General features: G+C 42.9%; 4 protein-coding genes and 1 long non-coding RNA gene across 5 annotated transcripts; 4 read left to right on the top strand and 1 right to left on the bottom strand.

Moving 5' to 3' along the window:
* Positions 1-4798: 4798 nt before the first annotated feature.
* Positions 4799-115277, top strand: NOVA2 (NOVA alternative splicing regulator 2). The gene is made up of 4 exons (XM_033956112.1): positions 4799-5502; positions 66119-66262; positions 112626-112792; positions 114028-115277. Exons 1-4 carry the CDS (start codon positions 5310-5312, stop codon positions 115039-115041), a joined length of 1518 nt encoding a protein of 505 aa, XP_033812003.1. The 5' UTR covers positions 4799-5309; the 3' UTR covers positions 115042-115277.
* A 29055-nt stretch (positions 115278-144332) lies between these two features.
* Positions 144333-217776, bottom strand: LOC117365277. The gene is made up of 5 exons (XR_004540392.1): positions 217645-217776; positions 172339-172414; positions 150862-151009; positions 150744-150774; positions 144333-144563 (listed from the first exon to the last, which is right to left on the bottom strand). It is a non-coding gene; the product is annotated as an uncharacterized LOC117365277 (long non-coding RNA).
* Positions 212908-216317, top strand: LOC117365276 (myb-related transcription factor, partner of profilin-like). Its single transcript, XM_033955499.1, has one exon. The coding sequence runs from the start codon at positions 213814-213816 to the stop codon at positions 214423-214425; it is 612 nt and encodes a 203-aa protein (XP_033811390.1). The 5' UTR covers positions 212908-213813; the 3' UTR covers positions 214426-216317.
* Positions 217777-218076: 300 nt separating the features above from the next.
* On the top strand, positions 218077-230494 carry MYPOP (Myb related transcription factor, partner of profilin). Its single transcript, XM_033955498.1, has 2 exons — positions 218077-219465; positions 229545-230494. The coding sequence occupies exons 1-2, from the start codon at positions 218991-218993 to the stop codon at positions 230282-230284; spliced, it is 1215 nt and encodes a 404-aa protein (XP_033811389.1). The 5' UTR covers positions 218077-218990; the 3' UTR covers positions 230285-230494.
* Positions 230495-263756: 33262 nt separating this feature from the next.
* Positions 263757-267900, top strand: IRF2BP1 (interferon regulatory factor 2 binding protein 1). Its single transcript, XM_033957240.1, has one exon. It carries the CDS (start codon positions 263821-263823, stop codon positions 265312-265314), a length of 1494 nt encoding a protein of 497 aa, XP_033813131.1. The 5' UTR covers positions 263757-263820; the 3' UTR covers positions 265315-267900.
* Positions 267901-288358: the final 20458 nt, after the last annotated feature.

A 288358-nucleotide genomic window follows, 5' to 3' on the forward strand; every position in this document is an offset into this window, starting at 1 on the left:
CTAGATACCACAATCACTATCATATAACAATACCACACAGTCCTCTCAAAGTTCATTATCACTGAAGCTTGACTTGTGGCTTGTATTCTCCAGTGTAGAAGATCTCTCTCTGGTCGTCTCGCAGGAGCTACAACGAGAGACTTACAACACAAAGAAAGAAAAAAGAGAGAAAGTCTTTTAGTCTCTGAGATAGACAATGGTCCATGATGTCCTTGTCTCAGGCTCCTTCAAAATGCTGGAAGATCACTTTTTGGGTGATAGTCTTGGCTGTTCCTTGGTTCCCAGGTAGAGCCAAGTTGCTCTTGGTGAGTTGAAGCTCTGCTTCTCTGATGACACTTGGCTGATAATTGTCTGGTTTTGTATCAGCTGGTCACTGGAATAAAGTTGCAATGTGACTCAAGCACGCTATGGCTTTCCAAAGCACTGACCAACTTGAGAAGTGAGAAAAGCAATGAGCTCCTAAGGTGTTGACCATTGCCACATTTGTAGCAAGAACAGTCTTTTCTGGCCAAATTTCAGTGTCAGAGTCAGGATCTATGAGCTCAAATGTATTTTCTTTGGATGGAAGTATGTAACCAGATTCTAGGGGAAATTCTGGTCCTGTCAGCCATGTTGTTTCCATTGCTTTGATGCTGTTATGGCTCTGGTGGCACAATCTGCAGGGTTCTGACTAGTTGGTACATAGTGTCACTGCTCCAGTCTAGTTGACTTCCTTATACGCTCAACTCTGTTGCTGACATATACATAAAATCTCCTGGTCTTGTTATATATATATCCCAGGATGACTTTGCTATCAGTGTAGAACTTAACTGCCACTTGAATGTCCAATTCTTTAAGTATCACTTCTGCTACTTCTACAGCTAGTACTGCTCCACACAACTCTAAGCGTGGCATGATGTGGTTTGGCTGAAGTGCTAATTTAGCTTTACCAAAGATGAACCCCCACTTGGGAATATCCCTTCTGCATCTGTAGTTTTTAGGTAGGCCACAGCTGCAATGGCCTTTTCAGAAGCATCTGAGAAGATGCAGATTTCTTCGTAACAGGTAGTACTGAGCGCTCCAGAAATGTAAGTATGTGGGATTTGCAATTGTTCAAGAGTCTTTAAGGAATCCTTCCATCTTTCCCACTCTTGTCTCATGTCTTATGGCAGTGGAACATCGCACTCATTGGTGCTTTGAGAGAGCTTCCTTAACAGGGATCTTCCTTTGATGGTTACTGGAGCCACAAACCCGAGTGGATCGTACAGACTATTAACTGTAGATAGGACACCTTTACGTGTTTATGGCCTTTCTTGCTTAGACACTTCAAATGTAAAAATGTCTCTTTTTAAGTCCCAATGCAGACCAAGATTTCTCTGAGGTGGAGGGGTGTCTACTCTAAGATCTAGATCTTTTAGGTCTTTGGCATGATCCTCTGGAGGAAATGCTGCCATTACTTCTGGACTGTTACAAGCAATTTTGTGAAGTCTAAGGTTAGCTTCTGCTAACATTGTTTGTGTTCTTTTTAGCAGATCAATTGCATCTCTGGCTGTGGGCAAGGATTTCAAGCCATCATCTACATAAAAGTCCTTTTCAATGAAATGTCTGACATCTGTGCCATATTCTTTCTCTCCCTCTTGGGCTGTCCTTCTAAGCCCATATCTTGCTACTGCAGGTGATGACCTATTACCAAAGACATGCACTTTTATTCTGTATTCTACAACCTCCTGATTGAGGTCATGATTGTGATACCACAGGAATCTTAAATAATTTCTGTAGTCTGGATGCACTAAGAAACAATAGAACATTTTTCCTGGATATCTGCTATTATGGCGTTAGGTTCCTTTCTGAATCAAATCAGGACTCCTATTAAGCTATTGATCATATCAGGCCCAGAAAGCAGCACATTGTTGAAAGAGACTCCTTGGTGTTGAGCACTGGAGTCAAATACAATCCTGATCTGGCCTGGCTTTTGTGGATGGTATACGCAAAAAATAGGTAAATACCAGCATTCCTCATTCTCTTTCAATGGTGGAACTGGTTCTGCATGGTCATTGTCCAGCATGTTCTGCATAAATGTTACAAAGTGCTGTTTTCTCCCCAGTTTCTTCCATAAGACTCTCTGCAGTGAAGTTAGTCAAGACTGAGCTTGCTCTTTGTTATTTGGAAGTTGTATTCTGGGTGTCCGAAGGGTAGAGGAGCCACCCAACTGTTGGACTCATCTTTAGAGAATTCCTGATCCATGTTTTTGAAGAACTCTCTGCGTTCTACAGAAAGAGTAGGCTTGTCATTATCCTTGGTGACCTGGAACTCTGCATCGCCCAGACAATCTTCTGGATCTGGTAGTGAAGTGTTCTGGTAGATGACTGAATTAGATTCTAATTATTTCCAACTGTAGACTTCTTTTACTTGTAGATGATTCTGACAAGGCTTGAATAAGGTGGTGCGTCCATTGGCCAAGACACACATCTTGAATACATCTTTTCTTGGTCTCTTCAGTCCATTGAGGTAGACCCCACTATCCCCAGATCCACCATCTCTCCTTTTCTCAACTACCCTTTCATGCAGCATCACTCCCTCCTTCCCCACCACCCCAGAGTCCACCATCTCTCCCTTTCTCTTCCCAACTACCCTCCTATCCAGTATCTCTATCCCCCCTACACACCATCCCTTGTGTCCAACTTCTCTCCCTTTCTATTCCTTCCCTCCTTTCATCCCATTGTCCACCATCTCTCTCCCTCTCCTCTGTTTTTATACCCATTATTTTTCCCCTCCCCCCTCAGTCTGGTATATGCACGTCTCTTTGGATTCCTCCTTGCCTCCCTCCGTGTACTTCTAAACCAGGGCCTGCCACAGCCCCTCTCCCCAGGCCTGCATGCTTCCCCCCTTCTTTTTAGCATCCTCTAGTTTCCCGGTCTCACCTTCAAAGCAGCCTGCAGAGGATCGCTGGTTGGCTGTAGCGAACCTAGTAGGCTGCCGTCGGACTTCGCAGCACATTCTCTCTGCCTTGGTTCAACCCCTGTTCTGATGTATGGGATGGTGGCAGAGGGAACGTGCTGTGGAAGTCGACGGTAGCCTACTCAGTTCACTACAGTCGACTGGCAATCCTCTGCAGGTTGCTTTGAAGGTGATACCGGGAAGCCGAGAGAGAGATAGTGGACAATGGGATGGAGGGAGGGAAAGAACAGAGGGCATTTACTCGAGAGCAAATCTAATTACCCTGTGGGCCAGAATTTGACACCCCTGCCCTAGAGGAAAGGAGGGACAGGGGAGATATGATTCAGATGTTCAAATACTTGAAAGGTATTAACGTAGAACAAAATCTTTTCCAGAGAAAGGAAAATGGTAAAACCAGAGGACATAATATGAGGTTGAGGGGTGGTAGACTCAAGAGTAATGTTAGGAAATTTTTCTTTACGGAGAGGGTGGTTGATGCCTGAAATTCGCTCCCGAGGGAAGTGGTGAAACCAGCGGTTGGAATTTGTTGAGATAATAAGCGGGGTTTCAAGATGTATCTAAGCTTGGACATCAATATAGTGGACTGTTTTGGAGGATTGGACATTTAAGAAATTGGATTATTTTGAATATTACAAAATTTCATTCTGGAAGTGCAGTATGGATTTTAATTAAGATAGCTGAAGAATTATTTTTGGACATTAAAATGGAAAGTGAATAAGGGCAGTGATGAAATATTATCTCAATGACTCACCATGAAACATATTCTTATTTTTATCCAAATATACTATTTACAAATATACAAATTTTGTGAAAAGGACAACTATGCCTAAGTTTTGTGCTTGGAATATTAATAAGCGTTTTTAGCGCTGGCCACCACGGTAACTATGTTCATAGAATTCCTATGAGCGTCCGAGCCGTGACCGCTGCAGTTGGTGCTAAAAACGCTACCGCTGCTTTGTAAAGAAGGGGGGTAAATGAACGATTAAGGAAACTTTCATGACCTTTATCAAATACAATACTTCAGGGTTAGGTTGCTTAATGCATTTCTGAAGTACTGGCTGAACCTCACTGCAGCTGGTGGGGATCTCCAAGCACGGCCAGGTGAGGACCTCCTCCAAAGGTGGAAGAAACTCCCTTTTACCAAGCGTAGTAGTGGCTGCCAGCGTCTGTGGCTTAGGGACATTGCTGCTCTCTGCCAAGCTTGGTAAAAGGGAAGTCTGACCACCTTCAGAGCTTGGGGATCCTCATTAGCTAAAGTATTTATATTTTGAGGTGGGAGTAGGGCAGGGTAGAAAAATCTTTGTGCCCACTCACTTTAGGCTCAGGCCCAGCTAAAATTGGTCGTCTGTCAATAGCATCACTAGCATTGTTACACTTGCAGTGCTTTAGTAAAATGGTATCTAAGTTTTGGTGTTTGCCCCAGAACTCTATGGACCTTTTCCTGTTTTCTCTGTTTCTTTGGGGAAATGCAAATCTCTGATGATTTTGCAGTTGGCATGCCGGAGGATAACACGCAGTTAGAAGCCCTACCTGTAAAGCAAGGTGGAATTGAAGGTACCGCCCCTGGATCAGGGATTCCCTTGTCCAGTGTGGCCTGAAAGTGTAAAGCAAGAACCCCTCCCCCTGCGGTAAAGCAATTCTTTCGCACTTTTAAAGACTGCATTCCTAGACCAATCAGAGCTGAAGGGGGCGGACTAGCTGAGAATCCCGGCTAATGAGGACCGGGTGGGGGGGGGGGGGGGGGGGGGTGGGGGGGGGGGGGGGGGGGGGGGAGAGGGGTGTGCTTTATCCCGATGACGTCATAGCCTAGGCTGTGTTCTGCTCGTTCGCTTTCTCATCCTCGGGAAGGATGCACCAGACGCCTCGGGAAGCAGCTTGCAGCTTTTAGCCCCGTGCATGTGCAGTTCTCCCGGCTTCCCAAACCTGCTCAAGCCCTGCTTTCCGTTTCACTCTCCCCTCTCCAGCCCAGGAACCGATTGATCTTCTGCATCTTTCCCAGGAAAAGCCTCCTTTCCCACGCCATCCTCCTAACTTTGTGGATCTCTTTGGGTTTTTGTTACCCCCCTCCTTTGTTTTCTCCACTGGATCTCATCCTCTCTAGCCAGTAAAAAAAAGGACCAGATAAAATAACCATCTGAGAGGGGGATGTCAATGTCTGCTTGGTTTCAGTTTTCCTTTAATTAATTGTCAATTTTGCATGCAAAAAAACAAACAAACACAGTTTGGACCAGAAGAACTTGCAAATATCCGCAGCTGTTGAAGCCTCTGTCCCCCCTCCTTCTCCTTTCTTTCCCCCCAAATTTCCGGATCCCTGGACTGTGTGTGGAAGAGGCACATATCTTTTTTCTCCTCATTTGTGATCTGGGCTTACTATGAAGATGATGGTGGGAGGGTCACTGCACCAGAACGGAATCTATTCCAGCGGCCATCAACAGCAGCAGCAGCAGCAGCAGCAGCAGCAGCAGCACCCGTCCCCCCACATGGAGTCAGATCCTCCAGATTCCAGGAAGAGACCCCTGGAGACCCCCACCGATGCCATCAGCACCAAGAGAACTAACACTGGAGGTGAGAGGAAAAATGTGCTTAGATTCTGACCAGAAACCATCTCCCCTTTGCCTTTTTGATGCTAGAGTGAGACACACGAACAGAGAGATCCGCCCCTCTTCTCCCTTCCCTCCATAATATCTGCATCTATATCTGTCTATAGATAGAGAGTTAATAATATACGAATGTTTAATTGTATCAGTGGAAAGAGGCTGAGAAGCACTAGGGTAATGGGGGTGGGAATGAGACCTTTTTGGTGTAAGTTAATTAAAACAACAATGTGTTTTCTATATACACACTGGTTCTTTAGCTTTGCAGCTGAGGATCATGAGCAGAGACTGTGTCCCTTCCCTGCTTCTATTCAACTGATGGCTGACTGTGACAATGAAAGGAAACTGCGGCATTTTCGAGTTGGGGAGGGAGGAGAATTGGAGAAAGGAAGAAGGGGGATGAGGGGAGTCCAGATGTATGAAGGACAATGGGGGTTACGATTTCTGTATAATAAGGGTTCACGTTAACGGCCGGTGATGACATAAGGAATAAAAGGCTGCAGGCTGGCCTCTTTTTGAAAGTAAAAGTTGGCCCAAATCATTGTCTTCCAAAATGTAAAAAGAATGAAAAAAAAAAAATAGTCGCCAGATTGGGTTAATGAATTTTTCAATCGTAGCTTTCATTTTTATTGTCACCATTATTACATCTTCTTAGGTCTTTGCAGACACTGCAGTAGCGGATTGAAAATCACGCTGGCAACTGTGCCAAAGGATTTTTAATAAGGCAAAGGGAGATTAAATTTCCATTTGGGCAAAACAATACATTCTGCTTTGGCGGAGGGTGAAAAGTTTTATTCATGAGCCGGACATATCTCCAGGAATGAATCCTTGCTTTTAAAATCTCCTCTTTTCTCCTTGAAGGTTGAGTGGTAGAGAGGGATTTTCCTGTAATATCATATTTGTAAGCATTAATCTCTGGCTTGTAACGCTGAACATATTATGTCTTCTTGTTGATTATACTGTATATAAATATGCAGGAACTTGGAGCTCTTTTTCTATACAGTATCTTTCTGCTATAAATGTGGATCTCTGCCTGGACTATAGACATACTGAGTGCGTATATAGTAATAGGCCACATCATCTGCTTTATTTAAAACAATATTTTCAGATTTTCATTTTATGTCATCTATGGAGACACATTTCTATGGCCTGTGTCTATTTGTACCTTTTTTTGCAGATACTTTATACCTGTGAATTAAATGGCCATGACATTTCGTCACTATTAAGCAGGGACACATACAAATGCTGACAATGGAACTGTCGGATCCTATGTTGCGTAAACTGGAGCACGTATATACAAAGAGTGACTCGGCCTGCTCCCCCATCCTACATCTAAATACAGACCGTTTTTCATACCCACACTGCACCTCTACAGTCCACAACCACAAACCCAACACAATCACTCGACAGATCAAACAAAGATGGACTGCACCTCCTTCCACACACACACGTTTGACTTCAGAACAAGCAAACAGGGCAAACGGGCTACATAACTGCCTGCTCTGAAAAGGTGAATTAAAAGTGAAACCCACAGATTTTTCAATCATCCAGTACAGAGCTGGATTTCAGATTCGCTTTAGGTGGTAAGAATAGCATTTATTTATTCATTTCTATTCTGCTTAAAAACTAAGCTTACTACAAAATAACTGTTAGGTCTTTTATCTGCTGTCATCTGCTATGCTACGATAATAAAAATAGATACAATGTCACAAATAATAAATTAATGTATTAAATATATGAAAAACACATGGTGCCATAGCCTAATGGTTAAATAAATGAACAGAATTCTCTGATACTCTTCATTTGCACAAGTGATATGGAAATGAGCGTACACAGACCTACAAATATGGCAGCTGAAATTTGTAACAGCAGGAATGACCGCATGATCTGATGGCGGGCATCTTGTTGGCTTTTTTAAATTAGCCCTAGTTGAGAAGGGCTTTTGCTCAATTTCTTTAACAGTGCAAAAAAAAGAGGCAATCCCATTGTTTCAACAGCAGACAAACCTTTGGCGTCCTTGGGACAAGGAAGGCAATATTAACCCCCAGCGTTCATTGTTGTGCATTCATGTGAAAAATAAATTGTCCCCTTTCTCCCCCTCAAAATTGCCACCTTGGCAGTCCATATTTATTTCATTCACTTAAGACTATATAGATACTAAAAATGAAGTATAGTATAATGTCCATTGACAAGTAAATCCATTCACAAAAACAATACTAATAAAATCACAAATGAAGAGGTCCTTTTACTAAGGCATGATTACCGACTTAGCACGTGCTAAAGATTAGCGTGCACTAAATGCTAAAGCATCCATAATAACCATTCAGCACGCCTTGGTAAAAGGACCCCTAAGTAAGCAAAACAAATATACAACACACACCTAGGCCCTCTTCTATCAAACCGCGATAGCAGTTTTCAGCGCAGGGAGCCGCGCTGAATGGCCTATGCTGCTCCCGATGCTGAGTTCCTATAAGCATCGGGAGCAGCGCGGGCCATTCAGCACGGCTCCCCACGCTAAAAACTGTTATCGCAGTTTGATAGAAGAGGGTCTTAGGGGTCCTATTTACTAAGGTGCGTTAGCCGTTTTAGAAAATAAAGCTAGTAATGTACAACACAAATAAAAATAATACACAGGCCAACTAATAACAAAACAATTACTGTGTCATGGATATTATGGGGCTTGTTTTTGAAGCAGGAGATCATCCAAAAAAAATGGGCACAAAGCGGAAGATGAACTTCTTTGCGCAAAAAAAAGTCCAAATCACTATTTTCAAAACTAATTTTTAAGACATTTTTCTAAATCAAGGAGGCATATTGGACTAAAACGATGCCCAAACTGACCAGTTGGATCTCTTCATTAATCCCCCAGTGGTCATTAACCCCCTCCCACCCCCTAAGAGGTGGCATTGACAGTACATACCAGGCTCTGACCGCTGCAGTGCAATGGCTATTCCTCTTTGAGCAGCAAACAGGTCCCTGGAGTAGCTTAGTGGTTAGTGCGGTGGACAGAAGAGAAGGGGACCCAGGCCCATATCCCACTTTAACTGGTTCCCTTGTGGTGGAAACACACAAAATACCTAATGAACCCACATATAGATGACGTAAGGGATAAGGGCTATTGTGTACATTTTTTACTATTCCTGCAGTGTTCATCATACAATGATGTGTACCTGGGACCTTTTTTGTGAAGTTCACTGCAGTGTCCCCTAGGCTGCTCCATTGCTCTGCTGGGATGTCTGCATCACCAATTTAGTAAAACAGCTGACCCCCCCAGACTTCCCAGTGGCTTGTTTTCACGTATTTTCCCTTGGACTTTTTTTTCTTTTTTTTAATGGCTCTTAAAAAAAGATGCACTGAGCACAAACATGTCTAAAACAGAGCAATTTTTGAACCAAATTGATAGAGTTTTTGGTTCAAAAATAACCATGTTTGGTACTGGTCTTTTGGACATTTTTTGCAAATTGGATTTAGACATCATATTGAAATTGCCCCTCTGCATGAAGAATGTGTATATAATATCTGCACTGTGTGCAGTGTTCAGTGTATATGTGCAGACTGTATGTGCTGTGTAATAACATGCATGTATGTTTTCATGTATTTTGGCGCTTTGTACAAGTGATACAGAGAGACAATTGTTCTCGTTCAGCATAACATGACCTGATTCTTTTCTTGCAATGTACTTCAGGCCTATTGGGCAAGATATATAGAAACCCCACACATAGATTCTGATCCTAGTCTGGCCTAATTTCATGTTAAGACCCAGCAGCTGAATCACCTTGTTCCCATGTGCCCAGCATAGTTAAATTACCCTATAGCAGGCAACATACTCTGTAGCTATTCAGCAGCCAGACCAAAGGGAAGAGGGGAAGCACGGCCATCCTTCACAGAGCAGCAGGACTGGCAGCTCTTCTACATCAAGCATGCAAGGACTAGAGAAACAGGGTTGTTTTAACCAGATTGCCTAGAGCAGGGGTCTCCAAAGTCCTTCCTTGAGGGCTGAATCCAGTTGGGTTTTCAGGATTTCCCCAATGAATATGCATTGAAAGCAGTGCATGCACATAGATCTCATACATATTCATTGGGGAAATCCGTCACCAACTGGATTCGGCCCTCAAGGAGGGACTTTGAAGACCCCTGGCCTAGAGTGTTGAGTCTCTGGGGGTGAATAGGGCCAGCCCCATAAATGTTATCAGGCCACTACTGAACACGCATTACAACCCACAGCACCAGAAATAAGAAACCCTAAAGTCCATGACCCCTGAAGCAACATATTTCAGTGATGATGGCTGAAAATTGGAAGCTCTAGATTTCTTCAATTAAGGCTTCTCCAGGGGAGCAGGGGTGTAGCCACCGTTTTGATTCTTGTAGGAAATCCAAATAGATCGACATTTTCTATCCATCACAACAAGGGTCATTGCTCGGTCCATTCGACTTACCAAATCATATTTTCTTTTCCTGTCTCTTGCGGATCTTAATGTTTGGTGTTGGATAGGGATGTGTGCATGCAAAGACAGGAAAATGTTGTATGCGGTTGACGAAAGACTTTTGCTCCTGGTATTCAGTCTTCTTCTAAGCTTCCTAGACATCCATGAAAAACTCTGCTATCTCTCTCTCTTGTCCTTTGATATTATGATGCTTTAATTTTGGAGTCATTTTAATTTTTGTAATTGGTTAAAGAGCTTATGGTTTGTTTGCATGATTGTTTAGGACTGGACATAAACACTTAAGAAGAAATGTGTGTTTGTGTGTGTGTACACTTTGTAAAAAATATATACAAAATGTTATAAAGATTTTTGGTTTGCTGGTTTGCATTTTTCAGGCCTTTGTGACATCATTATCTGCTGTGAATTCTTTGCCTGACTTAGGCTGGAAGGGCAAGAAATCATACATTTAGCTTAAAGCCTTACATTCCATTCCATTCCATTAGTGACTTCTATTCCGCCTGTACCTTGCAGTTCTAGGCGGCTTACAAAAGAGCTAACTGGACATTTCCAGGATAGTTACAATTTTTTTTACAAGTGAGATAAGAAAACTGGATATTTCCAGGAGAAATTGCGAATTCGATAACAAATAAGATAAGTGGACATTTCTAGGCAATATTACAAATAGGATAGCAATTGGGAAAGCTGGACATTTCCAGGAGCTTTACATTTTAGGGGACTGTAATCTTGGTTGATATTTAGAAGAGGAAAAGATTACCAGAGAAGTGAAGGCTTTGAGAGGGGATTTTACTAGGGAGGAGAGGAATGAGGGTGAGAGTTAAGGTGTCTGGACAAATTTCTTGAATAGCAGGGTTTTAATCTCTCTTCGAAATGTTTTGAGGTCGCTCGTTGTTGTCAGCAGGTTGGAGATGGAGTGGTCAAGTTTTGCTGCTTGCGTCGCAAGTAGGTTGTCAAACATCTTCTTGGGCTGTGTATCTTTGAGTGGAGGATAGGTAAATGGGGTCAGAGTTCTTCTTTGTCTAGTAGTGAGGGTCTGATTTAGGCGGTTGTTAAGGTAGGGGGGGGCAGAGCCATTTAATGCTTTGAATAATAGGCAGTAAAGTTTGAATTGAAATTCGTGCCTGTATTGGTAACCAGTGTGGGTCTAGGTAAGCAGTGGTGATGTGGTCATATTTCTCAGTGAGTAGATCAATCTGAGAGCGGTGTTTTGTATAGTCTGCAGTTGTTTTTAGCATGTTGGCTGGGCATGGCAGATAGAGGGAATTGCAATAGTCCAGTAGACCTAAGACTAGGGATTGGACAATGAGCTTATATTGCTCTATGTCGAAGAATTTTCTTATTTTACGTAGATTTCTCATGTTTAAAAAAGCCAATAGCTCAGATGGTGTTTAAGGACATCACAATGCAATCAGTGAAAGTTCTACTCAGGTTTTCAAACAAAACAGAGAAAGCATTGTTTCTTGTGTTTAACAGGTGTTTTCTGTAGACTACTGCTTATCAATTTTTCTTTGGACATGACCCCATTTGCAAAGGCATAGAAAGCTTATGACTATGACACCAGCTGGTGACATCTAATGGAAGGCCTGCCTAGGCTGCAATCCCAAATATGAGTTTCACGACTTCATTTGGAGTCAAGAACCACCATTTGGAAAATTCAACAGGATTGATCTGGCACACATGTTGGTGACTTAGAGGGGCATTTTTGATTGGACATCTAAGTCTGGCTTTGGACATTTCCCACAAAACGTCCAAAGCCAGAGGCAGAGAAATGACCATATTTGAAACTGGCAACACCACAAGACGTCCAAAATTAAATAAATAAAAAAATTGGCATCTGGGTCGCCATTACATCCAACCTTTAGAATGTCCAACTTCTTTCACCATTTTCAACCACAAAACTGTCCAAGTTCAGAGTGTCCAAACCAGACCATTTGGACATGGGAGGGACCAGTCACATAGACATACAAATAGAGCTGTGAGGTAGAGAATGATACGGGGAAAAATTTCTGTCCCTGTCACTACCCCGTCCCCGGACCACCATCCCCTTCACCACCCCGTCCCTGCCGTCCCCTTCACCGCCATCCCCTTCACCGCCCCGTCCCTGCAGCATCCATACAAGCCTCAGTACTGCAATATTTAGCTTATTCCTTCCTTATAAATCAAAGTTCTGGCTGCTGAACTAGAGAAAGATATGTTCAGCTGGCAGGGCTTTGTTTATAAATTTTTATCAACACAACTAATATACTACTTTATCCTAAAGCAAAAAAAGAAAATAAATAGAATTTTTTTTCTACCTCTGTTGGCTGGTTTCTGCTTTCCTCATCTTCTCATTCAATTCCTTCCATCCACTTTCTGTCTTCTCTCAGCATCTTCCATTTGCTCTGTTACTGTGCCTCTCCCTTCACCCCTTCCTCAATTGGTCTGGCACCCATCTTCTTCCCTCCGCTCCCCCCGTAGCCTGGCATCTCTGCCTTCCCCATTTCCCTTCCAGCGTCTTCTACCCACTTTTGTCTTCCCCATTCCCCTTCCAGCGTCTTCTCCCCACTCTTGTCTTCCCCATTTCCCTTCTAGCGTCTTCTCCCCACTCTTGTCTTCCCCATTTCCCTTCCAGCATCTTCCCCTTCTCCACATTAGAAAACAGATCAAAATCCCTTCTTTGCAACAGATCAAATCCTTAACCCCCCCTCCCCCCTCCTCAACGCTTCTCACCTTCTCCTTTACTTTCTCCCCACCCTTCCAAGATTGTTGCTCCCCCCTCTCATCTAATATGCTTTGTTCCCCCTTCTCTTAAATCCAATTGTATTCTTTTACAGTACATACTGTATATGCTCTGCATTAGCCCTTCACCTCACCTAAATTGTCAATGTAAACAAGTTTTGACCTTTCGATTGCCTTGCTATGTTCTTCCTTGTTCAATCGCACTGTATGTAATTCATCTATTTGTTGTGAACCGCCTAGAACTCCCTGGGTATGGCGGTATACAAAAAAATAAATTATTATTATTATTCTCCCCACTTGTCTTCCCCATTTTCCTTCCAGTGTCTTCTCCCCACTCTCTCTTCCCCATTTCCCAGCATCTTCTCCCCTCTTTCTTCCCCAGTTCCCTTCAGGCTGCTTCAGCATCTTCTCCTTTCCATCCCCCCACCCCCAGCAGCCTTCACGCGGTCCAGCAGCTCCCTCCCGCCAGCCAGCCGTGCATCTCCTTCCCTCTCTTCCCCTTCCCTTCTCTTTGTGGCAATTTCTATAAGGCTATCCGTTGTAATGCAGCTGGAGCCTTGAAGTCGCGTAGTGTTGCCTGCTGGAAAAGTCTCCGATGCAACCGAAAACAGGAAATTGCGTCAGAGGAGACTTTTCCAGCAGCCACACACGACGTGACTTCAAGGCTCCGGCTGCAATTCAACGGATAGCCTTATAGAAATCGCCACAAAGAGAAGGGAGAGGGAGGGAGGGAGATGCACGGCCGGCCAGCCGGCGGAAGAGAGGGGGCTGCCGGACCGCAAGCTCATTCACCGCGCGTGCTCACTCCATTAACTGTGGAGACAAGACCATTCACCGCTCCACGGGGCGGTGAATGGCTTGTCCCTGTTCTTGCTATGACCTTTTTTTTGCTACCGTTTCGGTGGGTTACCCGCGGCTAACAACCACTGTGTCATTCTCTACTGTGAGGCACCTTAGAGGACACTGCTATGAGCTTCACATAAAGGGTGCCAGAAGTCCATCTCACCATAATCTCTTTATAATGTATAGTGAGCCCTCCAAAACTCCACCCAACCTACTATACCCACCTGTCTACCACACCAATAGCTTTTATTTAATTTTATTTATTTATTTATTTAATCATTTATATACCACTTATATCCTAAGTGGTTTACATTCAGGTACTTTATCATATTTCCCTATCTGTCCTGGAGGGCTCAAACTCTATCTAGTGTACCTGGGGCAATTTTTTATACACATTTATACACATTTTTAATAAACTTGAAACTTAAACTTGATTAAGTGACTTGCCCAGGGTCACAAGGAGCAGTGAGGGATTTGAACCTACAACCTCAGGGTGCTAAGGATGTAGTTCTAACCACCGCGCCACACACTCCCCACTCTTATGGTTGCAGGTGGCACCTATATGGCAGTAAAGTAGGATTTTGGTCGGTATTAGTAACCTCACACTTTCCACCATACATGTAGTGGTTAGAGAGTAGCTTATGGGCCTGAGACCTCCTCTCTGTGGCTCACTAACCCACACACCAGGCTACTTAAGACACCTGTACCAGGCTGTCCCATACCAGGTGCTGCTGATTTAGAGATAGATATGCACTGTTTCATTCAGATTTGGGGAGATGAGAGGGTCATAATCCCCCCATTGTTCACCTTTTTGGCACTTAGACATTTTGGAAACAGATCTAGCTCACAACATCTAAGTTCCCTCCAAGACGTCCAAGTCTAAGCCTGCCCAAAGATCACCCAGAACATGTCTCTAACATGCCCCCCTTTAGTTCTGGATGTACAGCAGCTAGGATGCCTCACAAAATGTCCAGAAAGCTGGTTTTGAAAATTGATACTTGGACATTTTGTCGAAAAAAATATTCAAGTGCCAATTTATCCTGGTTTTTTTGGACGTCAATGTTTTGAAAATAAAGGGTGCCAGAAGTACATCTCACCATGATCACACAGCACCAGGATGAAACAACTTCCCAGAACTGAAAACAGTATAAAGTTCTGAGTTTATGTGGCCCTTCTCATACACAGCAGTCTTTTCAATATCCTCAAGAAAATAATTCAGCTCTTGGGTTGGTGGGAAGAATTGTCTGCCTGATCAATCCTGCTGTCTATGGAATTCTGTTACAGTTAAGAAACAATGAACTTTTTCCATTGAAAAACAGAATTAAGTCAAGTATAGAAATTGGTGATTCCCAAGTTCAGGGCTGCTGAGCTTGTTAGAAATTGTCTATTATTTAATAATTGCTTAATTGTGAAGAAGGTACGAGAGTTACTTTATATCATGTAGACAGGTTGGCCAGCAAGCTTGACTAAATTAAACTTGACAAAATGCACTGGTTCTGATGGTACACTGGACCAAGCAATACAATGACGTGAAGATATGATCAGCCCCTGCTTTGTTTGTGGAATCCTGCGAAGCATGTATCAGAAGGGCTACAGTAGTGCAGTAGCTCTAATCTGATGAGATTTTATTGGTTTATGGAGCACCAGCTTGTTTGTAACAGAATTGGGTGAAGGATGATAATGAATTAGTTAAAGCCCACTTGGCTACTGAAATTGGAACTCTTTTAGCATTGAAGAACATAAATAGCTGTGTAGAATTTCTAATCAATTCACTTCTTTTGAGTGGATAGAAAATAGTATCAAAATTCAAGAAACACTGGAACAGGCACAGAGAATCCCCATTAATGGTAACATGAGAGTCAAAGCCTAGGACAAGCATAGAGGATCCTTAGAGGTAGTAGGAGAGAGTCCATTTACTGTCCAGAATTTGGAGGGACTTCTATCCAAAAGCTCAGAAGAATCCACATGAGATCGTAAGAAGTATTGTTTCCAAATTAACATGGAAAGGTGTTATGAACAACTTGGGATGAGTTTGAAAAACTGCCTTGCTATGACAAAAATGAGTAAACAGTTCATAGATACCTAAGGCTTGAAGTTTATTTATTCTTCTAGCTAACTGCTATTAGAAGATCATCTTCCACATAGCATGCTTGAGTGAAGCAGATGTGAGGATGAAGTTGAGGTCCCAAGATACAGGAGCCTCCTATAAAGGTGGTTTATGAATTGAGAAACTATTGCACAAGCAACTGGAAGTCTTTCATCTAGGATAAAATGTGCTGAGAGAGCACTGAAATGCACGCTGATGGAAGAAGTTTGGAGTCCTAGATGATAGAGATGGTATAAATAGTGGAATGTGGTGTTAGAAGGACAATAAATTGGGCATAACCATTCATGAAACACCAGATAAAAATCTCTTCTACTCAAAAGGCTTAGGTACATCTGGTGGATGGTTTTCTAAAAGCTGCTAAGATGTCTTGAATGGACATTGAAAGTCTCAGGCTATAGACTAAATGTTACTCAATTTCTATTCTATGAGGAATAACAGCTTGAGACAGAAATGAAGGCGGGAACCCTTGTTCTGAATGATCAGCAATGGAAGTATTTGGAAGCAATGAGTTTTTTGAGCAGAATAAATAAATTGTAATGAGGCCAGTAGGGGCTATAAGTATCATGATTTCCAGGCCTCTGTAGGACTTGTACAGGGTCCTTGGTTTGAATAGGATGAGTAAAAAGGAGAAACCATGCCAACAGTATTACATTACATTACTGATTTCTATTCCGCCTCAACCTTGCAGTTCTGGGCGGATTACAAAAGAGACATCTGGACATTTCCAGGATGATTACAAAGAGACTTCTGGACTTTTCCAGAAGAGTTACAAGAAGAATGGTGTGGTATAGTTTAGGGAATGGGATATGGCAAGGAGGATTGGGCTATTTCAGTGGATATACAATTTGGGATGCTGTACAGATAGGATATAGTGCAGTTTCAGTGTATATGCAGTTAGGGAAGCAGTTGACAAGCTTTGGCTTTGAGGGGAAGTGTAACTGGTGAAGAAGGGAGGATGGGGGAGTTAAACTGAGGGGAATCCAGGTTGGAGTTATAACATCTGTATAAATTTTTTGAATAGATGGGTTTTGATTTCTTTGCGAAAAGATTTGAAATCGCTTGTTGTCATCAGCAGGTTGGAGATGGCATGGTCCAATTTCGCTGCTTGCGTCGCTAGCAGACTGTCAAACATCTTCTTACGCTGGGTGCCTTTGAGTGGGGGGTAGGTAAATGGAGTCTTAGATCTTCTTTGTCTAGCAGCGAGATTTTGGTTCAGGCGGTTGTTTAGGTAATTGGGGGCTGAGCCATTTATTGCTTTGAATAATAGACAGTATAATTTGAATTGGATTTGCGCTTGTATTGGTAACCAGTGTGAGTCTAGGTAGGCAGTGGTGACGTGGTCAAATTTTCTTAGCGAGTAGATCAGTCTGAGTGCAGTGTTTTGGATTGTCTGTAATTGTTTTATCATTGTTGTAGGGCAAGGCAGGTAGAGGATGTTGCAGTAGTCCAGTTAGACCTAGTACTAGGGATTGGACTACAAGCCTATATTGCTCTTTGTTGAAGTATGGCTGGGGCATCCCTTTTCTGTGGGTGTACTGTGTAAAAGAGGGTGAAGAGTTCTAGTTAAGGGATTCCACATGATTAGAAATTCTTGTGCAGAATGTCCTAGTCCATAACCAGTAAGGTGGATGAGCTTCAGATGAAGAGGATTTGTTGAGCTTTTAAGCTCTCTGGTTTTAATGCTATAGAGATAAGTGACTTAGTCAAAGATGTGATTAATAATGGAAAAGTCCCAAATCCTTGATGCTTCTTGATAAATGATTGGATCTTGAAAAGAGTATATGCCTCTTTACCTAGACTTATGAGGATTTAACACCTAAATCTCTCCGCTAAGAAAAATCATATATTGGGTGGTGGAGTGGTGTTTCTGAAGTCTCTGGTAAGAACATAAGAAGTTGCCTCTGCTGGGTCAGACCAGAGGTCCATCGCGTCCAGCAGTCCGCACCCTCGGCGGCCCATCAGGCCCATGACCTGTACGGTGATCATTGTCTGAACCCGTAAATCCCCCTTGGTCTCTATCTATACTCTCTCTATATCCCATCTCTACCTCTATCTGTATCCCTCAATCCCCCTATCTTTCAGGAATTTATCCAATCCTTCTTTAAAACCCTGTAGTGTACTCTGTCCTATCACAACCTCCGGCAGTGCGTTCCAGGTGTCCACCACCCTCTGAGTGAAAAAGAACTTCCTAGCATTGGTTCTAAACCTGTCCCCTTTCAGCTTCTCCGAGTGCCCCCTTGTACTTGTGGTCCCATTAGTCTGAAGAATCTATCTCTGTCTACCTTCTCGATACCTCTCATGATCTTGAAAGTCACTATCATGTCTCCTCTGAGTCTCCGCTTTTCCAGGGAGAAGAGCCCCAGCCTTTCTAACCTGTCTGCGTATGAAAGGTTTTCCATGCCTTTTATCATTTTCGTCGCTCTTCTCTGGACCCTCTCAAGCATCGCCATGTCCTTCTTGAGGTACGGCGACCAATACTGGACACAGTACTCCAGGTGCGGGCGCACCATCGCTCGATACAGCGGCATGATGACTTCCTTCGTCCTGGTTGTGATACCCTTCTTAATAATACCCAGCATTCTATTTGCTTTCTTTGAGGCTGCTGCACATTGTGCCGTTGATTTCATTGTTGTATCCACTAGCACACCCAAGTCCTTTTCAAGGTTGCTTTCCCCTAGCACCGTCCCCCCCATTTTGCAGCTGAACATCGGGTTCTTTTTCCCTATATGCATGACCTTGCATTTCTCTATATTAAATCGCATTTGCCATTTGTTTGCCCACTCTTCCAGTTTGTTTAGGTCCCTTTGTAGGTCTTCGCATTCTTCCGCAGTTCTAACCCTGCTGCAGAGTTTGGTGTCATCTGCAAATTTTATAACTTCACACTTCGTCCCTATTTCCAGGTCGTTTATAAATACATTGAACAGCAGCGGTCCGAGCACCAACCTCTGTGGAACACCGCTCGTGACCCTCCGCCAGTCCGAGTATTGTCCCTTCACCCCAACCATTTGTTTTCTGCCTGCCAACCAGTGTTTAATCCATCTGTATATATCCCCTTCCACCCTGTGGTTTTGCAGTTTCCTAAGTAGTCGCTCATGGGGTACCTTGTCAAAGGCTTTTTGGAAGTCGAGGTAAATGATGTCTATGGGTTCCCCTTTGTCCATCTTGCTGTTTATTCCTTCAAAGAAGTGCAGTAAGTTTGTTTGGCACGACCTTCCCTTGCAGAAGCCATGTTGGCTCTCTTTCAGTTGTCCGTTTGTTTCTATGTGCTTACAGATGCTGTCCTTTATCAGTGCTTCCATCATCTTGCCTGGAACTGAAGTCAAGCTTACCGGCCTGTAGTTCCGGGGTCACCCCTTGATCCCTTTTTAAAAATAGGTGTGACGTTAGCTATTTTCCAGTCCTCCGGGATCTCCCCAGTTTTCAAGGATAGGTCACAAATTTGTCGGAGTGTTTCCGCTATTTCGTTTCTTAGCTCTTTTAGAACCCTTGGGTGGATTCCGTCCGGGCCCGGCGATTTGTCGCTTTTCAGTCTATCTATCTGCTGGAGGACATCCTCATGGCTTATCTCTATATGCCCAATCAAATATACTGGGTTAATAGTATAGCAAGTAGTCTCCCAAAGGATAGAACCAAACAAATAAACAAAAATAAAGGAGAACTCCTTAAGTATAGAAGAGAAGACTTTCAACCAGAGAGGTGCTCAGAACCTTGAATAAAGGTGATGAAAAACACTAACTGGGGAAAACCCCTATAAGTGTTTCAATGCTCTATCATTGCATCTTCTCCATTGGAAGAAAGAAATCCGTGAAAAACTTGTGCAAAAACTTAACTGGTGTCAAAAATATATATATATAATATAAGCAAAGCGTGTTTGTAATAATGTGCTGAAACTTAGCTTGCATGGGTGGTTAGGAAGTAGGCTCACTCCAGCAGGCTCTAACGCGTTTCACCATTGGCTTCCTCAGAGAGCCTTCAAAAGCTGGAACAGAGTGAAACTTCTTCCTTCCTCGTCACCCACAATTACATCACTTCCGCGGTTTCGTCTTGCAGCCAAGGGGCATTTTCTAGGCTGGCCCACTTCAATAGTGCGAGGTGGGCCGGCCTAGCAAGAGCCCTGAGGCTGTTCGGGCTAGCGGATGCTGGACACGGGGAGCAGGGAAAGGAGAAGGGGTACTACTGGACGGGGGGGGAGGTAAAAGGAAGGGAGAAGGCCTGCTGCTGGATAGGGGGGAGGTAAAACGAAGGGAGAAGGCCTGCTGCTAGACAGGGAGAGCAGGCAAGGTGTGGTGGTGGACAGCCGAGGAAAGAGAGAGACAGAAAGAAAGAGAAACACACATCTATTCTAACGGGCTTAAAGACTAGTATAATAGTATATTTTGCTCCATTTGCTTTATATGAATCTCCTTTATACATGCTTTTTGAATTAGTACTATTATTTTACCTCTTGCTTTTTTATTATTTACTTTTTCATATGATTTATCATGTGCGTTTATGAATTGATTTTCTTGGATGATATTACATTACATTACATTAGAGATTTCTATTCCGCCATTACCTTGCGGTTCAAGGCGGTTTACAAAAGAGATAAAAAACGGTGGGTTACAATGGAAGAACATTTGTCCTTTCTAGAGAGGTAAAGAGTAAGTTATGTAGTTTCTGTGTGGCGGGAAGAGGGAGGAAGGACGTTAAGTTTGAAGTTAGGGCTGTTTCAGGAATTTCTTGAAGAGTATAGTTTTTATTTCTTTTCTGAACGTCTTGTAGTCTGGTGTCGTTATCAGTAAATTGGAGATTTGGTTATCTAGTTTAGCTGCTTGAGTGGCCAGGAGGCCATCGTATAGTTTTTTTCCGTTTTACTTCTTTGATCGAGGGGTGTGTGTTTTTCTATGTCTGATTGAGGTGGTTTGGATGAGGCGGTTGTTCAGGTAGGTTGAGCTGTCTCCGTTTAAAGTTTTAAATAACATACAGTAGAATTTAAATAGTATTCTTTCTTGGATTGGTAGCCAATGTGAGTTGATGTATGCTTCTGTAATATGGTCGTGTTCTCAATGAGTACATGAGTCTCAGAGCTGTATTTTGGATTGTTTGTAGTTGTTTAGTCATTGTAGCAGGGCAAGGGAGGTAGAGGATGTTGCAGTAATCTAGTAGACTTAGAATTAGAGATTGTACTATAAGCTGGAATTGTGTTTTTTCAAAGAATTTCCTGACTTGTCTTAGGTTTCTCATAACTCCGAAGGATTTCTGTATTGTTTTATTTATTTGCAGTTGCATGGTGCAGCATCGGTCTATAGTCATTCCTAGTAGTTTTATGGTAGTTTGAATGGGATAGATGATTGTGTTAATTTCTATATTGGTTATGGTTGGGACTTTGTCATTTTCGAGGAGGATGAATTTAGTTTTGTCTGTGTTGAGTTTCAGTTTGTGATCTTTCATCCAGGTTGCTACTGTTTCTAGTGTTCGGTGTAGTGTGTTTGTCATGGCGGTCTTTGGTTGATCAAAAGGTATGAGAATGGTAATGTCATCTGCATAACTGTAGATGGTGTTGCCTAGATTATCCAGGTATGTTCCGAGAGATGCAGTGTATAGGTTGAAGAGCGTAGGCGATAGTAGGGATCCTTGTGGTACGCCGCAAGGATTGGACCAAGGTTCAGATTTTTCTTTATCTGATTTTACTCTGTATGTTCTGGATTTTAGGAAGCCTTCAAACCAAGAGTATACTTTATCTGAGATGCCTATTGCATTTAAAATTTTCAGTAGGATGTTATGGTCTACCAGGTCAAATGCTGCGGTAAGGTCTAGTTGTATGAGAAGTATTTTTTTTCCTGTGCTGAGGTGTTGTCTGGCTGTGTCAATGAGGGAGCCTAATAATGTCTCTGTGCTGAAGTTGGATCTGAAGCCAGATTGCGTGGGGTGAAGTATATTATGGTCATCTAGATAGTTGGTGAGGTGTTTAGCTACTAGTCCTTCTGTCAGTTTGACATATAGAGGTATTGAGGCAATGGGTCTGTAGTTGGATGGTTGGTCTGTTGGTCCTTTTGGATCTTTTTGGATTGGGATGATGATAATTTCGCTGAGGTCAGTTGGGAAAAGGCAATCAGTGAGCATGGTTTGTATCCAATGCAGAAGTAGAGTACGGAATTTTGTGCTGGAGGTTGTAAGGAGATATGATGGGCAGTGGTTAAAGTCACAGGATACGTGGCTGTAGAGTTTATTTAATTCAGACCATTGTATGTTGGGGAATTGAGACCATGTTCTGTCAGCTGCAGTTGATTCTTTATCTGTGGGAAGAATTATGAGTTCATCTAGGTGGGATGGGGTACAATTGAGGGTGGCTCTGGCATTTATAATTTGGTTTTTGAAATGTTCTGCTAAGAGGGTGCCTTCCAATTTATATTAATATTTTATAGTTACCGGTATTTGCTTTTTTATGAGATTTACATCCTTTTGAGCATGTCACTTATTTTGTTTACCTGTTTTATTTCAAATTGGGTTTCAATATATATGTATGAGTTCATTTTTTTTATAGAATGTGAGGAAGACACTCTTTAGAGGGTTGAAGCACTGGCTGTGTAGAGTCTTCTGCAAGTCACATGAGTCTTCTGCATGTGACTTTTTTTTTAAAATAAATATATGCTTCTCAAGAGCATTTGATCCCATGTGGAAGCATCTTTCTTGCCCCTACTCTTCTCTATTTGCATTGACTTGTCCATGGCGCAGTTCTTCTGTCTTTAATGCAGTTTAATAAATAGGCCCAATGTTAGCAAGTAAATGCATCCTTGGGCCATATGTTTTGGTTTTGCCCTGGTGTCCTTCAGTTTTGGCATCGATTGGGATCTTCCATTTCCACTATTTGGGGTCGGCAGTGGTATCCGTCCCCTAGAGCGCTTTTTGGTTTCTATGCTGTTGTCTCTCCCAAACCTAAAGGCATGTCAGCCTTTTTGGCTCGAGCTGTATTACTTGGTAAAAAAGCCATACTACTACAGTGGCTAGCTAGCGATGCCCCAACCTACAGCCAATGGAAATCTTTGATGATCATCCATGCCTCTTTGGAACGTAGACATTTCACTGATCTTGATTCTGGACTGGGGCGCAGATTTACTGTGATTTGGGAGCGATTTTGGATGACCCTTACCTCGGTGGCCTGGAATAGGCTTTTGAACTCCTAATTGCTTTCTTTTGTGCTTTTTTCTCTCCAAGAATTTTCTGTTTGGGTTTCTGTTGGGGGGTTGGGGGTTGGGAGGGGTGATTTCGATCTTGTGCAAATATGTCTGTATTCTGTATTGTTTACTCTGGTTGTAGTTGTTTTTTGCACATTAAAATGAATAAACACATTTAAACATAATAAATAGGCCCATGATGTATACTTTTAATTTTAAAAAATGCAAAAAGGCTTTTTAAATCTCTACCCCAGAGTATCTCTTTCTCTAGAAGTGATGTTGACTTTGTCTTCCGTAGAGTGTTTTGGTTAGAAACCTATCTTGACTATACAGATCAGAGATTCAAATCTTACTGGAGTGGAGACTTTTGTATCTGGAGCGCCAGATTCTCCTGGACTGGGGTTTGCAGAATTAGCAACAAGGTATTTCCAGCATGACTTGATGACCCCACTCTCCACCAATGTCATCGTTCATACTTATTTTAGTTACTTATTTACATATACAATTTTTAGACTGCTCTGTCCAAAGTACTAGGGGCTCCTTTTATCAAGCCGTGCTAGCGGGGTTAACACGTGTGACTTTTCATCATGTGCTGACCCCCGCGCTGGCTAAAAACTACTGCCTCCTCAAGAGGAGGCGGTAGCGGCTATTACGCGCATTAAACCGCTAGTGTGGCTTGATAAAAGGAGCCCTAGGTGGTTTACAATCCAAAATGCATAATAATAGAACAGAAAAATAAAATAAAGTAAAACAAGATATTGTATTAAACATAAACCTTTAAAAGCCACTAATTATGGCCCAACTTCGATGGCCCAACTTCAGAGACTGAAGTCCTGTCTATGCGAGAACAGGAAGTCACTGTAGAGAGGCAGCTTCCGGGGCAGCTGCTTGAAGATTCAATTAGGGGAGTCAGGAGAGCTGGCTAAACCCAGAAAGACTCCCCTATTTTTAAAACATTACTCAGGTACCCGGACAGTCCTTGAAAAAGAGGACATGTCTAGGTTTTCCCGGACTTCAGGTAACTCTAGTCCTATCCTTTGGAGGAGGGTGGATTTTGCAGGTATCTCATGCCTGGAGTTCCAGCTTCCTTGGAATGAAGTTTTTGCTTTGAACTCCCAAATCTCTGGGGTGGTTTCAAGCCCTTTTAGAATTTACTACTCTTATAGCCCGTTACATTAACGGGTGCTAGAATATATGTGTGTGTGTCTGTCTTTATTTCTTTCTCTCTCTCTCTCTCCTTAGCCGCTTTCTTTCTTTCTGTCTTTCTTTTTCCTTGGCTGTCCATCACCACCCCTTGCCTGCTCCCCCTGTCCATTCTCCCTTCCTTTTACGTCCCCTGTGTCCACCACCACCCCTTCACTGCTCTCCTTATGCAGCAGCAGTCCTTCTCCCTTTGTTTTACCTCCCCCCTGTCCAGCAGCACCTCTTTCCTTCTCCCCCTGTCCAACATTAGGCCTCCGTTCCTTTTTCTTCACCCCCCTCCTGTCCATCAGCACCTCTTTCCTTCTCCCCCTGTCCAGCAGTAGGCGTCCCTTCCTTTTTCTCCCCCCTCCTCCTTCTTATCCCTATGATACATTTACCTTGCTCTGCCCCTGATCATAGGTTCCCGACAGCCGCCCAGTTGCATCCATTGGAAAAGTTCCCTCTGCCGCATCCCGCACTCCTCCTGACGCGACTCCCGTTGTCTTTCTTTCTGTCTGTCTCTGTCCCTGGCCCCCTTTGTCTGTCTGTCTTTCTGTGTATCTCCCTGCCCCTGTGTCTTTCTTCTTTTCTTTCTGTCTCCCTTCCTCCCTCTGTCTGTCCGAAGCAGCATTCCCTCCCCCTTCATTTCCCTCCCCCCACACCAGTTCCCTGTGCACCTGCCCCTGTGTCTTTCTTCTTTTCTTTCTGTCTCCCTTCCTCCCTCTGTCTGTCTGTCCAAAGCAGCATTCCCTCCCCCTCCATTTCCCTCCCCCCACCCAGTTCCCTGTGCACCTGCCCCTGTGTCTTTCTTCTTTTCTTTCTGTCTCCCTTCCTCCCTCTGTCTGTCTGTCCAAAGCAGCATTCCCTCCCCCTCCATTTCCCTCCCCCCACCCAGTTCCCTGTGCAGCAGCATTAGCGTTTCCTCTACCCCCTTTCCCTTCCCGCAGTCCCGACTACAAATGCGGTCCCGAGTCCTTTGCCGCCCCCCACTTCCCTTCCCGCGGGTCCGACTACACATGGCGATTCAAGCAGCAGTCTTCACACGCTGCTTCGGGTCCTTCTACTGCCCTGATTTACTCTGGCACGTCCCTGATGACATCATCAGAGACACAGCAGAGCAAATCAGGGCAGTAGAAGGGCCCGAAGCAGCGTGTGGAGACTGCTGCACACGCTGCTTAAATCGCCAGTCAGGCCCGCGGGAAGGGAAGGGGGGTGCGGCAAAGGACTCAGGTCCTGGGCAGCGGAAAGTTGCTGGGCTCCTCGGTGGGGGCGCTAAGCGGCCGCGATCCCTATCCTCCCAGACACCCCCCCCCCCTCGCGCTGGAGGAACGGAGATCGGTGGCTAGCTGCGGTCCCGGCTTGTGGAAGCGATCGGCGGCTGGTGATGTATAAGCGCCCATGCGCACTCCTGCGACCACAGACCTACTGATCACGGAAGCACGCAAATAGGAGTGCGCATGCGCGGCTAGCCTTTTATTATATAGGATTTATAAATTTTTATACCGCATTAAACTATGTGGTTAATATATTGGTAAAGTGAGCACAACACTGCCACTCTGTGAAGATTCAAGCAAGGTCATATTAGCCCTGAAGAAACAGCGAAGTGCTGTGAAACGTTGGCATTTTAACAGACTGCTTTAAACACTCACAGTGGTTTCAATTGCAAAATATCTCAGTCCTCAGTTATTTTCAACCTCAACAGCGAATTGTCACTCTACGGAAGTTTTTTAGCCAGTGATGTAGAAGTGGTGGTTTGAACTTGAGCTCCGCCAATAAGACCTCAGGCTTTTTCTTCCATTTGAGCAGACTCTCAGCTGCCTTTGAGTGGAGTTTGTTTTGCACTACTTTATTTATATTTCCCCACTTCACCTTTTGCAATATTGCAGTTAATATACTGGTTACACACATAATATACTGAGCACCCTTTAGTCGCATAGATATGAACAAACAATAGATAAACATCATATCAATAAAACATTCAACATTAAAACTGTAAAAAGTTAAAACCTAGGTATTCGGTGGCGCTATATCTTTACAGGAAGAACAAAAGTAGCAACGTTTCATAGAAAAGTATTAACAAAGAGCTGCGTTTTCAACATTTTCTTAAAATTGATCTTTCCAATCTGTAGTTCAAACAAATGTCTTACCTATAGCAGTGAGGAGTGTGGAATGTCTTCAAATAATACAGACTTATTTATTTAAGAAAACAGCCCTTAACCCTTTCAGGACCAAGGGACCTATTTGTCCCATAACTTTAAAATCCTATCAATTTTGATTGGGATAGTCTACAGTTCTAAATTTGATATGTACGGATTCCATATGATACTGCCTTTATGTAAACAAACTGGTTCCGACATTCATTCATTAGCGTCGTTGCCAGATTGACGAGAAGATTCACTTGCCACACTGTCCATAAGCCAGAAGTGTGATTTTTTTAAATAAAAATAATGATATTTCACAAAAAAAATCAATTTTTTGGCATCTGCAAGCCCTTTTTACCATAAAAATGTCGTCAAAACCACAAAAATTGGCCTACGATCCTTATGGTCCTGAAAGGGTTAAGATTATATCAAACTACAAAGACACCGACAGACTGACAGCCAGTAACAGCTAGGCAGATATTTAAAGGGACAGTGTTAAAAAAAATAAATAAATTCTTTCTATTCCCTGCTGATATCAGCGTTGAGTGGAAAGCATTCCTTTGAATCACCTTCTCTTTAAATTTCTGCTTAGCTGTTACTGGCAGTCTGTCAGGGCTCCTCTTACTAAGGTGCGCTAGCGTTTTTAGCGCACGCAGGAAATTACCGCGTGCTATGCGGCTAAAACTAACGACAGCTCAATGCTGGCGTTAAGGTCTAGCGCACGGGGCAGTGTAGTGTGCGCTATTCCACGCGTTAAAGCCCTAACGCATTTAGTGTCTCTCTAGTCCAGGGGTAGGGAACTCCGGTCCTCGAGAGCCGTATTCCAGTCGGGTTTTCAGGATTTCCCCAATGAATATGCATTGAAAGCAGTGCATGCAGATAGATCTCATGCATATTCATTGGGGAAATCCTGAAAACCCGACTGGAATACGGCTCTCGAGGACCGGAGTTCCCTACCCCTGCTCTAGTCTGACGCCAAATAGAGGCTCCAAATAGTACAGGACATGGCACTGAGATTAATTTATAGTAGTAGTAAGAGACAGATAGCAAGGCCTTTATTGAGAAAACTACATTGTTTTATAAACGCATGGGTTTGATTCAAAGTTTTGGTTCTGTTGTTTAGGGCCTTACATGAAAGGAAGCCAGGTCTAAGTGGCTTATCAGCTTTGGTGGGTGCTTCAGCTGAGTGAGATGGTGTTATTAGAGGTTCCATAGTTGTTGTCTGTTCAGGCTGTTACTATGCTTTTTTGCTGGAACCTGAACTGTGCAACTCCCTGCCTTTTACTTGTTGTGATGGGCTAGTAGTAAGAGGATATGTTTCAGCTGTATTATTATTAAGGTTCTTTTGTATTTGTATTGAGGGTGGGGATGGGTGAATTCTTTCAGGAATAATGTCTCCAGATGGAAGTATGTGGGCATGCTTTAGCTGTATTACTGTTGGGGTTCTTTTGTATTTGTAGGGGGATGGAGATGGGTGGGCTCTCTGTGATCTCTGGAGTGGTTTTTATTGGGAGACTTATTTTGTTTTTATTTGTTTTCTATTATTGTATGGTTCATTAATGAGTTGTACACCACATTGAGTAGCTTTTGTTGCTGGGAGGGTAATAAATAGATTAATTAAGAGCACACAGAGGGCATTTTCAAAACATACATCTAAGTTCGATTTAGATGTATGGTGCTAGACGTCCAAAGTCGGCAGAAAGAAGATGTTTATTTTCGAAAGGCAAATCACCATATGTCTAGAAATTTTTTTTTTAAATCCTCTATCTGGACGTCCATGCCAGGACGTCTGTCTTTATACCAAATTTGTGACCAAAATTTCATCCAAGTTCCAAGTGCCCAGAACAAGACCTGTAATGGACTGGCCACCCAGACATGCCAACAAAGCAGTGGGGCACCTTAGAGGGCACTGCTGTGAACGTCACATAAAGGGTGCCAGATAAATATCTCACCAGAACTTCCTTAAAGGTTATGGTGATCCCCCCCAAAACCCACTATACCCACCTGTCTACAACCCCAATAGCCGCAGGTAGCACCTACATGACAATAGAGTAGAGTAGAGTAGGGTTGGGGGGGGGGAGTTCACATTTTCCACCATGAATGTAGTGCTTAGAGTGGCTTATGGGACTTGCTAGTCCTCTCTATGGTTCACTAGCCCACCCACCAGATTACTTAATATACCCGTGTGCACTCTACTAGACTTTCCTATACCAGGTGCTGATGTTCTGGAGACAGGTATAGTATGTACATTTGTATTCTGATCTTTGTGGGTGTGAGGGGGTCCATGAGCACTGGGAGAGTGTGGGGAAGTCTTACCTTGATGCATGCAGTGGTCATCTGGACAGTTTGGGCTCCTTAGACCCTTCTTAAACAGGTCTACTTCCAAACATATAAGTTCTGTCCAGGATGTCTTGCAATATGTTTGATAAGAACTTAAGCATTGCCGTTGCTGGGTCAGACCAGTGGTCCATCATGCCCAGCAGTCCGCTCACGCGGCGGCCCTCTGGTCAAAGACCAGCGCCCTAACTAAGTCTAGTCCTACCAGCGTATGTCCTTATTTAGCAGGAACTTGTCTAACTTTGTCTTGAATCCCTGGAGAGTGTTTTCTTCTATGATTATCGCTGCAAGATGTCTATGCCTAACCTGCCCTTGAGACTGCCCAAAGCCCACCCATAACACGTCTCCACTATGCCCATCTCTTGCTCTGAACGTACAGAGGTTGGAACACCTCGCTAGATGTACAGAAAGATGGTTTTGATTATCGGCACTTGGACATCCTGGCGATTAGTACATCGAAGTGCTTTTTGGATGTCTGTGTTTTTTGAATATGGGCGCCACAAAAACAATTGGGTGGGGAAAAGATGTCTCCTTTGTTTGAGGGGAATTCCAATTCTTGTGTTGTCAATATGGAGGAAGGGCTCAAGAGAACCTTAGAATTACCTAGAATGCTGGTATCTGCAGCCTTGCGTGACTAAAACTAAAAGTTCAAGCATATCTGTATCCATTGAAGAAAGATGAATCTTAATTAGCAATACCATGTTTTGGGATCTCTTTTGTCCATGCTGGTTGTGATGTGATAATGGTAGAGATCTCGGTGTAGGACATAGTGATCCAAGGAAAAGTGAATTAATATTTTGAGTACGTATTTTTCTGCATCATATTCATTCTCCAACACTTACGTTTATTAAGGGGAACGTTATCAATGTAAGCAACTATTCAGACAGGTAATTTTACTGTTTAACCTAGGGAAGGGGCAGGTGTCACTCCTAGACTCCTAACCAGCTTGGTTAGGACGTTTGGGCCATGACCATATTCTCCCCAGCATGCCTTCTATAGCTTGACCGTTCCCCCTCAGGTCTTTCATCCAGCTAGGCAACTGCCCAACAGTGCAAGTACAGGTAAGTCGAGTGATTTTCATCTAATAAATAGACACCAGGTCAGAATGGCTATCAAAACAAAATAAAGATTGATCTAGGCCACCAGCCAGATAAGCTTCAAATCCTGTGCTATGTTTCTCGCACACAGCACAAATAATGTTCATGGACAAACATCCAGCAAATAGTTCAGATTTTATCATATGGTAAAATGTCCTTGCAAAGGAAAAGCACGACCCACAGACTCCAGTTCCAAAATACAAAGAAAAAGTAGCAATGTTCTGATGACATACTGTTTAAACAGTTCTTTGAGACACAGAGAAATTCTTAGGGCAGAGAAACAGGTAACAGCAGGTAGCAGGGAACGGTTTACACAGATTGCAGCTCTGGCTCTGCAACCTCACAGAGACAACCCAACTGCACACAGTACATTAATCAGCACCAACGTAGGAAAGAGAAACTTTAATGTAAAGCACAAATTTAAAATCCATTTCTCTTCTGAATCACAGAAAGTATTGTGCTTTCACACCCAGATAATCAGAAGCTAATATCAGCAAACCAGCAAGTTAAAAGCTACTCCAAACTTACAGTTTTAGCTTATCTGCATGGCTTCAGCTGGTTCCCGACATACTGGGAAACCTGAATCAATCTCCATAACTTTAGGCTCTGAGAGAAACTTTGACCCTGGGCCGAGAGGAGATTCTTCCTGCATATCCCAGTCAGAAAGGAAATCTTTAGAACAGGGGTGTCAAAGTCCCTCCTCGAGGGCCACAATCCAGTTGGGTTTCAGGATTTCCCCAATAAATATGCATGAAATCTATTAGCATACAATGAAAGCAGTGCATACAAATAGATCTCATGCATAGTCATTGGGGAAATCCTGAATACCCGACTAGATTGCGGCCCTTGAGGAGGAACTTTGACACCCCCTGCTTTAGAAAAAGACTCACACTGGACTCCAGCTGGGCTCCTGGATGGTCTGTGCTCAAACCAGTTCTCCTTGCCTTGTCCTGCCCTGCCCTCAGCTTTCTTCCTGCTCTCTGAGGCTCCCAGAGCTCTGCCTTCCATGACCCTGTCTCTCCCTCTGCCTCCGTCTCCCTTCCTGTACTCTGACCTGGCCTTTTAGGAGCTAAAGGCCACGCCCCCTAAGCCAGGGCGGGAAAACAGGCTTAGTGTAACCAGGGTTAAAAGTTTAAAAGTTACTTGAGTATGAAAAACAGGGTTTAAAAAAGATTTTGAAGGGTTTTTGAAGCAGAGAAGATCTGGAATGTAAGAACTGTGTTTTTTCCCTATTTTGAGACCTGGTTCTGTATGTAGGTGTTTTGGCTTGGGAGGCTTTTGAGAAGGTAATTATAGCTGGTTTTATTGACTTTTGAATAGGAATTGGAGGTTTTGGTTGAAGTTGAGGTTTGATATATAGATTCTGGTATTTATCCAAGGTTGAAAACATTTCTTTCTGGCTGATGTGAAGAGTTGTTTTATCTGTGAAACTATTTGATGCTAGAAATAGTCTGTGAGAATCTTCTGGGAAGTGTCTTGAGAGATTCTCTGAGTGACAAATCTGTGGTGTTGATTTTTGGAGAAGATTTTATGAGAGGTCCTGTGTGAGATTCCTGTGTAATGTTGTGAGAGAATATTGGTGAAGAAAAGTTGGTAAACTGCTTTGGGAAACCTTTTTTTTCTGGTAATATCTCCTGTAAAGTTTATTGAGAATTGTTTTTTTTGTGTGTGATTTGAGATATAGGAAATTCTGGGCGGGAAATAGAATAGGGAACATCAATTATCTGTTTTTTTCCTAGCTTAGAAAGTATTTAGGCAACTTTGGGGTTATTAGATTTAGGATAGAGTTTTTCTTATTGATTTGACTTTAGTTAGAGTAGAGTTTAGTTAGGTTGGTTCCAGGAAGAGAGAGTCTGCTAGTAACAGTGCGCCAACGTGATAACCCTACACAGAAAGGACAGAAAGCCTCAAATACCCTAACCTGAAAAACCTCCAAGAAGAGCTATACAGAGGGGAAGTAGAATTTCTTTGTCTAGATTTGATATACAGCATTTGTTTATTAAATTTTATTTCTATTTTAAATTTTGAATCCTTAGTGTTTCTTTATATCTATTTTGTTTATGGTTTAATTAACATTTGTTATTTCCAGGTTACATTACACTTTATTATTACATTCATTATTATTTTTGTATGTAATTCACTACTTCTCCTGGGAAAAGGTATCAATTTAACCCTTGGTGTTCACGATTACAAAATACCTTTTACCTCAGTCTAAGAAGGAGAGGGTTACATTAGGCATTACCCACTGCAGGGCAGGCTTCCTTCCCATGCTTCAACAGCCTTTGTCTTAAAGGGACAGGACTACATACCTGCCACAGTGCAAATCCTGTCTATTCAGAAACAAAAACTCTGAATTAGCTCTGGACTTGTCACACAGGGGGGTGACATGGGTCCAATTTCAGCACAAGAACCCATCCCTATAACACCAGGGCAGACATGGGAACCTGGTGGACCTCAGCTGCAGAACAGGACTTTAGATATGCTGTCCTTGGGCTGTCCCTGCGGCCAATGTGCCTTCTTCCTGGAGATGGTGGCTCTGCAGGTGTCCATGAGGCTGCTGAGTCGGGGTGGCTGCGTGAAGTCCTGCAACAGTTTGTTTCTCTCCAAAAGGTCCTGCTGACCTTCATGCTCATCTGCTACATCATGGGCCTCTTGGTCTTCACCATGGAAGTGATGCAGGCCAAAATATGTGCCCTTAGAGAAGGTATGAGGCAGCTTTGGAATGTATCTCCAGCCCCTCATGCTAGTCCCTAACCCTGCAGCCTTAAGTGCATCTATGCAGCAGGGTGTATACTCCCATACAGCCCCAACTATGCAGCCATTAAAATACGCCCTCCCCCTATGATAATGGGGCAATTAATGGAATAATGTCGACTCCATGTGTCAGGTCTGACACATATTTTATTTGCAAAAGAGTGATGTTATTTTAAGTTTTGGAATGGGAACAATACAAGCTCCATGTAGGTACTCAAACATTGTATGAGTTAGTCTCTTCAATCTATCTACAGAACACTTGTCTGCCACACCTTGGTGGCTCATATTAAGTTCTTTATCCCCTCTATATAAACCTGTTCCCATGCAGCAGTTTTCCCCTCCCCAGACAGATAGTAAAAATTTCCCCACTCCTCCTTACACACTTCTCCACATATATCAATAAAAGCCTAACCTGCCAGTGATTCATATTGCTTCAGATTTTGCTGGGCTGCATTTGAATTTGTGTAGAACAAACCAATGGACAACTGCATCCAAGCATTAATAGTCAGTATGTCACTGTATAATTGAATTTTTTTGAGAAGACCTAAAATAGAAAAGAAGCATATACTGTATAATAAAATCACATGCAACTTATACCAAAGCTACAATAGAAATGTGCCTGGGTCCATTGATTGTCATTTGGAAGGGACCCAGGCACATTTCTATTGTAATTTTGGTGTAGGTTGCATATCACTCGCCAGCTAGTTGATCTGTCTTTGATGCAGCCATTTCTGATGAAATGCAACCCCATCGGGCACTTTTTGTATCCCGGGAATATGTTGAATAATGACTGTGATTTTATTATATATGATCTGCTTCTTTTCTACTTATCCCGTTAGATCTAGTAGACCGTCTGCCTTCTTGTTTTCTTTTTTTTTTTCCAATTCTTTATTCATTTTCATATCTCATAACAAGTATACAATAATCATTCAATATTCATACAATTCACTTGTATAATTCATATAATATTAAATCTTATATTATCCCCCTCCCCTTCCACACATATCAACATTTTATTTGAATCTCACACATTATACCCTCCCAATCCCATATCATATTATTCTTCTTTAAAAAAATATGCTGCATGTTATAGGGTTTTTCTTAATGGTGAAATACTGCAGATAAGTATTTTTTTGCTGTTTCTGGATGATAGTATTGTTTTATTGGACTTTGGGGGCGAGGGGGATGGAGAGTGGATATTTCACTTGAATATCATGTTTTAAATTTTTATAATTCCTGAAGTTATCTGCACAAATCTATAGGCTGTCAGTCTCGGAGTCAGAATGCCGTATTGTTTTGTGGAAGAATGGCCTTCATGATGCCTCTTGATATCAGTCCCTAGAAATTCATTTTAATCCCACTGTTCTTACATTGTTTTATCTCCTTTGAAAGTATGGTAGTTTCTGATTGGTTTAGTCTAATTTTTTTGTAGTCTGATGTTTAGGAGGGAAATTTGGTATGTGTCTGCATTAGTAAAAGGGATTTCACCATGCTATATTTTCAAAAGAAAAATATGCACTGAAAATTACCTCAGGAAAAATGAACACACCAATATTTGATAATGCATAATTTTTCTGAGGTAAAATATGAGCATGTCTTTGAAAATCCCTGTAAGTACAAATTGCACCATTGGGAATGCTTCCTGAACCGGTAGGATGCGCATGCCTCCTTCTCTTTACCCATACCTTTTTAACTTCTCTGGCATGAGCAGCAAGCACGTTGATGCCGGCTCGCCCTTTGACGTCACTTCATAGGTTTGAGTCCTGGAAGTGACATCAGAGAGATTGCTAATGCAGGGGGATTCCTTGCATCGCGGAAGTAAAAAAAGGTACGGGGGAAAACAAGGGGCATGCACGCAGCAAGGAGAGGAATTGGGGGGGGGGGGGGCAGAAAAGAGAAGGGATGCAGCACCCTTAGGAAGACCGCACCCCCCGCACCCTGCTGGGTAAATTTTCCTGCACATACAATGGGCAATTTTATTTTAAAAAATTTTGTAACTTGCATTTATTTGATGTCCTAACCAAGGCTAGGCTGATCAATTTATACCCCAGTGGAATTCTGGGCAATCTTAAAGCGACAAATCCCCTGGACCTGAAGGAATTCACCCGAGAGTCTTAAAAGAACTGAAGGCTGAAATCGGAGAGCTTTTGCAAAAACTTGCCAACCTGTCAATTAGAACTGGACAGATACCGGACCATTGAAAGATAGCAAACGTCACACCAATTTTCATAAAAGAATCAAGAGGAGAACCGGGCAACTAAAGACCTGTGAGTCTTACGTCTGTCCCTGGAAAGATGGTTGAAGCACTGATTAAAGATAGGTTAGTCCGGCACTTGGATATACACAACCTGATGAGAGCCAGTCAACATGGCTTCAGGAAAGGGAAATCATGTTTGATGAATTTACTTCAATTTTTTGAGACTGTCAACAAACAAATTGATAGTGGAGAACTGGTGGACATAGTATACTTGGACTTCCAGAGAGCGTTCGACAAGGTTCCAGATGAAAGACTTCTTAGGAAACTATAAAGCCATGGAAAAGAGGGAGTTAGGCAAATGGCTGGAGAACAGAAAGCAGAGAGTGGGTATAAATGGGAAGTTCTCAGACTGGGCTCGGTACTTGGGCCCATCTTATTTAATATTTTCATCAATGACTTAGAAGAAGGAACATTCAGTGAGATCAGACGACACAAAGCTATGCCGGGCAATCAGATCGCAGAAGGATAGCGAGGAACACCAGAATGACTTGTGTCAGTTAGAGAAATGGCAGATGAAGTTTAATGTGGAAAAGTGCAAAGTAGTGCATTTAGGCAGAAAGAACAAGGAACATGAGTATAGAATGTCAGGTGCAACTCTGGGTAAGAGCGAACAAGAAAAGGACCTGGTGTACTGATAGATAGGACCCTGAAACTGTTGGCCAAATGCGTGGCAGCGGCAAAGAAAGCAAATAGAATGTTAGGCATGATAAAGAAAGGAATCATGAGTAGATCGGAGAAAGTTATAATGCCGCTTTATAGGGCAATGGTCAGACCACACTTGGAATACTGTGCCCAACATTGGTCTCCCAACCTAAAGAAGGATATAAAACTGTGGGAGAAGGTGCAGAGACAAGCAGCAAAGCTAATAAAAGGTATGGAGAACTTGGAATACGAGGAACGACTTAAGAGACTGGGGTTGTTCTCCCTTGAGAAAAGGAGACTGTGAGGTGATATGATCAAGACTTTCAAAATACTGAAAGGAATCGACAAAATAGAGCAGGAAAAAAATTATTTACAATGTCCAATGTGACATAGACAAGAGGACATGGACTGAAGCTAAGTGGTGACAGGTCCAGGACAAATATCAGGAAGCTCTGCTTCACGCAACGAGTGGTGGACACCTGGAATGCTCTCCCAGAGGAAGTTATTGCGGAATCCACCGTTCTAGGATTTAAAAGCAAACTAGATGCACATCTCCTTACGAGAGGCATAGAGGGATATGGGTGACTAAAATTACGCCTCCACATGTGCGGATCACCGGACTTGATGGACCGATGGTCTGATCCGGAGATGGCAGTTCTTATGATCTTAAAAAAGAAGTGAAAATTCTGCGCACATTATTATAAAATTCTGCATTGTTTATTGTCATATTTTCCTCTCTCAGGCTCCAGCCTCCTCAGTTCCCTCTCTCATTCCAACAGCAGTTCTATCTCCCCTAAATCCCAACCTGACCCATAATTCTGTCTGCCCCTAAATTCTTCTCCTGCATGCAATACCCCAACCTCTCATTCTTTCTCTTCACCTCCCAGCTATTACTGTATCTTTTCTCTCCTCTCCACTCCCATGGCATGCCTTCAGCTTTCTGCTTCCACCCCATGGCAAATTCATCCTTTTACTCTGCCTCAAACCCCCCATGGCACAATCAACCATTTATTTTGCCCCCCAATCCCCACCTGGCACATGATTCACCCCTTTACTCTGCCCCCAATCTCCTATCGCACATTCACCTTTTTTCTGGCCCCTTCTCATTTTCAGCTACAGCAGTAACTCTGCTCACCTCTCCTACTGAGCTCCCGGGAAAAGGAGGATGTGACCTGCTGCACAATGAGTCACTTCCTCCTCCTGTGCTGACTTAGGGCTAGATTCACTAAGGACACTGATCATGTCCCGACCACTTTGGGACCCCCGACCCGGTTCACTAACCTCACTCCTGATCCGTGCATGCAAATGAGGGGGAATGGCATGCAAATGTAGGAAGGCAGCAATTCACTTAAAAAAAAGGAACACCGACTGGGTTGGCTGGTTGAAAAACAAGTGACTGCTGAGGACCAGTCACTTGTGCAAAAACCCCTCTCTGGCCCGACTCTCCTGCTTGCCGCCCTGTTCTCTGCCCCGACTCTCCTCTGCTCTCTCTGGCCTAACTCTCCTGCTTGCCGCCCCGACTCCATGGTTTTAACCTGCGGGTTTAAAGCAGGGCTGCACTACGATGTGTTCTGTTACGTTCCAGAACATGCCACAGTGCAGCCCTGCTTTAAAACCTGTGGGTTAAAACCATATACTTTAAAAAGTAAAGGGCTCGGTAGAGGGAAAAAGTTGAAACGGGATGGGGGGAGTCAAATTTTGATCTCCTGCCACACGTGGTAGAGAGGAGAGTTCCCAGCCTTCGCTGTGCCGCTGTGTGTTTGTGTCCCGTTGAAAAGTGACTGTCCGAAATCACAATTGGCACTGGTACAGCAAAGGATCTTAGGATTCAACCTATAATCACTCCCTCCAAAAGAGACTGCAAGGGTAACACAAGTCGGGGGCTCTGGTTGAGATTTTCAAAGGGCTCCTTTCACTTTTCAGAACCCTCTGTGCTTCTGACTGAAATGTCTAGGGAGGGAGGGGAGGGATCTAACTTTTCAGGTTCCAATCACCAGAAAGCTCATGTGGAGAGCCTGCGCAGACCATGCTTCAGGATTGCTCAACAGCGATCCATGTGGTTGGTGGGGGGCGTGCCTCCAACCGCCCCCATTTGCTTGAGGGCGCGTTGTGGATCAGTCGGCCTGCCTCAGATGGCCCACGGATCGGGTAGGATCAGTGGGCTTAGTGAATCTAGCCCTTAGTCCCAACCGTGTAAGCTAGCACAGGAGAAAGTGACCCGTTGTGCGGCGGGGCACTTCCTCCTCTTCATGCCGCAGGAGCTTAGCACTGGAAGGGAAAAGAGTGAGCAAAGTTGCTGTTGCTGTGTGTCCTGGGGGGGGGGGGTGAAGAATTCGGATCATGCAGAATTCTGCCAGGAATAAATTTATGAAAACCTGCAGAAATGACTTTGAAAACTACCGTCGCAGATAATGCGTTAGGCCAGGAAAAAAGCCCAGAAAGGTGACATACCAAATGCATTACCCATGTTCATGTCCTATAATGGCAGGTTTGAGGTCTGCAAAAACTGCTTAATCCATAATAATGCAAGTCCTAGAGATGAGTCTTCCATTTACAGAGGCTGTATGTAGCCTCTGTGTCCCTGTGCCAGTTCCAGGGCTGATGCAAGCATATTTTGCACCCCCCATCAGTCTTACACTCTTCAGCCTTCTGCCATCACCAGCACAAGCCTGAGTAGACTTTTAAAATGTACCAGTAGCTCAGCTCTTGAAGCTGGAGGAAGGGCGCTTAAGAGCACATTGCTTTCTCTGATGTGCAGTCTCATGAGAATGACCCTATCATTTAGAGGAAACGGACATACCTTCCTCCTTCTCCAGCTTCAAGAGCTGAGTACCTGATAAATTCAAAAGCCTACTCGCTACCCTTTGCTGCTTCCGGCTGATTTCCTAGTTCACCTAATGGAAGCACCTGCCCTGGCCAGTTCTTTTCATAGAGCTGTCAAGTTACCTAGTTGCTAGAGGGAGTCTTGGTTTAGAACTTACATCCCAAAGCAATGTGGTTTTGTAGTTTCTGATTATACCTATTGAAACAGAAATTCAGAACTAGAACTGGCCTAAAATCACACTCTTGGAACTGGAAAACTTGGCAGCTTTGTTTTCATAACCTGCTATTTAAAATCTCAGTTAAATGGAAAGACTAATGACTTCTCGGGATCTCTACTGGATGAAGAGATTAAAATTTTGATCCTGCATAGCTTGCTGGTAGAGAGAACGTCTTTGCTTCTGCACTCCCCTCAGCTATTTCCTGCTGTCCAAATGTTTCCTGTAGGTCTGTTTCCTGCTGATGGGCTGCTTTCCCAGTGAAGGAGAAATTCCAGGATACTGGGAACAATCTGAACACTGAAGCTTTTGGTTTTCTTGTGATATTTAAGTAGGCCAGTGCTGAGTCCATTTGGCGCTTTGGCCTGGGAAAAGGTAGAGTGGCAGCAGGGGTAAGATAAGAGAGGGAGATAAGATACAGGCCACCTTGGGAGAGGTAGAGGAGAAGGGAAGATGCATCTTGGCTGAGGGAGAGAGGGGAAGAGATGATGTTGGGTTACAAGGGGTAGGGCCTTGAACTGTCCCTGGTTGTAGAGGATGCATGGCTATAGGTTTGCCTAAGATATCAGATACTAGCCCTGCTTATTCTGCTGTAAGAGGGTTCTACATTAATTGTACATGAACGGTTGTTAATCCATAATTAATCCTAGAGTAGTTCCTTAGTATAAACAGGAGAAGGCATGAAGTCAGATTAATCACTTCAAAAACTGAATAATGTAGTCACTAGTCCAAGGAATTGAAAAGAATATGTGAAGGCAATACAGTACTAGATTTTTAAGAAGTACATACTAGAGAATGACACGGTGACAAAATTCATCACCGTTCCCGTCCCCGCAGATAACCGCGGGAAATAATCCCATGTCATTTTCTAGTGTCTATTTCAACCTCAGTCCTTCTACACCAGCATTCTTCAAAGCAAAGCTTGCGGGTCAGTGGTTGTGGCCATTCATACTCTGATTCTTATGTGAGCCAAGGATAATGAAGCCATTGTGACATCACTGATGTGATTGGCTCTTAGGCACTGGTGGAATGAGGCATTATGACATCACAATATCTGCTCTGGATACCAGAGACTGTCATTCTGTAGTGTCTGTTTCAACCTCGGTCCTTCTACACCAGCATTCTTCAAAGCAAAGCTTGTGGGTCAGTGGTTGTGGCCATTCATACTCTGATTCTTATGGGAGCCAAGGATAATGAAGCCATTGTGACATCACTGATGTGATTGGCTCTTAGGCACTGGTGGAATGAGGCATTATGACATCACAATATCTGCTCTGGATACCAGAGACTGTCATTCTGTAGTGTCTGTTTCAACCTCAGTCCTTCTACACCAGCATTCTTCAAAGCAAAGCTTGTGGGTCAGTGGTTGTGGCCATTCATACTCTGATTCTTATGTGAGCCAAGGATAATGAAGCCATTGTGACATCACTGATGTGATTGGCTCTTAGGCACTGGTGGAATGAGGCATTATGACATCACAATATCTGCTCTGGATACCAGAGACTGTCATTCTGTAGTGTCTGTTTCAACCTCAGTCCTTCTACACCAGCATTCTTCAAAGCAAAGCTTGAAGGTCAGTGGTTGTGGCCATTCATACTCTGATTCTTATGTGAGCCAAGGATAATGAAGCCATTGTGACATCACTGATGTGATTGGCTCTTAGGCACTGGTGGAATGAGGCATTATGACATCACAATATCTGCTCTGGATACCAGAGACTGTCATTCTGTAGTGTCTGTTTCAACCTCGGTCCTTCTACACCAGCATTCTTCAAAGCAAAGCTTGCGGGTCAGTGGCTGTGGCCATTCATACTCTGATTCTTCCCTCTCTCCTTAAAGAATGACATGAAGATGGTTTCCCGCGGTTATCTGTGGGGACGGGAACGGTGATGAATTTTGTCACCGTATCATTCTCTAGTACAAACCTAGCAATGCACTGATCTAGGGTAAAACCAGGACTGGTTCAGTCTGTCCCTAATAACGTGATGCTGCTTACTAGCTCCCCTAGGCTAGGAGATTGTAACATACATTTTAGGAATGCTAATCCATGTTCATACCCTGCTCTATCCCGCAGGAGATATATATCCTAGTTTAGTGTCCCACTCCTTGGACTCTAGTATGACCAAGTGTGCTAAGTTTTGAAGGTAAAGAGGAACTTGCATGAGTTGTTTCAGAGAGGCACCCTGTGGCCTGTCTCTGCTCTTCTTCAGACTCCCCAGTCTTTGGGATCTGACACCCAACCTTTCTGGGGTCTACTGTCTGCTTGCCTATGGGCAATAAAATTTGAAATCGGACCCAGTTTAAAGAAACAATCCTTTATCCAGTTCAAATTTGAAAACCAGGATAATTTTGTGTCTTGTTCTATCTGGCATACACAAAAGAAGAAACTCAGAAGAATATCAGGCACATGGGCAGATCTAGGATTTAAAATACTGCTTCCTTGTTCCTCTATCCAGCCTGTGCCTCACCCATCCCTTTCAATGGTCCTGATTTTGGACAGAGTAATAGCAAGCCAGTAGAATAGGGCACAGTTTGCATTTGCCCCCTGCCTCTCAGCAGCTCTTCCATCATGATATGTGTTTCCATTATAATCTAAATGCACAGGAGAGGAGGAGGAGAGCATTTATGTGTCTCTGTGCAGCTGGTCTGCTATCACTGCCACTGATCTGACTGCCAGAAAGAAAGGAAGTTGGAGGGGGTAGGCATCTTAAACACAATAATGTTTTGATATAGCTTTTGTCAAGCAGGAGGCTTGTATTCTAATGATAGTGGGCTCTTCCCCACATAAGAGATGGATTATATCCATCTCACTCTCCTGAAGGTGTCTTGTATTCTGGAGATGCATTATCGTATTGAGCTCTGCTCCACGAGTTACTCATATCCATCTCACTCTCTAGTCCCTTGGGCTCTCTCCTACTGTATAAGAGATCTGTGTCTCATTTCTGATGCAGGATCTGCCCTATAACATAGAAGGTCTTGGATCCCATTTCAGACTCAGGCTCTGCTCTACTACTCAGGGCAGGATTAATTCTTCGAGGGCCCCTAGGCACACAAGTGCACTGGGCTCCCTCCCTGGCCCTGCCCCACTCCCATTTATTTACATAAGACGCACTCTAGATTTAGAGGAGGAAAACAAGAAAAAACCCCATTCTGAACCAAATTCTCCCTGCCAGGCTCTGTACCCAACCCCACACTCCTTACCAGGCTCTGCACCCTGTCCCCCCTCCCTGCCAGGCTCTGTACCCCCTCTTGTGATCTAGTGGTAGGCAGGGACAGGGCACAGGGCAGGCGGGGACAGGGCCCAGGGCAGTGCCTAGTGGCTGGCAGGCAGATAGGGACAGGGCACAGGGCAGGCAGGGACGTCTTTCTGATTCCTGCTCAGCTTTGGAAAATGCACATCTAAAATACCTTTACATTTTTATTTCCTCTTTTTAATTTTTTTAAGCAATTCACATGTCTAGCACAAAGCCTCTTGCCTCCGCTATACATTTGTTGTAAATTTAAATTAGTGATTAATTTACTGTAATTCCAGCAGAAGGGCCCCTTCCTCAGTATCTTTCTGCAGGGTACCTTTCTGCAGGGCTGGGAAGCCTCCTGATTAATTTAATTCCGGCAGGAGGATCCCCTTCCCCGGTATCTTATTGCAGGACCCCCCTCCCTCCCCCCGGTACCTTTCTGCAGGACCCCTCCCTCCCTCCCCCCTGGCACTTTTCTGCAGGACCTTCCCCTCCCCAGTACCTCTATGCAATACTGGTGGTCCAGCACTGCATTGGCAACCTGCCCTGCTGGACGCCCAAGTCCCCATCTATCACGGCAGTGAGAGGTAGGTACGAGCCCCAAGCGTGCCTGCCTGGTCCCGCGCCATGGCTTGAATGGTGCTGTCAGCTCCCTCGAGTCTCTCAAGAACCAAAGGCACCATTTGGGTGGTGATGCAGGACCAGGCAGGCGCACTTGGGGCTTGCACCTGCCTTTCACTTCTACGGCAGATGGGGGAGCCTGTCGATGCAGTGCTGGACCAAGCTGATGACACCATTCGGGCGGCAGCACAGGACCAGACAGGCATGCTCAGGGCTCGCACCTGCCCTCACTGCCGCGACAGATGGAGACTCGGGCATCCATCCAGCAGGGGAGGCTGCCGATGCAGCGCTGGACCACCAGGATTGGATAAAGGTACTGGGGAGAGGGTCCTGCAGAAAGGTGCTGGGGGGGGGGAGGGCATGTGGTATTCGCTGCATAAGACACACCCTTATTTTCACCCACTTTTTTGGGGGGAAAAGGTGCGTCTTATGGAGCAAAAAATACGGTAGATATATATATATGTATCTTTTTTATTGAGCATCACCTAGAAATCACGATAGGCAATCAAAATTTTAATAAACTTGAAACTTTATTTCCATTTGTATTTCTTTTTTCCTTTTATTTTAAAATTCAAAACAATAGACAAATATAGTGCAAAATATAGATAGCAGATATAAATTCTCAAAACTGACACATTTTGATCACTAAATTGAAAATAAAATCATTTTTCATACCTTTGTTGTCTGATGATTTCATGAGTCTCTGGTTGCACTTCCTTCTGACTGTGCATCCAAACTTTCTTTCTGCCTCCTGCATGCTTCCTCTCCTCCAGACCTCATTCTATTCCCCAACCAACATCTCTCTCTGTTCCTCCATGAGTCCAACTTTTCTTCCTCTCTCAACCCTAGATCATTCTTCACCACAGCCCACCAGCCCCATGCCCATTTTCTCCTTCTATCACCCCTCTCCAACACCATGCCACATCTCTCCCTCCATCACTATGCCCAATATTCCTCCCCCTTGCATCCCCTTCAATCTATCCCTCTATTACCACTCCACCACCATATCCAACATTTCTCCCTTTCATATTTCTATTCCCCATGCATCTCTACCTCACTCCTCTCTATGCCCAATTTTCCTCTTCCTTTTTCCCTATGTGCACCATCACTTTCCCTCTCACTCACTCAGGCCCAACAATTGTCCCTTTCTATTCCCTCCCTCCCTCCTTCATATGTCCCAAGTTAGTACTCCCTCCTTCCCTCCCATGTTCCAAGTTAGGGTCTCCTTCCTCCCTCCCTAAGTCCCCAGTTCATGCTCCCTCCCCCTCACTGCTTTCCAGCCTTTGTCCTTTGTCCTCCCTCCCTAACTGCCTGCCGAAGCCTGCCTCCCTCCCTCCCTGCCAAGCCGAAGCCTACCTACCCGCTGCAGATTCCTCCTATGCCCCTGGGATGCTGCCACCACTCGCTGCAACTCCAAGAAGGTAAGGGAAGGGCCAGCATGCAACCATTGCACACCACCGGCCCACAAGCCTCCTATGATGTCAGGAACCAATGGAATCAGCAGAGAGTGATGACGTACCCGACAAGCCCCCATGAGGTAGCCAATGGGGGCTGGTATTGGCCTTCCCACTCCAGCCTACAGCGGGCATGCTCGCAAACTTTTTCTAGGGCTTAGTGTGGGACGGTGTGATCGCGTCTTATGCAGGTTGCTGCTGGTTACTCTAGTTTTCCAGCGGGAGGGGGCATTACCAATTTTTCCAGGAAGGGGGGGCATCGCCATTTGAAAATAAAATAATTTAGAGTTGTCTGTTACTTGTTGTTTCTTCAGCAGGCCCCCCTGACAAGTTCGGGCCCTAGGCACATGCCTTTTAGGCCTACCTGTTAGTCCGGCCCTGTCAACTCTACAGACTTATACTTTGTTCTTTGCAGGAGTCCTGGTTCCATTCCAGTTTCAGGTTCTGCCCTAATGTGCAGCAAATCCCTGTCCCTTTCCTAACTCAGGATCCTGCTGGACCCACTCTTAGGATCACCTGATAAAGCAAATACCTACTGCAGAAAGAAATGTGCTGCCTTAGGAAACTCATGAGTTACTTCTACTTTGGGGAGCCTTTTGACAAATTATTTCACTGTTATGTTAGTATGCTTCTTTCTGATCCCCTATGTGTGTACCCCATTTCTGAGTTCAGAGTCTATATAACAGTGGCTTATAACTCCAGTTTGAGGGTGTCACAAAGGGATCTGGTTGCTGAGATAATAATAATGAATATACTATGTGCTCAAAGAAAATGGCTAATATGAAAACCAGACTCAGGAGTTAAATTGGAATTGTGCATCACTGCTCTGTAATTTGGTGTTACAATCCTCAACCTGAGATAGTATCTACTCACAACACATCCTTAGCTTTCTCATGCATTCCCTTCTGTGCATTGATGGAGTATATTTCTTCCCCTTTTCCTCTCTCCTCCAGGGCTGGTATTAGATATACAAAGGTCCAGGGCAGAAACTGGGGAAGGGGCCCAAAGCGCCCTTCCTTCTGGCTATATTTCCTTCAGCTTGAGGCTCCTGTGGCATGAGGGCCAAATTTTAACTCAAATGATACTGATTTGGATATGGCAAGGGATGGGCACACTGAAGTTTGCCCCAGACTGCACCTTGGTGACCAATCAAAGAACAATCTTTGTGTGTAGACCCTTTTCTGGCCATTCTGTGCTACAGTATGGAGCTCATAACTGAAACAAAAATACGTCTAAAAACCTGCCCAGGTCGGCACTTAGATGATCTAAAAGACAGGTTGTCCAAGTGCTGATAATTGAAATGGGTTTTTAGACGTATTCAGAGACTTTTTAGGCCTCTGAATCACACTGAGCGGCCAGAGCAGAAAGGGGAGGTTTTGGAGGACTGGTTAGGGCAGGATGTGGGCCGACCTAGACTTAATCGTCCTGCAGGAATAATCGAAGGTTTGATGAGACTGCTTAGACGGAACTTATACTTTGTAACTTAGGCGATCTAAAAACAGGTATAAGTGCCCAAAAGGTATCCAAAGTGACCAGATAACCACTGCAGGGATAAAGTAAAGACTGCCTCTTGGAAATAAAAGCCTAGATGTCCCAAAACAAGCTACAGCTAAATGTGGCAAAAACTGAGCTCCTCTGGATATGGAGAGGTGACCCTGAACTCACCTGCCCTTTGATCTCTTGGGAATTGGCCACCCTGATGGCCAAAGACAAAATACACAGTCTAGGGGTGATCCTTGACAGCGACCTTTTGTTCTCTAACCATATCTCCCAAGTAATATTCACCTTGTTCTACTACCTCCGGCAGCTACAGAAAATCAGATGGTACTTCTCGTAACTGGACTTCTCTCAGCTACTCTACGCCTTTGTTCTCTTCCGTATGGGCTACTGCAATGCGCTTCTAAACAGGCTGACTGCAAAAAACATCCATAGACTTCAATGAGTACAAAATGCTGTCATCTGATTCCTGAAGAATCTCCGCATATGAGACCCAATTGCCCCAGTGTTACGCACTACCCACTGGCTGCTGATCAACAAATGATGTATGGGCCTAGTAATGACCTACAAACTCTTCCACAACATGGTATCAGCCTATATGGTCTCCAAACTTCCACCCTATGCCCAGAATTTACCACTCCGCCTACAAGATAAAAAGCAATTATTCTTGCCCTCGGGATGAGCCTTCCGCCTTGAGAACGCCCCAAAAAGATCTTACTCGCATACCTACTGCGCCTCTGGAATAAACTACCTACCTGCATAAGATCATTAGAGGGCTTACTGAACTTCAGTAAGACAATAAAAACTCACCTCTTCCCCTGATCCTCTATGAGAGTACACCAATCAAATTCCCCGAACTTTCTTACAAAATGCCTGACTCTCTACTGTCTCGAATCTAAAACACTATGGGGCTCATAATCAAAAGAGAAAAACGTCCAAAAACCGGCCTAAGTCGGCACTGGAACGATCATCAGTCAAAAATGTCCAACTGCCGATAATAAAACCGGGTTTTGGATATATTTAAAAATGACCTAGGCCTTCACAGTGCCGCTGAACGACCATAGCTAAACGGGACATTTCAGGAGGAGTGTCGAGGGCGGGATTTGGGCGAGACGTGGGCAGGCTTAGACTTAGTCGTACTGCATGTATAACCGAAAGTTATACTGCACAGGATCGACGGAATTTGGATGTTGTGACTTAAAGTTTCAAGTTTCAAGTTTATTTAAAATTTCTAATACCGCCCAAGCAAGCCTTCTAAAACCATGGTCTAAGTCACAAAAACCCACCTAAAGTCATCGATATTCATGGGGGTTCTGTTCCAGGAACCCCCGCAAATGTTGAAAAACTGTGAATACGATTTTTAGCGGGCGAGACAGGAGAAGGCAGCCGGAGAGCAGCTGGAGCGCCAGCAAGTGAAGGAAATCACTCGCGGTATGCTCCGACCGCTTCTTCCTGTATTAAAGTCGGGCCTCACCAATCAGGAGCTGCGTGTCAAAGTGATTTCCTTCACTCGCCGGCGATCCGGCATCTCTCTCCTCTCCTCACCTTCCCTATCCCACACCCCCATGGTCTGGCATTTCACTCTCTCCTCTCCTCTCCCTTCCCTTTTCTTCCTTCTCAATTTATTTTCTGCATCTGTCTAGATTAAGTTCCTACTACCCTGTCATCAATTTCCCTTTTCACTGTCTACCTCCAGTATTTCACTAACTTGATCCTCTTCCCCCCATCATGTGCCCTCTTTTTATTTATCCCCCTCCTTCCATCATGTGCCCTCTTTCTCTACCCCTTCCATCCAACATCTTCTCCTCTCTTTGTCCACTTCCATCCAGCGTCTGCCCCCTCTCTCCACTTCCTTCCTGCATCTGCTCCCCTTTCTATCTCTCCTCCCGACTTACATCCAGCATCAACTCCCTTCTCTCTCCCATCTTCACTTCCATCCAGCATAGGCTCCCCATCGTCACTTCCCCACTAACATCCAATGTCTGCCCTTTCTCTCTCTCCATCCACCCCTCTTTCATCAGCATCTGCTCCTTGTTTCTCCCTTTCCTCCACTTTCATCAGCATCTGCCCCCTTTCTTTTCCTCCAACCTAATTCTATCCACTATCCTTCCCTCTTATGACTCTCTCTCCTTTTCCTGCACACCAATTCCATCAGAAACTACCCCCTTTCACTCCCTTCACCATCCTTCCATACCAGTATCCTGCTCCTTTCTCTCCCTTTCCTGCTCCCTTCTCTTCCCCTCCACCATCCTTCCATACACCTTTCTCTCTCTCTTTCCCTCCATCCTAATGCCATGCACCAAGGTCCCACAATGACTGGGCTGCTGGCTCTGCTCCGGAACAAATAAGTGAAGTCGGAGGGGGTGGACCGGCAGCCACGGGGAGTTGCAGCAAGGTTCCACAATGACTGCGGCTGCCCGTCCAACCCCTTCGACGCCACTTACTTGCTCCGGAGCAGAGCTGGCAGCCGCAGTCGTCATCATGGGAGCTGCTGGTCCACCCCCTCTAATGTCAATTGTTCTGGAGCAGAGCTGACAGACGCAGTCATCGCGGGACCTTGCTGCGCCTTCCCACGGCTGCTGACTGCTCTGGAACAAGTAATTGACGTTGGAGGATGTGGGGAAATGCAGGAAGGTCCCGTGGCAGAGTAGAGCAGGAAGTTCTGGGCCCGGTGTGCCGGCTGTACACCCCCTTGGGGCATGCACCTGGAGTGGACTGCTCCCCGCCCTTGGTACGCCACTGACCCCAGGTATATTAGATAGATTGTGAGCCCACCAGAACAGACAGGAAAAATGCTTGAATAACTGAATAAATTCATGAAACCATTCTTAGCTCCCCTGGGAGAACAGTATAGAAAATTAAATAAATAAAGTGTCTTCACTACAAAGTCAGACTTTGCTGTGCTTAATGACTTAATGGGAGCTGAAAAGACAATGCAGTCATCTATCTACGAAGCATTTAATTATGTTCTGAGACCATCTGCAGTAGCCATCTAGTAGAATGATGTGAGGCGCAAGATCAATTTTGACACAAGTGATGAAATCATATCACATTTTTTCTGCCTCTGTGTTTAACTGGGCTGCTGCTTCTGCAGATGAAAGAGGGGAAGAAACAGACAAGAAAGTGAATGAATAAATAAATAAATAAAATGTGTGTTTTGAATGAGAGCAAGTACAGTCAAACCTTGGTTTGCGAGCATAATTTGTTCCAGAAGCATGCTCGCAATCCAAAGCACTCGTATATCAAAGCAAATTTCCTCGTAGGAAATCATGGCAATTCAGACGATTCGTTCCACAACCCACAAACTTTAATACAAAATACTATATGTACTCGTATTGCAAGACCACACTTGTTTAGAACAGTCACTACACTCCCGCAGCGTCAGAGAGAGAAGAACCATCGGCTCGGTTGCGATGTGTGTATACTGTATGTACTTGTATTGCAAGACATTGCTTGTATATCAAGTTAAAATTTAATAAAATGTTTTGCTTGTCTTGCAAACCAAGTTCCTTGCAATCCAAGTTTTTACTGTAAAACACAGTCATACAAACACAAGCATGCAAAGTAGATACATGTATATTTACAGCACCCTCTCGTAGACATGTTTTAAATTAAATTAATTAGAACCTTATAGGTTAAATTGGTCTTTCCCCAACAAACTCCCACTCAAGACATGTCTCCTTCCCAATGAATATCCCCTGGACCTATTAACTCGAATATAAACATTTTTTGTGATTTGGTACTTGGGAGACATTGATCAACTTGTTTTGAAGAAGCCTAAAACATACATCAATTTAACGCAGACACAATTTTTGGCTCTGCAATCATTATGTATAGATTCTTGCTTAGTTGTTAAACTAGCTGATAAGGGTGGGGCTGTTGTGATTCAAACAAAAAAACAGTATTTGTCTCAAGTTTTTGAACACCTTCATAATATTGGCAAATTCTCCTATAATATCTCTCCAGTCTGAAATCTCTCACATTGTGCAATCATTACTTATTTCTAATTTTATTACCAAAGGCGAACCCAGGTTTCAAACTCAAACTCCCATACAGCGGCCCACCTTCTATACTTTCCAATAATCCATAAGTCTGTTAGCAACCATCTGGGATTTAGAACATACATAAGAATTGCAACTGCTGGGTCAGACCAGTGGTCCATCGTGCTCAGCAGTCCATTGTCGTGGCAGCCCTTAGGTCAAAGGCCAGTGCCCTAATTGAGTCTAGCCTTACCTGCTTACGTTCCGGTTCAGCAGGAACTTGTCTAACCTTGTCTTGAATCCCTGGAGGGTTCTTTCCCCTATAACAGCTTCCAGAAGAGCGTTCCAAATTTCTACCACTCTCTGGGTGAAGAAGAACTTCATTACATTTCTACGGAATCTATCCCCTTTTAACTTTAGAGAGTGCCCTCTCGTTCTCTCTACCTTGGAGAGGGTGAACAATCTGTCTTTATCCACTAAGTCTATCCCCTTCATTATCTTGAATGTTTTAATCATATCCCCTCTCAGTCTCCTCTTTTCAAGGGAGAAGAGGCCCAGTTTCTCACTGTACGGCAATACCTCCAGCCCCTTAACCATTTTAGTCGCTCTTCTCTGGACCCTTTCGAGTGTCCTTCTTCATGTACAGCGACCAGTGCTGGACACAGTATTCCAGGTGGGGGCATACCATAGTCCAGTACAGCGGCATGATAACCACCTCCGATCTGTTTGTGATCCCCTTCTTAATCATTCCTAGCATTCTGTTCGCCCTTTTTGCCGCCGCCGTGCATTTCGCAGACGGCTTCATTGACTTGTCTACCAGTACTCCCAAGTCTCATTCCTGGAGGGTCTCTCCCAGTACTGCACCGGACATCCTGTATTCGTGTATAAGATTTTTGTTACCGACATGCATCACCTTACACTTATCCATGTTAAACCTCATTTGCCATGTCGTGACCCATTCCTCGAGCATGTTTATGTCACATTGCAGGTCTTCACAATCCTTCTGTGTCTTCACTACTCTGAATAACTTTGTATCGTCTGCAAATTTAATCACCTCACTCGTCGTACTAATTTCCAAGTCATTTATAAATATATTTAAGAGCATGGGCCCAAGCACCAAACCCTGCGGCACTCCACTTATGATGCTTTTCCAATCTGAGTATTGTACATTTACCCCCATTCTCTGTTTCCTATCCGCTAACCAGTTTTTAATCCACGTGAGTAGTTCACCCTCGATTCCATGGCTTGCAATTTTTCGAAGCAGTCATTCATGTGGGACCTTGTCTAACGCGTTTTGAAAATCCAGATATACAATGTCGACTGGGTCATCCTTGTCTATCTGCCTGTTTACTCCCTCAAAGAAGTGCAGTAAGTTCGTCAAGCAAGATCTTCCTGTGCTGAAGCTGTGCTGGCTGGTACTCATCAGATTGTCTCCGTCAAGGTGATCAATGATGCGGTCCTTTATCAGTGCCTCTACCATCTTTCCCGATACTGAGGTCAGACTCACTGGTCTGTAGTTTCCCGGATCTCCCCTCGAACCTTTCTTGAAGATCGGCGTAACATTCGCCACTTTCCAGTCTTCTTGAATCTTTCCTGATTTGATCGACAGATTAGCTATTAGTTGAAGCAGTTCAGCTAAAACCCCTTTCAGTTCCTTAATTACCCTCGGATGGATGTCGTCTGGTCCCGGTGATTTATCATTTTTAAGCCTATCAGTCTGTCCGCATACCTCTTTTAGACTGACCATCAACCCTGTCAGTTTCCCATCTTCGTTTCCTGCGTATAGCCTGTTGGCTTCTAATATATTGTATAAATCCTCTTTGGTAAATACAGACGCAAAAAATGTGTTCAGTTTGTCGATGATGGCTTTGTTCTCCTTTAGTACTCCCTTTTTTTTTTTTTTTTTAATAATTCTTTATTTATTGTAATTTCAAAATATGACAATAAAACAAGTAAAAAATAAAAATACCATGGAAACAGAAATATAGCTAATTGCAAAAATCAAAACATTCCTGCATAATAATTACAGGTAAAATAATACATTCCAAAGTTAGTTAGTCCACAATAAGAGGGACGGACCTGTAGAACGACTGACAAAACTTTTACTATCAAAAACAAGATTAGGAAAATAAAGATGGCACTTGAAAGCCTCCAAGCAATTTCAATTGAGCAGATTAACTGGAGTACAAATCTCATGAAGCAGGTATAGACTGTGTAGAAATAAATTTAGATAATTGCTGCGGCTCATAAAATACATATCTATTACCTTTATATACCAATATACATTTACATGGATATCGTAAAATGAAGGTTGCTCCTATCCGCAGTACCTGGGGTCTCAAAAGAAGAAATTGTTTTCTTCTTTTCTGGGTAGGTTTAGATACATCAGGATACATGGATATATGACATAAACAAGACATCTCTATATTTAAAGAACAGTTTAAGTAACCATTCCCTATCGGAATCTATGGCAAACTGAACCAAAAGAGTACCGGAGCTTGGACTTCACTATCAGACCTCTCTAGGAAATTAGTTAACTCAAGGCTATCCACAGATAAGTTCTGCTAATTAGCAACTTGAGATTTTATTCTGCCAGGCAAATTTTTGAGAGGGGTGGATATGATGGCTTATGATTATAACGCCATTACATTTATGGACACAAAGGTCATCAAGTTTGGTACCATTCGTTGTTTTTTGCTGCACATTTCTTGTATTTGGATGCTTTTATATTGTTTTTTGAGTTTGTATTTTCTCTGGTTGTGACCCTTTTCACTTTCAATAAACATATGTTAAAAAAGTTTGTTACCAGTTTGATTAACTGCTGTATACTGTAAGAACACATTAAAACAGTTGTCAGGCTACCAGATTGAAACAAGCCTTACCCATCGGTCAATTCCTATGCATAGAGCCACATATGTTCATCTAATGTAGAATTTACAAAGCAGGCACATTTGTTGTATCAGCAATTTAGGCAAAGAAATTATCCCGAATGGGCAATCAAACAGACATACTTACGTGCGTTATATGCCAATCTGGATTTACTTCTTCAACATCAAGCCAAACAATCTCCAGATAAACATATTTATGTGATGACCTGTTCTAACAGAGCAAACTTGGTTGCTAATATAATCAAGAAATATTGGCATGTTTAGCTATGTATAAATTGTTTGCTGAGGGCCCATGTATGGCTTTTACACATTCTAAGAATTTGGCCAATTACTTCACGAGTCCAAACAAAGTCTTTCAGGAACACAACGGTGTGTCTTTTATGGACATGGTCCGTGTGCTTCTTGCCCTATATGTACCAAATCTTTGCACTGTGCTACATGGACCTATCCCAGCACCAATAAAACTTATGCTTTAAGACACTCTACTACATGTAAATCGTCATGGGTAGTATATGCAATTATTTGTCCCTGCAACCTGTTGTATGTGAAACGCACCACCTATCAGTTGAAAATCAGGTTGCAAGAACATAAAAGCAAACTACATACTGCCACGATTACAACTTCTATGGTATCTCATTGTTTGGCAAACCAATATACTTTCTATGATCTCAGATGCTTCATAATTGAGCAAATTCCAGTTTCATTCATAGGAGACAAAATGGCTCATATTCAGTTACTTGAACTGTTCTGGATTTTTGAGTTCAACACTGTAAAACCCCATGGACTTAATGAATGGAATGTCATCTCTTAAATTTGACACATACACACAAAGGTTCTGTGGTAAGAGCAGTTTCACTATGCACAAGCCCCAAGAAAACAAAAGTCCAAGTACACATCTGCACATAAATATCAACCTCACCAAAATTTCAATGTGAAATTTATATATTTTATTATGTTTTAACTCACTTAAAGGGCAAATGTAGACCAGAGGTTAGAGGAGCTAGCTAAGGAAGTGACACTGAGTGATTGGGGAGAAGAGACAATATGTTCTCAGGGAGGTAGAACAGAAGATGGATGTGACTCAGAGAAGAACAGGCACTTTTTGATTGAGTGAGGATTTGGAAGTAGAGTTGTAAGGTGCCAAATAGGAATTAGGGATTGGAGAGACTGGAAATGGATTGAAAGTGACAATGAGAACCTAGCAGTTGGGTAGCTATGAGAAGAAGTGTGTTGGATCTAGCTAAGTGGGAACACTTAATATTAGGCATCTTGGTGCCAAATTATGCTAGTATTCTTATACAGTAGGTTTACAGCCCATGTAAGATGGCTTATTATTGATACTCAACTATGTGTGTGTTGTTCTATTGAGATGAATTCTTACTTTCATGGTCTCTGGAGTTATGAGGGGATCCAGGCTTTTTGGAAAGTACTGGCTTCCTTTTTGTGGGAGCTTCTACAGGTGCCCTTGCCTGTTTCGGCTCTTTCTATGTTATTTGCTCACGGCGACAGACAGTTTCTATTGGTGTGAAAAAAATTCAAACATGCGCATAAGGGTTGCCTACATATATGCAGCAAACCACGCCTCCCTAGCTTTATTTGTTTACGCAAGAAAATTAAGGTCTGATACTTTTTGAACAGCCCTCATATACCCGCTCTCCTCTCATGGTTTTCAATATCACCTCTATATTGATGACTCCCAGATCTACCTCTCCATGCCAGATATCTCTACAGGAGTTCAGGCCCAAATTTCAGCCTGTCTGCCCGACATTGCCGCTTGGATGTTTCACTGCCATCTCAAACTGAATAGGGCTAAAACTGAACTCCTTATCTTTCCACCTAAACTCACCTCCCCCCTCGCTGTTCTCTATTTCTGTGGATAACACTATCCTCCTCCCTGTCTCGTCAGCTCCAAACCTTGGGGTGATCTTTGACTCCTCTCTCTCCTTCTCTGCTCAGATCCAACAAACTGCCAAATCCTGTCGCTTCCTCCTCTATAATATTACCAAAATCTGTCCTCTTCTGTCTGAACACACTACCAAAACCCTTATCCATGCTCTCATCACCTTGTGCTTGGATTACTGCAACATATTTCTCTTGGGCCTCCCGTGCACCCGTCTCTCGCCTCTTCAATCCATTCAAAATTCTCCCCGTCCATTTCCGAATACAGTTTAAACTCTTCTTGCTGACTTACAAGTGCATTCGCTCTGAAGCCCCCCCTCCCCCCGATATCTTTCTTCACTTATCTCCCCCTATGTTCCTCCCCGTGATCTCCATTTATCGGGCAAGCCCCTCTTATCTGTACCCTTGTCTTCCACTGCCAATTCCAGACTCTGTCCCTTCTTTCTTGCGGCACCATATGTCTGGAACAGGCTGCCTGAATCAATACGTCGGTGCGCCATCCCTGGCAGTGTTCAAATCCAAGCTAAAATCCCACTTTTTAAATCTATTTTTAACTCTTAACTCCCACTCCCTGCTGTCAGAAACCTAGACCCACTGTATCATTTCCTCTATCATACTCTCCCCAACCCTGAAATGTCCTGTCTAAATTAGATCGTAAGCTCTTCTGAGCAGGGCCTGTCTATCGTATATTAAAATGTACAGCGCTGCGTACGCCTTTCCGCGCTATAGGAATCATAAATAGTAGACCTTGTGTGATACAGTACAGCAATGTTTTTATAATTCTACCATCTCTTTATACTGTCTATGTCCATTTCCGAGTCTGCACTGTTTAGTCCTAATGGTGAGAAAACCATGGTACATGTAGAGTATTCAGCATTGGTTGATGAACACACCAATTGCTTATTGTTGTACATACTGTACAGGATTTGTTTTCCAGCACTGTTCTCTGCCATTTTTCTATAAGCGTTCTGCAAATAAAAAATATGTTTGCAACATTCTGAATGTGGTTTTTGTTAAGTGCTGTCCCACGCAGGAACCTAACCTTGCTTTTCCCATAGGATTCATTGTTCATTTTCTGCGGTTTTGAGGCTGGAACCTAACATCTATTTTCCCATAGAGACTTCGTTTTATTATTTGCAAATTCATGGTTTGCGGAGATTTTTAGGAACCATACTACCACAAATAGCGGAAATACACTGTATTCACCTTTTCCCCCCCCCCCCCACTAGCTCAGTCTCTTCCTGTGCACCCTAGCCCACACGTATTGATCCCTCAGATTTCTGCCTTACTCTGCATTCTATAGTATTGGAGTTCTGATGGACCACTGGTCTGACCCAGCAGCGGCAATACTTATGTTCTGACTAAGGTCAATAGATTCCAAAGAAATATTAATGTATATTGATTATGTTCACTTTATGAAAAATCTTATATTGATAAATCTTGCACTGTAAGTATGTTAAATTTATTCTTTAAACTGCATATTATTTCCAATGGTATTAGATCCCTAGTATGTATCAAGTAGGACAAAACTTGTATTGAAGAAACTTGCACTGGAACTATGGCAAATTGTAACCTGTAAACTGTACTATGTATATTGGTATTAGATCCCTAGTATGTATCAAAATTAAGATAAATTCAATGCAAATCATAATCAGTTAACTGTATATTATGTATGCTTAACCTGTACCCGGTTGGATGCGGCAGGGGTTAGGAGTCCTGTGAAGGAGACGGTTTAACTGTGGAAGTGTTTTCTAACAGCAGCAAAAAGCAGTTTAACATGGATTCAGCTGCTGTGACAGTGTTTCCTGCCTTTGTTCCCTAGCCCTGTGGGGGCTTGGCATGGGAGTACAAGACAGGCAAAGTGGAATGGTTCAGCCCTTGGCCTAGAAGAGCGGAAGGAGGTGGTAACCTTGATGCTGGCTGGAATACAGGGCTCTGGAAAGTACAGAGCATCAGCAACCAGCTTCAGAGCACAAACAGAAGGTGCAGCTTTACCAGATTATGGCCATGATTAAAATTATCTACCGGAGTGCTACCTTCAGAGCAAGACCACAGGAATACTGTACTGTATAGCATGCTAAAGCAAGCCCACTACTTTAAGATGACCATATTTTGCCTCAGCTAACCATCTGTAAGCTCCTTGGGGTAGAACTTCTAATAATATTGTAATTTGCTATGAACATTAATTGACCTGGTGAGTTAAAAATACAAAAATTTATCTCGTATATATAGAGATAGGCAGTTAGGCTTGTGGTGTTTGTGCGTTTCACAAACAGCAGCGTGTGCATATACGAGCTATATAGCTTACATGCAGTGGTATATATAGTCTACACACCACATTTTGCAAACCTATTGCTGTTGGCAAGCAGAAGAGTGAGGTGAAAAAGGCCTGGAGGTATATGTGGCTTTTATGGGACTGACTTGTCTTCTGGGGGGGGGGGGAGAGGGGAGCATGGCCATTCTGTCCCTACTGTATACTTGGTCTGTGTCAAATTAATGTGTCAAATCCGGAAGATGTCTTTAGGAATATTTTACCGTAACCCAAAATGTTTCACAAGAATATCACAGTTTAGTTGCAAATTCAGCTCATTGCTATATGAGGAAAAGGAGTGGCATAGCAAGAGAATTCCAGTTTTATGTTATGTTATGTGCAATCGTATATCCTGCCAAATCCTTATTAGAGGTCTAGGCTGGTTACAGGCAACATATTTATTTATTTATTTCTAATATTTCTAGATTGCCTAAAATTAAGCAGATAACAATTGAAAAACATTCACAATAATTCATAAACAATACATTTACAAAATGCATTCAAATTACATAGCAATCTCATCCCCTAAAAATAATTTCAAAAGCTCAAAGAATTTACATGTTAGCCATCACATCAACTACAGTGCAGTGGAGTACCAATGGGAGGGGAGGGGGGGGGCAATCAGCCCTGGGTGCAGCCTTAGGGGGGGTGCACAGCTGACCTGGTCCCTATCGTGCTCCCTACCTCCTTACTTAAGGTGACAAGCGAGATGACCAAGCAGCAAACCTCCCTCCAGTAGCGTCGGCAGCTGCAGCGCTAAACAGGCTGCTTCACGGCTTTCTTCTGCCGGTGAGTCCCTCTGCCGCATCACTGATGACATCATCGATGATGCTTCACTAGCAGGAGAAAGCCGCGAAGCAGCCTGTTTAGCGCTGTGGCTGCCGACACTACTGGAGGGAGGTTTGCTGCTCGGTCATCTCGCTGGGAAGGTCAGAAGGGTTCACTTGGGGGGGAGAGATAGGAGGGTCAGCGGGGGTTTGTCTGGGAGGGGGGAGAAGTGGTCTGCCTTGGGTGCTCCAACGCCTGGCGCCATTGCCTTCTTCGGGCAACAGCAGTGTTTACAATTCGCTGCTGTTGCCAGCTTCAGGCCTTGCTCTCTACCGGGTCCTGCCTACTTCCTGTTTCATGAAGACAGGACCTGACAGAGAGGAAGGCCTGAAGCCGGCAACAGCAGTAAATTGTGAATGCTGCTGCTGCCCGATGAAGTTCAGGACACCAGGCCTTGGGTGACAGAAGGAGAAAAGGAGCAGAGGGGGAGAGAATTGGGGATAGTGTTGCTGTACCCAACTGGAGGGAATGAAAGGAGATGCCAGGGCTTGGAGGGAAGAAGAGACGCCAGGGCATGGAGGGAAGGAGGAAGGTATGCCAGACCAAGGGAAAAGGAAGGGGGAAAGGAAGGAGGAGATGTCAGAGCATGGAGGGGGAGGGAGAGATGGAAGAAAAGGAAAGGAGAGAGATGCCGTGAATCAGGGAAGGGATGATGCCAGACCATGGGGTGGGAAGGAAAGAAAGGAGAAGAGAGAGATGCCAGAGCATAGGGGAGGGGGTGGTGACAGAGGGAGAAAAATGGAGAGGTGACAGAGTTGAAATCAATCATGTACAAAGGAGAGAAGGGGCACAGGACAGATAGTTTATGGAAGGAGCATAGAAAGAGGGAAGATGCCATATGGAAGAGAGAGAGGGTGGACACTGGATGGAAAGAGCACAGAAGGCAGTGAATGGAAGGGGCAAAATAGAGGGTGAACAGTAGATGGAAGGGGTAGAGAGGGAAACAGACACTGAATGGAAGTGTGGGGGAGAGGAGGGACAGCTGCTGAATAGAAGTGTGAGGGAAAGTGGGAGCAGATACTGGAAGGAAGTGGGGAGGAGAAAGAAAAAAAGGACACATGCAGGATTGAGAGAAAAGGATAGAGTTAGTTACTGGAAGGGGTGAGGGAAAGAGGTGGCAAGCTATAGGTAGACACAGTGAAAGAGGGAAATTGAGGACTGAATAGTAAAAAAGAATTTAGACAGAGGCAGAAAATAAATTGAGAAGGAAGACCAGGGAAGAACAGGAAGAAGGGGGCGGAGAGAGAGATGCCAGGGCAGGGGGGAAGGAGAGGAGACAGATACCAGACCAATGGGGGTGAAAGGAGAGATGGAAAGGGGAGGCATACAGTTTCTGGAAGGGGCATAGAAGGAGAGAAGATGCCATATAGGGGCAGAGAGATGGCAGACAGTGGATGGAAGGAAGAGAGTAACAAGAAGATGAGGAAAGCAGAAACCAGAGAAGACAAAGGTAGAACAAAAATTTTCTATTTATTTATTGCTTTAGGAGACATGTGTCACTGTTTCTGTGATATTGCATTGTATGCAGAGTCCAGCTTCTTCCTGGTTCAATTTAACCTTTGTCTATGTATTTCTATTTTATCCCCCCTTTTACAAACCTGTGGAGCGTTTTTTAGTGCCAGCCTTGGTGGTAGAAGCTCTGATGCTCAGAATTCTATGAGCGTCAGAGCTGTTACCTCCGTGGCTAAAATCCACACTACAGTTTTGTAAAAGGGAGAGGGGTTAGTTTGTGATGACATTCCATACTAGGCAAAGGTGTTTTCTGTGGTCTGTGTGTTCGAAAGACATGGTTTTCTGTTAGGATTGACTGTGCAGGATTGATCTGTACTAGTCTGGCTTGTTTAGTTTTACAATGGGTGTATTGATGTTGTACTGCTCACTGCAGTATGTAAGATGCTGACTTTTCCTAGGTACTCATGTGTGACGTGTGGCTTGTTACTAAAAATCATGTTTTTCTTTCAGATGGGGGGGTGTGCCAAAAAATGATGGGCCCCGGGTGTCACACATGCTAGGTACGCCACTGCTACATAGAAACATAGAAACATAGAATATGACGGCAGAAAAGGGCCTTCGGCCCAACAAGTCTGCCCACTCAAATAACCCTGCCCCCTAGATTCTTCTTTGAAGTGAACCCACATGTTGATCTCATATGTTCTTAAAGTCAGTCACGTTATTGGCCTCAACTACCTGAAGTGGAAGATCATTCCAACGGTCAACCCTTTCGGTGAAGAAGTACTTCCTAGTGTCACCATGAAATCTCCCGCCCCTGATTTTTAGCGGATGCCCTCTTGTCGCCCTAGGTCCTGGGGCGACAAGAAGGCATCCGCAATAACCACAGCTTAGAGTTCTTAAAATAAATCTACCAGTTAGTTAAAAAAAAAAAGCCTAGATAAATAGTTGTGTCTTCAACATCTTTCTAAATTGTAAGCAGTCGGAATCAGGATACCAGGGAGGGAATTCCAAAATTTGACCCCTGCTACGGACAACATTGCTACTCTGGATTTAACATACCGGACAGTTTTTTGTATAGTGTTAAATATGTTACAAAGAATTATACATGCTACTTAAAGTTATCAAATTGTTATCAAGTTATACATATAGTCTGATGTAATATGTATCATAAATAGCAGCTGACCATTAACATTATCTGAGAAGCATGCATGGAGATAGATTTTTCTATCAACAAGCAGGATTAAGTCAAGCACCCAAGTGGGTGATATTACTGCCTATCACTGGGACAGAACAGCTCTCCCAGAGCTTAGAATGTAGGGGTTCTTTTACTAAACCACATTTAGCAATTAATGTCTGGGTTATACCATGTTAACTTCTAGCACAAATAAGGGACTTTGCAGTATTTTTGCAGTAAATGCGTGGTAAGCTGCATTAAAGGGCCAATATTCAGAACTCTGGCACTGTTATCAAATAGCGTCAGCAGACAGAGCAGGAGCAGTACCAAATAACATCCAAATTTTTTGCAAGTTAAAAGAGAAGGAAGAGGAATGTGCCTGGTTCATGTGCACAAGAGTTTCACAGTAAGCAGTGCTGTTGTATGCATGTACCAGGCATGTTGTCGCTATTCTTCTGTGTTTTTAAATATAAGCTTCTGATTTATTTATTTTTATTTGAAAAGCTCATTTCTAAGTGCAGAAAGCAGGTGCCATCGTGTGTTTTCACTTTCGGGTTTGCTCTGACTCACTAACATTTGTTTCTCATTACCAGTGCTTAGGGGCTTGCATGAACTTCATTTTGCTTCTAAATTAAATAAAAGCCGTCAGAGTTGAAAGAAAAAAAAATCATGATGGTAAATCCTCTTTTCAAACACCCCAATGCCAGTTCTGAGCTGGCATTAGGTTTTCAGCAGTAAGGGTGGATTTGTTTTGTGCGCTGTTTTCTGAACATTGAGAGGGAATTGGAAGGGCCTCATTAACATTTGTCTGACTACGTTTAAATACTATTTGCGCTAATCTTTAGAGTAAGAACATAAGAAAATAAGAATAGCTGTGCTAGAGCCCTCTAAACATTCTGTGCAGATTAATACCACCGCTAATCAGTTCTAGCACCAGAATTAAGTTCTGCGCTTTGGCCCATAAGTCTTTCTATGCCAGGGATGTGATGGCTTGGGTGGAGCATGGGCATGGAAGGCATTTGGCAGTTAATGGGCTACACTTACAATCTGGTTTATACCAGCACTCCACAGAGATTGCCCTCACTAAGGTCTGCAGTGACCAGATCTAAGGGCCTTTACTCTATCCTCATCCTTCATGACCTGTCTGCTGCCTTTGATACTGTTAATCACAGCTTACTCCTTGATACGCTGTCCTTGTTCGGATTCCATAAATCTGTCCTCTCCTGGTTTGCCTCCTACCTTTCCCAACGCACCTTTAAAGTATGCGTTCTGCTACTACCCTGCTAGCGGTTGGTGTACTCCAGGGTTCTGTCTTAGGACCTCTTCCCTCGGTGCCCTGATCTCCTCCCATGGCTTCCTATATGCTGATGACTCCCAGATCTACCTCTCTACACCTGAAATTTCACCTAAAGTTCAAGAAAAAGTCTCTGCTTGTTTGGCTGACATTTCTGCCTGGATGTCCTGCCCTCATCTGAAACTAAATATGTCCAAGATTGAGCTGCTTCTCTTTCCTCCTAAACCCTCTGATCCTCCTCCTTTCTCTATCTTGGTAAATAACACTGTCATTGTTCCAGTCTCCTCTGTTCGCAATCTTGGAGTGGTCTTTGATTCTGACCTCTCATTTTCTATGCAAATCCAACAAACTGCTAAGACCTGTCACTTCTATCTCTTCAATATCACCAAATTTCACCCCTTCCTCTCTGAGCACACTACCCGGACCCTTGTTCAAGCTCTCGTAACATAAGAACATAAGCAATGCCTCTGCTGGGTCAGACCTGAGGTCCATCGCGCCCAGCAGTCCGCTCACGTGGTGGCCCAACAGGTCCAGGGCCTGTGCAGTAATCCTCTATCTATACCCCTCTATCCCCTTTTCCAGTAGGAAATTGTCCAATCCTTTCTTAAACCCCAGTACCGTACTCTGCCCTATTACGTCCTCTGGAAGCACATTCCAGGTGTTCACCACATGTTGGGTAAAAAAGAACTTCCTAGTATTCGTTTTGAATCTGTCCCCTATCATCTTTTATTTTTCGAAAGTTTGAAGAATCTGTTCCTCTCCACTCTCTCTATGCCCTTCATGATCTTGTAAGTCTCTATCATATCCCCTCTAAGTCTCCTCTTCTCCAGGGAAAAGAGACCCAGTTTCTCCAATCTCTCAGCGTATGACAGGTTTTCCATACCTTTTATCAGACGTGTCGCTCTCCTCTGAACCCTCTCGATTAATGCCATATCCTTCTTAAGGTACGGCGACCAATATTGGACGCAGTACTCCAAATGCGGGCGCACCATCGCCCGATACAACAGCTGGATAACTTCTTTTGTTCTGGCTGTAATACCCTTCTTGATTACACCTAGCATTCTATTCGCTCTCTTAGCGGCCGCTGTGCACTGTGCCGTCGGCTTCATTGTCATGTCCACCATTATCCCCAAGTCCCTTTCCTGGGTACTCTTATTCAATAATATCCCTCCCATCGTATAATTGTACCTCGGGTTTCTGCTTCCCACATGTAATACTTTACATTTCTCAACATTGAACTTCATCTGCCATCTCGTCGCCCATTCTCCTAGTTTGTTAAAGTCCCTTTGCAATTCTTTGCAGTCCTCTTTAGTCCGAGCTCCATTAAATAGTTTGGTGTCGTCCGCAAATTTTATTATCTCACACTTCGTCCCTGTTTCTAGATCATTTATGAAGATATTAAATAGCAGTGGCCCGAGCACCGAGCCCTGCGGGACACCACTCGTGACCCGCCTCCAGTCTGAGTAGTGGCCCTTCACTCCTACCCTCTGTTTTCTACCCTCCAACCAGTTTCTGATCCATCTATGTACGTCTCCTTCCGCCCCATGGGGCACCTTGTCAAAGGCTTTTTGGAAATCTAGATATATGATGTCTATGGGGTCTCCTTTGTCCATTCATTTGTTAATTCCTTCGAAGAAGTGCAATAAGTTCGTTAGGCATGATCTCCCCTTGCAGAAACCATGTTGGCTGGTTATCAGAAGCTCGTTTCTTTCAAAATGTTCATCGATGTTTTCTTTTATCAGTGCTTCTGCCATTTTCCCCGGAACCAAGGTCAGGCTCACCGGCCTGTAGTTTCCCGGGTCACCTCTTCATCCCTTTTTAAAGATGGGCGTAACGTTGGCTATCTTCCAATCCTCTGGGATCACGCCTGTTTTCAGGGATAAGTTGCAAATTTGCTGCAGTAGTTCTGCTATCTCCTCCTTTAATTCCTTCAGAACCCTTGGATGTATGCCGTCCGGACCCGGGGATTTGTCAGTTTTTAGTTTTTCTATCTGCCTGCGCACATCCTCAAGGCTCACTTCCATGGATGTTAATTTTTCTTCTTAACTTCCATTGAAGAATTGCTCAGGTTCCGGTATGTTGGACCTGTCCTCGTTTGTAAATACAGACGAGAAGAACATGTTAAGCCTTTCTGCCACTACCTTCTCCTCCTTCACCACTCCCTTCCTGTCTCCGTCGTCCAGCGGTCCCACCTCCTCTCTAGCCAGCTGCTTCCCTTTAACATATCTAAAGAATGGTTTGAAATTTCGTACTTCCCTTGCAAACTCTCTTCATACTCCCTTTTGGCTTTTCGAACCACAGGGTGACATTCTTTTTGATACTTCCTGTGCTTTTTCCAGTTCCCCTCAATTTTGTCCTTTTTCCATTTCTTGAATGAATTTTTCTTATTGCCTATCACTTCCTTCACTATTTTGGTTATCCACACCGGGTCTTTTGTTCGACTCTCTTTACACCCCTTTCTGAATCTGGGGATATACAGATTTTGTGCCTCGCTCACCATGTCCTTGAAGAAAGACCAGGCATGATTTACCGTTTGCCATTTTTTGGAAGTGTTCTTAAGTTTCTTCCTTACCTTTTCCCTCATTGCTTCATAGTTTCCTTTCCTGAAGTTAAAAGTTGTCGCTATGGTTCTCTTTCCTTTCGGTACTCCTACCTCAACCTTGAACTTGATTATATTATGATCGCTATTTCCCAACGGTCCCACTACTTCTATTTCCTCACGCTTAGATTACTACAATCTATTTCTAACTGGTATCCCGCAGTGTTGCCTCTCCCCCCTTGCAATCTGTGCAAAACTCTGCTGCACAACTCATCTTCTTCCAACCTCGCTATGCTCATGTCACCCCTCTCCTTAAGTCACTTCATTAGCTCCCTATCTGCCATCGCATACAGTTCAAGATCTTATTGCTGACCCACAAGTGTGTTCATTCTGCTGCCTCTCAATATCTTTCCTCACTTCTCTCTCCTTATACACATCCCAGAGAACCCCATTCCTCAGATAAGTCGCTCTTAGCTGTACCCTTCTTCTTCACTGCCAATTCCAGACTTCGTTCCTTTCAAGTTTAAGTTTAAGTTTCAAGTTTATTAATTGATTTGTTCAATCGCTTAATCTGATTTCTAAGCGATGTACAATAAAATATGCATACATAAGGAGACAAAAACATTACATACACTTAATTAATTATAATATAAACAAAAGGAAAGAGGGGATGAAATCCATTTTTATAGTAAAGAAAGGACATACATGGTAAATACAAAAGGAAACTGGGAAGAGAAAAAAAGAAATAAAAAATAAAATAACACTTTGTAATAAAATTTAATTAAGTAGCAAATGCATCTTTAAATAAAAAGGTTTTTAATTCGCTTTTAAATTTCCCAAATACCTTCTCCTCCCGTAAAAACATGGGAAGCGCATTCCAAATCTGGGGAGCTGTACATGAAAAGATAAATTGTCTTCTTGTACTAATAATTTTTAGTGAAGGAATTGATAAAAGGTTCCGTTCACTAGATCGTAAAGTTCTTTTAACTGAATATGGGATAAGCAACCTAAATAAAAATGCTGGAGTCTTATTTTCTAATGTTTTAAAAATAATTGTACATAATTTATGCGTAATTCTATGAATGACTGGGAGCCAATGAGCCTTTTTAAGGAGTGGTGTCACATGATCAAATTTTTTAGATTTTGTTATTAATTTAATAGAAGCATTTTGAATAATTTGTAATCGTTTAATTTCTTGTAAAGCAATTCCTGTAAATAATGAATTGCAATAATCGATTTTAGACATCACCAGAGAGTGGATAAGAATATTAAGTGCTTTGGGACAGAGAAATTTAGAAATAGATCGAATTTTCCGCAACCTATAGAAGGTAGTTTTAACAATACTACTAATGTGATCATGATAATTAAGTTTATTATCAAAAATTACTCCTTTCATCTAGCTGCCCCCTAGGCCTGGAATAAAGTACCCAAGTTTGTCCATCAAGCTCCTTCCCTTGTTTAAAAGCAGTAAACCCACCTTTTTGATATAGCCTTCACTCCTTAACCCTACTTCTCTGCCCTCCAACCCAGCCAGCTGATTAACCATTCCCCTTAACTGTATCCATGACATCCTGTTTGTCTGTCTTGCCTGTTTAGATTGTAACCTTTTTGGAGCAGGGACTGTCTTCTTTGTGACTCTGTACAGTGCTGCTTACGTCTGGTAGCGCTATAGAAATAATTCATAGTAGTAGTGTGAAGAGTTTCAGTCTTTGGGAAACAGAGCTGAGACTGTGATGTCATAATGCCTCATTCCACCAATAAGAGCCAACCTCATCAGTGATGTCACAATGGCTTGATTGTCCTGTACTCCCCTCTGCCCTCCAAACCAGCCAGCAGATTAACCCTTCCCCGTAACTGTATCCATGACATCCTGTTTGTCTGTCTTGCCTGTTTAGATTGTAAGCTCTTTCGAGCATGGACTTTTTCTCCTTCTTTGTGACTCTGTGCAGCGTTGCATGCGTCTTGTAAGAACATAAGAATAGCCTTACTGGGTCAGACCAATGGTCCATCAAGCCCAGTAGCCCGTTCTCACAGTGGCCAATCCAGATCACTAGTACCTGGCCAAAACCCAAGTTGTAGCAATAATCCATGCTACCAATACAGGGCAAGCAAGGGCAAGGAAGGTGTAGAGCAAGGGATGATGGGTGAGGGTAGACTCAGGAGTAATCTAATGAAATATTTATTCAAAGAAAGAGTGACCATTGCATGGAATCCCCCCTCTCCCGTGAAAGTAATGGAGAAAAGAACAGCATTAGAATTTAAGAAAGCATGAGACAAGCACAAAGATTCTCTGAGTGAGGGATACTAATGCAGAGAGGGAGATGAGGAAAGACATATTGGATACGTTTGATGGTCCTCATCTGCTGGCTTAGACTATGTTCTAAACAGGCTTGAATTCTTTCACTGGTTTAGTTGGTCTTGCCTCTTGTTGGTATATAATTCCCGGTGTCCACCACTTTTTCAGTGAAGCAGCATCTCCAACCCTGACTGGCCTAACAAACAGAAATTAGGGCTTGATAAATGAAATCCGGTCTTCCTCCAAGCCACAAGTAAATCAGAATTATTTTTTTTTGTGCCTACAAATGTGGTAAAACATTAGCTATACCAGCTTGTCCTAATGCTCTCATGGACCAATCTGATCTCTTTGCTATAGTGGCTCTTGGTTGTACTGTCACTGATGGCAAGTTTTCCTTTCTTCCACAGAGGAAGGTGAATATTTCCTGAAGGTGTTAATTCCCAGCTATGCGGCTGGATCCATCATTGGCAAGGGTGGGCAGACCATTGTCCAGCTCCAGAAGGAGACAGGTGCCACCATTAAACTCTCCAAATCCAAAGACTTCTATCCAGGTAAGACTTCTGGGTGTATTCAGGTATCATGAATGTGTGTAAATATATAACCCAAAGTTCCTCCAAGAAAAGCTACACATATAAAGTCATAGATGCACCGGGGGGTGGGGGGTAAACCAAGACTGCATCTAGCTCCTCTAGATGACAGTGAGCCAAATAGGGTTGTCATGTCATCCAGTCCAAGTATGGTCCCATTGCACGCATTCTGCCTTTCTTATAGAAATCAGAACTACAACATCTTGCATGAGGTGGGGCAAAAGCAGAACTGGACTGATGTGGGCCAGATCGATATCCTGCCAGGATAACAAATATAACTAGCCACCATGCAGGATGGAACACTTAGGGCTCCTTTTACTGAGCTGCGCCAGTGGTTTTAGCGCACGCTGCAATGCCACACGCACTAGACGCTAACGCCTCCATTGAGCTGGCGTTAGTTTTTGGCGCGTAGCACGGGGTTAGCGTGCGCAGCAATGAAGCGTGCGCTAAAAATGCTAGCACACCTTAGTAAAAGGAGCCCTTAATTACCAATAGAAACATAGAAATAGACGGCAGATAAGGGCCATGGCCCATCTAGTCTGCCCACCCCAATGACCCTCCCCTACCTTTGTCTGTGAATAGATCCCACGTGTCTATCCCATTTGGCCTTAAAATCAGGCACGCTGCTGGCCTCAATAACCTGAAGTGGAAGACTATTTCAGCGATCAACCACCCTTTCAGTGAAAAAGAATTTCCTGGTGTACCTGGTTGTGTTTGTATTCATCTATGCAATAGGGTGGGTCACAATTAGGTATAAAATAACTTAAAAATCTAGAAAAACATATTTTTTGCAGCCTGAGTGATAAAGCTTTGGCTTAGATAATAAGAATATAAGCACTGGGTGAGACAAGTGATTACCTACCAAGCCTAGGATCCTATTAACAACAGTGGCTAGTCTTAGAATAGCAGGTTCCAATAGGAAAGTCTGCTTCATATTGATATTTGACATAAAACATGGAGATATACAAGGTCTGTCTGGCTAGAAATTATGGATCTGTTTTCCAGAAACTTGTCCAAACATTGGTTTTAAATTCAGCTCTATTAGACACTCCTTTGGGCTTCAACTTAAGCATCTTTTGAAGAGATATGTAGAAATAAATGAAATATGTATGTACCACCTGACTGTTTTGGGGGGAAAGTAAAGTATCTTTGAAGTGTACCATCAAAATAGAGATGTGAGCACAGCCACATAGAGAAGTAACAAAAATGGCAAAAGTAAGCTAGGAGCCTTTAAGAGAAGAGCAGAATAAAGATTGCATATTGTCCCTCTCAACTGGTAGATACAAACAAACAAACATGCTTTGAAGTAGCTATAGAAAAGTACTAGAAGCCCAAGAAATACTTGCTTTTCCTCCCGCCCCCCCCCCCAACAAAAGGAAATAATTAGCCTACAGAGATGCTCAATATCCTTTTTATTTTTCTTCATCTTTTTCAAATTGGTAACCAAACTTCAGGATTGCAACCGTCACGTTTGAAAGTCACTCAGAGGTATAGAGTTCTTCAAGAAGAGAGTTGCGCCCTCTAGTGATGAACCAAAGTATATTTTTCAGTCGTTGCAACTTTATTAGTTCTGGTTACGCTCCAAGTTTGATTACAAAAGTAAATAAATAAATAAATAAATAAATGTCTTTACAGTCTTTCAAACACTTGTATGAAAATACTTTGTTTTTTCTTATCTTTACAAATCTTATTTTATTTTATTTGAACTCTAATATTTTTCTGACTTCCACTAATATTTAACTATTAGTACCCCAGTGACATTATAAAGAAACAATATCCTTTTTAAGCAGGAATAGCAGCAGTGTCTGCAAAAGATAGAGCCACTTAGGAAAAATGAGCATACGAAAAAGGTGTATGCGCCCCATCAACGAGATAGGAAGATTCCTCCAGCGTCTCAAGAGTATCTTAGTCTCATCCAGCAATTTAGCTGTATTCAGTCTATACAGAGACTTTAACGTCAACAGGCAGCTGGATGCCTAGATAGCGAAAATAATTTTGTGCCTATCGCAGTGGGAATGTGGATCCCCATTCTTCACGCAAGGACTCTGGAAATTCCAGGGCCTCCGACTTCAAATAGTTGAGCCGAAAGCCCAAAAAGTCCCCATACTCCCGAAAGCTATCCAAGAGGATAGGCGAAGAGACCTTGGGCTCAGTCAAATAGACCAATATATCATCCGCGAAGGCCGCAACTTTAAAATGATGGGCTCCCACTACCATCCTCTGTATCTCCTGATTGTCCTGGATTTCTCTAATAAGAGACTCCAAGGTCAGTATACAGTAAATAACAAGGGCAATAGAGGACACCCCTGGTGTCTACCTCTGCAAATCAGGAATAAATCCGAAAGAACATCATTCACCCACACTTGCGCCTGAGGATCTTTGTAAAGGGTACTGATAGCCCGAATGAACCAGGGTCCCAGTCCAAATGTCCTTAAAACATAGAATAAGAAACCCCAATCTGCTTGGTCAAAGGCCTTCTCAGCATCAAAACTTACTACCAGAGAAGGTAGTTGGTCCTGGGCCGCCCTCTCCAGAGCTGCTAAAATTCGGTGCATGTTCTTTGAAACAGATCGGCCCTTCATAAAGCCAACTTGCTGATCCGAAATAAGACCAGGAAGTTCTGTGGCCAAGAGATTAGCCAAGACCTTCACAAAAAGTTTCACCTTGAAATTTAATAGCAAAATCAGTCTATATGATTCAGGCTTATTCAGCTCTTTGCCCGGCTTCAACAAGACAATAATTGGTGCTACATTTAAGCGTCTAGGGAGTCTGTTAGCTTCTACAGATTCATTAAACACAGCAGCCAAGATCTTATAAAATTCACTTCTCAGCCCATCAAGACACGGTGACTCCCCAAGACACTAGTTTGAATGGCCCATTCAATGTCATCAGTTGAAAAGCATCCAGTTTTACTCTGGACGAAACTGAAAGAGCCCGGAGAGTATGACCCGAAAGATACATCTCACCAGCCAACAAAGGATCATGAGGTCGGGAATATATATTTTTTTTAGAAAGAACTGAGAACCTTATTAATGTCAGTATTTGAATTCACAACGTTATTCCTCTCATCCAGCAATGTAGCGATACAGGTACTTCCCCGTTGTTGCTTCACCAATTTAGCCAAGAGTTTGCTGCCTTTATTAGCAAAACGAAAAAGGTGAAATTTGTAATGTGCCATAGATTTATTAGCCTGCTGATGTAAAAGGGTATTTAGTACGCATTGAGCCTCTAACAACTGAGCCTTATCCGATAGCGCATGAGTGTGACCATACCGTCGTCGTAAAGAAGAGACCAAGCATTCCAAACGTAACAATTCCCGCTGAAAACTCAAAAAGTCCCAATTAGATGTTTTATCCTTAGAATACCAGTCTAACTTGGGATCACATATACCTCATAAATTCCTTTAATCCCAAGTAATAATATCAATTGAATTTGTAATTTTAGTTCTTACTGTTCTTCTTAAGCTTTCTGGACCTCAGAAACACAACTTGCCGCTCAAATGTTTATCACAGCGGTTATCTTGACGTGTTGCCTCCTCACCGGTCCTCTTATATATCAAATATTGATGTTAGCGTACATGTTTAAAGTGTAATCTTTTAAAGTGCTTAGAAGTGCCTTAAAGTGCTATATTCAAATAAATTATTCAAAAACTTTTACTTATCTTAGTTATAATGAATGGGGGAACTCGGATTTGACGTTTCGCATATTTAACACTTCATCAAGGATCGTTTTCCTAAAATAAATCAAAACAACATATTAAACTTAATATCAAGAGAGGAAGTGATGTCACCGATATGGCAGGCCGCGAGAGGCTGAGGCTCTGTGGGGGCTGCGGTATAATTGTATGATTGCGAGGTGATTTTGGCTCGCTTTGCCCCTTTTTCTCACTCCCAGTGTGGGGTGTTATGGCAGCTGCTACCCCTCTAGAACAGCGCCAGGCAAGTCGGGGCCGGGAATCGACAAACAGCACGCTTCCCCGAGTGTCTCCAAGATGGTGGCGGACCCGACTGCAGCGCAGGTATCGGAGGTGGAGGGAGTCAGAGGAGCACGGGACCCGCCTGAGTCGGGAGGGTTTGCGGACATGCTGGTGAGTCTTCGGGAGGATATCCTGTCTATCCATATGGATATTAAACAGGCGGTGCTGGACATCAAACAGGACTTGCATGATATCACTCACTGGCAGGAGGAATTGGAGACGAGAGTGGTTGTGGTGGCGGAGGATTTAATTGATACCCAAGGTGCAGTGGCGGCCCTTCAGAAAGACAGAATCGATCTGTGGGAGAAGATGGAGGACTTAGAAAACCGCACATGTCAGTATAATTTGCGGCTGAGTGGTATGCCAGAGACTGATACTTATCGGGATGTGTGCAAGGTAGCTCAGGATATTTGTGAGGATTTGTTCGGTGGTCCTGCAGTGCAAATTGAAAGAGTGCATCGGGCATTGGGCTGGGTGCAGGGAAATCTCCCCAGAGACATTGTGATCTGCCTGACCTCTTATGGAGTCAAAGAGACTATTCTGCAAACTGCCCGGCGTCAAGGTGATTATCAATGGAAGGAGCAGTCGCAGAGGCAACTATTTTTTCTTCCCCGTTTCGGCGGGTTACCTGCGGCTAAACGCGGCTAGCCGCGGGTAACTGCCACCGTGTCATTCTCTATTTCCAACCTGTTCCTCCTTCATGTCCCAGTCCCTTTTAGCAAGTAGCTCTGGCTGCTTCCAAGCTAGTTCAGCTTCATGCTGAGATTCTGGTTCCTGCACTGCTCCTGCCCCAGGGAATCGGCTGGTTCCTTGCTGCCACGTTCCTGCTGCCTTGCTAAGCTCATTACAGAGCCTCTGTTTAAGCTGGGAGAAGAAACCACTCCCCTTTAGCTGCAGGGGGGTGAGTTTCCTTCCCTCAGCTTGAATTGCTCTCAAGGCACCCTGCTGTGCTGCTTTCTGCTTTCCAGCACCTGGCAAACAGCGAGGTAAAACTTTACTGCCTGGTTTCTGGACAGTATCAGGGAAGTCACAGCTTTCCTGTTCTACTTCCATTTCTTCACTGTCCATAGGATAGTCAGCTGATCTACACCCCCGAGCTCTGACTTGGTCAGCCCTTCTGCATCGGGGCTTGTAATTCCTCCCACATTTCTCTGTGACAAGACTTTGGGATGCAGGATTGTCACAACCCTCAAGCTTGATCTGTCCCGGTGTGACACACTCTCAGCTATCTCTGCCCCCGCTTATCCTAATGGTGTACTCTCAGCTTTTTCTGGTCCTAGAGCCTTCCCTCTGATTAGTCTGATTTAAGAGGAAACAGGAAGTTGTGTTATAGGGAAGACTCTGGGGCCACTGCAGCAGTATATATGAGTTGCTGCTCAGTGTCAGTGAAGAACTGAAGTATTTAAAAAGGTACATGGGGGAGGGGGAGGGGAGAAGTGCATACCTGAAGGCATCTGGTGATGGAGAGACGGTCTATTTTCTGGAACTACTGTTAGTCTCCCTGTCTTCTTGTAGCATTTTAGCTATCTTTCAAGTGCCGTGAATCGGGCAGGCACTGAGAAAGGCACTTCTGACATCATTGCAGCCCTAACCATCAGACATACAACGCTGACGCTCCTATGGCGCATGGCCAAAAGCATGTGGCCATAGGGCGTGCCCTAAGGAGCACGCTAGGCCCCTTGGAGCCAATTGGAGATGAGTGGAGCGAGGTTCATTGAATATTTGCGTTTTCTTCATTTGGCTGTTACTTGATTGATGACTTAATGAGGTTAGTGTTTCCTAATGGGGAAGCTCAAAAGAAAAACCAAAGTCTCTACCCCAGTTTTTGTAGGCGCAATGGACCGACACCTGACATCCGATGAGGTAAACACTTCTCAGGCAAAGAACAGATTTCAGTTGCCTCATTTAGCTCTCCTGATCAAACTCCTCCTTTCCCTCCTGAGTTTCCTGCAGAGCTGGGACCCAAAGTTGGTCCTAGTGCTTCTTTGGAAGCCTCAGAGTCTCAGACCGATCTGGCTATCTCTTATTTAAAAATGCCTCAAATTACAGTTGCAATTACAGACGGTCTAGAAGACTGAAGAAAATATGCAGGAAATGTCCTTAAAAGATTTATGGAAAATTAATATACGGATGTATGGAGTCATCTGGAAATGCTAAGCTTTTCTACCAACAGGCGCTGTACTGGGTACCCGAGGGAGGCTGAAATCAGCTGTTAAAAGCCCCTGTTTTTTCACCATAAAAGGGAAGCCATACTGCAGAACGCGACTGTGGGCGCGCTCCTGTGGGCATGTGACCGAAAGGATGTGACCAAAGTGGCAAATCCGGCCCCTTGGGAGCCCCTTTGGAGCACATAAGAGCTGGGACCCTGCAAGAATATGGGGAAACAAAAAGTTGGAAAGAAGAATTTGGCCCCAGTGACAGTTGTGTGGACCTTGGATTTCCATCTTCAAGATCTGAGACTTTTGAACATGGACTTGAGATCTCCGGTTCTATCACCATCATCAGATCCTTCTCTTTCCTCTGGGGGACCTACCTCTTCCCTCCCCAACCGTTACCTACAAAATCTAATAAGCAGCAAGATTCTGAGATGATTTCCAGTACTACATCATTACCAGAAGTTGTTTCTGCTAATCATAATGCTGCATTTAATTCCTTACAACCTGCTGGAACTTTGTCTAGCTTTCAGGTACTTACTCCAGTTAAATTTGTTAGCCATCATTTAGATGATTCTGTTCTATCTAAAGTGGACAATTTCTCTTTGATAGATATTTTTGTAGCCATTGTTAATGAGGATAAGAATTTAAATGATAATCTTCAACATTTCAGTCAATTTACTGAACAAACAGTTGTTAAATTTCAGGAACAAGAAGTGAAGATAAACTGTGCAAGATAAACTAGATAAAGTGGAAACTCAATTGGTAAGTCATCAGACAACTTTGGCTATGAATGCCAAAGATAGCTTGATGATTCACTTACGAATGGAATCTTTGGAAAATGCTTCTAGGAATTTGAATCTGAGAATCATTAATTTTCCTATTATTCATTTACTATCTCCCAAAGAATTTCTTAAAGTTTATTTCCGAGAGGTATTAGAACTATCCATAAAGGAAGAGGAAATTTCAAATGTATATTATCTCCCAAGAGGTGCAATATTAGAGAAACTTGAAGGTGAATTTGATAATTTGAATTCCCCAGACAATTTAGATTTGACTAAGTTTTTGGAATCCTCTCAGTAGAATATTCTTAAAAGGGTTACTTTGTTAGTTTCATTTAAAAGAATAGAACAAAAAATCTTGGTACTGAGAACTTTTTTCTAAAAGAAAAATGTACCATTTTATGGACAAACAATTTCAATATTTCCGGATGTTGCTAGATCAACACAATTACATAGATGGAACTTCCTTTCGCTTAAACCAAAAGTTTTGGCAATTGGTGGATCCTTTTGTCTAAAGTTTCCATGTAAATGTTTTGTTTCATGTAAAAAAAATTGTTATGTTTTTCTTGATCCAATACATTTGGAAAATTTTCTTGTTGATAAAGCTCCTGCTTCAAAGTAAACAATTTTCTAGTTGGATTAGGGGTAATTGGAATTTAATAAGCATCTGCCAGTGTTAAAAAATGATCAATTTCTTTTTTTTAAATAAACTATAATGGGCTCATCATTTTTTAAAAAACGTTTAAAAAGTGGCCTAAAATGATACTTGGACGATCAAAAAGACAGTTCGTCCAAGTACCGATAATCAAAGTTGGTTTTAGACGTATCTAAAACCAGCTTAAGCCTTTACCCTTCCTCTGAACGCCTAAATCAAAAAGAGTTTGGAGGAGGGGAAAGGGCGGGAGGTGGGCCGACCTAAACTTAGTTGTACTGCAAGTATAACCAAAAGTTTAATGAGATTGCCGTCAGAACTTATATGTTTTGACTTAGACCAAGTCAAAACAGGTGTAAGTTCTGAATAGGGGCCACTGATCGCGGCAGGAGAGATCCCCCCTCCCTGAACTGGCGTGAACTGGCAGGAGGGATCCCAAGCCCTGCTGCCGGCAACTTCTCCCGACAAAACTGCGATTGCCAGCAGGAGGGATCCCAAGCCCTCTTGCCGAAGACGCACCCCCGAACCCTCTGTGAATACCAGCAGGAGATATCCCAAGCCCTCCTGCTGAAAGCACCCTTCAGAACCCCCACCCCCATGAATAACGGCAGGAGGGATTCCAAGGTTCTATTTCTCTAGTGTTGAACTGCATGCAGTCTAGCATGTTGGGGTTTTGTATGTGTATATTAGGGTTTATCTGTGTTCTGCATATGTGACCAAGGCCAGGTTTTCTGGTAGGAATGAATATAGAGAAGTATTATTGGTGTCACGGCATTTCTTGGCTCTCTTTCACCCCTTTTTGGACTCAAAACATACCTCGCTTGAAAATTAGCAAAGCCCAGTGCCCTAGGGACATCATTAAGGCCAGAGTTGGGTTTGAAGTTGGCATAATGGAGGAGGGACGATGGTAGGGGCGCTCTCATAGAGGGGAGTGTTGTTGATGACACATGGGGTGATTGGGTGGGGATTGTGGTATCAGGAGAGTTGTTAATGCTTCAGGAGTGATTGGGTGAGGAATCCCTCTTGAGGGGGGTGTCATTGATGTCAGGGATATGTTCGGGGGGGGTAACCTTGGCCCTTTCAAGTCTACACTTCTGCATGCCTTGGAGCAGGTGTAGAAGCCACCTAAAATGTTTTATATCAACATATGTGCCAATATTGGCCACATAAAGCATTCTCTCTCCATGCCTGATCATGCCCCCTTGCTGTTTAAACATGTGTGGTTCCCCAAGTATAAATGGCAGCTGTCTGTAATTTACACATATTAAAGCTGCTATTTACATCCAGGGATCTTTTTAAAATAATGACCTGTAAATCCATAGATGCTATCATTGCCTGAGCCGTTGGGAGCTAGGAGAGCATTATGAGATTAAAGTCAGGCAAACAATTATCTGAACCTTAGATTGATCTGACTCTAGGAGGGAGACTGAACCAGTGCAGGCTTTTTGACATGTCTTTCTCCTTATGTACCCCATTATCTGCAGTGCTAATTGTCAGTGGAAGCAGCAAGGACTATAAATCCCAGAATGCAGTGGAAAGTTTAAAAAACAGGACTGGACTAGTAATCTCAGATCATGTTACACTTGAGTCTTATTTACTTCATTGACACATGATTCTGAAGTCCACCTGTCATTTAGCCCAGGCACCTCATGTCAACCCGATGTCTTTTAAAGCAAGTAATCCCCCATTTCCTTTGAGGACAGGGTTAATGACTTGAGGCAACCTTGGGGCTGATGGCTCATTAGGACGGACAATAAATTCAGGAAAAAGGGACTGGAGTCTTTCAACAGTTAATTAGGTGTGGTGAAAGGGGAGCAGATGGAATACTTCCCCCACCCCCACTTCTCTTCCTGCCCTGGATACTCTCTCTGTGTGTTTGTATGAATAGAGCGACTTTCCATACTGGGCTGTTATTCACAATAGAAGAGGGCGAAGAGTCACACATATGCTAATCAGCTAATTTACATGCAGATTGCAGCATCTGGCAGTGGTCCTACCCTGACCAGATGCTCTTCCTAGGTCATGCCCCTTCTCATGCACCTGCGTCTCCTCTCCCCCCCACCTCCCGCCCCCGCCCCCTCATCCTTCTCCCAGTGAAATGGGAACTCTGCCCAGGTCACCCATCATCCTAAACAGTAATTGCAAACATTGTGTACCACCTCATTTTAGGATAAGTCTTGTTCTGGGTCCTATAAATGTCGTCATATTCTCCTGTGAGTATGTGGCTACTAGACAACAGCTCTCAAAAAATCTCTTTGTAATAAGTTGAATTGGTCACATGATTCTGTTCTTTGTCCTTGCCTCAAAAAGGCAGTGAGTCCACATGGAACCCCAGTGCTAGCATGATGTCATCAGATATAGGTTGAAGTATGCCAAACCTAACCTAGACAACTTTGAATGCTAGCTGGCCACAATGTTAGGGATTAAATTCTATTAAGCAAGTAAATTTTGTCTGGGCAAATTGTTGCAGGCTACAAACGTAAATTGCCTAAAGAGAGGCAAAGCTGGAGATATTTCTGCAGCTCAGCTACTGCTGAATAAAGGAACTGTTGTATTGGGCTACACATTTTAACACAGGACATTCCTGCACACTAAAGGGCTCATAATCAAAACAAAAAAACGTCTAAAAAGTGGCCTAAATTGGGACTTTGACAATCGTCCAAGTAATGATAATCAAAGCTGGTTTTAGATGTATCTAAAACCAGCTTAGGCCTTTCCCCTGCCTCTAAACGCCTAGAGGGAAAAGAGGCGTTTTTAGAGGAGGGGAAAGGGCGGGAGGTGGGCCAAGCTAGACTTAGTCGTACAGCAGGTATAACCAAAAGGTTTAACAGGTTGCCTAGTCGGCACTTATAAGTTTTGATTTAGACCAAGTCAAAACAGGTATAAGTGCTGAAAAGGGGTCGCTGAGCTGATCGCGGCTGCCGCAATCAGCTCAGCAGCCACGGCAACCTGCTCACCCCCCACCACAATGACCGCAGCACTTCAGGGTGAGGATTGCGGCAGGAGAGATGAGGCATCTCCCCTGCCACGATCCTCCCCCCCGAAGTGCCGCAGTTCGGGGGGCTGGGGGATCGCCATTGCGGTAGGGGAGATGAGCCATCTCTTCTGCCGCGATCATTGTGGTGGGGGGTGAGCAGGTTGCCGTGGCTGCTGAGCTGATTGCGGTTGACCTAGGCATCACTAGGAGGTTTGCACCAAAAGACGTATGAGGAGAAACTGGAAGCCCTGAATATGTCGACCCTAGAGGAAAGGAGGGACAGGGGAGATATGATTCAGACGTTCAAATACTTGAAAGGTATTAACGTAGAACAAAATCTTTTCCAGAAAATGGTAAAACCAGAGGATTTGAGGTTCAGGTGGTAGATTCAAGAGTAATGTTAGGAAACTCTTCTTTATGAAGAGGGTGGTTGATGAGTGGAATGTGCTCCCGAGGAAGGTAGTGGTGAAGAAGAAAATGGTGACAGAGTTCAAACAAGCATGGGATGAACACAGAGCATCTCTAATCAGAAAATAATGGGTATATATTGAAGGAGCTAAGGCCAGTACTGGGCAGGCTTGCCAGTTGAGGATGGGCTGGGGAGGGTTTCGATGGCTGGGATGATTAAGATGGGCTGGAGTGAGCTTTGATGGAGACTCCAGTAGATGGAACCTAAGCACCCTACTGGGCAGGGCTCTGGGTTTCTGATCCAGAAACATCTAAGTAAAATGACCATTTAAACTAAATAATTAATTTATGGAGCATGTATGGTTGAGCAGACTGAATGGACCACTCGGGTCTTTATCTGCCGTCATTTACTATGTTATTATGTTACATGTCTGATTTAGATGCCAGTAAATTAGGCCCAGTAAAACCTGGCCTACTATACCGGCGCCTACCTCCAGAACACCTAATGACATCTAAGCACACCCAGGCGGGGTTTTATAAGTGGCACCTAACGGTTGATTGATAACTGCGTCGAGCGGTGCCATTTATAGAATCTGATTCTTACTGAGTTAACCAGTTAGCACATGTTAATATGAATACACTATCTGATCTAATCTAAATTATCATTTCCAACCCTCTTAATCCTTATCTAATCTAATATAATCTTATGAAGGTCCAAAACAGTTTAATACATTACAATATTAATGTTCCAAATATATAAATCACTCAAGTAATAAAGTTTTCAATCACTTCTGAAATAGGATATGAGAAGATTGATTTTTCAAAACAGAAAGTAAAGTAGTGTTGTGCAGTCAGAGCTTTCAAGGGATTCAGTGAAGGCCCTGACTGCAGGCTGACAGCTGCAGACTCTCGGTGACTCCTCCTCCCTACCTCAGGCTGTGGGTTTCAAGGCAGTAGCTTCTCCTTATGTGCTGCTCCAAAGCATTTTGCCAGCGTTGGACCGTCAAGGGATTCTCTACAGACACTGAGGCCCTGATTCTGTATAGGACGCCCGGGAGAGGTGTCCTATTCAGAATCGGGCCTACACTAAACCCCGATTCTGTAACCGGCGTCCATGGTACAGATGCTGGTTAGAGAATCGGGTTAGATTAGACACGGCCCGCTACACTTATCGTGGCAAGGGATCTCTCTGCCACTATAAGTATAGCGGGCTGCGGCCGCCTGTCTGATTGCCGGCAGGAGGGTGCCCAAACCCTCCTGCCGGAAGATGCCCCCCGACAATCTCTCTCCCACTCCTGCTCCAACACAACTGTGTGTCGGCTCGAGTGCGCAGCCTCTCCACCTGAGCACATCAACATGTTCAGATGTCCAGATGTACGGTGAACAAGCACAGTAGCATGGATGAGAAGCAGAAAAGCGAGTAAAAGGAGAAAAAAGAAATTTAAGACGTTGATAGACAAGGGTGATGTAACCTATGGTCTAGAAGAGGGAGGTAAAAAAACAGTTACTACACATGTAGGTGGGGGAGTATTTTTTTTTTTAAATCTGGTTTATTTTGGCTTTGGTGTGCTGTGGTAGATCATTGTTGACTTGCTCTTGTCTGGATGTATTTGTGTATACACATATCTACAATTTTTTTTCAGGGTCCCTTTTGATTCATGTACGCACAGAATCTTGTAAAAAAAAAGAATTTCATATTCTGCCATCTGAAATAAAATGCAATTCAGAATGGGTTAATGCTAGTATTTGTTTGTGACACATGCAACATACCTTACACCTGTAAGGTGAAAGAAGTTCTAGAGAGATTCAAAAATTAAAAACCTCTGAAATGTGTTCTGACTTCACATTTGTCATAGCAAATCCAAATTAGCACTGTTCCCAAAAATTCCCTTGACAACGTTAAGTAATTAAAAGAACTAGACTGATGTGAATATTCTTGTATGAAGAATCAAACAGTTGGTTGTACGATGTGTGCTTTTGCTGTGAAAAAAGAGTGGAGTGGATATGAATCTCTTGTTAACTCTTTCTAGGACTAGGGAGCATCCGATGAATTTACTAAGTGTGTGTGTATGTCTTTGAGTTGACCACTGACCTATGGCTACATGCACGGTGAGGAATCCTCCCTGTGATGTTTCAAGGCAGTGGTATGTCATTGCCTTCTCTTGTGCAGTGTGTGGCTCTATTTAGCAGTGTAGTGAGGGTGAGAGGTCCCCAGGGTGGAGGCGCTTCTCCCCTGCCCTCATCTCTGCCCCCGCTCCCCCATCCCTTCCTCTGTATCTCTAGTTGGTCACTGCTGTGAGTAACAACTTCAGCATGCTTCTTTGAACCCAGTGGCTTTCCCTCTGATGCAGCACCCAGAAATGACATCAGCAGGAGAACTTACGTGGTCGCGAGGAACATGTTGAAGTTGTTGCCTGCAGCGAGAGGAGAAGGTGTGCTGGCACCCCCACCAATATGGCGTCTGAGGCGGACCACCCCCTCCTTACTAAACTACTGGTTTCACTATATTGCTGCTGCAGAGGTCATCATCCAAGCGCTAGCCAGTCCTGACCCTGCTTAGCTTCCAAGAGCAAGAGCAGCCAGACTTTAGACATTTACTAAATAGTAGATTTAAAACAAACCAGAGAAAATATTTGTTCACACAACATGTAATTAAACTCTGGAATTCATTGCCATAAATGTGGTGAAATCAGTTAGAGCCACATACATGCAGTTTAAAAATGGCTTGGGGAAATCCATGGCTTATTCCTAGCATAAGCAACATGGAATCTGTTTTACTCCTTGGGATCTTGCTGAGTAATTGTGGCCTTGATTGGCCATTGTTGTAAATAGGATACGGGGCTTGATGGACCTTCAGTCTGACCCAGTATGGCTGTTCTTATGTTCTTATTTATTGTAGTAGCAGGAGGTAGGGGTCTGAAAGGAGGAGGACATGAGGGGAAGTGTTAGAAATTTTGGTCCTGTTTGAATGTGGATTTCCTTTTAGTAAAAAAAATCTGTGGTTGACTTTTTAAAATGAAGAATGAAATAACAGATGTTTGCCAAACTAAAGGTTTGTTTTCAGGCAGTTAAGTTTGAGTCCCTCTTATAAACGAATGATTTGAAAGGGGGTTTTCTGTCTTAGTGCCAGCTCGGTGGGTGCTGTATAGGGCCGGGTTATTTGTTAAAATTTCAGCTGTGAAATATAATGTTGCAAATAGTGTATTGGAACTTCTATAGAAAGGAATTTTTGGATAGACAATTGCTATATAATGCATTAAACATCCATAACTTTTTAAAACAGATATTTGCATGTCAATCGTGCAACGACAGTGTTTATAGAATTGCAACTTTGTGAAAAGTAGGCACTGGAAATGCAAGCCAGAGTTTTGAAGGCCTACATTTCTGGTACCTACATTTCATATGAATCATAGCTATGGAGACGCTTTACAACATGCCTACAGTGGCGTTAGGTGGCGCAAAGCGCCTCTGAAACTGCAATGCAGATGCCTACATTTTTCTTTTAAAACCGCTTGTAATCATCATTAATCGGCATTTTGCACTTAAGTTAGGTGCCGGTAGGGCCTAACGTAAGATGCCGTTTATAGAATTTGGGGCTCAATTTCAAAAAAGATAGACATCCAAATCACAGCATAAACCAGAACTTAGATGTCTTACTAATCAAAACGTCCAAGTGGGCATTCTCAAAACAAACGTTCTAGACATCTTTATTTAGTTAGTTTTATAGCCGTCTTCCCCAGGAACCCAGAACGGGTTACAATGATACATACACAGAGTATTTGAGACAAAACAACATGGTCATAGATTAGTTAAGACAGATAGCAACAAGGCTTCAATTGGCAGGAGAACATTACTGGTGGGAATGAGTCTCAGGCACCCTTACGGCTTTGGTGTGCCATGCGATGGATGGTTAGGGAATTAGGCCAGGAGCGTGTTGGTTTGTGAATAGTAAGGTCTTCACTGCTTTCCAGAAGGGTAGTAGGTTGTCAATCGCCCTTATGGCTGGAGGAGTTGGTTCCACAGTTTGGGCATGCTGTAGGAGTATGATTATTTCCAAGCCTTTTCCAATTTGCTGGAGGATTGCACAGCCTGGGTACAAATTGGGATCGGAGTGATCTCCGCAGGTAGTAGATGGGAAGCTTTCCCATTATGTAGTTGTGGGTCATGCTGTGGATGCGCTTAAAGGCTATCATCAGCTGTTTGAAGATGGTTCACTGTTGTATTGGGAGCCAGTAGGCTTGACTCAGTGTGGGGGATATGTGGTCAAAAGGGCCGAGATTCTTTAGTAGTCTCATCGCAGCTTTTTGGACTCTTTGCAACTGGCATTGTTCTTTGGCCGGTAAACCGGTGTATAGACTGTTGCAGTAGTTCAGGCAGGACAGAAGTCAGTGTCAGAAAAGTAGCAATGGATGTGTTTTAGCTGTCTTAGGTAGTAGAAGGAAGAGGATACTACCTTGGAGATTTGGGCTGAAAGGGACAGGTCAGCATCTAGAACAATGTATCACAAACTGTGTGTTGCGGCATGCCAGTGTGCCTCCTGAGATTTCAGGTGCGCCGTGACACACTGGGAAGGAGGAGAGGTGCCGGCTGACTGCAGTGAGAGGCACATCTTGTAGGCAATCAGCTGGCACTAGCGCCTCTCCTCTATGGCCCTCTTCCCTGCTGGCACCCCCACTGGTGGCTCAGGGCCCGTCTGGAGGGCCTTCGCGCATGCGCGGATGTCAACATGATGATATCATGCATGCACATGACATCATCATGTCAACGTTCACGCACTTCCGGATGCCTCAAGCCGCAGCCACTATGTTTAGTGTGCTGCGGTTTAACAAAGTTTGCAGGACACTGATCTAGAATAATGCCTAAACTGGATACTTGGTCTTTGGGTTCCAGAATGGTTTTGTCACAGGTGAGGGATGGGTGGGCAAAGAAGCAAGGTTCTTGGCAGATCCATAATAGTTCAGACTTTGATGGGTTCAGTTGGAGTTTGTTGGATGTCATACATGCTTTAATTGCCTCATGGCAGGTCTGTAGTTTCTCAAGTTGTGTGAGGGTATCACGACCAGGACGAGGGAAGTCATCATGCCGCTGTATCGTGCAATGGTGCGGCTGCATCTGGAGTATTGTGTCCAGTACTGGTCGCCGTACCTCAAGAAGGACATGGCAGTACTTGAGGGAGTCCAGAGAAGAGCAACTAAACTGATAAAGGGTATGGAAAATCTCCCATATACCGACAGATTGAAGCAGTTAGGACTTTTCTCCCTGGAAAAGCGGAGACTTAGAGGAGACATGATAGAAACCTTCAAGATCCTGAAGGGCATAGAAAAAGTAGACAGGGACAGATTTTTCAAATTAAGGACCACCACAAGTACAAGGGGGCACTCGGAAAAATTGAAAGGGGACAGGTTTAGAACAAACGCTAGGAAGTTCTTTTTCACTCAGAGGGTGGTGGATACATGGAACGCGCTTCCAGAGGCTGTGGTAGACAAGAAAACATTAAATGGTTTCAAAGAAAGTTTGGATAGATTCCTAGAAGAAAAAGGGATTGAGGGGTATAGATAGGTATAGACCACTACTCAGGCAATGGGTCGCCGCGGGAGCGGACCGCTGGGCAGGATGGACCTATAGTCTGCCTCAGCGGAGGCAACTTCTTATGTTCTTATGTGTGTCCCGTGCAGCGCCTAGTAGGATATAGAGCTGGATGTCGTCTGCGAAGGAGTGGATGTAGATTCCATGACTTTGCAATTTCAAGAGCCGGTCTGATCTAAATATTGAATAATAACAGGGATAGAAGTGCTCCCTGGGGTATACCATGCTTTGTGGTTCTTGGCTTAGAGAAGTCTGAATTCGTGAGGACGCATTATTGTCTTTGTGTCAGGAAAGATTCGAACCAGGATAGTGCTGTATTTCTGGTCTTTCTGGTTGTTTTGTCTCCAGTTTGTCCAAATTTTAAGTGGGCCTGTTAGAGGTGGGCTTAGGGTGGGTTTAGGACTTGGAAGTTGTCAGGCATAATCAAACCTTTAACAAAAGGTCCTGAGCATTTTTTAGACATTTGGAGCTAGACCTGTTTTAAAAGCATCCAAATGCTAAAAAAAAATCATGCCCAAACTGACCAGATGACGAGGGGTTAAGGCATGATCCCCCCCTTACTCTTCCAGTGGTCACCGGCACCTCCCACCACTCAAAAATATTTTTAAAAAACCAGTACATTTTAGCCTCTATTAGCAGCAAGTGCTGAAAAGTTCTCAGCCCAAGCAGCTTCAGATATTAACACAGACATTTGAGCCCACAGAGCAGAGGGGCAGTCTAAGAGCTACTGCAGTGAATTTCACATTAAAAGTTCCAGGTATAAATGCCACCATGTCTTGCTTATATTGTATGATGAGCCCTCAAAACCTACTGTACCTATATTAAGATGACACCTGCAAGTATAAAGGCTATTGTTGTGGTGTACAAGTGGGTACAGTAAGTTTTGGAGGGTTCACCATACAATATAAGCAGTTTATAGTGAAATGTGTGCCTGAGACTTTGAAATGTGACAGTCACTGCAGTACCCCCAAGAGTACCCCCAAGAGTACCCCTCTGCTGTGCTCAGCTCTCTGTAAACAGATTGCAAAGAATGCTGGCTGCTTTGAGGTGTGAAAAACTTTCTTTTGTGTGTTTTTCATGTGGACATATTTATATTTGTGAATGGCCAAAAAAGATAGATGTACTAAGAACCACAACGTTTACATAGGTCATTTTTAAAAAAAGAAAGAGAGACGTCTTTCTATTTTTAGAATGGACATTTTCTCTACTGGATTTCTGGACGTCTTTCCCAAAACATCTAAACTTAGGCTCAGATGTCCTATTGAAGATGCCCTTCTATGGGCCTAAGTCTTCACAAGTTTATTGACAGGATTTTAAGGATCAGTGATAGAAATATGTAACCTGTAAGTCTCAGATTACACAAGTCAATACATCATTTTCATCAGAGTTAATATTTTGGGTGGGTTTTGTAGCATTTTTCATGCTGATTTCAAATCTGTTTTTAGTTTTTCACTAGCACGTCACATTTTTGTGATGAGACTCATTATATATAATTATAAACGTTAATTGGGCGATATATTATGCGTTTATAGGATAAACGTATAAGGAGGGTTAAGGACAGTTGTCTTTGGTTTTTTATGCTACAGACATTATTTAGGTGATTAATATCAGTCTTTATCATACCCAGACATTGTACTAATCATACAGATAGTTTATGTTATGCATGTGGTTCAATTACGATGAAAGCACGTCGCCCAATTACCGTAGATCTGAAGAAGGTATACAAATTGTACTTTGGCTGTCCACTGAATGAGTAGGATAAGTCTTGGGCTCCACATATCATCTGTACCAATTGTTCAAATGGACTTTGTGACTGGCTTAATCGACAAAAGGCAGCAATGTCATTTGCAATCCCAATGATATGAAGGGAACCACGAGATCATATTAAAGATTGCTACTTTTGCCTTGTGAACACAAGTGGATTCTCAGCTAAAAGTAAGCACAAAATTATTTATCCTACTCTGGATTCTGCTTTTAGGCCTGATCCTCATGATGACTCACTGCCTGTCCCTGTACCTCCACAAGATGGACTTGCTTCTGTGGAACATGATGAGGAATATGATGATGATGCAGCAGATTGTCACAATCCAGAATTATCTGATCCTAATTATGTGAATGATGAAGATTCAGAACCAGAGACCTTTATACAATCTGAGCTCAATGATCTTATTCGTGATGTAAATCTTTCGCAGAACTTCTTGCTTCAAGGCTTAAGCAAAAGCACTTGCCTGCAAAAGAAGCTAATATAACTCATTACAGAAAAAGGAATCATAACTTAACAACATTCTTCACTGTAAATGGCTCATTGTGCTTTTGTCATGACATCAACGGGCTCTTCAACAGTTTGTCACAAGTGCATTGTCCAGATGAATGGCATCTCTTCATTGATTCTTCACATAGAAGCTTGAAGGCAGTGTTACTGCACAACGGAAATTCCAAACCAAGTATACTAATTGCCCATTCTGCTCATCTAAAGGAGTCTTTTGAGAATATGAAGAATTTACTAGAAGCAATCAATTATAAAACACACTAGTGGAACACCTGTGGTGATCTGAAGGTCATTGGCATGCTAATGGGAATGCAAGGAGGAATCACTAAATACTGCTGTTTCCTGTGCTTGTGGGATAGCAAATCTACAGCTGAACATTATGTCAAGCGGGTCTGGCAGCTGAGGGATACCTATAACCCAGTGACAAGCAGTGTGAAATTTATGCCATTGGTGGATCCTCAAAAAATATTTCATCTACCTCTTCATATCAAGCTGGGGTTGATGAAGAACCTGGTAAAGACCATGGGTAAAGCAAACTCACCAGATTTTCAATATCTTGTTAAGAAATTTCCAAAAAATCAGCACTGTAAAGCTGAAGGAAGAGATATTTATAGGCCCACAGATCAAGTCTGTTATGCAGGATGAAGATTTTAAGCAATCACTCTCAGCAGCTGAGCTTGAAACTTGGAAGGCATTCAAGTGGTTAATGAAAAACTTTCTGGGCAACCATAAGACTCCTTCATACAAGGAAGGAGTTCAGAATCTCCTTGACTCATATCAGAAACTTGGCTGTCGCATGTCATGAAAAATACACTTTTTTGCACTCACATCTTGACTTTTTTCCGGAAAATTTTGGTATGGAGAATGACGAGCAAGGAGAACATTTTCACCAGGACATTCAACTAATGGAACGTTGCTACCATAGTTTCTGGAATGAGAGTATGATGACTGACTACTGCTGATGTTGTGCCGTGACAATCCAGACACAGCTCACAAAAAAAATCATACTCTAAGCATTTTTGAAGAAATATTGGTTGCTAAGTGACACAGTCCAGTATAATTATGCCTTGCTGTGTGCTTATTTGACTTTGGACCGAAGATACTGCAACATTTCTTTAAGCTGATGCTGCAATTCTTAAAACCCTATATGCTAAAATGCTATAAACTAACATTAACAAGATACCAACAGAGAGGCAGTGAAGATCATACGGTTCTCTGTTGACCAAACTTTTAACAAACACACAAGTGATAGAAAGTCAAGCAATAGTTAATTAATATAATATGGTAATGGAGTACCCTCAGTGTGATCAAGCAGCAAAGGGAGCAATACTCCTACGCTTCACATTGAGACAAGGACCAACCAGTCCCTGCCCCCACACCATCATAGGGCACCACCGTCTCTTAGACAGAGGAAGAGATACTGGTTGCTGTGGATGGGCAGATTAGATGGGCCATTTGGCCTTTATCTGCCATAATGTTTCTATCATAAAAGCAGATATGTACTGTTTTATTCATATCTTTGGGGTGGGAGGTTATCAGTGACCATGGGCAGTGAGGAGTAGGTCATGCCTTCATCCTTACAGTGGTCATCTGGTCAGTATTCACACCTTTTTGGCACCTTTGTTGTTAAAACAGGTTCGATTATTGTAGAAAAACATCCAGCTCATAAGCCCGCCCTAGTCCCATGCTTCTAACATACCCCCTTTGATTTAAACGCAGTGCGGATAAGCCCCTTAGAAATCTTTCTAGAAAATATACTAGGATAAGTAACATGAAATCTATTTTACTCCTTGGGATCTTGCTAGGTATCTGTAACCTGGGTTGGCCACTGTTGGAAACAGGATACTAGGCTTGAAGGACCTTCGATCTGTCCCAGTAGGGCAATTCTTAAAGCTTATAGATTGTGAGCCTGCTAGGGACAGAAAAAGTTAGATGATAAAGAAACTTGACAAAGAGGCAAAATCTCATAGTAACACCTTTTTTCAGGTATCTCGAAATCAGAAAGCCTGTGAGGGAATCTGTAGGACCACTGAATCATCAAGGAACAAAGGAGGCACTTAGGGAGGATAAGGTCATAGTGGAGTGCCTGAATGAATTCTTTGCTTCAGTCTTTACAGAAGAAGATGTAAGAGATCTACCTAAACCGGAAATGGTTTTCAACGGTGACGATGTGGAGAAGCTGAAAGAAATCTTGGTGAACTTGGAAGATTGGAGGAGTAGCCTAAGGCAGTGGTTCCCAACCCTGTCCTGGAGGAACACCAGGCCAATCGGGTTTTCAGGCTAGCCCTAATGAATATGCATGAAGCAAATTTGCATGCCTATCACTTCCATCATATGCAAATCTCTCTCATGCATATTCATTAGAGCTAGCCTGAAAACCCAATTGGCCTGGTGTTCCTCCAGGACAGGGTTGGGAATCACTGGCCTAATGGTTAGTGCAGTGGACCTGGGCAAGTCACTCCAATACCCCACTAGGGACAGAATATATAATGTGTATAGCACTGCATATGTCTAGTGGAGCTATAGAAACGATTAGTAGTAGTAAGCCGTACTGAGCCAAATCAACAAATTAAACCTGGACCAGATGAGTTATTTTATTATGAACCACACTGTCGGCATTGAAAGATTTGACACTTGGGTTTTTTTACATTGTGGTTACCAGTTTTTAGATTTTGGTGTGTAATTTCACTGCTGGCATTCAGAGCTATTGTCCTCTTGGCGGTGAGACTTAGGGCTTTATTGTTGTGAGCACGGTTTTTTGACTGTACTCATGTTCACATCTGTTTAATTGGTTGGTTATTATTTAATTATGTTTTAAGTAATGATTCAAAACAAACCTCCTTCTTGAGCACAAGCCCATTGGCTCAGTCATTTTTGAATCCTGCCCTTTTGTCATTTTAAATGTTGTTAGTACTCATGCGCAAGGTTTTTTTGAGCACATACTTTGGAAGTCCTTCATGAATTTATATTGTTCTGTCATTAAGGTAGGATTTATACTCACGCTTTATTTTTGAAATGCAAAGATGAGATCTAATGCCATACATCATATATTTTATACTGGCAACCATCTCAGTTCATTTATTATGAAGGCATGAGATCATCCTTTTGCCGAGAGCACTAAATTTGTGGCTATTAAATTGCCTTCACTTAAGATGAACTAATTTGCCGATGTGTAGAGCATTTTAGTTTTGAGATATCTATGCTTTGTTAGTTGGTTTGAATTTTTATTGTAAACTACATTGCTGGAACGAAGTGTTTTGGCACTAAAGTTTCACTAGTCTTCTTTAACACTGTAAATCACACTGCTGGCATTGACAACAATTATGTTTTCGGCATTGAGGTTCCACAGTTTTTTTGTCGCAAGCATGTTTTTACGATAATGTTTATGTTTGCGGAGCTTTTACGCAGATTTTAATTTTGTTTTGATTGGTTGGTTTATTATTTAAGTCATTTTTTGAGTAAGACAGTGAAACGTTTGTTATTTATATGTCATTGTTTAATTAGGAAAATGCAGTGCTAGTTTTACTCATCATAGTTTACAAATGTTTAAATTACTTTGTATATAAATATCAATGAACAACAGTTGGTTGTTTTGGTATTCATGCACTGATATGTTATTTTGACTTCAATCCTTAAAATCATTTTTTATTTTTGGTTGTTTATTAAAGATCCTTTTTGGATTTATATTTTTGTCTGATTGGGTGAAGGAGTGAGGAAGGTAAGCTTTGCTATATACAGTTTTGATTCATCATGTTTTTATTACATAATGTTTAGTAGTGTAGATAAGTTGGTTTTGATATATGTTTAATTAATGGTCCTATATATTATTCACATCTAAAGATTTTAATTTGATTGATTAAAGCCATGTATGTGTTTTTAATTTTATCTTTATTTAAGTGCAAATGTTTATTTTTTAGTTTAGACCCCTGATACAGACAATTTGGGCTGAAACACGGTCCGTGTCGGGTCTTTCAATAAAGTATACTTCATTATTCCCATCTCTGAGGCCTTTGTTGCTTTTTTCTCACTGGATTGGTGTGTACTTTGAGTCTCTCTTCTGGTTTTTCGCAAGCCATTGCCCCAGGTACAAAAACAGATTGTGAGCCCACTAGGGACAGAAAAAGTACCTGCATATAATGTGTACAGCACTGCATATGTCTAGTGGAGCTTTAGAAATGATTAGTAGTAGTAAGATGTGCTAAGTCAAATCAACAAGTTAAACAGTGATAAATCACCTGGAGCAGATGTTATACATCTCAGGGAACTGAAAGAACTCAAGCATGAAATCAGGGTTCCACATTGGGAGTCACTGCCCAGGAAAAGGATCTAGGTGTCATTATCGAGGATACAGTGAAATCCTCAGCTCAATGTGTGGCGGCAGCTAAGAAAGCAAAAGAATGTTAGGAATTATCAGGAATGTTAACTGCCCTTGTATTGCTGTATGGTACGGTTGCACCTTGACTACTGTGTGCAATTCTGGTTGCCGTTTCTCAAAAAAGATTTAGTGGAATTAGAAAAAGTACAGAGAAGGGAGACAAAAATGATGAAAGGAATAGGTTGAATTCCCTATGAGGAATGGCTAAAGCAGCTAGGGCTCTTCAGCTTGGAGAAGAGGTGGCTCAGGAGTGATATGATGGAGTGGAAAAGGTAGATGTGAATCGCTTGTTTACTCTTTCCAAGAATACTAGGACTAAGAGGGATGCGATGAAGCTACTAAGTTGTAGATTTAAAACAAACCAGAAAAAATATTTATTCACACAACGTGTAATTAAACTCTGGAATTCATTGCCAGAAAATGCGGTGAATTCAGTTAGCTTAGTGGGGTTTTAAAAAGGCTTGGATAATTTCCTAAAGAAGAAGTCTGTAGGACATTATTGAGATGGCTTGGGGAAATCCACTTCTTATTCCTAGAATAAGCAGCATAAAATCTGTTTTACTCCTTGGAATCTAGTTAGATACTTGGGACCTGGGTTGGAAACATGATCCTTTGGTCTGTCCTGGTATGGCAGTTCTTATGTTCTTAATCTGTAACCTATCGCTCAAATCTTCAGTCAATAAAACATAACAGTCAACATCATAAAAAGCATGAATAATAAAAGAATCATAAAACACAAATACCGTATGAACTAAGCATGAGAATAAGATCAAAAGAACAAATATAAATATACAACCAAGCATGATCTGAACATAGAAATGTGTTACGGTACTTCAAACCTGTTAAAGTACAAATGAGGAACAAAAGAGGCCAAGGGTGAGATACATTGTAAAGTGTGAAAGACAACACGTGTGGCATTATTATCATATAAAAAACGTGAACTGAAATAGGTTGATATGCCCAACTACAAAACATTCAGAAAAGAACTGAAAACCATACTATTGAAGAAATTTGTCAAATGATCTAACCAAACCATTTCGACCCTTCCAAGATCCTGACGCATACTCGAGCTATCAACCTTGTAATCTCCCTGGGAGTATTGGCGGGATTGAAGACATCAATGAGATCTATTCCTAGGACTTACCACCTATGAGACTCAGACTATTGGCTTAATATTATAGACTCCCTTATCCTTTCCATTCTTTCCTTCCTCTTTCTATTAGTTTCATGCAATGTATCCTTCCCATTTATCCTGTCTGTATTGTTTATGTAAGTCTGTTTCCCACTTTTTATATTTTTTTAAAGTATTTTTTAATTCTCTGTGTAATTGTAAACCGCTTTGCATTTTAAAAGCGGTATATCAAGTTCAAATAAACTTGAAATTTGTATATTTAAAAAAAGGGTAAAGGCAACATGGAAAGGTGCGCAGAATGGTAATGGATTTGTGTATTTTAGGCAACACATGTATAGTGGGGATGACAGGATGTTTGACTTTGAAAAAGTCTTTTTCTTTATGCGTTAGGAATCCAGATGCATGGGCAATATCGACTACTTCAGCAATTTCTGTCTTAAGTCTCTCAGTGGGGTCAACAGTTAATGGCAAATAATACTTTCTGTCACTAATTTGTTTGAGGACCTCATGGATATAATCTGTTCTATTTTGGACAACAATCCGGCCTCTCTTGACAGCGGGCTTCATGACAATGTCCTGGTTATTTGACAAAGAGTTGACAGCAGAAAATTCTTCTTTGGAAAAGTCGAAGTGGCTGTGTCTCTTTTTATGTTTCAATTTTGATATGTCATACATAACACACGTAGAAAATGCTTCTATCAAAGGATCTTTATTCCCTGGGGGTATCCATCTCGATGGGTTTTTAACCACCAAATAATCCTTGTACTGATTTGTAGAAGTAGTGTTTGAAGATGCTTGGTTAATTTGTAACTTATGAGTGAATTTAAATAAATCCACTTTGGTTTGGAGTGCGTTGGATATGATGGAACAAAACCGAGTCCTTTCTGTAGTACTTCTTTTTCCAAAGCTAAAAGATGAGTATCGAACAAATTAAAAAGAGGAATTTCCATTGCTGTCATTACTGGATGTCATATAGTGGGCTCGTCCGTTGGTAAATCTATAGAGGTCACTGGATATTGTATGGGGCAATTCTCTGGTTGTTGTGGAAACAGTCTCCCTTTCCCTCAGCCAAATTGCTAACCTTGTCCTTGCATTGCTTGATGTGGTCCAGGATTTCTGGTAGTAGCAGTGTGTGTCTGTGATGCATCCCAGATCTGGTCTAAAAAAGTTGTGCCTCCTTCATATCAACATGGGTTTTTTACTCTACCTTTTTCACTTTTTTTATATGATAATGCCAAATGTGTTGTCGTTCATGCTTTACAATATATAGAATAATAATAATAACAGCTTATATACCGCAATACCGTGAAGTTCTATGCGGTTTACAAAGATTAAGCAAAGGTACAAATTGATTGATTTTAAGAGGGGAGGAAGAAAGAGGGTTAATAGGACAGGAAATCCATTTTTGAGGAGAGAGTGATCAATTTCAGCCTTGACCTCTAAGTACCGTAACACATTTTTCTTTACATTTCTATGTTCAAATCTTGCTTGGTTGTATATTTATATTTGTTCTTTTGATCTTATTTTCATGGTATGTATTCCATGCTTAGTTCATAAGGTATTTGTGTTTTATGATTCTTTTATTATTCATGCTTTTTATGATGTTGACTGTTATGTTTTATTGACCAGATGTTTATCATTATTTATGGTTTATGTCTTATAAACTTCTAGTTTTTAAAGTTCTTATATATTCTTATTTATGGTTTATGATTTATATCATTTTGTTTTTAATGTTTTCAAATATATATATATATATATATATTTACGTTTATGCTTTTTTTGTTTTAGATTACTTGTTTAGTCCCCTGAAGAAGGCATTCCAGATAGCTGAAACTTGGATCCTAGTTGGGATATTTATTCTGTGATATAATCAAGTAAATATACTAGGACTTATTGTGCTAATAAATGTACCCCTTGGTTGTTTTATGGTATCTTGCTTGCCTTTCTTTGTTTGTTTGACACATATTTGAAGCAAGTCTTCTTCCCTTTCTTGTCTATTTCTACCATGTGCCATGGTGGGTTGGATCATCCGCAGGATAGCAATCCGTTGGGGTCTGGTGATCTTGGTGGCTCTGGGCTGACCATGAAGACCTTGGTAAATGGATATGGTGCATCTGCAGAGGGGCATATCCCTGAAACTGACCCTGGGCTCCTCAGTCAAGGCCCAATTCGGATGGAGAAGTCGGAATGCTTTGATCTTAAGGCATGGCTCTTGAGCATGTAGCCTTGATTCGGAAAGGTTATTCGGAAGTTGTGGTTATGACTTTCCTTAGGGCTAAGAAGCCTGCAACGGTTGCAGCTTATGCTAAGACCTGGAAATCTTTCCAGTTATGGTATACCAAGGAGCAGATAGAACAAAAGATCTAGCGATCCTTGCTTTCCTTCAAGCTGGTCTTGAAAACGGACTTGCAGTTTCTTCCCTCAAATTGCAGATAGCCAGAATCTCGTGCTTTCAGGTTCAGAGTCACCTTTGTGTTCTGGCTTCTCACCTGGACGTCACTCGGTTTTTGAGGGGGGGTCTCAGGCTGAGATCCCTATTGCACAGACCCTGTATGAGCCTCTTTCAGAGGCTTCTCTGCTATACCTTATGGTCAAGACAGTATTTTTTGTTTCCATAGTCCTGGCAAGAAGGATATCAGAATTGCAAGCCCTCTCTTGCAGGGAGTTGTTTCTCTGTTTCATGGAGTCAGGTGTTTCTCTGCGCACAGTTTCTTCCTTTCTTCCGAAGGTGATTTCTGACTTCCATGTCAATCAGGAACTCCATCTGCCTTCCTTGCAGCCTACGGGTTCTGCTCAAGCTGGATGTGCGCAGGGCCCTGCTTATCTACCTAGATAGGACTAATGACTCCAGGCTTTCTGATCATCTTTTTGTGCTAACCAGTAACTCAAGACAGGGAAGGCTGGCTTCCAAAGTGTCCAATGCCAGATGGATACGCATGGAAATTTCATCTTCCTACATTTCCTGCGGGAAATAGCTGCCTATTTCATTTACAGCTCATTCCACGAGAAGGGTAACAATCTCTTGGGCAGAGTATCAGGCTGTTTTGCCTGATTAAATATGTAGGGCAGCTACTTGGGCTGCTCTTCATACTTTTATGAAGTTTTACAGAATGGATGTGGCTTTTAGACAGGATGCCACCTTTTGGTCCTCGGTTCTGAGGGCAGGTTCATCTGTCCCTCCCCTAGACATATGGAATTACTTAGGTACACCAGCTCAAAAAAGTGTCCTCAGCACATGAGAAACCCATGTGCTAGCAATAGCACAGGCCACCTTTTAGAGTGGCTTTGTAAAAGGGCCTCTAAGGAAAGCTGCTTAATACTGGACCATTTTCTGTTTACATTTTAATAATTCTTCTTTCTCTGCTAGACCACCAGGTAAGGTTCCGGGGAGGCTTGGACGGCTTAAAAATAGGCAAAAAATGAAGATAGGTTATTTGTAAAAAAAAAAATCACGAATTACCGAATCCGCGGATACTGAAACCGTGGATTCGAAGGGAGAAGTGTAAATGTGAATCATGGATAATAAAGCTTGAAATCCATGCCATTTAATGAAATTGACAAAGGAATTGGTTTAGATCAGGGGTGTCAAAGTCCCTCCTTGAGGGCCGCAATCCAGTCGGGTTTTCAGGATTTCCCCAATGAATATGCATGAGATCTATTTGCATGCACTGCTTTCATTGTATGCTAATAGATCTCATGCATATTCATTGGGGAAATCCTGAAAATCTGACTGGATTGCGGCCCTCGAGGAGGGACTTTGACACCCCTGATTTAGATGGAGGTCCATACCAAATCAATTTTGTTTTATCTGTATTCTTTGTTTACATCACAAGTAATTTGGCATTGTCCTTTATATTAGAAAATGATGATAATCTGATAAGTGATCTAGGTTTGCTTGTAATCTGACCCCCCACCCCCCAGCTCTGACTGAGGGAAGTCTGGGCTCTGTCTGCATTCATCCTTCTCTTTCATATGCTAAGCAGCTTTGCTGCGTTGCCTCCATTTCCTGACAGATTACAGTCTGTTATCAGAAGAGGTAGGATGGACTAGGAGGGAGAAGAAAGGAGAGGGCCCAGTAGTCAGGGAGCTGCATGTGTTGTTATGGTAACCAATTGATTTTCATTGGGAAGTTTCAAGCAGAGAAGGGGTGATGATGGTTCAACCCTTTACTGGGATGTGCTGAATTGGAAACTGAGGGGGGCAAAGAAAATAGCAGGAGGAGGAAGCCTAGTGGTTGGAACTGCTATCTCAGAACCCTGAGGTTGTAAGTTCAAAACCACCGGGTAAGTCACCTGGCACTCGATTGCAGTGGGTACCACAGTTAGATTGTAAGCATTCCAGGACAGATAGGGAAAATACTTAAGAATACCTGATTGCTATTCAGTGTATGGTAAACTACTTTGGGTGAATCTCTTCATGAAAAGGCAGTTAATAAATCCAAATAAATAAATATTACAGGAGAAACCTGTGGAGTTACATTGACATATAGGGCTCCTTTTACAAAGGTGCATTAGGGCCTTAACGTGTGGAATAACGCATGCTAAAATGCTGCACGCGCTAGCCGCTACCACCTCCTCTTGGGCAGGCGGTAGTTTTTCAGGTAGCGCGCACTATAGCACGCACTAATCCAGTGCGTGCACTAAAAACGCTAGTGCACCTTTGTAAAAGGAACCCATAATCTTAGGGTTACCAGATGTCCGGGCAAACCATGTCCTCTTTTTAGAGTACTGGACGGACTTTCCAAACCCAGCAGTTTGTCCAGGTTTTGGAAAGCCCCTCCGCATCTGGAGGGCCTTTGAGCATGCAAAGATGACGTCACAGGCATCCGCGTGTTCTTGGAGGCCCTCCAGACCCGACAGGAAAGAAGAGGCTATGTGGAGGCAGGGCTGTGGGTGGAATGGGATGGGGTTTGAGGCAGAATAAGGTGGGGCTGGAGGTGGAACAGGGTAGGGCCATGCATCTGAGATGTTAATATAAATTAAGAATGTGATGGAAACTGAACAAATGTGATGATAGTGACCAATACCGCAAGTGAAAAATGGAAGATAACTGGGTGAATCAAGGAAAGTCCTATGAAAAAGTGCATAATGGAATCAGATGCAAAAGAGGTGTGAGAGGCACAGATGGTTAACAAGCATGGTAAAGAAAGAAGCCCAATGAGCAGTTACAAAGATCTATGTGGATAAAAATGATGGAGGCAATAATGTGTGTGACATCCATAAGGACAAATATGGTAACAACCTCAGTTCAGGATAATCTCTTCTCCATTCAGAGTAATGCTGTGAGTTGGAGAATGACTCAGTGGCTGTTAACCGCAGGTAACCCGTTGAAACAGTGAGGGGAAAAAATGCTCACTGCGGCTACAGGGACAAGGCCATCTACCGCCCTGTGGAACGATGAATGGCCTTGTCTCCGCAGTTAAGGGAGGTAAAGTGCGCCATAACCGATTGCGCTTGGCCCCCTCCCTCCTTCCTACCTTCTGACCGCATCTATCTCTCTCCCTCCCCTTACCTTCGTGGCACGTTACAGTGTAATTTGTTCAAGCTGCTGGAGCCTGCCTGAAGTTGCGTGCGTCTACAGGCGGAAGCTTCTCCTCTGACACAACCGGAAGGGAAGAATATGGGTGCCAAACCAGTTGGGGGTGTGGAGGGAGAGATGGAAGGGAGAATCACAGTAACAGAGCAAATGGAAGATGCAGAGAGAAGGCAGACAGTGGATGAGGAGAAGATGAGGCGAAAATGAGGCAAGCAGAAACCAGATTTTAGCCCAAGCCTCTACAAGGAGCTAATACAAGAGTCCTTCCCTGAAGACGATATCTATCGAAACTCGAGTCGGGGGGACCCGGATAATGTTTGGAGGAGTTACTACAGTGGTTTTTAACACTTTAAGCACATAAGTTTATTACTTCACCTCTGGGGAACAACAACAAGACCATACCATCCGTTACACAAGATAAGTAACCATATTTTTGGAAACTTTGGAACTTTGGAACTTTTAATTATATTAATTAGGGTGGTGAGGGGACAGTGAATTTCAATGATGGTCCCCCAATTAACCCCAGTTTGGTGAATTCACCAGTCACAGGTGTTGGTTCTGAGATATTCACTATATTTAATTTAGAATTTATAAAAACACTGTGATTATAGTATAGAAAAGCAGAAACCAGACAACAAAGGTAGAAAAAAAATTTCAATTTTTTTTTTTTTTTTTGCTTTAGGATAAAGTAATATTAGTTGTATTGATAAAAATGTATAAACAAAGCCCTACAGCTGAATATCTTTTTCTCTAGTTCAGCAGCCAGAATTTTGAGGCTTGTATGGATGCTGCGGGAACAGTAGTCGCGGGGATGGGGTGGGGACAGTAGTTGCAGGGGTGGGGGGGGACAGTGGTTGTGGGGACGGGGCGGGGATAGGGACAGTGGTCGTGGGGACAGTGAGCTGACAGGACAAATATTTTACCCATGTCATTCTCTAGTGTGAGCAAGACCTCCTGAGTAGTTTTTGAATTTACACTCAAACCTTCCTTCTTACCCTTCCATCTCCAACCATAAAGTCCCACAGCCAGCTGTAATTTTTCAGAAGCTCTAACCAGGATTTGTATGTGCTTCCTTCTAGTTCAATTCAGGTTTTAGGGATGGAACCACCAAACTTCCAAGGGTCAAATATGCAGGTTCACTAAAGAAGTAGGAAATCTACTGCATTTCTAGTGAACTCCATGTATTAATAAAATGTGTTGAATTCAATGTCAAACTGATCCCAAATACACCACCCTCCTAGACGGCATACAAAGCCTTTTCAGAGAGTATTCCAGCTCCTACTCTGACCCAATCAACACCAGGAGCCTGCCAGACAGTTACTTATGGGTCTACATTTCCTTAAGAGGTAGGGGGTTTTGCTTTCTATTTTGAGAATTCTACTAAATGAATATAGTAGTTCAAACAAAAAGGAAAAGAAAAAAGAAGACAAGAAAATAAAAATAAAGAGAACAAATAACTAGTACTGTCCAGTAATCAAGTGTAGAGGAATGCCAAAGCAACTGTTTATCCTGGGGGGGAATTAATTTGGGATCCTGCATTATTGGCCGCTTGTGGAAACAGGATCCTGGGCTTGATGGACCTTTACTCTATCCCGGTGTAGCAGAACCCTACTAAGCTGGTACCTTTAACTGGCTGTCTTTACACAGATGTTCAGCTGCACTTAACTAGCTAATTGTGCCACTGAACATTCAGCTAAATCTACCTGCTTTTTAGGCCGGCCATTTGTTTGTCTGTTGTTTATCTGAGTGGTGTTGAATGCCTCCTACACACTTACACAGCCCTCATTTTTACAAGGGTGGTTTGAAAAGTTTGATAAAAAAATAAGCTAAACAGCAAAGTCTCCATCGAGAGCTATGTACACTTAGTCCAGCGAGTTTCCAGGTTTTTCATAAGCTATTTTTCCTACGATATGAAAAAAATGGAAACTCGCTTGACTATAGTTTATAGCCCTTGATTTAAGCTACTGTATATTAGTGCTGCCCAATTCACGATTCAAATCGATTCACCGATTCATTTCAGATGAATCGATTTGAATTGATTCAAAACCCCCCCAAAATTGGCCTTCCAATTCACCATCTGACCCTCCCCCCTCAAGCAGGATCGGCAGCATTGCTTCTTGCTGGCCGGCACTGCCGCTTCTGCTTTAGAGGGCAAGGGGGGAAGATCAGTTGAGAAGTGCTGCAGTGGACGGCTTCCGCCCTGGCCTCCCGCGCCTCCCTTTACCTGATTGCGGCAGAGAGCAGCCTGTAGAAAGGATCGCAGGTACTTTAGCGATCCTTGCAGGTTGCCATAGGCCTCCGGAGTAGTCGTCCTTCTGCCTTGGTCCCGCCCCTCCTCTGACGTCCGGAGGCCTATGACAACTTGCAAGGATCGCTAAAGTACCCGCGATCCTTTCTGCAGGCTGCTCTCTGCTGCAATCAGGTAAAGGGAGGCGCAGGAGGCCTGAGGGGAACACACAGGCCTTCCGGAGGATGGGGACAGTCTTTCAGGAGGGATGTACAGTCCTTCAAGGTGGGAGTGCAGTCCTTCAGGGGTGGAGTGTAGGCCTTCAGGGGGGATAGACCTGTGGGGGGGGAGATGCAGTCCTTCGGGGGGGTACAGGCCTTCAGGGGGGGAGGTACAGTCCTTCAGGAGGGTGCAGGCCTTCGGGGGGGGGGGGAGAGGCTTTCAGGAGAGGGGGTCCTGGTGTAGAAGTACATGGAGGGAGGGAGGGAAGGGGGTTCAAAGATACGTGCATATGCTGGACTTGGGGGGAAGAAATAATGGGTCTAAAAACAGAGGAGTGGGAGAAAGATGGTGGATAATGGGATTTAGGGAGGGAAGGAACAGAAAGGGAGAGAAGTTAGACACAAGGGATGGTATGGAGGGGGATAGAGATACTGGATAGGAGGGTAGTTGGGAAGAGAAAGGGAGAGATGGTGGACCCTGGGGTGGTGGGGAAGGAGGGAGAGATGCTGGATGGAAGGGTAGTTGAGAAAAGGTGACAGGAGAAGACTTAGCAGATTTGCTTGAGGACGAGGACCTGCTGAATGAGGAGGGTTTGATTAAGGTTGAGGCTGAGGTCGAGGCAGAAGGCGGAACCCTTGTTGATGCTTTAACTGGGCTAGACAAGCTGGGAAGAGATATAGAGGTGAAAAATTCCAAGTAGTAGTGAATAAATGCTTCTAACACCAGATTCCAACTCTTCTTCCAAAGGAGCTGGAAGCCTAAAGAAGGAATATAAATATTTGCCTTCCCTTCTATGATTGTTAGATTACTATATGTCAAAAACTGCATCTTCTCTTCTTTAGTGGTTTGTGGCTCCTATGCTCTGTAAGCTGTTCTCCAATTTCTACTGGACCCAATCAGAAAATCTAGTTTAGACGTTACAGAGCTTCCTGTTACTCTTTTCATTTTTATTTGCTTTTTCTTCCTCATGTAGCAAACAAGATTAGCCGACTATGAAATTCTAAATGTGTTCTAAGCACACTTCCCCCCCCCCCCCCACCACCACCCCACACACACTTCTTTGCAAGAGTGCATGGCAGGCAAGGGGTTGCTGGTAGCTATGGAAACGGCACTGCGGCAGACTCATTTCTGTAGGCCGCAGTTGAGGCCTGAGCTTTAATTGGAGCAGCCAGCTGAGGTGGGGGCTACTGCAGTTGGAATAAAGCAGGAATATCTGCAGTTTCCATGGCTACCAAGAGTAGAATCATTTTGTTAAGGTCTGAGGAAGTTCTCAAGTAGACACCTTAAGCCAGGAGGCCATGTTTTTTGTAGGACTATGGCATGCATAATGTAAAGGAACACTCAGACTGTCTGCAGATTCATTCTTATTTCATTGCAGATATTTCACTGGAACATTTGCAGACTTTGTAGCAATACTCAGTTGTTTATATATGCTCACAGGGCTTTTACATCAGATGTTATAGGAGCCTTTGGTCTTTCTGTAAAGTCCCTATCATTTATGGGAAATGTTATCTGTAGAAAAGTTAAATATTCTTTAAATTATGTCCGTCCCCCCCCCCCCCAAGTACAGCTGATCCACCTTTCCTGCAGTTAAGATTGCAGTGTGCTTTTTTCATATAAAGACAGGCTAATGCCATCATGGATTTGCCCAACCACATCAGTGCATACAGGGACTTTCATACTACAAATATGAATGCATGCCTGCAAAAGGCAAAAACCGGCACTGGATCATCCTGTCCGTGAAAAAAACAAAAGTCAAAAAGAACATTGTGCAGCTGATGGCATTACAAGGGATAGGTGGAAACTAGCCAGAGGTGTTTGCAGTTAGTGAAGGGAGTGCTTTCAATGTGCTACACTGTAGAGCAGTGGTCTCAAACTCACGACCCGCCAGGTACTATTTTGAGGCCCTCGGTATGTTTATCATAAATCACAAAAGTAAAATAAAAAACAGTTTCTTGATCATCTGTCTCTTTAGCTATAAATTACAATATTATTATTAAGACTTAGCCAAAAGGAAAGATTTATAAACTAGAAAGAGTTTTACCTCATGCAAAATTGTCATTTCTTTAATAAGACATTAACTCTTTTTTTTCTGAGGCCCTCCAAGAACCTCCAAATCCAAAATGTGGCCCTGCAAAGGGTTTTGAGTTTGAGACCACTGCTGTAGAGTGATATTCCTAAAAAAAAAAAGTTAGGTTTGACACATCATAGGATTGTAGCAAAATGGTGATCTTTGCATGTACAGTATTGTGATTCCCTCTTTGCTTTGAGATCTGTGTCTTCCAGTGGGAACAAACTCTGTCTTACAAACTCCGGCTATCTTGACCTTCTGGCCTCTGCAGTGTTCTGCGATTCCTGGCAGCCAGGACTAAAGAAATTGAACTTGGTGATCTGACTCAAAATAAAAGTATTTCCTGTCTTTCCCCAGGAAGCTGTAATATTGTAATGTTCTACAAATGTTTCATGGTTATGCCAGCCAGCGTCCTGGGTTAAAATTGGTTCTGCACTACTAGCTCCTAAGGGCCTAGTCCAGAATTTAGCAGAAATCTCAGTTTTGATTGAGGAACACATTTGACTAGAGCAGTGGTCTCAAACACGTGGCCCGGGGGCCACATGCGGCCCGCCAGGTACTATTTTGAGGCCCTCGGTATGTTTATCATAATCACAAAAGTAAAATAAAACAGTTTCTTGATCATCTGTCTCTTTAGCTATAAATTACAATATTATTATTAAGACTTAGCCAAAAGGAAAGATTTGTAAACTATAAAGAGTTTTATGTCATGCAAAATTGTCATTTCTTTAATAAGATATTACCTATTTTTTCTGAGGCCCTCCAAGTACCTAGAAACCCAAAATGTGGCCCTGCAAAGGGTTTGAGTTGGAGACCACTGGACTAGACTGACCATAGCACTTTTCCGAACAATTTCTCGTGGACAGATATTTCCCTACTACTTTCTCCTCTTTGTCGTTATGCTGTTTGTAACTTTTACAGTTCACAGTATTACCTTTTAGCCCTGTGTCATTTGGTGATCTCCAAATTTTCTGCATTTGTTCTGTAGGTGCATTGCTAGTAAGTAGGGGATCCCTGGAAATTTGTGGGGTTGCAGTATCTTTAGAAACTACCTAGGGAAAGCTTGTCTAGAAGAAAGTAGGGACCCAATCGGTAGGTGGGAGGCTACTAGCAAGGTGCAGTACAGGTACAGTCTCAGATGTGCAGGTTCGGCTATAGTCTGAGAGTTGCAAAGCAGGTTGCTACAAACGTCCATGGAATTAACACTGTGTTAGAGATAGCACTCTGGATGTAACATACTGTTGTGTGGTATTGACAAAGTCATCCTTAACTACCTCACTGGGAAAACTAGATGCACCATTTTGGTCTTTGCTGCCAGTTACTGTGTTACTGAGGGAATGCTTTGGATTTGACACACTCTATATGCTATTTTGGAATGTTCTGGATATATTATAACACTTCTCTGATCATGTCACAACTCATCGCTTCATAAAGGTGTTTAATAAATCCAAATGTATTGTATATATAAAAAAATAGCATGTACAAAGGCATCACTAAAGAGGTTGCAAGGCTGTTCTACATTTGGCATACTACTGTGCAGTGTTCCTGTGAAAAAAATCTCTGAATCTGGTATTTTCTGAGGGAATGAATCAGTTTGCTGTAGTACAGTATTCCTGGATTTGTAATTTGCATTTCTAGTGCATGTTGTTTTTTCATGAGCTGATCCACAGCTGCATTAATACCTCAGGACACGGTGCCTGTCCTTAGAAAGAGAAAACAAGCTTTACTGTCTCAGTTGAATGGTTGGTTGCAGATTCAGACAAGGGGAAGTCAGGAGTCGTCCCCCTTGCCATGCAGAAAGTAAATCTTGGGCCTTATCTTCTGGAAACAGGCAGCAGTGAGGAGGATGGGAGCAGGAATTACAGATAATATTGAAAACCCTTTTTAATGTGAGTCTTTCCAGTTTCCTCCTCTGTTGGGTATTGATTCTCTCTTGGCCTTTTACAGCTGATGTGTTCCAGGAAACACCGTGAAACAGAAGGAATGAGGGCAGGTTAGAAGTGAATAAAATCCCTGCCTCAGAGTGACGCTTTTTGCATGGAACTTAAATCTGCTGAAATCCCTCAGGACTCCTTCCTTATGGAGCAGGACAAATAAACAGAATAATTGATTGGGAGATGAGGGGAAAGGATGATAGAAATGGAGAAAGGAAAAAAGAGAGGGGGAGGTAAAAAAAGGAAGCACTCTGCTGACTGTAAGGTTTGATGGTTTTTAAGATGCTTAGCTCCCAGCTGCTGAGTATTAATTGGAGAACAGCTGGAGCTGAAGCCAGCCAGCACCAAATCTCTGTTGTAAGTTTAGTGTTAAAAGAGAATTAACCCTTATTGTGCCACCATGTCCATCCCTCTTTGAAAACCCTGTCTGTTGGGGCAATGTCTCCAGTTGGGTTAGTTGTATGCATGCCATGACAGTAATGCTTTCAGTGAACGTTGGTAATTTTACTGTTAATAAAGCTGCAGGGATAGTGAGGGAGGCTCTTGCATTCGATATCCACATCCCTGTTTCCTTCCCAAGTTCTCTAGTGTTCAATGGAAAAACTATGTCTGGCTATCCCTTTAAGGCTGGGGTATTGATCCCTGTGAAAGAAGTGATGTCAAACTTACCTGACAGGGACCCGGGGAATTGGAACAAAAAGTCCTAGTAGACAGCACAAACCCAGAGCCTGTGGGCAAACCTGTGTTTAAACCTAGAGAATCAAGACCTTTCCCTGGCACTCACCTTTTGCAGTCCAGCTACTCGATGAGTAGGTGAGAGCCCTCATTTCTCTGCACCCCAGACATGTAAGGGACTTCATGTAATACAATCAGTCCCCATCTGCTGCAATATTATTAGGACTTTTAGTTTGTGGTCCTGTATTTGCATAGGGTCTATCTGTGTTCTGCACGTGTGACCAAGACCAGCTGTTCTGGTAGAAATTAATGTTGTAAAGTGTTATTGGTGTCATGGCCCCAAGTAGGAAGATATTTGTTGGCAGTTTGTCCTGGTTTTGGAAGGCCCTGAGCTTGGGGCTGTATCTGGAGGGCCTCTGCCCATGTGCGGATGTTGATGTGATGACATCACACGCATGTATGTATGATTGTGATGTGATCATGTCGACGTCCACACATGCACAGAGGTCCTCTAGACGTGGGCCAGAGCTCAGGAAAGTAGACATGAGGTTTGTGTGGGGGGCAGGGCTGAGGGCGTAACAGGGTTGGGTCACATGTCCTCTTTTTTTAAAGGAGAAATCTGGTAACCCTAATTTGGTCCACTTTTAGCTTCTTCAGGAGCAGCTTCTTTAAAAAGTACAAGCACCCATTCACTTAATTTGTAAGTAGCACATTGCTATCTCTGTCAACTGCAACATGCTGCTTAGAAATTAACTGAATGGGTACTTGCACTCCTGAAGAAGCTAAAAGTGAACCAGATGGCTCCATTGAGCTTAAGATCGTAAGATAAGCTTCACGGACCAAAATGGCGGCGATGTAGAGGAGCTGCGAGAGACGTTCTCAACAAGTTCCTAATCTGCGTTTTTCAAATACCTTACACGGATGCCTCCTAAGAGGAAAGGGGTGCTTAGGGCTTCTGCCTCGTCGGCCCTGACGTCCACCCCGATTCAGCAGACGATGGACCGTTTCTTCGCGCCTTCTCCGGCGCTCACACAGGCTGGAGTGGAGAGCTCGGCGTTGGGCGGGGACGGGAGGGAGTCACTGGCCCTTTCGGGCACTGAAACATCGTTGTCTCCTTCAGCTCCCACGACGCCTCCGTGTCCGGCTACAGCCGAAACGCTGTGGCGAGAGACACACGCTTCCGGAAGTGAAAGCGTGGGGTCTCCCGGCGAGGGCTCAGCGTTGTCGGCGGGACGGCAGAGGGAATTAACAGCAGAGAGAGGGGATTTTTCCCTCTCTCAAACGGAGGTTTCTTTGAACAGCATCTGGCAATTGTTGCAGAGGATGGAAGGGAAAATTGAAAAATCAACTGATGAGGTAACAAAATTAAATGAAAAACTGGAAATTTTGACTGGGTCAGTTGAATCTATGAAAATGGAGTTTACAGGCCAAGCCAAGCAAATGCAGGGGGACATACAACAATTGCAACAATTTAAATTGGCTTCAATTAAAGACAGCTCTACCATTCATAAGAAATTAGAACAATTTGAAAATTTTAATAGGCGTTTGAACCTCCGCTTTCTAAATTTTCCTCAAACTTCAGGAATGTTACCTATTGATTTGTTGAAAAGGTACTTCATTGAGAATTTGGAAATTTCTTCTAACTGTATTCCTCCAATTAACAAAATTTATTACCTACCAAATAAAAAGATGTCTGACGGAAAAGGAAAGGTAAATGGAAATGAGATTGGGAAAGTAAGAGAAGGAGAGACAAATGTGATAGATTTTGCAAATGTGACGGCTTTACTGGAACAAACGATAACATCTGAAATGGACAGAGCAACATTACTAGTATCATTTGTTTTTGAACAGGATGTGAATATGATTATGAAATTGTTTTTCAAAAATTCCCAAAAATTATTTGGGGGACGGAAAATATGGATATATCCTGACGTAGCTAAGACTACACAAGAACGGAGGAAATAATTTCTTGCAATGCGACAACAGACTATAAATATTGGAGCAACATTTTTATTGGTGTATCCCTGCAAATGCCTGGTTAGGTACTTGGGTGTTAAATATGTTTTTTTCTCTCCTAACCATCTGAAGGAATTTCTAGATGTTAAGCAGATCATTAAGGATTAAAGATTAAGGGATAATAATAGTAATGGGCGCTAGATACATTATGCCTTTCTTCTTTGCTTTATTCCTCTAATTTCTCTCTAATTTTAGTTTTGGTCATCCCCTGTTTATTGTGGTCTAAGAAGGGGTTTATCAGTATGATGTTTGTTGTAAAAGTATTTTTGTGTTAAAAATTTTTCTTCCCTGTATTCAATGTAACAAGAATTAATTCTTGTAAAATAAGATTGTATAATTATATAAATAAAAAATGACAAAAAAAAAGATCGTAAGATAAGATTCCTGTCATTACTTGTAGTTGCCTATATTTAAAACTTTAAAAACTTATTACAATGTAATTGTAAGACAAATCTAGCTATTTTCTATTTTATTCAAGGAGGTTTTTATGATCATTGTAAGCTCCCTTTCTCTGGATTTACTGTGACATTAGACCACTGTAATCATTTTCCTCCTTGCTATCAATAGCTGTTTATTACCACAGTGGAATATGATTATTTGTGTATGGATGCACAAAATTAACCCAACTGGAGACATTATCCCAAAAGAAAATTTATCCACGCTTTGTGAATAGTAGACTAGAGTTTTGCAACTCCAGAAACTTCGGCTGTGTGAAACTTAGGGTTCACAAAGTACTTCGTGCACAACTATTAGAGTACTATCATTCCCAAGATAATGGGGATGGGGGGGGAGGACAGGATACACATTTCCCAAAGTTGACATATTAATAAATTAATAATACATAAATTAGTAAATTCTGATCTGAGTGTTTCTCTTCTGATTTTCTCTGTTTCTTTCCTAACTCTCTTCAGGGCTTCTGTCCTTTTGACATTTCTTTTTGGGTTTTTTTGCTTTATTTTTATTAGTTTAACAAATCATTACAAGTTATAAGACTTGCACTAGTAACTCAATGCCAACTTCCATCACTAATCTTACAATTAGGAATTCCATCATGCAACAAAATCAAAAGAATGGGAGGGAATAAAAAACAAAGGGAGATTTTACTCTAAAACATTTAAAGAAATTGGCTTAAATGGATTAACCTCAGTCGACTCTGTTCATACACTTCATGTAGCACCAATAGATAACTTCTTAAGATCTAAAAAGGATCTTAGATGCCTGTTTTTCTTGTTTCTTCTCTCATAGCTAGAAATTCTCTCCATTTCTCCTGAGTTGATTTTGTCACATCAGGGTATATCCAAATTCTCTGATCACAAAAGGGAGTTGAACCATTTTAAAAGTATAACCTCATAATAGGTGACAAATCTTGCTCAAATACAAAATTAGCAATGAAGGTAGCTCGTTCCTTAACTTCAGAAAGTGAGACTTCAAGAATAGCAGTAATATCTTGAAAATGATTGCCTTGTATATTGTGACGGAGCCAGGGGTAAGCCTAGCGCTGGCAACCCGGCTCCCACCCAAGGCTCTTTGGAAGGCCACTCTGGAATAAGCACAGCAGAGAAAAAGAAAAGAAAAAAAAACCTCTTTCCGCCAATAATTGCCAGTTCCAAGTTTTATTATCCAGTTCAATTGCACTGGTTCTAATACAGCCACACCGGCTGATGATGCTTGGAAAAGATTCATCACCAACAAAAGTTCTCTTTTACAGCAAGTCCTTGCTTCAATCAGGAAAGAAAAAAACCCACCAAAACATTTCCTTTCAACAGAATTTCTTTCTCGTTGTTCTGCTTCCATGCTTAGCACAGTTCTGGGCAGCATTCTGCTTTTCAAGAATTTATATACAAGAGTTTAGCTCCACTCTTTTTAGGCTTGGCACAAGTATTGTATTGAGTCCACTGTGTTTCTTCAGGACGTATTGAGAGTTGAGTCGGTTCAGCGCATGGCTACTAGGATGATCGTGGGGCTTAAGGATTTCTCATACGAGGACAGGCTGCACAGATTGCGGCTGTACTCTCTCGAAGAGCGTAGGGAGAGGGGAGACATGATTGAGACATTTAAGTACATCACTGGCCGCATAGAGGTGGAAGACAACATTTTCTCTTTCAAGGGTCCGTCAGCCACAAGAGGACATCCGCTGAGGATTAGGGGCGGGAAATTTCATGGGGATACCAGGAAGTACTTCTTCACAGAAAGAGTGGTAGACCATTGGAACAAACTCCCAGAGCAGGTGATCGCGGCCAGCAGCATACAAGATTTTAAGAATAAATGGGATACCCCCATCGGATCTTTACAAGGGCAGTGTATAGGTGATAACACCTGTGAGCGACCCCTTAGGAGGTTGTTAGGGGAGGGTTAATGGAGTGGGCAGACTTGATGAGCTATGGCCCTTTTCTGCCGTCATCTTCTATGTTTCTATGAAGTTCTCCCCACCTGACTGCCTGAAGTATCACTATCCCACTGACCCTTATTTCTGGGCTGGGCTTGTTTTAATGGTCTAAGATTCCCCTCCCAATAAGTTCCCACTCTCAGGGATGTGAAATGTCAGGTCACTGAATCCACTCCTGGATCAGGCATCGCTCCCTTCCTGTCAACTCTCCCTATTGCAGATAAGCTTTAGGGTTCCCTTCCCAACTTCTGCCCTGGCCCCCTGAATGTCTAATACTAGCTGGGGTGCAGCGCTCCAGTTCCCTCTCTTCATACCCAGGTCAACATTGCTGCAGCTCCTCTCTCCCCCCCCCCCTCCCCAAGGATCCTCCACACTCTGCAGCAGGTCATGAAAGAGAAAGTGCTGAAAACTGCCTCTCTCTGATCAGCGAAACCTTTTCTCTGCTGCACCTGCCCACAGGAAGTTGCATCAGAAAGGTGGGTACGTCAGAGAAAAAATATATATATTAGTGCTGGTGTAGCAAGTTCTGTATAATAATACTCTGGTTGTTTTGAAACAGCTCCTGTCTTTGTATTGCCCAATCGCAAGTTAAGATCTGGGCCAGGAAAGAAGTTTTCACTGGTAGAATATAACAGAGTAACATAGGGTTATAATATTTATGAAGTCAAGAAAGAGGACACAACCCTAGTCCTGCCTCCCCCCACATACCTTTCACCCATTTCCTTAGCTCACCTTCCCATCTTCTGTACCCAGTGCAACTCAATCAGTGCTGTGTCAACTTTTACTTGTTCAAAATATTACTATTCATCTGCTTCACCATGCAAAGTCACATACCCATGCCACTCTACTTTTTGCCCATTATCTAATTAGTTATAGAATCAAGTTCAAAATCATAGTAATGGCCTATAAGACCATGGGAGTTGGCTTTCCTGCAATACCTTTTGATTCATTAATTCCCTTACACATCCTAATAACTTAATTCAAACAATGATAGACTTTTTAGCTATCCTTTTTCCATACCAGGCCCACTGGGAAACAAGTTGGGATTCAGCATTTTTTTGTATTAGTTCCCTTGATATGGAATTCTCTTCCTAACTGCATCTGAATTGAGACTACATTTCCCAAAATTCAAGGCACTCTTGGAAAGCTATTAGCAGTACACTTCTCCCTCCGTGTTCGCGATTTCAGCACTTGCGGTTTCGTTTATTTGCAATTTTTAGCATACTGGCTCCTCCCTCCCAAATTACATAATTTCCCAACGTGCACAGAGAAAATTGTGGGGGCCCCTAGAGTGAAATTGCAAATTGTGGAGAGAGAGGTAAGAGGCGAGGGCACAGAAATTGACTCCAGAGGTCTTGCGGTTGAGCATGTGCAGTTCCCTTTGACACTGAGGCTGGAACAGACTGGGATAGTCTGAAATGACTGGAAAGATCGCACTTTCCGCGGCTGATTTTGGTGAAGGGTAAGAAGGGGGTGGGTAAGGAAGAGAGGCTGTAGATGTGCTGAGAAATGCTGAGGGGTCTTGATAAATCTCCCCACAGCCCGAGTAAGGGGGTGGGGGGGAGTACATGTGCTCCATGTTGCTCTGATTATGAGCCATAGAGCAGCTCAAGGTATTGGAAAGAGGGTTTGGAGAGGCGGAAGAAGTTGTAGAAGAGGAGGGCGGGGTCCCTGGGCTCACTATGTTGATGAACCCCTCCGGGTTCCAACCAGTTATTCGCAGTTTTTTCGTGTTCATGGGTCTGTTCATCCTCCAATCATCGCAAATACGGAGGGAGAAGTGTACTTTATTCCTCATTTCTTGTCTTTGTTCTTCATTTTGCTATTATATTATATTGATTGTACTGTATTTGTAAACTGCTTTGATTTCTATCTATCTATCTGTCTGAACAGCAGTGTATCAAGTCTGGAATAAACAATCCTAAAACTTAATCACTTCTGTACAGGCCATGGATGATTTTTGTATGAACATTTTTCAGATGAAGTTATCTGATATACTGTACCTATTAGTAATTATGGATGTAGGGTATTCCTACAAACTAGGATGTTTGTTATTCTTTAACCTAATTATGTGTTTTGGGAGGGTACCACAAATCTGTGTATTTTGATATTTTTACATTGCAAATTTAAATTTCAGGTACATTTTTATATACATGCCTTTAATTATTACAAATTTTGAAACTGGTATATTCTCCCAATTTCTCTCATTGTGTTTAGCAGTCACAGACTTTTTTTAGTTTCACCATCCCCATTAGTCCATCTCTGTCCTCCTACTTGCAAGTCATACTCCGCTCCCAATATGCACCTCGGCAATGGGTCTGAAGACTGCGCCACCTTCTCCTAAGGACCTGCACAGCTAAAAGCAGAGGGCTGGATATTCTAAATGATTTAAATGGCCAGGAGAAGCTCCTGACCATTTAAATCACCTGTCCAAGACTAACTGTGAATTTATAGTAGCACTTAAATGGATAGTGATGCTGAAAATGCTCCTTTAGGCCTGAATTTGGTATAGGACACCCAGTCTCAGAAGCCGATGGGCGTCCTATACAGAATTGCGCCTAAGCAAAACTAAAGTGGACCCGATTGATTCTCTAACCGACGTCCATGTTAGAGAATTGAGTTGTAAGTAGACACAGCCGCTGAGCTTATCATGGCAAGGGATCTAATTGCGGCCGCTCATCCCCCCCCAACAATTGGGGAAGGAGGGATGTCCAATCCCTCCTTCTGGAACACCCCCCCCTGGTAGATTGCCAGCAGGAGGGATGCCCGAACCCTCCTATCCTACTGTACCCCCCTTAGATTGTGCCGCTCCCCTCACCCAAACCCCCCTGGACTCCCCCCCCCCCAGACCCTCCTCTAACCTTTTAGGAAAGCCGGATGGATGGGTCTTCCCTTTGTCCAGGTGGTAGGCCCGCCTACGTCTGAATGAGTCGGGCCTGCCCCTTTCTGAAGCATTGTGGGATGCACTGGGGAGGGACCTAAGGCCTGATTGGCCCAGGCACCTAAGGTCCCCACCCATAGGAGGGGCCTTAGGCACCTGGGCCAACCAGAATCTTAAGCAGCATGCCTGATTTTAAGGCCAAATGGGATAGACACATGGGATCTATTCACAGAGAAAGGTAGGGGAGGGTCATTGGGGTGGGCAGACTAGATGGGCCGTGGCCCTTATCTGCCGTCTATTTCTATGTTTCTATGTTTAAAGGGGGGGAGTTCCAGCAGGAAGGATTGGGCATCCCTCCTGCTTCGATCTACAGGGTGTTCCAGCAGGTGGGATTGGGCATCCCTCCTGCCAGCGATCATTCGGGGGTGGGGGGGGGGGTCAGGTGGCCGCTGCTGCAGCCGTTAAACTTATCGCAGCAGGGAGATCCCTTGTTGTGATAAGCTCAGCGGCTGCATCTAGTACAATGTAGGCTAGCATTTTGCTGGCCTACATTGTATGCGTCTCCCGCTGGCCTAGGAAGATGCTTATGGCTGCCTAGGTCCACCTAAGGCTACTTCCGGGGCAAACCACGCCTAGCCTTAGGGACACTTAGGTGGGCTTGTTCACCTCCCTGTGCTCCCGGAGGCGCCTCCAATGTAAGTGGCCAAAAAAGTGTCCCCCAATTGGCTGGTTAGACAGCGGTAGGATGCCTACAATCGGGACTCCGCTTACAGAATCTTGGCCTTCGTGTCCAAAAGCATTCCAGCAGCAGAGTCAGCATTTAATTGTTTAAGAGAGATTTTTTGGATTAAAGTTAACCTCATAAATAAGACCACATAAAAGGCTCTTTATAGCCAGTTAAGTGCCAAATATTGCACTTAAACTTCTGTATTTGAAGCCTGAACATGGCTTGGCATTGAATTTCTAAGTATAATGCTGCTGGCAGTCGGCAAAATATTGATCAACTCTGGCTGTAAAAGCGGTTCACAGTCATAAGCGCGTGAGACCATTTGAGAGCGGACAACTGAGCGCAAGACTTCAGCGTGCCGCTCTAAAAGCTTCTTTTAAAGAGCTCCAACGGGGGTGTGGGGGGGGGGGAACCCCCCCCAGTTTACTTAATAGTGTTGGCACTGCCATTGGGGGTGGTTTTGGGGGGTTGTAACCCCCCCCCCCATTATACAGAAAACTTAATTTTTCCTAAAAACTAGGTAAAAAGTTAAGTTTTCTATATAATGTGGGGGGGGGTTACACCCCCCGCACCTCCCCAACACGGCAACGCGAACACTATTAAGTAAAGTGGGGGGTTCCCCCCCATCAGAGCCCTTTAAAAGAAGCTTTTAGAGCGGCGCGCTGAAGTCTTGCTCTCAAATGTCGGCGCGCGTTTCTCTTGCGTGCTTTTGTCCCGTCATCGATAAAAGCATATGAAAGAAGGGGGCAGGCAATAGTAGTATCAATGACAACCATTTCCAGCATCAGTTCCAGGTGAGGGGGGAGGAGGGAAGGGGAAAATGGAGAGAAGCAGGTCCTGCTCCAGTGACATCATCTCTTTCTGATGGTAGCAGCTAGATGCTGTCATCAGATCACCATAAAAAAGGACGATTTGGAGGGATTTGGGATATAACTGGAAGACCAAAATGTTTATTGGGATATTCCAATTACAGTATAACCTTTTGCAGTGCTGCTACTCTCTTTTTATATCAGGATAAGTTATCAGAAATCCAGGACTGATCTAAAATCTCCTTTCTGGAACTAGGTAACTTGACAGCTCTGCATGTACTTGACAATAAAACTAGAGTCTGGCTGTGAAATATCAGGATGATATGAATGAACCTCCTAATTCCTGGTTACTATAGTTAGAAGGAGAAATCCACAGAAAGAACAGATGATGAATGGAGTAAATATAGTGACATCAAAAGATCCAAATGGCTCTTGTTATGGGCTCCTAACCCCATGTTTTGAGGAATTGAGATGAGGCTTTACTGACAAACCATCTCTTTTCCCTCCCTTCTTTTCTATTACTCTTTTTTGCAGGTACAACTGAGCGTGTATGCCTGGTACAGGGGACTGCAGAGGCCTTGAATGCTGTGCACAATTTCATTGCAGAAAAGGTGCGGGAGATCCCTCAGTCTGTGGTGAAGCCTGACTCTCTCAACCTGCTGCAACCACAGACCACCATGAATCCGGACCGTGCCAAACAGGTGAGTCTTCTTAGGCAGGGTGACAGATGCCTTCTGGAATATAATCATCATCAAGCCTTGGCCAGTCAGGAGCAGGAAACCCCAGTCCTGATTAGGATGGTCAGTCTTCAGTCACTGACCCTACCTCCCCCTCGATTGTCTCCCCTTCCCCTTTTCTGCCCTTGTGCATTTCTTACCTAGAGTGTGCTTTACCTTTAAGTATGGCTGGTCTTGAACGATTGGTTTTTCTCCTATCTAAAATTTTGTAGTTTCTTTTTTTGTAGTTTTCTTTTTAAAATGTAAACCGCTTTGATCTGAAAGTTAGCATAAGGCGGTATAGCAAGTTCAAATAAACCATAAACCATGTGGACTTACAATTTGCTTTTTTTAAAGAAGTGCTTCTCAGCTCTCTTCTGGAGGCATACTTTACTAGTCATGCGTTTAGAAACACAGCAATAAATATGCATGAAACAGATTTGTATATAATGAGTCTCTGCTCTATGCAGATGTTTCTCAAGCCTGAAAATCTGACTGCTTATTAGAGAATGACACGGTGACAAAATTCATCACCGTTCCCGTCCTCGCAGATAACCGTGGGAAATAATCCCATGTCATTTTCTAGTGTCTATTTCAACCTCAGTCCTTCTTCAAAGCAAAGCTTGAGGGTCAGTGGTTGTGGCCATTCATACTCTGATTCTTATGTGAGCCAAGGATAATGAAGCCATTGTGACATCACTGATGTGATTGGCTCTTAGGCACTGGTGGAATGAGGCATTATGACATCACAATATCTGCTCTGGATACCAGAGACTGTCATTCTGTAGTGTCTGTTTCAACCTCGGTCCTTCTACACCAGCATTCTTCAAAGCAAAGCTTGTGGGTCAGTGGCTGTGGCCATTCATACTCTGATTCTTCCCTCTCTCCTTAAAGAATGACATGAAGATGGTTTCCCGCAGTTATCCGCGGGGACGGGAACGGTGATGAATTTTGTCACCGTGTCATTCTCTACTTCTGAGGTCTGTTAGCCTGAACAACTATTAAATTTGCTCAAAAGTCATACAGATCCAATTGCAGAGAGGAATCATGTGTTAATATCTTAGATCTCCTATGTTGTGGTCCACTGTTTTAACTCTTTTCTATGAAAAATGACAGATTTCAGGCTTTGTCTTAGATTCCATACTTATATATTCTGTCTTCTGCAAATCTAGCCCAATTACTTTCAATTTTATTTCTTTTCTTTAATATTTCTTATGCAGGCAAAGGTCATTGTTCCTAACAGCACTGCAGGGCTGATCATTGGGAAGGGAGGAGCCACAGTGAAAGCCATCATGGAGCAATCTGGTGCTTGGGTACAACTTTCCCAGAAACCTGAAGGCATCAACCTGCAGGAGCGGGTGGTGACAATCAGTGGTGAGCCTGAGCAAATTCACAAAGCCGTGGACATCATCGTTCAGAAAATCCAGGAAGATCCACAGAGCAGCAGTTGCTTGAATATCAGTTATGCCAATGTGACTGGTCCTGTGGCCAACTCCAACCCAACCGGTTCCCCATATGCCAACTCCACAGATGTGCTGCCTGCAGCAGCAGCTGCTGCTACTGCCTCAGGGCTTCTGGGACACACAGGCCTGGCTGGAGTTGGAGCTTTTCCTGCTGCCCTGCCTGGTTTCTCTGGCAATGACTTGTTGGCCATCAGCACAGCACTCAACACTTTGGCCAGTTATGGATATAACACCAACTCCATGGGGCTGGGACTGAATTCTGCTGCTGCATCTGGAGTGCTTGCAGCAGTAGCTGCTGGTGCGAACCCTGCAGCCGCTGCCGCTGCTAATCTTCTTGCATCTTACGCTAGTGAGGCATCCACCAGTGCTGCAGCACCAGCCAGTGCCATGGGAGCATTCACACTGGGCTCATTGGCAGCAGCCACTGGTGCTAATGGTTACCTTAGTGCTGCTTCCCCCCTGGTGGCCAGTTCCCTCTTAGCCACAGAAAAGCTGGCCGAGAGTGCAAAGGATATGGTAGAGATTGCGGTGCCAGAGAATCTGGTGGGTGCCATTTTGGGAAAAGGTGGCAAGACTCTGGTGGAGTATCAGGAGTTAACTGGGGCCCGGATTCAGATCTCAAAAAAGGGGGAGTTCATTCCGGGATCCAGGAACCGCAAAGTCACCATCACGGGCTCCCCCGCCGCCACCCAAGCAGCACAGTATCTGATAAGTCAGCGGGTGACATATGAGCAGGGAGTGCGTGCCACAAACCCACAAAAAGTGGGTTAAATGTTTGAAGCTGGGTTCTGTTTGTGTAAGCAAAAAGTGTGTGTGTGTGGGGGTGGGGGGTTGATGGTGAAAGTATGGTAAAGGGACCTGCTACAAGGAGAAAAGAAAGCTTTGAGATAATTAGAAAAAAATCTTTGCTTAATATATGAATTTGCCAATGAACCTATCAAAGATGTGTGTGATATGTATATATTCCAGTTTTGGGGGTTAATTTTAATAGAAAAAAAGCAAAACGATGGTTTTTTTTTTTTTTCCATTTATTTACCTTGGTTAACATGGCTTGTTCTCCATGCACTGCATCAATGATGCATTTTATGAGTGTGGTCAGCCAACTACACCAACAAATTATTATTCTTTTAAAAATAATTACACTTACTATCAATGGTTCTATATTAACTTGAGGAACAGGGCAAATGTGTGTATGGGGGGGGGGAGTGTAGACTAATGATCATAATTTTCAATCAGTGACAGAGTGTGGGAATCTGCACTTCCTGGTAGCACCGAAATTAAAAGGATTACCTGGATCTTTTTCTGCATTGGTCCCATGTTTCTGGGATCAGGTATTTTCCAGTCTTGCTGTGTCTCAAATACACAACAACAACAAGACACTCCTGATTTGCCAAACAAATCCTAAACTAGAAAAAAACAAGGAAGGCAACCAAGTCACATCAAGGTCTGCGTGGGGGAAGCTCACAGTGCCAAACTTGTCTCACAACTTATAAGCCAAATACAGTGTAACATTTCAAAAAAGCATGTCACACTGTATAATGTTATAGGGCGCTCTCAGTGTGAACCCTCAGTGATAGGAGCACAGTTCCGACACTTCACTTCTGGGTCAAGGCAATAAGCCTCCACCCACACACCATCATCGAGCGCCCTAGTTTTGGATAAGTATTGTTTATTTTTGGATATGTTCTTCATTTTTTGGTATGGTTTTTGATTTTGTTGTGATTTTGTGCGTTTTTTGAGGGGGTTTGGCTGGCAGGGTTTGTGTGGGGGTCGCTCAGGTTGTTTGTGTTGTGTTGAGTTTTATTTACTCACTTTGATTGTTGATTGCTTTGATTCTTGCACACACAGGGCGCTCGATGATGGTGTGTGGGTGGAGGCTTATTGCCTTGACCCAGAAGTGAAGTGTCGGAGCTGTGCTCCTATCACTGAGGGTTCACACTGAGAGCGCCCTACAACATTATACAGTGTGACATGCTTTTTTGACATGTTACACTGTATTTGGCTTATAAGTTGTAAGACAAGTTTGGCACTGTGAGCTTCCCCCACGCAGACCTTGATGTGACTTGGTGTCTCAAATACAGACATCACATATGGAGTGATCTGTATAAACATCTGGTTAATATTCAGAAACACTTATCCAGATAACAACACCTGCTATTTAGATAAGTGCTGCTAATTAGAATATGCCCCTGAATATCCTTATAGTCTGCCTTGATGCAATGTAGATAGGCCTGGATCCTGTAAATGGCGCCCAAAATGGCCGGTACTTACAAAAAAGACACCAGCCACCTGTCAATCATGCATAGGCATTGTTAACAGAATCGCAGCTACTAGTACCTAAGAAAAAAATGAGGCACTAGTAATGTAGGCCAGGGTTTTAAAGATCTACATTACTGGCACCTAAGTTTTATGGAGAATCATGCTTAGTGGTCATCTCTGCCCCTTAACTATGCCTACTTTGACCTTAGGTGCCGCTAGACGCCATGCTGTAGGTACGATTCCAGCGCCTACTTTTTAAAATGAGTTTTTAATTGGTTTTAAATGGTGTGTTTATTTATCGCACTAATTAAAGCAATTCACTAAGGTGTCAGTTGGTACAATCAAGGCGCTGTTTTCAGAATCCAGCCCATAGTGCCATGGTGCACATCAGCTGTGCCAGAGTGGTCCCAGAATTTATCCACATAGTGGCATTATTCAGTCTGCTATCCAGGTAACTTACTGATAACTTTAGGTTATCTGGATAAGTCGTCCAAATAGTGGATTGGATGTTGCCACTATCTGGGTTTCTACTGCCTTATCTGGATAGTGGCACTGAATATCCAGATATAGTTTGTCCTCTGCAGCCGTCCTTTAAAAAAACCCACTGACCACGGCAGCTGAATATTTACCTGGCAGAATCATGGTTAAAAGACATGTATTTAATATTCTCTGAGACAGCTGGAAATAACCAAATTCTTGTGAGTTTGAGAGTCTATTTGAAACAACAGTATCTTTTCCCAGGAAAGATGGATCATGAATGAGCTTTTCTGTCCCCCCCCCCCCTCCCCACTGAGAAACAATGCCAGAGAGATGAAAATCAAAGCTTTGAAATCAAATCCTGCTAAACTGCTTTGCTTCAGCTCAGCACAGAAAATCCAGCTTCTGATCATGACATCCTGTGGCAATTTGAATCAAAGCAGTGGGGTTGGTTCGATTTTCATGTGTGTGGTTTTTTTTTGGGGGGGGTGGAGGGAGGATTAGATATCCAGTAGTTTCATATGTAAAACATAAATGCCTAATTTTATAGCAATTATTCTGGGCTTTATGTAGAAATTCCTCAGAAAGTACAATTTCTTTAGCTCCCAGGATTTAAAGTGGATAGTTTTCTCTTTAGTTTGTTGAGGGGTGTAAATGTTTTCAATATTGGTGCCATGATATACAAAATAAATGATTCTATTTTCTAATCATACACATTCATGGACCACTGAAAAATAGAAAGCTGCAAGTAAATTTTATCCCCACCTGCACCTCCATGTTAAAACATGGATTGCCACAGATTTCCGTTCTCCAACTACAGAATTTGTGATTGCCTCCTCCATCCCTACCCTTAGGATCATAATGCCAGTTTCAATGATAGATTGGCCAAGACTGACCATGGTTTGACTCCACTATGGCTTCAGTTAGGAGAGAATGCTAAACAAGTGACTACAATCCCTATTTCAAACAAAATTTTCTGGAATAATCGAATATCTACTATTTGTGTACTGTTGACCATCCTTGCTGGTGGTTTCAAACCCACCCCCACCTCCACCCCCACCCCCACAAGTTTTTGTCTATCAGGCCTGATTCTTGACAAATACATGGCCAACTGATATTCAATCATGGCATTGTGACTGGGGAGGGAAGGTGGAAGAAGCCAAATAACACAGGGTAATATAACTGAATAATAAGAATATATACCTTAAAAAAATGTTAGTCCATTAGTACAATAGCTGTTTGTAGATAACTAAACAGTGTTTCTCTAGTTTTTTTGAGATGTTAAGTTTTTGAGTTTTGTTCAGTTTTAAGCCTTCTGCCATATGAACAAACCCAGCTTCCTGTTGTTAAGTGAAGATAGCTCTTTTCCCTAGATAGGTTTAGGGAAAAAGACCCATTTACCATCAAAGGCAGTATTGACGGTTGCTTTGTTGTTGCATGGTTTAATCATTTGTGGTTATGCTGGCCCTATAGGCTACTGTGATGCTTTCTTGATCATGACCAAAATACCAACAGCCAAAAAAAAGGTAAAGCATACACCAGCATGCATAGTCCATCAGCTTTACCTGGCATTATTATGTGCACTCCTAGTCAGAGTGGTAAGGCCTCACAGGCCAAGCCTTGTTCACACCTGTCTTAACCTCCCAAGAAACTCAAAAGGATTACATTAGAACATTGTTAGCTAGTGCAATGTTTTGAAGAGGGCTTCCCAAACCTAGGTGATGACTCACAGCCAATTAGATTTTAAGGATATCCAAATAAGGACACACATATTTAATTTGTATGCTTTGGAGACAATATATGCTATTTCATATATGTTATTTCATGAATATATGTATATTCATTATGGATATCCTGGGAATCCAATTGAGTAATGGATCTCCAGAGTGGATTTCGGAAGTCCTAGTTTAGATGTCTCGAATCAAAGCTACTTCCCACTGTTCATGTGGATGCAAAGTTCATCATGGAATTTCAGTGGCCAAGCTGTGAACAGTTAAGAGTGAATGTAAAGCTGGATGGCAAAGATTTAAGACCACATAGTTTTCCTAAAAACTATGTGCCAGGCTAAGAGTTCATTTCCAGGAAAGAGTCTTCAGTCTTTAGAGGGGATGTAGGGCACAGACATCAAATTCTGAGGAAGCAGTTTGAGAAAATTGTTTTGGTGCCTAAATGGCATTCCTCACTCCCTTTATCTCTTTAACCTTTACTCTGGTCAAGGCCCTCCAAATTATTTACCTATGAGTTTTCTTTTTAGAGTTGAGAGCAGAAAGAAGGGTGTATGAGCAATTGTATGAAAGGTGGGCAATTTTCGATTCCCATTTGCAATATAGCTTCACTTGTGCTGGAGGTAAAGAAAGTCTAGATCAGGGGTAGGCAATTCCGGCCCTCAAGAGCCACAGGCAGGTCGGGGTTTCAGGATATCCACAATAAATATGCATGAGATAGATTTGCAGTGCATGCACAACCATCTTATATATATTCATTGTGGATATCATGAAAACATGACCTGCCTGTGGTTCTTAAGGACTGGAATTGCCTACCCCTAGTCTAGATAGATGCTGGGCTTGATCTCACTAGATTAGTGGTTCTTAAACCTGTTCTGTGGGACCCCCAGCCAATCAGGTTTTCAATGTATCCCTCATGGATTTGCATGAGGCAGATTTACATGCCTGTCACCTCTGTTATATGCAGATCTGCCTCATACATAAGAACATAACATAAGAACATAAGAATTGCCGCTGCTGAGTCAGATCAGTGGTCCATTGTGTCCAGCAGTCCGCTCACATGGCGGCCCTCTGGTCAAAGACTAACTGAGACTAGCCCTAACTGAGACTAGCCCTACCTGCGTACGTTCTGGTTCAGCAGGAAATTGTCTAACTTTGTCTTGAATCCCTGGAGGGTGTTTTCCCCTATGACAGACTCCGGAAGAGCATTCCAGTTTTCTACCACTCTCTGGGTTAAGAAGAACTTCCATACGTTCGTATGAAATCTATCCCCTTTCAATTTTAGAGAGTGCCCTCTCATTCTCCCTACCTTGGAGAGGGTGCACAACCTGTCCTTATCTACCAAGTCTATTCCCTTCAGTACCTTGAATGTTTCGATCATGTCCCCTCTCAATCTCCTCTGTTTGAGGGAGAAAAGGCCCAGTTTCTGTAATCTTTCATTTTATGGCAACTTCTCCAGCCCCTTAACCATCTTAGTCGCTCTTCTCTGAACCCTTTCAAGTAGTACCGAGCCTTCGTCATGTACGGTGACCAGTGCTGTATGCAGTACTCCAGGTGAGGGCGCACCATGGCCCGGTACAGCAGCATGATAACCTTCTCCGATCTGTTCGTGTTCCCCTTCTTTATCATTCCTAGCATTCTGTTCGCCCTTTTTGCCACTACTGCGCATTGTGTGGACGGCTTCATCGACTTGTCAACCAGAACTCCTAAGTCTCTTTCCTGGGAGGACTTTCCAAGTACCGCCCCGGACATCCTGTATTCGTGCATGAGATTTTTGTTACCGACATGCATCACTGTACACTTATCCACGTTGAACCTCATTTGCAATGTCGACGCCCATTTCTCGAGCTTGATTATGTCACATTGCAGATCTTCGCAATCCCCGTATCTTCACCGAATAACTTTCATATCATCCACAAATTTAATCACCTCACTCGTTGTACCAATGTCCAGATTGTTTATAAAGATGTTGAAGAGCATGGGTCCAAGCACCGAGCCCTGCGGCACCCACTGGTGACGCTTTTCCAATCTGAGTATTGCCATTTAACCCCACTCTCTGTTTCCTATGTTCCAGCCAGTTTTTAATCCACGTTTTTAATTCCTGTATAGCTTGCTCTTCCTCCAGAACGTTGTCCAGTTGCGCACGAAGTGGAATCCTTCTTCCACACACCAGTGCCGCATCCACGCGTTGACTGCTTGTAGCTCCATCTGCCTCTTCTCATCAGCCCTGGGTACCGGCAGGATCTCCGAGAATGCTATCCTCTGCATTCTGGTCTTCAGCTTCCTTCCTAGCATCCGGAACTGGTCCTTCAGTACTTCCCTGTTGTAGTTCCTGTTGCTCACGTTGTTCGTCCCCACATGGATCACCACCGTCGTATCTTCTTCTTCCACACTGTTGATGATCCTGTCGATGTGGCTCACTATGTCTTCTACCTTGCCTTCCGGTAGGCTTGTCACCAGCTGATCCAGTCTTCCTCCCGCTATGTGGCTGTCGACTTGTCTGATGATGGAGTCCCCCATGACGATTGCTGTTCTCTCTATCTTCTCTTGATTCTCCAGCTGCAGGTCCGTGTCCCTAGTGTATGTCCATCTCTCCTGCCACATGTCCGTATCCTTCGTTCTTGCTGCTGTGTCACCCATTTCTTCATGGTGGTGTCCGTCAGGTGGTCCATACTCTCTGTAGGTGTCTTTTGGCAGTTTCACTGTTGGTGATTTTCCATAGCCTCCCTGTATGCCTCCGCTATGAACTTCTTCAGCTCTCGGACTTCTTTCTCGATGGTGTCCTCTGTCTTCTTCTCTGCTTCCTCTGTCTTGATGTTCTCTGCATCTCTGTATCCCTCCTCTGCTGCTTGAAGTGCCTCCAGTTCCAGTATTCTACCCTCCAGGAGTCTGACTTGTCTCTTCAGGCTCTCCAGTTCTCCGCATCGAGCGCATAAGTAAGACCGCCTCCCAGAGGGGAGGTAGTCATACATATGGCAGACGGTGAAGAGAACTGGGTAGCTCAACATCTTGTTTCCATCTGCTGCTTCCATTGCTGTCTGCTTGCCGGTCTTCTGTGGATTCCTTCTGTGTCTGCTGTGGTTGTCCTCTGCGCCTGCTGTCCTCTGTGTCTTCCTGGCTGTGTGTCCTTTGTGCCTGCTGTGTCCTCCTTCTGCTCTCCTTTAGCGGTATATGGTTGGTTGCCCTCTGCACCTGCCGTGGTCTCTTTCAGCTCTGTTTTAGCGGTGGCTCATCCCTTCTCAAGGCCCTTTGGAAAGGCGCTCTTGCTAAGGCAAGCACCTTTAACGATTGCCTTCGACGCGCACCGAACGGCTGAGCGCCATTAGCCCCTCCCCTTTAAGGGGGAGCTTCTGTGGTCAATGTCGGGGGTGGGCGGAGCTAACTCTTGCCGATTCCCCTCATAGTCTCCTGCCTCTCCTTCCCCTCGCCTGCTCTTTTTCACTCCTTTTGCTTCCCTTTTCCCTCTACTTCACTCTCCAATCGCTGCTTCTCTCCTGCTTGCCTACCCAGGCTCATTAGAGATTTCTTGAAAACCTGACTGGCTGGAAGTCCCCCAGGACACTAGATCATAGTTAGACATACTGGGTCATAGAAAGCATAATTAAAATATGATTCTACAAATATCTTATTATTTTTTATTTATTACTTGTGATATATGTAGTGTAGTACAGATTTATAAGGACTCCCTAAGGGTGGGAAGAAGCCATCAGTGTTCTAGAATCTCAGAGGGTAATTCTATAAAGTATACACCAACAGTTACATGCTGCTTTTGCACATAAATTATTAGACTAATGGTATATTTGTACATATGTGTGCAAATACAGACATAAATGCCAAAATTTCACCTAAATGCTACTTTATAATTGTCTAGGGGCTCCTTTTACTAAGGTGCACTAGCGTTTTTAGTGTACGCACAAGATTAGTGCACGCTAGCCGAAAAATTGCCGCCTGCTTAAAAGGAGGCGGTAGCAGCTAGCGCTTGTGGCACTTTAGCGCACGCTATTCCACGTGTTAAGGCCCTAACGCACCTTTGTAAAAGGCGCCCTAATAGTCTGAGCAGAACATAGGTGGGACTCACACTTACATGCACATTACCCACATATCACCAGAATTTAAGCGCACTCGCTCCAGCTCCTTGGCTGGCATAAGTGCTTGTGCCTAAATTATAGGTGTGTGTTTTCGCTGTTGCACTACTATTGTATAAAGAAGAGTCTTCATATACATTTCTTTATAGAATAGACTTCTACCAAGTGCCCTCTGGGAAACTATTTATAGGCCTCCAGTTATAGAATTACCCCCTCGCTGTCTAGGTCTGAAGGAATCTCAGAGATAGTCAGAAAGGCTTGTGGTGGGTGTGATAGGTGTCTCTCAACAAGGCTAGCAGAGGACTCACCAACTACTGACCCATGGTTTGTATCCTATCCTGAGGGTCAGAACTTACTCAAAAAGAAAGCAGCTGACAGGCCCAGTGTGTTAAAATCAATGGGAAATGGCAGAGCAATCCTTGATGACCAGACATCATTCACTGACTTTTTATGTTGGTATTGAGGAGAATAATAGTGGGGACAACGATGAGAGACTATAGAGATGAGATGATTCAGTGGGTAGCTACTAATTGCACACATCTTTGAGGAAAAAAAGAAAAGGGTTAAAATGTGGGAGATTTGAGACAGGAATCCAGAGACAGATGTTTTTTTCATCTGTCATAAAACAAAATGACCAAGTGACTTAGACCTAGGGCTCTTTTTACTAAGCTGCGATAGCGTTTTTAGCGCATGCAGGATTTTAGTGCGCACTAAATCCACGCTACGCGGCTAGAACTAACGCCAGCTCAATGCTACTGCAGCTTAGTAAAAGGAGCCCCTCGTTTCAGCCCTATCACGTCCATGGACTTATAGTTTCATCTGTGTGTGTGTGTGTGTATATATACACACACACACACAATAACACCAGTTCCTCAAAATGATCTATCAGTCCAGTTTTTACAGCAGCCATTGACAACTGGAGTTCTCCGCTCTGAGGGCTAGTTTCACTTAGATAGGAAATAACATTGGTGGAGTTTAAGACAGGTCTAATTTCATGGAGCACAAGTTTCCTGATTTGATTTCGATAAATGAATCTTATCCTAAGCTGGGAAATATTATTTTATAAATACAAATTATAATTTTAAGCAAATAGGGGAATCCAAAATGTGAAAACTATAACCAGACAGACAAGCAAAACCCAATAAAATGCAAAGCAATATGTGCACAGCAATTTTGCACTGTTGGTTCAGTATCTGTGAAGGGCAGTGCTGGGATCAGCTCTTTCCATATCAATGGAATAGTGAAGAAGATGGGGGGAAAGAAAACATCCCAGCTGGTGTCCATCTGTGATTACATATCAAACTAAAAAAAGATAAAGAAGAGGTGTGGACAGATCATCTGAGAAATAGAAATCTTTTGTGCCAAAATAGAATACACACAAGCACACGCATTGACATGTATGTGTATGTGTGTGTGTGTCTACTACTGATTTCTAGTTTTAGTGAAACACACACAATTGTATTGATAAATGACATTGTAAAGTGCCAAACTTGATTATTTATAGAGAACTGGTAGCTATTTAAATAAGAAATATGATGTTTTTGAAGTGTAATTTTTCAGGAAAAAAAAACTTCTGAAAATGATTAATGACACGGTTAGCACTGTAGCGCATAGCATTTAAACAAAGCAAACATAATTGTGCTTATTAGCAGCTTTTTTAATAATAAAAACAGCAGATAAAGGTTGACTACAAAAAAAATAACAAAAAGAAAACTTTTATATCGCTGTGCTGTTAGACTTTGTCCTGCATGATGTCTTAAATAGCCGTATGCATGATTGTTAAGTAATGGGGATGGAGGGTCATAGGGTTTTGAAGTTTGGTTGGTGAAAGGGAGAACAGAAAACACCTCCACCCTCTCCAGGTCAGTACTGTAATGTTCTTTTGTTTGTTTATTTTTTTCATTTTGAGTTTTTATCACAGTATTTTTCTTTCCTTTCTGATTTGAGTTTTGTTTTTGGTAGAGCAAGGACAAGTCAGGAAGAAGCCTGACGATCTGCATTTCCACTCTGTATCCTCCCTGATTCCTAGTAATAATGACAGCTAGTATGGTTGCAAGAAGTTAGCATTTTAATGTCAAAAAGAAATTCAACCACTTTGGAAGTGCACAAACTGAGAGTATACTTGCAGATGTGTGTATTGTCTACAATATTCATGTAAATACCGAGACATTCCCAGCCACTCCCCTGGAAATGTTTCCACTCGGGTCAGATTAATATACAGTTTATTCTCTGGACAATTTGATAAAAAGATATTTTTTCATGTAACACACTTTTTCTTGTGGAAATGCCTAATCAAAAATTACCCCATAATGATTACCTAAAAGTTTTCAAGAGGAAAATTGTGAGACTTGCCAGGCCCTCAAAGCATCTCCATGTCTTTAAGTCTTGTTTTCTTCTAGAAGTAGGAACTGCTGATCCTCAGATTGATTGTGAGAAGATGTATCAGGTGGATTTGGCCTAGATACCCATGCCATAGTTTGGATTTAGAGTTTGAATTTGCTCACCTTTCTATATGTAAAGCTCAAGGCAAGTTACATTCAATCTAAGTGAGGCAGGGAGTGTACCTTGTTTGTGGAAGCATATTTTCTGTCCAAAGAAAAATAATTCATTTGGGAGAATAAAATCTATGAGGCTGATTCACGAAGCTACATTATAGTTTTAACATGGAAAACCTGCATTAACAGTGAATAGTCCACATTGAATAAAAAGGGATGCGCAGTAAGTAATGCAGCTTCGTGAATCAGCCTCCGTGGTTGTACTTAGGTAATGGAAGATTAGGTGACTTGCCCAAAGTTACAAAGTGAATTAGTGGTGCAGACAAGATTTGAACCCTGGATCTTGGAGCTACTGCTCTAAATGTTAGACCATGCCTCCATTCTATGAGCTGATGCTAACCAGTGGAGCAGGATCTGAGACTGTATCTTAGGAGATCTCCAGATTCCATAGTTCAATTTGGTAATACATAGTTTTCCTCTGCACCAACTTTCAACAAGGAAGTTGTCCCTCTTCTGAGTATATGTGCCCCTTCCTGCCCCACTTTTAGCAAAAATAAATGAAATATATTAGTGTAGCTGAAGATTTTCACTTCTTAATGGATAGATTGCTCTTACATCATCACAAGCTCAGCAGAGCCTCCAAGTTACCCAGTTCCAGGATGGAGGTTTTAGACCAGTTCTGGATTTTTTGCCAACCCCATCTTCAAGCATTATGGAAAATCCAGGATGGTGTCAATGGGTAGAATTAGAGACTGCACTTACCACACTGTTATGGAATTGTACAACTAGGACTGGCCAAAAGTCTCCCTTCTAAAACTGGTTAACTTGGCAGCTGTGAGCTCAGTTCAGCACTGGCTGCTGCTACTTTATTTGCCTGAATCTAGGCCATGGCAGTACCTGGGGGACAGTTTATAGGATCAACAAATGTATCATAAAGGGATTGATAATCAGTTTATGGTGGTAAGCATCTGAGGGACTGAACTAACCCCAGATATTCAATGCCAGGGCATGTGTTGTTCCAGGTATGACCACCAACTTAGAAGTTAATTGGACACTGGCTGATGATCACTGGTGCCTGATTAACATGCTGTAAAAAGTTAGAAAAGATGCTTTCCTATTCTAAATTTATGTGGTTACTTAGCCAGTTCGTAGACTGAAAATTGCTGCTAACCAGCTAAGCTTCCTCTCTGCCCTAACTCTACCCCTGGATCACTCACAAATTAGCTGATTGTAGCATATTTGATTAGAGGGGATTTTCAGTGACACTATCCAATTAAATGCCGCTGAATCCCCACAGAGGTTCCTGGCCGTTTAAATTGCTTTGAATATCAACCCCATACTTATGAAAAGGAAGATGCAGTAGGCAATACATTATAATCCAAGTGAGGAACCTCAAAGAATCAGAAATTAGAAATTGGGTGCCTTTAAAATTCCCAGACATTTTATTAGTCTACTAGGAATTGGGGGTGGGGAATTGCCTCCAGTTTCTCAGGGCACAGATTTCTTAGGTAAAGCACTATTACAAGGTCATGCATGCAAAGGTATGAAACTAGGACTGGCTCAACTTGACCTGAAAAAATAAAGCTGACCATAAACAGGACGAGATGAGGGTAGAGACTGCCTAATAGTACATATATTAATATCCTGTATTCAGATTTGCCAGGGTTTGCCTTTCAGCTGTGCTTCTTAACACTCTCCAGCAGGCATACCTAGTTAGTAGAGAGTGGCACAAGGACAAAGATTCATCTCCATCTCCTCCCCACAGCCAATGATTTTTTCCCATCTCCACCCCATCCCTGCAGTGAAGTGCACTACGTAACTCCATCCCCTCACCATCCCTACATTCTCCATCCTCGCCCCCCTCACCAAGCCAACAGTTTTAATTTTCTTCCCTGCACTCAACTGAGCAGGAAAGCGACTGTGCTGTTTGAGGTTACAAATAAATGTGGACCTCAGCAGGTTGCATGAATCAAATATTTTGCCCTTTTTCACCTGAAAAGAACACAAGATATCTAAAAAAAAAATAAAAAATAGGAAGAAGAAGAAGGCTGCTGGATAATCTCCTCCTCACTTATAATATCCTTAAGGAACATTTATGCAGTGTCCAGCATCTTCCAGTTGGCCATGTTCAACAGCACTGTAACAGAAATCCTGTGGTTACTAGCAACCATAAAATGATTTGCCTATCAATGTTTTTAGTGGGTTGCCAAACAGCTACCACATTTTAGATCTGCTGCCCTTTAGTTAACTGTTGAGTTACCAAAAATGTTATGATTATCTGTATTAGTTGTACATAACGGCTAGAGCAGTGGGCTGAGAATTAGAGAAATCAGGGTTCAAATACAACTACTGCTCCTTGAGATCTTGGACAAGTCACTTAACCCTTCATTGTCTTAGGCAAAAACTTCAGTTGTAAGCCCTCCAGGAAAAAAACTTACACCCTCCTTTATTAACGCGTAACGCGGGATTTAGCGCCGGCAGCAGCGGTAACTGCTCTGATGCTCAAAGGAATTCTATGAGCGTCAGAGCAGTTACCGCTGCTGCTAGTGCTAAAACCCGCGCTACGCGTTAGTAAAGGAGGGGGTTAGTGTACCTAAATATAATTCACATTGACATGAGCTAAATCCAAATCCAAAATCTAGTATTAGGCATATTATGAAGTAATACAAAACTTTAAAGTCATACAGGACTTATAAAGCAAATCTACCATACCATCATAGCACTTACTTCCAAGAGTCACACAACAAGGGCCTACCAAGCAAAAGGTAGTGCTGCAGACATATCAGTGGACACAAGAACATTAATATACCTGCTAAACAAACTGGATTAGTACAGATTGATTTTACGTAGACATTCAGGCCCCGATTCTGCAAACTGTGTCTACCTTTAGACGTGGTTTAGACATCTCCCACATGCATGTCGTGCTCAGCGTTACTTAGGCGTCACATGCGCGTCACATATAATCACTTTTTTTTTCTCTTGTAGACGCTAGTATTTAGTTATATGTAAAAACGTGTTTTTTACTGATTCTTTTCCATTATTTCAGGATTGTGATTGTAAGCTTTAACATAATAAAAACACAGTATACCATCTTTAAAAGGATATTTATAATACATTATTTGAATTATAATTATTGAATTATAATTATTTGAATTATTTATAATACATTATTTGGGAGTTGAACTGGGAACATCAGTGTGAATCTTGAAAAAAATGTGACATGCTTACACGCTAACCTTCATTCTAATCCACTGTGCTAGACAATGAGCCATACAATAATAGCAATTCTGGTTTTATTATACTGTTCTGTATAGGCATCATTATGGCAGTTAATTCTGCTAGGATAGATACCAGGAGACAACATAAGGTGGACTCACTGCCCTGTCATATTCTTTTTCTTCATTAGTACAGGATTGTAAGCTTTAACTTAATAAAAACAAAAAAGTAACACACTTTAAAAGAATATTTATAATATTTTATTTTTAGTGAGAGGTACTGACTGGGAGTTGAACTGGAAACAGTGCAGAAGGGTGTAACTTTAACCTGTGTGCTACATAGGAAGCTACAGAGTAATTGTAAAATTAGGTGCCCTATAAGGAATAGCTGTTTGAGTGTTGTTTGGGCTTTAGATAGACGTGGTTTGGGCTTCAGAAAGACATTAGTCGGATAGATGTTATTTAGGCAGCCCTGTAGGTCATCCGTTGAACTTTGTTTGGCTTTAGATAGATGTTTCTCTGAATGGGATTTAGGCAGATTTTGGTTGTTTCCAAAATGATCTTCTAAATACAGTTCAGGATTTTATTCTGTGAATCAGCCAGCACATAAACAGGACACATCCATACAAACATATTGAATTTAAAACTTACTCATTTCCTGGCTAAAGAAGCAATGTTATTAGCTAATTACAGCACATGAAAATCACAGCTTTAGATTTCTTGCTCCAAATAACACTTTCTTTCTCACTAAACATTGCTGCAATCAGCTCATTCTTCAAAGCAAAGAAAGCTCATAACTTCATTTGGCAAAGCTTAAAAACAGAATAAAACACATAACAGACCTGAATGTAGCTTCTAGTTCATTGCAAATGGAGGTATGCAGCTGCACAATGCAGACCTCATTGTGAGATCATCAAGGTGCACCTGCAAGTTACAATGCCACCGTTACTGCAAGATCAGCACAGAGTTTTTACACATTGAGCTACAACACCTTCCACTCCAGTTTCTCTGATTCCCCTATCATATCATAGCTTAGTGATATGCTTAGCTATCATATCACAGTTAGCTGAGACAAAAGACTGTTAGCTCAATGGCTAACACTGCTTTCATTGTCCCAAAAGTCAGAATCTCAAGTATGGTTGAATAAATGTAACATGGAGTCAAATACTGCTGTTTATATCAATTGCAAGCTCCTCTTTTGGAACTTTTTGCTTCTAGTATTGCTAATATTGTGGTGTTTGAGATAAAAATTAGATTTGATTGGTCTATAGCTTGTCATTTTTATTAAAATGAGTATTGTGTCAGCTGAAGTACATGAGGGAGTTGAACCCACACCAGGCTCACATGCTAACCTTCATTCAAAGCGCTGTGCTAGACAATGAGCCATAAAATAATAGCAATTCAGGTTTAATTATACTGTTCCGTATAGGCGTCGTTATGGCTGTAGCTATGGTGTGCTTGCAGCTCCTTAGCGAAGTGCCCGAAGCATGCCTAAATGGCTGCAATTAAGCATATCTTAAGCTGTCAGGGTAGGAAACTTCTCCCCTGACTGAAAGAAGCCATTTCTGGCTCACCAAGCTAAGGCACCTTGTTCATCCTCTCCAGCTTTCATATAATGCCATTTTTTTTTCAAATATGCTGTTTGCAGGCTGTGAGGCAGGAGACAAGCCAGTCCATGCCCCCCCCAAACTTAGCACAGCTATCCTGTTTGCCACCCCCTAAGGGCCACCCCAGTTCTCTCCTTTGGAGCCTGGGCTGCATGGAACACTAGATAAGACAAAGGTCAAAGTGAAGAAGTAGCTGAAGTGGTGCTTATTAAGGAAACACTAATGTCCGGATGCTACTAAGTGTATATGAATGGGCCCTGGCCTTCCTATTGTAAATAAGCACAAGGTCGAAAATGGTTTAAGATTTTTATTGTGGACCGTCTAGAATCATTGCACAGTCCAGGAAAGCAGCATGCAAGTGTAACATCAGGCAACTGCAGTTCGATGAGATGGATGGCAGCTATGCAGAGAAAGCCACGCCTAGGTCCAACTGTGGTTGAATTGTTAAGGTCCTATAATCTTCTCCTGGTAGGAGACGGCAGGCTGTAGAAAAAGGAAGATAGATTTAGACAAATTAAGAGTATATTGGTGAGTTTTAGGCTCTCTTTTACAAAGGTGCGCTAAATCAACGGATGCGCTAACTGCTAACGCGTGCATAGGATAACATATATGCATTAACATTTAGCACACACTAACGGCACCCTAAAGGGCGATGTTTTAAGCGCATGATAAATGTTAACACGTGCATGTTATCCTATGGTCGCATTAGCAGTTAACGCATGCGTTGATTTAGCGCACCCTTGTAAAAGAGAGCCTAAAACTCACCAATTTACTGTTCTGTCAGAAAATCATCAAGAAGTACACCCTTATGAAGGAAAAAAGTGTGAAACATGTTAGCATTGTGAAAATGTATTTAATTCATCACAAGGGCTATTCAGGGAAGAGGTATAGTTATTACAGTGCAGATAGTAAGCAAAATTTGCAGTCAAGTAAGGATATCTATCATTCTCACCTATTCTTTCTGTTTTGGTATTTGAGCTGCTGGCAATAACTCTTTACCCAGGTGTAAGCTGGTGTGCTGAACCCAATTTTAATGGACCTGCTCTGGCCTCTGGGAACACAAGGGGAATCATTAGCTACTCTGGGGACCTAAAATCAGGAGAAAAGGGGAAAAATGTTAGAAAGACATCTGGCAAAAATAAAAAGCAGAAGTTATGAAAGAATATGTCACAGCACAGTCTGAAAATAACACTTAGAATGAACAGAAGCACAAACACTGTTGGACTCCTAAACAGAAGATGCAGCTGCATCTGAAGCCTTTTTATAATAAGGATGCCTAACAATTAGGCACCCATGACACACATGAGTAATAGTTATCTCACTGGCAATATTTATCAAATGAGTTCTTACACTGAATATGACTCTAAAAATAACTACCTTTAGCTCTATCAGTAAAAGCACTGCTTCTATCTTCCCAACACCATAGGTTCCACTCTTAGCTATGGTTAACACATATTCATGTAACTTGCATATCCATTTTCCTGGCGCCAAACAGCATGGGTGTTTTTTCAGCAAACACACCTGGAACCAATTTTTATCATCACTAATTCTCAGACCTGCTAATGGCCCTGTGGAATGGAGAGAGTTGTGGCAGATATCAGGGGCCAAAAAGTTAAAGGAGAATCACCATAAGCCTGACCTTTTTTGTAATAAAGACAGCTAAGTAGCTAGCAATATATCATTCTCACATGGATTTGGTTTCTGAGCTGCTAGCAAGGAGTTCCTTGCATAGGTGCAGCATAGTCACCTGTAAAGATGAAAAATGTTAGAACGACATCAGTTGCAAATTAGTACAGCTGCTAATGGTCCTGTGAAATGGAGAGAGTTGTGGCAGATATAGGAAAGAAAAAGTTAAAAGAATCAGGAAAGGTGAGGTATCAGAAATCAACATAAGCAATAACACAGAATGGGAGTCCTAAAAGAGAAAACTCTACTCTGATGGTCCTTCTTATACTAAGCATGCTTAAGAAGCATCTGATGTCATAGGCACCGTTAGGACTTTCCGCTGGAAATCTTCAAACTGATTGGGCATGCTTTGGGTGTGGAATGAGCAAACATACCTGTACTGACTTTTAATCATTTCCTTTACTTCTCAAACCTTTGACAAGAAGCCATTCATCATCGGCTTAGTCTGTAGAGACTCCTGTTACCAAATTCTAAAAGGAATTCTCTCTGTAGCTCCATGCTTCAAAGTAGAGAATGACACGGTGACAAAATTCATCACCGTCCCCATCCCCGCGGATAACCGCAGTAAACAATCTTCATGTTATTCTTTAAGAAGAGAGGGAAGAATCAGAGTATGAATGGCCACAACCACTGACCCTCAAGCTTTGCTTTGAAGAATGCTGGTGTAGAAGGACTGAGGCTGAAATAGACACTAGAAAATGACATGGGATTATTTCCCGCAGTTATCCACGGGGACGGGAACGGTGATGAATTTTGTCATCGTGTCATTCTCTACTTCAAAGCACTGCTTTTATCTTCTACAACAGTCTGTTCTCTCATCCTAAACCCCAACACACACTCCTCAGGCATGAAACCACACCCCCAATTCTAAAGCCAAGTTGAATTTACCAATAGTAATGTCTCTAAAATACAGCTCAAAACATGTACCTTCCTTCACCCTGTGTGCATATTGCATAAAAAGAAATACATTCCTACCACAATGGCTTGTAGTTGAGAGCAAATGAATGTATCTGATGCACAATTTTGACCTCATTGTGAGATCATCAAGATGCAACTAGATGGCAGATTGTCACCAAAAAATTGAACATGTTTTGGGATATCCAAACATCATTTGCATTTGACCTTCAGAGGATGGGAGAGGTGCCATTAACTGTTGAGCCACAGCCACTTACTTTGAGGTAGGGGTTTCTTACCATGAGAGCTTAGGATATCCTAGCCTTGGCAAGATCAAAATAAGTGTGCCTGCAAAAAGGACAATGCTGATGAAAAACAGCAAAGTTCACTATGTATGCTCCAATGAGAGCTAATAGGAAGTTGTTAGGAAGCTGTTAAAATGAGTGAAGGTGAGATTGGGATTTAAACTGGTGAGCTTGAGAAGATGGACAAGGTGCCTTAACTTGGTGAGCCACAAATGGCTTGTTTCTGTCAGGGGAGAAGTTTTCTACCATGACAGCTTAGGATGTCCTAGCCATGTGAATGTGAAAATAAGTTTGCCTGAAAAGGGAAATGTGCTGATGAAAAATGGCAGAGTCCACCATCTAGACTCTCTTATGAGCGCTAATCGGAAGCTGTTAGGAAGTTGTTAAAATTAGTGAGGGTGATGGTGGGATTTGAACCAGTGAGCTGGAGAGGATAGAAGAGGTGCATTAACTTGGTGAGCTAGAAATGCTTACTTTGTGGTGACTGTGATATCATTCCTAAGCAGATGATACATAGTCAGGTCAGTAAATTATGATATCACAGGGCAGTGAGAGCCACTTGATTAGAAGCTGATGTAGCTCAATGTGTTAAAATCCTGTGTTGATCTTGCAGAGGTTGTGAGTTCAACACCCACCACATCTTTTAATTGAGGCATTCTACCTTGCAGGTGCACCTTGATGATCTCACAATGAGGTCAGCACAGTGCAGCTGCACCTCCATTTTCAATGAAGGAAAATGCATGTTAAGGTCTGTATCTGGTTTTTCTATTTTTAAGCTTTGAGAAATGAAGTAATGTGTGTAATATTTATACATTTTTCATGTTCTTTCTGTGCTCTCAAAAAAGAGCTGATTGTAGCACTGTTTGGTGAGAAAAAAAGAGGTTCTTTTTAAGCAGGAAATACAAAGGTGCTGTAATTAGTAAATCATATTGCTGTTTGGGCAGAAAAGTACTATGTTTTGCATGCAATATGTTTGTATTGATGTACCCTATTGATATGGTGGCTTATTAAATCTATTAAGAGGGGAAAAAAGAGGAAAATACATATTTCTGAACTCTATGTAGAAAATATCATTTCGGAAGCCCAAAGCACGCCTACGTTTCGCCCAAGCAGAAACCACATGTAGACCAGCTTTTCATTCACTTACAATTTCTGCAATGTTTAGCCATGGTCTGCCACCCAACTAGCATCTATCTTGAGCCTATTCCTAACCACGCCCACATTATGCCCACGTCTACATATTTAGATGCGACTTTTCTTCAGAACGCCTACAAATATGGAGACACGTCTGAAAACTCGCATCTATATTTTAAGCACGCCTAGCTAGTGCCTAGCTCCATCTAAGTCCCAATTAACGCTTGTTAAAACCCTTAAATCTCTCATTAACCACTTAAATCGGATGCCTAAATGGCGGGCGCCACTTAGGCGCCATTAGGCACACTTTGCAGAATCGGTGTCTCAGTGCTGTCAGAATAACTGGCCTCTTTCACACAGTCAGACCCTCAACAAGCATGGAATAAATATCTACAAACTACAAATAGAAATATGTAAACAAAAATTAAACTAAAACCACAAGAAGCTGGACTCTGCATACAGTATAACATCAGAGAACTAGAAACAGTAATGCATTTCCCTTCTATATTGTACTGGCTTCAATGATCAGACGACAGAGGTCATCTCCCTTGCCTTCTCTGGTGGTCTAGTGGCCTCTTCAGGAGCAGGAAACCCCCCTACTCTTTTCTGCCTGCTCCCGCTGGTGTAGCCACCATCAATGCTTTTTCAAAATGGCTGCTGAGACTTCATGTGGTAGCCTCATGACACTTCTCCAAATCTCACAAAGCTGCTGCATGAAGTCTGAGCAACCATTTTGAAAAAGCATTGATGGTGGCTACACCAGCGACAGTGAGGTTGTTAAGGTAGGTTTGGAGTAGGTTGGCCTCTTTTCCCATTACTGCAGAATTGCCGTGGTATCGGTTCCTGTTCCGGAAGCACTAGCACAGAATGGTCTACCATCACCATGGTAATATTGAGTAATTTTTATATTTTCCCCTTTACTGCGGTAACTACAGTGTTACCATGGTAATGGTCAGTCAAGTTTTCAGGACTACCACAATGAATATTCACAAGATCAATTTTCATATATTGGAGACGCTTTCCCCCTGATATTCAAGACTATTTAACTGGCCAAGAACAGATCCTGGTCAGTTAAATAGCATATCAGCAACTAACTATGGATATTCAGTCAAAAATTCACCACCACCCCAAGAAATATGTTTAATTTTTTATTCCACTCTGGTTGCATTTGCCGTTGCTTTTTAAGAAAAATTTTATTTAAATCAAGAATATATTCTCATAATTAGGGTTTTTGATTTAGCACGGGTACGGGTGTAAACCTCTTTTGCAACAAAGTGTTCACTATAAAAACAGTCTTTCACCAGTGCAACCTGAAGGTATGGGACTAACGATAGGGTACCATCTTCCATACTCTCAGGATGCACTGGATGAAGGACTGTTTTTTTAGTGAACACTTTTTTGTAAAAGAGGTTCACACCTATATCTCCCGCTGAATATTTCTGGTTAGCAGCTAACTGTTAACCAGTTAGGCACAGATATTCAGTAGCTAAAATGGGCTGCATAAATAGTTAATGCTGATATCGTCATAATCGATTAAGTTGCCATGGCTAAAAATAAAACCAGATATTCATTGCCAGTTACTGGAAATGGCCCAGCATTGAATATCTGGGTTGAGCACTGGTGTCAGGTGGACAGTGCACTGGCTGAATACCGGTCTCATTATATCTCATGCATATACATTGCATTAACTCTGAGGCTAGTTGTGCCTCCAGGATAAAGTGAAGAAGTGCTGATATAGGATACAAAACAGTTATGACCCCTATACTTTGTCTTTCTTTCTCCAAGAATTCCTAATATATCCTAAGTATTTCCACCACCCAGTTGGCTTTTCAAGCTATCTTCAGTAAAGCAGGAGATAGATATATCCCAGATCACTAGTATATGCAAATGTATTTCATTCAATATTCATTGTGAATATTTTGAAACACTGAATATGACTGGCTCTGGGGGTCACAAAGACAGGTTTGGGAAGCTCTGCTCAAGGGTAGACAAAACAATTTCATTGATAAAAGCCTAGCAAATTCAGACTAGGTTTAACTGACTTTGCTCATCCAACTTCCCTACAACATGTCTATCTTGTAATTCTGATTACTAGGACCCAAGCAGGAGCATCATGCCATTCATGTAGTGGAAGAGGGATAAATAAAACCAGGACAGGAGCCACTTGTCTTTGAAATAAAGCAGAGATAGTATGGTGGCTATCCCATCTTCAGTTACACACTGATAATTCAGTGCATGCCTCAGGGCCTGTGTGGTAGTACTTTTATAAAACTGAAGTGAAAAAATTATTATCTTCGATATGGATTTGGATTTAGATTTATTCTGAGTCATTCTGTGCATGTCTAGCTTGGGATGGCGACAAGTAAGTTTCATGTCAATAGGGTAGAGACCAATTTATGGTTTTGCTTCTATAGACTTACAGTCTCTGCCTTTCTTTGTGATGCTAGAACTTACTGGCCTGCTCCTATGTCTGAGCAGGACCTACTGGCTTGCCCCAGTGACATTTTTCACTTGCATTGCCTCCAGCACCATGTCAGACTGCTCTGAGGGAAGAATCAGAAATGTTCTTCACTCATACACTGTGGAAATCCTTTTGAAAGTGCAGTCACCAGAATTCTCCAGGTCACAGGGGACAGGGTGAATCAGTCCTAGATTTTCCTTTTTACCCACTTCTGATGTATCTATGATCTTACAGTCAGAGAAAGTGGATCTACAAGCCCAGAAATACAGTGACTAGATCATCTGGCAGTTAGCTTAAAAGTGTGCATTCTATATGAATTTCTTTACTGGATGCTGCCAAAGTTGTTGCTTAATCACTATAGACCAGTGGTTCTCAACCCAGACCTTGGGACGAACCCAGCCAGTTAAGTTTTCAAAATATCCATAATGAATATGCATAAGATAAATTTGCATGTACTACCTTCACCGTATGCAAATCTATCTCATAGAAACATAGAAAGATGACGGCAGAAAAGGGCTATAGCCCATCAAGTCTGCCCACTCTACTGTCCCACCCCATTAAGTCAGAGTGCTGCTCGACCCACGTAGAGATCCCACGTGGATGTCCCATTTATTCTTAAAGTCGAGCACGCTAGTGGCCTTGATCACCTGCACCGGTAGTTTGTTCCAGTGATCCACCACCCTTTCTGTAAAGAAATACTTCCTGGTGTCACCACCAAATCTCCCTCCTCTGAGTTTGAGTGGGTGCCCCCCTATAGATAGCCTGAAAATCTGACTGCTGGATGTGTCCAAGGACTGGGTTGAAATCCCCTGCTACAGTGTCCGAGATAGGCAATAATAAATACAGACTTCCTGCTAACACTGACATCAGAACCAACCAAGAATCAGGTGGATGCCAAAAATCACAAAATTCCTTCTCCTTGCAGGCTTAGAATGTACAACAAAAGTGACAGTCTCTTTCAAAGTACTATATATTTTTTACCCTCCCTTATAACATGCTAAGTTTAGTGTCATTCAAAGTTTTATAACTGATATGTTTTCTTTTTTTTGTTGTTGTTGGTTTTGTTTTGTTGCTTTCTTCATCTTTACATTTCTTTCTGTGTCTGAAATATTCACTGGAGTATCTCTCAATGCTGTCAGAAGCCTTCCTTTGCTTCTGCGTTAAGAAAGGAGGGAGGGGATGGAGGTGGTCTTGTTAATAGAGATGGAGCAGAAGAGAGCTGACATGATGGAATAAAGGAAAGAAGTGGAGGAGGAGAAAAAGGGGGCATTCTCTTTCAGTTTATCCTGTATTAGCACTGTATCTTGGTTATCTTTTAGCTAAGAAGAGTGGGTCTTTCGTTAGTTACACTTTTGTCTTCTGGATTCTTTGGGTACCAGCTTATTAAATGGAAATACACTGAAGTTGTGAATCCTAAATTAGAATTCACAACCCTGGGGTTTCAGCATTTTTTTTTTTTTTTTAAAGAATGAGGTCTGACAATACTCTTTTATTTAGCATATATATAGCAACAAGAGGTATTCAATTTAAAACAAAATACAAAACAACCAATAAAATCAGGTTATTAAAAAAATCAAAAAGCTATATCTTAGCTAAGCAACTTGGGAACTAGACAAATAAAAAATGGCCACCTACCTCTGGACTGTGCTTTCCTAACCACCCCCCTTCACCTCCTCTGCATCAAGGGACCATGATTGGTTGTTGCATCATAATCGGACACCACCATTGGTCACTTTCAAAACTTGCTCCATCCAGTGGAATCCATCTAGCGTTGTCTAGACAGTACTGCTTGGACGGCCATCTTGTCAACTGTCTCCTGAACTTTGACCTTATGACTTCCACCTCATTTGAACTTTTTAACCCCTTTTCTGTGTCCATAAACCTGTTTTTTGGATTTTTTCCCTCTCATCATTCATATCAAAACAGAAAGTATATATTAAAAAATATATATATATATATATATGAGAGACTGTGCAGTTCTTAACATTTAAAAATTATAACTTGGAACACTTTTACATAACTTGCAAAAACTGTTTGCTGTCATCTTTACCTTATTCATTGCCTTCATTGTAAATACTCATTCTTGTTAAACTGTTGAGGAAACAAATACCATTTTGTGTTCAGCATCTGAAAGACCCGTTTACATAAAAATGTTGGGTGATGAATTTAAGTGAAAATTAGCAGATTTTTTTAATATTGATATTTAATTTTTATTTTCTTTATTGTTAATTATGGATCTCCTCTTCCTCCTGGCATTTGCCTAAACCAGGTCCAGTTGAACAAATCCACCAAACATGTCCTCAGGGATGCTTGTAAAGGTGGACATCCTATAACCTGGTTCATCTTAAGTATAAATGCCAGTTCTGGGGTGCAGTGGACACTTGAACTACCATGCGACTGAGCCAGCTCCTTCACTGTAGCCAGGGAGGAGCAATTTATGTTGAGTTTAGCATCCTCAGTTATTTTGAAAAGTTGATTCTGTGCTTGATGGCCCTGTGGTGTCCTGTGTAAAAAAAATTAAACTTTTGGCAGCTGAGTACTGCAGACAGGGATTGGAAGGATAAGCTCAGGATGTGGTTTCATTAGACCCTCTGCATTACAGATAACAGCAGCCTGTTAAGTCATCATCTAATGATGTCAACTAATATGACAACCAGAACACACACTGGACTTTCTTTTTGTTTCCTCTAAGCAATAAAAAAGCAGAAACCAGGGCAACTGACCTGGCCTTGTAGGGAACCATTCCATAAGAATTAAAAAAGAGAAGAAAGAGTACTTTACAAAAATTATCTTCTTGGTGCCAACTTATGGCCAACTTGGGATAAATAAATGCAAACTGAATATTAATCAAATACTATAACAGCTGGGATATTTTTCAAGCTATCAAAGAAAAAACTGGCCTGATTTATTGTCCTTTTTAATAACATTTAAAATTAAAATACAGGGTTCTCAATAGGAAGACATCCCAGATTCCCATGAAACTACTGGAGATTTTGAAAAAGAAAGATTTCTCATAGCCTTAAAACAAATGGAGGGCAATTCTGTAACTGGTTGCCCACTCTTATAAAGTAAGGACATATAATTTAGAGTGAGCTAGCCATATAAGCACATATAATTAGGCTGTAACTTATAGCATTCTACTAAGCCTTTCCCCATGTGTACACTGTGGGGCCCTTTAAAAGCATTAAGCCCTGGTTTTAACAGGTTTTTGTTAAACATGGGGGTTTCCATATGTCAGTATTTAGGGGTTTTCCTTTTGCAGGTCCCAAACTAATTTTTCCATCAGCAAGTAGGACTTGTAAAAAAAACGAATGCATTTACCAACTCCTATTTAAGAGGCACTCACTGTTGGATTCTGTATAGGTCACCCAAAGTTGGGCATGCAAAGTTTGAGTGCAGATCTGTGTGTAAATTAATTAGCTAATCAATTATTGGCATTAACAGGCAGTAATTAGGAGTTACATAGTTTTAAAAGCTTCCACCTAGTTGGGTGTGAAATGCACGCTAATATTCTGTAAAGTTCATTACATGCAGAGCTCTTGTACAAAATAATAGCTGAGCACTTATATTTGGGCACCATTTATTGAATTTCCCCCTCTATACTCTCACATTAAGTCTTGTTATTCAGTTAGCATGTGCCAATGCACTAGCTGGATATTGCTTCCACACTCATTCATGCTTCCTCCCCAAAATGTAAAAAAATAAATAATAACATGCAGTTCGCTTGCGGAGAAAGGGAAGTTACTGCAAAATATTTAACTTATGGCATTCGTACTGCTTCATTCGGTCCAACCATCACTTGAGCCTAAACGATAACAAACTAAATACACAATTTTTGGAACAAATTACTTGGCCGCAGCTTTATTTAAAACACTTTTGAAATAACAATGCAACGAACCGGCACAAACTTAAACCCCTTTTCTAGACTAGCTTTACAATCCATCTGCATTGCCAGCTAGTCGGTAATGACCTAGTTGCACTGTCAAAGTCATGATCATTGTTCATTCTACACAGTTTTGCCCCCCCCCCCCCCATCTACCTGTGGCAGTGTGTTTCACACCCCATAATTCCTTAAAACACCTTAACCCAACTGTCATGGCCACCGCCATCTCACTTCTTTGCCATAGCTGACACCCTCCCCCTTCCCTCCAAGCACCAAAAAACACACATATCCCACCCTTCCCAACAAGCCAAAAAACTCTTCACAAATTATTCTTCATCTTCACAGCCACCTTCCTGCTAATCCTAACCAATCAGATCCTTAAGCACATACACCAATCCCTAACTCCCCTACCCCAATAACCACTCTACCAACCAATCCCCGAGCCCCATTCCATCCTTCACCTAACCTTCCTTAAATTAACCCCTTACTGTCTTCACTCCAAAATCACCACCCCATCTCCCAAGCTAATCCCTCCCCCTCACACAAATAAATTATGTGCTCATACAGAGGCCCGGCCATAGTTATTATCCAACCACTTAATTAATGGACTTCCTTTACGCATTTTGTGGTAAGCATTTTTTCACACATTAGGGCTTATCATCCTTTAGTAAAACAGCCCCATATGCATATTTACAGAATAGTGCTTAGGCAGAATTTTAGCATTTATGCATATACAGTCATGTGAAAAACTTAGGACATCCCATGAAATATTCAGTTTTTTCTTAAGAAATGTTCACATGTCGATGTCAAATCTTTTTTTTATTTATCTCTGGAAAAGAAAGTGATATAATTACAGGTAAACAACAAACATTTTCCTTGATTTACTCATGAAACAAAAAATATCCACAAAAATGTGTATTCTAACTGAGGAATAAATTAAGACACCCCCACATATCCTCTCACTTAAAGTGGCTCAAATCGCACACAGGTGTATCACATCAGGTGCACATGATTAGAACATCGTTACTCAGCATTTTGAAGGAGGCTTGCCCTACTTAAACCCCAGACATTTAGTTTGGTGTGCTCATGACTGCTGCGGTGAGAGTGAACACCATGGTGAGATCAAAAGGTAACAGATTTTAAAAGATCTCAAAAGAATTTGGCATTAGCCACTCAATGGTCCGGAAAATAGTGTACAAGTGGAGGACTTTCCAAACAACTGCCAACATCCAAGCAAGTTGACTTTCCAAACAACTGTTCATCCAAGCAAGTTGACCCCCAGAGCAAATTGCAAGATGCTTACAGAAGTCTCAAAAACCCTAAAATGTCATCAAGGGACCTACAGCAGGCTCTTGCTACTGTTGATGTGAGAGTGCATGCCTCTACAATCAGAAAGAGACTGCACAAATTTAATTTGCATGGAAGATGTGTAAGGAGGAAACCTTTGCTTTCTAAGAGAAACATCAAGGCCGGACTGAAGTTTGCTAGGACTTCTGGAATAGTGTTCTAAGGACAGATGAGTCTAAAATTGAATTTGGACACTAGAAAAGAGGGCATGTTTGGCATACACCAAATACAATATTCCAGGAAAAGAACCTCATACCAACTCTGAAGCATGAAAGTGGAAGTGTCATGTTTTGGGGATGCTTTGCTGCAGCAGGACCTGGCCAGTTCACCATCATAGAATCCACCATGAATTCTACAGTGTATCAGAGGAACACGTGCGACCATTTGTAAGAAAATTAAAACTGAAGCGGAACTGGACTCTGCAACATGACAATGACCCAAAACCCACCAAGGACTGGCTGAAAACTAAGAAATGAAGAGTTCTGGAGTGGCCAAGTCAAAAACCTGATCTTAATCCCATTGAGATGCTGTGTGGTGATTTGAAATGGGCTATACATGCAAGAAACCCCTCAAACATCTCACAGCTGAAAGAATTCTGCATTTAGGAGTGGGCCAAACTTTCCTCAGATTGATGTCAGAGACTGGTAGATGGCTACAAGAAGCGTCTCACTGCAGTTATTTCAGCCAAAGAGGGTAACCTTTGCAATTAGGGTGTCCTAATTTTAAAAAGATTTGACATCGATATGTGAACATTTCTTAAGAACTGAATATGTCATGGGATGCCCTAATTTTTTCACATGACTGTATGTGCACAAATACATGCTTGCTAAAATGCCATTATTTTTATCATTTATACTCATATTTGGTGCATAAATAATACTGTCCATTCTATATATCTGACCCTTAAGTGCTATGGGAAAACATAAAATATATATTACCTCTTCCTTTGTCTCTCAATAACTTGTCAGATTGGTTTCAGAAGCTACTAACTGGTGGCTTGGCCATGGAAGAGGAGGTAAGAAGTAGAAACTAAAGTCTAGAATCACTTTGGTTGGTCCCATCCCCAACTCCTTAGGCAACTCATCTTTCTCCATGTCCCCATCAACAACATATCAGTGTTTTGGTAGAGGGTCGCATAGTATGGCACACATGCTGCTTTCTCATCTGGTTCGTACAAGGTGGGTAGTGCCTACCTGTGCCATCATTAATTAACTGGTTGTTAGCCCACATGTCATGCCACAGGAGCTACTGCTTTCCAAGAATGAAAAGAAACTGCTTAAGGAAATGGGGAAAACTATTGTTATTCTGTGCCCTGGTTATTAAATGGTACCATACAAATATGAATTTAATAGGGGAAAGGCATCAGAACATATGCAGTTCAATTAAGAGCAAGTGAAATAAAAGCTTAAATTTTTCAGACCCAACATGGTTTATGTAATGGTCTCACGATCCATTTCTTCATTTAAAAATCGTGAAACAAAAAAGGGAAAATATTTAAAAAATATATTTATTTTAACATTTGGGACAAGAGAATGACCGGAATATGTTTATTGTTAAATTTTTTCCATTTACATGACTGAGTAGTGGTAAATTTAATGTTTTGTAGCCATGTCTGTACAAGGAATCTGTGTATTAACCTGTGACAGTGGAGTCAGCATTTTAGTGATACAGATATTAACTCACCTTTTTATCATGATAAATGTTCATCTCAGCATCACTTCCGTCTTCCGTTGTCTTTTTTAATTTGCATCCTTCACGCAATTTAACTCATTACTAATGGAGTGAAGGTGGGAGAAGGCTGGGGAAGCCAGATTAAAGGGAGGGCAGAGTGGAAAGAGAGGACCCATGGGTGGACAGGGAGGAGGGGTGCTGTATTTAGCCACAGCCAGAGAATGTTTGAGGATGCCTTGACATTCTGTGACTCTGGTTGCAGTCTGTGGTTGAGAGCAGTTGATCTTAGCTGCATGATACCATGAATAGTTAATTGGGCTGGTTGCCAACCAAAGTTATGAATGGTTAACCATGGTCTTTTAATTCATTTCTATGATCAACTGTTATCAACACAATTAATGCAGTTTTCTGGTCATTATAGCCAATGACCAAATTGATTAATGACACTTTTAAAATTATGTGAGTCTCTGTATTTAGGCATGTTCTTACCCAGGTTAAAAGTTTTGATTGACTAAGGCAAAAATCATAGTATCTATTTTAGTTCTGCAGTTCATCCTACTATTGCTTTTGTTTCATTCTACAGTAGAACCACCATGGTTGAGGTTAGAAAGGTTTAAGTGATAAAAGGATAGAATTTGGTTTTAAAAGACCCTGTCTCCAAACATATCATAATCCCCAGAAATTATTATTTGGTACACAAGTAGAGCAATAAAATGACTGGTCTGAACTTCACACAAAGTCCTGGAGCTGAAATTAGACTGAAGACACAAGGAATCAAGGTAATTTATTCAGGGTCATAATCAACTTAGTTGTGGATCAGGTCACACATGGCGAGGTGGGATTAGCACTCATGAGACTTCTCCATAGCTTCAGCTTTTATCATCATAGTAGATGTGTCCTGATAGTCTTCACAAATTGTGCAAGATGGTATATGCAGTCTCTAGTTCACCAGGATTAGGCAGCAGCCACCTAATTTATTTGCAGTGGGATTAGTAGGGAAGGTTTGTCTTCTTATATAGAGGATGTTGAGATCTGGTAGAGTGGATAATCCTGATGAAGTAAACAAAATAAGGAGTGATTGAAGAAAGGTTGAAAAATAATCAAATGCTTGCCAGCTGAGGTCCAATACAAAAAAAAAGTGCAGAACCATGCATTTAGGATATAGAAATTGACGTGCTTATAAACGACAGAGACTTCATTTTATCAAGAAACAGTGTAACAAGACAGTAACCAGAATCAAAGGAATGATAGGGTGGCTAGGGTTACAATGACTGGAGATGATACAGTTCTTTACAGTTCATGGTGAGACCTCAGTATGATAACTAGTTCTGTAAGTCAAACCTCCAAATCGATATCAATAACAGAAAAAGGCCACCAAAATGATAAAGTGTCTACACCAAAATCCATATAAAATAAGAACTAAGGAATGGAATATGGATATTCTAGAGGACAGGAAAAATGAAATGAGAAATACGATGGAAACATTCAAATACCTCAGAAGTGCATAAATAATGTACAAGCACATTTCAATGAAAAGCATGCTCTCTTGCATGGGAGGTCATGATATGATACTTAGATCATGTATATTCAGAAGAAATAACAGAATGGTTGTGACTAGGTGAAAGTGAGGTAGTGGGAGAAAAGAAACCAGAACAGAATTGAAAAGCCTGCAAAATGCACAGAGGATTATTAATTTTTGAAGATGGAAAACCAGAGGTCAACTACATTTATAAGACATTGCAATAGGAAGAAATTTGGGAAAAGTAGAAGGACCTTATGGTCTTTGTCTGTAGTAATATATTTTGATTATTTCAGAGCACTGCATGTACATGTGCAGGACATGGGAAAGATGGTTTAAGGAAAGTATGGTAGTACTGAGGCTGGGATCTCGGTTTTCAGATTTCAGCAATTTATGCTCTTGGCTATTCTTATGCTGTTATATAGAATATCAAGCTTTTGTTTTTCAGCATAATTGACTATACAGCTATCTAGGAACCACACAAATCTGATATTCTTGAAATGGAGCTAAGGTATCCTGTAATCTTTCTGGATCAAACAGGTAAGCACTAGCACAGGGTTAAAAATAACTAAAGGCACAACAAAGCTGCCATCCTGATCTTAGATCCAGGATTAGTGCTCATGGAAGACACAATACCTATTACTGTTTAAAGCCAACTGCAAGATTCCTTCAGAGCTGCCCATTAACTTATGGCATGACAGAGGTGATAGCACAGGCTACCAGTTGGCTCCAGACTTGAAAGAGAGATTGATCCAGTCCAGGAGTTCTTCTATTCTCATTCCCCACTACATGCATGGAGTTGTAGTCCTCATTTCAATAGCTGGGAAGGAGGGTGAGGAGATGAGGGAGGGAATAAAACCAGGACTCACTCAGCCAGGAAGTTCACATTTAACAGGTTTATTTGCCTAACTTATGGAGTTTGCTAAACAAACCCCAGCAATGCAAAACTATTGAACTTGAAAACTAGATGCTACTGGGGTTTGTTTCTAGAAGAACATTTTCACTTTGACTGATCAGTGCTGGTTGCCAGTCAGACTTGTCTGGGTAACTCAACCTGCCTGAGTAATGGGCCTAAAGTTAACCAGCCAACTCTGTTTTGCTAGGTTTAGACCAAATGTTCAGATAACGTTAGCTAGTCACAGTTGTCTTGTTAATTCTATCTGGACATGGCTGGCTCTGTAAGAGTATTCTGCTGTACAAGGAAATCAACAACATCAATCTCACAGGACTTAAGGCCTTTACTAGAGAAATTTATTTTTCAGGAGCTTTGGTATAAATCAGTTGTTTGCAGAGGATCTACTTGTCATAAGCGACAAAATTTCCATTACATTGCCTTGTGATAATCACACATATGATTCTACCATATTACATATTTAATAAGTATAAAAAAATGAACTGAACTGATATCACAAAGTTTTTTTTAACCAAAACTTTATTTCTGTTCACAGTTTCTCTGGATATTCAAACATTTTCTCTTCTGATCTTTTCTGTCTTCCATGTTATAAACTCTATCAACATTAACAGTCTGTCCAGAATTTAAGAAGAGTTTAATTCTCATCAAGTTTTCCAAATGCTCAGCATCTAAGTGATTTCTAGATTTTGTTTTTATATTCATTAAACTAAATCCTCTTTCATAGTCAATACTTGAGACCTGGAAGGTGCCACAAATGTCCACAAGTGAAAATACATAATTCCTTGAAGTGATTCTGTTTAGTAAATATAAACCAAATTTGAAAATGTCTTTACAGTTCCAGTTTCTAATTTCTCTGTGATCATTATTTTGAATTCTGATACTGGTTACAGAGATCCTTTGAAGGAAATTATAGTCTTTCTTCAACAGAGGACAATATTTGATGGCAAGCCTTTTCATCTGCTCATGTTCAAATGAAAATTTTCTAGATTTGCAGGTGTAGAGAAACATTCTGTATCAAAGACAGACCAGTCTATCAGTTCCTCATCTAGAAACAGATTGTCCATATGGTCACACATCCAATGGATGAAAGTAATTATTGACTTTGTTTCAACTGGAAATTGAATAGAGCAGATTACTAAATTTCTTGATTTTTGCTTTTGCAAACTGAAAAGCTTCAACAGTCGAAAGTGCACATCTTTGTAGAATTTTGCATGAGTCTGCCAGTTTAGCTACAACATCATTAAGGCCCCCTTTTACTAAGGTGATTAGTGCAGGCTGGCACAGTAGCCACACCGAAGCCCTTTAAATCTCTAAGAGCTTTGGTATGGTAGTAAAAGGGGACTTAAGTACTGAGATAACAACATGGTGTTCTGCATTTTGTAATTTATCCAAGTAGTATTTCTGAATAGGATCATTGTCTTCTTCAACAATTTTTGGCAGTATTCCACTAATTCATTATAGTTTCTAATCACAGCATTTACTATGAAATATCTGATTTCGTTTAGTGGTTTAAATGCAATCACATCTGCCTCTGCAGCTTTGACAAGTTCTTGAAATTTTGTCTTCTTAACAGATGACCTGTAGAAAATTGTGTAAATAGTTCTTAACAAAATGGTAGGATGACTAATTTCATTTAAAACATTGATTTTGATTATTGAATTTATGCACTCAAACTCAAATGCATAATTCCACAAGGCAACAAAACACTTGATGCCGCTGCTACTACTACTACCAGACACTTGATGAATACTCTGGGAGAGGATGCCAGGTTGAATGGTAGAACTTTGTACTGAAATGGTGCTACACCACTTGAAACCTGAGATACTTCCTGTAGGCCAGATGAACTGGAATGTGAGTGTAGGCTTCTTTTAGTCGTTCCGATTTAAGAGGGGATATAGAGTCACTAAAGACAACATGCGAAACTTTTCCGTTACCAGAACTTTGTTTAGGCCCCTAAAATTGGATGTAGACTTCCCGTCTTCTTCAGGATAAGAAAATACTGGGAGTAAAACTCCAGATTCCTCTGAGCAGGTGGAACTTTAACTATTGCATTTAGAAGCAGTAAAGATTCTATCTCCTGAAGAAGGAAGGACATCTGTTGATGGCTGAAAGAGGACTTTCTTGGAGGATGATCTGGAGGTAAAGTATCAAAATGAAGAGAGTATCCCTCTCGAATGACTTTTAGAACCCTGAGTTCTGTTATTAATTCCCAGCATGATAATAAAACTGGAGTCAGTCTCTGATTGGCTGGGAAAGAAGCTGAGAAAGAAAAACAGCAGCTATGCGCTCCATGAGTCCATCAAAAAAGACTGAGCAGGTTTCTGAGAAGCTGCTGGTTGAGACTTTTGTGGACGCTGTTGCTTTTGCTACTTCTGCTGAGGCATACGAGGTGCAGCAGGTATTGTTGAGTAACGTCTCTGATAAGAAGGCTTGAAAGGTCTAGAGGTTGAAGGAGGTATAGACTTGATTTTAACTAAAGCATCCCAACGTTTTTCATGATCTATGAGTTTTTGTGTAGTATTTTCAATAGAGTCACCAAAAAGCTCATCTCCCAAACAGGGAATATTAGCCAATCTGTCTTGAAGATTGATGTCCATATCTGAGACTCTTAGCCATGCCAGATATCTCATCGCTGAAGCTCTAGAAGATAATTCAAAAGCATCATAAGCAGATCTTACTGTATATTGTCTAGCAAGGACGAAAGTATGGGAGATATCATGAAATTCCTGCAAATGTTGAAAAGGAATATATTTATCAAAAGAAGACAATTTAACAAGATGCTTTACATAGCATGAGATATAAAAATTGTAATTGAGGACCCTGTTTGCCAACATGGGATTCTGCTAAAGGTGACGTTCAAATTTGTCCATAGTGCACCCTTCACATCCCGGCGGGACTGAGGCTTAGACCTTTGATGGAAAAGATTTTTACAGAGTTGACTCCACAAACAGTGATTGGTGTTGAAGTTGTGGCTTATCAAAATCTGAAGAAGACATAATTTTATACAGAGAATCAAGTTGCTGGGAGTTGTAATGGTCAAGGGCATTTCCCAATTCTTTTGAAGAATTTCTTTGAGAATACCATGCAATGTTTGAGAAGTTCCTTAGGAGGCTCATCATAATCTAAGGCCTCTAGATATTCAGCGCTATAGGCAGAATCAGCTTCAAGTCTGACAGGCAAATCTTTTCCTAATTGTCTTATAAATTTTGTAAAAGATAACCTTTCAGTAGGGGATCTTGTTTTGGTGGGGATTTCTGAGGAGACTTGTCAGAAAGAATATCATAAGCCTCAGTTGCAGAAAGAGAAAAGTCCCCAGCTGAATCAGACTGTAAGTCAGAATCATAATTAGGCTTTGGTGAAGGTGTGCGTTGAGAGGATCAATGCTTTCAACAACTCTGGTACCAATCTGAAGATGAGGAAGACGAATGATGCAAAGCCCTCTTCCATTTAGAAGTACATAATGAAGACCGGTGCTTTCTGGACTTCGAGCATCGAGCTGAAGAAGAGAAGCATCGATGTCTCGATGAAACAGATTGATGTCTCACTGTAGAGCTGGACCTCCGATGAGATCAATGTCGAGGCGTCGAGCATCGAAAAGAGAAACTGTGACTGGAGGAGTATCCCTGTTGGTGTTACACCAGAGAACCAGTTGCGGTACCATAAGGCCTGGTGGCCGTATGCTTAGGCTGGACTGGTACCGAGAAAGTCGATGCTGATGCATATAGTTTGAAAATATCACCCAGCTCCCTTCTGAAAAACTCATTGAGCTTTTCACAAAAAGAAAGCACCAGTATCTGTGGCTTGTCTGCAGGTACTATCGGTGCCACAGTTTGCCTCGGAGAGGGTGACCTCAATGAGAATGCATACCTCGAAGGAGAGGCAAGCTGCAAGAAAGTGTTGCTGCTTGGTCGGCATCAAGGGACTCGATGCAAGAGTGACCTGTGATGCTGTTTGAGAAGCTGGTGGTTTCTTAGCTGACTTACTGGATAGTGCAAGGTCTCTGGATACCAATGCTGATACTGATGCTTAAGTTTTCAACGTTGATGGTTATGAATTCTTATTGGTGTCCATGCCGGTCCCAGTTTCTCCTGTTGAAGTTTACGGCTTTCAATTGAATGTTTCTGCAGGGTAGAACACCAAGCACAGGATTCCACCCAGTGTTCAGGCCCAAAGCACTGTAAGCACCAACTATGCAGGTCGGTTATAGAAATTGGCCTTTGGCACCTGCAGCAATTTTTTATGCCCATTAACTGTCTGGACATGGATGGAAAGACCGTGTCAGCCAAATTAAACTCAATGGCTGAAGAAAAAGACCAAAACCTTGACGGGCAAAGCCTTTTTTTTTTTTTTTTAAAGGAGAAAATATGAAAAATAAATATTAAAATTACAAAAAACTAAGTAAAAATTTGTGAAGTGAGAAGGCAGCACAAAATTTTAACAGAGTTTTAAAAAACACAACTTTTTCACTCTGTGGAAAACAAAGAACTGAGGTACCACGAGCCTACGTCAGGCGGGAAGGCACTTGTGGTGCGGGCAATCACGAACTTTCTAAAAATCTTAAAGTGGTGATGCACTTTCAAAGTGTCTGTACCAGGGCTCCATAGATAATGTCACCCACATGTAAGAATATGCTAACTGCTTGTCCTGGGATAAAAAGGGGGCGGGGTAAAAGGAAGTGCAAAAAGGGACCCAGACACACAAAGAGGGAAGGGGGAGACACAGGGAGGGAGCACAGGACAGATCAAGAGGGAGGAAGGGGGCACAGAGTGAGGTCACAGGATCCAGGTCCATAACTTACCTTGTGGTCAGTGGCTGTTGTGTCTACTGTCCTGCAATAGAGCACGGAGGCAAATATTAGCAAGAGCTGGAGCAGCTTCTTGTTCAAAGCCAGGGTGAGAGCAGTGTCAGCAGCTTACCTGAACAAAGGTACTGCAGGAGGATCCAGCAGGCTCAGTGCATCCCCAGTAGGCATCTACCCTGTGGAGACTGAAAGGAGATTCAGCTAGTTCATGTTCCATGTTCTGCAGGTAGTAAAGTATACATGGCCATCCTGTTATGGACGTTCTAGTAAATCAAAGGTTTGAAAATAATAGTCATTATTATGTACGGGATCTCCCATAGATGTTTCTCTGATTTTCCCATAATCGAAAAATTGGACATCCATCTCAAAAATGCCAATGAGCTGCAGCTAAGACATCTAGAAACAGCTAGATAAATGCCTTAAACACCATTTTCAAATTCTTTCAGCCGTAGGAGCCAACTTTTCAAAATGATTAGAGGTGCTCAAGCTTCACCCCAGACCCTGCTTAAACTCTGCCCCATAATAATAATTGTAATGCCATTTTTCCATTTGTTTTTCATATATACACACACAATATAATCTTATTAACAATACATAATGGAGTATGGATTAATGAAAGAAAGCCAGCATGGATTTAGTCAAGGGAAATCTTCCCTCACCAATCTACTGCATTTCTTTGAAGGGGTGAATGAACACGTGGATAAAGATGACCTGGTGTCATTATTGAGGATATATTGAAACCCTCAGCTCAATGTGTGGCGGCTGCTAAGAAAGCAAATAGAATGTTAGGAATTATCAGGAAAGGAATGGAAAACAAAGATGAAAATGTTATAATGCCCTTGTATCACTCTATGGTACGACCACGCCTCGAATACTGTGTGCAATTTTGGTCACCATATCTAAAAAAAAATATAGTGGAATTAGAAAAGGTACAGAGAAGGATGACAAAAATGATAAAAGAGATGGGATGACTTTCCTATGAGGAAAGGCTAAAGCGGCTAAGGCCCTTCAGCTTGGAGAAGAGACGGCTCAGGGGTGATATGATAGAGGTCTATAAAATAATGAGTGGAGTGGAAAGGGCAGATGTGAATCGCTTGTTCATTCTTTCAAAAATACTAAGACTAGGGGATATGCGATAAAGTTACTAAGTAGTAGATTTAAAACAAACTGGAAAAAATATTTCTTCACAGAACGTGTAATTAAAATCTGGAATTCATTGCCAGAGAATGTGGTGAAATCAGTTAGCACTAGCGGGATTTAAAAAAGGTTTTGATAATTTCCTAAAAGAGAAGTCTATAAGTCATTATTGAGATGGCTTGGGGAAATCCACTGCTAATTCCTGGATATGTAGCATAAAATCTGTTTTACTACTTGGGATCTAGCTAGGTACTTGGGACCTGGGTCGGCCACTGTTGGAACAGTATACTGGACTTGGACCTTTGGTCTGTCCTAGTATGGCAATTTTTATGTTCTTATGCTTGCAGTCTGCCTCGCCAGGGCTTCCTTCTGCCATGTCATCAATGACATCATCAATGGTGCAGCGAGGGAGGGTCCCAGCATTACAGGGCGCATCAGCCTGTACAGAGCACTGCCTCCAATGTCCACTGCCACTGCTTTAGGTTTGCCTGGAGGTATGTCAGGTCTCATCCGTTGGGGGGGAACCCCCCATTACAGAGGAAACTGTAATTTTTCCCTAAACAATAGGGACACAGGCTGTTTCCTCTATAATGGAAGTCCCCCCCCCAACAACCCTCACAATGGGGGTGCCAGTAAAAGTGTTTTAATCCAGTTCGCTGACGTCCTGCGTGCGATTGTCTGCCCGGCATTGTCCGCATGCGATTGTCTTGCGCAGTTTAGTCTATGAACCAATTTTTCAGATGCTGAGATTCAGATTCTGGTGAAAGAGGTGCAGGCACAGCAGAAACATTCATTGTCCCCCAAGGGAGAATGACTCTGTGCCTACACCAAGGACTAGCAGTGAGCTGCCATTTGCACTTGCCTCAATGGGGTCTACTGCACCATTCTGAGCTCCCTTGGGAGATGTGAAGGGTTGCAAAAGAAAGTGTAGAGTGCTGAAAAGAGAACAGGAAGCTAGGAACAGGTGTCTAGGTGCCGACATGTCTGACCTCATCCCAGTCAAGAGGATGGTGCTCAACCACCTGCACCCACTCCCCCATAGAGGGAAGGGAGGAAGATGGAGGTAGGGGGGGGAATGAGGTGAAACACACCCAGGGCAACCATATGAGGGCCAGTGTCCTGGGGAGGGAGGAGAAGAGGGCTGGTGACCAATCTGACTGCCAGCATAGCAAGGCAATGGCCTTGTCAGTGCAATATAGTGGGAGTGTCTGGTAACTGCTGTGGGCCATGCCTGAACCAATGGGGGAGGTACCAGCTAGCAGCCATTATTTCCCCCTTCCCAACAAGGTTTGCATACTTCCCCCCCAACTATGTTTTTCCAGAACCCCTCCCACTTTCCCTCTGTGAATGCTCATGTGTGAGGCCCTTTGACATCTGTGTGACATGGTTCACCTTCATATTGGGCTCTGGTAGGTGTGTATGTACTGGCAGCGAGTGTGGAGGTGCATTGCACTGGCACTGCTTCTGATTTGAACACTGGAAGGACATCTGGAGGGGCAAAGACAGACATGTTGGTAAGCTGGGACAGGTGAGAGAGAGGGCCAGGACCCACATCTGCTCCCCTTTCCCCATACAAATGGCAGCTCCAAGGCAGAAACTGGACTCAGTGGACTACACCACAGGAAAAGGAGCAGCAGGGGATGCAGGGGCCAAGAGACACACATCATCCAAGCAGGACACACAGGATGGGCAGGATTAGGGTTACCGTATGTTCGGGAAAACCTAGACATGTCCTCTTTTTAGTAGACTGTCCGGGTGTCCAAATGGTTTTTTAAAAATGGGGGAATCTGTCACGGTTTAGCCAGCTCTCCCAACTCCTCCACCTACCTTCTCCCTGGCTTCTGTAATTCAATTTTCAGGCAGCCTGCAGTGTCAATGAGGTGAGCCTGCTACCGTCAGCCTGCCCCGGAAGCTGTCTCTCTGTAGGTCCCGCCTATGTGGAAACAGGAAGTCACTGTAGAGAGGCAGTTTCCAGGACCAGCCAGTGGCAGCAGGCTTACCTTGTTGCTGTTGCCAGCTGCCCAAAAATTCAACACAATGTCAAGGGAGGAGATAGGTTGGGGAATTGTGAGCTGGAGAGAGAGGTCATGCCGCATATCCCGCTGGTGGGGATTTGGAAGTAGAGAGAGTCACAAAAGCACATGTGGGGTGGGGGGTTGGAAGGAGAGATAGTCAGAAAGAGAAGCATCTGTGAGGGTGGTGGTTGAAAGAAGAGAGAGAGAAGCACCCATGACAAGGGGTAGGGAGAGATGCTACCATAGGGGAGCTTTTGGGGAATAAATGGTGAAGAGGGAGAGAAAGCAGATGCTGGGATGGGGGGAGATTGAGAAAAGATGGTGGATCCAGGGAGGGGGGAGAGAGATGCAGTACCATAGGGAGAGGGCAAGGGAGAGAAGAGAGATATTGGTCCCGGGGTTGGATACAGGAGAAAGGGTATAGGAGGAAGAGAAGCTGGACGGGGCAGAATATGTGAATAAGGATAGAAGAATGGCCTTGGAGGTAAGGGAAGGAAGGATAGATAGGGATAGAGATGGGATTGATACTACTACTACTACTAGTAATAATAATAATTTCTATAGCGCAATTAGACATATGCAGTGCTGTACATATTCTATGCAGGGAAAAGGGTAGAGAGGATGGGAAGAGGAAAAAGGAAATGAGTGAAATGTGGGGGTGGAGGTGGGGCAGGGCATGGTGGGGTAGGGCATGAGTGGAGCCAGAGGTGGGGCTGGGGAGGGGTCACATGTCCTCTTTTTTTGTCTTCACAAATAGGCAGGATCAGCTTTAGGCCAGAGGAGGCAGCTGTCATGTGGGAGGGTGAAGATAAGCAACAGTTGTAGCACCTTGTCCCTCTTCACACAGTTTCCAGATGAGTGGTAGTTAGTCCACCTAGAGGAGGAGACCCCAGCAACATCTCATCTGCCTGACTCAGAAGCTCCTGAGCCATAACATCTCACTGTCTGATTACCTGTAGTAGAAGCTGCAGCTTCTAGGGAGAGCACACAGAGGTGCTGTGCCAAGTTATGCAGGCAACAGAAGACATAAGGGATGGGACTACAGAGTGATGTGCAAACCATCACTATACTACTGGAGACCACCCAGCACCCTACTCAGCAACCAATAACTACCTCCAGCACTAGGGTAGCACCTAAAGGTAAAGCCCCAGCCAAAGGGGGCTATATGAGAGCAGAGCCAATCCTGGGCCTGGTCCCATGAAAGGCATCTGTGGAGCCTATTAAAAGGCCGACTTTTGACAAGAATGCACCAGGGCACAACGAAACCAGTGACACCAGCAGAGAGGATGAGGACTCAGAGTTACTCACAGGCTACAGAAGCTGCATCCTGTTCTTTGGCACCAACACAGGAGTAGTCAGGGAGGACTGAGAGGAGATGTGGGGCATGGAGGGACTGAGGCAAAGGAAGGGTAAAGTAGGCAGGGGGCTCTGGATATGAGTCTTAGTATGTAGATATGCTGGGGAAGGGGGAGTGTGTGGGTGTGGGTATGCTGGGGAAGTGTGTATGCTGGAGGCATACCCCCACCCCCTGCTATTCTTGACCCAAGTTATTTCTGACCCACTTTAATCAGGTTGTCGCTCACTGCACTCCACTGAAACTGCCCTTGCTAAAGTCGCCAATGACCTGTTCCTGGCCAGATCCACAGGACTCTATTCTATCCTCATCCCTTTCAATTTATCTGCTTTTGACAATGTTGATCACCACTGGGATTCCAGGGCTCTGTTCTCTACTAGTTCTCTTCTTACCTCTACCATCGCACTTTCAGTGTATGCAATGGTGGATCCTCTCAGTGGCAAAGCGAGGGTGATTAGCACCCGGAGAGGTTGCACCCTTCCCTCCTGCTCCTTCCCAAACCCCCCCCCCCATGCCACACATGCGTCCCCTTCCCTTCACCCATAACTTTTTAATTTTCCAGGCATGAGCAAGAGCATGAACTTGCTGCCCGTGTCCTGTTGGCTGCCCTCTGATGTTACTTCCTAGGGGCCCAGAAGTGATGTCAGAGAGGCGACACCGACGCGGGCAGCAAGTTTGTAATGTTGCTTGCAAAGGGAAACTTAAAGAGGGAGAAGGGAAGGGGTGAACGCACGCAGCAGGGGGGGGGGATCAGGAAGAAGGGTGCAGAGAGGAGGACGGGTGCTTGTCCCCCTTACAAGGTCTGCATCCGGGGCGGACCACCCCCACTGCACCCTTATTATGCCACTGAATCCTCCTCCACTGCTATCCCACTATCAATCAGTGTACCTCAAGGCTCTGTCTTAAGATCTCTCCTTTTTTTCATCTATACCCACTCACTTACACTGATCTCCTCCCATGGTTTTCAGTAACACCTCTATGCTAAAAACTCCCAGATCTACCTGTCCATATCTCCACAAGAATCTAGGCCTGAGTCTCAGCCTACTTGTCTGACATTGTCGCCTGAATGTTTTGCCGCCATCTAGACCTAAATATGGCTAAGACTAAGCTCCTTATCTTTCCACTTAAACCCACCTTCCCCCTTTTTATATTTATGTGGGCAACACTCTCCTCCTCCCTATCTTGTCAGCTCGCAACCTTGGGGTGATCTTTGACTCCTCTCTTCTTCTCCACTCAGATCCAACAAACTGCTAAAGCCTATCGCTTCTTCTTCTATAATATTACCAAAATCCAACCTCTCCTATCCAAGCACACTATTTAAACCCTTATTCACACTCTCATCACTTCTCGCTTAGATTACTGCGACTTGCTTCTCTCAGGTCTTCCACTCAACCATCTCTCTCCCCTTCAATCCATTCAAAATTCTGCTGCACGACTTACAGTATATTCTGCCAGAGTCACAATAATCCCATTACCCCTCTCCTCAAGTCACTTCACTGGCTCCCCATCCATTTCTGAGTAAGTTCAAACTCCTCTTACTGACTTATAAGTGCATTCACTCTGCAGCCACCCTTTAACTCTCTCACTTATCTCCCCCTATGCTCCCCCCATGGACTCCATTCATTGATAAATCCCTCTTATCTATTCAAGATATTGAAGGGAATTGACTTAGTAGACAAAGAGAGATTGTGCACTCTCTCCAAGGTGAAGAGAACGAGCGGGCACTCTCTAAAATTAAAAGGGGATAGATTCCATACAAACATAAGGAAGTTCTTCTTCACCCAGAGTGGTAGAAATCTGGAATGCTCTTCCAGAGGCTGTTATAAGGGAAAGCACCTCCAGGGATTCAAGAAAGGGTTAGATAAGTTCCTGCTGAACCAGAACGTAGGCTATACTCAAATAGGACACTGGTCTTTGACCTAAGGGCCGCTGCGTGAGCGGACTGCTGGGCACGATGGACCACTGGTCTGACCCAACAGCGGCAATTCTTATGTTCTTACCCTTCTCCTCCACTGCCAACTCCAGACTAAGTCCCTTCTATCTTGCTACACTATATGCCTGGAACAGACTGCCTGAGTCAATACATCAAGCTCCATCTCTAGTGGTATTCAAATCCAAGCTAAAAGCTCACTTTTTCAAGGCTGCTTTCAAGTTCTAACTCTCACTCACTGTATAATACCTATCATTCTCTCTGCATGAAACTTCCCAACCCCTAGTTGTCCTAATTAGAATGTAAGCTCTTCTGAGCAGGGATCATCTATTACATGTTGAATGTATAGCGCTAAGTACGCCTTTCAGCACTACAGAAATGATAGATAGTAGAAAGAGGAGGAAGGGGTATGTGTGGGTGTGCTGGGGGGGGGGAAAGGGGGAGAGGTGGTAGTGATGGTGGTATGTGTGGATGTGTTAGGGGAGAAGGGGGAGTGGTGGTAGTGATGGTATTTATTTATTCAGTTTTCTATACCATTCTCCCAAGGGAGCTCAGAATGGTTTACATGAATTCATTCAGGTACTCAAGCATATTTCCCTGTCTGTCCTGATGGGCTCACAGTCTATCTAATGTGCCTGGGGCAATGGGGTGATTAAGTGACTTGCCCAGGCCACAAGGATCAGCGTGGGTTTGAACCCACAACCTCAGGTTGCTGAGGCTGTAGCTTTAACCATTGTGCCACTCTCTCCTGCTGGGGTTTGTGGGAGCTGTTCAGCCTGAATAAACCTATTCACTGACCTTTACTGGAAGTTTGTCTGTACAAGGGCCTGCTAAAATGTTCTCAACCTAACCAACAAAGTTGAGTTGGGGCAGTCTCCATCATGGGCTATACACAGGGCAGGATTAACCAATAGGCCAAGTAGGCACATGCCTAGGGCCCGAAATGGTCAGGGGGGCCCGATGAAGGAGGGCATCAACATTGTTTTTTCCAAACGGCGATGGGCCCCTCCAGCATTGATCGGCAACACAGACCCCCACCCCGATCGTCAGCGTGACCCCCCCCCCCCATCGACGGAAAGTAAAACAAGCAAGCAACGCAGGTAAGAAAGGCAACGGGAACTATAATTGTGCAAGCGGTGCTGCTTGCCCAAAGCTTCCCTCTGACGCAGTTTCCTGTTTCCGCCTGGGTGCATCCCCTTATGTACCTAGGGGCCTCGATGAATTAATCCTGCCCTGGCTATACACTTAGCTCAACGATTTTCCACTTTTTAAATTCTGTATTTTTCTGATGAAAAAAAAAGTGGGAAATCACTGGACTAAGTGTACAGCCCTCAATGAAGACTGCCCCAACTTTGTTGGTTGGGCTGAGAACATTTTAGCAGCCCCTCATATTAAGCGTTTCTTGGTGTGGACCCTCTCCTGGAATATACCCTGGCCAGCTCTGCTGGGAAGGGGGGGGGGTGCTCATCATCTGCATCAGGTGGCTGCTGCTAATGTTTCTGTAGGGTCTGGGAGGGACCATGCTCAGGCGGGTACTCTCATCCAGAAGTGGGGTGCATACAGAGAAACCATTAACCAATTCTTGAATTAGGTCAAGATCAAGAAGAAACTGGTTAGGTACTTAATATTATTTAAAGAGAATCAGGTGTCGTATTACAATGTCTTTTTTCAAATCCCCTTAAGTAAGAATAAAAAGGGGAGGGGCCAACGGCAGAACACCGACCGCACCAGCCCAGAGAAGCAGGGAGCCAGGAGAAGTCAGGAGGTTGCAGGAGAGAGAAGTAAACCAGCAAAGAACAAAAAGGAATCAGAGCGAGGGCAGGAGGAAAAGGCAGACGAGAGGGGCAGCGGCGAGAGGTAGCTCTGCCCACCCCTCTGACTTCAGCGCTCGGATCTGGAGCTCCCCCTTAAAAGGGGAGGGGCCAACGGCACGCAGCCGTTTGGCGCGCAAAGACGAGCGTTAAAGGCGTTCGCCTTAGCGTGAGCGCCTTTGCGAAGGCCCTTAAGAAAGGCAACCACAGCAGCCACACCAACAAGCAGAACAGAGGGAGACCACAGCAGCCACACCAGCAAGCAGGGAGAAGCCACTTCAGACAGTTTTCTCCACCGTTTGCCATATGTATGACTACCTCCCCTCTGGGAGGCGGTCTTATGTATGCACTCAATGTGGGGAACTGGAGCGCCTGAAGAAACAAATTAGACTCCTGGAAAGCAGAATACTGGAACTAGAGGCACTTCGAGCAGTGGAGGAGGACAGAGAGGCAGACAACTTCAAGACGGAGGAAACCACTGAGGAAGAAGTCCGGGAGTTAGAGAAGTTAATCAAGGAGGCATACAGAGAGGCTATGGAAAATCACCAGCAACAGTGGAACTGCCGAGACACACCCACAGTGAGTGAGGACCACCTGGAGGACAACTACAAGGAAGAAATGGGTGACACAGCAGCGACACCTGGGAACAGCGAAGGGAACCCATAGGAAGATGAGACCGGTGCAAGCCATCATCAGGTTGAGGTAAATACACGGAAGACACGGACCTACGGCTGGAGACATACACCAGGGACATAGACCTGCAGCTGGAGAGGCAAGAGAAGACAGAGAGGACAGCAATCATCATGGGGGACTCCATCATCAGACAAGTTAACAACCACATAGCGGGAGGAAGACAGCATTGGCTGGTGACCTGCCTATCGGGAGCCAAGATAGAAGACATAGTGAGTCCATCGACAGGATCATCGACAGCGTGGAAGAGGAAGATACGGCGGTGGTGATCCATGTGGGAACTAACAACATGAGCAACAGGAACTACAGCAGAGAAGTACTGAAGGATCAGTTCCAGATGCTAGGAAGGAAGCTGAAGACCAGAACACTGAGGGTAGCATTCTCGGATATCCTGCCAGTACCCAGGGCTGATGAGAACAGGCAGATGGAGCTGCACACAATCAACACGTGGATGAGGCGCTGGTGTGAAGAAGGATTCCAATTCGTGCGCAACTGGACGACATTCAGGGGGAAGAGCAAGCTATTCAGGAAGGACAGACTCCACCTCAGCGGAGACGGAACGAGGCTATTTGCAAGCAACATCAAGAGAGAAATTGAGAAGTTTTTAAACTAGGAAGAAGGGGAAAGCCGACAGTTGACTGAGAGAGAGAGTCGATGGTTCAGAAACCGGTGGAGGATACCGTGCAGGAAGATAGAGGGAAAGACTCACCGGATCACTGGCAAGACAGATATAAAGGGACACAAGAGGGAAGAAAATGCAAGAAAGGAACAGGCCGCAAACTCAAGTGTATGTACACGAACTCAAGGAGCCTAAGTAACAAGATGGGTGAATTAGAAGCTATGGCACAAAAAGATAACTTTGACATCATTGGCATCACAGAAACATGGTGGACCGAAGAAAACGTCTAGGACACTGTGCTACCGGGATACAAAACTATACCGCAGAGACAGAGTGGGTCAAAAAGGTGGGGACGTTGCCCTATATGTCAAAGAGGGAATTGAATCTACTGGAGAGAACACGCCTGAAATGACAAATAATTTAGAGTCTCTATGGGTCAAAATTCCGGGAACCAATGCATTGGAAATGAAGATCGGCATCTACTACCAACCCCCAGGGCAGTCCGAAGAAATTGATGGAGAAATGATAGACGAGATCAAACTCAACTGTAAGGGAGGCAACACAGTTATCATGGGTGATTTCAACTATACGGGAATAGACTGGAACCTAGGCACCTCCAGCTTCGGTAGGGAGACCAAGTTCCTGGATGCTGTAGGCTTCCTGGAACAACTTGTCAAGGAAAACACAAGAGGAAATGCAATTCTGGACTTAATTCTAAATGGACTACGAGGACAGGCGCAAGATGTAGACGTAGAGGGGATGCTGGGAACCAGTGATTACAATATGATCCGCTTCGACATGGATGCAGGGGCGAAACATCGATCCAGAATGACGGTCACGGCACTGAACTTCCAAAAAGGGTATTACGAAGGGATAAGACTCATGGTGGGGAATAAGATTAAGAAGAGGATAAGCACTGTAAAAATGCTAGAGTAGGCATGGTCCCTTTTTAAGGACACAGTCACTGAGGTGCAAAATCTATATATACCGCATATCAACATGAGATCCAAGAGGAAAAAGAACAATGAACTGGCGTGGCTCACTGTAGCGGTGAAGGAAGCGAACAGAGACAAGAAGACTTCGTTTAAGGATTGGAAAAGGTCAAAAATCGGACGAAAACTAGAAAAAGCACAAACAGCATCAATGCAAGTGCCATAAGGTGGTAAAAGAGACTATGAGAAAAACATATCCAAGGAGGCGAAAAACTTCAAGCCGTTCTTTTAATATAATAAACGACCTGCAAAGGAAGCAGTGGGACCATTAGATGACCATGGAATAAAGAGAGTGCTAAAGGAGGACAAAGCCATCGTCAATAAACTGAACACATTATTTGCGGCTGTATTTACCAAAGAGATTATACACAACATACTGGAACCCGACAGTCTATACACTGGAGGTGAAGACGGGAAACTGACAAGGTTGACGGCCAGTCTAGAAGAATTATGCAGGCAGATTGAAAGGCTTAAGAGCGACAAATCCCCGGGACTGGTTGGCATCCATCCAAGGGTTATTAAGGAACTGAATGGGACTAGAGCTGAACTGCTTCAACTAATAGCCAATCTGTCGATCAAATCGGGAAAGATTCTGGAAGGCTGGAAGTTGGCGAATGTTACACCGATCTTCAAAAAAGTTTCGAGGGGAGATCTGGGAAACTACAAACTGGTGAGTCTGACCTCAGTACCAGGAAAGATGGTAGAGGCGCTGATAAAGGACTGCATCATTGATCACATTGATGGACACAATCTGATGAGGAACAGCCAGCATGGCTTCAGCAAAGGACGATCTTGCTTGACGAACTTGCTGCACTTCTTCGAGGGAGTAAACAGGCAAATAGACAATGGTGACCCGGTCGACATTGTATATCTGGATTTTCAGAAGGCGTTCGACAAGGTTCCGCATGAACGACTACTTTGGAAAATTGAGAGCCATGGAATAGAGGGTGAAATACTCACGTGGATTAAAAACTGGCTAGCGGATAGGAAACAGAGAGTGGGGGTAAATGGGCAATACTCGGACTGGAAGAATGTTACTAGTGGGGTGCTGCAGGGCTCGGTGCTTGGACCCGTGCTCTTCAATATATTCATAAACGATCTGGAAATGGGTACGACGAGTGAAGTGATTAAATTTGCAGACAATATGAAGTTATTCAGAGTAGTGAAGATGCAGGGGGATTGTGAAGATCTGCAATGCGACATAACCACGCTCGAGAAATGGGTAGCGACATGGCAAATGAGGTTCAACATGGATAAGGATAAGGTAATGCATGTCAGTAACAAAAATCTCATACACTAATACAAGATGTCCGGGGCGGTACTTGGAGAGACCCCCCCAGGAAAGAGACTTGGGAATGCTGGTCGACAAGTCAATGAAGCCATCTGCACAATGTGCGGCGGCGGCGAAAAGAGCGAACAGAATGCTAGGAATGATTAAGAAAGGAATCACGAATAGATCGGAGAAGGTTATCATGCCGCTGTACCAGGCCATGGTATGCCCTCACCTGGAATACTGCATCCAGCACTGGTTGCCATACATGAAGAAGGACACAGTATTACTCAAAAAGGTCCAGAGAAGAGTGACTAAAATGGTTAAGGGGTTGCTGCACAGTGAGAGATTAGAGAAGCTGGGCCTATTCTCCCTTGAAAAGAGGAGATTGAGAGGGGACATGATCGAAACATTCAAGACAATGAAGGGAATAGACTTAGTAGATAAAGACAGGTTGTTCACCCTCTCCAAGGTAGAGAGAACGAGAGGGCACTCTCTAAAGTTAAAAGGGGATAGACCGAATCTTGGAGACCGAATCTATCAAAATTCTGGTTCATTCTTTGATTATTTCCCACTTAGATTACTGTAATTCCCTCCTCAATGGTCTCCCCCAAAAAGAAATCCGACGCCTTCAATTAATACAAAACACTGCAATAAAACTCATCTATAAACTAGGTAAATATGATCATGTCACTCCAGTTCTGAAAGATGCACACTGGCTTCCCATGGCTCATCGAATCACTTATAAAATCATCCTCTTGACTTTCAAAATAAAATCTTCTCATCAGCCTTCATACCTTCATAAACTCCTCATTCCTCAATGTTCACCACGAACTTTGAGATCAACAAATCAAAATCTCTTATTAATTCCCTCCATTAAAGAGTTCTATTATACACGGAAAATAAATTTTGCTGTATCTGCCCCAACATTGTGGAATTCTCTACCACAACCACTTCGAGACGAACAACATCTTGATAAATTTAAGATAGGCCTGAAGACTTTTTTTATTTCGTGATGCATTCTCTTCTGTTTAGATTCTACTTTCTCGCTAATTTTATTCATATTACTTTCTACCTTTTTTTTTTTATATTTAATATTTAATATTTTTATTTTTATTTTCTTTCAAATTTTAATTTTGTATCTCTCTTAAAGAACCTCCCCCACCCAACATGTTTTATTCCCACTTCGCCTTACTCCCTTTTCTCTCTACAATGTAACTCTACCCTTCCATTCCCTTTTTTCCTCACTGTCAAGTTTGTCATGTTAATGTCTTTAATGTTCACTATATGCACTTCTAAATATTTACTCTCAATTTCTCTTTCTTTATTTTTTTTTTTTAAATTTACTGTAAACCGGACAGATATTTGTTTGATGGTCGGTATATTAAAATCTAATAAACTTGAAACTTGATTCCGTACAAACGTAAGGAAGTTCTTTTTCACCCATAGAGTGGTAGAGAACTGGAATGCTCTTCCGGAGTTTGTTATAAGGGAAAACACCCTCCAGCGATTCAAGACAAGGTTAGACAAGTTCCTGCTGAACTGGAACGAATGCAGGTAGGGCTGGTCTCAGTTAGGGCACTGGTCTTTGACTTGGGGGCCACCGTGTGAGTAGACTGCTGGGCGCGATGGACTACTGGTCTCATCCAGCAGCGGCAATTCTTATGTTCTTACCTTGATAATATCTTTTCCAGTAGATAGGGATGGTATGCTGAACCAAGGGTCTTGCATCTGCTCCTGTGAGTCTATTGCAGGATCATTGTTTTCAGTACCTCCTCTGTGCTCTCTGCTGCCCCCAAGTCAGTTAGTTTCAAAGCTGGCGACAGCCCCACAGGAGAGAACAGGAGAAGAAGAATGGGGAGACTCCTTAACAAGACTTTGATCTGCTCATAAATATAAACACATAGCTCATACAGCTCATACCCTTGGCTAGCCCAAATGATGCTCGAGGCCCCGACCTACCTCGACTTCAGAAAACTTCTCAAAACATACCTTTTCCGCGAACAGGACCCTTAACCCTTATTCCCCTGCAACAAACCAACTCCCGCCCCACCCCCTCCTTTCTCTCCCCCTCCCCTCCCTTGGTTCCCTTCTCCCTCCCTCGTCTCTCCCAATCCAACTATGATAAACTTCTGCTAAAAACCCAAATACTTCCTTCCTCATTGCTTGTAATTCCGACAAAATGTTGTAAATCCGTGTTCAGACCGGATCGTAATTTAATTGATGTGAATTGCCTAGAACTCTTTGGGTATGGCGGTATATAAGAAATTAATAATAATAATACACACGCCGTGGAGAGGAAAGAAATAATAACAATCTTTATTAGCAAAATAGCATAAGAAACTGTGAAACTCTGGCGAACCCCAAGCATCTAGTATATTAAAAAAATTTACAATATCTTACAATGGCAGAAAGGTCAGAGACACAGCCTTCAAACAGCAGGAGGACCAGGCAAGCACATCGACAATGATGGGTAGGTGATTCAACATACCATCCCTATCTACTGGAAAAGATATTATCAAGGCAAGAACCTAATTTCTTTTTCCAGTGCAATAGGGATGGTATGCTGAGCTAAGGGACGTACCTAAGCAATTCTAGAAACCCCGGGTGGAAGAGATAAGCCTGCTTTCAAAATGGAGGCTCTAAATGAGGAGTCCTCTTGAGCTGCTACGTTCACCCTATAAAATTTGGTGAAATTGTGAAGGGACGACCAAGTTGCTGCCCGGCAAATCTCATCCAGGGGAATTGTCCTGGCTTCAGTCCAAGAAGAGGCAATCCCTCTCATTGAATGCATTTGATGCACAAATGGAGGCTGCCTACCACAAGCAACATAGCAGGACAAATTAGCTAACCTGATCTATCTTGAGATTGTAGCCTTGGAAGCCGACCTCCCATTCTTAGCCGGATTTGTCAACACGAAGAGGTGGTCTAAGAGACAAAAGTCATTTGTAACCTCCAAATAAGGCAAGACAGCCATCCAGCACCTTCAGGAACTTGTCCTTCTTCTTAGAACCTAAGGGCTGGAAAGCTAGAAGACGAACTTCCTGGTTTATGTGAAATGCCGAAACCACCTTTTGCAAGAAAGAGGAAACCCAGCCTCTGTGATACGCAGGTAAGGGTCCCTGCACAGGGTTACCAGATTTTTCCATGGAGAATCCTGAACACTTGGCCCCACTCTATTCCACCCTCAGCCCTGCCCCAATCTGCCTCATCTTTCTTTTCTGACCTCCGGGATGCATCTGGAGGACCTCCGAGCATGTGCAGATGCATGTGACATCATCCATGCTTGCTCAGAGTCCCTTCAGACGCAGCCAGGAAGTCGGTGCTTTCCAAAACCTGGACAAACTACCAGGTTTTGGAAAGTCTGTCCGGGCATCCAGACAGTAGTCTAAAAAGAGAGGACATGTCTGGGTTTTCCCAAATGTCTGGTAACCCTATCCCTGCATGACCAAACTTGCAGTTCAGAGACATGCCTAACAGAAGTGATGGCAACCAGAAACACCATCTTGATAGTAAAGTTCATTAGGGTGGCATCCTGTAAGGGCTAAACAGAGCCCTAAAGAGTCCTTCCAACATGATGTTCAGATTCCAGGATGGACAGGGCTGGTGAATCAGGGGGGAGGGGCACAGCCTTAGGGCCCCCTTAAAGTACCTGACAACATCCAAGTCCACAGAAAGAGAACATCTGGCACCCTGGAATTCGAAAAAATTCAGAAACTTGAACTTTCAGTGAGGAAACCGCAAACCCCATATCCAGACCTTCTTGAACAAAGGATAGAACAGTAGGTACTGAAGTCATGGCAGGATTCAGCTGCTCCTTGCTGCACCAGTGTTGGAAGTATCCCATGCCTTGGCTTATGGCATGAATATAGCAGGCTTCTTGGCTTTCAAAAGATCGCATACAACCAGATCCAAGTAGCCTTTCCAGCTCAGAGCTTAAGAGTCATACTATGAGACCAAAGTGCTCCAGATCTTGCAGGACAATCGGACCTTGAGAGAGGAGTCCCAGGAAAAGTTGAAGTCTCAGAGGGTGGCTGATCTGAAGATGCACCATGTCTGCATACCAGGGGCATCAAGAACAGTCCGGGGGCACCAGGACAACCCTTCCCTGATGCCCGGCCACTCTTCTCAGGACTCTTCCTACATGAGCCAGGGAGGGAACATGTACAGGAGTTCATCCATCAGCCAAGGCTGAACCAGCGCATCGATCCCAGTATTTCTGTGCTCATATCAGCTGCTGAAGAATCGCACCACTTTTTGGTTGTTCGCCATTGCCATGAGGCTGAATACAGGGCTGCCCCGATGGTCGACAATGCTCTGAAATGCCTGAGGTGAGAGGGACCACTCTCCTTGGTCTAGTGTCTGCCTGCTGAGGTAGTGTGCTATTTCTCTTTAGCTTATATATAAACTAAAACTGGATCCAGAACTACAAATTACTATCTGAATCCTCTCTCATAGAACATAGGTTTTTCAGACAAATTCCAGTGAAGTATTTTGTCCCTTAGATTATCAAATGTATCTTAAATTCAACTTTAGATACCTCTGAGAAACTAATTTTTTCTCTTTTTATTTTTCCTTTTTGCAGTCTCAGTGATCAGAAGTTCCAAACCATTTCAGGTAAGTATGTGTAATGTGTGGATGTATCTTAGGCCTTCTTTTACTAAGCCACGATAGAGGTTTCTACCGTGGCCAGAGCACTAAATGCTCCGACGCTCATAGGAATTCTATGAGCGTTGGAGAATTTAGTGCTCCGGGCCACAGTAGAAAACTCTACCCCGGCTTAGTAAAAGAGAGGGTCAGTCTCTTTAGATATTTTAAATGTCTTTTCATCTTTCTTTATTTATCTTTTCTTCACATTCTCTTGTTTCATTGCTTCTTCTTCATCCTAAACCTAACTTAAAAGAAAATTATTGGCGAGAGTCTGCCTCTCTGAGTGTTTGCTTCTGTAATATAAGCCTGCCTGCTCGAGATACCTGTGCACTGTTTGGCTAAATACAGCGAAAATAAAAATAAACATTTTTTTGACTAGTGTCCTGACTGAACTTATCTATTTCTCTCCCTATAATAGCTAGTTGAGAGCAGGTTCCTCTTCTGGAACTATTCTGGTGTCTTCAGTTGTCTCATAACTCAGACAACAACTTTCACTTTACAGCACATTCATTCATACCAGACACTTTAAAATAAAATGAGCTTCACTGGTAAAACTTCAATTTTAAAAACTGTTTCTCCTTACCAGCTCAGGTCCTTAATCCACTATCAGGGACACTTGAGAATAAAACAGTCAGTATTTTCTTTTAAAAGGTTAAAAATCCCTTCCAGCAGCTTTTTTTTTTTTTTTAACTTCAATCTTTATTAAAATTTTAACATCTTACAGAATAATGAAATTCAAAAATTGATCATATAACATATGTATACATACACTAAGAAAATCTTAGCAAAAACACGCCAATATCCACCCATCCCTCCCTTACCCAAACCCCCCCACCCCCACCCTCTCATTTGTTTTGCATGCCATTCATACAGTCATACACACAGCTTAACAAAACCCTCTAAAGGGCCCCGCACCTCTATAAATGAGGCCATATTCCCAGATCTTTCAGCTAAATTAGCTTCATATCGATAAGAGGCACACAGTTTCCCACCAAAAATGGAGGTTCAAAAGGATGAAGTCTTTCTTAGTTTTTGACTAGTGACTATAATGCCACTCCATACAATATCAGGAACAACTTATTCTTGATCAATAGCGTCAATAAGGTTTCTGAAGTAGCATGTGTTCCACATATCACCATGCCATATGTCAGGCATGTCCAATTTTTCCAGCCAAAAGTGCTGGTGATCTACCACCATGAAAATTAAGGGCCTCTTTTGCAAAGCCGCACTAGCTGGATCTCACGTATGAAGAAAGACTAAAAAAATTGCGGCTGTACTCACTTGAGGAAAGAAGAGAACGGGGAGACATGATTGAAACGTATAAGTACATCACGGGACGTATCGAGTCAGAAGATGATATCTTCTGGCTCATGGGACCCTCGACCATCAGAGGGTATCCGCTGAAAATCAGGGGAGGGAAGTTTCATGGCGACTCCAGGAAATACTTCTTCACCGAAAGAGTGGTGGATCATTGGAACAGACTCCCACTCCAGGTGATAATGGCCAGCAGCGTGACGGATTTTAAGAGAAAATGGGATACTCACGTGGGATCTTTAAGGGAGTAAATTCAGGGGAGGGGATACTTGGAATGGGCAGACTTGGTGGGCTATAGCCCTTTTCTGCTGCTTTTTTCTATGTTTCTAGCTGCTGCCGCACGGCAACAGCCCCGAAGCCCATAGAGATTTAAAGGGCACAGCTTTGTAAAAGAGGGGGTAAGTTTCAAATTAAATTTTAACCCAATAAAGTTAGAGGATTCCCCCAGCCCCCCATTTTTAATGAACCTTCTGTCAGTTACTTGGATGTGATCAGCTGTTAAGCAAATTAAGCAAAAACAAAACAGAGAGACGAAGATCCAGTAAGAACTGCGAGGGGAAATGGAAAGTACATTTTTTCTTAAAGTTTTCTTGAGTAATAACTTTCTTTAACTGTCTTAATAACTTTCCTTAACTTTTATTGAGTAATTAGTGTTAAATTTAGGTCGAGTATTGATCCAGGCTTATCTTGCACAATCTTTACTATTTCGCTCTTGCTCATTAGTAAGACATCTGAGCCTGCATTTCATCCACCAGCTTTTTGAAGTTGGGTGAATATCGCATGAGGGCCAGTCTCAGAGAATCCTGGAGATGTTCATCTGTCAGATGGGAAAACGCAGATTCACACACATAAATTGAACCGAAACAGGAGTGTACAGCTTCACTGCATCTTCTCAAGTTGGGAAATTTATCTCTAGGCACTAGCTTCCAAAACAATGACAAGTATTCAACAACTATTCCAATTTTTTGGAAGTCACAGAATCTATTTTTGAATTCCTGGATAACAGTACAGATTTCTGTCACATACTTCTCATTCTGAAAAACAAAATTTGGATATTGTCCCAGATGGTCCTGCGTATTACAAAAATGATCAAAAGTGTTGTTTGCAAGGTCAGTCATCATTAGTTCAAATTTGCTCTTGTAGGATGAAACTGTACTCATCATCTTGCCAATGCATTTGATTTTACCTTGTAGCTCAAGGTTCATATCACTTAGTTTGCCTGTAAAGTCAGCGAGAAATGCCAGATCACATAACCATTCCTCATCTCCCAACTCTACTTGGTCATCTCCTCTCTCCTTCAAAAAACTTCTTATTTCATTCAGCAAATCACGACATCTTTGCAGAAATTTGTGCCTACTTAGCTACCGTACATCTGTGTGCAAAATTATTTCTGCTGCCCCTTCATCAAGAGTAAGATTGAAAAGCTGTTTTTGAAATGATCTTCCACAAACTGAATTTACAATTTTGAAAGTGATGTCCATGACAGTCTTTGTATTGAGTCTCTTGCTTGCCAAAACTTGCTGATGAATGATGCAGTGGTAAGAAAGGAAATCTGGAAGTCATCATGCTGTCTAAAGAGGGCTATGAAACCCTTAACCTCACCTGTCATTGCTCTTGCTCCATCAGTAGTGATGGAAACAAGTCTATACAAGGGAAGATTATACTTTGTCACAAAAGAATAGAAACATAGAATATGACGGCAGAAAAGGGCCTTTGGTCCAACAAGTCTGCCCACTCAAATAATTATCACCTCTAAGTTCTTTGAAGTAAGCCCACGTGCTGATCCCATTTGTTCTTAAAGTCAGTCATGTTGCTGGCCTGAAGTGGAAGATCATTCCAACAGTCAACCACCCTTTCGGTGAAGAAGTACTTCCTAGTGTCACTATGGAATTTCCTGCCCCTCATTTTTAGTGGATGCCCTCTTGTCGCCTGTAAGGAAGAAGATGTCTTCTTCCACCTCAATACGGCCAGTGACGTATTGGCCGTATTGAGGTGGAAGAAGACATCTTCTTCCTTAGAGGCCCTACGGCGACAAGAGGGCATCCGCTAAAAATCAGGGGCGGGAAATTCCATAGTGACACTAGGAAAGAATTGAATATTTCCTGACCGGTAGTTCTCCCTTTTAAAGAAATAATTCCAAGTAGTTTTTCTTTAACACTGAAGTCTTCAAAAACCATCCGGATAAAGACTAATAACTGGGCTATGTCTCTTATGTCTGTAGATTCATCCAGTTGGAGTGAGAAAGCAACATAATTTGAAACATCCTCCAACAATTGTTCAGTTGTGTCTCCACACATCTTTTCTATTCGCCGCACGATGGTGTTTCTCGACAATTGTACATCTTAAATAGCAGCTACGATCTCTTTCTTATTTTTAAATCCTTCAAGAAAACAATCTTTTACTAATTCCCCTTCAGTGAAAGGTTTGCATTTCTTTGTGATCTGTTTGCTGACCTTGAAGGATGCTATGGTTGCATTGACCGAATGTGACCTTGACTTTGCCATCAACTGTTGCCGAGTAGCTAATTTCAATTTATGTTCTTTGAACTTCAGTTTACAAATTTCACTTTTGGGTGGAAAATCAGCATCAAACTTATTGCTATGCAGAGCCTTATAATGACGTTCCAGATTACCTTTTTTGGGCAAGGATACTGGGGCGTTACAAATTAGACAACAACACTTTCACCATGATGAAGTAGTCCATTTCCCATTGATCATGAAAGTGGTAGGTTTTGTTCTTCTTTGAAACACTCATCTTCGTTATACTGGGGTGGCTGGATGAAAGAAGGTCAAATCTGCTAAGTTAGTATAAAAACTAGCTGAATCTGGTCCAAAACTGTCACTGTCCCAAAGTACTAAAGATCAACAGGAACTGAAGACCTCTGGATGATGTGCAATACAAGGACTGGAGATGCCAAAACCACACATGCAGTTCTTAAAGTAAAAATAAGAATTCATCATACTTCCACCAATAATCAAATACCACCAAACAAGTTCAAATACCACCATATGCGATTTAATAAATTCTGCATACAGTGTAGAATCAACGCAAAGGCAAGGCACAATAAAATTGCAGTGTAGAATCAATGCAAAGGCTAGGCAAAATAAAATTGCAGAGGCAAGCAAAAGTCACAGTAGCTTGAACCAATTCGAAGGTAAGGCATAGGCAAGTTAGAACAAAATTGGAAAAGCCCACCAAAATCACCAAATTCTTGGCATTTTGTTGTGTCTGCCCAAAAACGTTTAATGAAAGCGAACTATAAAGCGACCAATGACCAGCACACGACACAACTAATACGGTAAGTGTATTCAGGTAAAGCCATGGCAAATGGATATCGCCAGGTATATAACACACTTCTAAGGGGTATTGGGGCGGGGGCAGGAATGGGTGATTGTGAGAGGCAGGAGACCAGGTATGAGGCCAGGCCTGTGGCGTATCATCACGGCAGCCCCTGGGGTACCCACAAACTACCGGCACGAAAACAACAAGCACCTCCAATACACCCACAAGCAGGGAAAAAAAGACAGGCAAAGGATCAGCAGCAATGGCAAGCCATCAGCAGATGACCTGCCAGCACGAGCTCTCTCCTAGTGACACGGCGAGCTGCTGGAGAGATGGAGCCAAGTGGGTTGGCGATCTACCTCTGACCCCTCCGCAATCTATAGGTAGATTGTGATCTACCTGTTGGACATGCCTGCCATATGTGAAAGGTATACGAACTTCCAATATATATTATATTTTACTCCAAACTTCTTGTCAGAATGTTTGAACCAGCGGGCAATAAAACAAAAGATGGTCCAGTGTACCCACCTCCTTTTTACAACTCCAACATGCATAAGATCTGGTAGCATCCAATTTTTGTAATTTAACTGGTATCCACAATGTTCTGTGAAACACAAAATAAAGAGTTTGTCGCAGAGATGCTGAAGCTGTACATCGTATCCTTTGAGACCATATTTTCTTTCAATTTTCATTGAAATTCTCTAGACCAGTGTTCTTCAATCTTTTGACACCTATGGACTGGCGGAAATAAAATAATTATTTTGTGGACCGGCACTGGTCCGCGGACCTGCAGTTGAAGAACACTGGGCTAAGTCGTGCCCATCTACACCCAATCTTCACCCCAGACCCTGCCCCCATAATAGTACTAATTGTAACACCATTTTTTTCCATTCATTTTTCATATACACACACACACACACACACAATATAATCGTATTAACAACATATAATGGTTAAACACAAAATTAAAATACACAAAGCACACTGTATGCTTTTCAACAGAAAGCGGCCAAGGAGAGACAGACAGAAAGTGGCCACATCTATTCTAGCATCCGTTAATGTAACGGGTTTAAAGACTAGTACTCATATAATAATTGTATAACTGGAGCTATCATCATCATTTTCACAATATGAACCCTACCCCATCAGGAGAGATATAAAGGGCAATAGTTTTCACACAATCCTTGAATTTTAGTTGACATAGTATCGCCCACATTTTGCAAAGAGCATTACTCTTAAATATTTAATGCCCTTAGGTTTCCAGATAAATGGATACAGATCTAATAAAGATTTCACACTGGACATTTAAAGGTAATATCTCAGATTTACTCCAGTTGATCATATATCCCGAAAAGGTTCTAAAGGCATCAATCAACTGTAGTAAAGCTGGTACAGATAATTCTGGTTCTGTAAGATATAATAAAAGATTGTCAGCATAAGCCGAGATCTTATACATACTATTTCCGTAAGATATTCCCTTAATATTATTTCGGTTAGCGCACCTTAGTAAAAGAGGGGGTTAGTGCTACCAGCCAGACTCTGTATTTCTTAAACAGATTTCTTTAATAACATGAATTAAAGAATAATGCTTACAGCTGATGACTTCAAGGCAGTTCAACTTTGTCACAGAATCTTCTTACTCTACCAGACCCTCTTATTCAAAAAGGGGGCTAGGAGTGCGTCCACACTTTGTGGAAATAACACTGTTCTCCAGTCTTAGATATAAAACTAAGCTGTATTAGATTGTTAGAAATAAAGGTTAAATCATGGTAGGAGAACAATGTTAGACTAAGGTTCTCATACAGCCATGTGGTCCATAAACATGGCAACAGTTCTCTCTCAGACTGAAAAAGAAGGGTGGGCTTAAGCTCTGTGGATGCAAACAAGCTCTCTGGGAGAAGCACAGCCCTCTGGGGATTTAAGTCCACAGAGCATCTTAAACATCTTACATACATCTTAAACACTTAAACTTGTTCTTATATAAGAAACTGAGCAAATGCCAACATAAAGTGGTGGCAGAACAGTAACACATAATGAAGCTCGCAATAGGTGGGGTTGGGAGTGGAAGAAAAAGAAATTATAGGTAAAGAGCAAGATTAGCTAAATGGAAGAACTCCATGGTGCGACCTCATCTGGAGTATTGCGTTCAATTCTGGTCTCCTTATCTCAAGAAAGATATAGTGACGCTAGAAAAGATTCAAAGAAGAGTGACCAAGATGGTAAAGCGGATGGAACTCCTCTCATATGAGGAAAGACTAAAATTCTCTCCCTTTCTCTTCCCAACTGCCCTCCCATGCCATATCGCTCCCTTTCCAACTATACTATCCTCCTTTTCTATATATCTCTCTCCCTCTACACCACCCCCAGATCCACCACTTTTGCCTTTTTCTCTCCAACTGTCTTCCCTTCCAGTATCTCATTCCCATTTGATTCACAGCACCCCATGTCCAACTACTCTCCTTTTCTCTCCCTCCACAACATTGCCCACCATCTCTCTCTAGTATCCATTCTCTCACCACTTTTGTTCAATATTTTTCTTGCACCCTTGATGACTCTCTGCCAATCCATTGGTTTTAACATATTTGCTTACACAGATGATATTCAGCTTTTACATCCGCTAGATTCCAATAACCCTCTTGAAACAATACCAATCAATAAGAAACTCGAACAGATTCACAAGTGGCTTGACGCTAACAGATTAGCTCTTAATGTTAATAAATCAAATGTTATGTTCTTTCCCTGCTCATTTTTCCAATCACTATCAAGGGTACCACTTTATAGTCGATAACTAGCATTAAGATCCTAGCGGTTATCTTTGATTATAAATTAACCTATCATGATCACATTAGTAGTATTGTTAAATCAACTTTTTTCAGACTTCGGCAAATCCATTCAGTTTTGAAATTTCTATGTCCAAAGTCACTTAACATATTAATTCATTCCTTGGTAATTTCTAAAATTGATTATTGCAATGCTCTATTCAAGGGAATAGCCCAAAATGAAATCAGACGTTTACAGATTATCCAAAATGCTGTATTAAACTTATAATGAAAGCTAAGAAATTCAATCACGTGACACCTCTCCTTAAGAAAGCGCATTGGCTCCCAGTAGCTCACCGTATAATGTATAATGTATAAACTAAGTCTGCTTACTTTCAAATCTTTGCTATACAAAACTCCTGCTTTTATTCATAATTTACTGATTCCCTACACCTCAACTAGATTATTGAGGTCAAACGATCAACATCTACTAATAATTCCCTCACTTAAAATTATTAATACACGGCAGCAATTCATTTTTTCTGTCACAGCCCCTCAAACATGGAATTCACTCCCTATCTATTTATGGGAAGAACGCAATTTGGACAGATTTAAGAGCAAATTAAAAAGCTTTCTTTTTAAGGATGCATTTGATAATTAGAAAGCCGGACTAGGAGCCTCATTTCAATTCCACTTCATAACTTCTCTGAAGTACATTGATCTCACCTTTCCTATTGTTTTTTCCTATAAGTGTCTTATTTACTATCAACAACTTGTATTTCTCTTCCCATTCTTTCCTTTTGTTTTAATATGTTTGTAAGGTTAGTCTTTAATATGTTTTGTAAGATTTAGTCTTTGTCGTTTATTTTGTTGTTCCCTAAACCCCGCAGAATTCAGCTGTTCGCCTTCCCTTCGCTAAAGCTTTGTCATCTCAAAAGATTCCTAGATAAAACCCTCGCCTTCCAAGCAGCCAAGCTGAACCCATGGCTAGCCCAAATGATACTCGAGGCCCCCACCTACCTCGGCTTCAGAAAATTACTCAAAACCTACCTTTTCAGCAAACAAGACCCTTAACCGACCCTTCCGATAATCTCCGGGCCCCTTGCTCGGCTCATCTTCTCCTTCATGATAGCTCCTATCTTCCCCTTCTTCTACCCTTTTCCTTCTTCATCTGCCAAGTTTGGCTAAATTTGTTGTAAATCCGATAAATTTGTTGTAAATCTACATGTCTATGCGAATCCTAATCTAATTAATGTAAACCGCCTAGAACTCGCTGGGTATGGCGGTATATAAGAATAAAATTATTATTATTATTATTAAAAATTTGTAATTTTTTTTATGTGTACATCACTTAGAATTTTGAATAAGCGATCAATCAAATCTATAATAAACTTGAAACTATAAGTTCTTCCCCTACACTCCCCAGGCTAGCACGTCTTTGAAACCCATGTCCCATTCTACTTTTTAAAAAAGTCTAGGGGGCCTCCTGGCCCAGCACATCCTTCCCCTTCCCCTCCGTTCACATCCATTTTTTGTTGGAGGGGAATGTTGGCTGCGGCAGTGACTTTGAAGCGCAGCCTGTGGCCTCCCTCTGCGCTTTCCTTGTGCCATGGTCCACCCCTAATGACACAACTTCCTTTTTCAGCCTGGGTAGACTGCAGCACAAGGAAAGCGTGGAGGGAGGCCGCATTTCAAAGTAATTACAAAAATGGATGTGAGTGGAGGTGAAGGTGACGTTGGACCTGCACACTTAAAAGAGGGAGGATTTGCCAGCCTACGGGGACACCCAGAGCCTTAGGCCCAAGGCAGCTGCCCTGTTTACACCCCCTTAACGCCAGCCCTGGGCCAAGGGCAGCTGCTCTGTTTGTCCTCCCCTAAAAATGGCCATAAAGCACCACACCAATAAGCCCTCCTGATGTTTTTGGGCCCGAGGCATGTGCCCACTGTGCCTACCCTTTAATCTGGCCCTGTGTACAGCACGTACAGTGTCTGGTAGTAATATAGAAATTAATAGTAGTAGTATTAGTAAAAATGTATGGTATGGTAAAATAAACTTTGCAAAGCTTGTCCACAGTTCAGGAACCAAGGCCAGGATTCTCAAAAGACCACATTAAAAACCAAAGGGGCGCTGCCACAGACGATCTTGTACAAATTCAAAAGCACGAGTCATTCTCAAAAAATCACACATGTAAATGAGGTCGGTGGACAGTAGAGAAGATTTGCTAAATTTACATGCATCGAGTCACCGCTGATAGTGATCGGCACATGCACAGGAAAGGTGTGAATGTGCTTATGTGCCAGGAAAGCAACGCAACGCAATAAGCACAGAGTGAGCAGTTCGTGTTGCAAAGTCAAGCGTGAAAATAAAGCAAGAAAGGAAAGGCGAAGAGGAAAGAAGCAACATCGACTTTTAACAAGCGCACATAAAACATGACTTTCTCTCCTAAAACTACTATAATTCAGGTAAATCTTGTAATTTGTTTTTAATGTAAAATTTTATCATGAACCACAGCCAGAAACACATAAGAAGTGTGCTTTTTAACTCTCCCACAAAAAAAAACCCAACTACAATTTATGAGAATCATGTAACTTTTATTTTTTTCATTAGTCAATGTAAAACACATGCCACGAGATGCGCTTGGCCGGAATGTGCCTTGGGCCTGAGGAGATCAGTGCACAAAGCCACGCGCAGCGGCTCCTTGCGCATCATTCGTAAGATTTTCCTCTGACGTTGAGACATCAGAGAGAAGGCTGTCGGTTCAGGCGTAGGACGCATGTAGGAGCCGCCATCGCCCGCAGTTTGTGCACTGATCTCCTCAGGCCCGAGGCACGTTCTGGCCGTGGACTGGCAGGAAATTTCTGCAGACCAGTGGTTGGAGAACACTGGTCTAGAGAAAAGTATAAGGAGCAAAACCTTACATAACAGTTGCTTTTTGAGTAAAAAGTATAAGTACTACAATTACAACGATCACTTAAATAAATCTTTTAATGTTTTCTTCATTGTAATTTTCTTTAAGTATTAAAATAGAAATTTATTTTTACTTTTACTTACGTACTTTGACCAACATTGCTCCCCTCTCTTTTCACTATACTCCCTCTCTCTTCTTCTGTTTCTATAATCTAGAGTCACTCAGGGTAGATTCAAGAAAGTGTGCCAAAATTTAGATGCCGAGATGATGCACGCTATGCATGAATTTTATATCAGCAATTCTGCACGAGTTGCAATCACTACATGATTGTCTGTTTGGATGAGAGCAAATTGATTTAACAGCCGATCTCTGAAAGCAAAGCATTCCAAATGGCTCTCAAGTCCAGGCGATTTAAATGAAGGGAAGTCTCCTGAGTGGACCATGGCCCAAAGTGTGAAGCCCATCTACATGTGCCCTACAGCCCAAGTTAGACACTATGAAGCTCATTTTCAAAGCACTTAGACACACAGGCCCAAATTCTCAAAGCTATGCTGAAAGTTAGGCGTCGGTAGGCGCCCTGCCACCTCCTAATTTAAGTGGTTTAATTGGTGATAAGTGACATGGTAATTTGTGATAAGTGACATGGTAATTGACCGTGCTATTTAAAACTAATTAAAATCTAATTAATAAAAATGTAGGCACTTGCATGCACCTTCAAATGACAGTGGCCAACTCTAGTCTATAGAGACGCCTATGTCTAAAACAGGCATGGTTTATATTGGAAGTTGACGTAGGCACCAGTAGGCGCCTCTGTGACACAATTCTCATTGAAAGTAGGTGCTGGAAATATAGGCCTGTAAGACTAAACTAAACTAAACCTTAAGTTTGTATACCGCACTATCTCCATAAAGATAGAGCTCAGCACGGTTTACAGGTAAATTCAATAAATGAGAGAAGGACATAATAAGAAATTAGAGGTTATGAAGAGGATAGCTAGCTTTACATTTTGGAGAAAAGCCAGGTTTTCAGATGCTTTCGGAATAACTGGAATGAGCCGAGTTCCGCAGCGGGGCAGGGAGGTTATTCCAAATCTCAGTGAATTTGAAGAAAAGGGATTTCCCTAATTTACCTGCATACATGATGCCTTTTAACGAGGAGAAAGATAGTTTGAGTTTGTGGGCAGATCTGGTAATGTCAGATCTCAAATAATTCCAGGATAGTGGAATTAGGGGAGGAAGAATGCCATGTAGGATCTTGAATATTAGGCAGGTACATTTAAAGTGAATCCTACAAATCACCGGAAGCCAGTGAAGTTTTGACAGAAGCAGGGAAACATAGTCGAATTTGCCTACTTTCAACATGGCCGTGATTCTATAAATGGCGCTGTTGTGTGATTGACATGGCCACTTTTCTAAACAATGCCTAAGTTAAGCACCACTAGGTGCCCTAATCACAGATGCCTAGTGACGCCTAACATAAATCTGCATGCAACTTGTTTTGTTAATGGGTTAAATGGTGTAGAAATTGACCATGTCATTAAAAATCCAATCAAAACAATTTTTTTAAAATATCAAGGTTATGCGTGGATATTGGCATGGCATCTAGCAATGTCTAAGCTGAGGCGCCCTCTGACACCTACCTGAATAGTAGGCATGGTTAGGGGCAGAGAATAGTTGTGGTTGACTTAGGTGACTATATGCCAGTAAATTAAGCCAGGAAAACCCTGGCACCTACCACAATGACACCTAGCAATGCCTAAGCATGCCTAGGCACCACTAGGTGTGATTCTATAAAGGATACCTAGCAGTTGATTGACAACTGCACAGAGTGGCACCTACAAGTTAGGTGCCATTTATTGAATCAGGCCACAAAGTACCATAGGGAAGGTTACTATGGTACTTTGTAAATAAGCCCCTATATCTGTCCCCATGATTGTCAGGTTCTTATGCAGAGGGGGAATTTAAAATGGAAGTGCCAAGATCAGGTTGGATTGCACGCCCTACCTTAAGAGCAATCCTGAAGTTCAGGAGTGATCAGAACTATATCTGCTAGGTTCCCTGAGGCCTGAGACCACTGGGAAGTGAAGGTCAACTTCCAGAAATGGCCATGACCCACTAGGATAACTTTTCCTTTGAGGAGCTGGAGATGCTGGTCTGGGAGATGCTGAAACATCACAAAAATCTGTATGGAGTGGCAGGGCAGTGCCTCAGTGCTTATACCAAATAGAAAGCATGGGTTTGGATCTGCCACTAGCTGAATGCTATGTTCCATACCAATAGGAATGTCCGTCAGGAACGTGGATGTGCGTGAAGCCCATAGGAAATCAAACTTATCGCGGAATTCATGCATCCACCCAGGCTCTGGAGTCTCATGGTCATCAATATAGTCATCTGGGTGGGGGTGGAGAGTAACTGGTTGAAGGGGGTATCAACTGAAGAGGCATGCCAGGACCTGCAAGTGTGTATACTGGCCTATGCAGGCAGTTGATATCCTTCCTGCTCACCTGTTTCTCTTGCTGTGTGGGATTGGCTGAAGTTTCAGCATCGCTCCCACACCACCTATTACCCCTGCCTCCCTTGTCCCCTCTTTCCCATCTTCACTGTCCTCCTAAGCCAGCTGCACCAGAAGAGATTGTGGTGCCATATTGGATATCCTGGTGTTTGGCCTTGCTGCTGGGATAGAGCTCCTCTCATTATCTTCCTCATCATCCAGAGCCATCTGCTCTTTGGGAAGAAACAACTCTGGTTAGTGTCATGGAGGGGGTGCATGGCACATTTCAGCAACATGTGGGGGGATACAGGACCTGATTCAACTTTCCTTTTCCTCATCCCTGTTCCTCATGCCACTCATTGTGCTCTTCCCTATGTCTGCCCAGTACCTACAGTCCCATCTTGGTTGTCAGTCGGAGGTTACCTGCATGTGCCAACCTAGCCTGTTAGGATCTACCTTGCTCCTCTGACCATTGCTATGTGTTTCCTAATGGTGCCACGTTTCACCTCATCCACATGGGCCCAATGGAGCCACGTTTCACCTTATCACCTCCAACCATAATGCTAGCCTTAACTCATGTACATAGCTGCTCAGTGCGGATCATAGCCACTACCAACATAGCAGTGTCAAATCATGAGGACAGTGAAGGTATGCGGACTTGGGATCATGTGCCTACCACATGATTGACAGTGTCATCTAAATTTAAGTCTGGTCAATGAATGTGGGTGACATCATCCCTGTGTAGTTTCATCTCCCATGTGTAGCCTTGCATATGACCTGATCTAGGGATGCTGCTGATTATAACTGTGAGTACAGGCACAGGGAGATGGGTGACAGTAGAACTTGCCCACATGTCACAGTAGCGGTGTGCATTCAGCAGCAGCATATGGGTTGAAGGCTGGGAATTTTGTGGAACTGGGGAAGGAATTGTGTATGAGGAGTGTTTGTAGGTGGTCTTACCTCTCCAGTGTTTTACATTATGCTTGAAGCACACAATCATGAAGAGGTTGATCCTCCAGATAGTCCTGAATTGGCTTTTTTAGGCTTCCAATTTTCTGGTCACACCGAAGATTCTGTATAATATGAAGGTATGCCACACCCTTTATTCCATTGTCACTGCTGAAGTGTGATGAGCATTTCCATGAGTATGTGGACAGGAGCCAAGGGAGATACATCTGATAGACAGCCCCCTTTTGACCTGAGTTGTATGCTTATGGGATGATGCTCTTTGGTGCAGCAGTCTCTTAGTGGCACATTCAGGGCAGCCAATGGGAGACTGTGATTGCTTTTGGGGTCATGTTTCAGGGAACCCACAGAGTGATGTGTCATTTGCTGTCATAACACATTGGATTCAGGAGGGGGGATGATGGGGGTGTGACAAGACATTGTGGATGGTTTTGACAGGGGTTGCTGTTTCAGTTATATGTGCTGTTGGGTGTTTGGGATAGGGAGGAAGGGGCAAGGGTTGTGTTCTTGCATATAGGCAGCATTTGTGCAGTGCGATGGTCCACTCTTGTTATTCATGGTAGTACGGCTCCCGAAAATGTTCATGAACCACAAAATCATGAATAACGAAATGCTGGGTTTAAGGGAAAAATAGAGGTAGGTTCCAACAGTACACGTTGCACTTCAAAACCATGGAAAGTGAATAATGGATCCTATTGGGGTTAGGTACCTGAATGGGAGTATATGAAAATGCTTGTAATTCACTCTCTGGATACTTGGGGGAAGCAAATGCCAGACTGTGAATACAATGGTGCAAACTGGGAATATTGGTCACAATGAATGCAACTGCAGATACATGAAATCGTGCATTGGGAATGTGCAAATAACGAGAATGGACTGTACTATGGATCCTGTTACAGCACTGTGACCTCTTCTGTCTGCTGCTTGGTACATGTGCACTAAACAACATGATTGCTATATAACTTGCACTGGTATCAGATAGGCATTGGGACTTGTGGGCATTACCTTCCATGGGACTTCTGGATATCTTTCCAACCCTTCTTGCTGTTTCCTGAGGTGCCCTCTGTCTGCCTTCTCAAAACAGCCAATGATCATTTTGTATTATTAGGAGTGAGCAGAGAAAAGCACAAAGGGCTTCACTGAAAAGAGACAATTCTTTATTGTCCCAACACTGCGCCTGCATCAGGGTTTAGTGTGCCTCCTGAGATTCCAAGTGTGCCACGGCACACTGAGGAGGAACAAAAGCGCCGGCCAGCTGACTTGCCTCTCGCTGCAAGCAGGGCTGGATTACAGGGTAGGCCCAGTAGGTACGGGCTTAGGGCCCAAAATGGTCAGGGGGCCCCACCTCAGGACCCACCCTCCCTATTATGCTGCTGCTGCTTTCCTTAACCAGCAGCAGCAGCAGTAAACTTTAAATCAGGGGTGTCCCAACATGACCTTCTCCCTTCCTACCTTCTGTGACTCTCTCCGGCAGGTGTTTAGCTGCTAGCCGGTTCCCTTGCTGCCTGTAGTGATTTTTACGCTCAAAGCCACGGGCGTCGACTGCTCACTCAATCCATGGCTGCGTCAGAAGCATTCCCTCTGACGTCACAACATCAGAGAGAAGACTTCTGATGCAGTTGTGAATCGCACGAGGAGCCAACGCTCTTGGCTTTGAGCAGAAAAACCACTGCAGGCAGCAAGGGAGCTGGCCAGCATCTAAACACTCGCCAGAAGGAGGCACAAAAGAAATGCTGCTGCTGCTGCACAGGGAAGAGGGAAGGGGGAGAAATGCTGCTTCTGCTGCACAGGGAAGAGGGAAGGGGGAGAAATGCTGCTTCAAAGGGAAGAGGGAAGGGTAAGAAATGCTGCTGCGAAGGGAAGGGGGAGAAATGCTGATCAAGGGAGGAGGGAAAGGGAAGGAAGAAGGGGGAGGATGGAAGGGAGAAGGGGTATTGCTGGATAAGGAGAAGGGGTACTGCTGGACATGGGGAGAGGAAGAGGAGCTGCTGGACAGGGGGCAGGGAAAGGGAGGGGAGAAGGGGTATTGCTGGATCTGGTAGAAGGGGAGGGAAAGGAAAGATGCTGCACACTGGAGGGGAGGGTTGAGATGGTGGATGGGAAGAGAGCATATTAGCTGTGAGTGGGGTTGGGGGAGGGAAGGAAGGAAAATTGTTACATGAGGAGTGAGAGTGATGAGAGAGGGAGAAATGATGCATGGGGAAAGAACATGGATTGGGAGTGGGAAGGAAGGATGTCTCTTGAGGGAAGAGGCAAGGAGAGAGAGAAAAAGTGTGAAGGAGGCAGAAAGGATTGGATTCATGGAGACAGGGGGACGGGAGATGGATGGGGAGGACAGAAAGGAGAGAAGGAAAAATGTAACACTCGGGGGGAAGGAGGAGAGGGCAGAGAGTGAAATGTTGGATTCCTGGAGGGAGAGATGATGGTTAGGGGAGGGAAGGAGGACTGGAGAAGCATGCAGGAGGAAGAGAGAAAGAAACGTTGGACTGGGAGCAGGGCCAGAAAGGAGGAAGAGAAGGGAGATGGACTGCAGGGGGAAGAAAGGAGGAAGGGAGATAAAAATGTTACACTGGGGGGTGGGAAGGAGAGATGACTAAAGGAAGGGAGAAATACCAGACCATAGAATAGAAGGGAAGGAGGGAAGTCTGATAGCGCAATAGAAATAATAATAATTGTAGTAGTAGTAGAGAGAGATGCCAGATTATGGGAAGGAGAGGAGAGAGATGCCAGGCCACTAGGAGGAGGGAGGGAAGGAGAGAGAAGTCGGATTACTGGGGGGAAGGAGGGACGGAGAGGGATGTCAGACCATGGAAACGGTGAGGGAAGGAGAGAGACAGGAAGGGAAGGTAAGACATGAAAAGTAGATTTTGAGAAAATGGGAAAATTGAATGTTAAGTTAATGCCAAAGATGGATGCAAGGCAGAAAGTGAAGGAGAGGAAAACAGTCAATGAATAAGAAGGCACTGGAAACATGGGGGTCCTTTTATCAAGCTGCGGTAGGGGTTTAATGCGCATAATACCGCACGTTAAACTGCCTTGCGTTAGTTTTTTAGCTGGCCGTGGGGGTTAGCACATGATGAAATGTCCGAAGTGCTAACCCCACTAGTGCGGCTTGATAAAAGGACCCCATAGTTAAAAGCACAGAAAAATAAAGTCAAAAGACAACAAAGGTAGGGATGATTTTCTTTTCAATATAGTGATAGAAATGTGTCAGTTTTGAGAATTTATGTCTGCTGTGTATATGAAAAATGAATGGAAAAAATTGCATTACAATTAGTAAAGGGGGCGGGATCTGGGGAAGAGCTTGGGAGGTCTATGGTTGGAGTACTCAGTTGATATTTGTTAGACTTCCCTGCTGGCACACCCTGCTAGCATTTCAGGGCCTATCTGGAGGGCTATATTTGTTAGACTTCCCTGCTGGCACACCCTGCTAGCATTTCAGGGCCTATCTGGAGGGCCTCTGCGCATGCATGAATGTCGACGTGATGATGTCATGCATGTGCATGATGTCATCACAGTGACGTCCTTGCACTTCCGGGCGCCTCGAGCCATGGCCACTACCTTTAGTGTGCCCCAACTCGAGAAAGTTTGAGAGACACTGGTATAACAGATAATTTAAGAACATAAGCATTGCCTCTGCTGGGTCAGACCAGGGGTCCATCGCGGCGGCCCCCAGGTTCGTGACCTGTAAGTCCTTACCTAAATTCTTTATTCCCTATTCATTAGTACCTGTATAGTTACCCTCTATCTGCACCCTTCAATCCCCTTCTCCTTCAGGAAGTCATCCAATCCCTTTTTGAAGCCCAATATTGTACTCTGCCCTATCACCTCCACTGGGAGCGCATTCCAGGTGAATGGTGACAAATAAGGAGCAGATTTGATTGATAAGAATATTCATTCACAATTTTTTAATTTTGCACACACACACATTTTTATAATAGAACTAACTCTACAATATATTATAGCCATTTTAATTGTAACCTATGTTATTATATGTAAAAAAAAATTATCTCTTGCAGGCACTGTGCACTAAAACACGGCTCGGTTTTGCGCCAATAAATAAATAACTTTTTTCATTGAGGCTCTTTATGTATATTATGTGAAGTGGCCTAAAGGCATACATATGGCTGCCCTGCTCTTTGCTGGAAGAGTCCTTCTATGTGATGTATAGATTTAGAGGTTCATAGCCTTAACTGGAGGCTATACACATTGAGTGCTGCCACTGGACCCCGCTGAACAGCATCCATGGTGAAGGGACCTCACAAGATTCTACTTACAACATGTATAGAGGCAGGACATGCACGTGTGCTGCGTTTTCTGCATCATATGCACTTTTTCAGAACATTCTGGATTTTACATTTACTATTAATGATTTTTAGATGTCTTGGAGGAAAGAGGGAGCTACGTCGATTTAGCATGTTATGATGTAATATCTATAAGGGAATGCTTTAAGTTAGATGCATTGTACTATGTATTTGCACACTAATAGCACATGTGATGGGTTTCTGTTCTGTTGTGCTGCTTTGGTGAAGTTATAAGAATATCATGAAGCAGACATGTTTAGTTTGGCATATGAAAATGGAAAGGTAAGCCGCATAGGTGTGTGTAGGTGGAGAGAAATCACATCAGCAGCGGAATACATAATAGAAACCCCATCACCATCACTGCTGCTCTCCCTAGTCTGTGCCCCCCTTTCTTTACTTGAATGGTTCCTGTCATCTGAAGGAGACTCAGGGGTCTCAGCTGCCGCCTGTTGCCATAGCAACTAAAACAGGAGCTGGTTTCTTTCAGGGTAGAAAGGATCTGATTCTGATTCTTGGAGGTGAGAGAATGCTGCAGCTGTATCACCCTCCTTAAAGAACTTAAAGTCCCCCCTCCCTCCCCCCCCCCCCCCCACGAATAGAGCTTTGGCCTGATCACTGGAGATTGAGAAAATTATAATAGGCTGAGGAGAAAAAGAAAGAGAGAGAGGGAGAAAATGTATATAATGTATATGACTTTCTGGCCACCTCCCAACATCAAGTCTAACTAGTACCACTACAACCTATTACCACCATGAGCTACACAGCAGCAGTTAGCACAGTGAATCACTTCCAAGCATGGTGGGGAATGCTTTTCTCAGTGCTGGTATCCTTCCTGGACTTAGCTTGGGGGAAAATGTAGTGTGCTCCTTGCTACTCTAGCTGTTTACAAAGACCTCAGCTGTCAACAAAAGCCAGAGAGTAGCCAACATAAAATCAGATTTAAAAAAAAAGATTCCAAGGATGATTCAGGAAGCTACAGACAGATAAGCCTGTTATTAGTTCCAAGCAAAAAACAAAGAAGCTCTTTTACTAAGATGCACTGAGAAATGAGCTTAGTGTGCTTTTGTATGTACCTTACCCGCATGCCAAGCCCATTTCTTGTTTGACCATGAAAAAAAAAAAGTGGGTGAAGAGCAGATTTAGGGCAGGGAAAAGAAGTTAGGAGCTTAACACTGATTTCACTGCACAACAATTTTTTGGTTAAGTCTTGATTCCTGAAAAGTTTTTGGTGATTATGACAGGTACCAACTTGGTATGCTCAAATATGGTTTTGGTTTTACTGCATCACGTAAGAACTATGAGAAATAGACATTTTTATGTTTACTGACAATAAAATATATAGTCAAGTTTACGTTTCGCACAAGCGACTAAATGAAACAGAATTAAAAGTGTTTTGCTCCCGAGTTTCTTTTATATTCAGTGTCTGGTGCATCACGTTGTAGCATCCAACAATAGTCGGCAAGCATTGACGGATTCCAATTGCCCTGGTATCGTTTCTCCATCGTAGCTATGTCTTGATGAAACCTTTCACCGTGCTCGTCACTCACAGCACCGAGATTTGCGGGGAAGAAGTCCAAGTGTGAATGGAGGAAATGAATCTTGAGTGACATATTGCACTTCATTCTCTTGTATGCTTTGAGAAGTTTGTCTACCAGCTGAATGTAGTTTGGGGCTCTGTAATTGCCCAGAAAATTGTCAACAACGTCTTTCAAGGCTTTCCAGCCAATTTTTTCCGGCCCAACTAACAGATCTTCAAATCGCTTGTCACTCATAACATGTCTGATCTGGGGGCCAACAAAAATACCCTCTTTGATCTTGGCATCAGTTATTCTTGGGAACATCTGTCTTAAATAACGAAAACCTTCCCCTTCCTTGTTCATTGCTTTCACAAAATTCTTCATGAGTCCCAGTTTAATGTGAAGAGGAGGCAAAAATATCTTTGTCGGGTCAACAAGCGATTCATGTGCTACATTTTTCTGTCCTGGAACTAACTTTTTACGGAGTGGCCAGTTCTTTCTAGAATAGTGCGACTCTCTGTCTCGGCTGTCCCATTCGCAGATGAAACAGCAGTACTTTGTATAGCCAAGCTGCAGTCCTAGTAACAGAGCAACGACTTTGAGGTCTCCACAGATATTCCAGTTATACCTGGTATACTGGACATACTTTAGTAACATTTCCATATTCTCATATGTTTCTTTCATATGTGCTGCATAGCCAACAGGTACTGAAGGATAAACGTTGCCATTGTGCAACAGAACAGCTTTCAGGCTTAACATTGACGAATCAATGAAAAGACGCCACTCTTCCGGGTTGTGATCACAACCAAAGACCGAGAACAATCCTTCAATGTCACAACAGAAACAGAGACTGTCGACTTGTGCAAAAAATTTGGTTATATCATGATGCCGGTCTCGAAACACAGAAATTTTCGTACCTGGTGATAGCAAACACCATTCCTGCAGTCTCGAACCTAGCAGCTCAGCTTTTGCTTTTGACAGACCCAAATCTCTGACCAAATCGTTCAATTCGGACTGTGTTATCAGATGTGGATCGCCTGATGAGGATGGTTCAAAATCCGGGTCAATGTCACTGTTAGAACCCTGCACTGCAGTTTCTTCATCTGGTTCGTCTAAGGTCCAATCCTCTGGTGGTTTCGGAACTGGAAGACTGTCATCATGTGGCATGGGTCTCATTGCTGAAGGCAGATTAGGATATTCAATTGACTTCTTGTTTTTGGCAGAGAAACCAGACACATTAGTCAAACAGAAATAACAGTCCGTCACATGGTCTTTCTGTTCTCGCCATATCATCGGAACAGCAAATGGCATCGTCTTTCGAGTACCTCTGAGCCAGGCTCTCAGACTAACAGCACATGTCGCACAGCAAATGTGAGGCGCCCATTGCTTGTCTTGATCACCTATTTTGCAGCCAAAATACAGATGATAGGCTTTCTTTACAAGGGCAGTCATCGAACGTCTCTGAGGCGTAAGTGTATATTCCCCACAGATATAGCAGAATGTGTCGCGGCTGTTACGACACCGACGAGACATATTGCCCGACACCAAAACGTCTGTAGCATCAAGCTTACTTACTGTTATATTGCTACAGCTACTATACTACTATACTTTACTATACTGATACTATATACACACACGGACTATCTATATTAACCAAATGAGCAGGATCGGTGTATGGAAGCCACCATTATAGCATGGTGAGACAGCGCAAGCTCGTTCAGACCTGCCCAGACATGCCCAGGATGTCATCTTCCATAAAACAGCTTCCAACCTGGCTAGATTTTATGCATGGACATACCCAGGCGGCACAAACCGTTGTTGATAAGACACTTATGGGAGAAAAAATTGTTTGCATCCAAATATAAGAAAAAATCACGACAAAATTGAAGATTTCTCTGAAATAGTACGTGATGGGTAATTTTTGATGTAATATTCATGATCAGCACCCAAAATTCTATAAGAAACACCCAGCAGTGTTCAGGAAGCAAAAACTTTGTTGTGCAGTGTTTTCAGCTCTAGGCTCATAAACCTAGGCAAATGAATGGCTGGCTTAAATTTATGAATACAGTATAACTTTTATGCTCCTAACTTAAGATGAATTTTCAGCTGAAAATATAAGTCACTAAGTTTGGCTAAAAATAGGGCATAAATTTAGAATTCTGACTTTTTTTTAATATTTGTTTTATTTATTGCCTTGTGCAAATGTTCTAGAAAACAACAGGGCAGCTGGTCTTCAAAATCCAAAATGATCAACGAAAAGCAGTACAGCCAAAAAAATGTGTATAAACCAAGTTCAATTTTATTATGTCGGATTTTATCTGATCTCTGCACAATAAAATTGAACTTGGTTTATACACTTTTTTTGGACTGTGCTGCTTTATGTTGGCCACCATGTGCAAATGTTGCCATTAGTGTGTACCCAATATATCCAAACGATACACAAAAACATCCAAAACCATCAGTTTTCTTCAATTACTATCTCTTATAAAGATGGTAAGAGCTTAGAAGTGTTGTTGCGAGACCATCCCCATAAGACATATTTCATCTACTTCTCAATCACTGCACTGTTAAAAAAAAGCCCAAGTCAAACATAAGAACAAAAAAATTGCCACTGCTGGGTCAGACCAGTGGTCCATTGTGCCCAGCAGTCCGCTCACGCAACGGCCCTTAGGTCAAAGACCAGTGCCCTAATTGAGTCTAGCCTTACCTGCGTACGTTCTGGTTCAGCAGGAACTTGTCTAACTTTGTCTTGAATCCCTGGAGGGTTCTTTCCCCTATTACAGCTTCTGGAAGAGCGTTCCAGATTTCTACCATTCTCTGGGTGAAGAAGAACTTCCTTACGTTTATACGGAATCTATTCCCTTTTAACTTTAGAGAGTGCCCCTCTTGTTCGCTCTACCTTGGAGAGGGTGAACAACCTGTCTTTAGCTGCCTGTTTACTCTTCGAAGAAGTGCAGTAAGTTCGTTAAGCAAAATCTTCCTTTGCTGAAACCATGCTGGCTGGTCCTCGTCAGATTGTGTCCATTAGAGAATGACACGGTGGCGGTTACCCGCGGCTAGCCGAGGGTAACCTGCCGAAACGGGAAAAGAAAAATAGCAGTTGCTGCAGGGAAGGGGACAAGGCCATTCACCGCCCCGTGGAGTGGTGAATGGTCTTGTCTCCACAGTAAGGCATCAAGGATCGCGCGGTCCCCGCAGCCTCTATCTGCCCGCCTGATCGATCGTAGCGTTTAGCCAGCTCCCTCCCTTCACCTCACCTTAGTTTGCAGACTTTCTTTTTCGGTGACGCGCGGCAGCTCAGTGTTCAATTTTCTGCTCTGATGCAATCGGAAACAGGAAGTTGCAGCAAGGTGGAGAGGAACAGACCCTGAAGGGAAATGTGGAAGACAGAGTGGGGAGATGATGCTGGAAGGGAAGAAGACAGATGCCAGACTATGGGGGAGCGGAGGGAAGAAGATGGGTGCTAGACCAATTGGTAGAGACTTACAAGATCATGAAGGGCATAGAGAGAGTAGAGAGGGATAGATTCTTCAAACTTTCAAAAAATAAAAGAACAAGAGGGCATTTGGAAAAGTTGAAAGGGGACAGATTCAAAACAAATGCTAGGAAGTTCTTCTTTACCCAACGTGTGGTGGACACCTGGAATGCGCTTCCAGAGGAAGTAATAGGGCAGAATACGGTACTGGGGTTTAAGAAAGGATTGGACAATTTCCTGCTGGAAAAGGGAATAGAAGGGTATAGATAGAGGATTACTGCGTAGGTCCTGGACCTGTTGGGCCGCCGTGTGAGCGGGCTGCTGGGCACTATGGACCTCAGGTCTGACCCAGCGGAGGCATTACTTATGTTCTTATGAGAGATGCCGGGAATCAGGGAAGGGATAATGCCAGACTGTGGGGTGGGAAGGAAAGAAAGGAGAAGAGAGAGATGCCAGAGCATAGGGGAGGGGGTGGTAACAGAAAGAGAAAAACTGAGAGGTGACAGAGTTGAAATCAATCATGTACAAAGGAGAGAAGGGGCACGGGATAGATAGTTTATGGAAGGAGCATAGAAAGAGGGAAGGTGCCATATGGAAGAGAGAGAGAGAGTGCACACTGGATAGAAAGAGCACAGAGGGCAGTGAATGGAAGGGGCGATATAGAGGGTGAACAGTAGATGGAAGGGGTAGAAAGAGGGAAACAGACACTGAATGGAAGTGTGGGGGAGAGGAAGGACAGCTGCTGAATGGAAGTGTGAGGGACAGGGGGAGCAGATGCTGGAAGGAAGTGGGGAGGAGAAAGAAAAAAAAGGGCACATGTAGGATTGAGGGAAGAGGATAGAGTTAGTTACTGGAAGGGGTGAGGGAAAGAGGTGGCAAGTTATAGGTAGACACAGTGAAAGAGGGAAATTAAGGACTGAATAGTAAAAAAAGAATTTAGACAGAGGCAGAAAATAAATTGAGAAGGAAGACCAGGGAAGAACAGGAAGGGAGCGGAGAGAGAGATGCCAGAGCAGGGGGGAAGGAGAGGAGACAGATACCAGACAAATGGGGTGAAAGGAGAGATGGAAGGGGGAGGCATACAGTTTCTAGAAGGGGCATAGAAAGAGAGAAGATGCCATATAGGGCAGAGAGATGGCAGACAGTGGATGGAAGGAAGAGAGTAACAAGAAGATGAGGGAAGCAGAAACCAGAGAAGACAAAGGTAGAACAAAAATTTTCTATTTATTTATTGCTTTAGGGGACATGTGTCACTGTTTCTGTGGTATTGCATTGTATGCAAAGTCCAGCTTCTTGCTGGTTCAATTTAACCTTTGTCTATGTATTTCTATTTTATCCCCCCTTTTACAAAACTGTGGAGCGTTTTTTAGCGCCAGCTGTGGTGGTAGCAGCTCTGATGCTCAGAATTCTATGAGCGTCAGAGCTAAAATCCACACTACAGTTTTGTAAAAGGGGGAGGGGTAAGTTTGTGATTTCATTGACATTCCATACTAGGCAAAGGTGTTTTCTGTGTGTTCAAAAGACATGGTTTTCTGTTAGGATTGACTGCAGGATTGATCTGTACTAGTCTGGCTTGTTTAGTTTTACAATGGGTGTATTGCTGTTGTACTTCTCACTGCAGTATGTAAGATGCTGCCTTTTCCTAGATACTCATGTATGACGTGTGGCTTGTTACTAAAAATCATGTTTTTCGTACAGATGGGGGGGGGGCAAAAAATGATGGGCCCCGGTTGTCACACATGCTAGGTATGCCACTGCTGCTTCCCTTTAACATATCTAAAGAATGGTTTGAAATTTCATGTTTCCCTGGCTAGCTTCTCTTCATACTCTGTTTTGGCTTTTCAAACCATATGGTGACATTCTTTTTGATACTTCCTGTGCTCTTTCCAGTTCTCCTCAATTGTGTCCTTTTTCCATTTCCTGAATGAATTTTTCTTATTGCCTTTCGCTTCCTTCACTGTTTTAGTTATCCACGCCGGGTCTTTTGTTCGACTCTTTTTGCACCCCTTTCTGAATCTGGGGATATACAGATTTTGCACCTCGTTTACCGTGTCCCTGAAAAAAGACCAGGAATTTTCTACCGTTTGCCATTTTTTGGAAGTGTCTGTACTTTGTCCCTACAGTAGTTATGTGGTCACTTTGGATACCTTCTTGTGGCTTAGACCTAGTTTTAGATGGCCTAAGTTACAATGTCCAAATTCCGTCTAGGCAGTGTTGTTAAACTTTTGGTTATACATGCAGTACGACTAAGTCTAGGATGGCCCATGTCCCACCCAAATCCCGCTCTCACCACTCCTCCTAAAATGCCCCTTTTAGCTTTGGACGGACTGCAGCACTGTGAAGGCCTAAGTCATTTTTAGATACGTCAAAAACCCAGCCTGATTATCGGCACTTGGACGACTTGTCTCACTGATCGTCTAAGAGCCGATTTAGGCTGGCTTTTAGATGTATTTCCATTTTGATTATGAGCCCCATAGACTCATTTTTTATAAAAATATGTTTAATAGTGGTTGATTAGCTAGAAAGCTTTAACTGGAATTATTTCAGCAAGCTTATTTAAATTATGGGTTAATGAACATGGTTATTAGTAAGTTGTACTGACATTATCTCATTTTATTTTGTAGAATCAGCCTATAAATATTTTTGACCCAAGAATTGACCAAATCTGGGGCAGATGTCTCATCTAGAACAATTACTCTGATACCACCTGTTGGACCACAGAACTGGAACAGTGCATAAGCACAATGGAAAATGAATCTCGCGCCTCGCTAGCAACCTTGGAAAGTTTGCAGGTGCTGGTGCACATGCAATCAAATAAAATTGATGATCTGGAGAATCGGTCAAGGAGGGGGAATCTCCATTTTCTCAGCATACTCAAATCTGTTTTAGATGTGCAACTTCTACAGTCGATGGAATCATGGCTAGCAGAGACTTTGCCGCTTTATGCTGGTATGGACCCCATTTGTCTGGAACGCACACATTGTAGGAGCGATGTGGCCTCTCATTGTGATTGTCAAATTTCAAAATATGCCCATACAGCAGAAATACTGAGACAATATAAACTGAAGAGAGATACCTTGCAATTCGAGGACCAACCAGTTCAATTATTTAATGATTACTAAGTGCAGCTCATGGAAAAACACTACTTATTTAAGGTACTTTAGGGCTGATTCTTTAACCATGCGTCCTGATTTTAGGTGGTAGAAGACATCCTACTACTGTCTGGCAGTCAATCGGGACACATGATTTCTTTAAAAAAAAACCTTGGGTGAGGATGGCTTTCTACATTGTAGGCATCTGTCGTGGGTCTACAGAGATGCGTAGGGACACTTAAGCATGCCCAAGGCAGGACGTGGTTTCACCTGAATGTAGCCTTGAGCATGTTTAAGCATCCTTAACATCTCCATAGACCCACAACAGACACCTGAAATGTAGGCTTGCAAAATGCTGGCCTACAGTTCCCAATCATAAAAGTAAAAGCCTGCAGACAGCTGAGCTGATCGCGGAATGGGAATCCCTGCCCAATACCCCCAACACCCCCCTCCCCAAGATCAGCAAAAGGGATGCCCACTCCCTCCTGCCACCAAGTCCCCTAAAACCCCCAACACCTCCCAAACCCCCACTACTCCCCCCATACCTGTAGAGGAAGACCAGCAATAGAGATGCCCAGTCCGTCCTGCTGTCAGGCCTGTCTCTTCAGAATGTCAGACCTTCCACTTCCCTGGGATGCACTGAGAGGGGCCTAAGGTCTTGACTGGCCCAGATATATAAGGCCCTCCCACAGGATGGACCTTAGGCACCTGGGCCAATCAGGGCCTTTGGCTCCCTTCCCAGCACATCCCATAGGAGTGGCCTTTGGTATCTGGGTCAACTGGAGTCGTAGACCCCTCCCAATACATCTCAGGGGGTTTGGGCAGTATCGTGGTAGGTGTTGGGGGTTCGGGGTGTCAGGGGTTCAAGGGGGCCCAGCAGCAGGAGGGAATGGGCATACTTCCTGTCAATTTCATGGGGGTGTTGGGGGGTGTCGGGCAGGAGGGATCTCTTCTGGTGATCTTAGGTGGTATTGGGGGTCCTCTGCGCACTGCAGCAGGCTCGACTGATCATGGCAAGGGAATTTCCTCCCTTCGATCAGCTGAGCTGGCAGGACTCCCTGAAACCACAGTTTCAAGGAATCCTGCCAGCTCAGCTGATTGAGGATTCCTGTGCCATGATCAGCTGATGGCAAGGGATCCCTTGACAAAGATAGGTGGCTAAGCCACCTATCTTTGCGATCAGGCAGGCACAATTCTCTTACCAGCACGGGATGACAAGGGTTACAGAATTGGGGTAAAGTGTCTGTGCCTTAAGGTAGATGTGATTCTGTATGGGATGCCAGTGTGTAATTGACTTGTGATTCTTGATCGCTTCTTAGGCAGCTGCCAAGACCAGCATCCTATACAGAATCAGGCCCTACTAAATAAGTCTTTCCATAGTGTGATATACCACCCAGCAACCATGATTTTTATTCCAAACTTATATTATGGGAGGGTTATCATGAGGCTTATCGGTTCGAATTATTTTCTTATCCAATTACCGTACTTACTATGTTCACAAATTTTCTTTATACTGAGCCTAGTATTAGACAAGGATTGAATTTTACTGTGATGATGCTGTCTTTCACTACACATTTTCTGTAACAAATTAGAGGGAAAAAACCTGCAAATAAGTTATAAAATAGTATGGCACAAAGAACACTGTTATGATTCAAAATGGTCATGAAAATCATGAAGAAATACCTCGAATAAAATCATTTATAACAGTTACAAAAGGTTTGGGAAAAAATGTCTGTACTGAGACTTTGGCTATTCAAATGTCAACACTCGCCATACACAAAATTGTGCATTACCACTCTGAAATTCAATTCACATTTTAAGAAGAAAAGGCCTAAACGGTATAAAATTCTCTCACTTTCAAAGGGCTGGTATGTAAATTGCTCATTTGAATGACAAATTCTGATCTTTTTCACACTTCTTTAGTTTGTACACAACTGCAAGATATGACTAGCATATCATGGAATGCTAATGACATCATTAAACTTGCAGAAAAATTTTAGCAAGTAAGCAAAGTCGCATACCAATGTTAACTTAGGGGTCAGAAACTTTTGTTAAATCCTGTATTTATGTAATGCTGCCTGTGTGGCTAAAAAGGTTTCTTTGCGTGATCATGTCGGCTGTTGTATAAATTTATTCTTTGCTGCTCTTCAGCATTTCTCTAGTATTATTATACCTTGGGAGAGTCTTCGCTTCCGAGCTACCAAGTATGCTATGATATCCTCCCTCAAAACAATTTTTAAAGTTTCCTAATATAGGGTAGGTTTCTAAGTATCTAAGTAGGTTTGGTATCTAAGTAGGGTAGGTTTGGTATCTAAGTAGGCTTTAAAATCTTTATTCCAATATAAGTGAGGGAAATTTCCATTGAAAGGCACCCCTAAATTGAAATCACAGAATTAATCTCTATCAGAAAAGCGCATTTCCGGCGCTTCATTTACCCTGTTTCCACTGACGGCATCAGAAAGTGCATTTTCAGGGTCACACAAACCCATCTCCGCTGATATCATCAGAAAGTGTATTTCCGGTGACATAGGCAGAGGGTGGGGCATGAGCAGAGCTACTACCATTCATTCCTATGGGAGGGGTGGGACATGGCCAGGGAGTGGGCAGGGCATGGGCGGGAATGACTGTGGTGTTGGTGGGGCTTGGGCGGGGCTTAGGCAAAAGTGGGTGTGGTATGGGCAAGGCATGGGCAGGGTTTGGGTGAAAATGGGTAGTGGTGGGGCGGGGAATGGGCAGGGTTTGGGTGGAGAGTGGGTGTGGTGTGGCTGGAGAGTAGGCGTGGCTTAACCCAGAAGTGAACACTGATTGGCCGATACTTATCTTGACAGCTGTCAATCATTTTGACATGAGGCATACCCATTATACTACTATAGCATGATCAGAAATAACCATAGTTACGATTTCTGCTCAACTAATCTGTGTAACGAATTTTGAGCTAGTTAAGATATAATCAATACAAGACATTGTACACCTTTGATAGGTGTGTAAAGTCTCTGTCCAAGGGATGTAGCAAATGCCATGGGTTAACTAAATTTAAAGCATTAAATGCATTAATACATGAGAAATCAAAAAAATCAACTGTTTTTTCATACTTATAATTTCTACTGTTATAACAAACCAGGTAAATTATTGTCACGAGTGGTGCAGTCCTGGCAGGGTCTCAGATATGTTGCTTCTTTGGATAATGAATTAGGAGAATAGATTCATCACACTTGATATAGCTTAAATATTTTATAATTATTTTTCTCTTATGTATGATGTATGGAGGATTACTTAGAAGACTCTGGTCTTCCAAAATTAAATTCTGCCCACCAAATTTCTGCTTTGAATGCTTCCCTGAGAGCAAAATAATTGCAAACAGCTGTAAAGGTAATGAAGGGGCTACTGCTCCAGGCTCAGATGGTTTTTCCACAGATATGTGGTGCCCTACTATCTTACTATGAATATATAATAATAGCAGGTCAGTTTCCATCGAGGGCTAACATGGTAAAACACCTGAGCAACCAGGCTCATACTGCCTGATTTCCCTGTTGAATGTGGATATAGAAATATTATCTTGCATATTGGCAGAAAGACTGGCACTTTCCCTGCCCATATTGATAGATCCAGAGAAGGTGAGCTTTGTGAAAGGATGTCAGTCAATAGTTAATGTTCATAAAATGTTGACGCCAATGGCTCATTGTAAACTAAATGTAATCCCAGCTGCATTGATTAGTCTGGATGCAGCATTGAACAGGGAAACTTAGAAGTACTGTTTTTTTTGGGGTACTAACCTATGTTGTATTATGTTAATCAGGTTTTCTATTCTGCTTTTATCTATTCAGCTCAAGGTCGGATTACATTACAAGAGGTTGGGTCAGTTACTCAGGAAATTACAATGGACATTCAATAGAGTTGCTAGTACAGGTAGATCAATACAGTTATTAATACAGTTAGATAGTTACAAACACATAGTTACAAGTTCAAGTAAGTCATTATTGGATCATCATTATGTCCCAGGAATTGCATTAGTCTAGAAATGGGTTTTTACAACTACCATTTCAGTTATTTCAGGGTTGACTCTCTGTCTTGGTATTGAAATGCTTTTAAAAGTTTTCTGAACCTGAGATACTGGCCACAATTTTAAATTTATTTATACTTTTACAAATTGTTAAACAACAATTTAACTGGAAATAAACAATTGAAATAAGAAACAAATAAAATAATTCCACATTAGTAACCAATATCAAAGTCCACAATATGGGGAGAGAGAATCCATCACCTCCAAGGGAAGTTGGTTTTCAGGAATAGTTCAAAATTAAATCACATTACAGAGTGCAGTTGGATTCAATTAACTAACGGCCTGGTTGAGAGACTCCATGAAAGCCTCTGAAGTTCTTCCAGCAGCCTTACCCTCAAGAAAAAAGTTCAACTGATCAGGTTCATAAAATATATATCTAATACTCTGATAGGTAATGCAGCATTTACAAGAAAAACGTAACTGAAAAGTTGCTCCCATACTCAAAGTTGACTGACGATAAGCCAGGAATTTCTTCCATCTGAAATGCGTCCATTTTGAAACATCAGGAAATATTAAAATTTTGAATCCATGAAATTCCACATTATCAGTCCTGTAGAATAGAGGAGAATTGCCTCCTTATCCTGGAGAAAAACGAAGGTTACCAATAAGGTAGCTCTAGTAAGTATTTCTTCTTGTTGAGATGTCTCCAACATACCAGTGAGATCCAAATCTCCTGGTACTGTTCCTTTGCCTTTATCCTCTTTAGGAATATTCAAATAATATAACTTTTGTAATGGTGGCATGTTATTTTCAGAAAATTTCAATACTGATTTTAAGAAGGAATGAAATAAATCTCTTGGTGTTTGAAATTTGGAGACAGGAAAAGTCTAAGGTTCAAACTTCTATTTGCATTCTCCAAATTTTCCATTTTCCTAGTAAGCAAACACTTTTCCTTCAGTTGTAAATTAGTGGAAACCTTCACTTCTACCATTGATTTTTCTAAATTGTCCATTCTATCGGACTGTTTTTGGAATTTCTCTTCAAAAGTTTTAAATTGAGTGTTAGTATTCTATACTGAGGTAACAAATTGGGAGCATACCTTATGTAGAGATTCCAAACCACTCCATATCGCTTCCATGTCGATCACCTCAGGTCTTGTTAAAGGAGCAGAAAAAGATATTCCAGGAAACTCCCCAATGGGTTCCACCTCCTCCTTCCCTGATTCAAAGCTGTGGTAAAGTCGGCAAGCTGTGAACCATATCCGGGGTCAGGGGTGAAATCTGCAACGCTGACGGAGACATCAGCTCCAGCACTTCCTGCGCTGCTGATGTGGGAACTACAGGCTCTAATGGACTAAGCGACACCTCACCCTCCAAGACCGAGGACTGCCCACCTCGGTCAGCGGATATGCCCACTCCAGCCGGGACGGCGTAAGTTGTAATTGCTGCTTGCCGCGTCAACGAGATGGCAGAGGAGGCTGGAAGAACGCCCCTCTGCTTGCTCCGTGCTTAGGCATAGCAAAAGGTAAAAGTATTTAGTAGAAGTGTAAAGTCGCCAATAGAAGCAGGAGCCTTTTGCAGACGCGACTTACTCTGTCGCCATCTTGGATCGCTCTCCTGGCCACAAGATCTTAATGTAAGTGGTAGCTTATTCTAGAATTTTGCTAATTGATAACAAATGGATAAGATAATTTGCCTGGTAGACTTTATATGGTTGCATGCTGGGAATTTTAAGTGGAAAAGATTTCTGGTGGACTATCTATTGGACACGACCTAGAGTAGTTAGGGGCATTGTCTGTCAAGATATTTATTTATTTTAGTGGTTTACATTCAGGTACTCAAGCATTTTTTCCCTATCTGTCCCAGTGGACTCACACTCTATCTAATGTACCTAATAAAACAATTACAGATAGTAGAAAACAAAGCCCTCAGACTGATCTATTCACTAAGCAAATATGACCACATCACCATCGCATACCTAGACTCACACTGGCTTCCTACAGAAGCACGAATACTATTCAAATTTTACTGTCTACTATTCAAAGTAATGAACGACACTGCCCCCACCTACCTAATCAATCGCCTAAACCGGAACAAATTAACTAGACCAAGGAGAACTCAGACCCCATTTATCCACCCCCCAATCAAGCAAGAAGATGTACGATAACCTAATAGTAACGCAAGCAGCAAAACTAGATCACCACCTCTTCAACATGCTGACAACGACTGACTCCAAAACATTCTGAAAGGAAATTAAAACCTTGTAATTCAGAAATTTTATCAAGAAATACTAATATATCTCCTTGACTATTCCCAGTCTTGTAAACTTCCCAGCAAAGTCTCAACCATGTAATTAACACCCTTATCTGTAATTTTCCTGGAAATGTCCAGTTATCTTCTTTTGTAATCCGCCTAGAACTGCAAGGTATTGGCAGAATAGAAGTCACTAATGTAATAATATAAGAAAACATGTCTCTCTGCTGCCTCTCTATGTCATGATTCAAAATGCCCTAAATGTCAATCAGCGAACACTTCTTTGGAGCATATGTTATTCAGACGCAGCTTTTCTTTCTGATTTTGTGGACAGTGAGAAGGTTGTTTAGCAAGAAGTTATTTTATAGTGCTGTTGTACAACACGTGTGATATTTTGTTGTATTTTAACTATGAATGTTATTATGTAACTTGCACAGAACTAGAGGATGGCATGAGTAATAAATTTTTAGATAAATAAAATAAATATTAGACATTTTTGGACTGCAGTTTTTCAAGATATCTGCCAACTTTGACATACTTGTATTTGGCTCCTAAACTACTATTTTTCAAGTTTTTTTACTTCAACTCTGGTGCCCAAAAGTATGAAATAATTTTTAAGGAAATTGTCACTTTTCGGCAAAGAAGCCATCCTGCTTCATTGGCTGGAGCCAGTCTGCCAACAATGCGGCAATAGAGAGCAGCCGTGATATATTAGCTGCAAATTGAAAGACAGGCAGTTTCCGATATGACATCACAAGCAGGGAGGAAATTACAAGTGGTATAAGAACCCTTTTGGAATTAAGGGATGTTTGTTCTCTGGTTATCCAACTGTGTGACATTTGATGGTTGGAGGGGGGGAGGGAATGGTTTGTTTATGAAATTGACCAAGTACATTTGATAAGTGTTCTCAATGAAGATATTGAAATTCTTGTTCAATTGTTATTGTTAGTTATGATTTTGCTATACTTGGTTCAATAAACAATATACAAAATTAAGAATTAATGAAGGTATTGTAAGGGTTCCTATGCTAATCCTGTGGTAAGAAGTTAGAGCACACACATTAACGCACACTAATTGGTTACTGCTTCTAAGCCCACTTTCTGCCCCTTCAAAAAAATTATCAAAAAATAAATACCACATACATAGCGGACACAAATGCCAAAAGTAATGCAAAATGTTTTAGTGTCCTTCATTAGGTCACTTGTACTGTGTTGGATGTGTATTAGTGCCTATCATCACTTAGTAAAAAGGCCCCCAAATTACAAACCATATACTGTACAGTAGATAGATATAGCTTAATGCAGAGGTTTTCAACCCAATCCCTGGGGCACAACCAGCCAGTTGGGTTTTTCAGGATATCTCTATTAAATTCATGGAGATATCCTGAAAACCCCAATTGGCTGGGTTGAAAACCCCTAGCTTAGTGGAAATGATCTCTATATGGGTTCAACAAAGGAAAATCTTGTCATTAGAAATTTTTTGAAGGAATAAACATGTGGTATATTGTATATGGATTTTCACAAGGCATTGAAAAAGGTTTCTCATGAGAGACCCCCTACAAAATTAAAAGTCATGGGATAGGAAACAGTGTCCAAAGTGGGATAGTTAAAAATGGTTAAACAACAGAAACTATAGAGTAGGACTAAATGCTCAATTTTCCAGAAGGAAAAGGGAGTACCCCATGAATCTGTACTGAGACTCATGCCCAGGGCCGGTGTTAGGGAAGGGCAAACAGGGCAGCTGCCCTGAGTCCCACAGCTCCAGGAGGTCCCACGGTCTAGGTTGAGCCAGCCCTATAATGACGTCAACTGAGACGGCAGCGGCCTCAGGTGGCACTCTGGTCGGACCAGCATCTTGCTGCTGGCCGGATCTCTCTGCCATGTTCCTTCCCCAGCATCTACTCACCCCAGCATTCTCCCCGCCCCTGCATGCGTCTACCTTTGCTAGGGCCACTATATCTTTTTTGAGATAAGGAGAGCAGAACTGAATGCAATACTCGAGGTGAGGTTGAAACATTGAGCAATACAGAGGCATTATAACATTCTTAATCTTCTTTACCATCCATTTTCTAATAATTCCTAGAATATTGTTTGCTTTCTTGGCCGCTGCCGCACATTGGACGGAAGGTTTTAGCATATTGTCCACGATGACACCCAGATCTTTTTTTTGAGTGCTGACCCCTAAGGTCAGCCCAAGTATCTGGTAACTATGATTTGGATTATTCTTCCCAATGTGCATCACTTTGCATTTGTCCACATTAAATTTCATCTGCCATTTGAATGCCCAGTCTTCCAATTTCCTAAAGTCTTCCTGCAGTCCACTTGTAGTTCCAATTTCCAGATCATTTTTAAATAAGTTAAATAGCACCGGTCCCAGTACAGATCCCAATGGCACACCACTATTTAGCCATCCTCCATTGAGAAAATTGCCATTTAACCCTACCCTTTGTTTTCTGTTTGATAACCAATTCTTAATCCACAATTCAACATTTTCTCCTATCTCATGATTCTTTTAATTTTCTCAGGAGCCTCTCATGAGGAACTTTATCAAAAGCTTTCTGGCAATCTATGCTATATCAACTGGCTCGTCTTTATTCACACCTTCAAAGAAGTCAAGCAAATTGGTGAGGCAAGACCTCCCTCGGCTGAACCCATGCTGACTCTGTCTCATTAAATCATGTTTGTCTACATGTTCCACAATTTTATTTTTTATAATTGTTTCCACTATTTTGGCCTGCACTGATGTCAGGCTTACTGGTATGTAATTCCCTGGATCTCCCCTGGAACCCTTTTTAAAAATCGGCGTAATATTGGCCACCCTCCAATCTTCAGGTACTACAAACAATTTTAGCAACAGGTTACAAATCACAGGTTACAGAGGAGGATAGTCTAGGGGTGGGTCTAGGGCAGGATTGACAATTAATAGATGTCCCCTTTTTGATGAAAAAAATAAATGGTCACGTTATCTGTACTAATCTAATATATTCCTAGTAACTTAATAAGGTTTAATTATTTATTTATTTCTAAAATTTCTAGATCGCCTATAACTAAGTGGTTAACAAACAGAACATTCACAATGGTTCAGAGACAGTACAATAACAACATTAATTAATCAGCTCATTAATAAGATGCAGATAGTAGTCGAGCAGCGAGAGGGGTGCCATCCAATCTTTTGCACTGAGTGTCACATGTATGATTTTCTCCCAGTTGGCGAGAAGTTATATGTGTGTGCTTGCTGCAAAGAGCTCCTAACTCTCAGAGAGCGAGTACGTTCCCTTGAGGCTAGAGTGGCAGAGAAGTACATAGAGGACACCTACAGGGATGTTGTAGAGAAGTCCTACCTCCAGTCTATTAGCCCCTGTGCTGCCTTGAAGGAAATAGGTCCCCTAGAAGGAAAGCATCACTCTGCAGAAGTAGGAAATAATCCTTTAGCTAGGACCTGCCCACCAGGGGATGTAATATCTCTTGCACCGAGGATGGGTCTCCAAGGGCCTCTGCCCAGGAGGGAAAGGTTAGGATAGCTGTTGTAGTTGGTGATTCGATCATTAGGCATATAGATAGCTGGGTGGCTGGTGGACGCGAGGATTACCTGGTCACTTGCCTGCCTGGTGTGAAGGGGGCGAACCTCATGCATCACTTAGATAGGCTTTTAAATAGTGCTGGGGAGAAGCCAGCTGTCTTGGTATATGTAAGTACCAATGACATAGGAGGGAGGTTCTGGAAGCTAAATTTAAGCTCTTAGGTAGAAACTGAAATCCAGCTCCTCAAGTGTAGCATTTTCATAAATGCTTCCAGTTCCATGCGCAGGACCCAAGAGGCAGGCAGTGCTCCGAAGTCTCAACGCATGGTTGAGATGATGGAGAAGGAAGGAGGGGTTTAGATTTGTTAGGAACTGGGCAACCTTCTAGGACAGGGGGAGCTTGTTCCAAAAGGATGGACTCCACCTTATCTGGGATGGAACCAGGCTGCTGGCACTAAAGTTTAAAAAGGAGATAGAGCAGCTTTTAAACTGAGATGTGGGGGAAAGCCGACAGTCGCCCAGGAACTGATGGGTCGGTGTGAGGTATCCTTGAAGGATACTATTGAAACAGGATATTTAGGGAGTTCCAATAGAGAGGTTTCAATAATGGTAAAAGAAAGCCAGGAGGGTTTAAGAGGAAGGCAGAGTGAGCGACCCAAATTTTTCCTGTCTTCTCTTTTATTTTTAGTTTAATCTTTATTAAGTTTTAATATCTTACAGAGAACTGCAACACATAAATACATTATAAACATATGTAAACATATAGTAGGAAATTCGTAACAGAAACATGTCATTATATACCCATCCCTCCCTCCCTCCTTAACCCAAACCCCCCACCCCACCTCCCTCCTATTTGTCTGGCAGATCAGTCATTCCATCTCACACATTGCTTAACGAAACCCTCTAAAGAGCTCCAAACATCCTTAAATGAGGCCATACTACCAGACCTTTCAGCTAGGTTAGCTTCATACTTATAGAAGAGACACAGAGTTTCCCACCAAAAATGAAAATTCAACAATGTGAAATCCTTCCAGTTCTTAACTATTGATTTGCAGACAAGAAAGGTAGGAAAAATGATTTTATTTTCAATTTAGTGATTGAATGTATCAGTTTTGAGAATTTACATCTGCTGTCTATATTTTGCACTGTTCGAGAAGAAATTAATTTCTTTCTATTTCTCTGTTGTTGTATTGCATGCAGTTTGGAAGAGTATCATTTGTGTATATTAGTACTTTTAGTTTGTGGTTCTTTATTTGCATAGAGTTTATCTATCTTCTCCATGCGTGACCAAGGCCAGGTGTTCTGGTAGGAATAAATGTCAAGAAGTATTATTATTTGTCGGCTCTCGTTTAGCCTTTTGGACCCAGAATGACCCTCACTTACAAATTAGCAAAGACCACTGATCTAGCCCAATATCTTGTTTCCAACAGTGGCCAATCCAGGTAACAAGTACCTAGCAGAAACCCAAATTGTAGCATCAAACGATAAAGATGATGGGGCAACTTCCCTATGAGAAAAGATTAAAGTGACTAGGGTTCTTCAGCTTGGAGAAGAGATGGCTGAGGGGAGTTGTGATAGAAGACTATAAAATACTGAGTGAAGTGGAATGAGTAGACATGAATCACATGTTTACTCTTTCCAAAAATACTAGGACTAGGGGACTAAGTACTAAGTAATGAATAAGTTACTAAGTAATAAATTTAACACAAACTAGAGAAAATATTTCTTCACACAATGTGTACTTAAATTTTGCTTTTACCACATTCTTTGGCAATGAATTCTAGTTAGTTTAGCAGGGTTTAAAAAAGGTTTGGATAATTTCCCAAAAGAAAAATCCATAAACCATTAGTAAATGGATTTGGGAAAATCCACAGTTTATTTCTAGGATAAGCAGCATAAAATCTGCTTTACTCTTTGGGGATCATCTTGCCAGACACTTGTGACCTGGATTGGCCACTGATATAAACAGGACCTTCAGCCTGTCCCAGTATGGCAATGCTTATTATGTTCTTAAGGAAAGAGAAAGGACAGTTGGGTGGGGTTTGGATAGGATGAGAGAAAGTATGGTGGGAGAAGAGAGTTGCAGTATGGGAACAGCAGGTTAGGGGAGAGGGCAGTGTGGGGTGAAGAGATAGGAGACAAATGAGGGATATGCAAGGGATGAACAAGAGATAGAAATGTGAGGACTCTTTTGCATGGGGAAAGAGGATTGGGAAGGAATACTGATGGCTGAGGAGCTGGACAGTTGGTGCTGCCAAGTTCCTCTTTTTTGTGAGGAGTGGGAGTTATATTGGTACTGTCAAGCCCCTCTTGGTATTTTTGTTGGAGTTGGAGGTATTGTGTTGGATTTGCTAAGCCTCTTTTTATTTGGATTGTGATAATATTCTGCCACCTAGTGGTGGTGTGTGTGGTTTAGCTAATGGAAACAAGCTGGGATTGTTCTAAGTCTCTTCCTCTTAATGATATTTTAGTAGAATATCTGCTTTGGTTTTCTTTTTTGCCTCCCCTTTTCAATAGTGGTCTGAGGAAGAGCTTGTATTTCACTGATCTTTTTTATTTCTAATATATAATTGATGTGAAAAAGCAAGCACTGTGTTTCTTGAACAAGTGATGTAACTTGTAATTATGTTAAATTAATTAAAAATAAAAAAAGAAGTCAAGAGGCTATAGGACTCATAGTTCTATTAGCATCTCCACCATCTGCCAGCTTTATGTCACACTAAATGCTAATTTAAACAAGTGTGTCTTAAGGCTGTGGTGGAAGCCCTGCAAATCCTGTATTTTCATTATTTCATTTGATAACATATTCTATAACTAGAGCCCAAAGGTGAAGAAAGCCCTTTCATGGGTGGATTGGATCTGCCACAAAAATGGATGAAGAGGCCCTGCTTGTAATCAATACACAATTTAAAAAAAAAAAAGGTCTTATACAGCAAAAAGTCAAGAAAAATACCATAACATAGGAGGGAAAAAGGATCTCAGAAACTTGCTCTGATTCAAATTAAATGACAAAACCAGAGTCTGACAGGTTACAGATTTCTATCATCGATCCTTAAAAAACCTCCCTGAATTTTAATAATTGTGACTTGAAATACAACAATCAATTTTGTATTTATGTAGCATAAAGAACCCTTTCATAAACATGCAATATACTTCTTAGTGCTTCTTTCAAAACAATAAATATATTTTTTCAATCATTTCAAAAATTTATAAGAATAAACAGCCAGCACTTATCTTGCAACTGCCTAACAGGAATCGGAGGAAGTGGTGGAAACGCATATAGGAACTTGTGTGACCAATCCAGAAGAAATGCATCCGCCTCTAGACAATGTGGGGAGAATTGTCTGGAGAAAAACTGTGGTAATTTGTGGTTATTGGGAGACACAAATAGGTCTATCTGTGGAGTCCCCCAAAGCGAGAAGAGCCATGGTCAGACCGCACCTGGAATACTGCGTCCAGCATTGGTCTCCATACCTAAAGAAGGATATAAAACTGCTAGAGAGGGTGCAGAGACGAGCAATGAAGCTAGTGAAAGGTATGGAGAACCTGGACTACGAGGAATGACTTAGGAGACTGGGGTTGTTCTCCCTTGAGAAGAGGAGACTGCGAGGGGATCTGAACGAGACTTTCAAAATACTGAAAGGATTCGACAAAATGGAGCAGGGAAAGCAGTTATTTACAATGTCCAGTGTGACACGGACAAGAGGACATGGACTGAAGCTGAGGGGGGGACAGGTCCAGGACGAATATCAGGAAGTTCTGTTTCATGCAGCGAGTGGTGGACACCTAGAATGCTCTCCCAGAAGAAGTAACTGCAGAATCCACCGTTCTAGGATTTAAGGGTAAACTAGATGCACATCTCCTTAAGTGTGGCATAGAGTGATACGGGTAAGGGTAAATTAGATGCACATCTCCCTTGAGAAGCATACAGTGATATGGGGATTAAAACTATGCCAGGGTACACCTGGCGGGGCTTCCGCGTGTGCGGATCACCGGACTTGATGGACCAGGGTCTGATCCGGAGATGGCAATTCTTATGTTCTTATGTGATGCAGAACTTTTGAGAGTTCACTCATGTGATTGTAGGAATCTGTTGAGCTTGTCTGCTAAAGTATTCTGCTTACCTTGTACATAGACTGCTCTTTAAGATGGCCCAGTCCCAAATGAGAAGAGCTTCCTGACAGAGGGGAAGAGACCCTGTGCCCCCTTGTTTGTTGATGTAGTACATTGCTACTTGATTGTCTGTTCTGACAAGGAGGACTTGATTGGATAGCCGGTCCTGAAAAGTTGTCAGAGCACTGCGAATGGATTGAAGCTCGAGAAGATTGATATTAAGAGTCCTTTCTCGAGCAGACCAAGTTCCTTGAGTCCTTAGACCATCCAGATGCATTCCCCATGCATACATGTCTGTTGGGGGCACATGGAATAGCAACCCTTTGTAGAGATGTGATGGCTGTAACCACCATTGGACAGATTGATAAAGAAGCAAGGAGACATTGATCCGATGGAAAGTGGGTCCGATACCTGAGATCATTGGGAACCTAGATTCCATTGAGCAGGTCTGAGATGAAGCCAAGCAAAGGGAACTACGTGTACTATAGACGCCATGTGGTCTAGAAGATGCATCATCTGTCATGTTGAGATTTTCCAAAGAGTAGACACATTTGCACAAAGCTGAAGCAGTGTTGCTTGTTTCTGCAGAGGCAGGAATTCTCTCAGATGAGGAGTGTCGAGTATTGCTCCTATGAATTCTAGCAGTTTGAATCGGCTGAAGATGTGACTTTGGATAATTGATTTTGAATCCTAGAAGTTCCAAAAAAGTTACTGTAGCTGTTAGAGCCAAGTGAACACTTTGAGGTGAGCAATCCTTGATCAACAACCGTCCAGATAAGGGAAGACTTGATATCCGTATGAAAGGAGAGTTGCTGCTACCACTACTAGGCATTTGATGAATACTTTTGGAGAGGATGCCAGGAAGAAAGGTAGTACTCTGTACTGAAGATGACCCACACGAAATTGAAGAAATTTTCTGTGAACTGGGTATATGGGAATGTGAGTGTAGGCCTCTTTTGAGGGGGTATAAGGTTCATAGGGACAGCATTTGAAACTTCTCCTTTACTAAATACTTGTTGAGAGCTCAGAGGTCAAGAATTGGACAGAGACCTCCCATCCTTTTCAGGATAAGGAAATATCTGGAATAGAAGCCCTGATTTCTTTGAGATGGGGGTACAGGTTCTATTGCTTTGAGTTCCAGAATAAAACAATTGAAAAAACTTTTCTTCATGCAAAATTTCTTATAAATAATCCAGAAAATAACTGAAAATTTTTCTTTTTCCAAAATTTCTGATCTAATATTTCTCATTGTACCTTTTTGATAAAGTTTTTGTAAACTGTATAGAACTTTTTGGTTATGCGGTCTAGAAATCCTGTGTTATGTTATGTTAAGCCCTTATTTCCTGAAGATGGAGGAGGGTCTGCTGGAAAGCGAAAGAGGACTCTCTTGGCGGGTTGTCTGGAGGGTCGCTTAGGAAATGTAGGGAGTAACCCTCCTGTAAGATGTGAAGAATCCAAGAGTTGGTGGTTATGAGAGACCAATGGTGATAAAACAGTTGAAGACAACCTCCAATAGGAAGAGGAGGAGGGAGTAAAGGAGTCTTGGTGGCTATGCTCTCCAGGAGCACATCAAAAAGGCTGAGTCACTTTCTAGGATGGTTGAGACTGGGTCTTTTGTGGATACTGCTGTCTCTGTCTCTTTGGCTGAGGAAGCTTAGCCACAGATGAAGAGGCTGGATAACGCCACTTTTAGGACTGATAAGAAGGTTTTGATGGAGTCCTAGTAGAGTGCTTAGGTTTTGAGGAGGACAGTGTAGTCATGCTCTGTTTATAAGCCATGAGCTTATGAGTGGCTTCTTTGATTTTGTAACCAAACAATTCCTCCATGAAGCAAGGAATGTTGGCTAGACATTCCTGGACATTGATGCTAAGATTGTATACCCTGAGCCAGGCCAATCTCCTCATTGCGATAGACATAGCCGATGGTCGGGAAGTGATGTTGAAGGCATCAAATACAGAGTGAGCCATGAACTTCCTCGTCTGGAGTAAGTTGTGTGTGATTTCCTGAAACTGATCAAGTCTGTTGGATGGAATAAATTGTTCAAAGTCTGAAAGGGACTTGACAAGCTGTTTCAAATAGAAGCTCATATAGAAGTTGTAGCTCAGTGCTCTACTGGATAGCATAGAGTTTTGAAATAACTGTCTCCTAAACTTATCAAGTATGCGGCCCTCTCTGCCCAGAGGTGCACTAGCATAGACCCGGGAGCTAGAAGACTTCTTCAAGGCAGACTCCACCAGGAGGGACTGGTGCTGTAACTGCAGATGGTCAAATCTTGGGCTGGACTGAACTCTGTACATAGTGTCTATTCTTCTAGGAGCTACTCCCAGTTTTTCAGCATGGTATCTTTCATAAGATAATGGAAAGGAAGTTTTAGGAGATCCTTAGGTTTATCAAAATCTAAGGTGTCCAGCAATTCGGCTCAGTTCCACAACTGTCTCTATTTTCACAGGGAGAGTTTTCCCCATTTGATGAATAAATTTGGTGAATGACAAACTTTCTGGGAGAGATCTAAGCTGAGGCTGAGGAAGCGAAGGATCAGACTGAATACCATAAGACTCAGGGTCTGAATAATCAAGGTCAGGTTCAGTATCCTTGTGCTGAGAAAGGTCAGTGTCATAGTCTGGAAGATAGAAGAGGTGTGTTTATGAGTCAAGGCAGCAGGAGTATGATATCGATGCTGGTATCAAGAAGGACTCCGATGCCGATACTGATCCGAAGAAGATGTCGAAGATGGTGAACAAAGCTTAGAGTGTTTTGATCTAGACTTGCGTTGGGGAGAATGGGATCCAGTATCAATAGACTTCAACACTCTCTTGGTGCTGGCTTCAACAGGAGGAGATGTACTTTCTGGCCTTGATGTGCTATGCTCAGACTGGGCTGGTACCAAGGAAGGCTGTGAATGCATCTGTGCTGCTTGTGTTTGTAACTTTATAGCAAGCTCTCGATGCAACAGCTCTTTCAGTTGGTCCTGTATCGATGACACCAGTACCATCTGTTGCACCAGATATATATATATATATAAGCTGATAAAGGCTGAATTGCTTAATAGCTGAAGAACCGGAAGCAGGACAGTAGAAGACAAACGCTAATAGGATTGGAGGTGTGGTACGCACTGATCAGTTTTCAGAGGATTATGTTTGTGAGGCGCTAGATAAACTAAAAGTAGACAAAGCGATTGGGCTGAATGGTATACATCCGAGGGTACTGAAGGAACATAGGGAAGTTCTGGTGGCTCCACTGGCTGACATTTTCAATGCTTTTTTAGAGTTTGGAGTGGTACCAGAGGACCGGAGAAGGACAGATGTAATCCCCCTCCACAAAAGTCAAAGTAAGTAAGGCCAATATATTTGCAATAGAGAAGACACTCCTGATGGTGTGAATAACATGAGGAAGAACCTAGCGAAGCTTGAAGAATGGCCTGATATTTAGCAGCTAAGATTTAATGCTAAGAAATACAAGGTCATGCATTTGGGCTGCAAAAACATAAGAAGTTGCCTCCACTGGGTCAGACCAGGTCCATCACGCCCAGCAGTCCGCACCCGCGGCGGCCCATCAGGTCCATGACCTGTCAAGTGGTTCCTGTCTCATCCTATAACCTATCACTACTTCTGTCCGTACCCCTCAATCCCCTTATCCTTCAGGAATTTATCCAAACCTTCTTTGAATCCCTGTAGTGTCTTCTGCCCTATCACAACCTCCGGGAGTGTCCACCACTTTCTGGATGAAGAAGAACTTCCTGGCATTGGTTCTAAACCTGTCCCCTTTCAGTTTCTCCGAGTGCCCCCTTGTACTTGTTGTTCCCCACAGTCTGAAGAATCTGTACAAGGGGACAGGTTTAGAACCAATGCCAGGAAGTTCTTCTTCACCCAGAGAGTGGTGGACACGTGGAACGCACTCCCGGAGGTTGTGATAGGGTAGAAGACACTACAGGGATTCAAAGAAGGTTTGGATAAATTCCTGAAGGATAAGGTGATTGAGGGGTACAGTACAATTTAGGAGTAAAGAACTTTTGTGCATGAAAGAGGAGTGGGACTTGGGTGTGGTAGTATGTGATGACCTTAAGATGGCCAAACAGGTTGTAAAGGCGACAGTGAAAGCTAGAAGGATTCTAGGATGAACAAGGAGAGGTATGGCCAGTAGGAAAAGAAGGTATTGATGTTGCTGTATAAGACTCTGGGGAGACCTCATTTAGAATATTGTGTAGAATTCTGGAGACCGCACCTTCAAAAAGATATAAACAGGATGGAGTCGGTTCAGAGGAAGGCTACTAAAATGGTCGGTGTTCTTCATCATAAAGCATATGGGGACAGACTTAAAGATCTCAATATGCATACTTTGGAGGAAAGGCGGAAGAAGGAAAATATAATAGAGACGTTTAAGTACCTAAGTGGTATAAAACCAGTTAAAACAATGGCAGAAAACCAGTTAAAACAAACCTGTTCAACCGATTTGTAACTAAGAACTCTTAATGCCTTATCCCTGTACTCTACTTACAGGTACTCGATGTCTCTACACTGTGCCTATTACACTGACTTTCTCCCCCTCTACTTGTATCCTCCCTCTCTACATGTATTCGATGACTTCATTGTAATTTTCGCTGATTGTTCAGCTCTTCTTGTTGTAAACTGCCTCAAACTACTATGATTTTGGCGATATATAAGAATAAAATTATTATTATTATTATTATTAAATGCACGAGGCAAGTCTTTTCATTTGAAAGAAAGCTCCAGAATGAGAGGGTATAGGATGAAATTAAGAGGTGAAAGGCTTAGGAGTAATCTAAGGAAATACTTTTTTTTTTAATAGAAAGGGTGGTAGATTCGTGGAATAGTCTCCCAGTAGAAGTAGTGGAGATAAAGACTGTGTCTGAATTCAAGAAAGCATGGGACAGGCATGTGGGATCTCTTAGGGAGAGTAGGAGATAGTGAATGCTGGGTCTGGCCAGACTGGATAGGCCATTTTAGTCTTTATCTGCCACCATGTTTCTAAATTCCCAAAGTGTTATTTGTAATTCATATTCTTCTTGATAAGCTCTACAGGGAAGGAATTGTCCCATGTATATTTTAGTTGCTCTAAACTTCAAGAAAAAAAAAAGTCCATTAAAAAAAAAAATAATGTAAGTCAAAACGAGAGCAAACAGCATTATGAAGAAACTTTGCTAGTACAGGCTTAGAACCAGGGAAACGAGGATTCAGATCCCACTGCTGCTCCTTCCTTATTCTCTTGGGCAAGTCACTTAACCCTTTACAAATTGTAGATTCTAAGCCCTCCAGGGACAAGGAAACACCTAGTTTCTGAATGTAATTCACTGAGGTAACAACTGAAAAGGTGTGATCTAAATCCAAATAGACAAATTTGTGTATTTGGGGATGGTTTTGGTGACAGCAGTAGCAACTGCACCTCACCTCTCTGCAGGAAGAAAGAAAGCTCTGGTTCCCAGGGTAACCAGCCAGCAAGCTAGTCTGCTGGGAGCACCGCTCACTGAATCTCGGTTACTGGGCATGCCTAGTGTTGGGCTGGAATAAAGATGGTGATGGTGGGGGTGGGACGCGGCTGGTAGGGAGGGGAGAGAGAGGAAAGGCAGGCCTGCCTGGCAGAGTGGAAGAGGATACGGGGAGGGAATGGGATGAACATTATGAGAGAAGGCGGGAGAAGAGCAGTGAAACAGGCTGGGACAGGGAGGGGAAGGGCTATCAAACTGGAGCAGGCTGGGAAAAGCAGAAAGGGGGAGGGGAAGCAGTGCGAGTGCTGGGATAGTGGAGAACTGGAGTCGCAGAGACCTGCTAGGAAAGGGGCTAGGCCCCTGAAGCAAACTGCTATTGAGACAAGAGGGTGAGGCGTGGGCATCAGTAACAGAGACTCACAGACATGATTAGGTTGGGATAGCTTCTCTCTGTCTCTAGCTGAAAGTTTAGCTTGTGGTCGAAGATGGGCTTTTAATCATTGACTACTGGATCGGCACGGGAGGAAAGGGAGGGCGAGAGAGGGTAGGAGGCTGATTCTGGCACCCTACCTGCAGCAGGCAATGGACAAATATAAGCTCTGTCTACCCGTTTCTCTTTCACTTCATTGCCAAGTGGTGCATGGGGCCACCTAAAACCCAGACAAAAAGACTCCTTCAAATCTCGCTTCCTTTTTTCCTTTCTATCCAGACGTTTTCTTTCTTCACGCCACCGCCTTGCTTCTGTCTACCTTATGGTGCCAGCTTGTTTCTCGGGACTGTGGTATGCTAGCTGCATGAGGTGGACACAGCAGATAGGGCTCTGCCCATTTGACATTTTGTTATTACGTTTGCATGTCGTTGACTATTTCTTTTTTTAAAATTACTATTGTTTGGTTTGGTTTCATTTTGCAGTGGAAGCAATCTGCAAACCTGAGAGTTAATTTTTTTTTTTTTTTAAACAAACACTGGAGGGAAAAGCAGAGAGCAGAAGACAGATGGCATTGGAGTGAGGTGCTGGAATTGGACTGAAATTGGAGTGTGTATGTGTGTGTGGGGGGGGAGTTGGCACTGGAGTGAGGAAGAGGTGAGAAACCACTAGATTGAGATTGGGTGGAGGAGGGCTGAGGGTGAGATCAGAGGGGGCAAGAAAGGCAGCAGTGGTCATGTCTGCAGACACAGAAGAAATTACTCGTCTGCGCAAACCTCGATTTTCTTATGAAGAGAACCAGATTCTTATCCAGGAGGTTCGTGCCAACTACAGTCGACTATATGGCACACAGAGTCGGCGGGTGACTGTGGCTGAGCGCCGGCGGGTGTGGGAAAACATTGCCACCAAAATCAACACCATTACTAGTTGGAAGCGAACTGGCCAAGAGGTGCAAAAGCGGTGGAACGACTTCAAACGTCGAACAAAAGAGAAGTTGGCAAGGGTGCCCCACTCCACTCAAGGGATTGGAGCCAGCAGTGGCCCCACTGGTGAAGAAAATTTTTCAGCAGAGGAAGAGACTATCTTTGCCATCCTTGGGCCTGGGGTAGTGGCTGGTGCTGGGAGAATGGACCATGTGGCCTCTGGTGGTGGCTTCCATCACCAGGTGGCATTTCCTCGAAGATTCCACTCAGCAGAGGAAAGCAGAGCTGGTGAGTCACTTCTGCATGTACAAGTGACACCAAAGGCAGGGGTTAATAATATGGCATGCATCTTACCCATTCTAGGGATCACAACAATGGCCATTGGGAGGTACTATTACCGCCTGAGTACTAATAGTTGCATTTAAGTTCTAGAATGCTTTATAATTTTAATACTGTAGACACAAAACATGCATCCACTTCACATGTGTATGTTATATTGCATGACGGTACTGGAAACTGGGCAATATTATCATCCAGTTATATGTAAAGTGATGCACAGGAGAATAAAGCAATTTATCCAGGGCTTAGAACTGAGGCACAGAGAGATAGTTGGCAATTTTTCAAAAACTGCCTGGTGATTACATTTTAGGCAATTGAATGTATTTAGATTTTGAGACACATTTAGGACCCCAGGGCTGCAACTGAGAAATATCCTAAATTGATGATCCTAAAAATTGGGATCCTACCTCTAGGCCTGTAATTCATTTGCCTAGATTTAAAACCCAACTTTTGCATAAGTCATTTAGATAGAAAAAGGGACTTCTGATTCTGGATGCACACATTTTCATGTGAATTTTACAAAAGGTTCACTTAATGCAGAGCCCTCCGTAAAATGCATGTAAAAATGTGAGAACTAGACATTTTAAGGGGAACCAATTAAAGAACAAAGCTAGAAAACTACATTTTATACTGGTTTTAAACTCCAGAGAGGTAAGACAGTTGCCTTTTGATCACTATTGCAAACCTGAGGTCTAACTGAGTAGTTAGCAGACATTCAGGCATGTCTCAGATTAGGAATAAATGCCAACATCTAGATTTTGTAAAGTATGTTTGTGCAGAATCAGAAAAACATGTATGCTTTTCCAGCCAATCCACAGCATGCTCTTTTGTTATATCTAGTGGCTTTCTAAAACTGCTATTTATATGTGTAAATACATTGCAAGCCTTGTACAATAATATCCTTCAGCACCTAAGTAAGGTGCGAAGTGTTTGCTTCTCCATGCCTCAGCTCTGTTTTTGTAGCCACTCAGGCCTCCAGTTTGGCATAAACAAGTGCCTAGGATGACAAATTTTGAAGGGTATCATGCCACTATGCTGCTGTCCAAATTTTCTCCTGACATAGAATGGGTATACAACAATAAAATAAAAACATAGGCTCTGTGACCCTATGTATATACACAGATCTTGTAGCAGCCTGACAGCACACATGGGATTTCTTAATAAAAAAAAACAAACCCATGCGGAAGAAACGGGCAGACCACAGCAGGTCCTGTGAATGCATTAAAGCCTAAAGGCCTCATGCCTTTTTTGTTCTAAGTGCTGTGGTTGCCGAATCGAGATTTCTTTCAGGGATGTATAGCAACCAGACAAGAGCACATTGGAAGATCCTCTCCCCTGGGTGCTCTCATTTCTTGAAGGCAGTTATCCCCATCCTGTGCTTATGGATACAGAAATCTTAAATCTAGCCCTATAGCCACTCATTTCATGGGCACTTACATTTAAGTGCTCAGTCTAAGTTTGAAATTTGTCACCATAGTTACTTGTCCCATGGGCAAACATTTGGGCAGAACCACTAGACCAATCTCTCCTTTATAGGTTTAAAGCCCTATTTTGTATAGGATGTTGAAAATTACAGGGTGAAAAGATGGTATGAATCCTAGGACTTGTCCAAGAAAGGAAACACAATACAGCCGGCTTAAGCCAAGGAACAGAGCCAGGAGTAAAACAAATTGTAGAAAATATATTAAAAGTGTATTCAGAAGTCCAATATAATAAAATAGACTTGACATGGAGCCATGTTTCGGCAAACAGATGCTTGCTTCAGGAGTCGACGTTTCTATAAATACATAGACAAATCAAAAATACAAAACCAAACATAAAACCCCCCAAATATAACCTAACTCTGCTTCTGAGAGAATTTCTCACTGCCTTTTAACATAAGAACATAAGCATCGCCTCAGCCAAGTCAGACCATAGGTCCATCATGCCCAACAGTCCGCTCCCGTGGCGGCCCCCCAGGTCAATGACCTGTAAGTGATCTATTACTCTAAATCATTTTGTACTGTATAGTAACCCTCTAATTGTACCCTTCAATCCCCTTTTCCTTCAGGAACTCATCCAATCCCATTTTGAAACCCCAAATCGTACTCTGCTTTACCACCTCTTCTGGAAGCGCATTCCAGGTGTCCACCACCCTCTGAGTGAAGAACTTCCTAGCATTTGTTCTGAATCTGTCTCTCTTCAATTTTTTGGAGTGCCCTCTAGTTTTTGTTGCCCGCACCAGTCTGAAGAATCTGTCCCTCTCTACCTTCTCTATATCCTTCATGATCTTGTAAGTTTCTATCATTTCCCCTCTAAGTCTCCGCTTTTCCAGGGAAAAGAGCCCCAGCTTCTCCAGCCTCTCAGCATATGAAAGGTTTTCCATGCCCTTTATCATTTTGTTTTGCTCTTCTCTGGACCCTCTCAAGTAGCGCCATATCCTTCTTAAGGTATGGCGACCAGTATTGAATGCAGTACTCCAGATGCGGTCGCACCATCGCCCTATACAGCGGGAGGATAACCTCCTTGATTCTGGTAGTGATACCTTTTTTGATAATGCCCAACATTCTGTTCGCCTTTTTTGAGGCCGCTGCGCATTGTGCCGCCGGTTTCATTGTTTTATCCACCAAAACCCCCAAGTCCTTTTCTAGGTTGCCTTCCCCCAATGTCAGCCCCCTCATCGTGTAGTTGTACATTGGGTTTCCTTTCCCTATGTGCATGACTTTACATTTCTCTACATTGAAGCTCTTCTGCCATTTATTTGCCCACTCACTCAGTTGGTTCAGGTCCCTTTGATGTTCTTTACATTCCTCAACAGATCTAACCTTACTGGAGAGTTTTGTGTCCGCTAATTTTATAACTTCGCACCTCGTGCCCGTTTCCAGGTCATTAATAAATATATTGAACAGCAGTGGTCCCAGCACTGACCCTTGTAGTCATGTTGCCGAGGGTTTTCCAGTTAGAATCCTCCTAGTAAGAGGAGAATGGGTCAACATAAATAGACCACCCAAATATTTATCAAGACCAGGTGAAATGGAGTTATAATAAAGCTTAAAAATTATAGGTAAATAATAGAGACAAGTAAAGTGCATTAGTAATGTATTGCACTCCATGTTTGACTTCATATAATTTGAAATTCTTAGAAATTAATGCAAGTCAAAACGAGAGCAAACAGCATTATGAATAAACTTTGCTAGAACAGGCTTAGAACCAGGGAAACGAGGATTCAGATCCCAATGCTACTCCTTCCTTATTCTCTTGGGCAAGTCACTTAACCCTTTACAAACTGTAGATTCTAAGCCCTCCGGGGACAAGGAAACACCTACCGTTTCTGAATGTAATTCACTGAGGCAACAACTGAAAAGGTGTGATCTAAATCCAAATCGACAAATTTGTGTATTAAGGGCTTTTGGGGATGGTTTTGGTGACAGCAGTAGCAACTGCACCTCTCCTCACCTCTCTGCAGGAAGAAAGAAAGCTCTGGTTCCCAGGGTAACCAGCCAGCAAGCTAGTCTGCTGGGAGCACCGCTCACTGAATCTCGGTTACTGGGCATGCCTAGTGTTGGGCTGGAATAAAGATTGTGATGGTGTGTGGGGGGGGGGGGGGGGGGGGCGCGGCTGGCAGGGAGGGGAGAGAGAGGAAAGGCAGGCCTGCCTGGCAGAGTGGAAGAGGATACGGGGAGGGAATGGGATGAACATTATGAGAGAAGGCGGGAGAAAAGCAGTGAAACAGGCTGGGACAGGGAGGGGAAGGGCTATCAAACTGGAGCAGGCTGGGAAAAGCAGAAAGGGGGAGGGGAAGCAGTGCGAGTGCTGGGATAGTGGAGAACTGGAGTCGCAGAGACCTGCTAGGAAAGGGGCTAGGCCCCTGAAGCAAACTGCTATTGAGACAAGAGGGTGAGGCGTGGGCATCAGTAACAGAGACTCACAGACATGATTAGGTTGGGATAGCTTCTCTCTGTCTCTAGCTGAAAGTTTAGCTTGTGGTCGAAGATGGGCTTTTAATCATTGACTACTGGATCGGCACGGGAGGAAAGGGAGGGCGAGAGAGGGTAGGAGGCTGATTCTGGCACCCTACCTGCAGCAGGCAATGGACAAATATAAGCTCTGTCTACCCGTTTCTCTTTCACTTCATTGCCAAGTGGTGCATGGGGCCACCTAAAACCCAGACAAAAAGACTCCTTCAAATCTCGCTTCCTTTTTTCCTTTCTATCCAGACGTTTTCTTTCTTCACGCCACCGCCTTGCTTCTGTCTACCTTATGGTGCCAGCTTGTTTCTCGGGACTGTGGTATGCTAGCTGCATGAGGTGGACACAGCAGATAGGGCTCTGCCCATTTGACATTTTGTTATTACGTTTGCATGTCGTTGACTATTTCTTTTTTTAAAATTACTATTGTTTGGTTTGGTTTCATTTTGCAGTGGAAGCAATCTGCAAACCTGAGAGTTAATTTTTTTTTTTTTTTTAAACAAACACTGGAGGGAAAAGCAGAGAGCAGAAGACAGATGGCATTGGAGTGAGGTGCTGGAATTGGACTGAAATTGGAGTGTGTATGTGTGTGTGGGGGGGGAGTTGGCACTGGAGTGAGGAAGAGGTGAGAAACCACTAGATTGAGATTGGGTGGAGGAGGGCTGAGGGTGAGATCAGAGGGGGCAAGAAAGGCAGCAGTGGTCATGTCTGCAGACACAGAAGAAATTACTCGTCTGCGCAAACCTCGATTTTCTTATGAAGAGAACCAGATTCTTATCCAGGAGGTTCGTGCCAACTACAGTCGACTATATGGCACACAGAGTCGGCGGGTGACTGTGGCTGAGCGCCGGCGGGTGTGGGAAAACATTGCCACCAAAATCAACACCATTACTAGTTGGAAGCGAACTGGCCAAGAGGTGCAAAAGCGGTGGAACGACTTCAAACGTCGAACAAAAGAGAAGTTGGCAAGGGTGCCCCACTCCACTCAAGGGATTGGAGCCAGCAGTGGCCCCACTGGTGAAGAAAATTTTTCAGCAGAGGAAGAGACTATCTTTGCCATCCTTGGGCCTGGGGTAGTGGCTGGTGCTGGGAGAATGGACCATGTGGCCTCTGGTGGTGGCTTCCATCACCAGGTGGCATTTCCTCGAAGATTCCACTCAGCAGAGGAAAGCAGAGCTGGTGAGTCACTTCTGCATGTACAAGTGACACCAAAGGCAGGGGTTAATAATATGGCATGCATCTTACCCATTCTAGGGATCACAACAATGGCCATTGGGAGGTACTATTACCGCCTGAGTACTAATAGTTGCATTTAAGTTCTAGAATGCTTTATAATTTTAATACTGTAGACACAAAACATGCATCCACTTCACATGTGTATGTTATATTGCATGACGGTACTGGAAACTGGGCAATATTATCATCCAGTTATATGTAAAGTGATGCACAGGAGAATAAAGCAATTTATCCAGGGCTTAGAACTGAGGCACAGAGAGATAGTTGGCAATTTTCAAAAACTGCCTGGTGATTACATTTTAGGCAATTGAATGTATTTAGATTTTGAGACACATTTAGGACCCCAGGGCTGCAACTGAGAAATATCCTAAATTGATGATCCTAAAAATTGGGATCCTACCTCTAGGCCTGTAATTCATTTGCCTAGATTTAAAACCCAACTTTTGCATAAGTCATTTAGATAGAAAAAGGGACTTCTGATTCTGGATGTACACATTTTCATGTGAATTTTACAAAAGGTTCACTTAATGCAGAGCCCTCCATAAAATGCATGTAAAAATGTGAGAACTAGACATTTTAAGGGGAACCAATTAAAAAACAAAGCTAGAAAACTACATTTTATACTGGTTTTAAACTCCAGAGAGGTAAGACAGTTGCCTTCTGATCACTATTGCAAACCTGAGGTCTAACTGAGTAGTTAGCAGACATTCAGGCATGTCTCAGATTAGGAATAAATGCCAACATCTAGATTTTGTAAAGTATGTTTGTGCAGAATCAGAAAAACATGTATGCTTTTCCAGCCAATCCACAGCATGCTCTTTTGTTATATCTAGTGGCTTTCTAAAACTGCTATTTATATGTGTAAATACATTGCAAGCCTTGTACAATAATATCCTTCAGCACCTAAGTAAGGTGCATAGTGCTTGTTTCTCCATGCCTCAGCTCTGTTGGCATAAACAAGTGCCCATGATGACAAATTTTGAAGGGTACCATGCCACTATGCTGCTGTCCAAATTTTCTCCTGACACTGAGTGGGCAATCAACAATAAAATAAAAAAACAGGCTCTGTGACCCTATGTATACATAAGGTGACCATTTATTTTTTTCATCAAAAGAGGACATCTATTAATTGTCAGTCTCGCCCCCTATCCCGCCCTTAACCCGCCTCCCAATTTCTTCCATTCATTTTTCATGTACACATAATATCTTATTAATTCACTAGTGTTTAAGCCCGTTACATTAAGGGGCTAGAGTAGATATCTGTCTGTTTGTTTGTTTTTCTTTGTCTCTCTCTCCTTGGATGTTGTCTGTCTGTCATTCTTTTTGTCTGTGTTTCTCACTAGCCCCTTGTCTGTCTGTCTTTCTTTCTGTCATTGTCTCCCTGGCCCCCCTGTCTGCCTGTATTTCTCTGTTGCGCCATGCCTGCCTGTCTCTCCGTGGCCCCCTTCCTATGTCCATAGTGTCCCATCCTATGTCCTTAGTGCCCCCAGTGCCACTTTCCTATGTCCTTAGTGCCCTCAGTGCCTATGTCATTAGTGCCCTTTTCTATGTCCTTAGTGCCCCCAGTGCCTCCTTCCCTTGTCCTTAGTACCCCTTTCTATGTCTTTAGTGCCTCCAGTGTCTCCTTCTCATGTCCTTTGTGCCCCCAGTGCCTCCGTCCTGTGTCTCGAAAAAGGTCTTGTGGTTTCATCTCTCAAAGTGTAGATTGCTAGTATCTTGTGCTTTTGGACTTGGAGTGGCTGTAGGAGTTGCCTACAGTATCTGGCTTCTCATCTGGATGTCACCAAGTTTTTCAATGGGGCTCTCAGACTGAGATACACTCAACCAGTTCCTGACCCAGCCCGTCACTTTGGGACCCATCCCAATGGCACTCAGTTTATTTATTAGACATCTGTGTGGAACACTGTCAAAGGCTTTACTAAAATCTAACTACACCACATCTAGCGCACATCCTCTATCCAATTCTCTGGTGATCCACTCAAAGAAATTGATCAGATTTGTCTGACAAGACCTACCTCTAGTGAATCCCTGTTGCCTCCAGTCCTGTATGCCTCCGGTCCTTTAATCTACAGGATTCCAGAAACTTCACCATTCTCTGTTTTAAAAGCATTTCCATTAATTTGCTTACCACAGAAGTCAGACTTACGGGCCTATAATTCCCTACTTCTTCCTTACTTCCACTTTTGTGGAGAAGGACCACATCCGCCCTTCTCCAGTCCTCCTGTTCCACTCCCGACCCTAGAGGCTCGTTGAAAAGGCGGTTAGCAGAACTACCAGAACTTCCTTAAGTTCCTTCAGCACTCTCGGATGTACACCATCCGCCCCCATTGCTTTGTCTACCTTTATTTTAGATAGCTCCTCACGAACACAACCCTCTGAAAATCAATCAGGGTCTATTACTCCTCCATCCCTATTCATATTGGCTTCTGCAGTCCCATTCCTGGTGCTTCAGCCATGAACACAGAACAGAAATATTTGTTAAGCAATTCGGCCTTTTCTTTATCAGCTTCTACATATTCCTCCCCTGTACAGTGAGAGATTAGAGAAACTGGGCCTCTTCTCCCTCGAAAAGTGAAAATTTAGAGGGGACATGATCGAAACATTCAAGATACTGAAGGGAATAGACTTAGTGGATAAAGACAGGTTGTTCACCCTCTCCAAGGAAGGGAGAACGAGAGGGCACTCTCAAAAGTTGAAAGGGGATAGATTCTGTACGAATGTAAGGAAGTTCTTCACCCAGAGAGTGGTAGAAAACTGGAACACTTTTCCAGAGTCTGCCGTAGGGGAAAACACCCTCCAGGGATTCAAGACAAAGTTGGACAAGTTCCTGCTCAACTGGAAAGTACGCAGGTGAGGTTGGGCTCATTTAGAGCACTGGTCTTTGACCTAGAGGCCACCGTGTGGGCGGACTGCTGGGCACGATGGACCACTGGTCTGACCCAGCAGTGGCAATTCTTATGTTCTTATGCCTATGGACTTCTGTTTTAGGACATTATCCAAACTGTTTTTAAACCCCACCAAGCTAACTGATATCACCATATTCTCCGGCAATGAATTCCAGAGCTTCACACATTGTGTGAAGAAATATTTTCTCTGGATTGTTTTAAATCTACTATTTAGTAGCTTCATCGCATGTCCCCTAGTCTTAGAATGTTTGGAAAGAGTGAACAAGTGATTCACATCTACCCTTTTCTACTCCACTCATTATTTTTTAGACCTCTATCATATCACCTCTGAGTCATATCTTCTCCAAGCTGAAGAGCCCTAGCCCCTTTAACCTTTTCTCATAGGGAAGTCGTATCATCCCATTTATCATTATTGTTGCCCTTCTCTATACCTTTTTTAATTCTTTTATAACTTTTTTGAGAAATGGTGACCAAAACTTCCCACAGTATTCGAGGTGTGGCCATACCATAGATCAATACAAGGGCATTATAACATTTTCATCTTTGTTTTCTACTCCTTTCCAGATAATTCCTAACATTTTATTTGCTTTCTTAGCAGCCGCCGCACATTGATCTGAGGGTTTCAACGTATCCTCAACAATGACACCTAGATCCTTTTACTGGGCAATGATTCCTAACACAGAACCCAGCATCACATAGCTATAGTTTGGGTTCTTCTTTTCCACATGCATCACTTTCCACTTGCTCACATTAAACGTCATCTGCCATTATGATGTCTAGTCTTCCAGTCTCACAAGGTCCTCTTGCAATTTTCCAATCTTCTTGCGATTTAACAACTTTGAACAACTTTGTCTTATCAGCAAATTTAATTATCTCACTTCAGTCGACTCCGCTTAAGTGCAAGGCTTCCAGACCAGACCATCACGTGCGCTTAAATTGGAGTACCACGTTTTAGCCATGAAAAATCACAGTACGCTGTAGTCAAATGCAATAAAACTTTTATTCAGCAAAAAACACACCGAATACAATTTAACATGGTTCAGTTATAGAAATAGCACTGTTCCGTCTAATGCAATACACTGTAAACCTTTTTTTAAACCAACATGCTACTGAAATAATCAGTCATTGTTTTCTGCACATAGATTGCACGATTCAGGCTGTGTATCTGACTACTGATGCTGTAAAACTGTCCATAGTCGTGACATTTATTTATCTCCAAATAACAATGCAGCATCCAAGAAGGAAACAATCTCTGCAGGTGTCTCATTAGTTGTGATGACCACAGCAGTATCTCCATCCTCATCAGACTCTTTGTTGTCTGCAGTGTCCTTTATGGCTCTACAGATATTAGAATTAGTACTGTCAGATGATGTGGGCACATCGTTGTCAACAGCGACATACAGCTCAAACTCTTATGGCAAGAGTCCAACTGGGAGTTCAGTGTAAGAAGTGTCAGCTTCAGTTGTCTCATCAGATGCATGAACAAAGCTCGCCCGTCGATAGCAATTTGGAATTGTTGATGATGAGACTCGACTCCACACCTCCTGTATCATGTGAAGAGAGTCGAGCACCGTCATTTTTCTCGTGAGCTCAGCAGCTCGGGAACCTGGATTCCGTGCTTGCATCAAACACTGCTATCACATATCTTAAGATGAACAACCTGTAATGACGTTTGAAGTTGGCGATTATCCCTTGGTCCATCAGTAGGATTAAAGAGATCGTGTTTGGTGGAAGAAACACAAGTTTGATGTTGGTTAGTCTTACATCATTGCTGTGTGCTTCCTACTCCTTCTCATCAGATTATCAAGCTTCTGCAACCATTCAATTCACAGTGTCACCATCATCCATGCATTTTTGTTGCTTTCATATTCAACAGGCAGGCGTATAATGTTTTTGAAGCACTGAGGATTTTGATTCTTCCCAAATCACCAGTGGCTCGAGCTTTTTACTACCGTCCATATTGCAACTAAGCAGCAATGTCAATTGTTCCTTTGACATTTGAAAGCCAATATTCCATCAGGGATGGCATGCCAGTACAGGCCCGTCTCAAAGGCGTTGAAAACGTCGCATGGTTCATATCCACCAATGACTGATGGCAACACTTCCATGACCCATCTTTCTGCACCAAACTCATCCGTGTCTTGTTTTTCGCCATGCTGCTTCTTAAATTTTATGCCGTTACAAACTTTCCATCTCTCTAGCCATCCGTTTGTTGCTTTGAAGTCTTCTACACCCAGTTCTTTGGATAGCTGTGCTGCTTTCTCCATCAGCAGAGGCCCACTGATTGGCAGTTGATGACTTATAGGTTCAGCAAACCATCGCAGCAACGCCTGCTCAATGTCTCCAGCCTTCCCAATTCTTTTCCATTTTCTGGTAGGATTGCTGTTGTTTTGCCAATCTTTCAATATGGCTTGATTTTTTTGTAAATCTGAGAAATATGGCTAGGATGAATGCTGTAATGTTTTGCAATAGAGACCTGACTGTCCCGTTGGTCAAGTCTCTTTAAGATATCAACACGTTCAGCCAAAGACAATGACTTTTGTCCTGCATGGTGGACATGTTCAGCCATGGAGCCATTCCAAAAGTTTGAACACCTGGTCTGGCCTAGACTGCTGATCCAAAACACACGGCTCATTCACGTGAGAACATGATTACTTTTAACCAGAGTCAACATAATGTGAACGAATAGAGGTGGGACCTATAACATCAGTGTGCATAAGTGGATTGTGTGCTTATCAGAATTGCAATTATCCGAAGTTTATGTTCATTGACTTTAATGTAAAAAAAAACAAAAAAACAGGACCTTGGTGGTAGGCTGCGGATAACTAAAGCATGCACTTAACCGACGTGCACTTAGGTGGAGTCAACTGTACTATCTGGGAATAAACTGTGGGGGTGGGAAGGGTGCGATATGTAAAGAATCATCGAAAAAGAGAGATATTGCTTTGACCAATTGTGTGAAGCTTGGTGAATGATGTCACACTGTGCTGTGCTGTCATTGCTGTAACAATGCCTGCTTTAACAATGCCTCCAAGGAAATGTAATGCTTAAACAGAAACTTAAAATTTGTGTGATGTTAATCCTCAAGTGAATGTAAACCAAAACCCAAGGGAATTTATATCCGGGCAACGCCACAAACAACTTCAACTAGAGGTATTTGGGAAGGGAAGGGGGGGATGCATACATGGAGAGGAGGAATGGGAAGAGGCTGGGGGGGAGGCAGAGACGAGAGGTGCCAGCTTCAGGAATGATATCACACAGTCATTTAACAGTATATAAGGAAGCGCAGCTATGGTGTGGTGAAGCCTAAACAGAAAGTGAAAACTGAAAATTTGTGTGATGTTAATCCTCAAGTGAATGTTCCTCGAGGAAATTTATATCCGGGCCATGCCAGGTGATTAGCTAGTATATATATATATATATATATATATATATATATATATATATATATATATATATATATATATATATATAAAATCAGAAGCATTGTACATTTAGAAACCACCTAAGAGGAATGTTTAATGCAGTCATTCCATTTTATGCCTACCGTATTTGCCGGCGTATAAGACGACTTTTCAGTACCTTAAAATCCTCCCCAAAGTCGGGGGTCGTCTTATACGCCGGGTACTGTTTACATCACAGTTCTTCAACCGCCGGTCCGCGGTGCCGGTCCGCAGAAAATTCCTGCCGGTCCACACAGGACCGGCGAGATGGACCCGTTAAATTTTCTGCCCCGATGGTGTTTGCAGAAATCTTCTGTTCCTCCCAGCCTCGGGCGATCAAGACAGGTGGTCATTCCCTCTGTGAGTCTCGCCTATGCGGAAACAGGAAGTTGAAACAAAATAGGCGGGACTCAGAGAGGGAAGGTCCCGACGTTTGCAGCCTGTCTTGATCGCTGCCCCTGCTGAGTCGCCGAAGAGGGCCGCGGGGAAAGTGCAGGCAGAGAGAAGATGGTCAGCATGCGCGGGGAGGTCAGCGTGTCGATTGGGGCCATCAGCAGCGTTTGTGCTGAGTCTGCCCACGTGCAGGATGCGGCGGGTAGGGGCCTCCGACTCGTCTTGGGCGGCTGGGCCTGCGGTGCAAAGCTGTTTTTGCCGGCTTGGGGGGGGGGGGTCGCGAATCGGAAAAAGGGGTAGTCTTATACGGCGAGTATATAACAAACTCTATATTTTAACTGTAAAAGTTGGGGGGTCGTCTTATACGCCCAGTCGTCTTATACGCCGGCAAATACGGTACTTTTCATCTGGCATACATGAATATATTATCTATGTGTAGAATGGCTAAATATTGCTGTTTAAATGTACTGTATAGATTATATATCCTACTGGACCTGTACTTCAAATGCTCCAAATCTTGCCCTATTTTGGGCATATAATTCTGGATGTATAATAAATTATAAGCCCAGAATTATACATATAATGGCTTTGATTTAAAAACACCAGTTTGGTACCAGTTCTGAATACGAGTGCTTTTCATTATGACCATGATGACATCCATTGAACTCCAGAAGAAAACAGAAACATAATGGCAGATAAAGGCCAAATGGCCCATCCATTCTGCCCATTTGCAGCATCCATCTCCTCCTCTTTAGCACAATGCAAGAACTATGGTGAGCATTAGCAGTAAATTTGAGAAGTTGCATATTGTGGGCTAGGAATGGGGTTAATTTGTATCATGGTATGCACAAAATCTGTTCGGAGTCATTATTCCTTGAAACAACTTGTATACATAAGAACCTGCAGTGACCTTGAGAGTTACTCAGTTGTATGCCTGGTTCAATCCTGCCTGTTAACAGAAGTTTCAAGTTTTATTTCACATTTGATGAATCGCCTATTTCGAAATTCTAGGCGATGTACATAATAATATCATAAAGAAACTTTAACCTAAATACAATAAAATCCATTATGACTCACATGAAAGATAGGGAAGGAGGGTAAAGTTACAATGGGGAAGAAGAAAAAAAACAAAAAACCAGGGAAGAACGAAAGGTAGGGTAAAAATTTTCAAAGCTATTCTTGCATATTTGTTTGAGTCAAATAAAAATTCGATAGAGGCGTCCCTTAGTTAAGAAAATGCAAAGTTGCTACCTGTAATAGACATTCTCTATAAACAGTGAAATTAATTAAACACACAATACTTCTTGCTTCCCTGAGAATGTTTTGATTAAAAAGAGCTTCCAAGCACACCTGGATAAGTTGCCTATATTACATGTTACGAATTTGAAAGTGGAACTCTCTTTGGCACGATGCAAATACTACAGCGAGCAGTATCAGTAAATTTGAGAGACTAGCCCCCTCTTTTACAAAGCCGTGCAGTAACAGCCCTGAAGCCCATAGAGATTTAAAGGGCTTCGGGGCTGTTGCTGTGTGGCAGCCGCTAGCGTGGCTTTGTAAAAGAGGGAGTAAGACCTTATACCTTGGCATAAGAGTAAGGCTCCTTACTGTCGCAGAATACATAAAATTAACCAATTTGGATAAATTGCTCCCTCAAAGTTGTTTTTGGGATCTACAGTGTGAGCTAATTTATTCCTTCCCCCATGACATTAAGAGCTGAGACCTCTCAATATGCTTTTTTTTTTTTTTTAGCACCTTTGTTTTGGAGTAGTCTCTTTTATCTCCCTTGATGTTTGGCAGATTGGCTACTTATGAATATCAATGTCTTTTACCTTTGTTTTTAGTCTTGTCTCAAAATTTGTAATAAATTTTGAAAACCACTATGGTATAATGATGGCTACTGCATAAAAAGTAATACAAATATATAAATAACTGTAGACTGAGGGGACCACCATACAAGGGGAAGGCTGTGCATGCTGAGAACTTTCCATTATGTCTGAGCTCTAGAACAATTGGTCTGTCCCAAAGTCTTTGGATGACATCACCCACCTGTATGTTTGACCTCTCCTGCTGTCAATAAAGAATGCTTATTACAGTTTGGCATTTTTGCATTACTAATGTTATTGATTTTATAGCTATAATTATTTTCTACCTTTTTTCTTATATTTATTGCTTGATGTAAACCACTTTAGGGTTAAACTTATTTTGAGAAAGATAGCTAAAACTTTAAGTTACCATACTCTGATTCAGTGTCTGATTTTATCCAGGCATTTTTTAAATTACAGCCACCCTCTTGAATATTGACACCTACAAGATCAGAAATTAGCTTAGCCTGTCCTAAGTGACTTGAAATTCTCTCATAAATCTAAGCGTGACCTGGTGTCCTCATGAGATTTATTTTTTCTTTTCTTATTATGTATTCTTTTTTTTACATCTTTATTTCATGTTCCAGTAACTTGGCTTGATTCTCATTTCTAAATTCTTTCTTTATGTATTTATAAGATTTATTTCACATATTTTAGGCTTCACGTTGTAACAATGCTTCCAGCTTTTTTTAATTTCCCCTGCCTTTTGTTGTCTGTATGTTGTACTACTGTTAATGATGTCTTCATGGACATTAAAAGGAGGGACCCGTAAGGTCTCGAAATCTCACATACATCATCTTTGAATATTTTTATTTACTTACTTTTTGACCTCAAAAGTTTTTCTGCTTCTTTTAGGTTTGCAGCTTGATAAGAACCTACCACTATTATCCTATTGCACTATGAACCTTTATTTGTAACTATCTATGTATTTTCCCCTCCCAACTCACCCAGCCTAGTCGTTGCAGGTAAGAGTCCTTGACAAGTAGTCATTAAATCACTGTTACTAATCCATTTCACACTGAGAAATTACTCCCTTTTGCAGGGGCTGGGAGCTTTGCCTCCACAGCAGCCATGGCTAGATCAGGGAAGACAGTTCTTACTAGGCATGGATAGCCAAAAAAATGTTATCATTTTTTTTCTCATTTTATTCTGGAAGAAATGTAATCAAGAGTCCATACTCTTTGTAAAGGAGTGTGCACTATGTGCAAAGAGTGCATATTGCTATTGGTGAACATTTCATTGCAAACGACAGCCCACCCCTAGCCTTTATATGTAAATTCATCCTAGGTCCTTCCGTGTGGCAGTGCACAGTACAATCATTGAACCACTAAGCTGGCCCTATCTGTGGATAATTTTTATTTTAACTCACTAAAAGGTATCAGTGTCTTACTATAATCATTCTTTTTATCTTTCTGCAGAGTTGCCAGCTTCCCTTAAAGTGTCCTCCAGCCCTGAGGCATCTGCCAATGCCTCCTGTTGTGCTCTGGAGGCAACCCTCCTTCAGCCAAAGGAGCGTGACTCACCCCTTCCAGAACCTGCCATCCAGATTGTCCAGCTGCCCTGCATAGCACACTCCCCAGCCAACCCATCCCCTACAGAGACTACTGGAGACAGCCCACCTGGCTCTTCTATTTCTCCACCACCAGTACCACGGTCTTCCTCCCACCGTTGCCATCCCCATCCTGAACTTCCCCCGACTCCAGACCCATCTCTAGACTTCCTACAGGCCCAGCGGGAGACCACTGAAGCAATTCGAGATCTGGCCTATACTATCCGAAACAGCATTGACAGGCTGACAAATGTGGTGGCGGCCCTTCTACCACTCTTCCAGCATGACACTGGTATACTCCGTCCATTGCCACACTGTACACTGCCAGGGGGTATGACCTCTCCAATCTCAGCTGAGGTCCTTACAACTCCAGCCACCAACACCTTTACCACCAAGGTTGAAGCTTCACCAGAACCAGAGGAGGATGAAGAGAGTGCGCAGTATATGGGAAATGCAGCCATGGCATATGAGGAGGAGGAGGAGGAAGCGGAGGTTATGGAAATGATGGGGTGTGAGGACACTTCAGAGCCCCCTGTCTTGCCTTTAAAAAGAAAGAAGGCAGGTTATCTTAGTGCTCGCAAACGAAGGGGGCGTTGGAAAAACATATGAAACCACAAAAGAGAAAATATTATTTGAGGGGTTTCTAAAATTTGAGCTGACACCTTTTCATTGTTTGACCCTCTGCAGTAAAGAGGAAGACATTGTTTGATAAGGTCACTCCTGAGAGATCCTCATTAAATTCACCAGTGGAGTCTTACTGTAGAACATATTAAAGCATTGTTTTTAACAATAAACAAAACAGAACTGGCTGTCATAAAACTGGGCTCAGTATGTGATCTTAGAACAAGTACCTTACAGTTCTGATTCCTGTCTCTGTCACAGATACTTCTAACCACCCTCAGCTTGAAATGCAGTATTGTTAAAAAAAAGAACAAACTGCACATAACATGCACATTTCCCAGTAGGCAGAAAAATGACTGTTAGTGCTATTGATGAAATTCAACTGTGCTTTCCAGAGCCTTGTCTCCCAACCTGTCATATTATGGCACACCCAGTATTGGATTCACTTTGTCCTTCACCATCCTTTCCCCCAATATTCCTACTGGCATCAGCAACATCATCCTCTCTAATCCATATTAATACCAAATTCCTTTCTTTACCACCCCCAGGTTTTCCATCCTCTCCTATCTTTCTGAGAATCAGCACCAGCATTATTTTACCTTCCTCCTTCTAGTAGGAGGAATCAGTCATGCAGCACTCCTTTGTTGCTATGTGGCTGAGTTAAGAACAGCTGGCCCTGTGTACTTCTGACTTAAGAAGGAAGTTGTTGGAGGAGGTAACAGCAGGTAAGGAATGTTACTCACTGACTTCCTTTGACAGTGGGAGGCAATGGAGCAGGGTGCAGAAGAAAAAGCAATGACTAGCACAATCTGAGGTTCCCCTATGACACACTAATTGGGAACCTTTAATCTAAACTCTTGGTTCCCGCTAAGGGCTGGAGTGTGTTGTGCATGACCTTTGGCCTAAATGTAAGATTCTGGTGAAAATTTGAGCATTTACTTGCATAATTTTGAGAAAAAAATATTAACTTTTGCCCTAAGGTTTTAATATCCTGAAACTCATGGAAGGTTAAACTTTTTGTAAAAAAAAAGTGCAAGCAAAGATATCTTGGAAAAGGAGAGGACTTTTGCCCAGGTCCTAAATAAGTACCTATGTTTATGTAAACCGCTTTGATTGTGTAACCACAAAAAAGTGGTACAGAAGTCTATTCCTTTCTTAAATTAAGCCCTCAAGGGTAAAAAAACCCTCTATGCTTTCCAGACACAAGTTTAGTGTGATTTTTTTTTTCCATTCTAGAAGATGCAGGAAATGAAATCCTTGAACAAATGAGCCCTAGCTGAACACTTTAATAGGAAACTGATTTGCAGCCTTTTTGTTTATTTGGGGGGTGGGAGTGGTATTGCCAGAAAATTAAATCTAGCCTTTGGACATTTTTACCCAGGTTAACTAGAAATAGCAGAGTTTCATTTTAATGTCAGAAAGTTGTCCTTGCAGCTTAACTTTGAAATCATGTTTGGTTCCTTCAAATTACTGTACAGTATTTTATTTTTAACTCAGTGATAGGACAGCAACCAATTTGTTAACAAATGATATCTTGAGCATCCTGGCTCACATGTTGTTGAATAAGGAGAGCATTGATACTTTTTGCACGTGCTGATGTCCTGTCTTCCTCTTGTTCCCTAGTAGTTTGTGTTGGATATAAGTTTAGAGATGCAATGCAAGCTATAGAAAACAAAATGGTATGATTTGAAAACCCTGCTACAGAAGCAGGAAGTGGATGTGTTAGGGGTGGCAATGCCACAGCACAAAATTATGTTGACTGGTCTTATGATTACACTGAGGCGTACTGTCAAGTTCCCAAAGTGCATCTGCTGGCTACTAAGCATGCCAAGGTGCAGGACAGGAGCACAGGTGTGAGGGAGGGGACTGTGTGCGTGATTCTAGGACCATGGTGGATTGAACCAACTGTAGAATCATAGTGGGAGTTCTTTCATTTACAAGCAGCAGAGAATAAACATTTACGCTTTAAAATCTTGGCCTACTACCTCTTCATGCCTAGCAATATATATGCACTACTAAAGAATGAATGGGCTGGAGATGTGTTTTGAAGGGGAGTCCATCTGAGCCTTCATTCCTGGAACTAGAGTTGGGCTCACCCAGAACGCCCACTGGTCTCTGGTCCACTTAATATATAAAGTGCCTTGTGAATCATTAACAGAGCAATTGGATACAGAGTTGTCACTCAAAGGGATATTTCTCATAGATCAAATGATCCTTATAGGAAGGCTTTGAAACCAGCATGGGATATGACTTCCTCTTCCGTACCACTCTTGACTTAACAGAGTGAAATAAAAGTGACTTATAACCAATATAAACTGAGGCTCCCATGGTAAAATCCATCCACAGACATCATCCGGTGAAAGCATTTATACCTGCTTTAAACCATGACTGAAAATGTTTTTGCTGGTGTTTCTTTTGCTGCCTTTGCAATTCTTGTATAGAATTGCAAATGCTGTGGCAAACCTGTTGCCTACATCCCTAAACCTGACCCTGTGTAAACTCATGTACCTGGCAAGAGCCAGAAGAAAAGCATAGATATTCTTGTAGCTCTACTGAGGTAAAAACTCTACTAAGGGGTGGGTGGGGATGAGGATGTGTTTCTTATGTAAATATGTTAATAAATATTCACATGTTCATTTACTAGAAGCTGACTGCTCAGTGAGAATAAGGTGCTGCTATGGATAGAAGTATGACTCCTACGGTACTATCCTTTTCAAGGAAATACTTTGAAATCATTGGGCTGAAACTGTCCCAATAACTGCTGGGGGATGGTTCCAGCCACTGAGCCTGCCAAGAGGGAAGGAGATTTGCCCTGGCTGCCTTACAAGCAGGGGTCTGAAAAAACTAAGATTTGTTGCTTTGAATCTGGATCACCTGGAAATTCCAGAGTAAAAGGAAGCAGCTTGGCACATAAAGTAAGGGGCCAATGTTACTGTTATGTAGAAACTTTACAGGCAGAGCAGATTGCTAACAATACAGTAATTTATATTATGTTTTCCATTCTACAAATATTTAGAAAGCTCAGATGGCCTGCTCGGCAGTGGAGTCATCCAGAAGATTCCCAGTTTGATTCTTGGTTTGGACTGGAGATGCAGTGTTAATAGCTGTGGTGCAGGGAGAGAGGGAAGCAAGGATGACTCATGTTCTGAATGGACATTTGGTGCATAACTTCTGACTTCAGACCCATTGCTTAAATGATCAGTTTAGGAACAGTGAAAGGAAGGTCTTCATAAATAATGGAAAAATCCCTAATTAGTTGCAAATTAAAGTTCAGGGTACATTACATTACATTACATTACGGATTTCTATTCCGCCTGTGCCTTGCGGTTCTAGGCGGATTACAATATAGAAAATATCTGGGACATTCCAGTAGAATTACATTTCAGGATAGGAGTAAGTTACAGGAACAGTGAAGAGTTATGATATTACAATTTCACAGAAGATATTACTTATTACAGAAGATAGTACATATAGCAGAAGATAATGCATTTAGCAGAGGTAATATATGTCAACTCGATCAGTTAAGTCGGGTGTAGTGTAGGAGAGTTACAGTACATTCTTGATCACAGGCAAAGAGATAATATGGATGAGTGATTCCGAAGTCGTTGAATGGGAACTCATTGGGCGGTGGTTAGAGTACTAGGATCCTAATACTTGTTCTGACCAAGCAGGAATTAAAACAAGAAAAGAGCAACTACAGTTGCTCTGTTCTGCTCCCCAAATTATTACATGCCACTATTGACTTCTCTTCCCAACATTTCAGCATTCAGGGACACTTTAGTTTATTTTCCAGAAGTAAAACAAAATCCCTAATGAATACTATTCATATATGCCTATGGCTATGATGGGTGTGCACTGTGCAGATAGTCTTCATGGCCATTTGGGAAGCGACTCTCAACTATTACTAGTGATAAGCAGTGGCCAGAGTCAGCGTCTACATTAGCTGGGTTCTGGAGGAAGCTATAGGTCATGAATCGTGATTGAGGACTCTACAGGTTGACCTGAACAATGAGAAAAATATAAGAACATGAGGAAAATCCTGAGTAACTTTGATTGAAGGTAATTGGCACCAGAGCTCAATAGAGATCAGCTCTGAATGAACTGAAAGCTCAGAGAAGCAGAATGAAATTGTTGAGCTAAAATAATACAACATATTTTTTTGAAGGGGTGAATAAAGATGAGCCAGTTGACATGGTGTATCTGTATTTTCAAAAGGCATTTGATAAAATTACCTCATGAATGACTTCTAAGGAAACTGGGAAAGTCAATAGGCGGTGTCCTGTTGTAGATTAAGAAATGCTTAAAAGGCAGAAAACAGAGATTAGGGTTAAAAGGTCAGTATTATCCCAGGACAAGGAGGCAGCATATTCTCACATGTGGGTGACATCATCCATAGAGCCCCGGTATGGACAACTTTAATTTTTTTAGAAAGTTCACGATTGCCTGCACTGTGCATGCATGAGTTCCCTCCTGCCCGACGTAAGCTCGTGGTATCTCAGTTCTTCATCTTCAGCAGAGTGAAGAAGTTGTGTTTTTGAACTCGGTTCATTTTTTTGCACCTTGCCTTCCCGCTTCGTGAAATGTTTAATTATTTTTTCATAGTTTTTTCATATTTCTTTTCTATTTGTAAAGAAATAAAAAAGAGAAGAGATTTTTTTCTCTTTTTTCCTCATGGGCTTTGCCCTTCAAGGTGTTCGTGCTTTCTCTTCAGCCATTGAGTTTAATTTGGCTGATATGATCTTCCCATCCATGTCTAGGCTATTAATGGGCTCAAAAAGTGCTGCAGGTGCCAAAGGCCGATTTCTATCACTAACCTGCATAGTTGGTGCTTGCAGTGCCTTGGCCCCAAACACCGGGTTGAGTCTTGAACTTGGTATTCTACCTTGCAGAAGTGCTCCATTAAAAGCCATAAACTTCAACAAGAAAAATTGTTCGGAACCATCATGGATATTGACAAGACCTCACAACCATTGACATCAGTATCGGGTGATCTTGCACCATCAGCTTCCCAAACAGCCGCCAGCCGTCAGCTTCCCAAGAAGCCGCCAGCTTCCCAAACAGCGCCGCAGGTCACTGTTGCATCGAGTTCCTTGATGCCGACCAAGCAGCGACTTTCTCCCTTGTGGCTTGCCTCTCCTTTGAGGTGTGCATCCTTATTGAGGTCACCCTCTCCAAGGCAAGCTGCTGCACTGTTGGTACCCACAACACTACACTCAATAAATATGCCAAAAATCCTATAATAGTAACAACAAAGAGGCACAACCAGTCACAACAGGGTTTGGATGGGGGACGCTCAGAATAAGCTACAGTTCTAGCCTGAAACGACTCCACTCAAGAAATAAAGGGCGCTCTCAGTGTGAACCATCAGCAATGGGAGCAGAAGCTCCGATACTTCACTTCTGGGTTGAGGCGAGAAGCCTCCACCACCACACCATCATTGAGCCCCCTATGTGTATATAATAATGAAAAACACCTGCAATAAGGCCCTAAATAAATAATACAATCCAAACAACCCGTGAGCAAATTAAACTCAAACGGTTTGAGTTTAATTTGCTCACGGGTTGTTTGGATTGTATTATTTATTTAGGGCCTTATTGCAGGTGTTTTTCATTATTATATACACATAGGGGGCTCAATGATGGTGTGGTGGTGGAGGCTTCTCGCCTCAACCCAGAAGTGAAGTATCGGAGCTTCTGCTCCCATTGCTGATGGTTCACACTGAGAGCGCCCTTTATTTCTTGAGTGGAGTCGTTTCAGGCTAGAACTGTAGCTTATTCTGAGCGTCCCCCATCCAAACCCTGTTGTGACTGGTTGTGCCTCTTTGTTGGCACTGTTGGTACCGGCAGACAAGCCACAGGTACTGGTGTTTTCCTTCTGTGAAGAACTCTGAGTTTTTCAAAAGAGAGGTGGGTGATATATTCAAGCTACATACACCAGCATCAACTCCCTTGGAACCAGCCCAGCCTGAGCATATGGCCACCAGGTCCTGTGGTACCACAATTGGCTCTCCTGTACAATATCAACATGATTTTCATCTAATCATCATCGCTCTTCTCAATGTCTCAACATCAATCATCTCATCGATGGTCATGTTCTCCATCGATGCATCAATCCATTTGATTGAGACATCGACACTCTTCTTCTCGACGTCCAGGAAGCACTGTTCTTCATCATGTATTGTACTTCTAAGAGAAAAAGAGCTTCACGTCGTACCTCTTCTTTAGATCAGTACTGGAGTCGTCATAAGCATCAACCCTTTCGATGCTCACTGTCACCAAAGCTTTATGACTCTGATTTACAATCTGATTCAGATGGGGACTTTTCTGCTTCTACAATGGAGGTGTATGAAACTCTTTTGGAGAAGTCTCCTCAGAAATCTCCATCAAAGACAAAATCTCCTCCTGAAAGTTTCTTTCATTAAATTCATTAGACAATTGGGCAAAGAGTTACATGTTAAATTAGAAGCTGACTCTGCCTACAGTGCTGAATATCTAGAGGCTTTAGATTATGATGAGCCTCCTAAGGAACTTCTCAAACTACCATTATATGGTATTCTCAAAGAGACTCTTCACAAGAATTGGGAAACGCCCTTGACTATTACAGTGGCTCCCAGAAAACTTGATTTTCTCTTTATAAAATCATTTCTTCCCCGGGCTTCAATAGACCACAACTTCAGCACCAATCACTACTTGTGGAGTCAACTTTGGAAAAAATCTTTTCCATCAAAGGTCTATGTTTCAGTGCCACCAGGACATAAAGGGCGCACTATGGACAAATTTGGACATCGCCTCTATCAGAATTCCTGTTGGCGAACAGGGTCCTTAATTACAATTTCTAAATCTCCTGCTGTGTAAAGCACCTTGTTAGGAAATTGCCTTCTTTTGACAAATATATTCCTTCACAACATCTTCAGGAATTTCACAATATCTTTCTTGCTCTGTCTCTTGCTAGAAGATATATAGCAAGATCTGCTTATGATGCTTTTGAGTTATCATCCAGAGCTTCAACTATGTCAGTGGCAATGAGACGTTTGGCATGGTTGAGAGTCTCAGAATCTTCAAGATAGATTGGCTAATATTCCCTGTTTGGTAGATGAGCTTTTTAGTGACTCTATTGAAAATGCTACACAAAAACTGTCCATGAAAAGAGTTGGAACACTTTGGTTAAACCAAGTCTAAATCTTCTTCAGCTTCCTGGTTGTTTAAGTCTTCTTCCTCATATCAGATGCATTATTCAGCAAAACCCGCTGCATCTTGTATACCTCAGCATAAGAAACAAAAGCAACAGTGTCCACAAAAATCTCAACCAGCAGCTCCTCAGAAACCTGCTCAGTCTTTTTCATTGGCTCATGGAAAGCATAGCTACTATTTCCTTTTTCCAGCCTCTTCCTCAACCAATCAGAGGTTGGGAACTGATAACAACAGATCTCTGGGTTCTAAAAGTCATTCAAAAGGGATACTTTCTTCATTTCATTACTATGCCTCCAGATCATCCTCTAGAGAGTCCTCTTTCGACCCTCAGCAGACCTCCCTTCTTCAGGAAATAGTCTTTACTTCTTCTGAATGCAATATAAAGGGTTTCACCTGCTCAAAGGAATTGGGGGTTTACTCCCAGTACTTTCTCATTCTGAAGAAGACGGGAGGTCTACGTCCAATTCTGGCCTTCAGGAGCCTGAACAAGTTTCTGGTAAAGGAAAAGTTTTGTATGTTGTCCTTGGCTGTTTTGTATCTCTTAGATCAAGTTTTTATTACAATTTGATATAATCACCTATTCAAAGATTTCTAGGCAAAATACATAAGTCATAATTTCACTCACCAGACATACCAGAACAGGAAGGTTAGACGGGAAGGAACTGAAGTAAATGCTGCTTCGTTTACTTCATTGGAATGACTACGAGACGGCATTGTATTTTCCAAAACAGACAATATTTTTATTGTTAGTATAAAGACTTACAAAATTACAGCAGCAAAGGCATAGCAGAAAGAAATATATTGTTAGTTCAGGTGGTGGAGAGTAAAACTGTGACTGAGTACAAAGAAGCGTGGGATGAACACAGAGGATCTAGAATCAGAAAATAATATTAAAAATTGAACTAAGGCCAGCTCTGGGCAGACTTGCACGGTCTGTGTCTGTATATGGCCATTTGGTGGAGGATGGGCTGGGGAGGGCTTCAATGGCTGGTAAGGTGTAGATGGGCTGGAGTAGGTTTTAACGGAGATTTTGGCAGTTGGAACCCAAGCACTGTACCGGGTAGAGCTTTGGAATCTTGCCCAGAAATAACTAAGAAGAAAAAATTTAAATTGAATCGGGTTGGGCAGACTGGATGGACCATTTGGGTCTTTATCTGCCGTCATCTACTATGTTATTATGTTACTGTTATTCCACCCTTCACAATCAGGCTTCAGAACCAATTACAGCACTGAGACAGTACTAGGCTCTCTCCTGGACACAGTTAGACAACACTTCAGCACAGGCAAAAAAAATGTTCTTCATACACCGCAGCTTTTGACCTGGTGGACCATAACATCCTTTTACAAATACTAGATACAATAGGAATCACAGACAAAGTAATCACATGGTTTCAAGGATTCCTGAAGTCCAGAACTTACGGAGTAAAGTTGAACAATGAAAAATCAGAACCCTGGTCTAATCCCTGCAGCGTACCCCAAGGATCCCCTTTATCCCCTACACTCTTCAACCTCTACATCGCATCCCTCAGGACCTACCTGGACAAATTAGTCCTAACCTCCTACAGCTATGCAGACAGCATCACCATTCTTCTCCCCTTTGATCAACCAAAACCCTCCTTGACAGCCACTCTACAAAACATTGGAAACAATAACAACATGGATGAAAGACCACAAACTGAAACTAAACCTAGACAAAACAAAATTCATTCTCCTCGAAAACAACAAAACCCCAACCATAACAAATCTAGTTATAAACTCAACCACATTCCCCATACAGCCCACTCTAAAACTACTGAGAATGACGATAGGTGCTGCACCATGCAACCACAAATCAATAGAACAATACAGAAATCATTCACTATCATGAGAAACTTAAGGCAAGTGTGAAAATTCTTCGACAGAACACAATTCCAGATCTTAGTCCAGGCCCTAGTATTGGATCTTCTAGACCAGTGATCCCCAACCCTGTCCTGGAGGACCACCAGGCCAATTGGGTTTTCAGGCTAGCCCTAATGAATCTGCATGAGAGAGATTTGCATATAATGAAAGTGACAGGCATGCAAATCTGTGCATGCATATTCATTAGGGCTATCCAGAAAACCCAATTGGCCTGATGGTCCTCCAGGACAGGATTGGGGACCACTGTTCTAGACTATTGCAACATTCTCTATCTCCCCTGCCCCGCAACCATGATTAAACAACTACAAACAATTGAAAACACAGCTCTAAGACTCATCTACTCACTGAAGAAACATGACCACATCACCGAGGCGTACCTCAACTCACACTGGCTACCAATGCAACAAGAATACTATTCAAATTCTACTGTCTACTATTTAAAACCATAAACGGCGACAGCCCAACCTACCTGAACAACCGCCTAATCCAAACCACCACAACCAGACAAAGGAGAACCCACACTTCATTTGCGTACCCTCCAATCATAAACGTCAAATGAAAGAAACTACGATGGCCTCCTAGCTACAAAACAAGCAGCAAAACTAAACCAACTCTCCAATTTACTGATAACGACCTCAAATTACAAAATTATTCATAAAAGAAATAAAAACCATACTATTCATAAAAACCATACTAAACTAAACTAAACTAAACTAAACCTTAGGTTTGTATACCGCACCATCTCCGCGTGCGCAGAGCTCGGCACGGTTTACAGAGTTTGAAAGGAAAGGAACTACAAAGAAAGGATATAGGAGAGGGACTGAGGGGATAAGGGGGGACAGGGTACTAGAGCACGGGAGGTGATTAGATTTTTGAAAAGAGCCAAGTTTTCAAGTGTTTGCGGAAGGATTGGAAGGAGCTAGAATTTCTGAGCGGGGATGAAAGATTGTTCCAGAGTTCAATGGTTCTAAAGGGGAGGGATGTTCCAAGTTTTCCTGCGCGGGATATACCTTTTATGGAAGGGAAAGATAGTTTCAGTTTTTGGGAGGATCTAGTCGAGAGCGGGTTTGAGGAATTCCAGAAGAGTGGGATAATGGGAGGGAGGACGCCATGTAGAATCTTGAAGGCTATGCAGGCACATTTATAGAGGACTCTGGAGTATACTGGGAGCCAATGAAGCTTGAAGAGGAGTGGGGAAACGTGGTCGAACTTGCCTTTTGCGAAAATAAGCTTGGCTGCGGCGTTCTGAATTAGTTGAAGTCTATGGAGGTTTTTCTTAGTTAGGCTTATATAGATGGAGTTGCAGTAGTCCAGTCTAGAGAGGATGGTGGATTGGACGAGGATGGCGAAGTGAGAATGATGAAAGCAGGATCTTACTTTCCTCAACATATGGAGGCTAAAGAAGCATTTTTTTACCAGGGAGTTGAGGTGATCGTTGAAGGAGAGAGAGGAATCTAAGATGATGCCTAGGACTTTGCTTGAAAACTCAAGCTGAAGAGTGGGGCCGGAGGGTAGAGGGATGGAGGTGGGTAAATGGTCAGAGATTGGGCCGAGCCAAAGAAGTTTGGTTTTGGACTCATTCAGTTTCATTTGTACAGATTGGGCCCAGGATTGGAGGTTCATAATACATGTGGAGATGTTCTCAGCAAGGTTCGAGAGGTTCGAGTCGGTTTCGAGGAGGATGAGGATGTCGTCAGCGTAGGAATAGAGAGTTTCTAGGGGGGATAAATGAAGGAGTTTCAGAGAGGACATGTAGATGTTGAAAAGGATAGGGGAGAGGGGTGAGCCTTGCGGGACTCCACATTTTGGCTTCCAGGCGGGGGATGAGGTACCGTTTGTGTTAACGGTGTAGGAGCGGGAGCGTAGGAATTTCGAGAACCAATCCAGGACTGTGGAGCTTATGCCTATTTCGGAGAGTTGGAAGATTAGGATGTCGTGGTGAACGACATCGAAGGCTGCGGAGAGGTCGAATTGAAGAAGAACAGCAAGTTTGTTGCGAGAATGGAGTTGTTGCACCTTAGAGATTAGTGAGGCCAAGAGGGATTCGGTGCTGAAGTTGGGTCTGAAGCCGAATTGGTGGGGTAGGAGGATAGAGAATCGTTCTAGGTAGGATGAGAGTTGGGTGGATATGATGGATTCTAATAGTTTGGTTAGGAGAGGGATATTTGCTATAGGACGGTAATTTGATGGAATGGAGGGATCGAGATCGGCCTTTTTCAGTAGAGGGGACAGTGAAATGTGTCCCATGTCGGGGGAGAAAAGGCCTGATGTTAGGGCAGAGTTTATAAGTTCGGTGAGGGAAGTGATGGCCTGTGTAGGGATATTTTCGTATAAGTAGGAGGGGAAAGGATCCAAAATGCACTTGCAAGTTTTTAATTTGAGGCAGAGTTTAGAGACTTGCGGTTCAGAGACAAGCTCGAAGGCGGTCCAGGATCTGTCGGCAGGAATGGATACAGGTAAGGTAGAGTTGGGGACAGTAGAGGTCAGGGGATTGTAGGAGACTGTGGGGGGGAAGGAGCGTCTTAGGGTGGAAATCTTTTCATTAAAGAAATTTGCAAGGGCCTCGGCTGATAGAGATGGTGGAAGCAACGACGGGTCTTTTTTTGTAGTTAGGGAGCGCCAGATGTTGAACAGCGCATTGACCTGGTTGTTGGATCTGGAGATCTTGTCTCCAAAGAAGTTTTTCCTGGCTTTTTTTAATGTTGAATTGTAAAATTTAATGTTAGCCCTCCAGGTCTGTCTATCGGAGGGGGATTTGGATTTTTTCCATTTGCGCTCCAACGCGCGACACTTCTGTTTTAATTCTCTGTGAAGAGGTAGGTACCAGGGGGCCTTTCGGGGGTAGGAGATGGTTTTGGTGGTTAGTGGAGCAAGGGAGTGGTAGGTGGACTCGGAGAGGGCAGTCCAATTGTGCCAATGTGATTCGGGGTCTATAGGTCTAGGGTTGGAGGAGAGTTTGTTGAGAAATTTGGGCCAGAATAGGTTGCTCGAGGTTTTTTTTCGGAAGGTTATGGAATGGGAGGAGTGGGGTGGGGAGTCAAGGTGTGACATGAAGACGGGGAGACAGGTAGTCCCTAAGAAGTGGTCTGACCAGGGGACTTGTTCCCAGCGAGTGTCGTCGGTTGAGGTTTTGAAGGTGGTAAGATCGATGAAGGTGGTGAAGTCTAGAGTATGCCCTTTTTCGTGGGTTGGGGATGGGGTGGGTGAGGGAAAGCCAAGAGAGGTAAGGAAGTTGTTGAATTCGGATGTATCATTGTTGTTTGTGTCGTCGAGGTGGAGATTGATATCACCAACAATCAGAAGTCTTTGGAATTTAAGGAAGGCATTTGTTATGGTCTCATAGACGAGATTTGAAGAATTTGCCCAAGGGGTGGGTGGCCGGTATAGTAATAGGATGCCCAGTGGGTGGGTGCGGAGTTCGTCATTGACTGAAGCAAGCAAATGTTCTAGAGAAGGATGGGTGCCCGTCTCGAGGAGCTGGACGTCGAAGAAAGATTTGTAGAGGAGTGCCAGGCCACCTCCTTTTCGATTGGGTCTGGGGGAAAAGAGGCCTTGGTAACCGTGGGGGAGGAGTTCGTTTTGCGTGAATAGGTCGTCTTTGGCGATCCATGATTCTGTGATGCACAGGAATCCAGGGTCGAGCTCGTCTAGAAGGTCTTTCAAGATTTGGGTCTTGTTGCACGCGGATCTGGCATTGCAGTAAAGTGTAGGGACTGGGGTGAGAGAGTCTGGGGCAGTGTTGGGAGGATTGGCAGGGGGTAGGGGCTTTAGGGAATCTTGGTTGACTTTTCGGGGGTTTTTCTTGGGAGGGGAAATTCTGGTGCGTATCAATGTGGGGATTCTGAGTCCGGGGCAGATGGTATTGGAGTTAGCGGGGTCGAGAAGGTTGGGGGAGGGAGGTTTCAGACAGAGGGAAGGATAGAGAGGTGAGCAGAGTAGGAGGAGAAGGATCCAGAAGGATGGATTCATGGTGGGGTGGTTGGTGTGTGAGAGTCTGCGGCAAGGGGGAGTAGAGTTGGTTGGGGAAGGAGCAGGGGAATTTGAATTGAGCTTACTAAGTACGGGGCCGAGAGAGGGGAGGAGAGCCTTTTTTTTTTTTTTTTTTTTTTTTTTTTTTTTTGGGGCTAAAGGGGCTAGTGGGGACGATTTGTGGCTAAGCGCTTTCCGTGTGGTGCCTAGAGCGGAAGAGACTTGGGGTAATAAATGGGTAATAGGGGGATTGCACAGTGATGTGCTAGGGGAACGGGGCAACTGGAGTGAGAGAGTGGTAACAAAACCTTTGGCAGAGAGTACAGTGTGGTGCAGAGACTGAGCAAAAAAACAGGTAAAAGTTTGACATCAAAACAGAAGTAAATACTACCCAACAAACCACTGAAATAAACCTAACACCAAAAGAACCATCTCTACTCTCCAATACAATCTAACGCCACAAGAACCACCTCAACTTTCTGTATCAACCTTCTCTACTCTCTAATTCTTCTGGAAATGGCCAGATTTCTCCTTGTGTAATCCGCCTTGAACCGCAAGGTAATGGAGGAATAGAAATCACTAAATGTAATGTAATTATTTAAACAAGCAAGGAGGAACAGGTTCTTTCCTTCTTTGTCAAGAAGCACAACAGATTTGGCAATGGGGGATTACTCGCAACATATTATCCCTCATACCCCACTTAGAACACTCTGATCTTCTTCCCAAAACTTACTTTTCGTGCCTACTCTTAATACATTTGGCACTCGCCGGGACTCCTGTTTCACCGTAACTGCTCCCCTCACTTGGAATGCATTAGAGAGGAAGCAAGCTTAGAAAAATTTAAAGGAGCTCTTAAAGCTTTTTTATATAGAGACCAGTGATCTAATCTCCTACTTTCCTCTCTCCATTCCATGCGGATAATCAACAGTTTGAAGAAAACTCCTACCCCATCCTTTGTTCTATCCTTTTTTTGTTTTCTCTCCTTTACCATACCTTATTGCAATTCACCCTTAGTCCTTTTGTGCCATGTTAGTTCGTTCTGTCTTTGTACCCAATAGGTATTTTTGTGTACCCCAATTTTAAATATTTTGTATAATTGCTTAGTATTACGATAGGCGATATATCAAATAACCATTAAACTTGACTCCTGTACGTGTTTCCCCCTTGGCCCATAATAGGCCAGGAGATCAGCTGGATAGCTCATCAAATAGGAACAGTAGTGCTTGTTGCTTCATATTGGCCCAGGTGTCCATGGTACTCAAATCTCTTATCTACAAAAACAGCAAATCCAAATGCATCCAGACTTACTCTTGCAGGGGCTGATTGCCCTAGAACAGTGGTAGGCAATTCTGGTCCTCGAGAGCTACAGGCAGGTCAGGTTTTCAGGATATCCACAATGAATATTTATGAGATGGATTTGCATGCACTGCCTCCTGAGATGCAAATCTATCTCATGCATATTTATTACGCCTATCGTCAAAAATCCCAAATATCCCATCTCCCTCATATCCAATTACAGACCCATTGCGAACATACCCTTCTTTACAAAGTTGATGGAAGGTCTGGTCAACCAAGATTTAACAACCTACTTGGACAAATTCAACATCCTAAACGACAACCAGTCAGGTTTCCGCCCTGGACACAGCACTGAAACTGTCATCGCTTCTTTGGTAGATTACCTTCACAACCTGTTCAGCCAAGGCTCAAGTGATCTAGTCCTACAATTAGATCTTAGTAGTGCCTTTGACTTGGTTGATCATGCCATTCTTCTGTATTGTTTGGAGTCTATCGGCCTCTCAGGCAACTTGTTAAAATGGTTCCATGGTTTCCTAGGTCAACGCTCCTACCAAGTCTACAGCGACAACTCCCATTCCGCCAGCTGGGCCAAGTTTCAAGTTTCAAGTTTACCTTTATTTGATGAATCGCTTATCACAATACCTAAGCGATGTACAATTAAAAACCATCAAAGTGTGGCAATACATTTAGTTAATAAAAATCAATTAAGATACATTTAGTTAATAAAAATCAATTAAGAGACAGACATACATTTAGTTGATAAAAAATCACTTAAGAAACTGACAAAGATTGACGAACATGAAGGGGTGGGAAGCAAGGGAAGAAGTTACAATTTTGTTATCTATTAAAGTTTAACATCCAAGGGTAAAAACACTTTGGGTGAAGATGGGTTAAGATGAAAAAGAAGGGTATGGAAACCTAAAAAAGACTATGTTTTATAGGTCAAATGCGTCCTGGAATAAATATGTTTTTAAAATTTTCTTAAACGCAACAAGGTCTTTTTCGTTTTTGATAAAATTTGGAAGGGAGTTCCACAGTGTGGGCGCTTTTACAGAGAATATATCATTGCGTCTTGTGCCTATGATTCTTAATGAAGGGACTGATAGCAAATTTAATGAAGAGGATCTTAATGAACGAGCAGATTTGTGTGGGACAATCATTTTTGCAATAAATTGGGGTTCATTGAAGTTTAATGTTTTGAAAACCAAAAATAGTATTTTAAAGGTAATTCGGTGGGTTATAGGAAGCCAGTGTGATTTAATTAGTAAGGGGGTAACATGATCAAATTTCTTTGCATTGAATATTAATTTTACTGCTGTGTTTTGGATGATTTGGAGACGTCTATTTTCTTTTTGAGTTATGTTAATAAAGAGTCCCACAGGGCTCCCCCCCTGTCCCCCACGCTGTTCAATATCTACCTGGTCGCCCTAGGGAATCTACTGCTAAACTTGAAGATCAAATTCTACATCTATGCTGACGACATCACCTTAGTCTTCCCCATCTCCAACATAACCCCCGAGATAAACAATCTCCTAGCTTCAATCCTAACGCAAATCGAACTATGGATGACCGTCTTCAAACTGAGACTCAACTCAGATAAAACCAAGTTCTTCCTGGCAAGCCCAAACGACAAAATCAAAGATGGCCAAGTCTTTCCCTTAACAAACTCCTTAAAAATACTCGGAGTGACTCTCGACCGCAACCTTACCTTCGAAGCTCACACCGACCTTCTGGTCAAAAAAGGCTTCGCCACCTTATGGAAACTAAGATCCATCAGAAAATACTTTGACGCCCCCTCATTCCGCTTACTTGTGCAATCCTCCATCTTATGTCTAGTCGACTACTGCAACATCATCTACCTGGGATCTTTCAAAAAAACCACACAAAGATTGCGAATTATTCAAAACACGACAAACCGACTGATCTTCGGACTAAAAAAATGGGAACACATAACTCCCTACTACCACAAACTTCACTGGCTACCCCTAGAAGCAAGAGTGCTATTCAAATTCGTCTGTTTCTGCTACAAATCCATCCTTGGCTCGGCCCCCCCTTTACTTAGTACCCCATTTTATCCTAGACCGCCCATCCAAACTCACACGTAGAACCCACCTGTTTAGCTACCCTACCCTAAGGACCTGCCGTTACAAAAGATATCTAAATAGAACTCTTGCCTTCCAAGCAGGTCATCACAATAACTGGCTGGCCCACATCATCTCACGCACTTCATCCTACTTAAACTTCAGGAAGCTACTAAAAACTAATCTTTTCACCCGATTCATACCCTAAGACCCTATGCTCACCCTGGCCCCTTCTATCTCTCTTTGTCCTTTACGCAGATTGTCTTGACCTTCTTCCCTGTACCATTTCATTGCCATAATTGTACCCATCTTTCTTTCTGTTTGTACCATTTTTTCTGTTTGTTGTACCATTTTTTCTGTCTGTTGTACCATTTTTTCTCTGCCACCTAATTTTCTTTGATTGTAACATTGTACCATTTTCGCTGATTGTCCAGCCCTTCTTCGTTGTAAACCGCCTAGAACTACTATGGCTTTGGCGGTATATAAGAAATAAAATTATTATTATTATTATTGTGGATATCCTGAAAACCTGACCTGCCTGGGATTCTCGAGGACCAGAATTGCCTACCCCTGCCCTAGAAGATCCAGGATGCTTTGGTTTTACAGCATGGCTCTTGAGTGCACAGCACAATCCAAAATGAATACTCAGTAGTCATTGCTACTCAGAGCCAAAAAGCTGATGATGGTTTCAATGTATGCTGGCATGGAAGATGTTTCAGCCCTGATGAACATAGAAAAGTTAGAGTCGGGTATTGCCCCTATCTTGTCCATACTAGAGTTCTTGCAGGGGGGCCTTGACAAGGAACTGGCAGTGGTGTCCCTTAGAGTTCCAGTAGTAGGCCATCTGTTTTGGGGGCCAAATGAAGAGAAATTCACTAGCAGCCCACCCATAGTCAGGTTCCTGAAGGGTGCCCTGAGACTATGGCCTCTGATTTGAGAACCGCTTCCATCCTGGAATCTTAATTTAGTCTTACTGGGACTCAGAAAAGCCCCCTATGAGTCCTTAAAGGAGGTTTCCCTCATGGATTGGATGGTCAAAGCAGTCTTCTTGGTGGCAATTACTTCTGCCAGGAGAGTCTCAGAATTTCAGAGAACCATTTCTATGAATCACGGAAGCGGGAGTGACCTCGCTTACAGTTCCCTCCTTTCTGCTGAAGGTCATTTTGATATTTCATGTCAACCAAGAGGCTGCTAGCATTTCACCCCCCACAGGGTCCAAGAAAAAGACAAGACCCTAAAGGTTTTGGACATCAGAAGAGTACTATTGCGTTACCTGGATGTATCCAATGAGTTTTGTTTCTCAGATCACCTTTTTGTGTTAACCAACCAGGTGAGACAAGGCAGGCCCACCTCCAAGATTACCATCTCTAGATGGATTTGTACAGCTATATCCTCTGCATACATTGGTAGCAGCAAACAGCCACCTATTTCACTGAAGATGTATTTGTCAAAGAGTGGCCTCCTCTTGGGTGGAAGCAAGGGCAATTCCTCCTGAGATTTGTAGGTTGGCCACCTAGTCCTCCCCCTTCATACATTTGCCAAATTCTACAGGATAGACATAACAGCTTAGGTGGATGCCACTTTCAGGTCCTCAGTACTACATGCAGGCTCATCTCTTCACCCTAGACTTGGGGACTGCTTAGGTACATCCCTATGATTCAGCATACCATCCTTAGTGCACTGGAAGAAGTTCTTATCTTGATAATACTGTATCTTTTCCAGTAGATAGAGATGGTATACTGAAATTCGCCATCCCCCCTTTCCCACCCAGCAATTATCTGATGCACCTGCTTTCAGACTCAAACTTAATGGTCAGCTACACAGCTAAGATTTTTTTCTGTAAGTCAGACTTTGGAATTATGAAGAGCCTGTTTATATAAATAAAAGGGAGGAATGATTGAGCTCCATAAATGCTCAGGCTATGTTCTTGTTTAACTTGTGGTTTTCTCGCATTCATTGTTCCTCTCAGAGACTTGTTAATGCAGGGGTGTCCAACCTTTTGGCTTCCCTGGGCCGCATTGGTCCAAAAAAATTTTCTGGGGCCGCACAAATGCTGCAGCAAGACAGAGGAGGGAGACAGCAAGATGGTAAACACCCAGGGGCAGCAGAGGAAAACACTGCAACGCCCTCGACCAGGGCTGCACAAAATACTTCACGGGGCCGCAGGTTGGACACCCCTGTATTAATGGTTTAACTACATTACTGTTCATTCAGTGATTGTTTTAAATTCATCTGAGCAGATCAGACACTTGGGGCTAGATTCACTAAGCAAACTGATCGTGTACCAATTGGTTTGCGACTTGATTTTACTCCGGCCCGATTCACTTACCTCTCTGCCGATCCGATTCCGATCTGTGCATGCAAATGAGGGTAATGGCATGCAAAGTAGGTAGGGACACGATTCACTAAAGAAATCTTGCAAACTGACTAGGCTGACCGATCAACACAAGAAGCGACTGCTGGGGACCAGTCGCAAACGTCCTTTCCGACTCTCCAGCACCATTGCCGCCCTGCTCTCTGCTGCCCCGACAAAAATATTTATCTCTCTGCCCTGACAAAAATATCTCTCTGTCCCATCTTGCCCTGCTCTCGGCTTCCCTGACTCTGGATCTCTGCTGCCTTCCCTGAAGTGCGAGCCTAAGGGCATAAAGCAGGGCTGCACTATGGCGTGTTCCAGAACACGCTGCCCTGCTTTAAACCCTGCTCATTTGGCCACAGCTGCTTTGGGTGAGCCATTCAATGGAAAAGGGGGCTCTGGCCCATGCCATCTCTCAGCTCTCGTCCTGTAAGCTGCTGGATTTCATCGAAAGCCAAACTCCTGGGCTGAGACATTTAGGAGGCCACGTTCTGGATGATTACACCCTCCTTGCCTGCCTCTTTCCCTGCAGTCTTCTTGTGCGGAGAGAGCATGCGCAGATCATCGACAAGACAAAGAGATGGTCTGTGCATGCATCGGAATCGTACACTAGCGATCCATGCGGTTGAAGGGAGGCGCTCCTCCAATCGCCCTCATTTGAATTTTTTTGTTTTGTGAATTGGTTGGGCCTGCAGGGATCAGCCACGGATCAGGCACAGAATTCAGGTTAGTGAATCTAGCCCTTGGTTTCAGGGAGTTTCCCATACCTCTCCTATTTTCTATAAGGCTGTCACCAGCTTTGATATGACCTGAAGGGGGCAGCGGTGATCAGGGAAAAGTAGGACTAGCTGAAAAGCTGTGATTTACATCTTCTGCAGTATGTTCATGAGTGTGTGGCTCAGTGGTTAAAGCTACAGCCTCAGCACCCTGGGGTTGTGGGTTCAAACCCACGCTGCTCCTTGTGACCCTGGGCAAGTCACTTAATCCCCCCATTGCCCCAGGTACATTAAATAGATTGTGAGCCCACTGAGAAGACAGGGAAAAATGCTTGAGTACCTGAAAAAATTAATGTAAACCATTTTGAGCTCCCCTGAGAGAAAAGTATAGAAAATTAATAAATACATGTTTATTCATCCCTTCAAAGAAATATAATAGATTGGTGAGGCAAGATTTCCCTTGACTAAATCCATGTTAGCTTTGCTTTATTAATCTATGCTTATGTATATACAGTGTCTTTTTATTCTTTATAAAAGTCTCTACCATTTTGCCCAGCACCGTCAGGCTCAACTGTGTAATTTCCCAAATCACCTCTGAAGCCTTTTTTTTAATGTGTTACATTCACCACTTTCTAATCTTCCAGGACCAATGTGGATAAACTTTCAATAAATAATCCATGAAGTTCAAAAAATAGCATGATCATTCATTAACTATCATTTTCAATGAATATGAATTAAACCATAAAATTCTTAATCACTATTGTTGAAAGGAAACATTCACTTAGCTCATTACTCCATTGATGGATGTTTAATTTAACAATTTAATGCTTCTCTCAGTGCGGCAAGAAGGGGTACTGGATAGCGGGGTAGGATGAGTGAGAGGTACTGCGTTGTGAAGGTGGGGGGGAGAATTAGGGAAACAGATACTGTAAAGGGAAATAAAGGAAGGTGCTGCATTAGGGGGGCAATGGAGACAGGTACTGCTTGGGGGAAAAGGTGGAGGGAGAGGGGTGCTACATCAGGGGGCAAGGAGAAAGTGCTGGAAAGGGAGGTCAGGTAAGGAAGGAATAGAGGGATGTGGAGAAAAAGGTGCTGAACTTGGGGGGGGGAGGGGAAGACAGAGAGGTGCAGGACATGCAGGGAAAGAAAAGACCCCTGAGGAGGGACGGATAATGGTACATAGGGGGAGGGAGGACATAGGGGCAAAGAAGATTTATGTTGATTAGGACAAGAACAGGGAGAGATGGGAGATGCTCAACATGGCGGGAAGACATGGGTGATGCTGGATCAGAGAGATAGGGATGCAGAGAGATGGATAGTGGACATGAAGAAAAAAAAAGTGTCAAATGGACAAGGAGACTCTGGCAAGCCAGTTAAGAGAAAAAACGATGAAAGCAGAAACTGGGATCAACATAATAAAAATAAAATAACCAGGCAGCAAAGGTAGAAAAATAAACTTATTTTCTATTTATTGATTAGAATGCCAGTTTTTTGGATTGCAACACAATAGCAAATGGGAGTTATCTCTGGTACATAAGCTGCTTTCATATGCGTAGCGCAACAGGATATCAGATATGACCTACGAGTATTAGCACTCTTCGGTTTGTATTTATGTCATTTCCTCATTCATCCCTGCGCAATGCATTTTTGTATATGTTTTATATATAATGCTTTTTTTGTGATTTTCTTATTCTTTTATACTTAATTAAATAATTTAAATAGTTTAAATGAACTTAGCTTCATAGCGAACATGCTTCAACTTTAGAATGAAGCTCCCCAGTGCCAACGCGTTTCGCACATCTTTATCAAGGCTGGGGATCTAAAAAAAGAAACAGGCAACAAGCACTGATTAGAATAACTTATCTCTATACTTCAGACATAACCCATCAAGTTTAACATACCTCAAAGATTTACAAACACTACTTGTCAAGCCAGCGGCATTCAGGAAAAGAACCCGCGGCTTGCACACCTCCCATTAAATACACCCCCTCCCTGACATCATATCCTGCAGGCATAAGCAAAAAACCGGCAAGCTGAAAAAGCCGGCTAAACGGAGCAGCTACCACAAGAACTGCTCAATAGGCAACTAAACAAAACTAAACTAAACAAAGGAACAGGATCAGGAACATGGACTTTAAATGTCAACCTGAGCCAGCCAATCAGATGTTTCATTGAGCCCCTCTGGAGCCATTGAGTTTAAAATAAACATCCGAGTTCTTTTAAATTGAGATTCCTATCAAAATTACCTCCCTCCCACCCAACAGAAATACTATCAAGAACTCTCCATTTTAAATCACTTAAAGTGTGACCACATAGCTGCCAGTGACGAACCAAGGGGAAAGCTTCATTGTGAGTATGCACTCGTGATTTGTGCTCAGTCAAGCGTGTCCTAATCGCTCTCTTAGTTCTACCTATATATAACTTAGGACAAGGACACTGTATAAGGTAGATGACATGATCTGAGTCACAATTAGTTTGAGTTCTGGATCGGTAGATGACCCCAGTAGAAGGATGGATCCATGATTCACCAGCCACATGGTACGCACACACCACTGGCAACGGCCACATGGGAGATGACATCCTACCGATCTAGAACCAATGTCCTTTAATTTGTTATGATTAACTATTTCTCCTATATTTTTCTTCCTTTTAAATGAAAAAATGGGGCGCTCCTCCAAGGTAGGATTGGCTAATCTAGCTATGTGCCAGTATTTCATGATTATCTGAGTAGTAGTGTGGGCAAGAAGGGAGTACTGCTGAACAAAGGCAATCCCTTCAGTGGAGTCAAGATCTTTTTTCTTTTCCTGAAGGAGCCAGTCACGATGGGCATATTTGGCTCGAGTATAGGCTCTTTTGATAACCTCCCGGGGATACCCCCGTTGGTAAAATCATTTTTTCATTATTTTGGCTTGGATCCGGAATTCATCCATAGAGTGACATATTCGACGTAAATACAAACCGACATAAATACAAACCGGAGTGCTAATACTCGTAGGTCATATCTGATATCCCTTTGCGCTACGCATATGAAATCAGCTTATGTACCAGAGATAACTCCCATTTGCTATGGTGTTGTCGTATTCATATATTTATCATAAATATTAAAGAGTGACGAATTTTTTGGATTGTGCATCTGCCAGAACTACCTTACTCATTGGCCTTGAAACTCCAGCATTGGGATGAACCACCCTAGAAGTCTTTGCACTTACAGCTCACTGCATGTGGGCAGCAGGGACCAGAGAAAGTACAAGCCCCCTATTAAGCAATGCTTGCAGTGAGCTTGTGCACTCTTTTCCTTCCTTTAAGAACATAAGCAATGCCTCTGCTGGGTCAGACCTGAGGTCCATCGCGCCCAGCAGTCTGCTCATGTGGCGGCCCAACAGGTCCAGGACCTGTGTAGTAAACCTCTATCTATACCCTTCTATCCCCTTTTCCAGCAGGAAATTGTCCAATCCTTTCTTAAACCCCAAAACTGTACTCTGCCCTATAACGTCCTCTGGAAGCGCATTCCAGGTGTCCACCACACGTTGGGTAAAGAAGAACTTCCTAGCATTCGTTCTGAATCTGTCCCCTTTCAACTTTTCCGAATGCACTCTTGTTTTTCTACTCCCTCTATGCCCTTCATGATCTTGTAAGTCTCTATCATATCCCCTCTAAGTCTCCTCTTCTCCATGGAAAAGAGACCCAGGTTCTAATCTCTCAGCGTATGAAAGGCTTTCCATCCCTTTAGCGCCAGCAATACATTTTTTCTCACATTTTATCTGTTTTACTGTCAGTTTCTTCCTCTTTCCCTTCAGTCTTTACAACTCTCTTCCATTTCACATAGCTCTTTCTGGCTTTCTTCATGCTCTGCCCTTCCTCCCTTTTTCTTTCTCTATTCACCCTGCTTTTCTAGATGTACATATTGAGACAGTGGAAGGAAACATCATTGCCACACAGGTGCATATTTGTGAGTGTGTCCTCTCTGTTTTAACTAGTCTACACTCCAAGGAGTAGGAGTATTAATGGTTTCATTCTATGTACAGCGGGTGTCTTGTTGAGTATGTAGTGCCCTGTGCACCACAAAGCCAGCGCTACAAATGATTTTCACAGATGGCCTCGCTTTTCAGCTTCTGCAGGCTGTGTGAGACCCCGAATTCCCCACAGGCCAAGCACGTCTTAAGCCTATGCTGTGCAATCGGTGCCAACAGACAGCTTAATCACTCAATTACTTGAACCTATATGAATGCGTAGATTTTTTTTTTTTTTTTAAAGCAGCAAAGGGAACGAGAATACAGCACAGGACATGCATCACAGATCACACATCGGTAGATCAAGTTTATTAAATTTTGATTTTACGCAATATCAAATATTTCAATGCGTATTACATAATTGAAATGTACAATAAAAAAAACTGGGGTGACAATACAAATAAGACAAAATTATACAAACTAGATCTGGGCTGCATGACTGGAGGAGGCTAAGTGAGCTTCACCAGCTGGGGGTTTCCCACTAGTGGAAATCCTATATAATAAAACGCTAGCCGCGCGGGCATAGCAATATATTGAAACTGGTTTGGGGGCCTGCTGACATCTTTTATTACCTCATTGTAGTTGTTTGTAATTCTTTAATTTTTGTTTATTTCCTCATGCATATCCAGGGAAGGGGGAGAGGGTGGGAGGGCTTATTTGTATTTTAGTATTACACCCTTGAATACATACATCCAGAGTGGGATTGCATTCTTATTCTATATAAGGAATTATTTGTATTATATATATTTGTGCTTGTCATCAATCATTTCCTTGGTCAGCCAGCAAGAGGATGCTCTGGACGTAATCAGAGTAAGTGCCCAACATAAACTTAGCTGCTGATTGCGGATTCTAGACAGAGGGTTATCATCACTGCAACCAGTGGGCTAGGCGATAGGCGGGAAGGGACAGAGAGTTAAGAACTGATTCTTTCAGCCTGGGACACGTACATATAGCTCTGGTTTTTTTTGCACTTTTCAATTAATTTTCTTAGTATTACAGAGCAGTTGTTATTTTGGCCCCATAATCTCTCTTGCGCTGCTCCTCTCTTTTCCTTCCTGTGCAGCGTGTGGTAAACAGGAAATTAGGCGCCAAGAGTCACTACCAAGAAACCGTTGGCTAGCGGAAATGACGATCCACGCACTGCGCATGCTCGCTGCCAGCCCCCCCCCCCCCCCCCCGTCAGCAAAGATGTCGTTTCTTAGCTGATTGAGGCAGGAGCAGAATTTTTAACTCTTGCATACCTGCGCAGAATGTAGTCGTGATCTATATCGTCCTTTGAAAACAAAGTACAGTATTGCTTTTTGGTTTTCAATAAAGTTTACCAAATTTTAAAAAATATAAAATATTTTTCATACCAACCACTCTAACAACAGCAGCAATTCATTATTTCTATAGGCACATACAGTGCTGTACATTGTACATGCAAGAGAAAGACCCTGCACAAAAGAGCTTACAATCTAATTATGACAGACACACAGAGGGGGCTAAAAGGTGGTAGGGGACTATTAAGGGAATGACAGACATATGTTGGTTGGGTCAGTATTTAAACATAGCTTCAAATAAGTGGACCTTTAGTCTGGCTTTGAATACCGCCAGAGATGGAGCAAGTCAGGCAGGTTGTTCCAAGAATGTAGCAAGGTGGAAGGGACAGATACAGGAGTTGGCAGTAGAGAAGAAAGGTACAGAGAGGATAGGGTTACCAGATTTTCCTTTGGGGAAATCCAGATCCATGGCCACGCACCAGGACTGCCCAGTTCCGCCTCTTTCCCACCGTTCCACCCCCGCCCCTAGACGGCATCTGCCCATGATGTCACCGCATTGCGTCCGTGCATGCGCGGATGCCCTTTCCCAGTGTGATTATGTCGGGAAGCTTTTGAAAACCTGGACAAAATGCCAGGTTTTGAAAAGCTGTCCAGACCCCCGGACATGTCCTCAAAAGGAGGACATATCTGGGGAAATCCAGACATCTGGTACCCCTAAGAGAGGAGGGACTTGTCTGATGAGCGGAGTTCCCAGAGGAGAGTATAGGAAGTAAAAAGAGATGAGAGATACTGAGGAGATGCAGAATGAGTACACTTGAGTGTCTGTAAGAGGAGGTTGAAACATATGCAGAGACGGACTGGGAGCCAATGAAGCAACCTGAGGAGAGGAGTAATGTGGTGGACCTTGGTGGAATATGAGGCATGCAGCAGCGTTTTGAACAGATTGAAGTGGAGAGATATGGCTTAGCAGTAGATCGGTGAGAAGCACATTGCAGTAATCCAGACAAGAGGTGACGAGAGCGTGGATGAGGGTCTTGGCAACATACTCAGAAAGGAAAAGACAGATGTTAGCAATATTATAGAGAAAGAAACAACAAGTTTTTGCAGTCTGTTGGATATGAGAGGAGAAGGAGCGAAAAGTAAGAGATGACCCTAAGGCTGTGAGGAGACAAGATAGGGAGGATGAGGGTGTAATCCACTGCTATAGAGAACGGGGAAAGGGAGAAGCAGGTTTAGGAGGAAAGATAAGGAGCTGATTTTAGATACAGAGGAGGCAGGCCGAGACTCGGGCCTGGATTCCCGTATAAATTTCAGGTGTGGAGAGGTAGATTTGCAAGTCATCAGCATAAAGGTGCCACTGGAACCCGTGGGATGAAATTAGAGCACTGAGAGAAGTGTAGATGGAGAAAAGAAAAGGTCCCAGATCCCTGAGGTACGCTGACCGATAGTGGAAAGGCAGCGGAGGAGGATCCTCCACAGCTTATGCTACAGGTGCGATGAGAAAGATAGGAAGAAAACTATGAAATAACAAAGCTCTTAAATCCAAGCGAGGACAGCGTTTCAATAAGTAGGCTGTGATCAAGGAGGATGAGGATGGAGTAGAGTCCTTTGGATTTGGCCAGAAGCAGGTCATTAGAGACTTTAGCAAGGGCAGTGTCTGTGGTGTGAAGTGGAGGGAAGCCCAATTAAAGGGAGTTGAGGATAGGGTTATCAGGCATCTAGATTTACCTGGATATGTCCTCTTTTTAGAGAACATGTCTGGGTATCCAAACGTCTTTTCAAAACCTGGCATTTTGTCCGGGTTTTGAAAAACTTCCAGCTCGGGGCTGAGTTGGGAGGGCATTTGTGCATGCATGAATACAATGTGGTGACGTCACATGTATGTGCACATGCATGTGACATCATCGTGTCACACCTGCACTCCCGATGTGGCTCTGAGCACGTGAACAGGTTGAGGGGGCGGGGCAGAACTGGGAAGGGCCATGAATCCAGGTTTATATATTTAATTTGTTTTCTATCCCATCATCCCCAAAGAGCTCAGGAGTAAAATCTGGTAACCCTAGTTGAGGATAGCTTGAGCCGAAAGGAAATCAAGACAATGGCGGTGGCCAGCTCTTTCTAATAGTTTGGATAAGAAGGGAGATAGGGCGATAATTGGAGGTGCAGGTAAGGTCCAGTGATGGCTTTTTCAGGAGCAGAGTAACTACAGCATATTTGAAGGCGCCAGATACAGTTGCAGTGGAGAATTATAGGCTGAGGACATGGAAGATAGAGGGGATGACAATAGGGGAGAAGGTGATCAGCAAACTGCTGGGAATGGGATTAGAGCAACAAGTAGTGAGTTTGGAGGAAGAAAGAAGATGTGTTGTTTCCTCTTCAATGATTTCTGGGAAGGAGGTAAAAGTGGTAGGGGATGACAGAAGGTCAGCAGGGCAGGCCAGAGGAGGGAGAAGCAGAGGTGGATTGGTCAAGAACTTGATGGTAATTTTGTGGATCTTGTTATGGTCTGGGGAGAAAGCAAAGTAGGAGTCGGTGAGGGCACCTTTAATAGAGAGTTGAGCTTGGTGAAGAGATGATGAGTGTTGGATCCGAGGGAATCAGTTAAATGGGTGTGATAGTCTTCTTATGCAAGCGACATGGCAGCTTGGAAGGAGGTCAACATGAATTTTGAAGTATATGAAGTCAGCATGAGCATGCAAATTCAGCCAGTGGCATTCCACAGACTGGGCACAGGAATGTATGTGGTGGATATTGGAGGTTAGCCATGGCTGGGTTTGGCATGCCTTACAGGGCGTGACACAGGAGGAGTGAGGATGTCCAGAGCAGAGGAGAGTATAATTATAGGAAGAAAGTACTTCATTGACAGATTTACATAGCATAGTGTTTGAGAAGAGGGGAGGAGACATGGCAGAGAGAGTACATGAGTTAATTGACTGAAGATTTCTGAAATTATTGGTCAGGATTGGTCGTTTTGGGGGGTGGGTGGGCAGGGTGATGAGTCATGAAGGTTATGAGATCATGGTCAGAGAGAGGGGAAGAGTTGAGGTAGAGAAGTTGATAATGGAGCAGTCAGAGAAGAGGACAAAATCAAGGCAGTGGCCTTTTTGGTGTGTAGGTGTGCTGGAGCACAGCTGGAGATTGAAAGAGGATATGAGAGCAATGAACTTTGAGATACAGGAGTTGGCAGTGCTCTCAGCATGAATGTTAAAATCTCCCAGGATGAGGGAAGGTGACAAAGATTTGAGGAAGACAAAGAGCCAGGAGTCAATAAATGACCACCTATTCTGAGAGGTGTGAGGGGCTAATAGATAGACTGAGTGGACCGCAGAGGAGGAGAAGTAGTGAGACTGTGGTAGAAGAAGGAGTTGAAAACTACAGGAGGGGGAGGCCTAACTCTGCCTCTGCAGCCAACTGGACGAGGCGTATGAGAGAAGCAGTAACCTCCATGACACAGGGCAGTGATTGAAGCAGAGTCATCAGGACAGAGTTGAAAGGAAGTCCTGGCAGTGACGGAGAACAGTATGCTCAAGTAGCTTGGATAGGAATGGAAGAAGGGAGGCAGGGCGATAGTTGGACGGGCATTATTTTACATGCATTATTTTACTGAAAAAGGCTGACATGTTACTTGGGGGGGGGGACTATCCCCTATCATACCTCTGTAGCGACCCCACATGTTTGTCCCATCGTCTCTTGAAGTCGAGCGTGCTATTAGCCTTGACTACCTGACGTGGAACTAGACTTCTAGCAAACAACGTCAAGAGAGGAATAGAACAGGCTTTAAACTAAGAAGAAGGGGAAAGCCGACAGTTGACCAAGCGTCGATGATTCGGAAGAAGGTATCCCGTGAAGATACCGAGGGGAAAAAAGGCTGGGAAGAAACAAGGGACAAATTACAGGAGTCGATTAACCCAGAAGAGGAGGTTAGAAAGATTGTAGCAAAAGAGAAGAAACCAAGGACAGATTCACAGAGAAAGGAAATGAAACTAAGAACACACCAGGATCTAAATTGCGTATATACTAATGCAAGGAGCCTAAGAAACAAAATGGGGGAATTAGAAGCCATGGCCAATGCAGAGGACATAGACATCATTGGAGTCACTGAAACATGGTGGAATGAGAATAACAAATGGGATACAGCACTGCCGGGGTACAAGCTCTATCGCCAGGACAGAAAGGAGGTGGAATAGCCCTATACATAAAAGAAACCATACAATCAACAAAAATGGACACAACAGAGACGACCAACAAGCTGGAATCGCTATGGGTTAAAATACCGGGAAGGAAAGGACCTGAAATAAAGATGGGCCTATACTATCGTCCATCTGGGCAAACCGGAGATATCGATGAAGAAATGGAAGCCGAGATAAAGCGAGAATGCAAAAGCGGTAACACGGTTATTATGGGAGACTTCAACTACCCCGGGATAGACTGGAGTCTTGGAAGCTCAAGATGCGCTAGGGAGACAGAATTCCTGGAGGCTACACAAGATTGCTTCATGGAGCAGCTTGTTAGAGAGCCAACAAGAGGAAATTATTATTATTATTTTTTTTTTTTCTCCTCTTCCCTCTTTCTTTCTTTCTCTCTCTTTTTTCTGCTTCTTACCGCGAGTAAGTATTTGCCTCAACAAAGCTACCCTATCCTTCGTGTTCTATCCCCTCCCCATCTTCTCTTTTCTTACTAAATTATGTAATTTCTCCCCTCCCTCCCATACTTCCCTCACTTTCCAGTTCGTCTAGTCTATGTCATTTACGTTCACTTCATTTTATAAATTTTTTAGCCTTTTCAAAACATTGTTAACCTGCCAGACATTTGTTTTATGGTCGGGATATTAAAAACTAATAAACTTGGAAACTTGGAACTTGGAAATGCCACTCTGGACCTAATCCTAAATGGGTTAAGGGGACCTGCAAAGGAAGTGGAAGTAGTGGGTCCGTTGGGAAACAGCGATCATAATATGATCAAGTTCAAGATTGAGGTTGGAATACCAAAAGGAAAGAGAACCATAGCGACAACTTTTAACTTCATGAAAGGAAACTACGAAGCAATGAGGGAAATGGTAAGGAAGAAACTTAGGAATACTTCCAGAAAATGGCAAATGGTAGAACATGCCTGGTCTTTCTTCAGGGACACAGTGAGCGAGGCGCAAAATCTGTACATCCCCAGATTCAGAAAGGGGTGCAAAAAGAGTTGAACAAAAGACCCGGCGTGGATAACTAAAATAGTGAAAGAAGCGATAGGCAATAAGAAAAATTATTTCAGGAAATGGAAAAAGGACAAAACTGAGGGGAACTGGAAAGAGCACAGGAAGTATCAAAAAGAATGTAACCGTGTGGTTCAAAAAGCTAAAAGAGAATATGAAGAGAGGCTAGCCAGGGAAGCACGAAATTTCAAACCGTTCTTTAGATATGTTAAAGGGAAGCAGCTGGCTAGGAAGGAGGTGGGACCGCTGGATGACGGAGACAGGAAGAGAGTGATGAAGGAGGAGAAAGAAGTGGCAGAAAGACTTAACGTGTTCTTTTCATCTGTATTTACAAATGAAGACACAACCAACATACCGGAACCTGAGCAAATCTTCAAGGGAGATCAAGCAGAAAAATTAACATCCATGGAAGTGAGCCTTGAAGACGTACGCAGGCAGATAGAAAAATTAAAAACTGACAAATCCCCGGGTCCGGATGGAATCCATCCAAGGGTTCTGAAGGAACTAAAGGAGGAAATAGTGGAACTACTACAGCAAATGTATAATCTATCCCTGAAAACAGGCATGATCCCAGAGGAATGGAAGATTGCCAACGTTACGCCCATCTTTAAAAAGGGATCAAGAGGTGACCCGGGAAACTACAGACCGGTGAGTCTGACCTCGGTTCCGGAGAAAATGGCGGAAGGATTGATAAAAGAAAACATCAATGAACATTTTGAAAGAAACGAACTTCTGATAATCAGCCAACATGGTTTCTGCAACGGGAGATCGTGCCTAACCAACTTATTGCACTTCTTTGAAGGAATTAACAAACGGATGGACAAAGGAGACCCCATAGACATCATATACCTAGATTTCCAAAAAGCCTTTGACAAGGTGCCTCATGAACGTCTACTCTGGAAACTGAAGAACCATGGGGTGAAAGGAGATGTACATAGATGGATCAGAAACTGGTTGGAGGGAAGGAAATAGAGGGTAGGAGTAAAGGGCCACTACTCGGACTGGAGGAGGGTCACGAGTTGTGTCCCGCAGGGCTCGGTGCTTGGGCTGCTGCTATTTAATATATTCATAAATGATCTAGAAACAGGGACGAAGTGTGAGATAATAAAATTTGCGGACGACACCAAACTATTTAGTGGAGCTCGGACTAAAGAGGACTGCGAAGAATTGCAAAGGGACTTGAACAAACTAGGGGAATGGGCGACGAGATGGCAGATGAAGTTCCACGTTGAGAAATGTAAAGTATTACATGTGGAAAGCAGAAACCCGAGGTACAACTACACGATGGGAGGGATGTTATTAAATGAGAGTACCCAAGAAAGGGACTTGGGGGTAATGGTGGACACGACAATGAAGCCGATGGCATAGTGTGCAGCGGCCGCTAAGAGAGCGAATAGAATGCTAGGTATAATCAAGAAAGGTATTACTACCAGAACGAAAGAAGTCTTCGTCTGCATCTGCATCTGCATCTGGAGTACTGCGTCCAATATTGGTCGCCGTACCTTAAGAAGGATATGGCGTTACTTGAGAGGGTTCAGAGGAGAGCGACACGTCTAATAAAAGGGATGGAAAACCTTTCATACGCTGAGAGATTGGAGAAACTGGGATTCTTTTCCCTGGAGAAGAGGAGACTTAGAGGGGATATGATAGAGACTTACAAGACCATGAAGAGCATAGAGAGAGTAGAGAGGGACAGATTCTTCAAACTTTCAAAAAAAATAAAAGAACAAGAGGGCATTCGTAAAAGTTGAAAAGGGACAGATTCAAAACAAATACAGTCAAACCTCGGTTTGCGAGTAACCCGGTTTGCGAGTGTTTTGCAGGACGAGCAAAATATTCTCACAAAACGTGTCTCGCAAACCGAGTGTTGACTCGATTTGCGAGCACCCCCCCGATAACCGGCATTGCTCCCCCCCCGCTCGCAAAGGGCTCCCTCCCGCTCAAATCACCCCCCCCCCCCGCGAGAACAGGAACCCCCCGCCCAACCAACTTTAACTCACCCCCCCTTTGGCATCGGCATGCAGCCCACAAGTGCCGGTGCCGCTTGAAGATCTTCTTCCCAGTCTCTGCTGGCTTTGAGCATGCACCTGTGCATGCTCAAGCCCTTCTAATTCGAGAATCTAAGCTGTGGTAAAAATTGGCCAGTGCTATCCTAAGACATGCCCCCATTGCTAAAAAATAAATTCTATTAGTGCATGGGAAGCGTGTGCTGATCCCACAATCACCACTGGGTGTCTGAGCACACACCATGGAAGTGTTTTTTTAACCTGCAGTAAGCATGCATTACTGCAGCTTAGTAAAAGAGCCACTTGTCCTGGGAGCTCCCACAAAGAATATCAAGATATCCACACACAATATTCATGAGAAAGCTTTTCATGTAGTGGAGACAGTGCATATAGATCTCTCTCATGAATATTAATTGTGGATGTCCTGAAAATCTGACTGGCTGGGGATAGGGTTTCCAGATGTCAGGGAAAACCCAGCCTTGTCCTCTTTTTAGAGGACTGTCCAGGGCCCAAATGGATTTCCAAAACCTGGCAGGTTGCCAGGTTTTGGAAGGCCCTGAGCTCAGGGCTGCTTCTGGAGAGCCACAGAGCATGCATGGATGTGACATAATGATGTCACATGCATGTGCACATCCGTGTAACATCATCACATCCGCGCATGCTTGGAGGCCTTCCAGATGTGGCCCGGACTTGGGAAAGAGACCAGGTTTGTATGGAGGTGGAATGGGGCAGGGTGGGGCTGGGGTAAAACAAGGCAGGGCTGGAGGTGGAATTTGGTGGGGCCATGTGTCCTCTTTTTTGCTCAAACAAATCTGTTAACCCTACGTAGTTGGGGGAGCTCCTGGGACAGGCTTGAGAACCACTGTGGTAATCTATTACTTGGAAAAGAAGGACTTTTGAACAGATCTGAGGTGAGCATCCTAGAACAGCTCCACACAAATTTACTTCTTGTTTTCATTTGATTACATGCTTCACTGGGATGTTATCACTGATGGAAGATTTATATCAGCAGATTTTCAGGACATCCACAAGCTGAACTTCCATTCCACTGCCATTCTGCAGTAGCTGAATGAAAAGATGCTGTTCAGTCAGTAAACAGGAGAGAGGTTTCATGCAAAGGGAGCATTTACTGTCTATATATATATATAGTCTCTCCTATCTGTGCAACCAATTTAACCTGCATTTCAATTTCAAATCATTTTCAAGCTTATTTTATTTTTTTAAAAAATTGTGCAAACTGAAAACCCGTAAAACAACAAATATGTAAGCGTGGATATGTTTCAGTTTTTTCAACAAGCAGATTTTGTTATTTGGTTAACAGCTGTCTATTTGGAAAAGCTGTGCCTGATGCTAGGTGGAGGGAAGATCATTGGAGGAAGTACAGAAGAAGCGACCCTGGAGGCAAATCAGCTGGGTGTTGGTTCCCTTTAAAAGCATGGCGGCAACGCAGCGGACTCCATTTCCCAGAAGGCCGCGGGGCGGTTGTGTAAGTCGCCCTCGAAGCGGAAAGAGTCCAGGCGAGGAGGGCCGAGCGGAAAGATGTCGTCCAGGCGCCAGTGGTGCTACCTGTGCGACCTGCCCAAGATGCCCTGGGCCGTGGTGTGGGACTTCAGCGAGGCCGTGTGCCGCGGCTGCGTCAACTTCGAGGGCGCCGACCGCATCGAGTTCCTCATCGACACCGCCCGGCGCCTGAAGAGGGACCACGTGCTGCAGGAGGCCCGCTCCCCGGGCCCCCAGGCGGCCAAGCTGGGGAAGGAGGCTGGGGAGAGAGCCAGGGCCGAAGGAAGCGGGCAGAGCCCCAACACCCGGCGGGCGCTGCTGGGCACGGTGCCCCCGGGGCTGCTGGGGGCGCGAGGGGCCACGGCGCTGGCCCTAAGCAGCCCCTTGCTGAGCGAGCTGAGCAAGCGCCCCCTGGCGCCCCCTTACGGCGACTACGAGAAGGAGCAGCGGCGGCGACACGAGAGCGTGGCCGAGCTGAGCGAGAGCGCCCGGAACCGGGCCGAGGAGTGGCAGGGCAAGCCCAAGGCGGTGCGGGAGCAGCTCCTCCTCCTCTCCGCCTGCGCCCCGTTCACTGTCCGCTTCAAGAAAGAGCACGGCCTGTCGGGCCGGGTCCTGGCCTTTGACGCTGTGGCCAAGCCGGGCTACGAGTTTGAGCTGAAAGTCTTCACCGAATACCCGCGAGGTTCGGGCACAGTCTACGCCAGTGTCCTAGCTGTGGTGAAACAGATGTTTCAGGACTGCTTGAAGGACTCCAGCAAGGTCATCTCCTCCGGCTTCAAGTACCTCGAATATGAGAGGCGGCAGGGTGGCGATTGGCATCTGCTCAGTGAGCTCTTCACAGATCCCATACGCTTTTTCAAGGAGCCACTCAACCCGGACATGATTCCACAGCAGAACCTGGACAGTGGTGGTGGCACCATCCTGCCTATCTCTGCGCCTTTGGGACTAGTTCGTACAGGGCCACCTCGTTCGCTCACACGACGGCGAAAGGCCTCGCCAGAGCTAGATGGCGAGGCAGGCATGGGCAGCAAGCTCAGTGGAGAGCAGCAACCACATTGGGTGTCTCAAGTCTATACCCCTATAGTGGCTGCATCCAGTCAGCCTGTGACTTCTGAGGGAACCCACCATAATGAACCTTCACCCATAGCAGCCCTGAAGAACGTTGCTGACAACTTGGGTCCCAAGGATTCTGATCCCGTCCATTCCACCAGTGCAAGCCCTGGATCCTCTGGGACACAGAATGGTCCTGACTCTTCCAGCACTGGGACTGTCATCCCCCTATGCTGTACCATTTGCAGGGAGCGGCTGGAGGACACCCACTTTGTACAGTGTCCCTCTGTACCTGGTCACAAGTTCTGTTTTCCCTGCTCACGGCACTTCATCAAATCCCAGGGGGCCGGAGGGGAGATCTATTGTCCCAGTGGGGAGAAATGTCCCTTGGCAGGCTCCAGTGTGCCCTGGGCCTTCATGCAAGGTGAGATTGCCACTATCCTGGCTGGGGATGTGAAAGTGAAAAAGGAGAGAGACTCCTGAGACCCCTTGGAAAAGAGACAGAGCTCACTGTGCGGCCAGCTGGGTGGCAATGGGACAACTGGAAGTCTCCTGGTGTTCTGGGAAGGATCAACCATACAACCCCAGTCACCCCATCACCATAGCCACCTACTTCCTTAATAACTTCTGAGCACTTGTCACTGGGGTAACCAGAAAGCTTCAGAGTGACCATGTGCATGATGTGTATTTTATTTTTGGGAAGATGTCCATGTATATGGTGTGGGTCCCCTGGAGCTGGGTGGGAGTGCACATATCTACTAAATTACCCAGTTCCAAGAGAAAGATTTTAGGCCAGTCCTGGATTTCTGGTGCATTATGGGACTTACAACACTGATTTCAGTGAGTAGGATCAGGAACTACAAATATCACATTGCTATGGGATGTAAATTCAAACCCAAGTTTGGCCAGAAGTCTTCCTCCTAGAACTAGGTAACTTTGCAATTCTGAGTTCAAGGGCACGTGGGCTGGACTCTGGCTGAGAGAGTCAGATACTGCAGCAGGGAATCTCCTCGAAAGCTGTGGTGATTAGCCCATTTACTAAGTCTTTAAGCAGTTTGCAGAAAGCTTAGAAAGTTTGAATGTTTAAGGAGTTAAATTAGGTACTGGACCTGGTCTCAAGTATACATTAGCCCCCTCAATCTACTTGTGCTCACAGGTTATAGCAGGGGTAGGGAACTCCGGTCCTCGAGAGCCGTAGTCCAGTCGGGTTTTCAGGATTTCCCCAATGAACATGCATTGAAAGCAGTGCATGCAAATAGATCTCATGCACATTCATTGGGAAAATCCTGAAAACCCGACTGGAATACGGCTCTCGAGGACCGGAGTTCCCTACCCCTGGGTTATAGAATACCTACACTTACACATGCCCCCCCCCTTTTACTAAGGCACGCTAGCCGATTTAGCGCTCTAAATGCTAACACGTCCATAGAATGCGCTAAATTGGCTAGCACGCCTTAGTAAAAGGACCTAATAGTTTGAACAAATGAAAATAATTAATTGGCACTAATTTGCAATTACATACACAACTGTACTTGATATTCTCCTTAGAATGCAAACTCTATAGCACATAAGTCTGTCTGTGGACATGGTGGATCTTGAGTGTGTCCAGAACTTAACTTGCTAAGGTTATAGAGCACTGACAATTACATGCTGTAACATTTAGGCATAGACATTAACATGGTGTAAGTGGCTGTGCCTACATGTTGGCATGTAACTGTGGACTAGTATTCCAAATAACAGCAATTACGTGTGTAATTGCCAATATAGAATTCTTGCTTAACATACAGCATCCTGGTACCTAACTTCTGGCAACCTGTAAAGAATTACCTCGTAACTGTCTAAGAATCACAGCTTGCCCACTCATATGAGCTTCCTCTGTTGCTGTTACTGGCGTGCTGCTGGGGCACAGGTTTCTGAGCAAAGGAGGAAGTGCCTTCCCGGTGACAGGCTTTATATCCCTGTGCCTATCCTCCAGTTCTAGAGGTGCCAGACTCTGTATTCCTTTGCCTCATCCAGTTCTAGAAGTGATAGGCTCTGTCTTCTTGTGATCTTCCAAATCCTCTGGTCCTAAAGGTAACATTGTATTGCGGTACCTATTCCTACAGGTAACCCAATCCTGTAAGCAGAGCTTCCAAGTTTCTCAGTTCCAGGAGAGACAAGGCCAGGCTGAAAACCATATCATAGTACATTATGGGATCGGAAGCATTGGAGTCGGGGACTACAAATCTCACACCACAATTGTTGATATAAGTTCAAAACCAGAACTAGTCAAAAAGTCTCTTTTCTGGAACAGAGTAGCATGGCATCTCTGTAGAGGTATTATGCGCTGTATCCCTGAATCCATCCCCTTGAACTCTTCAGTCCTAGAGGTGACAGCATCTGTATCCCTATGCCAGCCCTTTGAAGCATCCAGTTTTGAGGTGAAACAGGTAAAAGAACTAGGCTCCAACTTATCTGTCCCTGCTAGGTGTGTTAGCCAGAGCTGCCAAGCTAATTTACGTGGTATGCTGATGCAGTCAACTGGAACAGATATAGACATCGATTTTTCCTTCTTGTATACAAGGAGGTAGAGACCTTGATTTTCATTGGAAGATGAAAACTACATCTCTGTGCATGTAATAGGACAAAACCAGGATTGAACCAACCTCTCATGAATGGTTTGGGTGAGATGGCAGTCCTAGATCCTCAGCAATGGGATTACTACCAAAAAGCTGTAAATGGGGAAATATCCATCAGTTTTAGGGAAACATTATAGCATACAAATCTGCATTTAAATATGCATGAAAGGGAAGCAAGGAATAAAAGATGCCAAGGGAAACTTTAGGTCAGTCCAAGGTTTCACACATCCTTCTGTTGCATTCTGATACCTATGATGCTGATTTGAGAAGGAAGAAGCAAACAATTCTACAATACTCCAGGCTGAAAATTCAAAATCAGGCATTAACATTGTCTCCTTAGAAACATAGAAACATAGAAGATGACGGCAGAAAAGGGCTACAGCCCATCAAGTCTGCCCACTCTGCTTACCCACCCCCTGTCTATGCCCTAATGACCCAATTTCCTTATCTTGACCCTCGTAGGGATCCCACATGGGTATCCCATTTATTCTTAAAGTCTGGCATGCTGTCTGCCTCGATCACCTGCACTGGAAGCTTGTTCCAATGATCAACCACTCTCTCTGTGAAGAAATACTTTCTGGTGTCGCCATGAAATTTTCCGCCCCTGAGTTTGAGCGGGTGCCCTCTTGTGGCCGAGGGTCCCTTGAGAAAGAAAATATCATCTTCCACTTCAACACGTCCCGTGAGGTACTTAAATGTTTCGATCATGTCTCCCCTCTTCCTACGTTCCTCAAGAGTGTAGAGCTGCAATTTGTTCAGTCTCTCTTCGTATGAGAGACCCTTGAGCCCCGAGATCATCCTGGTGGCCGTCCGTTGAACCGATTCAATTCTGCGCACATCTTTACTGTAATGTGGCCTCCAGAATTGCACACAGTACTCCAGATGAGGTCTCACCATGGCCCTGTACAACGGCATTATGACTTCAGGCTTTCGGCTGACAAAACTTCTATTGATACAACCCAATATCTGCCTTGCCTTAGATGAAGCCTTCTCCACTTGATTGGCAGTTTTCATGTCTGCACTGATGATTACTCCTAAATCTCGTTCTGCTGAAGTCCTAGTTAAAGTTTCTCCGTTCAAGAAGTACGTCCTGCATGGATTTCCGCTTCCGAGGTGCATGACCTTACATTTCTTAGCATTGAAGTCTAGCTGCCAGGTTGAGGACCAACTTTCCAATGTAAGCAGGTCCTGCGCCATATAATTCTGTAAACTGCATTCACTTACTATATTACATAGTTTGGCGTCATCGGCGAATAGTGTTATTTTACCTTGAAGCCCTTGAGTCAGATCCCCTATGAATATGTTGAAAAGGAGTGGATCCAGGACCGAGCCCTGCGGCACTCCACTGGTCACCTCCGATGTTTTAGAGAGGGTACCATTAACCACCACCCTCTGAAGTCTGCCACTCAGCCAATCATTGACCCATGCAGTTAGTGTCTCTTCTAACCCCATCGATTCCATCTTGCTTAGCAGCCTGCGGTGTGGGACACTGTCAAAAGCTTTCCTGAAGTCCAGGTACACGACGTCCAAAGACTCTCCCAAGTCCAACTTTCTTGTTACCCAGTCAAAGAAGCTGATAAGATTGGATTGGCAGGACCTACCCTTGGTGAATCCATGCTGACTGGGATCCCGAAGATTCCCTTCATTCAAGATCGTGTCCAATTTGCTTTTAATTAGTGTTTCCATGAGTTTGCACACTATTGATGTGAGACTCACCGGTCTATAATTCGCAGCCTCTGCCCTGCATCCCTTTTTATGCAGAGGAACGACATTAGCTAATTTCCAGTCCAGGGGAACTTTCCCCTTACTTAGGGAGAGATTGAATAGCTCAGCCAATGGTTTCGCCAGGACATCGCTCAATTCTCTGAGCATTCTTGGGTGCAAATTGTCTGGTCCCATGGCTTTGTTTACCTTGAGTCTTGCCAGTTCACTGTAAACTTCACCTGGTGTGAACTCAAAATTCTGAAATGGGTCTTCTGTGCTTTGTGTTGCCTTCAACTGGGGACCGTGTCCCGGTGCCTCATAGGTGAAGACTGAGCAGAAGTATTCATTCAGTAGTTCGGCTTTATCGGAATCTGCTTCCACGTAACTTCCGTCCGGTCTTCTAAGGTGTACTATCCCGCCTGTGTTCCTTTTTCTGTCACTAATATACCTGAAGAAGGATTTGTCCCCCTTTTTAATGTTTTTTGCCAGAATTTCTTCCACTCGAAGTTTTGCCTCCCTAACTGCCATTTTGACCGCTGTAGACCTGGTCCTACTTTTGCCTCTCTTTTCTCCGTGCGCTTGTAGGAGAGAAACGCTTTTTTCTTCTCCTTAATGAGGTGCGAGATCTCCGCGGTGAACCATTGGGGTTTATTGTTTCTTTGTTTATTTACTGATTTTATGAAGCGGCTAGTTGCTTCATGTATGGTTGATTTCAGTGTTAACCACTTAGCTTCTACATCATCGGTCTCCGCTTGGTCCTGCAGCGTCTGATGGACGAAATCTCCCATGCGTGCGAAGTCTGTGCCCCGGAAATTGAGTACCTTTGTTTTCGTGTTTGATCTAGGGAAGCCTTTCCTAAGGTTGAACCATACTATATTGTGGTCGCTGGAGGCTAGCGTATCTCCTACTGAGACCTCTGAAACGCTTTCCCCGTTGGTGAGTACCAGGTCGAGGATCACCTGGGACCTAGTGGGACCTTCCAGGATCCAGGTCAGTGAGTGTCTCTGGAAAACATCTTGCACAAAAGTAGGCGTCTGAGCAATTAGGGGGCTGTTTTAGGAGAGAGAAAATGGGACAGCGTGGTTTTTTTGAGGAGCTAACGAGGAGCTTCTCCTTTTCTTTGCGGTGTACTTGAACTCCTGAGATCTGCTCCTTAATGGTCTCCTATCTGGGCCTAAAGTTAAACAAATAACATCCATAAGAAAACATCCTGAGCTTTGTATGCTAGTTTCTTCCTGCAGAATAAAGAGTTTTAAGGAGAGAATGGAATAGATCTGAGTTGGGAGTTTCAGGCACTGCTTGAAGGGGAGATAAAGATGGATGCACAGAGAAAGATTCATTTTCAGAAAATTTTGCAGTTCATTTCAGTCAATCATTTAACAGCTGTTTTTAAAGTACATTAATTTATAGTTAATGCATGTCAAAATGATATGTCCACACTACAGTTTTGATGAATGCTAACAAATATACTTCCAAAAAATGAGGCTTTTATCTTTGGAAAATTGCTACTTGATCAGCTCAAAATAATACCTGAACTGTTTCTATGTTGTCCTTGGCATTCTTAGTTCCATTCCCCCCCCCAAAAAAAAAGATAGTTTGTATTACATTTGTCTATAAATGTTGCTACCAAGAGCTTCAGGTGCAATGCTAGCTTGGTGAAAACAGTTTGTAAAATTAATATTGCATTTTTGCAGTTCCTCTCGCTGTTCTACAAAACTTTTCACTACTAAGTCTACTTAAGGTTGTTGTTTGCAGTGGACAGAACATAAGAATAGCATTACTGGGTCAGAGTAATGGTCCATCAAGTCCTCATGGTGGCCAATCCAGGTCACTAGTACCTGGCCAAAACCCAAAGAGTAGCAACATTCCATGCTACCGATCCAGGGTGAGCAGTGGCTTCCCCCATGCCGTTCTCAATAACAGACTGGACTTTTCCTCCAGGAAATTGTCCAAACCTTTCTTAAAACCAGCTACCACTTCCATAGACGTGAGCATGGCTTCATATTTTGGGTGTATCAATTGTGGCGTTCTGGATGATGAACCACACAATGACACCTCTGTCAGCTGTAGTCATCCAAAGGGTGTGAAAGAGAAAGGATTCTAAATATTGGGGGTGGAGGTGGAGACTGTAAAAGGATACCCAGTCCCCCCTATAATGAGGATTTTGATTTTGTGTTTTCTTTTGATTAAGACCAAATTTTTGTAATTGTTATGCTTTAAAAAGCATTAAAATCATTAGCCACACTGCTGTAAAGAGTAAGGCTAGATTGCTCTTTCCCTCCTATCAGCTGCTTTTTGCCAGTTTATGAGAAATATCCTAATGCTTCAGCTGTAGCAGAATTCAGAATTTCACCCCTATTCTCCTTAAGACTCTTTCAAAAATGGTGTTTAAGGGGAAGGGCAATGAACATATTAAAAGCAAAAGTATGTATGTAATAGAGTTTTGTCTAATAATTTTCCATTATCTTAGTTTTACACATTAATTTGTTTAACCTTGATGGATGTACACAATAGATCTCTGTTTGATTAGAAAATATGATGAATGCTTCTGTTTCTTATTTCCTTATTTCTGTGGAAGGGATGATGAAGGCATGTACGGTAGTTATGCCACCTGCTGACCAAGGCAGATTCTCCTAAACCTTTGACATTTTGGAAAATAAACTAGGCCAGTTGTGTGGGGGCCTGATTTTTTTATATATCCACAAAGAATATTTGTGAGAGATGTTTCCATACATTTAGTCTAAGAATAGTGTACACTTTGAAGCGTTTAAAGTGTCAACTTGACTATTCTTGGGGGGAATGAGAGAGGGTGGGAAAAGCAAAGATATTTCAGCATCATATAGTCTGGGATCACAGCAAAGGGAGAATCTGTAGGGTTTACTGCTTCCTGTATGCAAACAGCTATTTATTTTGATTTGATAACATGTCTTTTCAAAAATACCCAAGTCACTTACAACATTATACATGTGTTTAGACTAAGCTGAGAGCACTTTTCAGCTGTGCAATTGAATTTTCACCACCACTGGGCTCAGATCTGGTTTTCATTTATCAACTGTCCTTTGTATTCATAGAGCTCGAAATAGTGGTATAGCCTGAAACTAGGGTTTCCATGTGGCTCTAGGAAAAGGTTTTACTTTCATTGCAGTGGCGGCGTCAGCAATTCAGAAACATGCTACTAGCTGTGGAACTTGAAGGGTTCTGGCTGCTGGACTGCAGGAAGAAAAGGAGAAAGTCTTCAGCTGGTCGTGCTTAGGGATCCCCACCAGCCACAGCAAGAAAGGTGGCTAGTTTTGGTTTTCAGTGAAGGGGGGGGGGTGTAGTTCAGTCTTCTATGCCACTAGCTTGAGATGGAATTGTGTGTGGGAGAAGACGACCTGTTGAATAAAGCAACTGCCAATCAAACTGGCCAGAAGTACCATCATATAACTGTCAGCTAATATCTTGGAAACTGCCACTTGTGATGGATAACATTACAACTTTCATCCATTTTTAATGTTAAAAGGTTTTGAATCTAGCAGAATAAGACCTCGAGGCCTACTGGGTCTTTGTTCCAAACTCCCTTGCTTCTGCAATACCTTACATTTAGTTTATCATCAGGATTCTGATAAAGCTGCTACAGTAAATAAATACTTTGCAGGGCTGGGGATTTTTGTGAAAGCAGAGTTCACAGCACATTGGTGGAGAGATGCCTCTCATGGTAGCCTTAAATGCATCACATAACGTTTCTATGTTAATATGTTCTGAGGTATTAAGTTGGAAAAATTCAATCATTTTTAGTTTAAATTCTTCATGGAAATTTGAATCCGCAATCAAAGTATTATCAAATCTCCAAACAGACTTACAATAATCTTGCTCATCAGACTGTAACTCAATCCATACACCACCATGATCAGAAAAAATGATAGGATCTATGGTGGCTTTTGTCACTTTCTGAACTATTTGATTCGAGACAAAAATATAATCTATTCTTGAAAGAGAATTATGGACCTGTGAACAAAAGGAAAATTCCCGATAATCAAAATGAAGTATATGCCATATATCTATTAAATTACAAGTTTGTGCCAAATTATCTAATCCTAGTGACTTCATAATTTTACTTGGTTTTTTATTCATTAATGGATCCATTACAGTATTGAAATCTCCAGCCACTATTAAATTAGAAGTAGCCAGTGGGAGTAGTAATTGTTGTAGATTCTTAAAAAATTCCATTTGATTCGTATTTGGGGCATGAACAGTTCCAGGGCAGTATTTCCCATGCTCATTTTTACATGTACCCATCTACCCAAAGGATCCGAATCAATAAGCTGAAAATTGGCTGTACATTTCTTATTTATTAACATGGCAACCCCAGCTTTCTTGCCAACTGCAGGGGCAAAAAAATTTTGGCGAACCCAACCCCCCTTCCAGTTTTCTTGATTCCATCATTGATAGGTACGTCTCCTGAATAAAATATAAATCAGCATTTTGCTGCTTTAGGAAAGCCAACATTTTTTTCCTTTTTATTTGATGATTAAGGCCATTGACATTCAATGAAAATATCTTAATCTCCATCTACTTCCAAAAGTATAATCCAACTATGATATTTAAATTTATTTAATTTAAAATGATTAGACACCATTATACAGTTCATTAATATTCTAAAACATATTCCCATTAACACCCCTTTTTTCCCAATAAGTCAATAATACACCATTTCCTTACCCTTTTATCCCCCACCCTCCCCTTCCCCCTTTTATGAATATTGATTGCTTGAAAGTGTTTATGTGAAGCTAAACTCCCAAAGCTCCCCCCAAAACCTATCTAAAAAGAATTCCTACTTTTAATGACATCTTAAACAAAATCACAATATATAATTGATTGTAAAAAAAATGGATCAAACATAGAATTAATTATTCATATATTTATATCCCCTTATTAATTATTAAAAAACATTAACGAGTTATTTAATTCCCTGCTATCACTATTCTAAATGCCAAAAATTATATATTTCTACCTAACCCTTATTCATTATAATTTAAAAATCTCATTACATTATAATTAAATGTACTGAAATAAAAATATTTCAATTGATATCTTGAAAACTCTAACATGTAATATCACATTATTTAAATTCATAATTTATAATCCTAATGGAGAAAAATTATAACATACCAATATAATCCATACAATATTATATTCAAATTCACTAAAGATAATTGAACCCTAAAGCAGAAAGGTTACTTATTCTCCTTATATTCTATATCTTAACTAAAATTTTATAATATTTCAATGAAGTAATGCTTCTCTTCTAATGACAAATTTATGGAATTTGCATCCATATAAATCTTATACTTCTCCAAACTAACATAAATCTAAAGTTTTCATTTCTTTAAATTTACTTCCTATATTATATAAAATAAATATATATAATTTAAAAATTTTGTATACTCCATTTCAATTAATAAATAAATTGTTTAAAATCAATAGTTTATTCCAAAACATATATAAAACTTCCACCATTCATCCACTAATTAGAAGTTTATGAAAAAGACTAAACTTTTCAACTCCTATAATAAAATATAGATTATACCTCTATGCCTCAACTTCTAATCATTATAGCTTAACATGACAATCATCAAAATCAGATTATTCAAACTCATAATATAATTCATTATAATAATATAATATAATATATCAGACTACAATAATACTTATTATAATGAAGTTGATTATATTCATATTATACTTATATTAGTATAATCCTTTACTAATAGATAAAATTAATACTATTATAATCAATTAATAGTTCTTTATTATTAAAGAATAAATTAGTTTTCTCCCATTTTTAATCCAAATTTGATTGAAGTAATTTGATAAAAATATTACTTTTTCCCTATATTCACCAATTACTAAAACCTGTTACTATTACCTATTATTAAAACAATTAGTTTTAATTCAATAAAGTCAACTGGCACCTATTTATGAAGATTTTGTAATACTTTCTCCATCTTTAATATATATTAACACTATGATGAAATTAGAAATGCAGTCTTTGAGAAATGAGTGGATGTTTTGTAACTAAGACAGAAATTTCCTTGAATGAATTGAGATGAATTGGCAGAACTGTCTTCAGATCACATAAATCCATTTTTAATTGTATTTAATCAAAGTATTTGTAATTAGATTTAGATTTTTCAGAAGCAGTATGAAACAATGCTTAGACATCAGTTGAATAAAGATTCCAACTGTCAGCCATAAGTGTATGTTGTTACATATGTTCGTTTCTAAACAGACAGCATTTTCCCTTTGTTCAATCACTCTTCCTATCACTCACAACTGATTTACTATATTCCATGCAAACAGGCAATAACGATGACCAAATGATATTCATTAGAGCAAAGAAGGGAAGCCTTTACTGACTTCCATAAAAAGCATAATGAGTATCCATCAAAAATTTTAAACTGCATTCATCCAGCACAAAGATTTTCCCCTTAGGAAACTTAAGACACATATCCTTTTTCCAGCCATATATTAACAATCTTCTTCAAAACCTTTGGTTATGTCACCTCGTTGGATCTATTCCCCTATTTTCCACAAATAACAACGTCAAAATAATAAAAGAAATTTCAGTCTTTTGTATGTGAAGCCATTACTTGTCATTTATGAGGTTGACTGTTATTGCAATAAAGTTAAACTATAAAACCAGTCCATCTTTCCCATACGAAGAATCATATCCTGTATCTGCATGACTGTCTCCTTATGAACTTCCATTTTTTGTGGCAACTTATCATATTATATATCCTTGTATAGCTATCTAATTATTTTCCCTCCTTATTTACTCTGTCCGATGACCCTACAGTAGAAAAGCACTGTTCAACTCATACCGATTTCCTGATAGATTACTGGTCTCTTGGGATGCTTACATGATAAGAACTTATACTCCCTCTCAGTAATCACACCCATTTCTAATCCTTGAACCAGAAAATGTGAAATGACATCTTGTATGTGTTCAGTCGGGTCTTCATGTAAGACTTCATAATATGTTGAGTCCATTAGTTGACGTGTGGCCTCCGCTACATATTGGTCTATATCTAAAATGACAATTCCCCTCCCTTGTCAGCTGGACGAATTATGATACTAGTGTCTGTGGCCAAAGAATTTAAGGCCACTCGTTGACGGGAAAGATTAAAACGTATGGGAGAGGGATGTTGTTCTAAAGCGCCAACTTCTTTTAATATTAAGTTTTCAAAAGCCTGAATGTGAGGATCTATAGTGCCCGGAGGGCACCATATGGATTTCACTTGCAATTTGAAATTACTAGATTCATCTTTTTGAGCGGAATCTTCTTAAATAAAATGATTTTTTCTACCTTTTGTTGTCTGGTCATTATTCAAATCTTGTTGGTCCCAGGCTCTGGTTGTTTTTTGATAACTTGCTTGCCAGGGTCTCCTTCTTTCTTCTTTCTCTGTGCTAACCATCCACCTGCCATCTCTGTCCTCCCCTTCCATTTCCCTTCCCTCCCCCAGAGGTCTGGCATCTTTCTTTTTTTTCATCTCCATCTACAGATCCATCTTTTCTTAACTTCCCTTTCATCCAGCATCTCTCCCTCCTTCCCCACCATCCCAGGGTTCAACATCTCTCCCTTTCTTTTCCCAACTACCCTCCTATCCAGTATCTCTATCCCCCCTCCACACCATCCCTTGTGTCCAACTTCTCTCCCTTTCTGTTTCTCCCCTCCCTAAATCCCATTGTCCATCATCTCTCTCCCTCTCCTCTATTTTTAGACCCATTATTTCTTTCCCCCCAAAAAAATCTGGCATATGCACGTCTCTTTGAACCCCCTTCCCTCCCTCCATGTACTTCTACACCAGGGCCCCCTACCTTGAATGTCTGTCCCCCCTGAAGGCCTGCACCCCCATCCCTGAAGGCCTGTAATCCCCCTTGAAGGCCTGCCTGTCCCCCCTGAAGACCTATGCCACCATCCCTCGCCTGACCCCCTTTGAAGGCCTGTCCCCCCCTTAAAGGCCTGTTCCCCCCTTGAAGGCCTGCACCCCCCCCAAAGCCTGTCCCACTCCCTGAAGGACTGCCCCCCAAAGACTGCGCAACCCCCCCCCCCCCCGGGAAGGCCTCCATGTTCCCCCTGGCCTCCCCGAACCATTTACATTATAGCTTCAGCCTGCAGCTGAAGATCGCGGTTACAGCGTCTTTGCAAAGTGCTTTAAGCTATTTCCTCCACCGCGATCCTACCTCTGATGTCAGAGGAGGGACGGGACCGCAGCAGAGGAAACAGCTCAAAGCACTGCAAAGATGCTGTAACCGCGATCTTTGGCTGCAGGCTGAAGCTATAAGGTAAACGGTTCAGGGAGGCTATGGGGAACACGGAGGCCTTCCCGGGGGGGTGCACAGTCTTTCAGGGGGGGCAGTCCTTCGGGGAGGCCAGGAGGGAAGCCGGACAGCAGCACTTCCCGACGGCCCTCCCTCCTTGCCCTCTAAAACAGGTGCGGCAGTGGCCAGCCAGCAAGAGCAGCGCTGCCGCTCTTGCTTTAAGAGGCGAGGGGAGAGGGTCCAAATCGGGAAGCCAATTTTATAAAAATTTAAATCGATTCAAATCGATTCACCCGAAGTGAATCGATGAACTGATTTGAATCATGAATTGGGCAGCACTAATTTGTACCATCTCCTCCCTCTTTCTTCTCCCTTACTCCTATCTATCCATAAGAAGCATGTCTTCTTATGTCATCCCTGCCGCACCCATTGCTATGCACCATCTCCTCCCTCTATCTCCCCTTTCCCTCCATCCCTATGCAGCATCTCATTTCTCTCCCATGGTCAGACATTTCTGTCTTCCCACTTCCCCCCCTCCTTCTCATAGGGTCTGGCATCTTTCTCCTCTCCTTCCCATAGTCTGGAATCTCTATCCTCTCCCATGGTCTGACATCTCTCGCTCCTTCCCTTCCTCTTCCTAAGATCTAACTTAGTAGATAAAGACAGGTTGTTCACTCTGTCCAAGGTAGAGAGAACGAGAGGGTACTCTCTAAAGTTAAAAGGGGATAGATTCCGTACAAACATAAGGAAGTTCTTCTTCACCCAGAGAGTGGTAGAAAACTGGAGTGCTCTTCCAGAGGCTGTTATAAGGGAAAACACCCTTCAGTGATTCAAGACAAGGTTGGACAAGTTCCTGATGAACCAGAACGAACGCAGGTAGGGCTGGTCTCGGATAGGGCACTGGTCTTTGACCTGGGGGGCCACCGCGTGAGCGGACTGTTGTGCACGATGGACCACTGGTCTGACCCAGCAGAGGCAATTCTTATGTTCTTATCTTCTCCTTTCTGCTGTCTGGCATCTCTCTCTTCTCTCCTTCCCTTCCATTCTATGGTCTGGCATCTCTCTCTCTCACCTTCCCATTCCAGTGGTCTGACATCTCTCCCTTCTTTGGGTCATGTCTTCTCCCTCTCAGTGTAACATTTCTCCCTCCCTCCTCTCCATCACTATCATTTCCAACAATTCTTCCTCTTTCTTCCTTTCCCCATAAACATCATCTCTCTTTCCTTCTCACGCCACACACTTATTTCCAACAATTCCCTGTTCCTTTTCCTACCAGCAGCATTTCTTTCTCTCCCTTCCCACTACTCCACCTGTGCAGCATCTCATTTTTCCTGTTTTCCTAACCCTCCCCCTACCTGTCCACCCGCCCGCCCATGCAATTGTCCTTCCCATCCCTCTCCTAGTATGTGCAATATCTGTCTTCCAAACCCCCTGAGCATCTGTCCTCCCTGTCTTCCCAACTCCCTACACCCTGCACCCAGTCTCTCCCTGTCACGCTCTGCACCCAGCCCCCTTCCCTCCCCCCTCTCAGGCACTGCACATAGCCCCCCTCCCTCCCCCTCTCAGTCACTGCACCCATCCCCCTCCCCTATCAGTCTCTGTACCCAGTTCCCCTCTCCTCTGTCAGACTCTGCAGCCCAATAGCCCTTATGGCTGCAGGTGGCACCTACATGGCAATACAGTAGGATTTTAGTGTACTCACACCCTCTAAAAATATGAATAAAACAGTACATACCTGTCTGTAAAACAGCAACATCTAGTATGGGAAAAGTTAGTAAGGCATCATATATTCCAAATGCCGATTCTTCTTCAGACTGTGTGGATAGCACATCAAAATGAATATCAAAGTCACCAAGTACTAATACGTTTGGTCAGCAGGTGGCAATATCAGCTACCTGTATCATATCTGTAAGTTTAGAACAGTTTTTTCTTGCTTTAAGTGGATGAAATTGGCAAGAGATTGAGGGAAAGGGAAAAAAAAGAATTTTTGATGCATTAGAAATAGAATTTTAGTTCTGGAGTAGATAACTGCCATGTTACCACCTTGTTGTCTCTGTCTACATTTGTAAAGGAAGGAATAGATTGGTGGGCAGGGATTATGAAGGACCAGAGTTTCTCTCTCTTTTAACCAGGTTTCAGAGATGCAGAAATACTGTAGATCATGTTCAACAACAATTATTTTACAGACCAGTCATTGAGTTACAAGGGAAGCTTATTGTGGGGTTTCTTCCCAAGGGGTATGTGAGCCATTTGGGGGGAGGAGTTTGAGGCACCCCCTTCCTCCAGCGACATACCCCCTCTGCAGAAGAGCCTTCTCATCCACGTGCTCGGGAAGGTCCTGTCGGCTCCACCCACTTTGACACATTTGCATCAAAGGGGTGGTACCAACAGGACCTCACAAGCGATAGGCTCCAAGGCTCTGTGTCAGTTAAGCTAGCGCCATTGCCAGGCTATGTATAGACTCTGGACTCCCTGATAGGTAGCGGGAGGGTGGCAGAAGACAGAGGGCTCTTCATCGCTGTTGTTAGCTTGGTGTTGCCCGAACTGTGGGACCATCCCAGCTGACCTGAAAGGGCTAGCTTAACTGATGCAGAGCTTTGGAGTGTATCGCTCGTGAGGCCCTGTTTGTACCGCCCCTCTGACACAAACATGTCAAAATGGGTGGAGCTGATGGGGCCTTCCCGAATGCGTGGACATGAAGGCTCTTCGTTGAAGTTAGTGCCAGTGCCGGGCTTGTGTAGAATCCAGATTCTAGGTCAGGCAGTGGTAGGGTGGCAGAAGGAAGAAGGTTAGAGGAGGAGAAATGCTTGACTTTCTGTGGGGGAGGAGGAGAGAGGGAGTGATGTTGGACTGAGGGATGTGGGAAAATGGAGAGAGTTAGTAAGGCTGGCTGGTTGACTGGCTGGTTGGGTGTGGAGAAATGCTGGATGTGGATGGAGGAGAAGGGATATGCTTCTTATGGGATGGAGATGAAGGGAAGAAAGAGGAGGACAGGGAAGGAAGGGGAACTGAAGAGAAAGGGAAGATATGCACATGGATGAAGAGGAAAAGAAGAGAGAGGAAGAAGGTACACATGGATAAAGTGGAATGGAAGGAAATAGAGAGAAGAGATGCACATAGCTGGAAGGGAAAAGGAAGAGGGGGAGGGGGAGGATGCATGTGGATGTAGGAAGGGAGGGGCATGAATTTGGGACACAGAATGGAGGGAGGGCATAGAAAGGAAGAATTGTTGGGCATGAGTGTGTGAGTGAGAGGGAAAGAGATGGTGCTCATGGGGAAAGGAAGAAAGGAAAATTATTGGGCAGAGAGAAAGAAGAGTGAGGAAGAGAGAAGGATGAGAGGGAAACATGTTGAATATGGTCATGGAGAGGGAACAGTGGAACAGATTGAAAGGGATGCAAGGGGGAGGAATGTTGGACATAATGGTGGAGGAAATGGAGGGAGAGATATGGCATGTGTTGGAGAGGGGTAATAGAAGGAGAAATATTGGACATGGGGATGAAAGAGGGAGATATTTTGGATGTGGTAGTAGAGGGGGTGAGAGAGATGCACCATGGATCTCTCGCAATTCCCATTCCATTTGTAGCAAAGGAGAAAATGAGAGAAAGAGATAGACAGTGAGAGAAAGAGGGAGACATGTTGCCAATGGGGGTGAAGGAGAAAGGAAGAAAGAGCGACAAATCGCCAGGTCCGGATGGCATTCACCCAAGGGTACTCAAAGAACTAAGGAACGAAATAGCTGAGCCACTTCGACAAATATGCAACCTATCCCTAAAAACTGGAGAGATTCCGGAAGACTGGAAAATAGCAAATGTCACACCCATCTTCAAGAAAGGCTCAAGGGGAGACCCAGGAAACTACAGGCCGGTGAGCTTGACCTCGGTCCCGAGAAAGATGATGGAAGCACTGATTAAAGACAGCATCTGGGAACACATCGACAACTATGGGCAGCTAAAGTTGAGCCAGCATGGCTTCTGCAAGTGCAGGTCATGCCTCACGAACTTATTATACTTCTTTGAGGGGGTAACCAGCCAGGTGGATAAAGGGGAATCCATAGATATAATTTACCTTGACTTCCAAAAAGCCTTCGACAAGGTGCCACACGAAAGACTACTAAGGAAGCTATGGAACCATGGGGTGCAAGGGGAGGTCCACCGATGGATCAGGCTGGCGGACAGGAAATAGAGGGTTGGAGTAAAGGGACATTACTCAGACTGGCAATGGGTCACGAGCGGAGTTCCACAGGGGTCGGTGCTGGGACCGCTCCTATTCAATATATTCATTAATGACCTGGAGGCAGGAACAAAATGTGAGGTTATTAAATTTGCAGATGACACCAAACTATATCACAAGGTCAATAACATGGAGGACTGCAAAGATCTCCAAAAAGATCTGACAACACTGGAAAAATGGGCCAAAAAGTGGCAAATGAGTTTCAACATAGGGAAATGCAAGGTCATGCATATAGGGAGAAAAAACCTGATGTTCACTTACAAAATGGGGGGATCAGCGCTAGGGGTGAGCGACCTTGAAAGAGACTTGGGAGTGATGGTAGACACAACATTGAAGGCGTCGGCGCAGTATGCCACGGCCTCAAGGAAAGCAAACAGAATGTTGGGTATCATTAAGAAGGGTATCACGACCAGGACAAAGGAAGTCATCCTGCCACTGTATCGTGCTATGGTGCGCCCGCACCTGGAGTACTGTGTTCAGTTCTGGTCGCCGTACCTCAAGAAGGACATGGAGGTACTTGAGAGGGTCCAGAGAAGAGCAACTAAGCTAATAAAGGGCATGGAGGACCTCTCATATACTGACAGACTGAAAAAGCTAGGGCTTTTCTCCCTGGAAAAGCGGAGACTTAGAGGAGACATGATAGAAACCTTCAAGATCATGAAGGGCATAGAAAAAATAGACAGGGACAGATTTTTCAAATTAAAGGGATCAATAAGTACAAGGGGGCACTCAGAGAAATTGAAAGGGGAGAGGTTTAGAACAAACGCCAGGAAGTTCTTTTTCACACAGAGGGTGGTGGATACATGGAACGCGCTACCAGAGGATGTGATAAACAGGAGCACGCTAAAGGGGTTCAAAGAAGCTTTGGATAGGTACTTGGAAGACAAAGGGATTGAGGGGTACAGGTAAGAGTAGAGGTAGATTATAGGGATGGGATTAGAGGTAAGTTACAAAATTAATCAGGGACCACTGTTCAGGCACTAGGCTTGATAGGCCGCCGCGGGAGCGGACCCCTGAGCAAGATGGACCTCTGGTCTGACTCAGCGGGGGCAACTTCTTATGTTCTTAATTGTATTGTGCAGGAAAATCACACTGTTTCGAGAATCCAAAAGTACATAGTATGTTTCAATATTACCTAGTCTAAATTAAGATTTAGAAATTGTGATATCTTTTCACTGAACCAATGAAGAGTTTGTGTCAAGCATGTCCTTACAAACATTGGATTCTGGTGCTTCTGAGGCCCTTTCTCCAGATGGGTTATGTCCAGCAGTTTTACTAGGAGCCAGCACAGTGGATGTAGTGGGTGCTGAGCACCCATAATTCTGAGCAAGCTCCTTCATTGTGTCAGGGGAGGAGTAATTTGTATTTTGTTTGGCATCCCCAAAGTAACAGCTGAGAAGAGGGGAGGGGTGGGCCAGAGAAAGTGAGTATTATAGGGAAAATGAAAAAGACAGCCAATGCCACACAGAAGAAAGGCCTTCCTCTACCCCTGAAAAGAAACCAGATAACATCCCCAACTCCTTGCACTTTCCAGATTACCCCCCTTCTCTTCTATCATGTGTGCTTTATCAGACATGTAAATGTTAGTGCTTTGGCAAAAAAGCCATGTTATGCTTTTTGTATTAATATCTGTTAATAAAAGTTTTATCGGTGCTGTCAAGGTTGTCATTAGCTTCTGAAACTTCCTGGTAATACCCAGCCTTATACTCAGTTAAACTCTCTGCCTCAGCTCCACACAGGCCCTAAAGGTGGAAAGAAGCTGGGGTGGGGGGTAGCGAGGCACATTTCTCTTGCTAGTCCCTGGCTGTTGACTTTTCTCAGATGTAGAGATCCCAGTGCTGTTTGCTCACGTCAGCTCATATAAAGAGCGGCTTTGTGGCTTGGCTGTTTACAAGGAGCAGGCTTTTACCTAGCTGTTGGGGAGGGGCTGAGATATCCGCAGCACCCGGATCTCAGACCACAAACACACCTGACATTTCCAACACAAAGGCAAAATGTCACTGAACACACATAAAACACAACGAGAAGCAGGGCCTCCACCCTTAAGGCCCTCATACCATGTTACGCAGATTTCATGGGAAAACATTCTCACTTTTGATTTAGTCTTGTTTCTCTTTTTTGAATTGATTAGTTCTAGAAATTTCACACCTCCAGTTTTTAGGTCTAGTCTCTAGAACCAGGACCAGCCCCTGACCTGGGGCAGGGTCTCTGATGGATGCATTTTGCTAAAGACTCCTTCCCTGTGCTAGGACTCTCCACCAGGCAAATAGAGGCAGATATTCAGCGCTATTTAGCCGGCCAGGAATGTCTCTTGTCCAACTAAATAGTACATAGCTGGCCATCCTGCAATATCCAATGTGACACGGACAAGAGGACATGGACTGAAGCTAAGGGGGGACAAGTTCAGGACAAATATCAGGAAGTTCTGCTTCGCACAGCGAGTGGTGGACACCTGGAATGCTCTCCCAGAGGAGGTAATTGCAGAATCCACCGTTCTAGGATTTAAGGGTAAGTTAGATGTACATCTCCTTATGAGTGGCATAGAGTGACATGGGTAGGGGTAAGCTAGATGCACTTCTCTTTACGAGAAGCTTAGAGTGATATGGGGACTAAAACTATGCCAGGGTATACCTGGCGGGGCCTCCGCGTGTGCAGATTGCCAGACTTGATGGACCTAAGGTCTGTTCCGGAGATGGCACTTCTTATGTTCTATAATCCACTGGATTCCAGCAACTTCACCTTTCTGTTTTAAAAGTGTCTCCATTAATTTGCTTACCACAGAAGTCAGACCTACTGACCTGTAATTCCCTACTTCTTTACTTCCACTTTTGTGTAGAGGGACCACATCCACCCTTCTTCAGTCCTCTGGTACCACTCCTGACTCTAGAGAAGCATTGAAAAGATCAGTCAGCAGAGCCACCAGAACTTCCCTAAGTTCCTTCAGCACCCTCGGATGTTCACCATCTGGCCCCATCGCTTTGTCTACCTTTAATTTAGCTAGCTCCTCACGAACATAATCCTCTGAAAATCGAACAGGGTCTACCACTACTCCATCCCTATTTGTGTTTGTCTTCTGTGGTCCCACTCCCAGTGCTTCATCCACGAACACAGAACAGAAATATTTGTTAAGCAATTCAACCTTTATCAGCTTCTACATATTTCTTCCCTTCTCAGGACACTTTTGCATGTCTTCCTATCACTGATATATCTAAAATATATTTTGTCTCCCCATTTTACCATATCAGCTATTTATTCTTCCATTTGTATCTTTGCTTTCCTGACTACTCACCCAGCCTGTCTTCCTCTTTCTGTGATCTTTTGTAGTTTATGTAATCCGTATTGGCGGAATAGAAATCACTAATGTAATGTAACCTCCAATTTCTTACCTTCTCAGCTACTACTTTTGAGAACCAAAACGGCCTTGTTTTCCTCTTACTTTTACTTACTTTCCTCACAAAAAGGTCTGTCACCCTTACAATAACTCCTTTCAGTTTTGCCCACTGCATTTCTATTCCTTCCAGATGTTCCCATCCAAACAACAATTCCTTGATATAATCCCCCATCTGAATAAAGTTTTTTTTTTTTAAAGTCTAAAACCTTTACTTTTGAATGAGCCCTCTCTATAACTGTTTTAATATTAAACCGTACCATGCAATGATCACTGGATGCCAGATGATCACCCACTGTAAATATCAGAAACACTTTCCCCATTTGTAAGCACTAAGTCCAGTATGACCCCTTCCCGCTACTGCTGGTACAGTTCTACTTGTAGAGAATCCAGGATCTCCTTACTTCTAGAAGACCCCTCAATAGGGATACCCCAATCAACATCTGGCATGTTAAAATCACCTATTAGAACATACCAAGTAAGATCTAACAATGAGCTCTCAAAATGTTGGAGTAACCCTTGTGGAGTACCCCACGGGTCTCCTCTGTCACCATTTCTTTTTAATATCTATTTGGCCTCCTTAAGTAATAGATCATCCCACTCCAAGATTCAACTATTTAGCTATGCAGATGACATCACTGTATTAATCCTTATACATACTTCTCTCTCTCAAATAGATCAAACTTAACAGTATTTGTGGTATATAAGTGAGCTTTTGTGTTATGTTATATTCTGGATGTCTACTAGTAAATCTCTGTCCACTTCTTCCGTCTGTGAAGGAGACCTGTAAATCACACCAATGTAAATATACTGTATTTATTAGTGCTGCCCGATTCACCGATTCATTTCAGGTGAATCGGTTCGAATCGATTCAAAAACAAAACAAAAAAATCAGCCTCCCGATTCGGCGACTGACCCTCCCCCCCCTTGCCCCCCTAAAGCAGGATCGGCAGCGCTGCCTCTTGCTGGCCGGCCGCTGCCGCTCCTGCTTTAGAGGGCGAGTGGGGAGTATCAGTTGGGAAGTGCTTCTGTCCGACTTCCCCCTGTCCTCCCGGCATCAATTTACCTCATTTCAGCAGCCTGGATATGATCGCTAGTGCTAGTGATCTTAGCAAGCTGCCTTCGAGTCTTCCGAGCTGCCTTCTCTCTGCCGTGGTCCTGCCCCTCCTCTGACGTCAGAGAAGGAGCAGGACCGTGGCAGAGAGAAACTGGCACTTTGTCAAATAAAATAACACTCTTTTCAGCTACAGTAGCAAAATAATGCTCAGAATTTAGCAGGTTGGTTGGGCTGAGAACTTTTCAGCACCCCCTCATACTTGAATGATTGGCTGATCCGAGCCCCAGCCAACACAGAAGGCAAGAGAGCAGTGGCACAAGTGGTCCAGTTCTTACAAGATCTAGGCTGGATCATCGCGCTGGAAAATTCACTTGGAACCAACTCAGTCCCTAGAGTACTTGGGAGTTCAGTTCAACACGGCAGCGGTTCATGTGTTTCTACCAGAGCCATGCAAAATGAAGCTAACCTGCCAGATTTCAAACATTCTGATGATGGAGGCACTATCTGCAGCTGCTGGGTTTGATGGTAGCAACTATAGAGATTGTCCCTTAGGCGAAGGCTCATCTACGTCACAGCCTTGTTGTCTGGCTGGTCTTCGCAGAAGGATTCTCTCCAAATGCCTTTGTCTTGGATGGAAGACTCATGGCACAGTTTAATTGGTGGCTACAGCTAGAATCACTGGCCAAAGACCTACTTCTCCACATATCATAGAAACATAGAAAAAAGCAGCAGAAAAGGGCTATAGCCCACCAAGTCTGCTCATTCCAAGTATCCCCTCCCCTGAATTTACTCCCTTAAAGATCCCACGTGAGCATCCCATTTTCTCTTAAAATCCGTCACGCTGCTGGCCTTTATCACCTGGAGTGGGAGTCTGTTCCAATGATCCACTACTCTTTTGGTGAAGAAGTACTTCCTGGAGTCGCCATGAAACTTCCCTCCCCTGATTTTCAGCGGATGCCCTCTGGTGGTCGAGGGTCCCATGAGCCAGAAGATATCATCTTCTGACTCGATGCGTCCCGTGATGTACTTATATGTTTCAATCATATCTCCCCGTTCTCTTCTTTCCTCAAGTGTGTACAGCCGCAATTTTTTTAATCTTTCTTCATACGTGATTCTGGTTATCATTCTCTAAAAAGGGGCATGCAGCTTGTTCCTAATCCTGAGGCTTGCTGGCTATGCTAAGTCTGAGCTGCTATCCTTCCAGTATGTGACAGAGGCCTGAAGAGAGTTGCCAGATTTAGACTGCTACTGTTCCAGTGTTTGTCCCTCCTCCAGAACACCTGCAGAGTTTCTGCTGCCTGAGAGACAAGTCTCCCACACAGACCATGTTGGGCAGCATTTCTGTGTTTCCGCATCATGCCAGAGGCCACACATTGCCTGAAAAAGATCTCCCATGCATATACAGGTTGTATCAGTTTTTCTGCGTAATAGTGGAACTAGTCAGGAGGCCAATTCTTAGCCTATAAGGAAAAACATATACACTTCTCCCTCCGTATTCGCTGTGATCGGGGATTAACAGAACCGCAAATACAGAAAAACCGCAAATAACTTTTTCATATGTTATTTGCTGTTTTCTATTCAAAACCATCATAAATATGGTGAAACCGCGAATAACATGGTGGGAGACCTGGCCTGTTCCTGAAGGAGAGGCAAAACATGGTGAACAAAGTGCTGGGAATCAGCAATTTTCTCTGTAAATGCTTGGAATCGGCAATTTCTCTATGCAAGCTGATGTAATTTGGGGGGAGGAGCCAGCAAGCTAAAAACCGTGAATAATCGAAACCGCAAATACGGAGGGAGAAGTGTACTTGCTTCCCAAGTAATCAATACAATATTGTGTAATTGTATTCCTTCATACCTAACTTGTGCTTTCTGATCATTATTATTTGCCACTTGCTATATAATTAAATATTTTATTTTGCTAACACTGAGCCTAGTCTATTTGTTTGTCAGTAATCCTATTGGCGCAGGAGGTTTGGATTTGGATCTTTGGGAATACAGGTAAATACAGATAAATATAAATAGAGATTTCATAAACCAAAGTGCTGTTTGCTACTGTACTTTCTGTAAACAAATGAAAGGGAATAAAACCCTAACCTCCCTGGATGAATGTAGGCTAAAGTCAGTGTTTTCTTAGGCTAAAGCCATGTATTTCTAACTACATGTGCAAAAGAGCAGATAATTCTTTTATCCCTAAGCTGACCCTCCCAGGAAAACCCCCAA

Source organism: Geotrypetes seraphini, chromosome 8 (assembly GCF_902459505.1).
Source record: "Geotrypetes seraphini chromosome 8, aGeoSer1.1, whole genome shotgun sequence".
Classification (NCBI taxonomy): Eukaryota; Metazoa; Chordata; class Amphibia; order Gymnophiona; family Dermophiidae; genus Geotrypetes; species Geotrypetes seraphini.

Excerpts from the sequence above, each read along its gene's own strand:
- NOVA2 (XM_033956112.1), top strand. The coding sequence starts at position 5,310 with ATGAAGATGATGGTGGGAGGGTCACTGCACCAGAACGGAATCTATTCC. Across the intron at positions 5,503-66,118 it reads CAAGAGAACTAACACTGGAG|AGGAAGGTGAATATTTCCTG; the intron begins GTGAGAGGAAAA and ends TTTCTTCCACAG. Across the intron at positions 66,263-112,625 it reads ATCCAAAGACTTCTATCCAG|GTACAACTGAGCGTGTATGC; the intron begins GTAAGACTTCTG and ends TCTTTTTTGCAG.
- LOC117365276 (XM_033955499.1), top strand. The coding sequence starts at position 213,814 with ATGTCTGCAGACACAGAAGAAATTACTCGTCTGCGCAAACCTCGATTT.
- MYPOP (XM_033955498.1), top strand. The coding sequence starts at position 218,991 with ATGTCTGCAGACACAGAAGAAATTACTCGTCTGCGCAAACCTCGATTT. Across the intron at positions 219,466-229,544 it reads AGCAGAGGAAAGCAGAGCTG|AGTTGCCAGCTTCCCTTAAA; the intron begins GTGAGTCACTTC and ends ATCTTTCTGCAG.
- IRF2BP1 (XM_033957240.1), top strand. The coding sequence starts at position 263,821 with ATGTCGTCCAGGCGCCAGTGGTGCTACCTGTGCGACCTGCCCAAGATG.